At 42.5% G+C, this 236,723-nt stretch overlaps 2 protein-coding genes, 5 non-coding genes and 1 pseudogene across 10 annotated transcripts; 2 read left to right on the forward strand and 6 right to left on the reverse strand.

Moving 5' to 3' along the window:
- Nucleotides 1-8,043: 8,043 nt before the first annotated feature.
- Nucleotides 8,044-8,100, reverse strand: MIR450A-1 (microRNA mir-450a-1). Its single transcript, NR_163113.1, has one exon. It is a non-coding gene; the product is annotated as a microRNA mir-450a-1 (primary transcript).
- A 114-nt stretch (nt 8,101-8,214) lies between these two features.
- On the reverse strand, nt 8,215-8,271 carry MIR450A-2 (microRNA mir-450a-2). The gene has a single exon (NR_163098.1). It is a non-coding gene; the product is annotated as a microRNA mir-450a-2 (primary transcript).
- Nucleotides 8,272-9,049: 778 nt separating this feature from the next.
- On the reverse strand, nt 9,050-9,107 carry MIR542 (microRNA mir-542). Its single transcript, NR_163097.1, has one exon. It is a non-coding gene; the product is annotated as a microRNA mir-542 (primary transcript).
- Nucleotides 9,108-14,210: 5,103 nt separating this feature from the next.
- LOC134729824 (uncharacterized) lies at nt 14,211-28,025 on the forward strand. Of its 3 annotated transcripts, none has more exons than XR_010111298.1 (3): nt 14,211-17,598; nt 26,010-26,127; nt 27,016-28,025. XR_010111298.1 is itself a non-coding variant. In XM_063601911.1 (3 exons), the coding sequence occupies exons 1-3, from the start codon at nt 16,884-16,886 to the stop codon at nt 27,027-27,029; spliced, it is 381 nt and encodes a 126-aa protein (XP_063457981.1). In that variant the 5' UTR covers nt 14,211-16,883; the 3' UTR covers nt 27,030-28,025. The 3 variants fall into 3 exon arrangements, 1 of the variants encoding a protein (XP_063457981.1); XM_063601911.1 differs by having other exon boundaries at nt 14,211-17,132; XR_010111299.1 differs by having other exon boundaries at nt 17,412-17,858.
- On the reverse strand, nt 14,302-14,359 carry MIR424 (microRNA mir-424). Its single transcript, NR_163096.1, has one exon. It is a non-coding gene; the product is annotated as a microRNA mir-424 (primary transcript).
- A 5,287-nt stretch (nt 28,026-33,312) lies between the features above and the next one.
- Nucleotides 33,313-201,283, reverse strand: PLAC1 (placenta enriched 1). Of its 2 annotated transcripts, none has more exons than XM_063601770.1 (3): nt 201,082-201,283; nt 69,616-69,687; nt 33,313-34,365 (listed from the first exon to the last, which is right to left on the reverse strand). In XM_063601770.1, the coding sequence occupies exon 3, from the start codon at nt 34,305-34,307 to the stop codon at nt 33,669-33,671; it is 639 nt and encodes a 212-aa protein (XP_063457840.1). In that variant the 5' UTR covers nt 34,308-34,365; nt 69,616-69,687; nt 201,082-201,283; the 3' UTR covers nt 33,313-33,668. The 2 variants fall into 2 exon arrangements, with proteins under 2 accessions (XP_063457840.1, XP_024783003.1); XM_024927235.4 differs by lacking the exon at nt 201,082-201,283 and adding an exon at nt 125,845-125,988.
- LOC103785383 (small ribosomal subunit protein eS7-like) lies at nt 85,787-119,697 on the forward strand (annotated as a pseudogene).
- Nucleotides 201,284-227,767: 26,484 nt separating the features above from the next.
- On the reverse strand, nt 227,768-227,908 carry LOC112438656 (U4 spliceosomal RNA). Its single transcript, XR_003027040.1, has one exon. It is a non-coding gene; the product is annotated as a U4 spliceosomal RNA (small nuclear RNA).
- Between the last annotated feature and the right edge of the window lie 8,815 nt (nt 227,909-236,723).

Here is a 236,723-nt window from a genome sequence, read left to right on the forward strand (position 1 = left end):
GGTGACTTGCGATATCCGGGATCTTAACTGGAATGACCTTCACCACTGAGGGCTGAAACAGTTAGGGGCTGCCCAGCAGCTCCTTCTCTCCAAATCGTAGTCTCAGGACCTCTCCATGCCATTGCTTCATGTGGTTTCTCCAGCATGATGCCCGTTGAGTAGGTGGATGCCCACGTGGAAGCTCAAGGCTCCAAGAAGCCAGTGGAAGCTACTAGGCCACTTTGGCCACATTGGGCAGCGAGTCACTGAAGCCAGCCTAAATTTAAGAGGAGGGGATGTAGACCCCATGTCTCCATGGGAGGAATGTCAAAGAATTTGTGGCCATCTTTAATCCACCGGAGGGAGGTCTGTTTGTCTTGCAGGTGCTCCACTCTAAAGAATATGAGTATCTCAGGCAAACAGAGCTGCCCAGGTTGAGTGCCAGTAAAACTGCCTTTGCAAAATTATAACTGAGGAAATTATGACAGTGAAAGAAATCAGACCTAACCAACTGCATCTTGCTTCTAACCTTTAAGCTGTCCTTGTTCATTCCTAGTCATAGGCCAAACTAACTTTGGGAAGGAATTCAGTTCATGGTTTGACTCTGAAACAAAATTGATAATATCCCTTTCCCAAAAAGACCCCTTCTTGCCTGGAGACCAGTCTGCCTTTGCAAGACTAACAAATTAGCTACAAGATTAGAAATTACATTTGGGGGTCATGCAGCCTCTGGCTCCAAGAGTCTGAACCTCCCCAAATTGGTCCTGGGGATAACGTCACTATTGTAAAACCTAAGATGAGTGCTTGAGCTATTTTGCAGACCCTGCACTCAATGGATCAGCTGGCACCACCCAGACCAGTAATCTGGCTCAACCAGTTCTGCCATCACACCCAGGAACAGAAGACAGCAAGAAAAACACACCTCGACCCCCTATGATTCTATCTTCAACCTGACCAATCAGCACTCCCCACTTCCCAAGACCCTACCTGCCGAATTATCTTTAAAAACTCTGATCCTTGGCTGGGCATGGTGGCTCACGCCTGTAATCCCAGCAATTTGGGAAGCTGAGGCAGGCAGATCACCTGAGGTTAGGAGTTTGAGACCAGCCTGGTCAACATGGTGAAACCTCATCTCTACCAAAAATGTAAAAATTAGCTGGGCATGGTGGCAGGCGCCTGTAATCCCAGCTACTCAGAAGGTTGAGGCAGGAGAACTGCTTGAACCAGGAGGCGGAGGTTGCAGTGCCTGGGTGACAGAATGAGACTCCATCTCAAAAAACAAACAAATAAACAAAAACTCTGATCCCCGAGTGCTTGGGGAGACTGATTTGGGTAATAATAAAACTCCGGTCTCCCGCACAGCAGGCTCTGCGGGAATTGCTTTTTCTTCATTGCAATTCCTCTGTCTTGATAAATCGGCTCTGTCTAGGCAACGGGCATGGTGAACCCATTGGGTGGTTACACTAGGAGCAGGAGTAGGATGAAGCCACAACTCTGGGGAGACAGAGGTAGAAGAGGAAGATGGAAGGGTGATAGGATGAGGGTGTTTTCTCTTTTGGTTTCCCCTGTGAGGTAGACTTTCACAAACTAAAGCCACTCTGAAAAGAACCATGAAGCAACCCTTTGCTTCATCTGCTAGACCTGAGGTTTGTTCATGTTTGTCTTTGAATTCTTTCTGGTCCTGGACCAGGCCCGTGTGCCTTCCCAGTCCTGGAGGTGCATAACGGTGCTATTTTGCATACCCATGGTGTGAAATAAATGGAGATAATACCTGTGTCTTGTGACAGGCTGGACTGTGGCTTTAATGCTTCATGTGCCAGAGAGTGTGTGGGAGCCTGTTGCAGTTGAGTAGACAAGACTTTCTGGAGTTCTCTAAGGAATATGTTCAGTTCCAAGTGACAGAGCATGGAATTGCAACATAATACTGTTTTTTAAAAAATGGGTTTTTTGTTGTTGTTGTTTGTTTTGTCTGTTTTTTTAATACAGATGAGATCTTACTTTTTGGCCAGACTGGTCTCAAGCTTCTGGCCTCAAGTTGTCCTCTCACTGTGACCTCCCAAAGTGCTGGAATTATAAAGTGTGAGCCATCGCACCCTGCCACAATGCTGATTTCTTTTTTTTTTTTTTTGAAACAGAATTTCACTCTGTGCCCAGGCTGGAGTGCACGGGCACAATGTCGGCTCACTGCAACCTCCACTTCCTGGGTTCAGGTGATTCTCCTGCCTCAGCCTCCTGAGTAGCTGAGACTATGGGCATGAGCCACCATGCCAAGCTAATTTTTGTATTTTTAGTAGAGACAGGGTTCCACCATTTTGGCCAGGCAGGTCTTGAACTCCTGACCTCAAGTGATCTGCCCATTGCAGCCTCCCAAAGTGCTGGGATTACAAGCATGAGCCATCATTCTGGGCCATAATGTGGTTTTGATTGTATAAATACTTTGTCCTATATCAGGAATCTCTTCAACTGGGCTGTGACGACAGCCCCTTTAATATCCTCTAAACAAATATGGTTACAATATATTTTATCATGGGACACTTTTGAAAGTGAAATGAGATGCTACTAATAATTATGACAATAAAGTAGGCCTAAGCCAGGACTGTCCCAGGAAAAGGATTAAGATGGCCTTATCCCCAGGCCATCTATGTGCTCAATGTCATCAGTCAACCTGGATGGAGCACCCGCTCTGCTGTGCCGGGAACAGCGCTGGGCTCCATGACAGATTTGGGGGTGAAGAAGGACCTGGTTCTTGGTGCTTCCTGCGGATTTGCAGGAGGCACACCTGTAAAAATGGACATGAGCCAGTGTCTGGATACTGGGTATGGCAGGAGGTCAGACGAGGTTCAGTATGAGTGGGGTGGTCAAGGCAGTCCTCAAAAGAAGGAGGCACGTGGAATAGGTCTTGAAAGATAAGTGGAGGCCGGGCGTGGTGGCTCATCCTTGCAGTTTGGGAGGCCGAGGTGGGTGGATCACCTGAGGTCCGGAGTTTGAGACCAACCTGGCCAACATGATGAAACCCTGTCTCTACTAAAAATACAAAAAATTAGCTGGGCGTGGTGGCGGGCACCTGTAATCCCAGCTACTCGAGGGGCTGAGGCAGGAGAATCACTTGAACCTGGGAGGCGGAGGTTGCAGTGAGCTGAGATCGCGCCACTTCACTCCAGCCTGGGCAACAAGGGTGAAACTCCATCTAAAAAAAAAAAAAAAAAAAAAGGTAGGTGGATTGGGGCAGGGAGAGGGAAGCCTTCTCTGCAGCTCACATTGTTCCTATCAGTGGCATGTGGACTCCATGTGCAGACATGTGTGGGTTCGAGGGGAGAGGAATCCAGTGCTAGGTCGGCCTCAAAGCCAAGCAGCAGTGCAGCACACGGGCAGAAGGCGAGAGAGTGGAGCAAGCCGGGAAGGCTGAACCAAAGGACCCAGCCAGGGAAGGATGGGAGGGCAGGAAGAGCTGGGCCTGGAACACTTCCTGGAAGCACTTTATTTTCCTCCCAAATTGGGTTTCCTTTCAGAGTCCTTGATTCAGTAGGCCACCTTCTTCATGAGGGTATTTCAAAAATTGAACAAATCAGAGTGCCAGCCACTCTGGCCTTTTTGTAGTCACTGCTTCTAACTTAGCCCAGCCTCAAATCTAGACATTTGTGAAAGATCATGTGATTCCTCTCCTGAAAATATTCAAAGCTCACCCCCCAGCCCTTGTTTATAGTAGTCCTCGGGCTAACATGCAAAGTCTCCCTCTTGTTTATAGCATAGTCCTTAGGCCAACATGTCAAGCCTCCCATGGTCTGGTGGGCAGCACTGTTCCAGTTGCAAGTGACAGAGACAGAGGCACAACTCAATGTGGTAGGGAAACGCCACAAGAGCAGGGTCTTTGTCTCTTTTGTTCACCGCTCTTTTTCCATTCCTAGAATAGTGCCCAGCATTTAGAAAGTACTTGATAAGTTTTGCTGAATGAATAAATGAGACTAGCTTAAACAAAAGGGACAATATGTGCTCTGGTCACTGAGGGACAGGAGTGGAGCTGACGCGAGAACCACCTGGGTTCAAGGACTCAAGCAATGTCATTAGCTCTCTCTCTGTCTCTGTCTGTCTGTCGTCTCTCTCTTTTATGTGCATGTTTTACTTTTTTATGTGCATGCTGTTCTCATTCTCTCCTGCTAATATTCCTCGGGTGAGAGACATGGCAGAGCAGGGTCGGGGAGGGCATAGCCATATACAGCTTTAGGTTTAGAAGCCACAGAAGAAAGGGAGGCTCTCTCCATTTCAGCATTGAACATAAAAAACAAAAACAAAAAAACAGGCAAGGCTGAGTATGGTGGCTCACCACTGTAATCCCAACACTTTGGGAGGCTGAGGCTGGAGGATCACTTGAGCCCAGGAGTTCAAGACTAGCCTGGGCAACATAGTGAGATCCCATCTCTAAAAAAAATTAAAAACTTAGCCAGGTGTGGTGGTGCGCCTGTCGTCCCAGCTACTCAGGAGGCTTAGGTGGGAGGATTGCTCAAGCCCAGGAGTTCGAGGCTGAAGCGACCCACATTCACACCGTCACACTCCAGCCTGAGTGACAAACTGAAACCCTGTCTCAAAAAAAAAAAAAAAAAAAATCCCAGGCAAGTACTTTGAGTGGTTAGGCTGGGGTCACATGAACTTTCTTTACCACAATCATTGTGGAAGAGAGGATGGGATACTGTGGTTTGCCTGACCTAGGTCACGTGCCTGGTGAAAGGCTCAGCAGTTTACAGAGATGGGCAGCCCTTCCAGAATCCCATGATTGCAGTGGAGGAGGGGCAGTTCAGCAAAGGAAAGAGCCAGGGAACTGTTATCAGAAGACAAGGAGTGCTGGCAGGAAAAACAAACAGCCAAATGCCTAGAGACCAGTGCACAAATACTCCCTCAGAATGAGACTGGAGTGGGAGTCCTAGGACGGCCTGGAGGGGCCTGCAACAAACTGGAAATGATTTTGTGAGGTCTCAGTTTTATCTGTTTAAATTTGTGCTTGTTTTTACAGAAAAACAATGCTGTAAATTATTTATTATGGATACCAAGCTGTGCTCTAGGAAATTGTGCCATCTATATTCTGTGGCTTTTGGCAACCCATGGGACACTGTCTTATACCCTCAAGGGCTTGCATAGCCCACGTTGAGAAGGAAGACTTGACCTTAATTTCCTCCAGATTGCCCTGTGGTGACACCACATCCATTCCTCCAGTGCTTATGTCATTACCCCCTGCCTGGAATGTCCACCCCTGTCCTCTCTGCCTCTTCTGGCCCCACCTATCTTTTTTTTTTTTTTTAAAGAGATAGGGCCTTGCTTTGTTGACTAGGCTGGAGTGCAGTGGCCATTCATAGGCATAATCATGGCGCACTGCAGCCTGGAACTCCTGGGCCCAAGTGATCCTCCTCCCTCAGCCTCTGGCGTAGCTGGGCCTACAGGTGAACACTACCATGCCCAGCCCCACCCACTTTTGCAGGTGCTCATCAAGTCCCATATCCTTCATAGAGTCTTCCCAAGTCACTCCCTGTGTCCTTTAGACACAGTATATTACAATGGAAAAAGCCCTGAAGCTCAAGGTTCAAGTTGTAACATTGCCCAATTCTCTGCACGACCTCTCTGCGACTTATTTTCTCTCTCTGCAACTTGGTTGTCTCTTCTGTAAAATGAGGGGCTGGACTTGTGTAAAATGAGGGTTTGTACCCTGTTAACAAAGGGAAGCCCTCGGCACCTTCTGCACCTGCCCCTCCTCAACCCCTCTTGGCTTACTTCCAACTCTGAGAAGCAATCTCTGTACTGGCCAAATTCTAGGACATTTCACTGGTTCAGAAATTCAGCCCGGCGCAGGGGCTCACACCTGTAATCCCAATACTTTGGGAGGCTGAGTTGGGAGTATCGCTTGAGCCCAGGAGTTCAAGACTAGCCTGGGTGATATAGTGAGACCCTGTCTCTCTGTCTTTCTCTATATATACATATATAGAAAGAAATTCAGGGGCTGAAGATTTTTTTTTCACTGGTCAACGAAAGGGGCTTAAGATCAATGCTCAATTTGGAATGATTGCTCTCTCGCTCTCTCTTTCTCAGCCCTAGAGGCGAGACCTCCCATTTAGAAAGGGGTCCCTCCCACACTCTGCCCCTATTCCATACATTTTGTCCAGCAGGGACTAGAGTGAGCCCTAGGGGAAAGGAGGCCACTTAGATGGTTGCTTAGCAAAGCAGATTCTCTGTGTGGTCTGACCTGGCTCAGACGAAGGTCAAAGCCTCAGCTGATCCCTGCTCTGTACCCAGTGGCAGACAAAGTATTCGTGTGTTCAAGGTCTCTCTGGCTCAGTATCACCTTAACCTCCGCTTCTCCCCTACCCTCTCCTCTATCCACAAGTAACTAGCACAGAGGTAGGCACCCAGTAAATATGCTCTGATTGACAGAGTGTGGCAGATAAAAATGCTTATGCTCCTTAAAGAGGAGTACACACATTTAAGCATGGGGACCAGTTTGGTTGTATGATTGTATGTTCTTAAGCAGAACAAGGGCAGGGCATCAGAAAATTGGAGGAATGGTCTCCTGTATCTTTGTAAATGGATATGTGTATATATATTTGCCTCACAACTCAGCTTCTCCTTTAAGGAATATGATGGATCTATTTTGAAAGTAATGTCGGCCGGGCACGATGGCTCACGCCTGTAATCCCAGCACTTTGGGAGGCCAAAGTGGGCGGATCACGAGATCAGGAGATCGAGACCATCCTGGCTAACACAGTGAAACCCCGTCTCTACTAAAAATACAAAAAAATTAGCCAGGCAAGGTGGCGGGCGCCTGTAGTCCCAGCTACTTGGGAGGCTGAGGCAGGAGAATCGCTTGAACCTGGGAGGCAGAGCTTGCAGTGAGCTGAGATCGCACCATTGCACTCCAGCCAGGGTGACAGAGTCAGCCAGACTCCGTCTCAAAAAAAAAAAAAAAAAAAAAAGAAAGTAATGTCTAGTCATATGGACTTGCTAGAGTGCCAAATATGTCCTTGGTGGGGGAACAGTTTCCCAAAATGCTACTAAAAAGATAGGAAGGAACTTAGATCCTCCTGTAATGTGTCTCTGTCCAAATCAGTGCCACTGAGGAATGCTAAAACCTTGGTAGGTGCCCTTCAGACCACGGGCCGGGTACGTGACCAAATGGTTCCATCTCTTACCAGAACAAGGATCGCCTAAATTGGGGTGTCACATGTGTTCTGCAACACCAGAGTTACTATGGAGCTCAGCTGAATTTGCGGGAAAATGCAGGGGGGGCTTTACCCGCATCTGCAAGAAGTTGGCTGAGTGGAAATAACCTAAATAAGGTGTTTTCCTGACTTGGGCATGTCTCAAACTGGCCAATGCGTCTTGAGGCCCTGGGCGAGCATCCAAGTACCACCTTCCTGAATTGCTACTAGAGGAAAAGGAGCCTGTTTCAGCTTTCTATACTTCTTTAAATGTTACTTTGATTAGACATAGATAGCAGTTTGTTTACTAATATTACTATTATAACTCTGTCGTGGTTATATTTTTTAGTTATACTTTCTCTTTTCTTTGCCAAGAGCAAATGAAAACACATTTGCACTGCAGATCCAACTGAAGTTGTACAAAGGTTTCCCAGATATGTTTGAAAAAGTATTCTAGGCCCACTGCTGGCCAAATAGGAAGTCTTCCCCCACCCTTATGTCAGGGGTTCATGCTTTAAAAAAAATACAAACTCTTTTTAAAAATAAAATGTTTTATTATTGCTATAAAAGCAATGCATTTTATTGTTTATACAAATATTACTTGGAAAATACATAAAAGTATAAAGAGAAAAACAAACATTACCTATAATTTTATACTATAATACTGTTACAAGTTTTGGTATATTTCTTCCTAGACTTTTCTCCATATGTTGATACAAAACTATGGATGCAAAATGATCCCAATACACTTATATTACATATTCAGGAACATATTGCAAAAATAATTCTGCATCTTACATTTATCACAGAAGTAAACCACAGATAGCCGCTGTTAGATTTTTTGCTTATTCCCTCCATCTTTTCATCTGTATATTGATACAAAACTATACATGCAAAATGTTCCCAATATATTTATAGTGCATATTAGGAACACATCGCAAAAACAGTTTAGTATCGTTTTTGATTGCCTATAGTGACACAAGTCAGCGATAACCACCTCTAGACTTTTGGTATACTTCCTGATAGCCTCTTTTCCCCATATTATTGATACAAAACTATGAATGCAAAATGTCCCCAATACATTTATATTACATATTAGGAACACATCGCAAAAATAGTTTAGCATCTTTCTTTGGTCACCTTTATACCACAACTCAGAGATAATCACAATAAAGTTTTTATATGTTTCCTCCTAGACTTTTATCTGTATGTTGATACAAAACTATTCATACAGAATGCTCCCTATATACCTATATTGCAGAGATGGGAAAATATTTTGCACCTTTTTTCAATCGCTAAATGTTTTATCAGGAGCACATTCTCATGACATGAAAATTACTTTCAGAAACATTATTTTACATGAAAGCATCCTATTCTATTGTACTAGCTAGCTACGCTGTATTTTATTTGTCTAATCCTTTGTTGTTGGTCATTTAGGATGTTCCTAACTTCCATCCTTAAAATATTGAAATGAACATCTTTATGCATTTTTTTAACTGGGGCTTTCTGTTCATGTAGTTTTTATGGTTTTTCTTGACCACTTGTGTGGACTCAACATACTAAAAATGACCCTGCATCTGTAATGCTTATAGCAAAGTGTTTTCCAGTTGTTTGCTTGAGCATAAATTCTTTATTTTAGCATTCTAGCACAAGTATAAAATCATATACCTTATGTAAGTTTCAATTCATTCAACAAACATTTAAAGCAATAAAGACACAAATAAAGACATTCCCATTACACTCCTATGAAAACACAACTCATCCCCCCACCCCATCCCATAGCAACCCCTTTCTTCTTTGCTTAGGGCCCACTTTCCTCCTGATCTTTTCATTGATTCGTCTTGTAATACTTACCACATGTTTTGCTATGAAGATGAGTGGCTCCCAGACCTTTCAGTTATCAATCTGTCACAAGTGCACACTGGTATCTCGTGACATGATGATCCCCGAGATGTCTGAGATCTGTGCATCCTTGACCGATCCCAAATTTCTGTATCACCCATGACCCCTAAAGACTTTTTAGAGAATTATATTTTGACAACATAACAAGAAAACGTGGCATCACACACACACACACACACACAACCATGAAAAAGTAGAGAAAGAAGAAACTTCAGCTCGAATCCCACCACCCTTAAGTAACAAGTATGTCTGTTTTGCAGGTTTCCTCCAGGTTCTGCTCCTATTTTTCAATCATGGTGTCCATGTGATTTTGTGGCCCTGATTTTTTTAAGTTGATATCATAAGCATTTTCCAGGTTTCTGTATATTCTCTATCATTATTATTTGCAATGGCTGAAAAAGGTTCCATTGAGTGAGTGACTAGATTAAGTCAACCCCTATAGCTTGACACTTCATTTGTTTCCTTAAGATAATTTGATTGAATCTACAGAAAATAACAAACATGGAACAGAGGTTTAAAATGAATTTAAATCATGCTTTTTTGGTTTGTGCAGATTGACTTGTACACGGCTGGGTAACTTATAGTCACTATTTAGTAATCCTGGGGCCAATCTTGGGCCTCACCCAGGAAGTGTCCAATGTATAGGCCAAAGCTCATCATAAGACTAGCCAGTTTCACCGGGAATTTTTGTAACCAAACACATTCACCTCCATTTCCTGCTCTGGTCACTACTGCATAGTCGGTTCTGATGAACAGGTAATGACATAAGGAACACAGTATGAGGCCTGGAGGAAGAGCCCCCAGAGAGTAGCCTCAGACAAATCCTTAACCTCCAGAGGCCCCAGTTTTCTTGTCTGTAATTATTTTTTGGACTGCCTTAACTCTGTTTGTCTTTCAAGGTTGTCACAAATTAAAAAAAGAAAAAAAAGAAAAAACAAAGTATTTGGAAAAGTATGTAAACACACGATACAAAGGCAAGATGTTGGGATACTGATGATTCTGTGGCCACGCCTTTAGAAGGTCTGGTCTTAGGGTAATAGTCTTGTCTGGATGGCAGGTGGGGGTGGACATGGGGGAACAGGTGAGGGAGCTGCCTTGGGAGACTCAGGCTTCAAAGCAACCCAGACTCTCACTGGCAGGTTGCTGCAGTGTTCTGAGCTCCCTGACTCCAGCAGTGGAGCCAAGGCCATGTTTCCAAACACCCACCAACTGCTCAGATTATAGAGCTCAGTAGTGGAAGGGGGAGTGCTCAAAGGCCCAAGCAACCACAGGAAGTGGAAGTCTTTCGGGGCTCCTCCCTCTTGGCTCAATTTACTATCCCCACAGGGGTTTTAAGCCTGGCTGAACTTGCCAAAGAGATCAGCTGTGGAGCTGGGGAGGAGGGAAAAGGTGGCAGATAGGTGAAATATTATGAAAGAGCTAGCCGATCCTTGTTTATTCACTGAGGAGTAACTAATGGGTGGGCCTGAGTGGGATGTAGGGGGGCAGGGAGATACACGTTTGCTACACTTGATGTATATATACTCTTTTTTGCTTAAGAGTCATGTAATAACTCTAAATACAAATGCATATATAAAATTCTAGGGTTATGAGATTAAGTCATACTGCAGGCCAATGGGAAAAAAGATCTCTAAAAACATATGCCAACTTGCATATAGCCCGACTCAAGTCTTTTAACTTCTATCGATAAACTCATTGATCTTCCCCAAACATATTTTTTGAACCTAGTTTTATTTTCATCTTACACAGCCTCAGGAAAGCTGCCTATAACTCCCATCTCATAGGCTCAGGTTTTCTGCAAATGTTGCCCTGAGCTCTATAGCAGTCCAGGATTCAGGGAACGAACCCAGTCCCCCGCTGCCCCATTTGCCTTGATGAGTTGATAGGTATGGTGTTTTAAAACAATCAGCAAAACAATTTGCACTGCAGAGTCCTTAGGAGTTTTTTTTTTAATTGGACAGTTGCCCATATTAACGGAAATCAAAAGCAGCATACAGTCATTCAATGTCCCAGCACTGGAGTACAGCCCACTGTTTTCCTGTGTGGGGTTCCACTTTAGTCCTTGTCTGTGTGCATGCATACATTTTTACAGAGTTGTGACCACTGCCTTTTTCTGTGACCCTGGTTATTGACATCTAGTTTTCCAAGTAACATTGACACACATCTGTTCAAATCAGTTGAGGTTCCCATCATGACTGACTCATTTGGCGGGAAAACCAAATTTACATGCCAATTGGAACAAAGAAGTGTGGGTATGGGGGAACAGCGGGGGGAAAGAAATGGTGGGAGAGGATTCCTTGGACTTACAGATCATAAAACATTTCCCAATAACATTTTTAAAGGATGTATAATATTACACTGAGTGATTGATTCTATATTACCCTTCTATTTGGGACACTTGGGTGGTTTTCAATGCCTAGAGTTTTAAAATGCATATAAATTACAGCCTTTGAGAGATGATTGTATTTTCTTGAAACAGGAGTCTTCTGTGTCCAGGTCCCCGCCAAGAGTGTTGATGTAGTGTTCCTTTGTTGGGGGGAAAAAAAATCAGTACTGCTAACTGGAGATGCTGGATGCCTTCAAGAAAAACATTCCTGTGATTTAAATTTTTAAAAAATTATGTTCAATTCTGGTTTATCAAACAACCTGGGTATCTTGTCTCACAACTTACCGAAATGTCGAATTTTAGATTTAGAGTTAGACTAAGCTCTTCCTAGTTTAAGGGCCACGTCTGTCTAATAAACTTTATACAATGCCACGTGCACGCAGCTTCCTCACTAACAAATAACATGTGTTGGGGAAAAAATGAGAAAATAGTGGAAAGGCGCCTCCTTGGAGGTGGTAACATCGGGTCAATTAATCAGCTGAGTATAAATTGATTCACTTTATACAAGTCTCCCACACATTATGATGCACATTTAGCAACGCTGAAAAACAATTTAAAAGAATACCTTAGGGAGTTGTTAAAGAGAATTTATAGTCTGGAACGAATTGCAATCTTCTTAATTGACACGGAAATGTTTGGCTAAAATATTGCTTTATTCACATTTTTGTCCTTGGAGGAAAATCTAGGCACACTGCAACTTGGATCGTGTAAATAAAGGTACAAGGAATGTTTTAAGTCAGAAAAGGGCACCACGCAGTCAGGGGGCTGTGTGGACGAGCTCAATTTCGATGCATCTCGGGAGACCCGGGCAAAAGGCCGCTTGGATTCCGGGAGGCAACGCCCCCAAGTCAGGATCCCTTGCTCGCCGCCCCCAACCGGTCAGGATCCCTGGCTCGCGTCCCCAACCGGTTCCTTGTCTCACCTGGGTCCTGCAGGCGTCCACTGGAGGAAGCCGGATGGCGCGGGCTTGGTCTTTCAGGAAGGCTGGCTGGCACCGGGCTTCCTTCTGGCTCCAGGGGGAACCGTACAGAACGGGGAGAAAGGGGGAAGCTGGTGAGAGGCAGAAGGGGCGTCACAAGGTGGCTCCCCCACCCCCAAGTGCAAAGGCAGGCGGATGCGGGGACCTGTTCGCCGTTTGAGCCTGGAGATTGCGGGCCTGAGGGGCCCTGCGCTGGCCGGCCGGGGCGAGGCGGGAGCAGAATGGGAACTTCTAGGCCGCCGGGTCGGGCTGGTGGGCGGCGCCCCGGGAGCCTGAGGGTCCCCGCCGGCCCGGGAGGGACCCGAGCCGCCCCCGCGCACTGCCCAGGCGCAAGGGAGTCTGGGAGAGCCAGCGTCTCGGGCCGCTGAACCCGACTCCCAGCTCTAGACTTCGGAACCCCGGCCCCACCCCAAACTGGGAAACTTCTAGGGGCCCACTCCTGGCCCCGGGAAGCCCAGTTCCAGGCAGCCCATTCAGACCACAGGAGTTTGGGTGTCTTTTTTTTTTTTTTCTTTAAGGTGACAAAAAGTGTGGGAAAGATTCCACACCTCCCTCCCCACGCCCGCCAATGGTCCTTTACCTGCCCATGTTTCAGATTAAATAATTAGCTCAAGAGATTTGCACAGAAAGCGAATTAGCCCTTTTCTAGTCAGACTGTTAAGCTCTCAGGCGGGCAACTCGGAACCCCGTTTCCTCACCGAAGGCTCAGGAGGCCAGCCCAGTGAGGGATGGAGGTGGCTTTAGAGGGCGACAGTTGTGCAGCACTCATGAGCAACAGTGCCCAGGACTTTTGAAGTCACGAAGGGCTCCTGAAATCGACAGCTCAGGTCCCGCCCCTGGGGCGACAAAGGAGTCTTGGGGGCGTGCCGCCAGGGTGGAATTGTGGTAGCAGATTTTTGGGGGAGGAGGGCGCAAAGCAGCTAGAAACGCACATCCTCATTCTGGAACTATCCCAAGGCCCCCACGCTTCTCAGCAGGCCTCGGGCTCAGATTGGGCGGGTTGGAGCCTTCCACCCCACCTTGGGTTCACCCGCCCGCAAGGCCTCGCGCCTCACCCGATCCTTCTAGAGTGCTGGAGCTCCACGGAGCCTCCCTAACCCCCCAGCAGCGGGGAAGGGAGGGCGAGGGAGTGGGGAAGAGGCCCGTTATTTTGATCTTTCCTGAATTCTTAAGTCCCTTCCATACCCAGGACATGAGCGCGTTTAGCAGGAACCGCAGAGAGGTGTGAAGACTTCTTGCAGCTGCTCACCCTTCCTCTCCCCTTACTCCTTTTCCAGTCCTCCCCACCCCCCAGCATTTCGTGGGTGGGGACTGAAGATAGGTTTTCTTCGTTGTCCTGTGGGTGGTATTCTGATTGGGAAGGGATTTTTTTCAATTGTTTACATTCTACCTGAGCAGGGAAAGGGGGTGCCAAAATGAAGCATCATTCACGTCCAGTCACATATGCAGAGACGGGGCAAACGTTTGATGCAATCTTGGGTCTCGCTGCTCCCGGGGCCGACACCGCAGGCGATGGCCTAAGACTTACCTGCTGGGTAGGCCCGAACGGCAGTCCCAGACTTACCCTGGCAGCGGAAACAATACTCCAGAGCACCGATCGCTCACTGCAGAACTGTTCCCGCTGCTAGGGCACGGCTGAGCGCGGGCACCGCGTCCCTCCTCGACTCGCACCGCCTATGCGCCCCAGCCTAGCCAGGAATACTGCCCTCCCCGGACTACAGCCCTGCTGCGTGGACAAGGGCGAGGACCCGCCGGAAACAGAGACGCGAGCCCCCGCCCACCTACCTGCTCCTGAGCCGGCCTCGCGGGGAGCGGGCACCTGGTGGCAGGAACACGCGTCCGGCAGACCCCACCTTCTACCTTCCCCACGAGGGGGTATAGCAGCGCCTCACGTTTTGAACCATTTAGAACACTTCAAAACATGAATTGCTGCTGTATCCCCTCGGAGTCAATGAAGGGGGATCGATCTGGGGGTACCTGCGGGTGAATAAAGACTGGATGACTGAAGGAAGCCCCGCCCCACCCCATGGCAAGGAATAGGGCAAAACTTATGACTAGGCCACTTCACTCCAAGTTAAGGTACTTCTTATAACTTCACCATTTGATTTCCAGGAGCTGCAGGTGGAGCCGAAAGTGTGGCTCTCAATTTTTTCCCCTAAGGATGAATCCTGGAACAACGTAGTGGTGAAAAGCAGAGCGATGGGAGATACGAATTAGTGTGGAAGAGAATCTAATTACTTCTGAAGGTAGACGAATAACGTTAAGTAGAGGCAATTGGACATCTGGATCATTCTTGTCAGTTTCAAAGTCTTGGTGAAACTTCTTCCTGCTGCATATTACAAGTCTCATTCATTGTCCCCATTAAAAAAAACAAAAAACGAAACAAAAAAACAACCTTTATTGGAAATGGACTCAGATGACTGAAAGAAAATAACCAAAACCTCACCGGTAGCTTCAGCTGATTCTTACACTATCGTTGCGACATATACATCTATCTTTAAAAGCATTAGATGTCCTAACTCACTGCTAGTGTTTTTATTCTTAAACACCCCAGCTGAGTTATTTTTAAGAGCTCCAAACAATGACAGAGAACTTTCTGTAGATGAAATACCAGTTTACATATTAAACTGGTTACTCAAACTTATTTATAATTTATACCTATCAATGTCATCTATCAAAACATAAATCAAAAAGTTTAAATACTTGATGTCAAGTCGCTCCTTCCTGTTTCAAGCAGCTCCACAGAAACTTTCATGTCCTGAAATGGCCGGCACTGCGCATACTCCTTAATGATTAACTCATTAGATACCACTTTTTCCTTTTTAAAATGGACACATATTAGCAACAAGTCACATGCATGCCCTCTTTTTGTTTGAATACAATATTCAATTAAGCATTAAAAAAAAACCCACTCTGAAATCCTCAATCACAAACCTAAAAGTTAAAACAACAAAATCAGCACTAACTGTAATGGTTTTGAAAGTTAAATACATTTCAGCACAAGTAATAGACATTTAAATTATCCAACTGTAAGTATCTTGTTACACTTACAAATTAAGTCGGTTTTTCAAAACCAGTACAATGAATGTTAAGTGTCCTATTTATTAGTTAATAAAATGTGCAGAGTGTTTAATAAGATTAAGTATCGAATTTATAACATCCAGACTGAGATCCAGTGGTAACAAATACACTATGTCATGGTAAAAAAAAAAAAGTCATTAGTAACAATAACCCCATTCCCTAAATTGCGACAATCAAGTATCTCTACATTCCATCTTGTTTTGGCAATGATATTTACAAACAACTTTTACACTGACTTTGGGATTAATGGAGAAAAATGTCGTTGACTGCCCTTAAAAAGAAAAAAAAAACATGTTTAGCAAATGTACAATTATCATGTAAAACTCCACAACTTTCTCCCAACATTTTGTTCCACGCAAATATACGAGCCATCATGTCAGAAGTTAAAGTCATGCCTAATTTAACATTTCCTTAGTTGACTACTTAGAAAAACAAAAGTTCATTCGAAACAGCATCGGTGTCAAAGGCGAAGGTCCCTTCCAGATTGCTCTTGGAATCAAATTCATTTATACCTTTCACCCTAACCCCTTTCATCTCTCCCAGTGATAGTACAACGAGTTACACCCCTAAAAAGCCACCTCGATCCCCTAGTTTACATATTTCCCCTTAGACTGAAATTTACTTACGAAAAGAGATTACAAAGGGGCGTCTTGTCACTTCAGGAGAGGGTCATTCACTGATACAATAGACAAAGAATCGATACTTTCGAGTTGCCATAGCCCCACCCCCTTCTGAACTGCAATGTGTTTGGCTAAATGATTTAAGAGCCAAAGAATACGCCTCTTCCTCTGTTCATACTCTACAACGTTTTGTCTTTTAATTTTGCATATGCCTTCGTCCCCCACACCCCAAACACACGATGTACCTTCTCTCGGCGCATTCTAGCCAAACTTTCACAATGTCAAATCCCTACGGGGAAAACTAAACAACCTTTAAAGTTTTAATTCGGGAGAGACAATGTGAAATTAATCACACATTTCTTTCCAAGACATAACTAACTTCTTGCAAATAAGAGGAAAAGTTCATTTACATTCTGTCAAAACCAGTCGCTCCCGACCCTAGCGAGGCTGACAGTCGGTCACTGCCCCTTACTCAGTTTTCTCTCCCCGCCCCTCCATGTTAGTTGTTGTTTTTTTTTTCCCAGTCCGTTTCCTGAGAATTTCCCGGCCGCACTCATTTGTTAAACACTTTAAATGTCAGATTTGCCCCCATCCCGCCCGCAAAACGTGCTTTACAACCCCCAAACGCCACAGCACTTTTTTCAGAATTATCACCAGATGTTTTTCTGCCTGCCGTAACCCACGTTACAGTCGGGAAAGACGCCAGCCACCAAGTCCCTTTTTAAAAAATCGCATGTCACCTCTGGCTCCACTCGAAAATGGCGCCGAAATCGAAGAACTTCTTAAATTTCATTGCAAGCTTTTTGCAAAGGTTTCTGGGATTTGCCTGCGAAGCTGTTTCGCCGCGTCCGAGAGCGAGCGAACGTGCAAGCCAGCGAGGGAGACAGGGAGGAAGGAAGGGCTGGGGAGGCGGAGAGACAGACCGAGCGAGCGACACACGGACAGCGACGGACAGCGACAGAAGCGGGGCCCGGGACTTGGGAGACGGCGAGGTTGCGGGGCGCGAGGTGCTGGGCACGGAGCTACAGGGACGGAGAGCCGAGAGCCGGGGTCGTAGCGCGGAGGGGGCGCTGGCTGCTGCCGAAGCTCGGAGAGCGGCGTGGCGGAGGCGGAGCGGAGCCGAGCGAGGGGCCAGAACGGAACGCTCCCTTGGAGGCGAGCGGCGCAGCCGGCGGACAGGCTCCCGGAGCCGCCCTAGAAAAAGCCGGCTCGGGGGGCGTGGCCACGCGCTGTGGCGCTCCCCGCCCCTCGGTGGCCCCGCTCGGCTCCGGGGCCCGGGGGCGGAAGGGGGGAGGGGAGGAGAGGAGCTGTAGGGAAGGGGGTTGTGCAGGCGCTCGACGCCGCAGCCTTGGCCCGCTGCGGGGGAGGGCCGAGAAGGGCACTGGGCGCCCAGAGTAACCAACACCGAGACGAATAGCGAGGGCTCGGGGAGAAAAAACGGAGGATGGCAAACGGCAAAGCCAAGGGCACGAGGTAGCGCAGCGCGCACCCAGAGGCTCCTGGGACGGACACCACCCCACGCTCACGGGTCCTCTGGCGGTGTCCTTTGAGCTGCCGGGACGGCGCAAGGTGGCTGAGCGAGGCTTTTTGCTCGGTGCTTACAGGGAGTACCTGAGATGGTTTGGGAAAGGAAACAGGGGGTCTCAGACCGCTTGGGTGCAGCGCTCTCCCCATGCGTTTGAGTGCAGATCTGTCGAGACGCCCCAGCCTTCGCCACCCCACCAAGCTCTCAGGTAGAGAGGCCCCGGGACAGGGTGAGCCCCATAGTCCTTTGGTGGGCATAACACAGAGGGAGGAGCAATTGTTTACACATGTGCCCAGTACAAGAAGGGAAACTGATATTTAAGACTGAAGTGGGGAAACGGGAGGGAAAGGAGCCCTTATCCTGGATGTTAGACGCTATTAAGGACCATGCTATTTTGTATTTGTGAGAATGATATTGAAGGTAAGGAGGTCCTTATCCTTGAAGATGCATGCTGAAGTGTACAGAAGTGAAATGTCACGATGTCTGCAGTTTTCAAATGATGCAGCTAACATACGCACACATTATGAGAGAGAGAACAGAAAGGAAGCAAGTATTGCAATATGTTAACAGTTGTTGCATCCTGTTGGGGGTGGGGGGTAAACAGACGTTCGTTGTACCGTTCTTTCAACTTGCCTAAATATTTGCAAAATGCCATAATGAAAATTTTGGAAGAGTTCCCTTATAAAATAGTGCCTGAATGCTAAGAAAATGAACGCGGCTTCTTTTCCTTTCCCTGTCCCGGGTGGGACAAATCTGCGAGCAAGCAGGGCTCAAGGCCAGCGGGGTCTGGACGGGAAGAGCAATGGGTAGAGCCGGCCTGCAGCTGCCATGGCCCTGGGCAGGCCAGGAGGGGCCATCGGAGCCTCGGGGCAGATAGGCTGCCGGGCGCAAAACTATGCGGAGGAGCAGCCGAGCGCGTTGGCCCCGGGGGCGGTGCGGGGTGGGGACTTCCTGGCGGCTCTCCGCAACCCCTGGTCCGACCAGACTTGGTGGGCTCGGCTGCACCACGGATGAGCAAAGAAACCGGCGGGCCGCGGGAACTGAGCCGCGCGCCTGCAGCCGTCGCCACGGCGGCCCGCGGCCTTCCCCCGCATTCCCCGAGGGAGGCCGTAGTTGTCGCGGCCTGCAGACAGCGCGCGGGGTAGCCCAGAACCGCGTGCGGGCGCTGGGGGAAAAAAATTAGGTGCCGAAAGAAAGCAGCAACACACGCGCGCGCGCACACACACGAAATCAGTTTACAAAAATAAAACCGCGGAATCTGCCGTGCTCGGCGCCCGAGTTTGAGCTACTTAACTCTCGCATGCATTTTACTGTGATATTTCTGTAGAGCTGATGGAAAAGAAATGTTTTTGCAAGGGCGATCTCGCAGACCCAAGGCGTTGCAAGCGTTGCGCAGCCTTTCGCTGGCGTCTGCGGCTCTTTTCCGGGGCGCGAGGAGGGAAAAGAGTAGTGTCTTTCAGGGTCTGCAAAGCTGTTTTGAAAAGTTAACCAAAAAGGTTTTAAAGAGCAAGATTTTCTTTTCAGGAAAGGTTTTTAAAACGGCTGATACTCGTCCAGTTTTGGTGGGCGCTAAAAAGTCTTATTACTAAGCTACAAGTTTCCCTGTTAAGATTTTCAAAACCCCTCGTGGACAGGGCTGAAAGTTTGCCGGGCTGTGAGACGTGACTGAACACGCTTCTAAATCCTCAGATAGATCATTTATAAAGCTCTGGTGCCCTTGGGATGAAAGGCTTCGCTGGGTTTTTAAGACTTGCCTTCGTGGGTAAATTTGCTTGGGTTGCTACACGTAAGCATTCATTTCCCCACCTAAATTAGTAAAAGGGCAGAAGATTCCAACGACGTAAGATAAAAGTTGAGTTTATGGCATGTTCTCTAAAGACAAATTGCAACAGCTTTCTTTATTAAACTCCTTTTGCTACCTCAGCAAATTGGAGAGCCAGTTGAATATTGATGAATTCTTTGAGGGTGAGTAATATTGCTACAGGCCGGAGAAAGTAAGGGAGGACAAGCTTAAGCATTTACTCAAGTGAACAACCTTCAAATGTTTTTCAACTATGATGTCTCAAGGATTTTCTTAGGACCTTTGAAGCAAACCCTGATTGTGCAAATGGCTTCTTATTTGGTAGGCCCTTCCCAACCTGACAAAACTCACAGGATATAAATTGCCCTAAGAAGTGGTGAGAAACTTACCCTAGCATTGGAAACAGGCACAGCCCACCACCTGGGGTGTTAGGGGGGCCTCCAACTGGTAGTCAGGCAACTTCTCACGGGGCAACTAGGAACCTGAAATGAAAATTGCACACCATCTATTGTTTTTTTTGGTCCCTTCTGAAATATTGTTTCAAGGCAGCTGTTTTCAGGAAAATAGCACATATTTTCCTTTCTCTTTTTGTTCCGTGAAACGTTCGGAAATTATATTGATAAGGAATAACCATAGTCCGCTGAGGGAGCAATAGCTTTGAAGGCTCTGAAGGCACAGCTGAGAAAAATAAATTAGCTCTAGACTAGAGATATTCAGCAAGGAAGTTATGCATAACATGGTATTTGGCATAAATTTTGGAAAATGTTTTCTGGAAAGCAACTGTGAATGAATCTTGGGAAATAGATACTGGAGAATCAAGTTGCATTAAAACTTATTTTTTTGTAAATTACAAAGAAGATTTCTAGAACTTTCCATTTTTATTTTAACTACAAATGCTGTTTAAGATTGTGTTTTTAATGAAGGCCTTGAGTTAGGGAAACAAGATTTTCCTTATGTTGTAAATATCCAGAAGTCTTTAGAGAGATAAAATCAGGATAGAGTTACAAATTTAACAGAAAGAAAACAACTGGAATTGTGTTATGAAGCTTCTATTGTGTTTTTTTGTAAAGGCTTTTTTTCATGGTTCAAGCAGTGGCTAGCAGTGAGTAGTAACTGTATACTATAATATATAATGTAAGAATGCTTGTCCTACTCTCAGATTAAACAAAAAAGACAGTGTCCTTTGGTAATTTTTATTTTATTTTATGAAATTAGTTATAAAAATAGTTATTTGCAAAACTCAGAACTTTGGGAGAAAAACTCTAATCTTAACTTCTCCTACCCCCGTGATCCCATCAGGAAAAAGTAGAATGAATTAGTAAATTTTTCCTTTCTGCCAAAGAGAAGCTTAGTAAGTCATTAGTAGCTGTTGCTTTTGATTTCTAGATCTCTTTTCCCTCCTCAAAGACGCAGAATCACTGCCTTCAGTGCTGCCTGGATTTCTTCTTTAAACCAGGCTTTTTTTTTTTTTCTGGGTGTGTACTATTATTGTCTTAATTATTCCTGGATTTTTGCCCATTAAATCAAAGATTGTCTCAGATGATGGCAATGATTGGAACTTTTTGCTAAGGAGGGCGAGAATGAAGGGGTGTAGGACAGTCTCAGCGTCTCTTTACACCGTGCTGGCCCTATAGTGCAACCTGTAAGTGGGCAGGACTTGCTGTCCTTTGCACAGAGCGTGAACTGACAGAGCAAAATGTAATGACAGGAGCATGGAGACCAAAAACCCATCTCTTGTAGGTGTGGTGGCCATAATGGCGGTTCAAGTATAGTACTAGGCTAGATTTAGTCACTTGCTTTCACCATAAAATTATGGTAATCAGTTTCACCTCACACTTCTAGCACTTTCCTCGAACTTCAGCTAATTACGAAAAGAGAAAAGAAAAACCCCAATATATCAGTGTCAACCTGTCAAATGCAATCTTGTTGAGGGAAACTGAAGTGCCTTTGGAAGGCACTTCATTGATATCAAAAAAATTGAAACAAACAAACAAAAACACCAACCAAAAGTGATCAGCACCAAGGATATCCTGTAAAAAGCACAGAGCTCTGCTTTGTGATGTCTGAATGACATCGCTTTTGGGATCTTGTTATGTGAAAAGAAAACACTCCTCGGGTCAAATAATATCTTGCTGGGTAGAAAGAATAGGAGGGAACAACAAATTGAAGAGTGCTAAGGGATGCTATCCTTGTTCAAAACCAAGATGCAGCTGGAGTGTTTTCCAAAGCATGAAATACATTGTTGAAATAGCAGAGAGAAAGTGAATGTGCATATCTGAATGTTCACATGAGAGATGGTAACACGGCATCATCCAGAACTGAACTCACTCGTGGTTGCCATTCTTTCCCCTGAAGCTCCGTTTGCATTTTTAAAAATAAAACTTAAGAGATAGAGTGTCAATTCGCCGGGCATGGTGGTGGATGCCTGTAATCCCAGCTACTCGGGAGGCTGAGGCAGGAGAATCGCTTGAACCCGGGAGGTGGAGGTTGTAGTGAACCGAGATCGCACCACTGCACTCCAGCTTGGATACGACTCTGTCAAACAAACAAACAAACAAACAAAAAAACAGCGATAGAGTGTCTAGGACTGATGGATAATGTCATTTCTTTTGCTTCCTGTTTCTTAAAATTATTCTTGGGCTTACGATCGGGTGGGATTTTGCAGTTCATGACCAGAGTAAGTCCCAGCCCTCCGTGTAGAAGAGGAAGTAGAAATCCAGATCCTGTTTTTAATTTTAGCATTTCTCCTAAACCCAGGGCTTGACAGCTTCTTTAGTCCAGAGTCCCCAGGAATGCCTACGCCATAGGCAGGGAAGAGTGAAAATGAGAGTAGGGTGGAGAGCAAGGGCCAGGGCAGAAGACAGAAAGAAAGAAGATGAAAGAAGAGAGAGAAAAAAAAAAAACAAGTCCTTCTCCTCTGTCCCTACTATCTGTCCTCAAGTTCAGAGTCTCCACTTGCCACCATGATGTCATCAAGGTGACCTTCTCAGGCCCCCCACTGATCTCTCAGTTGAGTTCTGCTCCTCTCCCAGTGGTCCACGGAGTTCTGCTGGGAAAACACAATTCTGGTCATATTAATCCTTGGCACAAAAGGCAGATGACTAAAAAGCTTAACTCCTTAATGTGGCATTCAGGGCATTCTACAATCTGGCTCCAATCTGCGCTTCTGCTTGCATCTCCTACCCTCCAGCCACACCTTCTTCATGTGTTTATGCTGGATACCCCTGTTCCTCCCATTTCCGCATCCTTCTTAGGCCCAGCTCAAATGCCACCTCTTCCTTGAAGCCTTCTCAGATGGCCTCAGAGTTGGAGTTAACTGCCTCTGTCCTGTCCTGTCACGGCACTTTAATTAACTTAGTTGTTCTGAAATTCTCTTCCTAGCAGACAGTAAGCTCCTAGAGGGTAGGGACATGTCTGTCTATAGGTATCTTCTCAGTGCTTTGCACAATAATTTGCATCCGTTGATGTCCAATACATATTTGTTTTTTTGTTTTGTTTTGTTTTTTTGTTTGTTTTTTGAGATAGAATCTCACTCTGTCGCCCAGCCTGGAGTACAGTGGTGCCATCTCGGCTCACTACAAACTCCGCCTCCCAGGTTCAAGCAATTATCATGCCTCCCAAATAGCTGTGATTACAGGCACACACCACCACGCTCGGCTAATTTTTGTATTTTTAGTAGAAACGGGGTTTCACCATGTTGACCAGGCTGGTCTCAAACTCCTGACCTCAAGTGATTCGCCTGCCTTGGCCTCCCAAAGTGCTGGAATTACAGGCATGAGCCACTGTGCCCAGCCAAGTTAGAAAGAAATCCAATACATATTTGTTAAGTGAACGTATACCTGAGAAGGGAAAAAAGGAACCGGAAGAAGTGAGAACAAGGTGCTGTGCTGGTGGTAAAGATGATGGCTAACATCCTCAAGAGTTGGCTTAGGCACCATTTGGTGTTGTTGGTGCTGACCAAGGGTTGTTGAGCTCATATCTAACATGTTGGCTTCACAAACATCCATCTGGGACTGACACTTGGAACACATCCTCTGGAATAATATAGAATTAATTTGCTTTTAAATTAGCTGCTCAGTACTATAAACTCTCTCCTGAAAATCTATCACCATCATTTTATACTTTTAAGCTTCAAGCTGATCCTTGAAGGGAAGGTGGAATTTGGATGGAATGGGCAAAACAGCATTTTCAGAGGCCAGGAGGCAGAGAAGAACTGAAAGGAGATGGACCTAGTTGGACAGAGCCTTTCTACTGGGGAATTAGAGACTGGGCTGGACAAGTAGGGTGATGTCAGATTATTGGGGGGTGGGGAGGCAGGCGCGGTGGCTCACGCCTGTAATCCCAGCACTTTGGGGGGCCGAGACGGGTGGATTGCTTGAGGCCAAGAGTTCAAGACCAGCCTGGCCAACATGGTGAAAACCCATCTCTACTAAAAAATACAAAAACTAGCCAGGCATGGTGGCGTGTGCCTGTAATCCCAGCTACTCGGGAGGCTGAGGCAGAATGGAGAGTAGCTTAAACCCAGGGGGCAGAGGTTGCAGTGAGTGGAGATCGTGCCACTGCACTCCAGCCTGGGTGACTGAGACTCTGTCTCAAAAAAAAAAAAAAAAAAAAAAAAGAGGCTGGGCATGGTGGCTCACGCCTGTAATCCCAGCACTTTGGGAGGCCAAGGCAGGTGGATCACGAGGTCAGGAGTTCAAGACCATCCTGACCAAGATGATGAAACCCCGTCTGTACTAAAAATACAAAAATTAGCCGAGTATGGTGGCAGGCGCCTGTAATCCCAGCTACTCAGGAGGCTGAGACAGGAGAACTGTTTGAACCCGGGCAGCAGAGGTTGCAGTGAGCCGAGATTGCATCACTGTGCTCTAGCCTGGGCAACAGACTGAGACTCTGTCTCAAAAAAAAAACAAAAAACATTATGGGGGGTCTGGAAGTAGGCAGAGGAGTTGTGACTTTAGTTGCAGGATGGTATAGAGCCTTTTTTTTTTTTTTTTTTTGGTGTGATGCTTTTAAAGGGGCAGGGGCGTGATGTAATGAAAGCCGTGTTTTTTAACAGATTCACCTGGCTTATATGGTATAACCCTATGAACTACAAACTATGGTAAACCTAGGACTATTTGAATAATTAGAATATCCCATTCTCCATGCCACACTGGACTGAACTTTCTTATTTGAGAAGATAAAGAGTGGAAAAATACTATTTATCATATACCTATTATGTATCAGGAGATGTACTGGATTCTTCCCCCACCCCAGGTATTCCCTCCCTCTCTCCCCCTTCCCTCCCTCCCTCTCTCACACACCTGCACTTGCACACACCAGAAATCCCAACTAGGACTTGATTTTAATTGACCTTTAAAGTAATCAATTTTTTGTTAAATTACTCATACAAAGCATGCTATGAAATACCAGTAAATATCGGGTTAAAAATTAACTGAAAGACAGAAACTTACTATTGTGTGCTGATTTGATGGAACAGAGGAGTGAAAATATAGTACGCACCTTCTGGATTGAGACTGTGGTTTTCGTTTTTGTTTTTGTTTTTTGGTAGTGGCAGAGCTTCAAACTGGAGAATGTTCTTTTTCATGCGCAGTTTTTAAAAATTGTCATTAAATATTTTCACAAAGTTAAAACAACATTGAAAGTAACTTGGGCAACTTAGATATTCCCTGTACTTGCTGTAACTCAAATACCAAAACATATTTAGAGTTTAGGTGCATCTATCATTCAAGGCATGTGATTTCTTTACCTGGGTGAAGCGAAAGAAAGTTAAATCGATGAAATATGAAATGAAAATGAGAATCAATTTGTAGAATGAACCATAAAAGAACGAGATTTTTGAAGAGATTATTTTATTTTGATTGCAGACTGTAAATTATCACAGGGAGTTGCTGTAGGAATGACATTGAGGCTTACTTTTGGGTCAATTTGTTCCTGTCCTGACCCACCCTTGGCAGTGGAGACAGCTAGAATTTCTCTAACTCCATAGAAACCAGTCTCACTGTTGCTTTAGGACTTGATTCTCTCCCTACACTGGGCTTCCTTTAGTGCTTTGTTATGTAAATACAGCTTCAAAAATAGAATAAATATTCTGTAGGCATTACTTGGAAAATGAGCTTTTATTTTAAAGATGTGTGCTTATTTAAGCTGCAGACAGAGCTTTAAAGAGCTCTTGATAGAAAGAAATATATTTGGCGAAGAGTCAAAAATTTTAAAGTAACTTTAAAAGGTGAATAATTTACATTCATATAGTGTTTACATAATAGGGTGTGTATGACAAAGCCAAAACAACATTGAAAATAACCTGAGCAATTTAAATATTCTTCCTAGTAACTGTAAAATAAAAGTGCCTTCGAATGGTACATTCGCTGGCAGGAAATTTTTTTCATGTTCCCAGGTGGCAAGGATTCTTTCATGTTCCCTTATATTTGAAAACTGGTATTAGCATTTACTTCTCGGACTCAGACCAATTCCCCCTTACCTGTCGGAGAACATCTAGCAATAAATGCTGACAAAGCTACATAGCAAAGGGCAAACCTGTCACTTCCCTTTCAGAAACCTGTTTATGCACCCTGCTGCAATCCCACCACCTGCCCAGGCCAAGTGAGCCCCTCTCCGCTACTGGTGTTTCATAATGCTGGGAGCTACTTTGATTTCATGCATTGCCCTTCAGGTAAGCCACAGGAACCTCACCACTGGCCATGCCAGATGGTTGTGAATTGGATAAGAACAAAGAAAAATGGAAGTAGCAAGTGGTGGGGAGTTTAGTGTACTATATGACTTACTCATATGCAAGTCAATAAGCAAAGTCCCCTGCCTCTTGTCGTTGGATGCTGGATAATAATAAATATAAATATACATAATATATATGCATACATATATACATGCGTGCACACACACACAGACACACATTACCTGGATCCCCCACCTCCTCACCCCACTTTGAAAAACTTTAGAGTATCGTTGGCCTGATCAGAATTACATTACCTTAGAGGATTGTTGAAAGATTTCATATTACTGCTAATGTGGGGAACATAATTAGAACCAACGTTAGCGCCTCTACTCAGTATCATCATTGCTATTATTTTATTTACATCTTATGCTTTTTTCCTTTGGCTTTAACTGTCTTCATCAATCTCCTGTTATAAAAATAAATAAAAGCTTCCTATGGAATTATTTTCACCAGTCAAGTCCTGTAACTTGTTTTCCTTGAAGAGGGAAAATATAACTGATGGACACAAGGAAACAGCAGTGGCATAGCATGTCCTTTTCCACCCAGTCTGTGTTTTGACATCAGTTGTATTTACACACATAAACTGAAGAACGTTGCATTTGTGGAGTTTGCCAGTGTGGTAAGATAGAAGGGGTGGTAGGCAGCCTCTACGCTGGTCCCCACTGATCCCTGCCTCCTGGTGTTCCCACTGTTCTGTAATCCCTCCTAGTACGTGCGCTGGACCTAGAGACTCTTCTAACAAGTAGAATATGGCAGAAGCCATGGGATGTCACTTCTGTGGCTTCTAACTTGGGCCTTTTGTCATCCCCTTCCCCTTCTCTCTATCAGCTGCCATGTTATGAGGACACTTGGAGAAAGCTACAGGAGAGGAACTGAGGTCTCCTGCCATCAGCCACTTGAGTGAGCATGGGAGTGGATTCTCCAAACTCCAGTTAAGACTTGAGATGTCCACAGTGGCAGCCACTAGCTTGACTGCAACTTACGAGAGACACTGAGCCAGAGGCACTCAGCTAAGTCATACACAGTTTCCTGACCCGTAAAACCTGTGACACAATGAAGGTTTGTTGTTTTGGGGGTAATCCGTTATTCAGCAATAGATAACGAATACAGAAGGCTTGTAATTGTATAACCAACGTGAGTTTATAAGCGGATATCTGACCTCATTTGTTTTCTCCTGAAAAAGTTATAGAAAAATCACAAGACTGCAAGTCACTCTCTCTCTTTCTTTTGTGGGGAATAAACAAGTATAATTACAATTTCTAAACCTATTGTTTTATTCTCAAATATAATTACAATTTAAACAGGATATTGTAGAGCTCCATCATAGGGATTAACACTAATTAGAATTAAAGAACGTTTTTGTGAAAGTCAGCTTTTTTTTTTTAAATAAACACTCGTCCCTTGATAATGTATTTCTTTTTCATAAAATTAAAAAAAAATTGTGGGTTGTAGTAGGTGTATATATTTATGTGGTACATGAGATGTTTTGATACAGGCATGACGTGTAATAATCACATCATGGAAGATGGCGTGTCCATCCCCTCAAGCATTTATCCTTTGTGTTACAAACAATCCAGTTACACTCTTTTTGTTATTTAAAAATGTACAATTAAATTATTATTGGCTATAGTCACCCTGTTGTGCTATCAAATATTAGGTCTTATTCATTCATTTAACTATTTTTTTGTACCTATTTATCATCCCCATCCCCGGTTCCCTCCCACCACCCACCCCACTACCCTTCCCGGCCTCTGGTAACCATCCTTCTACTCTCTAGCTCCATGAGCTCAATTGTTTTGATTTTTAGCTCCCACAAATAAATGAGAACATGTAATGTTTGCCTTTCTGTGCCTGACTTATTTCACTTAACATAATGACCTCTAGTTCCCTCTATGTTGTTGCAAATGACAGGATCTGATAATGTATTTCTTATAAACGTGTGTATGTGTGTGTGTGTGCTTAATTTAATGCTTGACTAAGCCTTCGTTACTGGTGAAGGAGGGACGGGTGTCTTTCTGTGCATCTCCAAAGTGGGCTATAGGTTCAAAGTAGTGAGAAAAGACTTTTTGCCCTTAACATTTACATATACTTTACACAGTTTTCTAAAAAACCTGGTTGGCTACTTTCAGGCTACAAGAATAAAAATTTAAACGTTACTTTGAGTTTCCTTTTATGGGTCAAAAATCTCGCTATGGCCCTAAGTTTTAAATATTTGACAAGCAATTATCATAACAAACGGTTTCAGACATTTTTGGCTTTCCCAGAGATTGAAAGGTGAAAATGTTCATTTCTTTTGTTCGCAATGAAGCATTTCATCTTATTATCACAAATATGATTAACACTGTTATGGATTTTTATAAATCATGTCATCTTAAAAATTAAAGAACATTACCACAATAAAGGAGAAAAACACTCTTTTGAAGTGGCATTTCAAAAGGCAAATGAATTAGTCAATTTGAAATGCAGTTTTTTCACAAGGTGTTATCTTCCCATCTTTAGAATGGTTCCTTTAGCTTATGGACTCCCACGCCCTTTCTCATTACCAGTCAGTCAGTCAGTCACCTGGATTGACCATCTATTGGGTACCTTCACCAAGTAATGGAAAAGCAAGGCAAAACAAACAAACAGGCTGGGTGTGGTGGCTCACGCCTGTAATCCCAGCACTTTGGGAGGCCAAGGCAGGTGGATCACGAAGTCAGGAGATTGAGACCATCCTGGCTAACACAGTGAAACCCCGTCTCTACTAAAAATACAAAAAATTAGCTGGGCATGGTGGCATGCGCTTGTAGTTCCAGCTACTCGGGAGGCTAAGGCAGGAGAATCACTTGAACCCGTGAGGCGGAGGCTGCAGTGAGCCGAGATCGTGCCACTGCACTCTAGCCTGGGTGACAGACAAAAAAAAAAAAAAAGCAAGGCAAAACAAACAGGAAACAGCCCCCACCCTGCCCCACTCAAGACATACACAATCGAATTGAGAAGATCAAACATGCACCTGAAATGTTTGAAGAACACTTTTTTCTGAGTAATGATATGCCAAGCCAACAAGTGCAGATTACTATTGAATTTTGAAAAATTATGCCTAATTATCCTGAGACATTAACCCATGCAAAATATGATCCTTGACCACAATGTTTCTTTGCATCTTTTTTTTTTTTTTCTTGAGACGGGGTCTCTCTGTGTCACCCAGGTTGAAGTGCAGTGGCACAATCTTGGCTCACTGCAACCTCCACCTCCTGGGCTCAAGCAATCCTCCCACCTCAGCCTCCCAAGTATCTGGGACTACAGGCATGCAATGCACCACCACGCTCGGCTGATTTTTTTTTTTCCGTATTTTTGGTACAAAAATGTAAACATACAGGCTGGTCTTGAACTCCTGAGCTCAAGTGATCTTCCCGCCTCGGCCTCCCAAAGTGCTGGGATTACAGGCATGAGCCACCATGCCTGGCCTGCATCTTTGTTCTTACTGCTTCCTTTGCCTAGGATGCCCTCCCCCTACATCTTCACCTGATTCAATTCTACCTCTCACTTCAGGTCCAATTCAAAGGCTCCCAATTCTGTGAAGCCTGTGCTTACTCCCTCTTGGCTTATCTGTTGTACTAGAGGCTATAGTCTACCCAACTCTCCTCCCTAGAATTTCATGAGTCATATTTCTTCCGTATCTCTGATCACTTCTCGTCTATCTATTTTGATGACTGTTCTTCTCCTGTCCTTTTCCTAACAATGCCATGAGGATTGACTATGAAAAAATTCTCTTTCCTGCACTCATGTAATTTCCCCCAAGGCTTTATCTCCCAGTAATTACATTTCTCGAGCTGATTCCTGGATATATCTACTTGGATGTCACTGTCATCTCAAACTCAACATGTCCAACCTAGATTCATCTTCCCGCCATCCTCTACCATCACCCCAATTTCCTTACTTAAATCCAGGGCTTACCATGTCTTCTGAGCTTCTAGGGCTCTTGATGGTGACATCTTCTTTGAGTCAACATCTTCTTTTTCACATATATCCAGTCAGACAAATCAGAGCATAGCTTAAGTCTTGTCCTCCATGAAATCTGTCTCTCTGCTCTAAGGCCAGGAGCTTTCTATGCTCCAAATTCAATTTCTCTCTTAATCGTGAATGAGGCTTATATAGACATTTAACTGTTTCCTGTAGGCTAGAATGAATGAAGTCCTGTTGTTCTTCACTTGAAATGGGTCTCATTTTCTTCTCTTCCTATCCTTCAACTCCTCCCATCTGCTGTCCTTATCTCCTCTCACCTAGGTTAGAGCAATAGCCCCCTAAGCGGCCTCCCTCCAACACAGTGCCCTTGTCCACCCTGTTCCAGGGGTTATGCCCACAAAGAATACTCTTCATCCTCTTCTCTGCTTAGCCAGGTCCTCCTCGTCTTCTAACAGTGGGGTAATTGCCTACCTCTACCAAGAAACCTTCCTGGATCTTCTAGTCCACATGGAAGTCTCTCTTCTCTGGGAGTGAGTGTTGAGCATAGAGGGGAAAGTGGACTTTGGCGCTAGACAAACCTGGGTTTGAGTTCCAGTGATGTCATTTCCTAATGGTACAATCTCCACTTCTCTGAGCCTCAGTTTCCTCATCTATAAAACAGAGAAAATAATTTTCATTTTGTAGAGCTGTTGTGAGGATTAAATGAGATCATATATAATGTGTCTGAAACATAGTAACTCCTGTTATTACCATGGAGGTCTTGAGTCTTTTCTAAGGCTGATACATTATGCAACTTCAGGGCAAGGCTCTGTGAATATCACCCTTGCAGTTGTGAAATGCTCAACTTGCACCTCGTAGCCCAAGTCTAATGTATCTAGATCTAGTATTGGTTGTTTGCAAAGTTGCTTGCCTGTGTTTTGGTATTAAACAATTTGTTAGCTTCAGAAGAGAGGATGGGGGAGGGATGTGCTAGCTTTCTTGTACACAGTCTCATATACCACTCATGCTCTAGCCCCATCACTCACCACCATCACTGCCCCGCTACACTGCCTCCATTGTATTGGACCAGACCACTTGCACTTTCTCTGATGACCTCAGCCCAGGTCCTCACGTCTATGCACAGGCACATTCTCTGGACTGGAGTAGCCTCTATAGCCTCTATCTCTGTAGGCCTCTTTACTTGTCTCCCTCACCCAAATTAGACTGTGTCAGTCTTGTTCCCCATTGCATCCCCAGCATCTAACATAGTGCTTGGCACATAAGACAGGCCCAATAAACATTTGTTGCATGAATACACTGTTTTCAGGGATTATTACTTAGTTTTCCTCAAGAAGAGGCAAGGGATTTTTAAATCTAACCGCTCTGTTTCTTCAACTACCATGACTGAATTTCTAAATCCACTCACCTACTGAAGCACTTTGCCTATATTAAATGTGCAAACATTGTGTCAACATTGCGTAATTTTAATTAATTTATCTTCCAGACAGGGTTTCTGTCATCCAGGCTGGAGTGCAATGGCACGATCATGGCTCACTGCAGCCTTGACCTCCCAAGCTTAAGTGATCCTCCTGCCTCAGCCTCCCGAGTAGCTGGGACTTCAGGCACACATCACCATGCCCGGCTAATTTTAAAAATTTTTTGTAGAGATGAGGTCTCACTATGTTCCTCAGGCTGGGCTCAAACTCCTTGGCTCAATCAATCCTCCGGCTTTGGTCTCACAATATGTTGAGATTACAGCTGTGAACCACTGTGCCTGGCCAAATTAATTTATTTTTAATGACAAATAAAAATTATATATATATGTATATATGGTGTACAATATGATGTTTTGAAATAGTCTACTTCTTAATAGGTATGTGGCCTTGGGCAAGTATCTTAATCACTCTGTGCTTCAGTTTCCTTATTTATAAAATAGATATGAGAAGAGTAGTTCTCTCACAGGTTGTAGTGAAGATTAAATGAGATGCTTTTACTATCTGGAATGTGTTCTCTCCAGATCATCCCAGGACTGGCTCCTTCTTCACATTCAAGACTTAGTTGAAATGACAAGTCTTCAGAGGCCTTTCCTAAATACTCTGGTCCCTTCTCCAGTTTATCTCATATCACTTTATTTTAGTTCTCCATAGCATTTGTTGCAGTCTGAATATTTATTTATTTTCTGTGTGACCTCAATTTTTCTGAGTCCCTTTTTTTTTTCTTGAGATGGAGTCTCACTCTGTCACCCAGGCTGCCGTGCAATGGCGTGGTCTTGGCTCACTGCAACCTCCACCTCCTGGGTGCAAGCGATTCTTCTGCCTCAGCCTCCCGAGTAGCTGGGGCTATAGGTGCCCACCACCATGCCCGGCTAATTTTTATATTTTTAGTAGAGATGGGGGTTTACCATATTGGCCAGGCTGGTCTCGAACTCCTGACCTCAGGTGATCTGTCCACCTCGGCCTCCCAAAGTGCTGGGATTACAGACGTGAGCCACCATGCCCGGACTTTTTTTTTCAGACGGAGTTTTGTTCTGTCGCCCAGGCTGGAGTGCAATGGCATGATCTTGTCTCATGGCAGCCTCCGTCTCCCGGGTTCAAGCAATTCTCCTGCCTCAGCCTCCCAAGTAGCTGGGATTACAGGCGACTGCCACCACACCCAGCTAATTTTCATATTTTTAGTAGAGACAGGGTTTCACCATGTTAGACAGGCTTGTCACGAACTCCTGACCTCAGGTGATCCACCTGCCTCGGCCTCCCAAAGTGCTAGGATTACAGGCATGAGCCACCACTCCTGGCCTCAATAATAAATTTCTGTTGAACAATTCACTTACTCTTACTCCTCCCTTTCTCTCTTACTCCTCCACTTTCTCTCTTACCCCTTTGAGAAAGCTAATAGACAGCCAAACTTTAGCAAAAATTTTCTGATCATAGATGTTGGGGGAGAAAAACTCCTTTCAAAGCACTATCAGTCTGTGGCTAAAGCATAAGCTCTGGCTCTCGGCATCAGGAATTTGCCGTCTAGCTGGTGGGTAGTGACGTGAGTGCTTCTTAGAACCATTGATGGTTTATAAATCACCAGTGCAACCTATGCTTTTTGTGGATAAAAAGTGACACAGTTGTAGATTGAACTAAGAAACGATGTGGCTGAGTACTAAGTTAGTGGTGCAGAGTGTAAGGGAAATGGGGATATAGACAGAGGGTCAATTGCAGAAGGCTTTCTTAGAGGAACTTGACAGAGAGGGAAGTCATCCTAGAGAGAAGGGACCAGGCACCAATGTTTGCAAACCACTTAGAACAATGCCTGGCCCATACTAAAAATGAGGTATGTGTCTATTAAATAAAAATGCCCAACATATTTTTATGCGATCAGAATTTTATTTTATTTTTTGTTTACACATGAATATAAAAATATAGAAAAAGGCTTAATTCATGAAGTTGCTATAGGTTGCTCTTTCTCAAAAGTGCTCACATGAGGGTCACAAGAGCACTTATTTGTCAGACATTTGTACACTATATACTAATTCTAGAAATAGCATCTTCAGCAGACCCCAAACCTGAGGATCACATGGACCCAATCATATCATCTGTGTGAAGAGACCAATCCTCAGAAATATCAAGAAAGTGAGATGGCTGCAGAGGTTGAGCCTCCTGAGCCCCTGCTTGGTGACAAGGGACCTGGGCATGCTCTTCTTCACTGAAGACACAAGGTGGACAATCGCAGTTGGGCCTTTGACTGGACTGTGACAAGCTGAACACCTCGTAGCATTTCTCATCCTTCTGGGCTGTGGCCCTGCTCTTGCTGGCTACTCTCATGGAGCAGGGCTTGGTGAGCCATGGGGACTTTTGGGGGGCAGCACATGACACTGGGATCACAAACTTAGATGGCGTGCCCTTAGAAGAGTAGTGTATCTCAGTGCTGTAGATAACCATGTCCTGAGAGACAGCTTTGGCCCTGATGCCACATTCAGTAACACGGTAGGTGAACTGGTAGGCGTGTGGCTGAACATGGTTTGGGGGGCAACCCAGGCCCAAGTGTAGCTCATGAAAGTGTACACACACATCGTTGTTTAGCATGAAGGGGTGCACTGTGACCATGAACCAGTCTATGGAGCACAGCACAGTCATTGGACTTTGTCCTGAACTGGCTGAAAACGCAGAGGTGAGGAGGATCATCACTCCTATGAACTTAAAAACTTTCATCCCTGCAGCCAATCAGATAATGAACCACAGGAAACAGGAAGCCGTCCAGTGAGGATTTCTAGAGCACAAAAAAACACAAGAGGCAAGTCATCTTATTTTCTATTGAAAGTTCAAACATGATATATTTTTTAAGCAAAGGGCTGTTCCTAAAGCATTAAGAAGAGGAAAACACTCATTTGAGAGAGAACTGAACTTTAATTTCATTGTTGGAACTCACGTGTTTATGGATGATTACAATGGCTTTTTAAAGTGACTTTCCCATGCTGTTCTAGCATAAAACACATATCCCTAATATGTAGAACAACAGTTTACACTGATCAGGAGTGGCATCCTTTTGTGTTTAACCTCAAGATGAACCCAAAACAGAACAGTTTTTGTGTCAAACGTTGAATAAAGAGATAGGAGATAGAGTTTAATTCAAGATGGCAATACTTGCCTCTTTAGGGGCCTCCATGTCCTCTCATAGGCCATACTAATGAACCCTTCCCTATTGCTTTTTTGTTGTTGTTACAACAGATTTGATCAAATAAAAACCTATGAAGGAATTGTGGTTTATTCTTAACAACCAGATATTGAAATTTTGCCGAGTGGCTTACTTAAAATGATCAAACGAATGCTTCATAAACTCTGGCAGCAGCATCATAAGTCATTATGACCAATAGAGTCCCTGATAAATTCTTTGGGACACCTTGTAAAATACTAAAATTGTGGAAACATAAAAACATGCTGGTTTTTAATTTTACATTTTTCAATGCATATTACACATGAAAACTACCGTAAAAGTCTTATATTAAAGAAAGGGGTGGCTTATGCCCATAATCCCAGCATTCTAGGAAGCCAGGGTGGAAGGACTGCTTGAGCCCAGAAGTTCAAGAGCAGCCCGGGCAATATAGTGAGAGCCTGTCTCTATAAAACAATACAAAAAACTAGCTGAGTGTGGTGGTGCACGCCTGTAGTATGAGCTACTCGGGAGGCTGAGGTGGGAGGATCGCTTGAGCCTTGGAGGTTGAGGCTATAGTGAGCCAAGAGTGTGCCACTGCACTCCAGCCTGGGCAACAGAGAGAGAGAGACTCTGTCTCAAAAAAAAAAGGGGGGGGGGAAGAAAGAAAAGAAAGGAAAGAAAGAGAGAGAGAGGGACGGAGGGAGGGAGGGAGAGAGGGAGGATTGAGTTTGTACTTTACACATTGATTGACAAGATATCTCCTAAAATCTTTGCATTACATCTTTTATTTTCTCTAGCTTTTTATTGTTTTCTTTTTCCATAGGAAGCTGCGTGGCCACTTCCTAGTCCTATTGCTTCTAGCTCTCAAAGAGTGACAGGCAGACCAGTGAGGAGAAAAAGCAGTGCTAGGAATAAGTATCTAAAACATGCTATCAGAAGGAGGTAACAGATGAAGAAAGAAGAAAGCAAGAGCAACATCATCCAATGTTTTCCAACTCAACTTTCATTTTACAAGTGAAAATGACATAAATCACATAGTAAAGTACCTAAAGTTTGGAAGGAAATGTACATGCATATAGGGATTCACTTTTGTTCCCTGCTGAGATAAGTAACCCCTGCACAAATTCATTCTTTGACTAATATTTGTTGAATGCCTACTATGTGCATAGCAATGGGCCAAAAAACGTCCCAAGACATTTCTCTCCTCTCTTTTTCCCCAGTTGCAAAAATACAGCTCTTTCTCTTCCCTTGATAGTGATGAATTTGCTGCATTGTTTAATGGAAACCATGGCACAGGAGCCCGCTAGAAAAACGCACTGGCCTGGATGAAATGTTTTGTTTCTGATTGGTACAGATTGGTCTCACTGTCTTTCACTCTGCCGTTAATGATTCCTCATTCTCTCAGGGGTGTTGTGGGTGTAAAAGAGAAGCCCCACAGGTCTGCCAGGCTCCTTCCTCTTTGTTCCTTCTGAAATGTCTCTTCTGGGACAACTTTTTTGGGTTTTTTTCACAAAGCAAAAGTAGAAGCAGCAGCAACAAACAAAAACCTACTCCCTTTCTCTCCCCCGCACCAAAAATCCCCAAAACAAACAAAAAGGAAACAATAATAACAACACAAATAAGTAAATTCTGATGTGAGCTGGTCCTGGATGACTCAACAGTTAAGTAAAGAAACCACCTGCTCTGGAATACTGCATAACATTTGCTGAGGTGCCTTTTGGAAGCTGAGATAATCACCCCATCACTACTGCACTATTGTCTTGATCTATAGAAGACCACCTTGTCTTAAATGTGCTTTAGGTGGGTTTTCTTTCCCTTCCTGCCTCTCTCTTTTTCTCTCTCTCCTTCTTTCCTTCTTTCTTTAACATCATCCCACAACCTGGGCCTAATTGCCCTGAATGAAAACCTCCTCCTTAAGTAGTTCTGGACTAGGCCAAGGAAACAACTGTTTTTGTTCAAACCCCAAAATTAACACCCAAGTTTAAGGCTACTCTTTTCCAGAGAGCTAAGCCATCCATTTCCTCCCCCTCCCTCAAGCATCTTTCCTGTACTCCTTCTCCTCCTTCCCCAAAGATAATCCAAATATAATTATAAAATGTCTAGAATTTCTGAGAAATGAGACTGTTGTCCCTCAAGCAATCATTTTAGACTACCTCACTTCCCACCCCCACACGTTCACTTCTTGTATTATGTTGCACTGAGTCAGTCTCAAAGGAAGGGGCTCAATAATGTCATTGAGTTTAGGGGTTCATTTAGTACAACTCTCCAAATGTGAACACGGCAGAATCTCTTTCCTCTGACTTTCATAAAGCCAAGAACAGCTCACCATGTGATAGGAGAAATAAACGAAGATGACTAGGCATGTGACAGCATACCCTTGAGCTCAGATAAAGCTTAAAGAGGAGGTCACTGAGACCCAGGTTTAAAGTTGCTCATCTCTAAGGGGAGAGAAAGGAGATTAGGGGGAAAGCAGAATGTACTTTCTAATGAGCTTGCGAATGCCCAGCTCATTGGCACACTTTGAGACTTACTCCTTCTTGCTGAGAACAGATCCTCAAAGCAGGGCAGCCTCCCTTCTCCTGCTACCTGCAATTCCTAGGGAAGGGTAGAGTAGTGTGTGTGTGTGTGTGTGTGTGTGTGTGTGTGTGTGTGTGTGTTGGGGGACGGTTATTATTATTATTGTTATTATTTGAGACGGAGTCTTGCTCTGTTGTCCAGGCTGGAGTGCAGTGGCACGACCTCGGCTCACTGCAACCTCCGCCTCCTGGGTTCAAGTGATTCTTCTGCCTCAGCCTCCCGAGTAGCTGGGACTACAGGCAGGCACCCACCATCATGCCCTGCTAATTTTTGTATTTTTAGTAGATATAGGGTTTCACCATGTTGGCCAGGCTGCTCTCGAACTCCTGACCTCAGGTTATCCGCCTGCCTTGGCCTCCCAAAGTGCTCGGATTACAGGATTACAGGCGTGAGCCACCACATCCGGCAGGGGGGATGGTTATAAGTCATTCACAACACAGTGTGAATTCATCAGCTGACTTTTCTAACACCTTGCTGAGATGTGCTGGAAGAATGGGATCCCGAACAAGGGAGGGAGAAAGTGGGCTCTAGTTATTGGGGGCAGAGGGAAAAGAAGGCTGAGGGGTTAGAGATGGGAAGGAGATGCCAGAAGAGAGGGCTGTGTGGGGGTGCCCAGCTGAAGGTATTTTTAGCCATCATGCGGGCCATGCACAGTATCCCAGGAGCTGTGGGCAGAATTCTATTTAAAGTCTTTAGAACTCTTTAGAGCTGACGTGGAGTTGGGGACTGGGGAAGAAATAAATGCAAAGAAGGGAGCACTCATTTTGGGACTACTGTCCAGCTTCTTGGGGAGGCCTCTGTGCTGAGAAAAAAAGCAGTCTCAGGGTCTGTATCACTGTAGCCCCATTTTGACTCGATTGCAAATTAGCCTTGCAACATGCCCGAAGCAATGAGCCTAGATGCATTTGTATAGCCAAGTAGGGCTCAGCTGTTGGTACACAGCGTCCTGAACTGAGCTATAGAGAGGTCAGGCAAACCCAGAGCTTCTAATAACACCTGGATGCAAAATGTTTGCTTTCCTTGAAGCTACAGAGTACAAGTAGCTTTCTGTTTTTTTGTAAATGGAGTTTATGCATATACATTTCCCACTGGCTCCTTTAACAGAGTTTTCCTCTTTCCCTTTTTTTCAAGAACTCCCTAATAAGCCTTAATAAATTTTCTACATTAAAAAATCATAAAATGTTTCATTTTGGGAATATAAACTGTATTTCCTTTCTTCCCTCATAAACACATATGCTCTTTTAATTAAGTTCAGAAAAATGCCAGTGTTTATGTTTAAGAGCTATCTATATCAGTCACTGACAGTGATACAATCTGATTAGCAAAGCCAGACTGAGATCTCATAGTACTTGTGAAACCAAGACAGCCCTTTCCTTCTTATAGACAGGAAGAGAATGGATTGGCCAAAACAAAAAAAGGAAAGAGGAAGAAGAGCTGCCACTTAACTCCCCCATCGTTAAATTTTTTATGCTGAAAATGCTGCTTATAAAGTTCAGCAGTTGTTTTGTTTTTAAATTGACAAATAAAAATTGTATATATTTATGGGATACAGTGTTCTATGTATACATGTACCAATGATCTATGTTTACATTGTGGAATGATTATTTTAGATCAAGCTGGTTAACATGACCATTGCCTTACTTTAAGAAGTAGAGAGTAGAATGGTGGTTATTGGGGTGGAGTGGAAGGGGTAAGGGGAGATACTGGTCAAAAAGTAAAAAGTTGCAGTTAGACAGGAGGAATAAGTTCTAGTGATCTATTGCACAGCATGGTGAGTTCAGCTAATAATAATGTATTGTATATTTCAAAATGGCTAAGAGGGTAGATTTTAAATGTTCTTACCATGAGCTCTATTTCTTAATGTTTTAGAATGAAGAGATTGAATATTGGTCTAAGCACAGAGCATTTTTAATCTCAGGACCCCAAAAAAATCCTTTTAAAAAGAGACAAAAGCTGAAGTCCAAATTAGTTTTGTGACGTTAGAGAGTGAATTGAGAAGTGTAAGAGAAATCGCTTTGAAAGCAGACAGGATTTTTTGCCTCCCCATCTCCTCTGATGTCGTTAGAGACACGTATGAACTCTTTGCATGAAGAATGGGAAGGGGAATTAGCTAAACATTTCCACATCTGGTTTTGGAACGGTTTGGAAAAAGAATTCACTCCATAGGCTCCTGGAAGCTTTTTGGGTCGACAGTTATTTATTTTTAAAATTCAGTATACTCGTGACAGCATAGTTATCATTTGTATATTGTTTTCCCAGAAACTTGTTGTCAAAACAAAAGGAAACAGCAGGGAAAAGGAAACTCCAAAGCAGCATGCAATTATCTCAGGGAAATGTAACTGTCAGGGCTTTGATTTGCAGCAAAGTTTGTTCACTCTCTTGCAGTTGATTTAAAGAAAAATGAATCTGAGTCAGAATAAAGATTCTTTTACGAGACAAGAACGGAAAAAAAGGAATCCTAACACTTTGTGGGCGCTTTAGTTTAAACATTCAAGCAGTCACATTCTGACTGTGCCCTGCAAACTATCTCAAGGTTTGAGAGCCTTTTAAAATGGAGGTTCTTTTTAAAGCCCAGTTTTAAGGAATTAGTTGGTTCACTGCTCTCAAAGAAAGTGACAATTGTGATTAATACTAATGATGTTGAAAGTACATTAAAGTGAGTTAGAAAATTAAATAACTGCTTTTGTAGAATTTACATTAATTTTAAAGACGCTGAGACCGGTTTAGTTTTCCAACCTCATGAAGCACAGTGTTAAAGTAACCGCACATTATTCGTCATTTTGTGTGGAAGAAGAATTATGAACTGCTAATGCTTAACAATGTCCATTTTCTCAGCAGAGAAAAACACCTTGACCGAACCCTTAAAAAGGCTTCATTAAAATTAAACTAAAAAGCAGCCATTAAAAATTTATTTCTGATTCTAAAACTAACTGCAGAAAAATTGGGTGCTGTCAAAAAGAAAAAAGAAGGAAACACCCTTCTCAACCCCCAAATAACCATTGTTAAATTTTTTATATATTTCTAATTTGGGGGGAAAGTATATGTCCACATATATGATTCAAAGTTATCTCGGGGGAAAAAAAGTCAAGGCTTTTTGAAAGCTGTTTTTAATTTTTGACATTGAATTTTAAAGCAATCAAAGCATTATTTTTGTTTGGGCCATCTGGTTTTGTTCTTATAATCTGTTAAGCTATCAAGCATAGTTTAAATGTCATGGTTCATCTCATACACAAATAAAGGTTGCGAAATAAATAAGAATCCAAGCTCCTTGTAAGAGAGAAATTTCCGCTGCGTCGCAAATTTGGTTACTAAAAGGTGAGTAGTCCAATGTGAAATCAAACCATAATAAGGCTACACAACAAGGGCAAACCATGCCCTGACTGAACATAAATATTCCTAAATAAATACAGAAAGCCATACTTTAGAGGAAATTGCAAAGATCAGGTCATGGGAACTCCTCCCCTTTTGTGCAGAGAAGCTGAGTTGGTTGAATTTTAAACTTGAACAAAGAGATGTATTTCATAATTTCCATGAAGTGTGAGGGACATCCCAAATGTATGCCCCTAATTCAGTTTATGTTTTAACTTAACAATTTATTTGAGTTTGATTTTTTTCAGAAAACTACACCCTTTTCCACAAAGCCCCAGAGTCCCTTCTCATTTTAAAAGACAAGGTAGGTTTGTGTCTGTGCAGACCTCTCAACTCCACGGCAGCCACGGCCACATTTTTAACCCATTAGTAGTCTCTGGGAGTCTGCCAAAACCAGATAAAGGCCCATTTGCCTGAGGTGATCTGAAATCATCAGAAGGCAGAGGATTGAATCAGATGTTCCTTCAAGGGCTTCACCACCTCTTTGATACACCTGTGTCAATAAATGAGAGCTCTAGATGGCTTCCAAAAACGGTCAGGCACATTCCCGTCTCCCTTTCAAAATTGGGATTTTTGAGTACAGGTTTTCTTAAAGTGAGGTGCACGCATATGGCCCCTTAGGTGTGGCCTAAGTCCAAAATAAACCACAGTTGACTTTATAGGCTACTTGGCTGATTTTTCACTGACTTGACCAGAATGCATCTCTCCAAAACCCAAAGCTACCTTGTGCATGCCCCACCCAGATTGTGGTCACTTGGTGCATGTGTATAACACCCTGACTGAGGCCATTCACCATCATTTGGCTCCTGAGACGTAGAGAAGGTTTTAGAAAAGGTTCCTTTGATAGGAAGGCTGTTGGTCATTATTAGCGAGCCTACAATTTGGGAGGCATGCGTGCATATCGGAGTAGGTAAAGATGCATTGCTTTGTGATGAGGACATTGTAGGAAGATAAATTTTCTCTCTCTCTCTCTCTCACACACACACACACACACAGTGATGGAGAGACAGACACACACACACATACTGAGGAGAAGAAAATCCCCAAATCTGTTTCTTACTATTGCCCTGATCCCTACTATTTCTCCCCATTCCTTAATTATTGTACCATAAATTCCTTTAAAAATGGGGTCTTGATCTACTATAGTATCTGGTACACAGTAAGTACTTAGTAAATATTTTTTAAATGAAAGAAGGAAGAAATTAATGAATGACCACCAGAAATCACCACCTGCCCCTGTGCCTCCTTGTCCAGCCCCTAAGAGCCTGAATCTGGTTATTGGCTAACCCCTTCCCCCACTCCTTCTCCAGTCTACCAGTTGAAGGCCTGGGGTAGCAGTAGAGCCTTTCTATAATAGTTAGAGAGTACAGAGTCCTAACAAGCGTCCTGGCCTGTCCACTTGCACACCTGCTTATCTTCTAGGATCATTGATGCCAAGGGCTCTATGTCTGTCCCACCCAATGGTACCCAATGTCCTGTCAATTAGCTCTTAGTCAGTGACTCCAAGTGCAGCCAGCACTCTTTGTACCCCTTTTCCTCCATCCCTGTGATAAGTCGTCCTCTGGAAAGAAGACAAAGTGGAACTCTCCCCTAGTCTGGCCTTTACATGGGAGGAAAGAAGAAATTATCAAGCCGTATCTAGACCAAGTCCAGGCAATTGAGAGACAGCATAATCAGAAGCAGAAGCCTCAGGTTCACGAGGTACTGAAGAATGGTGGGGTGCCTCGAAGGGGCTTGCTAGAGTCCCCAAGTTTATCCAGGCAAATGGACTTAGCCCTGAGGTTGTCCAAGGATTCCCTTAGCTAGAAAAAGGAAGCTAAACCACAGGCTGGATATCTGTTCCTCCTGAGAGCAGACCTACACATCCACTCCCAGTTCCAAGCACAGACACAGAAATCAGAAAATGCTAAAGGTTCCTGGGAAATCAAGGCAAGATGGGTGAATTCTCCCCTACCCCAACTTGACCCTTGGCTCCCTCTGGGCTGGGCTTTTCACTCTGCCAACTCTGGACTAAAAGAGAGATCCAGGCTAACTTCACGTCTGTTTGAGTTTCCCCAGCCTGAATGTTCCCAAAAGTGCTTTGCAGTTGACCCCATATCCACATATGATAGAGTATTGTACTGGTAAATATCACTATACACTTCTCTGATCTGGACTTTCTATATAACAAAGATTTGACTTTGGGTGTGATAGCTCCTTATACTAGCAATATCAAAAAACATAACAATTTTTCAAAAACTAGCTGGATGTGGTGGTGCACACCTGTTGTCCCAGCTACTTGGCAGGAGGATTGCTTGAGCCCAGAGTGAGACCCTGTCTCCAAAAAAAAAAAAAAAAAAGAGCAAGAACAGGGTGTTGAGCTGGGCGCAGTGGCTCACGCCTGTAATCCCAGCACTTTAGGAGGCCAAGGCGGGTAGATCATGAGGTCAGGAGATTGAGACCATCCTGGCTAACACAGTGAAACCCCGTCTCTACTAAAAATACAAAAAATTAGCCAGGCGTGGTGGCACGTGCCTGTAGTCCCAGCTACTTGGGAAGCTGAGGCAGGAGAATCGCTTGAACCCAGGAGGCAGAGGTTGCAGTGAGCTGAGATGGCGCCACTGCACTCCAGCGTGGGCGACAGAATAAGACTCCGTCTCAAAAAAAAAAAAAAAAAAGTAGAACAGGGTGTTGGTTTGGTGCCTTTTTCCTGAAATTAATTACTTGTTTAAAAAAAAGCAATTGGTTAAACTTGTGTTCATCATTTGCATATTATAATATATAATATTTTAAAATACACCATATATAATGTTAAAAATAAATATAAAAGTCTTATCATATCTAATAATATATACATATATGATATTAATATAATTATTAACAACAAAAAGGAAGTTTCCCCCCACTGGTAATCTATCTTCCCTTAACAAAGAATGAAGGACTTTCTTTCTGAAATTTTTCTCCAGGACTGAGACTTGAACGTACATCACTGGACTACAAATGTTTAGGAATATCTATCTATGTATTCTATATCTATGTATCTAATATTCTATATATACATTATATATCTATATCTATTCTATATCTATATATTCTATATAGCTAGATAATTATATATACATATATATGTATAAAATTGTGTCCTCCCAGCTGGGTGTGGTGGCTCACGCCTGTAATCCCAGCATTTTGGGAAGCTGAGGTGGGTGGATCACAAGGTCAGGAGTTCGAGACCAGCCTGGCCAATATGGTAAAACCCTGTCTCTACTAAAAATACAAAAATTAGCTAGACATGGTGGCACATGCCTGTAGTCCCAGCTACTCAGAGGCTGAGGCAGAAGAATCGCTTGAACCCAGGAGGCAGAGGTTGCAGTGAGCCAAGATCGTGCCACTGCACTCCAGCCTGGGCGACAGAGTGAGACTCTGTCTCAAAAAAAAAAAAAAAATTGTGTCCTCCCAAAAAGATATATTGAAGTCTTAACCCCTAGTGTTCAGAATGTGACTTTATTTGGAAATATGCTCTTTACAGAGGTAATCAATATAAAATGAAATCATTATGGTGGGCTCCAATCCAATGACTTATGTCTTTACAAAAGGGGAAAATGTGGACACAGAGACAGACACACACAGAGGTAAGACAATGTGAGACATGTAGGAAGAAGGCGGCCATGTGCATCACTCCAGTGATGTGCCTGCAACCCCAGGAACGTCAAGAATTGTCAGCAAATACCAGAACTAGAAGAGGCTTCTCTAGAGCCGTCACACAATATGGCCCTGCTGACACCTTGATTTTGAACTTCTGGCCCCCAGAGCTGTAAGACAATACATTTTTTGTTGTTTTAAGCCACCCAGTTTGTGTACAGCAGCCCTAGCAAACTAACAATTATATCTTCCCAACAAATGGAACAGACACACATGCCTCCTTTCTGAGATAGGAGCCTGCAATTATTAATGTTCTGACTCTGTGTTTTGTTACAATCTTAAATTCCATTTAGAATTAGAAATATGATGAAGCAACAAGGAATAGAGACAAAAACTTAGAAAGAAAGGGGCCAGTTAAAAGTGGTATTGGTGCTGATATTTGATGCCTACAGGAGAAACTGAACTAGAATTGCAGTGTAATATCAGGGAGACGTTCCCAACTATAAAAGTTGTCCAAAAATGGATGGAGAAACCTAGAGTGAAACTAAGATCTCTTTGTTCCCTGTAGGCATTCAGTTAGAGGCTGGCTGTCCACTTGTTGGGGTCACTGGAGAGGGAGATCCTGTCCTATATCAGAGGCTAGAGTAGATGATCTTTGGCCGGGTGCAGTGGCTCACGCCTGTAATCTCAGCACTTTGGGAGGCCAAGGCGGGCGGATCACCTGAGGTCAGGAGCTCAAGACCAGCCTGGCCAACATGGTGAAGCCCCGTCTCCACTAAAAATGCAAAAATTAGCTGGGCATGGTGGCGCATGCCTGTAGTCCCAGCTACTCTGGAGACTGAGGCAGGAGAATCGCTTGAACTGGGGGGCAGAGGTTGCAGTGAGCTGAGGTCGCGCCACTGCACTCCAGCCTGGGCAACAGAGAGAGAGACTCCACCAAAGAAAAAAAAAAGATGGTGTTTAAGGTTCTATCACAGAATGCCTCATGTGTGCATGCATGCGTGTGTGTGTGTGTGTGTGTGTAGTGGAGGGATAGATTAGCACATGTATTATGAACACATGCATGCATGGGAACACACACACATACATACATCATGCACACATACAGAGGTTATTTATGTAGGTCTTCTCTTGAAAGTCTTACAATGTCATTGATGCCTGAAGCCTCTAATCCTGAGATACGGAAGATTATATAACATTTTCTAACAGGGACTTGACCTCTCAGCCAGGTTTTTGTTGTGACTGGATGTGACTGTGTATTGGTGGCAATTACAAGGGGAAGGTGGCAGGGGAGAAGGGAGGGCAGGTCATGATATAGAGGAAAATACTCAGAATGATTCTAAGTATTAGTCATTAAGAAAACAAACCAGCTGGGCGCAGTGGCTCACGCCTGTAATCCCAGCACTTTGGGAGGCCCAGGTGGGCGGATCACAAGGTCAGGAGATGGAGACCATCCTGGCTAACACGGTGAAACCCCGTCTCTACTAAAAATACAAAAAATTAGCCAGGCGTGGTGGCGGGCGCCTGTAGTCCCAGCTACTTGGGAGGCTGAGGCAGGAGAATGGCGTGAACCCGGGAGGCGGAACTTGCAGTGAGCCGAGATCGCACCACTGCACTCCAGCCTGAGTGACAGAGCAAGACTCTGTCTCAAAAAAAAAAAAAAAAAAAGAAAAAAAAAAAAACTCAGAATGGAGCTTACTGCCCAGCCCTAAAGCCTAGGGGTGGGGCAGTGGAAATGGTCTTTCTTTCTTTCTTTCTTTCTTTTTTGACATAGGGGTTTGCTCTTTGCCCAGGCTGGAGTGTAGTCGTGCAATCACAGTTTACTGCAGCCTCATCTCCTGGGCTCAAGCGATCCTCCTGCCTCAGCCTCCTGAGTAGCTGGGATCGCCTGGCTATTTTTTTTTTTGAGGAAATGGTCTTTCTAAGCAGCATGGTCTCTGAAAGCCTGAACTGGGGGTTCATGTGATGCCTGTCTTTGGGGAATTTACAGGAGAGCTGATCAAGAGAGATAACAGGAGGGAGTTATCTACTGGGGTGGGGCTGGGGAAATCTCTAGACAAAAGATATCCAAATTAAAGCAAATTTCTTGCACCGAATTTAAAAGGTTGGGGCTCTGATCCTTGGAACTGCAGTCTATGGAGGCCCTGTCACAGTTATAGGGCAAATGTTCAAAGTAGAAATACTTTCTATTTCACCTAGAAAGTAGTAGTAGTGATGACTTTAAAAATATATATTTATGCTTCTTTGCAATGTCTCAAGTGATTACAGAAACCAGGGGTTCTAAAAAGCTTGTTTAAACGTGTATGGATTACATATGGCAACAAATCTCAAAATACGGCACTTTTGCTTTAATTTGGATATCTTTTGTCTAGAGATTCCCCAGCCCTACCCCAATAGAATGCACTCCCTCCTGTTATCCCTCTTGATCCTTGCAGCTCTCCTGTAAGGGCCCCAAAGACAGGCATCACATGTTAAAACTGTGGAAACGGGGGTCCCAGAAGGGCAGAGAGCCTTGGCCAAGATCAAGGTTAGATAAGTTAATCGGGGCCTCAGGCCTTTCCACCAGCCCGCCTTGCTTCTCTGCCTTACAACTCAGAGAAAAATGGCCAGACATTACAATGAATTTAATCACCATGAAAGAAAAGGAAAGTCCTGAGGTGGCTTGGCTTCCGGACTATGGCTCTAAAACACTTGGGTGATTCTGCTTCAGTGTCTGATGGCTGAGTTTTTAGGAGAGGGGACAGAATCAACTTTAAAACTGAGCAAACCAAAGCATAGAGGGGCTGTGGGAGCAATTTCCCATGCATGACTCGGGGAAGCTGAGAGAGGCTCTAAGATGGTATGTGGCAGTGAGAGACAGGGACAAATCTTTCCTGAAAACAACAAGAGGAAGAATGGAGTGTTCTCAGGCTTTCACACAAGACTTGACCCAGATAGACTCCAGCTGAGTGGTGGTTTGTGCTTTCCCGGAAAGCTGAGGCCTCTAGAACTTAGGACAGTGAGGGCAGATGCTCATCCCTAGGAGGACACCCACATCCAAGAAGAGCAGATAATTCCTGTATTCCAAGAGCTCTGTGCACTTCTTTATGAACCTGCCCTGCTTCCACCAAACATAGCTATTTCTCAGGCCAAGCCACCAGTTCTAAAATTGATCGCTCTGCATTTATGCTGGGTATAAATAGATATAGATGGGCCGTTTAATTTCCCACGTGGCTACCTTCCGCCAATTGGAGCACCCTTGGGAGTAGAAGAACAGAAAGAGGTTCAAGGTAGGCAGGCCACTGGGATTTTTGAAACTTGGATATTTTGTCTTATACAAAGAGCAACAACTTTTCTATATGCCCTCAAAAATAATCCTACTTTTTAAAGCTTTCTTTTTACACCTAAGTGATGAGAACAAAGACAGAAACTGGGTCCACCCACTAGACAAAACCTTTCATCATAGGCAGTTGCTTAAACGTAGCGACTGAGATTCCCGCAGAAAGAAGAAAGGAAGGAAAACAGGAAGGAGGGAAATGGATATATATTGAGACACTGTATTACTGTGTTTAGGGCTGTACGTGCAGTATCTCACTTAACCCTCATAGCAACTCTGTGTGGTATTATTATTAGCTTCCTTTTATGGAAGAAGAATTGAGGATCAGAAAGGTTAGGAAATTCATTAAAGACACAAAGGTCATAAGTGGCAAAGCCAGAACGAGAAGCTTCTATAGTTCTCTGTCTAGTCTATGCCAGTGCCAAGAAAGTAAACACAGTGAAGGTGTTCAAAACAGAGGACATAAAAGAGTGGCAACGGTTGTTTATGGGTATGAGTCTAGGGTGGTGGAGAGGTGGGGAAGTTAATAGCTTTTCAAGCAGGGGAAATTGAGAAAAATAGAGGCAATAAATGGGAGACAGAAATTCAAGGGCATTTAGAGTAGATAATTCTGGACCACTGTTTCTATTTTATCACTCTCTATATTTTGGACTTCTTGTCAGCACACAGCCATTCCTTATTTCAATGTAACACATTTATTCCGTGGGTTGCGTGCATACCCAGAACACAGTGAACCTCGAGACACACTGTATATTCAGGCCTTCTCAATCTGTTTTGATGAGGGAAATGTGTATGGCTTCTGTACAAAGCCACCAGATATGGCAACCCCAAACTAAGAAGAATGGCCTGTAGACTCACCCAATAAATCTTCCTGAATGGAAAAAGGGTACCACACATTCTCCAACTCTTGCATTTGTTATGGAAGTGGAGAATCACATATTCCTGATTCCACTCTGAGGACAGGGATTGTGTGTCTTTCTGATTTCATCATGGCTTTAAAAAGAATGGGCTTCTCTTGCCAAGCCTGAATGTTTGTGACACTCCAGACCTGGATGTCAGGGCTTGGATGGGAGGGAGGGAAAGAGTACAGACAGTCAAATGACTGAATCAATGGGCAATGTCTCATTAGTGCCATGTTGGAAACAACCAGAGCTAGGCAGCCCTAGTTCCCTGGCATAAGTTGGGTTTTTACAAACATTTTAATTTGTAAAAACTGGAAAAAGGGTGGGGGGCACTTACTGAGTTTGAAGAAAGCAGCAGGATGAAAGCGCCCTTCATTCCTGATTAAAACCACTAGCTTGGGTTGCTGAAGAAAGGAACTGAGTTTATTTCCCCCCAATAATACCATCTGGTGGTTTCTCAGACTCTTTTTTTTTTTTTTTTTTTTTTGAGTTGGAGTCTCACTCTGTCACCCAGGCTGGAGTACAGTAGTGGGATCTTGGCTCACTGCAACCTCCACCTCCTGGGTTCAAGTGATTCTCCTGCCTCAGCCCCCCGAGTAGCTGGGATTACAGGCACCCGCCACCATGCCTGGCTAATTTTTGTATTTTTACTAAAGACGGAGTTTCACCATGTTGGCCAGGCTGGTCTCAAACTCCTGACTTCAAGTGATCCACCCGCCTCGGCCTCCCAAAGTGCTGGGATTACAGGCGTGAGCCACCGAGCCTGGCCCAGTTTCTCAGACTCTTTATGAAGAATCCTATATTGTTCGAGCTATGAACCAGCTCATAATAAGAGCTGAACAACTGTGGCACCCACCTGTTAGAAATCAAGACTGGGGTATTAAAACCAGAAGTGCTGGCCTATTAGAGGGGCCTGACCATTTTGTGTGGAAAGCAAACCTCGCCTAAACCCAGGGATTAGCATTTTCACATTGGGACAATAACTGAAGCAGGTGCTCATTCTATGGGTTGTTCGGAATCATTTTTCTGACTGCATAGAGGTAGAAGCTGAAATAGAATAAGTTCTCAGAGGGCATGACTCCAAACAGGGAATGGGGAGGGAAGTGAGGCATTCCTTATTCTTTGCTTCCTTGGAAAATGGAAAAAGAAACTCTGGCACAAAATGGCAGCTGCCCTGGCTCATTGGCAGTTCTGCTAAGAAACTAGGGAGCAAAGAGCTGATTAAAGAAGGTCATGTTTATCTAGGGATATGGTAATTGGAACACACCCTCACTAGTGATCTAAGTTTAAATCCCCAGCCTCTAAATAAGCAATACTTTCAAAAGGGCCACCTTATCATTATTTATAAAATAGTCTGATTTTCAGGGAGGAGTACTTCTCTTTTAAGCCTCTCCTTTAGAGATTTTGTATGTGGGAGATTACAGACCTCGGGGAGTATTTTTTTTTTAACTAAGTTTTAAAGTCACCATAGTGTTTGTAAATAAAATAAGATAAAATAAAATAAATACCAAGTTTTAAGTAGTATTGATTATTTTTAAGTATAAGGGCTTATGGTTTTGCTGACTTCTTAAGATTCTGTGAACCTAGAAGGGTGACTGAAAACTTGGTGTTAGTAGTATTCTTGTTCTGATTTCCCTATATGGACACATCCTTGGAACTTCCAGATCTGTCTAATTGGATATTGGAGATAAGAAGTGATTTGGGTGAGGAGAAAAGGCAAGGTTATGGAGAAGACAATGACTTAGCTCACTCATAGGACAGAAATGAGTGCAATGTATTTGGACAGACTTATAAGGACAGAAAAAAAGGTGAGAAGAAAGTCTAGGGAAAGAAGTTTGGAAGCAATGAGGTCCTGGAGGGTTTGAGGCAGGATAGTCTAGTAGTTGAGTGGCTTTGATGTACCAAGAGAGACTTGGAATAAGACGGCGCTAACTAACTTTGGGAATTACTTTCTAAGCATTGTTTTCATCATTTGTAAATGAGGATAATAATAATAACGATAACACTGCATCGGGTCGTTATGATTATTAAATGACACCATGAGTGTAAAACTGTTTAGTGTAGCTCCTGTCATGCAAGTGCTCAATAAGTGTTAGTTATTATTAAAATTATTATTGTTGAATATAGAAATTAGACTAAACCACACATGGAAACAGAGTTCATAGCACCTTTTAGAAGCTCCTAAGCTCTCTGTTTTTAAAATGTCTGGACTTTTGATATAATGATAAGGAGGGTTTTCTTGTTTTGTTTTGTTTTAATTTTTTTGTAGAGACAAGGTCTTGATATGTTGCCCATGCTAGACTCAAACTCCTGGCCTCAAGCGATGCTTCTCCTCCACCTCCCAAAGGATAGGATCACAGGCGTGAGCCACTATGCCTGGCTTTTTTTTTTTTTTTTTTTTTGGCTTACGTCTAAACCACATCTGAGTTTTTTTTTTTTTTTTTTTTAATGCCCAGGGAATTGGAGATATACAGACCTAAGTTTGAATTGAGGCTCTGTCACTTCCTAGCTGTGTGACCTTGGGTAAGTCCCTTCCCTCTCCTGGCCTCAGTTTCCTCATATAAAATAGGGACAGTTATAATAGCAACCTCAATGGGATTGGAGGAGTGAATGAGGTCTGAAAAACTGCACGTACAGGGCCTGGCACAGAGCAAGTGTCCAATCAATGGGAGCTATAGAATAGGCTCAGGCAGACAGCCTGGCTGCAGGGCTCTTTCCGCCCCCACCTCCCTCCACCCCCTGGTTAGTCCCAACTAGAGTCCCATCAATCTGCCACTCTCCTCAGGGGTTGCTGGAAATTCCTGGCGCAGATGTCTCCTACAGAGACGAGTTTTGGATATTCCTTCATCCACCCCTGTTACCACTGAATTATGGGGAGAGAAAGAAGGAGAGAAGACCCATTGAGAGGGAGAGGAGAAAACAAACGACTTCTGTATACTACTGCCCTGGCTAGCCCAGGCCCATGCCTGAAATAGGTGTTTGGTAAATACTTGAGGAATGTATGTACAAGTGAATGAAAAAAAAAAAAAAAAAAAAAAGAGGTTGCAGGCAGGCATCTGGGCAGGCAGAGAAAGAAATCCGAGTCATGGCAAACTTTTCCTGACTATGCCTCCATGACATCTGTCTATACAGGGGCCTCCCCTGGCTATCGGTTCACTCAATAACTCCAGTTTGCTCCTTCCTTTTGCACAGATCACATGCAACACCCTACACACTTCCTTCAAGAGATCGAGATAGAAGCTTGGGGGCTCACCACTTTGGGGTCAGAGCACTTGAATTGCTTAGCTGTGGGCAGAAATGCTGATCGCAGGCAGCCCAGCAAGGGGTATCCAGATATAACCCCATTCATCATTCTGAGATTCCCTTCTTGTCCTGAGACCAAGTAGTAGGGTGCTAGACAACAGGACCCACCAGTTGACTTCCATTTTCCATTTAACACAGGTAAGCAATATGACTACCAGATTTTGACGTGAAGGATTTGCAAGTGAGTGGACACCTGTGCACACAGGTGGATAAACACGAGCATTGAACGTGCACGCTGACCATCCAAGGGACTGACACTGAAGATTATGCTTTTTCTGGGCAACATTTTAAAACCTTATGTGTGAGGGTTTCTTGGTGCCCTTCATAAGCTCAACTTCTGTTCCAACATTTGTTTCAAATAAGATTTCCTTCCATAAAAATACCACTTAAGGACACACATGCAGAATATGCATTTGGCTTTTCCTGGGTGTTAAATATTTTATTTGATGTGCTGATTTTGTTACTACATCACTGGAAAATTAATCCACAATGAATTGCCTGTGTGACAAGCTCTCACCACAGAAGCAACAGCGATTTTAATCTTGAATCCTGGATTATTTATCTCTTGCTCCCTGTGAGCTCCTAGCCTCAATTTCATACCTGATTTCCTGTTACCCACAAATTCTGCAACTGACACATAAACACAGGCAGAACGTCTTTCTCCCTAAATAAATAAAAACAACAAGGAATCAGAAAAACGGGGCAAGGATTCCACCTTTCATGATGCCACTTAAAATTTAAAAAGTATTTTAGGCCGGGCGCAGTGGCTCACGCCTGTAATCCCAGCACTTTGGGAGGCTGAGGCGGGCGGATCACGAGGTCAGGAGATCAAGACCATCCTGGCTAACATGGTGAAACCCTGTCTCCACTAAAAGTACAAAAAAAAAAAAAAAAGCCGGGCATGGTGGCACATGCCTGTAGCCCCAGCTACTCGGGAGGCTGAGGCAGGAGAATCGCTTGAACCCCAGGAGGTGGAGGTTGCAGTGAGCTGAGATTGTGCCACTGCACTCCAGCCTGGGTGACAGAGTGAGACTCTGTCTCAAAAAAAAATTTTTTTTTAAAAAGAGAACCATTAAGCCAGCTCTTGCTAACACGTGTAACTTCTTGATTAGTTCCACATTCACATCATCTCTGCCTTGAGTTGGTTCTGGGGTCTGACTTAGCAAGCTTTTGTTTTTATCTCATTCCACATGTGCTGAGAGTGAGGGATATCTGTGAGTTGCTCTTTATTGTTTAAGTTAAAAAAAATAGTGAAGACCACAGCTGACTTCCAAAGTGGGCAACTCCAGCTCATGGGTTAATGAATGAGCCCCAGAGAGTGTGTTTATGATGTCCTGAGGTGGGGACCCTGAGGTGGGGGTAATTTTGGCCCAATGGCAGCTGGTTAGGCAGCTGGTAGAGAGCAGCTGCAGGAATGGGACTATTTCTATGGGGGGTAGAATTTAAAGTTGGACTTCTGGATAGAACTGTTCAAGTTGAGCTGCCCCTGGGTTGAATTCTCCCTCTCGGTATAGGTTACCAGCTTATGCTTTGACATCAGATGTACAAGGAGTTGGGGGAGGGAACTAGGGGTGAAAAGAAGGACCCCTGCTGACTTCCTGAGTCACAGCATTGCTGGGGAGAAGTTGGGACCCAAAGGTGCCCATTGCCATGTGCCCTTCTTCCCCTCAACATGCTGTTTTGATGGAACTTAGCATTTGAGAATGTACCGCCAACAGGGCTCTCATTTAAAATGTAAAATGTCCTTTCATAACTGTTGGAAAGGAGGTTTGTATACATAGAGAGCATCTAGGATTTGCCCATTTCTGTGAAAAAAAAAATTCTTCCTGACTGTAAATCCTGTGCTCTGTAAATAATTGTTGGGTCCAAGAAGACCAACAACTGGCATTTTCCTGCCCCACCGCCTGCCCTGCTTTTGAAGCCCACAGCGAGGGGAGGAGGAGAGGGCATCTGGAGGGAGGAGAAGGCAAATGGTCCAAACACACATATTTATTTAGTAAACAAGCTCATCATCTCCTCAATTTTAAAATTCCCTGTGAGCAAATACAAGCACAGACTTCATTTGAAAAAAAAATGTACAGCATTCCCCTTAAAGCGATTTAGTAATTGCAGGAAACAGAGAGCAACATTCCATCCAGGTGCTCACTACAGCACACCTGTGAGTTTGGAAACAAAGTCTCAGCTGTTAAACCTGAGGGGCCATGAAGCCACCTTTGGATTAGGCTGTGAAAGGAAGAGTGGTAGGGGAAGGACGCAGAGGGCAGCTAGGCCCCTTCTTTCCAAGGGACTCCAAGGTCATCTTGCCGCCTTCTCCCTCTCCTCCTCTTCCTTCTCCTCGCTAACATTTTTTTTTTCTTTTTCTTTTCTTTTCTTTTTTTTTTTTTTTTTTTGAGATGGAGCCTTACTCTGTCGCCCAGGCTGGAGTGCAATGGCATGATCTTGGCTCACTGCAGCCTCTGCTTCCCATGTTCAGGTGATTCTCCTGCCTCAGCCTCCCGAGTAGCTGGGACTACAGGTGTGCACTACCACGCCCAGCTAATTTGTGTGTGTGTGTGTGTGTGTGTGTGTGTGTGTGTGTGTGTGTGTGTTTGGTAGAGATGGGGTTTCACCATGTTAGCCAGGCTGGCCTCGAACTCCTGACCTCAAGTGACCTGCCCGCCTTAAGCCTCCCAAAGTGCTGGGATTACAGGCATGAGACACCGCGTCCAGCCCTCATTAACATTTAGGGAGTACTAACAACATGCCAGGCACTGCACTTAGGGCTTTGTGAGCCTTGCTTCATGTAGGCTTCACAGTGTTCTGAGGTAGGGACTGTTATTATTCCCATGTGAGAGAGGAGGAAACTGAGGCCTAGAGACTTTGGATGACTTGCTCATGCAGGTCACATCCTAGTAAGTGACCAGGAGTCAAGGCCAGGCTGAGCTCACTCCACAGCTGGTTCTCTCCCCACAGAAGTCAGACATTTCCTTAAGCCTCCCTTTATGGGCTGGGTGCGGTGGCTGGGGCCTATAATGCCAGCACTTTGTGAAGCCGAGGAAGAAGGATGGATCACTAGAGGCCAGGAGTTTGAGACCAGCTTGGGCAACAAAATGAGACCCCAGTCTTTACAAAAAATAAATAAATAAATAAATAAATAAATTTAAAAAAATAGCCGGTCATGGTTGTTGGCACCTATAATCCCAGCTACTTGGGAGGCTGAGCTGGGAGGATCACTTGAGCCTGGGATTTCGAGGCTGCAGTGAGCTATGATTGTGCCACTGCACTCCAGCCTGGGTGACAGAGCGAGACCCTGTTTCAAAAAAAAAAGCCTCCACTTGTGGATCCTGTTAAGATGCAGACTGCTCTAGGGAGGCGTAGCCCTTTAAATCCCTCAGTTCTCCAGAACAATTTCATGAAGAGAGGGCCCAGGTACATCACAGAAAATGGTAAGTAGGGGAGATGGCACCAGTAAGATGCTTCCCAATTTTCCTTTTTCTCTCACTTCATTCAAGTGCTATTCATGGTGGCCTCTGCCGTGGCTCGCAGGCATCTTAAAGTTGTTCATAAGACCCACTAGCTTTCAATGAGGCAGGCAGTGCGGGAAGGGGACAGGGATTAAAATCGATGTTGTTCTGTTGCCTCCCTTCATAACCTCCAAACTGTAAGAAAAAGGGCACGTTTCATGCAGAATAAAACAACTGTCAAGATATTTCTTATTTCTATGAACTGGTACAGTTTTACCCCCCTTAAAAAATGTGATTGACCCTAGAAAAGCCCAATTTATAAGGTTCTGGTACTTGTTGTATTCTTTCTGAGAGCATTTTGAAGAAGGTTTATATACAAAGAGGATGCATATAGGAAAGTGATATAAAAACACCCTTGAATAGATTTTAACTATGATTTGATTAGCTTACCCCCTCTTTAGGGGGAAAGCTAGCGATTTTCTAGCTGTTTTGCTGAAAAATACTCTCATCTTCAAACTCAGTAATATCTGAATCTTGCACCCTTTTTTTTCTAGAACCCTTTATTTTATTTATTTATTTATTTATTTATTTATTTATTGTGAGACGGAGTCTTGCTCTGTTGCCCAGGCTGGAGTGCAGTGGCATGATCTTGGCTCACTGCAACCTCTGCCTCCCGTAGAACCCTCTTTTCTGTTCTGTGTGTGCTGGAGTTAGACCCTCCTTGTGTGGGGAACTCACAGGAACCTGTGGTTGTTTGGTGATTGCAAAATGCTGGTGAATAAATGACCGCATCTACAGCTGGGGAGCAGGCCCAGGATGGATGTGGGGTGAGGGTGCTGTGAAGAAAATGATCTCACCAGAGCACCATTGGCCAGGAGAGAGAGGAGCCTGGAGAATACTGAAGGATGGAGAAAACACAAGCTGGAGGAAGTGAGAAGGAGACATTTGAGAGAAGGGATGAATTCAATCAAGAGTAGCAGAGAGCAGAAGAGCAGCTGGGGAAAAATTTGACTGATTTAGGGGCCCAGGGAGAAAAATGGGTTCAAGCAATACAGGGCATCCGATCAAGGGAGGGGTTGAGCAACAGCTCCGGTGTCAGGTGGCCATGAGGACAGCACTGGATACTGAACATGGAACTCAGCCAGAAAGGACCCTGTTTCCCTGAAGGGACTGGGTGGAGGAGATGCGGGGAACCTAGGAGGCCTGGCACTAAATCATGGTATGTTGAGAAGAAAAGGCAAGCTTATGTGTGAGAGGCTAAACAGGTTGGACTTGTCCCTGAAGTGTTCCGACTTCGAGCATGTTCCCCCCACCCCTCCAGTTTCTCCCACTGGTGGAATCTCTATTTCCTAACTGGCTGGCAGGGAGGGCTCCAATGTGAGTGACAGGGAATTGGAAACCTGGAGAAGCCTGAGGAAGAATATTGGGGCCCTAAAGTCAAAGTCTAAAGTGCAGCCTCCTCTCAAATTCTTTGTGCTTGCCTAATTCGCTTGTTCCCTTGGGGAAAATAAGTATGGGGGATGGAAATCGTAATTTTTAGCTTGAGTAGCAAATGGTTCCATCAACCCCTGGGCTCTACTGGATGATTTCAAGGGATATTTTGTGGGTGGAAAGAAACCCCTCCAGTGATGGATACATGAGTACTGATGTCTGCATTTTCATGTGCAGAAGATTCAGGGCTTGGGATTCTGTACCTCAAAGAACATACAATGGGGCCAGGCGCAGTGGCTCATGCCTGTAATCCCAGCACTTTGGGAGTGGATCACTTGAGGTCACGAGTTCGAGACCAGCCTGGCCAACATGGTGAAACCCCATCTTTACTAAAAATACAAAAATTAGCCGGGTGTGGTGGGGCATGCCTCTACTCCCAGATACTTGGGAGGCTGAGGCAGGAGAATTGCTTGAACCGGGGAGGCAGAGGTTTCAGTGAGCCGAGATCACACCACTGCACTCCAGCCTGGGTGACAGAGCAAGACTCTGTCTCAAAAAAAAAAAAAAAAAAAAAAAGTACAGTGGACCCCCAGACTCAAAGGGTAGGAAACCATTGCTTTCCTATCATTAGTCCATGTAGTCAAACAGTACTTTTTATTCCAGGGCATCCCTGTAGCTATTCAGTCTTATCCAATGTGGGATAGGGATGTTTTTCCTCTTTTGTAAGAGAGAAAATAAATACAAATGGGCCGGGCGCGGTGGCTCACGCCTGTAATCCCAGCACTTTGGGAGGCCAAGGTGGGCGGATCACAAGGTCAGGAGATCAAGACCATCCTGGCTAACATGGTGAAACCCCATCTGTACTAAAAAATACAAAAAATTAGCCGGGCGTGGTGGTACGTGCCTGTAGTCCCAGCTACTCGGGAGGCTGAGGCAGGAGAATTGCTTCAACCTGGGAGGCAGAAGTTGCAATGAGCCAAGATCACGCCACTGCACTCCAGCCTGGGCAACAGAGTGAGACTCCATCTCAAAAATTAATTAATTAATTAATTAAAAATGAAAGTTTATTTTTCCTTAACATGATTTTGAGTAACTGTGTTTAAGTCAATCAGGGTCTTATTACCTGGCTTCATTCATCCAACATATACGTACTGAGCACCTTCTTTGGACCAGTATTGTGTTAGGTGCTGGGAATATCAAAAAGGGAACTAACACAGGGTTTCTACATTAATGGAGTTTACAGTCCCAAATGGGAGACACGAAGTAAATAGATAAATTCACACATCATTACTTAGTATTAGATAGTTGATCTCAAAAAGGTGTAATTACATTTGCGATAAATGATACAAGGGTTATATGCAAGTGTTATAATAAAGAATGCATAACAGAGGGATCTAACCTATTCTCGGGATCTGGCAAGGCCTCCCTGAAGAAGAGACTTTTTTGTTTTTTTGAGACAGAGTCCCACTCTGTCACCCAGGCTGGAGTGTGATCTTGGCTCACAGCAACCTCTGCCTCCCAGGTTGAAGCGATTTTCCCACCAGCCTCCCAGGTAGCTGGGACTACAGGCTCAAGCCAGGACGCCCAGCTAATTTTTTGTATTTTTAGTAGAGACCGGGTTTCACCATGTTGGCCAGGCTGGTCTCGAACTCCTGACCTCAAGTGATCCACCCTCCCCCCCCCACCCCACCCCTTAGCTTTTCACAGTGCTGGAATTACAGGCATGAGCCACCACACCTGGCCAGAAGAGACATTTTAACATCAGTTGTCAGATACAGAGTTGGGGCTGCAGATGGGGAAGACAGCACATGTCGAGAGAATGGCCAAGACCAGCACTACAGAGCTGGAGCCCAGGTCAGCACAATCCTCTTCATGCAACTCTGTGTTATCTTCCTTTCTTCCCTGCTATTTTCCCTATGCCACTACCAACCATCACCCTTTCCCCTCATTCGAGCACAGCTCAGGTAGGTCTCTGTCTTTCATCTTTGAAAATGAATCAATACAGGCAAAAATCTCATTGCATGAAAATCTGTCATCTTGGAAATGTGTGTGTGTGTGTGTACACATACACATGTGTGAATACGTGTGTCTTGCAGGTATGGGATAATAATATTTAAGAAACATTGCCTCAGAGATTGCCACTTCTCATACACTGCTACAAAATTGAAATCACCTGGGTGCTTCTTTTGCCAATTTGTCTTTTGAATCCCAATGAATCGAAGCTAGCATGTTTGCAATGGCAGAGGAGTGAGGAGTGGAGATCTTTGTGCAAACAATTTTGGCACTCAAGGTAATACCCTTAAGGTCCATCCAAGTTATTGTCCATTCTTTTTTATTGTAGCACGGTTTGTTTAACTATTCACTTATTGAAGGACATTTTGGTTGTTTCTAGTTTTTTGCTGTTAACAAATAACGCTGTTATAAACATTCATGTATGAGAATTTGTGTGGACATAAGTTTTCATTTCTCTGGGATAAATGCCCAGGAGTGTGATTGCTGGGTCCTATGGTAATTGCATGTTTAGTTTTATATGAAACTGCCAAAGAGTTTTCCAGAGTGGCTGTAGCATTTCACATTCCCACTAGCAATGTCTGAGAGATCCAGTTTCTCTACATTCTCACCAACATTTGGTATTGTCACTGTTTTTTTATTTCAGCTGTTCTAATAGGTATGTAGTGACATCTCATTGAAGTATTAATTTGCATTTCCCTAATGATTAATGATGGTGAACATCTTGTCATGTCTTTACAATCCATGTTTCCTCTTTGGTTAAATGTATCTTTATGTCCTTTGCCCATTTTCTAATTGGATTTTGTTTTACTGTTGAGTTTCTTAAAGTTCTTAACGTATTCTAGATATGTGTCAGTTGTCAGATGTGTGGTTTGAAAATATTTTCTCCCATTATGTTATATAACTTGTCTTTTCATCTTCTTTCACAGAGCAAATGTTTTATATTTCGGTCAGGTCCAATTTATTGATTTTTCCTTTCATGGATTGTGCTTTTGAGCAAGTCTAAGACCTTTTTGCCTAAGCTCTAGATCCCAAACATTTTCTACTGTTTATTTAAACATTTTAAAATAGTTTTTATGTTTAACTCCATCATCCATTTTCAGATACTTTTTGTATAAAGTATGAGTCTTAGATTGAGCTTTGTGATGGTTAATTTTATGTGTCAACTTGGCTAGGCCACAGTACCCAGATATTTGGTGAAACACCTCTGAATGTTGCTGTGAGGGTATTTTGTTTTTTAGAGATTAACATGTAAATCAGTAGACTTTGAGTAAAGTAGATTACCTTCCATAATGGGGGTGGGCCTTATCCAATCAGTTGAAGGCCTTAAGGAAAAGACTGACCTCCCCTGAGGAAGAGGGAATTCTGTCAGCTGACTGCCTTTGAACTCAAGTTGCAACATTAACTCTTCCCTGAGTCTCCAGCCTGCTGGCCTGCCCTGCAAATTTTGGACTTGCCAACATCCACAGTTCCATGAGCCAATTCCTTAATCAATCAATCAATCAATCAATCAATTTCTCTCTCTGTGTCTCTTTTTTTTTTTTTTTTGAGACAGAGTCTCGCTCTGTCGCCCAGGCTGGACTGCAGTGACGCGATCTCGGCTCACTGCAAGCTCCACCTCCCAGGTTCATGCCATTCTCCTGTCTCAGCCTCCAGAGTAGCTGGGACTACAGGTGCCCGCCACCACGCCCAGCTAATTTTTTGTATTTTTTAGTAGAGACGGGGGTTTCACTGTGTTAGCCAGGATGGTCTCGATCTCCTGACCTTGTGATCCGCCCGCCTCAGCCTCCCCAAATGCTGGGATTACAGGCGTGAGCCACCGCGCCCAGCGCTGTGTCTCTTTTTCTCTCTCTAAACAGGCCCCCCAACACACACACATCCTATTGGTTCTGTTTCTCTGGAGAACCGTGACTACTACAAGGTTCTTTTTTCTCTACCATGGATGTGCAATTTCTCCATCATCATTTGTTTAAAAGGCTATCTTTCCTCCATTGAATTGTGTGTGTATCTTTTAAAAAGTCAGTTGGCCATATTTATATGGGACTATTTCTGGGTTCTGTTCTGTTCTGTTGATTTATGTGTCTGTCCTTCTACCAATACCACACAGTCTTGATTACTGTAGATACATGATAGGGTCAACTGATTCCTCCCACTTTATTCTTCTTTTTCAAACTTGCTTTAGCTATTTGTGTTCCTTTGACTTTTCTGTATAAATTTGACATAAAATTGTTCAAAAATCTTGTTGCTGTTTTGATGGGAATTATGTCAAACATGTATATCAATCTGGAAAAAATTGACACCTTTATGCTTAATCTTTAAAATGGATTTAAAGCATTTAAAGTACATGGTATGCTTCTCCATTGAGTTAGATATTTGATTTCTTTCCTCAGCATTTTGTAGTTTTCAACATACAAGTCTTATTCATGTTTTGTTAGATATACACCTAAGTCTTTTTTGAGCAATTATAAATGGTGTTGTATTTTTAACTTTGGTGTTTATGTATTCATTATTAATATATAGAAATACAATTGTATGCTTATCTTTTGTTTATGCATGTATCTCCTCACCTTGCTGAACTCATTTATTTGTTTTAGGAGTTTTAAAAAAAATAGTTTTCTTGGTATTCTCTATACAGACCATCATGTCATCTGAAAATAAGAAAATGTTCTTTCTTCCTTTCTAATCTGTATGCCTTTTATTTCCTTTTCTGGACTTTCTGTACTAGCTAGAATGTCCAGCACTATGATGAATAAGAGTAGTGAAAGTGCACATCCTTGCCTTTTTCCTGATCTAAGGGTGAAAACAATCAGTTTTTCACCATTAAGTAAAATGTTAGTTGTAGGGTTTTTTTTGCAGATGCTGTTTATCAAGTTGAGGAAATTCCTCTCTATTCCCTGTTTGCTGAGAGATTTTATCATGAATGGATGCTGAATTTTGTCATTTTTTTGGCATCAAATGATATAATCATGTGATTTTTCTTCTTTAGCTGTTAATATGGTGGTTCACACTGATTGATTTTTAAATATTGAACCAGACTTGCATACACGGAATAAACCTCTCTTGGTCATGGTGTATAATTCCTTCATATTGCTGAAGTCTGTTTGCTAATATTTTGTTATTAATTTTTGCATTTACATTCATGAGTGATATTGGTCTGCAGTTTTCTTTTACTGTTTTTGTCTGATTTTAGTATCAGGGTAATATGAGCTTAATAAAATGAATTGGGAAATATTTCCTCTACTTCTATTTTCTGGAAGACATTATGTACAATTGGCATTACTTTTTCTTTAAATGTTTATTCTCCAGTGAAACCATCTGAGCCTAGAGATCTCTGTTTGGGGAGTTTTTAAATTATGAATTTAATTTCCTTAATAGTTATGGAGCTACTACCTGTATTTATATTGGGTGAATTGTGGTAGTTTGTGTTTTTCAAGGAATTGGTTCATTGTTATATTTGTGTGTATAAAGTTGTTAACCTTTTGATGTCTGCAGGGTTTGTAGTAGTATCCCCTGTTCTGTTTCTGATGCTGGTAATTTGTTTCTTCTCTCTCTCTCTCTTTTTTTGATCAGTCTTGCTAGAGGTCTGTCAATTTCATTAAATTTTTTATTTTTTACAAAGGAACAGGTTTTTGTTTCATTAATTTTCTCTATTGTTTTCCTTTTTTTCAACTCTTATCTTTATTATTTCCTTCCTTCTGCTTGCCTTATGTTTATTTGTTCTTTTTCTAGGTTCTTGAGGTGGAAGCTTAGATTACTGACTTGAGACCTTTCCTCTTTTCTAATGTATAATTTAGTGATACAAATTTCCCTTTCAACGTGGCTTTTACTGTGTCCCACAAATTTTGAAATATTATAGTTTTATTTTCAATCCAGTTCAATGTATTTTAAACATTTCTCCTGAGACTTCCTCTTTGACCCATAGATTATTTAGAAGAATGTTGTTTATTTTCCAAGTGTTTGGATGTTTTCCTGTTATCTGTCTGTTATTAATTTCTAATTTGATTCCATTATTGTCAGAGAACACACTATGTACAATTGCAATTCTTCTAAATTTGTTGTGGTTTCTTTTATGGCTCAGAATATGGTCTATCTTGTTCTATGTTCTACGGAATGTGTATTCTGCTTGTGTTGGATGGAGTATTCTACACATGTTGATTAGATCCTGTTATTGTTGGTATTGTTGAGTTCTATATCTTTGCTAATTTTCTGTCTAGTTGTTCTATCAATTGTAAGAGAGGAGTGTTGAAATTTCCAACTATTGTGGCTTTGTGGATTTTCTTCTTTCAGTTCTATCAGTTTTTGCTTCACATATTTTGCTTCACAAACAGCTCTGTTGTTTGGTGCATGAACATTTAGGATGGCTACATCTTTTTGGTGGGTTGAGCCATTTATATATATAATATATATATAATGTATGTATATATATATAATATATATATAATGTATGTGTGTATATATATATATATAAAATGTCCCTCTCTGTCTCTGATAATTTCTTTCTCTGAAGTCTATCTGATATTAATAAAGACACTCATGCTTTGTTTTGACTAATGCTTGCATGATAAATATGTTTCCTTCCTTTTACTTTCAGTCATCTTATATCATTATATTTAAGGTGAGTTTCTTGTAGAGTACATACTGTCGGGTCATTTTTTCTTATCCACTCTGCCAGTCTCTGTCTTCTAATTGGTGTATTTAGACCTTATATACATTAAATGTAATTGTTGATATGTCAGGATCTAAGTCTGCCATTTTATTTTTAATTTTGTTTTCTTTTTCCTGCCTTCCTATGAGTATTTGAATATTTTGGGGAATATTGTAACATTTTGATTTATCTGTAGTGGTTTTGAGTGTATATCTTTGTATAGATTCTGAGTGGCTCTAGGTATTACATTGTATATACATAACTTATCACAGTCTGCTGGTAATGTTATTTTGCCAGTATGACTGAAGTATAAAAACCTTACTTCTGTTAATGTCTCTTTATCTCCCTAGTTTATGATATAACCAACTTAAATATTTCCTCTACATGCAATTAGAACTATATCAGACAGTATTATTATTTTTGCTTCAACCATCAAACAAAATTTTGAAGACTCAAAGAGGAAGGAAAGTCTATTGTGTTCATCATATTTTTGCTTATTGTATTATTTCTTGCTTCTTGATGTTCCAAGATTTATTTTATCATTGCTGTTCTGTTTAGATAACTTCCTTTAGCTATTATTTTAGAGTAGCTCTGATGGAGACAGGTTCTCTTAATTTTCCTTCATCTGAGAATGTCTTGATTCCCACTTCATTCCTGAAGGATATTTTTGTGGGATATAGGATTTAGTTCTTTTCTTTCAGCATTTGAAAAATGTGCCAATTCCTTCTGGTCACATGGTTTCTGATGAGAAATCAACTGCCATTTAAATAATTGTTTATCAGTTTCTCTGTCAAATTATTGTTTTTCTTTTCTTTTTTGAGACAGAGCCTCACTCTGTGACTCAGGTTGAAGTTCAGTGTGGCATGATCATGGCTCACTGCAGCCTCTACCTCCCTGGGCTCAGTGATCCTCCTACTTGAGCCTCTCGAGTAGCTGGGACTACAGGTGTGCACCACCACACCTGGCTAATTTTTGTACTTTTTGCAGAGATGGGGTTTCACCATGTTGTCCAGGCTGGTCTCAGACTCCTGGGCTCAAGCAATCCACCCGCCTTGGCCCCCAAAACTGCTGGGATTATAGGCACGAGCCACTCTGCTTGGCCAAATCATTGTTTTTCCTCTGTCTGCTTTCAAGATTGTTTTCTTTGTCTTTAGTTTTCAGAAGTTTGACTATGATATGTCTTAGTGTGGATTTCTTTGGGTTTAGCATGTTTGAGATTCTCTAAGCTTTTTGAATCTGTATGTCTTTTGCCAAATTTGGAAAATTTTCAGCCATTATTCCTTGAAATACTTTTCAGTCCTAGTCTCCTCCTCTCATCCCAGGACTCCAATGACATGAATGTTATATCTTTTGTAATAATTCTACAGGTCCCTGAGACTGTTATTTTTTTCCAGTCTATTTGATCTCTGCATAATTTCTGTTGTTATATACTCAAGTTCACTGATTTTTTTCCTTTGTCCCCTCCATTCTGTTGTTCACCCTATTCACTGAGATTTTCATTTTGGTTATTGTGTTTTTCAGTTCTAAAGTCTACATTTGGTTCTTTATGTATTCTTATTTGCTTACTGAGACTTTCCGTTCTTTTTATTTGTTCCAAGCATGTTTGTAATTGCTCATTGAAGCATTTTTATGATAGCTGTTTCAAAATCTTTGTCAGATAATTCTATCTCATCATCTTAGTGTTGGCATGAATTGACTGTCTTTTTCACTCAGTTTGAAATCTTCCTGGTTCTTGGTATGATGAATGATTTTCAACTAAATACTGTTCATTTTGGATATTATGTCATGAGACTCTGGATCTTATTTAAACCTTAGGTTTTAGTGGTTTTTTTCTGACATTGCTCTAGTAGAAAAAACTGGAAGGGTTGCCTTGTTACTGCCAAATTGGGGTAGAAGTTCAGGCTCGCCACTCAGCCTTTGCATGGACAGTTGGAGGTGAGGGTTGCAGTTTTTCCTGTGGTGTTTGGCTATAGTAGAGCAGTAATGGTCTAAAAGTTTTCTGTCTTTCTAGGATGCCCCTTTTCTGGTCCTTTGGCTAGAGAGAGTAGGCTTTTGTTGGGACTTTAGAAAAATCTGTTCCCACTGGTGTTTCTGAATTGCTAGCTTCTCTAGCAGCCAGTCTGGGATATTTGAGGCAAAAAGAAAGCTCAGGGAACTCACGAACTCATGTCACTCTTTGAGTCTCAAGGTCCTTAGTCAGTCTATCTTCTCTCCACCTTTCTTGGTTGTCTTATGTTTGTTGTATATATAATAACTAGGGTTTATAGTTGTACTTAGTGAAAGGAATAGGGAAAAGTACATCTACTCCATCTTTCTAAAAGCAGAAGTTGACTTTTAGGATCCCACGTCTCTGATTAGTTATTAAATCTCATTACTTATCTCTGAAGGTATGGTGTTAAAAACTCACATTTTAATACGTTGTCTTTGTTGAATGAGTGGATCATACTCGTGTAGCTTGTGAGATGTTGAAGCAGAACTATAGACTAAAGTGTCCCCTGAGCTGAGCTCGTCAGCTGCTGAACTGGTGACAGATTCCTTGAGTCTGTACTGCTCTTTAACTAACAGATCTTCAGTATGTGCCCAGAACTGCACTGGGTGTTTAAGAAACTATGAAGAAAGATGTGGCCTCGACTCTCAGGGTATTTGATGTCTATATGGGAAAACAAGAAAAGTGAATTCTCCATTTCAGGGTGTAGAATGTAGTAGACACTCAATACATGCTTGTTGCATGAGTGAATGCTGCTGAGCACATGCTAATTGCCCCTGAATGACAAGTGCTAAACTAAACTGTGTGATGCAGATTAAAAGTGCTGTATGAAGCCAGAAGAGAGGCAGCAGTATGGCTGAAGTGGTCGAGAAGGGTTGTTTTTTTAAGGAGGTAGAGGTTGAGTTGCCTTGACAATATGTTAGGACCTGGAGGTAGTTTTTGAAGGAAAAAATTGACAGGACTTGTTAACAGACTGTTTGTAGGGGATGAAATTCAGTAAAAAGCAAAACAGACTTTGGTTCAGATCTTGGGTGACAGGGAGATGAGGGAAACACCATGAGTTTGACTTTGTACCTGATTAGCTTGAGCTGTTAGCAAAACATCCAAGCACAAGTACACAGTAAGTATTTGGAATATTTGGAGCTGAAGGAAAGATTATACTAGAAAAACCCATCTTTTCACTTGAGAGTTTCCAGAAGATATGGTAACTATCACAACTTAGCAGCCAACAAATGATGTGAGCTAAGATAGTTAATAACCCCTCTCTGGGCTTTAGTTTCCTCATGTATAAAATGAGGTGCGATGGTAGGTGGTTTTTTATGAGATAACATTTGGATTAGCATAGTATCTGGTATTTGGAAGGAGCCCTATACTTGCTGGAATATTTTCCTTCCAGATCTAAAGGTCTAGGATTGTGTGATTTCTTTGAAATATGAACTGTCCTTAATACATCTGCTGATATGGTTTGGCTGTGTCACCACCCAAATCTCATCTTGAATTGTAGTTCTCATAATCTCCAAGTGTCGTGGGAGGGACCTGGTGGGAGGTAATTGAATCATGGGGGTGCCTACACTCATGCTGTTCTCGTGATAGTGAGTGAGTTCTTACAGGATCTGATGGTTTTATAAGAGGCTTTTCTCTCTTTTACTCAGCACTTCTCTCTCCTGCCACCACATGAAGAAAGACATGTTTGCTTCCCCTTCCGCCATGAGTGTAAGTTTCCTGAGGCCTCCCCAGCCATGTGGAACTGTGAGTCAATTAAACCTTTTTCCTTTATAAATTACCCAGGCTTGGGTATTTCTTCAGAGCAGCATGAGAACAGACTAATATATCTGCCTTCTATGATTGGGTTTTTCCCCCAGCAGAGCCCAACAGTTTATATCACATGAAGCTAAGAATCTAGGGGAGGGAGAGTTGTACATGTTGTGTCTCAATCTTTTCAGACTTCCTAAGTTTTTCTATCTTTTGAGCATTTGCATTTTTCACGTTTGAATCAGAAAAGCCTCCATTTTGGCTGACTCTAGCCCTTCACTCTGGGGAGTAGAATGGGCAGGTAGCCATTAGTACACAGGAAGGGAGGGATTTGTGGTATCTTAAAGCCATTGGATTTTATTTATTTCCAGTTTGCTCAACATTTGTTCCACAGATCTGGAAAGTTTAAAAAGGGGTGGGGATGGAGAGAAAAGGATGAAAATTAACTAGGCCTAGAGAAAAGGATAAACATATTTTCCTTTCAATATCAAACTAAGGCTCAGAGCATTAATATTATTATTATTTTTGAAATAATAATAGGCTGGAGTGCAGTGGCATGATCACAGCTCACTGCAGCCTTGAACTCCTGGGCTCAAGCGATCCTCCTGCCTCAGCCTCCTGAGTAGCTCGGACTACAGGCATATACCACCATGTCTGACTTATTTTTCACATTTTTTTCTTTGTTGAAATGGGGTCTTCCTATGTTGCCCAGGCTGGTCTGGAACTTCTGACCTCAAGCAATCCTCCCACCTCAGCCTCCAGAGTAGCTGGGACTACATGTGCATGTCACCAGACCTGGCTAATTTTTTAAATTTTTTGTATAATGAGGTTTTGCCACGTTGCCCAGGCTGGTCTTGAACACCTAGGCTTAAGTGAGCCACCCACCTTGGCCTCCCAAAGTGGTAGGATTACAGGCATGAGCCACTGTACCTCACCCCTCAGAGCATTTAAATCTGAAATGACTTCTGGGCTTTATTTAATTTTTCTAAAAACTGACCACTGCCGTAACCATCCACATGTCATCTGAAGAGTTGACACTGAGTTCAAGAGTTTGAGGCTACAGTGAGCTATGATCAGCCCACCGCACTCTAGCATGGGCAACAGAGTGAGACCCGATCTCATTTTTTTTTTTAAGGATGAAGATTTGACACTAGTTGGAGAAATGGTTCTACATCTCATTACTAGGATTTTATGAATGTCAGCCCTCTAGCATAAGTAGTAGTTACTTCTTTCAAATTAAAAAAATTTGGATTTTAAAGTATGATAAGCTCATTACAAAAATAAGAAAATGAAAATGACTCATAATCCCACAACATAGGGATAATTATAGTTTTGTGGTTTGTTGTTTAGGGACATGGTCACCCAGGCTGGAGCACGGTGGTGCAATCACAGCTCACTGCAGCCTCAAACTTCAAGGGATCCTCACATCTCAGCCTGCTGAGTAGGTAGGACCACAGGCATGTGCCACCATGGCTGGCTAATCATTGTTAATATTTCTATTATTTCTTTCTAGTCATTTTTTTTCTTCACACACACACACACACACACACACACAAACACACTTGGGATTTCACTGTATGTTTGTGTATCCTCCTTTCCCCCACTTAAGTTAGACCATGAGCATTTACTCATGTCATTAAATATTCTTCTAAACATGATTTTAAATAATTACAATGCATTTCATAGTATAAATGTTACTGCATAGGATTTCATAGTATGGACAACTTAAGTTTTTTCCACTTTTTCTCTATTTTAAATATTGCCACAATGAATTTCCATGTATTTGTATTTTTTTGTGCATCTCTATTTCCTTTTAGGATAAATCCTTAGAAGGAGAATTACTGGGTGAAAGGATAAGAACATTGTTAAGGCTTTCGAGCATTTTGCCAAGTTGCCCTGTGGGAGAGTTGTACCAATTTGCATTCCTATTAGTGTTTGAGAATGCCTGACTCACTGCATTAACACAGAATATTTTACCATCATATATACATGACACTCTTTTGGATCATTTCAATTCAAATGGCATTTAGTGAGCACCTACTATATGTAGTGTACTGTGCTAGGCATTAGACTCTCTCCTGTTATATAGCATAAGTGCTAGATGCATAACATATGTACAAAGATGGTTAAAAATGCAAATGAAATATAACAACACATAAATCTCTATGGCCAGGGCTGACATCATTCAGCCTTTAAATGGCTACTCATTGAGTAAAGACACTATGCTAGCTAATTTAAAAATTAATTTAGATCTTGTAAGCACTTAAAAAACCAGAATGCATTAATATGAATCTTGCAAACAATAGAGGTTCCATTGTGATCACTTACACTCTATTTCCTGGTATAAATTAGAGTAGGAATGGAGAGGAATATTACAAATCCACATCTTTAAAAAAATCAACAATCACAACTCATTTGGGTAAAAGGACAATTTCTGCTTTTGTCAGTTCCCTTTAGAAAGTTAACCTGTTGGTTATCAGAGAAGGGGGACACTGAACACACAGAAAACTAACCTTCTTCTGGCAGCTGGGGATAATTTGTCAGTTTCCTTTGAAATGTGGCTTTGTGCTCACTGGTGAAGGCAGCTGGAACAGAAAAAGCATGACAGACAAAAGCTGAAATCCACATGAAGAAAGGTCTTTTTCCCAAAAACTACTGCCTGAGTTAGCAACGGTCAGAACAGAAAGTACATGCGTATCTTCCCAGCAACAAGCATATCTGGTACTAGAGAAGGCCCCCTATGTGACAGGAGGCATTTAGAATGGCTGTAGCCTTGAATAGGGCTGCTGGACAGCATTTGAGCAAACCTTCCCAACCCCATGAAAAATCACACCCTCAAATTAAATCCGTCTAAAACTGTGACTAAAGAAATGAAAGTATTATGTTTTTCAATCAGTCCAAAGCATTTACTATTCTGAAAAAGAAGACCTACTTACTATATAGTGGATGATGGTGCAAGAAGTAGAGGTTTCAGTATATGATTTTCAGTTAAAAAGTAACCAATAGAATAACTAAAAATAATGCTATCAAACCGGAAACAACTGAAATGGTCTGCAACTGGTGAATGGATAAGCTGTGGTACATCCATGCAGTGGAGTACTATTCAGCAATACAAAAGAATGAACAACACATACATGAATCTCAAAATAGTTATACTGAGTGAAAGAAGTCAGTATCAAAGGGTTATATAGTATATGATTCAATTTCTGGGCATTCTGGAAAAGACAAAATTGTAGCAACAAAACAGATCAGTGTAGGGGGTAAAGGGAGAAGCCAATTACAAAGGGCAGCATGAGGGGATTTGGGGGGTAATGGAACTGTTCTATATCATGATTGTGGTGGCAGTTACATGACTTTATGTATTTGCCTAAACTCATAGAGCTGTACACCAAAAAAGTAAATTTTTAAAATAGCATGCTATTTTAAAAAGTGTATTTTTAAAAATCTCATAAAATACTGCTATCAACCATGGGGAGGCAGAAGAAAGAGAGGCAGTTGGGAGTAATGTTAAGTGAGCTAAATCTTCCATTTTTATAACAGGAGTTAATAGATAATGTCCAAAATGGATAAATCAAGAATGGGAACAGAGTAATATTTAGAGATTCAGAAGTAACTATCAGATGAATTGCCAACAGAATCTGTTAAAAAATGGTTGCCTCTGAGGAGTGGGACTGGGGATGGGGAGGAGTGGGGCAGAGAACTGTTGTTTTTTATTATCAGCTCTCTGTATTATATATATATATATATTTTTTTTTTTTCTTTTTTGAGACAGAGTCTTGCTCTGTCACCCAGGCTGGAGTGCAGTGGCATGATCTCCACTCACTGCAAGCTCCACCTCCCAGGTTCACGCCATTCTCCTGCCTCAGCCTCCCGAGTAGCTGGGACTACAGGTGCCCGCCACCACGCCTGGGTAATTTTTTTTGTATTTTTAGTAGAGATGGGGTTTCACCGTGTTAGCCAGGATGGTCTCGATCCCCTGACCTCGTGATCCACCGGCCTCAGCCTCCCAAAGTGCTGGGATTACAGGTGTGAGCAACCGCACCCAGCTGCCTATTTGATATTTTTAAACCATGCTCATGTATTACTTGATTTAAAAATAAATGTAGTGGAAAATGCACTGGACTGGGAATCCAGAAACCTGATCTCTAACCCTAATTCTGCACTAATTGATCAAATCCCTTCCCCTTTCTGGACCTTGGTTTCTACATCTGTATGATAAAGGGGTTGGACTATACGATGTTTATGGTCCCTTTCATACCTAAAGAAAATTATAAAATTAGATTACTTACATATCCACAATTCTTTGTTAAATGCCAAGCTATGAAACATGCATTTTTATTTTTAAAGCCGTAAGAGACTAACTCATCAAATTCAACTGTCTCTTTTCAACTGCTGAAGAAACCAAGACACAGATTCACTAAAAGATTCACTTGGAATGACAGTTAATTGGCAACAGAGCTAGGACTAGAGCTCAGGGCTCCTCATGGCTCTTTCTGTTGCACCACACAGCTTCTCCTAGGCCTAATGGAATCAGTCCTGGGCACCAGGGCTGACAAAAATTCCCTTGGACAACACCAGGGGTGTAATTCACATGCTGAAATGGTTTCATTGGCCTGGGAGATGAGTCAGAATTTTGGAAGTGGTCCCTGACATAAGCATGTATGATGCAATACCATAGGCATTCCAAAGTTGATCAAGGCTATGTTAAAATTCCAATTTTAGGATTCCGTTCCCTAATAATTGTCCAATAAGCTGCCCTTGGCAGCTACTGCCAGCCTACTGACTTCCCCTTTTGTGTGACAGGAATCCCACTACTCAGAAATATCACCATTCACATTCTGATGTGAAACAATGGGCTCATCCGTTTTTTCTCATCAGCCTTTCATCTCTAGGGCCTCTCAGCTTGTGGCATGATTCACTGAAATACATCAAACATGACAGAAGATGCGAGCATTTGGAAACTTACAACAGCCATCATCAAATTAAAAAGGTATCTTGATATGATTTAGCAATCATCCTTGGAAGAGAGTTGAAACAGACCCCTGACTTTGACCACACCATCTTCCTAGGGAAGACCTTCCATGTTGACCAGTAAGCAAGCTAAAAGTATGTGTTTTGCCAACCATTTCCTCCCCCTTTGCTGGGGCCTGCAGGCTCACTTGCCCCTCATCGCACAAGGTCTGGGGTTTACAGAATAAGGACACCATTATGCAGGGCTATCATTCTTCCTTAGTGGAAACAACACTGCCCTTTGTAAGCTCCCAGCTAACTTCAAAGGGTGTGGCTATCTTTCTGTGCTCCAAGGGAAGCCTCCTCGGGAAACATTGCTCACAGTGCCTTTCCAGTTCTAGAATCTTCTTGAGCTGATAGTCAGTTAGAGCAGGCATTTTCAGGCAGCACCCCCACCCCTGCACCCCCCATTGGTGCTTTGTCTACTTTAGAGGCCAGATTGTGTTTTTTAAAACCTACTTGGAAAGCATTTGTTTGCCAACTTTTGTGCTCCCCTCCTATCAGTGCTCCCTCTCCAGCCTGGCTTTCTGCCCAGTTCTGAATCTTGCCTTACCTACTGCCTGGCGTTTACTTCACAACAGCTGGCCCAGGGATCTCAAGTACTTAGTCTCAGCTGCCAGCTTAGGGAAGGAGAGGCCCCTGTAGTTGAGCCTGTGACAAAGACAGCATTTGTTTCCACACCGGTATTTTCAATGTCAACAGCAGTGACAGGCTCCAAAGGGGATCATACCCAGTCACTGCCCACTTGGTGAGAACTCCACAAGCTCAGGGATGTCCATTCATCCAGCTTCAGCTCTCCCCGCAATGCTATGAGATGACTAGAGACCACTAATAAGATTCCCATTTTTATTTGCCCATGGGGAAAGGAGACAAATGGCTGGAGACTGGGGGACTCGTCCAAAGGAATTAATGATCATTTTGTTCACAAGAAGAATCAGGATAGCTGAGTCTGACAAATGTTGGTTTCTGTGATTTATCCATTTGTGTAGCTAAAAAGTGCTATCAGCTGGCTTGCTCATCATTGAGTGACCTGAAGTGATGGATGATGGAGAGGAGGTTGCTGTGAGGGTAGAGGTGGCTCAGTACCCTGCAGGAGCAATGCAAAGAGAGACTGTGCCCAAGACCATCTCCCCGGGGGGGATGGGTGGCATTCCTGCCTTCCTTCCACCAACAAATGTTGACTGTGCCATGCACTGGGATGACAGAGATGACTCAGATGTGCCCTTGTCCTCAATGTGTTCATGGTTGGATGAGGAGAACACCAGTCTTACTAGTGACTGAAGGCTAAGACAAAGACTCCAGCCTCAAACTTGAGGAAGGAAGTTCATGTTTCTTCCTGGGTTGGCCAATAGAAAGTGGTATTTGTGGCCGGGCATGGTGGCTCACGCTTGTAATCCCAGCACTTTGGGAAGCCGAGGCGGGTGGATCACGAGGTCAAGAGATCAAGACCATCCTGGCCAATATGGTGAAACCCTGTCTCTACTAGAGATACAAAAAAATTAGCTGGGTGTGGTGGCATGCACCTGTAGTCCCAGCTACTCAGGAGGCTGAGGCAGGAGAATCGCTTGATCCTGGGAGGCGGAGGCTGCAGTGAGCCAAAATCGCACCACTGCACTCCAGCCTGGGTGACAGAGTGAGACTCCATCTCAAAAAAAAAAAAGTTGTATTTGTGTAGTTTTTCTAACTGTAGTGATGTGCGTGTGCTGAATTACTCACTTGGATTCTCCTCCTTGAGAGTAGGGTTCATTTTGTCACTAATCTGGCTAGATTGCTTATCATAATGCTTAAAAATATAGCTTTAAACATACAAATGGCCAATAAACATGTGAAAAAAACACTCAACATCACTAATCAGAGAAACACAAATTAAAACCACAATGAGATACCATCTTACACCAGTCAGAATGGCTATAATTAAAAAGAAAAATAGATGTTGGTGAGGATGTGGAGAAAAGGGAATGCTTATGTACTGTTGGTTAGAATGTAAATTAGCACAACTTAAGGAAAACAGTAGGGATAGTTCTGAAAGAACAAAAAATAGAAATATCATTTGATCCATTCTCAAAGAACTAAAATTAGAAATATCATTTGATCCAGGAGTCCCACTACTGGGTATCTACCTACAGGGAAATAAATCATTATATGACAAAGATACTTGCACTCATGTTTATCACTGCACTATTCACAATAGCAAAGATAATGGAACCAACCTAAGTGTCCATCAGTGGTGGATTGGATAAAGAAAATATGGTAGCTATACATCATGGAACACTACCCAGCCATAAAAAAGAATGAAATCATGTGTTTTGCAGAAAATTGCCTATTGTGTACAATGTTCACTATTCGAGTGATGAGTACATCAAAAGCCCAAACTCCACCATGGTACAATATATGCATGTAGGAAGTCTGCACTTGTACCCTCTATATCTGTACAAAATATTTTAAAATATAGCTTCAAGATGTAATTAAAGTCACATATCAGCTGATTTTGAGTTAATAAAAAAGACAGATGATCACTTTTGGCCAGAACCACCATCTTCTAGTATTTTGCCAAAATAATGAACACAAAGGGAAAGAGAAGAGGCACCCAATATGTGTTCTCTAGGCCTTTTAGAGAACGTGGGTTCATTCCTTTGGCCACATACCTGTGAATCTACAAGAAAGGTGATATTGTAGACATCAAGGGAATGGGCACTGTTCAGAAAGGAATACCCCACAAATGTTTTCATGGCAAAACTGGAAGAGCCTACATTGTTACCCAGTGTGCTGTTGGCATTATTTTAAAAACATAAGGGTAAGATTCTTGCCAAGAGAATTAATGTGCATATTGAGCATATTAAGCAGTTTATGAAGAGCCAAAAAATAGCATCCTGAATTGCATGAAGGAAACTGTTCAGAGAAAAAGGAAGCCAAAGAGAAAGGTACCTGGGTTCAACTGAAGCACCAGCCTGCTCCACCCAGAGAAGCACACTGTGCAAGAACCAGTGGGAAGGAACCGGAGCTGCTGGAACCTACTCCGCATGAATTCATGGCATAATAGGTATATATGTAAAAAAAAAAAAGGCCTCTGGACTGTAACAAAACATAACAAAAAACATTATCTTGGGTGGGGCTGATGTAATCAAGTGAAAGCTATTAGCCCTCCCTGAAGAGAGACAGCATTTCCTGCTGGACATGAAGAAGCAAACAAGGTTGTGGAGAGAGGTGCAGCCTCCGGGAGGTGAGAGCCTCGGCACTAGAGCAGCAAGGAACTCAATTCTGTCAACAACCTGAACAACCTTGGATGCGGACCCCAAGCTCCAGATCTCCAGATGAGAATGCATCCTAGACAACACCTGGACTGCAGGCTCATGACACACTGAGCAGAGGACCCAGCTAAGCTGTGCCTGGACTGAACCATAAAAATGGAGACAACAAATGTGTATTCCTTCAAGCTGCAAAAGAAAAATACAAATATATATCTCCATATGATTATGTTTTGGTTGTTGAGTTTTTCTTTACAACAATAAAAGTAGTGCTATTTTCTTGTTCCTCAGTAAGTTAAACACAGAATTACCATATGACCCAGCAAGTCTATTCCTAGATACATATCCAATTGAATTGGAAATAGGTGTTCAAACAAAAACTTGTATCCCAAATGTTTAGCAGCACTATTGATAATAGCCAAGAGGTTGAAACAATCCAAATGTTCATCAGCTGATGAACGGACAAGCAAAATGTAGTCTATCAGTACAATGGAATATTATTCAGCCATAAAAAGGAATGAAGTGCTGATACATGCTACAATTTGGATAAACCTTGAGAACATTATGCTAAGTGAAAGCAGCCAGACACAAAAAGACTGCTATATGATCCCAGTTACATGAAATATCCAGAATGTTCACATCCACAGATACAGAAAATAGATCAGTGGTTATGTAGGGCAAGGGGGAGGGAACAACAGGGAGTGAGTACTTAAAAGGGCATAGGATTTCCTTTGGGATGATGAAAATGTTCTGGAAATAGATAGTGGTGGTGGTTGGAGAACACTGTAAATGTGCTTTATTCTATCAAATTGTATCACTCTTCTTTTTCTTTTTTTCTTTTTTCTTTTTTTTTTGAGATGGAGTCTTGCTCTGTCGCCAGGCTGGAGTGCAGTGGCGCCATCTCCGCTCACTGCAATCTCCGCCTCCCAGGTTCAAGTGATTCCCCTGCCTCAGCCTCCCGAGTAGCTGGGACTACAGGCACCCGCCACCATGTCCGGCTAATTTTTTATATTTTAGTAGAGACGGGGTTTCACCATGTTGGTCAGGATGGTCTGTACCTCCTGACCTCATGATTCGCCCACCTCGGCCTCTTAAAATGCTGGGATTACAGGAGTGAGCCACCGTGCCCGGCCTCTTTTTCTTTTTTTAGAGACAGTGGTCTCACTCTCCCACCCAGGCTGGAGTGCAGTGGTACAATCATAGCTCACTGTAGCCTTGACCTCCTGGGCTCAAATGATCCTCCTTCCTCGGCCTCTCAAAGTGTTAGGATTATAGGCATGAGCCACCACACCTGGCCTGTGGTGCCATTCTTTCTGCTAGTAATGTCATTGTCATCTCCCACCATGCCCTGGAAAGCGCATGCACACATACAGGGAAGCCATCTCATCCTCCCTCTTCAGGTCATGGTCCCCTCTTATATCTGTTCATAGCTCCTTCACTTCTTCATTAGCACCACATAACAACTGGAAATAACATCACTATTTATAAGATTATTTGTTCAATATCTGCCTTTTCCATTAGATTGTAAGCTACATGAAGGCAGGGATCATGTCTGCCTTGGTCACTGCTTAGAAGAGTGCCTGGCACATAGCAGGTACTCGGTAATTGTTTGCGGGTTTTCTTAAAGAATGAATAAAATATATTTTCTAACGTAATTCTGAGAGCCATCTGAGAAGCATAAACCATTCTTCTCTAACACTTTCAAAATGTAGGCAATCAGTTGAAGTAAATGACCAGTGTCTTAGTCTGCTCAGGCCACCATAGCAAAAATATATACAACAGACATTGATTTCTCCCAGTTTTGGAAGCTGGAAAGTCCAAGATCAAGGTGTTGTCCAATTCAGTTCCTGGTGAAGGCCCTCTTCCTGCCTCACGTGGCCTTTCCTTGGTGCATCTGTGTGAAGAGAAAGTGAGGGAGTTCCAAGCTCTGGTCTTTTCCTCTTCTATAAGGGCACAAATCCCAACATGGGGAACCCACCTTCATGACCTCATCTAAATCTAAGTACCTCCCTGAAGCCCCACCTCCAAATGCCATCACATTTCGGGTTAGAGTTTCAGTATGTGAATTTTGAGGAGACACAGTTCAGTTCATAGTATAAGCATAGCAGCATTAAATAGACATTGTGCATCAGTGGAAGAAATTTTTTTTTTTTTGAGACAGTCTCGCTCTGTCACCCAGGCTGGAGTGCAATGGCGCAATCTCAGCTCACTGCAACCTCTGCCTCCCAGGTTCAAGCGATCCTCATGCCTCAGCCTCCTGAGTAGCTGGGATTACAGGCGTGCGCCACCACACCCGGATAATTTTTATATTTTTAGTAGAGATGGGGTTTCACCATGTTGGCCAGGCTGGTCTTGAACTCCTGACCTCGTGATCTACCTGCCTTGGCCTCCCAAAGTGCTGGGATTATAGGCGTGAGCCACCGCACCTGGCTGGAAGGGATCTTATTTGTGGGCAAGATGTTAGTGTTGATGCTTTCACTATACCTGGTCCCCCTCAACCCACCAATGGTGTCTGTTCACCTTTGGCTCCTGTACCTCCTAAAATCTCTTCTCAGCCATGGTTTTCCTAGGGTTCCAGTATCATTGCAAAGCTTCCAGGAAACTAGATGAGAACAGTTTTCCTTGGTCCCTAATTTAAACTAGTAATGTTAAATCCTCCCAGAATCCCTGTCAATGTGGAGGGTCACTCTGGCTGCCTTTGCCATGCCCTGTGCTCAGTCCAGATACTTGCTGCTTGCTCCTTACCCATATGAATAAAACAAGGGCATTTTGCATTGGATAGCATAACAATCCATGCAGATCCCACAGCTCCAAAGCTGGTCGAGGGTGACAGGCTGGGGTGCCAGCAAGTAGGAGAGTGACAAGCTGGAGTTTCTGAACTGATATGACTACAACAACCAGTAATCCTGCCTCATGTAAACAAATTTATTTGAAATAATCCATGTTAAGATGTCTCATCCATCTTAAGCACTCAATAAATGTTAATTATTTTACTTTTGTTGAGGCAGGGTCTCACTCTGTTGCCCCGGCTAGAGTGCAGTGGTATGATCAAGGCTCATGCAAACCTCCACCTCCAAGGCTCAAGTATTCCTCCTACCCCAGCCTTCTGAGTAGCTTATAGGCTTATAGGTGTGCATCCTCCTACCTCAGCCTTCTGAGTAGCTTATAGGATTATAGGTATGCACCACCATGGCTGGCTAATTTTTGTGTTTTTTTGTAGAGATGGGGTTTTGCCATGTTGCCCAGGGTGGTCTCGAACTCCTGGGCTCAAGTGATTTGCCCACCTTGACCTCCCAAAGTGCTGGGATTACAGGCATCAGCCACCACGCTTGGCCTATACTTTTATGATAAAGGTATTTTATACATCCTTAAAATTATGTTATTGAATACATCTAGGCATATAAGAAAGTTATTAAGTGAAAGGACATTACAAAGAATGTATACAGTATCATCTCATTTTTATAAAAATGTAATTTATGTACGAGAGATATTGTATAGTACTTTACAGCTCAGGATCTGAAGGTAGGCCTATTTTTAAATCTGTGCACTATCACTTATTAGCTGTCTGACCTAGAGTAATTTCTAAACCTCTCTGAGTGCCTTAGTTTCTTTATCTGTAAAGTGGATATAGATATATAGATTATATATATAGATATATATATATATACACACACACATACATATACATATACATATGTATATATGCATATACACATATGTATATATATGCATATATACATATGTATATATATATGCATATATATTTGCAATGATATGCTTGCATATCTGGAAACCCAAGAGGTGTAACTGAATTAAAATTTCGCAAAAGAATGAATAAGAGTTCAATGCGGTAGTTAGATGCACAGTGGACAACCCAAAAATGAAAACTTTCCAGTGTGCCAGAAATAACGAGTTAAAAACTACCATGATAAAAAGGCACGAGACACAAGGCAGGTGTAGGTTTAGTGCAACGAGCTGGTTGTCTGCTCTGCCCAACTCTAGGTCACACTTGAATTCCTGGGCTTAGAAGCAGCTCCATGGGTGCTATGGTTTCTCAGGCCTGTCAGCCTCTGGCTCTTGGCCTTCTTGCACTCAAGGGACTCAAAGTCAAACTCCACTCCATCACCTCACCGTTCTTGTTCTCTCTTCAGCCGAGATGTAATTGCTCCAATAGCAAACTAGTTTGCAGAAATGCTACTCTGCCTCCCTGGTAGATGACTTTGTATATCTTCCTCCTTGCAAAGCCATTTTTGCTTCTTGTACCACACCTGATTTCATTAGAAAGTATTTGCTTTAAATTTGCAGGGAGAAGAAACTTAAGTAGTTCTCACAAGGATGTTTTGCACAGTCATTAAGACTATAGTTCAAACCCCAGCTTTCCACCTATTAGCCACCTTGCCTTAATCAAGTTCCTCAACCTCTCTTCCCATCACTTTCCTTCTCTGTAAAATGGAGGACAACAATAGTACCTCACTTTTAAGGACACTGTGAAGATTAAATGAGATTATGTATGTAAAGCGTTTAGCACAGTGCCGGACACATAGGAAGCTCTCAATACATAGGAGATGCTATCATTAAAACAGGAAGAGTTTGTCCTAAATGAATATCAAATGTTTCATCTCTTATAAGCTAAAAACTACTTGCAGCAATTAAGCAGGATTTCTCCACCCCTAGTTTCTATCCAACAAAGTTTCAAACATGTCAGGGTCTTAGTTTTAGCCTGGGGCTCCCAAACACAATTGCGCAGATGTTTGTATATAAGGAAATATATCTATATAGAAACATACATAAGGAAATACACAGTCTCCATACAAGCCTCTCTAAGCCCTGGAGCCACAGGGCACTTCATCCAGCAAGGCAATTCAATCACAACAAAGTCATTTTTATATTCCTTTAAAGTTCGTAAAAACAAAATCCTCCTTTTCCAGCCAGATGAATGTATTGGTACCTTTGCTTTGCCCTGCCCCTGAGCCGGAGTAGCTGAATCTGTGCTGAATCCAGCCTCTAAGAGCAACCTTGGTCAAGTGCATGGACCCCCAGGGGGTCCTATTATCCCATTTGTACTTGAGGGTATATGGGGATTGGGCCAGGCATGGGTTTCTCAGGCACACATAGCAGGTAGAAATGATGCTTCAGAGCCTCAGAGGGGTCTCCACATGAAACCACCTCACTCATATTTCTGAAAGAAATGCTCAAATCTGAGATGGGTTGGGTGGCTAACACTGGTAACCCCAGCAACTTGGGAGGCTGAGTTGGGAGGATCACTTGAGCCTGGGAGTTCCAGATCAGCCTGAACAACATAGTGAGGCCCCATCTCCAAAATAAAAGGAAAAACCTCAAATCTGAGAAAGAAATGCACAGGACGATCCAGGGAACTGAATCCTGAGACCCCTTTGCAGATTTCCCTTTTGTACCTTTCATGCTAAAATGTCAACAGAATTGTGTCCATGTGGGACCAGGTTCATGACTGACCTGTGAAGGCTGAGAGAGCATTTTCCCACCTGAAAAGACTCACAAGACCTGTTACATCAAGTAGAACTATAGGCAGAGGCGGAGGAAGGGGACTGTGGAGGTACTTTGTCATCCCACACCCCAAAGCCTCCCTAGGATGCAGGGCAGTAACTTGCACATAAGTTAGGGCAGTGTCTATGTCAAAAGACCCTCTGTGACTCCTTTGGTGAAGAACCATTGTGCAACATGAAAAGTCATCTCCCAGGCTCTCTCCTTTGCAAGCTGTCTTGCCTGGTTTTCTTCAAGCAGGGCACGTGCTCCTGGATGAAAGAGGCATTTCTCATGCTGTAGAAATATAAAGACCAAAAATGGACTTGCTCCTTACAGAGAGAAAGGTCTTTGTGTTACTCCAGGCAAAGGCTCTAGAGACCAGTGAGCGCTTTCATCCTTCCCCTTTCTCTGTTTCTATGGCTTCGTCCTAGCCCAGACTCTGATCATTGATGGCTAGATTCTTACTCCTGGCTCCCAGCTGGACTCTCCAACTCCACTGCCTTTTCTTGCCGCTCTGTTGCCATACCTCACAGCCCCTCACCACCTACGAAATCAAGTCCAGTCCCCTTCCCTTGTTTGAGCAATCGATGCCTTCCATAACCTCTTTAATCAAAATTACCACTATTTCCCAAAGCGACTCCCCGGCTGACCACTGTGTGAGCCCCTCCATTCCCCCAGCCTGCTCATCCCAGCCTCTATGCTCCTGCTTATCTGCCTGCCACACTGCTTCCCTCCACCTCCCTAGCAGCCCAGGGCCCACCTCCTCCAGGAAGCCTTCCCTGGATCCTGCAACCGACCTACATCTTCCCTTCGCTACAGTCTCACAGCTCTTAGCTGTACCAGACCACCCAGTGTCTAGTTATACTTTCTTACGATTTTACTTTCACATATTCTTTTAAAATGTTTATTGCATATATATTTGAGGTGTATAACATGATATGTATATATATATATATATATATATACAGTAAAATAATACAATCAAGCAAATTAATATATCCATCACTTCACATAAGTACTTTTTTGTGTGGTAAGAGCACCTAAACTCCACTCTCTTAGGAAATTACATATAATGTCATTAACTATAGTCCTTATGCTGTACATCATCAGCTCTTTTTAAAAATTCTACATTCTACATATAAGTGAGATCATTCAGTATTTTCTTTCTGTGCCTGGTTTATTTCACTTAGCCTAATGTCTTCCAGGTTCAGCCATGTTGTCACAAATGGCAGGATCACCCTCTCTTCTAGGCTGAATAGTATTCTGTATATATGATACACACACACACACACACACAATATACATACATACCACAATTTCATTTTTTATATAGAGATAGAGTCTCACTTTGTTGCCCAGGCTGGAGTGCAGTGGTGCCATCATAGCTCATTGTAGCTTCAAACTCTTGGGCTCAAGCTATCCTCCTACCTCCACCTCCTGAGTAGCTGGCACTACAGATGTGCATTATCATGCCCAGCTAATTTTTTTTCTTTTTCTTTTTTTTTACTTTTGTAAAGATAGGGTGTCACTATATTGCACAGGCTGGTCTCGAACTCCTGGCTTCAAACTATCCTCCTGCCTCGGCCTCCCAAAGCATTGGGATTACAGGCATGTACCACTGTGCCCGGCCACCACAATTTCTTTATCCATGCATCCATCCATGGACACAAATTGTTTCTGAATTTTGGCTATTGTGATTAATGCTGCAATGAACATGGGAGGACAGATATCTCTATGAGGTGTTGATTTCATTTCCTTTGGGTATATATCCAGAAGGGGAATTGATAGGCCATATGGTAATTCCACTTTTAATTTTTTCAGGAACCTCTATCCTGTTTTCCACAATGGCTTTACTCATTTACATTCCCACCAGCAGTGTACAGGTGGGTCCCTTTTTCTCCACATCTTTGCCAACACTTGTTATCTTTTGACTTGTTGACAATAGCCAACCTAACAGATGTAGGGGATATCTCATTGTGATTTTGATTTGCATCTCCTTAATGATTAGTGATATTGTGCACCTTTTCATATACTTGTTGGCTATTTGTATGTTTTCTTTAGATAAATGTCTATTCAGATCCTTTGCCCATTTTTAAATCAGGTTATTTATTGATTTATTTTACCATTGAGTTGTGTGTGTTCCTTACATATTTTGGATATTAGCCCCTTATTAGATATATTATTTGCAAATATTTTCCCCCAATCTGTAGGCTGCCTTTTCATTTTGTTGATTATTTTCCTTGCTGTACAGAAGCTTTTAGCTTGATGTAGTCTCGCTTCTTTATTTTTGCTTTTGTAATCTGAGCTTTTGGTGTGATATCTGAAATATCATTGCCAAAGCTAATGTCAAGGTGCTTTTCTGCTAGGTTTTCTTCTAGCTTTATGGTTTCAGGTCTTATATGTAGGCCTTTAACCAATTTTGAGTTGATTTTTATGTATGGTATAAAAGTCTAATCTCATTCTTTTGAATGTGGATATCCAGTTTTCCCAACACCATTTGTTGAAGAGATGCCCTTTCCCCATGGTGTCTTCTTGGCACCCTTGTTAAAAATTAGTTGACTGTGTATGCTTGGGTTTATTTATGGGCTCTGTATTCTATTCTATTGGTCTATGTGTTTTTTTAATGCCAGAGTTATACTGTTTTGATTACTATAGATTTTTAATATAATTTTTTTTAAGAGACAGGGTCTTGCTCATCGCTCAGGCTAGAGAGCAGTGGCAAAATCATAGCGCACTGTAACCTTGAACTCCTGGGCTCAAGTAATCCTCCTACCTCAGCTTCCCTGGTAGCTAGAACTACAGGCATGCACCACCATGCCCAGCTAATTAAAAAAATTATTTCGTAGAGACAGGATCTTGCTGTGTTTCTGAGGCTGGTTTCAAACTTCTGGACTCAAGCTATCCTCCCACCTTGGCTTCCCAAAGCGCTGGAGTTACAGGCATGAGCCACTGGACCACCTGCCTGTAATATAATTTGAAATCAGGAAGTGCCCCCAACTTTCTCTCTTTTTCCCTCTCAAGATTGCTTCACCTTAGCTGGGCGCAGTGGCTCACGCCTGTAATCCCAGCACTTTGGGAGGCCGAGGCAGGCAGATCACGAGGTCAGGAGATGGAGACCATCCTGGCTAACATGGTGAAACCCCGTCCCTACTAAAAATACAAAAAATTAGCTGGGCATGGTGGCGGGCGCCTGTAGTCCCAGCTACTCAGGAGGCTGAGGCAGGAGAATGGCGTGAACCCGGGAGGCAGAGCTTGCAGTGAGCCGAGATCGCGCCACTGCACTCCAGCCTGGGCGACAGAGCAAGACTCTGTCTCAAAACAAAAAAAAAACTAAAACAAAAAAAATTACTTCAGCTATCTGGGGTCTTTTGTGGTTCCACACAAATTTTAGAATTGTTTTTCTCTTTCTGTGAAAAATGCTGCTGGAATTTTGATAGGGATTACATCAAATCTGAATATCACTTTTTTTTTTAGACAGAGTCTCGCTCTGTCACCCAGGCTGGAGTGCAGTGGTGCGATCTCGACTCACTGCAGCCTTCGCCTCCTTAGTTCAAGCTATTCTCCTGCCTCAGCCTCCCAAGTAGCTGGGATTATAGGCAGCCGCCATCACGTCATCTACAAAGGGATAATTTTACTTCTTCCTTTCTTTTCTTTCTTTCTTTTTTTTGGGGGGGGTGTGAGGAGACTGGGTCTGGCTCTTTTGCCCAGTCAGGAGTGCACTGGCACGTTCTTGGCTCACTGCAACCTCCACCTCCCGGGTTCAAGCGATTCTCGTGCCTCAGCCTCCCAAGCAGCTGGGACTACAGGTACAAGCCACCATGCCCAGCTTATTTTTGTATTTTTAGTACAGGCAGGGTTTCGTCATGTTGGCCAGGCTGGTCTCGAACTCCTGAACTCAAGTGATCTGCCTGCCTCGGCCTCCCAAAGTGCTGGGATTACAGGCATGAGCCACCATGCCCGGCCTACTTCTTCCTTTCTTATTTGGATGCCTTTCAAAAAAGGTGTGTGGTTGCTCTGGCTAGTACTTCCAATACTATGTTGAATAGAAGTGGCGAGATTGGGATCCTTGCCTAGTACTGGATCTTAGAGGAGGAAAAGCTTCCAGTTTTTCCCCATTGATTATGATGTTAGCTGCAGGCTTTTCACAAATGGTCTTTACTGTGTTGAGGTAAGTTCCTTCTATACTTAATTTGTTGAGAGTTTGTATCAACAAAGGATGTTGAACCTTGTCAAATACTTTGTCTGCATCTATTAAGATGATCAGGTGGTTTTTAGCCTCATTTTGTTAATGAGGTGTATCACATTGACTGATGTGTGTATGTTAAACTCACCTTGCATCCCAGGGATAAATCCCACTTGGTCATGATATATAATCTTTTTGATGCATTGTCATGGAATTCTTGCCACATCAATCTGACTATATAAGCCTTTCCATGTGCCCAGCTCTGTGCTATATTCAGTTATACTCAATAAACTCAATATGCAAAAACGAATACCCAATAAACATTTCTTGCTAACACACGAATTTTACTTATTTACAAACCACTGCATTTTCACAAAGTCCTTAAAACTTCTGGACCTGCTTGTATCATTGCTGCAATAAGTGGCTTCTCCAGCACCTGCTCTGCTTACCTCATATGGCTGTTTTGAGGATAAAATGAGAACAGGGATGGGAAGGCCCTTTGGACACTATTATTGCTGCTGGGTCAAAGCACCGACTGGAACTTTTGAGCTGATGTGACTGCACCAATTGTTCCTCCCTTTTCCCTACATAGAACTTCTGGGTTTAATAGTCAAACATGGTTTCAGGGCTCCTCAACAGTTTCTAGCAGAGTACAAGTGTTGAACAGGCCAAACCCTATGTTTTGAATAAAGTGACAAAGGTCCGACTGGTTTTGTTCCCATGCCAATGGATGGACCACTGAGCATGGCCCCGGGCAGCAAGGTAGCTCCCAGACAGAGCTATCCATATCCTCAGGAAAGAGCTTTGGATCTTCTTAAGAACTTGCTTATCAGCACAGGTACCATTGGCATTGCTATTTATTAAGCACTTACTATGTTTCCAGCACATTATATACATCATCTCACTTTTTTTTTTGAGACAGGTTCTCACTCTGTTGCCCAGGATGGAGTGCAGTGGTGCGATCATGGCTCACTGTAGCCTCAACCTCCCAGGCTCAAGCAATCCTCCCACCTTAGCTTCCTCAGTTGCTGGGACTACAGGTGTGCACCACCATGCCTGGCTAATCTTTTATTTTTATTTTTATTTTAGTAGAGACGTGTTTTCGTTATGTTGCCTAGGCTGGTCTTGAATTCCTGGGCTCCAGTGATCTGCCCACCTTAGCCTCCCAAAGGGCTGTGATTACAGGCGTGAGCCACCATGCCCAGCCTCATCATCTCACTTATAATCCTCACAACAACCCTGTTATTATTCCCATCTGCCAGATGAAAACTGAGGCTCAGAGAGATTAAGTGACTTTCCCAAGGTCACAGAGCTCTCTGATTCTAAAGCTGAAGTCATGCAACAAAGACGTCTGCCTTATAGGCTGTACTCTGGGGTTGACAACTGAGGACAAGGAATTAGAAATGTTATCAAATAATACCTTATTTTAGTCTACAACAATTGCCATTCAACTCCTATTAGCATGGTTAATACCCTGCAAATACGACAGAGAAAAAGTCAAAGCTTGGCACTATGTCCCATGGGTACCTATCCTTCAGAGGCAGCAGAAGGAAGAGAACCAGACCATGCAATTGACAGAGACAAAGCCACCTTCTTAAAAAATTGCAGTTGAAGCTGCATACTTTAGGACTCACAAACACAATTATAGTTCCACCATTTTTTTCACCCAGTTTTTCTTCACCTTTTTGGGTGTTAACCCTTTTGAGAATTTGAGGAAAGCTGTAGATCCTCTCAGAAAAGTATGTAAAAGCAAAAACACAATTCTGCACATAGTTTCAGAAAAATTCACCCAGCTTCCCGTAGCTAGTCCAAGAGCAACAGACCCCATGTTTAAAACTCCTGCATTAAGAAAACCTAATTCTGGCTGGACGCGGTGGCTCATGCCTGTAATCCCAGCACTTTGGGAGGGCGAGGCGAGCAGATCACGAGGTCAGGAGTTCAAGACCAGCCTGGCCAACATGGTGAAACCCCATCTCCACTGAAAATACAAAAATTAGCCAGGCATGGTGGCATGCACCTGTAATCCCAGCTACTCGGGAGGCTGAGGCAGGAGAATCGTTTGAACCTGGGAGGCGGAGGTTGCAGTGAGCTGAGATTGCGCCACTGCACTCGAGCCTGGGTGACAAAGCAAGACTCCATCTCAAAAAAAAAAAAAAAGAAAAAAGAAAAGAAAAAGAAAACCTAATGCTGTGTTTTAGAAAATGATAAACTGGAGATCAATGATTTCTTTAAATAACAAGCCGATCTAGGGCACAAAAATAAGGATTTGCTTTATGAAAATTTTGTTTTCAATGTCTAATTGCCTGCATGAGGTACACTTACAATGAACATATCTCTATTTCCCTAGTGCCCCATGCAATTAGAAATGATGATGGCACAGACGACCATCATCAGAACTGTCCAGAACAGAAAGCTGGAAACTACAGGTACAGTAGGCAGTAAGTTTTTTGTTTGTTTGTTCATTTGTTTTGTCACTGAAGGGTGGACAGTAACTCATCAGATAGGAATAGCTTTACTGGATGGGGACTAGACTATATGACTTTATTAAACAGCACCATTCAGTATCATGAGTCAAAGGTTCTAAGACCCATGTAAACCTGGAGAAGACTCAGACCACAAGTCTGTTCCTGCTAAACAGCTTATGGCTTCATGAAAGGCCAGACACCTGATGGGACAAACTAAGTAGATATTGGCTGACTTACTTGAGTCTACAGTCAACCTTCTTATAGTGGCCTATGTTATTTCAAATAGCAACTGTTAGTTCCTTGCCAACTAGAGGTCCCATTGTTCTTTTACAAAAATATTAGATAATCCAAACCCAAGTCATTCCAACACCATTTCCCCCTGGCCTCTTGTATTTTGAGTTGACAAGTTCTTACCATAATCTTCAATAGCATTGTTAGTCCTAGCCTGATATTTCTTCTTCTAAGCCCACTTCCAGTGTTTAAGCCCTCATATAAAAGGTGCTTAGTTGTAAGTCATAGATCCTATGTGGTGGTCCTATGGAACTTTCTTCTTTAAAAACCTTTTTCATCTGAAAGTAAGAGGTTATGTGGTACGTTAGAAGGAGCACTGGATGTGGAGCCCCTAGTTCCATCATCTATTGCCTCTCCACCTCTCCGATACTCAATTCCCTCTATCAGACAGGTGACAGTCCTTACCCTGCTTATCTCACAGGAGCCTCGAAAGATTCAAATAAGATAGTGAGTATACAGATAATGTATTAAGCGTAGTGTTAGAAAATGAGAACTCATAACCATTATTTCATTTAAGCTTCAAACCAACTCCATGAACTACGCAAATCCTTACCATTCTGTCATATATTAATTCACTTTCTTGACATATTCATTCATATATTCATTGCTTTCTTTTTCTCTCTCACTCTCACTTATTCAGAAAACATTATTACTAGGCACTATGTGTAGCTAAAGTATTTACTGAATCAGAAACAGGCTTAGAAAAGTAAAATAACACTTCAAAGCTTACACTTCTTGGGTCACCCTTCACACCCAAGGGAACTGGGACACTCCCTCCTTCCTTCTCCCCTCTCCTCTTGCCAGACCAGTTTGTTTTCCATTACTCCACATTGCCTGTTCCAGAACATTTCCCCTATTAGATGAAGAAATTTTTACTTGCTTATGAAAAATAGATCCTTGGCCAGGCGCGGTGGCTCATGCCTGTAATCCCAGCACTTTGGGAGGCTGAGTCTGGTGGATCACTTAAGGTCTGGAGTTCAAGACCAGCCTGGCCAACATGGTGAAATCCCATCTCTACTAAAACTACAAAAATTAGCCAGGTGTGGTGGTGCGCAACTGTGATCCCAGCTACTTGAGAGGCTGAGGCAGGAGAATCGCTTGAACCCGGGAGGTGGAGGTTGCCGCGAGCCGAGATCGTGCCACTGCACTCCAGCCCGGGCAACAGAGCAGGCTCTGTCTCAAAAAAAAAGAAAAAAAAAGAAAAAAAAATCCTCGGTCTTGTTTGAGACCTCGGAGGCAGTTAGTCCTGTTTTCTCCTTGTGAGCATGAGGGTGAGGCAGGCCCCTTGGACTTGAATCCTCAATGACTGAACTGTTTGAGTTGTATATGGCTTTCAGAATATGGCTGAGTATGTTCACTCTCTCTTTTTCCCTGCTGCCCTTTTCTATTTTGCAAGTTGTAAATAAAATCTGTCACCCCCAAATGCACCAGGTGTCTTCCACTTTCTAATTGAGCAAGGCAGACTCTTTTCCAGCCAACAGTCTTAAAATATTTACCCAAATTTTGGGTTCACTGGATTACTGCTTTAAGCTGGTGAGCAACCCAACTGAAGGTCAATGTTTGTTTCCTGAAGTTGTCCAATGGCCATGTGGTACTCAGACCTGAAAATGATAACGTTACTCCAGATTGCAAACTCCCCAGGGTGCATCCTGGAGATGGAAGCCAGCCCACAATATTTTCTGATCGGTCAGCATAAGTGATCCTCTCTTTTGAGTTCAAGGTGGGCTCAGAATTGAAACTGTCTTGAGATAAAGCAGATCAGCCCCAATTCACCCCTGGGGGAAGGGCTCTGAGCAGAGGAATGTGAAAGGCCCCTCCAGTCAGGGAAGGCATCTGCTCCGCTTGGCTTTGGGCTGTATCAGTTGGCAGATGAAGCTCTGTGCAAATGCTGGCCAGACCAAAATGGTGCCGAGACAGCCACAATGTTGTTTAGAAAAAAGAAAGGAAACATCTGCAAATCCTGCCTTGGTGCTGAGCGGGGACAGCCTGCTGCTTTTCCTCGTGGGCCCACGGTGAGCTACCTCCTGACTGATCAGAAGGGTTCCCTGAAACAAATGCATTTGAAAGATATTTTCCATCCCCCTCCTCCCCCCTCCACAGGAAATTCTTGTGTTTAGTCATCCTTACTACATGGGCTGAGTCAGCAAGCTCTGCTTTAACCACAGCTGCTTTCAAATGGTAAGTTAAGACCAGTTAGTTGAATGAGGAGGCTTGGCTGAAACACTTTGACAGCTGGAGCTCCAAAATCGGATGGGTAAACTAGAGGAATTGCAATTTGGATACTGCTCAACACCTTCGAGTCCTTCTGGGTGGGCCTCAGTTACTTTTTTAGTACATTGATACCATGGAGCATTCCAGAACTAGAAGGGACAGCACTTTGAGTGCCTTAAGAGATAACTAAGGTGCAGTGGCAAGCTGTGTTGGCCTAAGATTTAAATCCTGGTCCTGCTAATAATTTGCTATATGACTATAGGGCAATTATCTCCTCCCTCTGTGTATTAGCATTCTCAATCCTTAAAATAGAGGTTTGGATATGATGACCTCTAAGGGTTCTTCCTGCTCTGGTGGTCTATGAAACAATCTAGGACAGATGGCCAGCCACTCTTTTCCCAATTTACCAGGGGAAGACACTACATAACCTGTTTTGGGAATGTGGCCCAGCATTTTATCTGTGTGTGGTAAAAATGTCTTCCCTGGGTCTAACCACAATCTGTTTTCTCTTGTTTGGGCCTCTGTAGACATGGAGCACCCTCAGGGAACATTCTTTTCTAAAGATCCTTTGTCAACTACAACAGCCTTCACGTCTGAGCTGTTAAATCCTCTGCAATGGCAGACAATTGCTTATTGCTGGGGTCTCAATGAGCACACTTTCCCTCTCGTCAGATAGTTTTTCATATTTTTGGTCATTACCACTGGCTTGTGAACCCAGGGACACTAAGGCTGGGCTAGTTGGACAGTAGCTCTATAGAAAAGGGAAAGTCATCTATTCCAGAGCAGATACAAGTTGTTCTCACAAAAGTTGTCCTAGACCACAAAGAGTCTTGGACACAAGAGGGAGGATGGCCCTGTGGAATCCAACCTTTCAACTCCTGGATCCATACTTGGACATTTGAGCCCAATGGACAAATAGTTAACATTTGCCGAGCACTTAATATGTGTGTGCTACACGTTGTTCTAAGCACTTTACATGCCCACGTGATCTTATCTAATCCTTGCAACTGTACTCTGCAGTAGTGTGATTATTATTCGTATTTTACAGATTAGGAACCTGAGGCACAGAAAGGTTAATTAACTCACTGGAGGTAAACAGCTAGTAAGCACTCTAATCCAGGAATGCTAGCTCAGGGATCTCTGCTCCACACCATTATGCTTCTGAGTGGGGCCAGCTGCATGGGAGGACTGAGGCTAGTACTGATGATTCTGGCTCCTGTGAGGGACAGCCCGCCCCACATGCCGCATGTGCCTGCATCTCTTGTCAGGTGTTGGTTCCTGCCCTGGTTCCCATGGCATTCTGTGCCCCTTCTACATAGAAAGAAGCTTCCTCGTGCAGAGCTGCAAAGTGTTGACTTTACAACACCGGAAATGGGTCATGTTTTCCTTTTAAAAGGGAAACACAGGGAAAGAACATTATATAAAATTAGTTTCCCCAAACTAAAGAAAGTGTTGGAAAATAGCCACATTCCTCTCTGCTGATAAGTGCATTAGATTTATCAAGTGTCAGAGTTTGGGGAGAACTTGTAGCTTGTGTAGTCCAAGTCCTTCGTGTTACATATTAGGAAACTGAGGCTGAGAAAGTGGTATTAGATACATGCAGATCGAGGGCCAGGAGAGCTCTTAAAAGGTTGGGAAATGGACAGAAATGACACAGACTAATTTATAATTGCCCTTTAAGCCAACCCTACAAAGGAATCTGAAGGACGGATTCATCCACAGTGGAGCCACTTTTTCCAGTGGGCTTCCCCAACCCCTTGCATAACAGGGATTCCATAAGCATGAGCTTCAAATGCACTGAGATAACACCCAGCTACCACATTCAGATGATCAAGGTCCATGGCTAAACGGTAATGTTCCTATAACCTTCCTTAACAGCAAACCTGCTTTCAGAATAGATCCCACATCAACAATCACAAAGGACTTTGGAAAAAGCCACTTCTGTTGAAAAAGCAGCTGATCAACCACTGGACTAATGACTGTGATACAAAGAAAAGATACCTCTCAAAGCCTACTATAATGAGAGCAGAATGGAGCCATCTTACTTTTCAGTATTGAATGTGCAGATGTTACTGAAATATTTTCAAGCCAAAGGCTTGTAAAGTATTACTTTAAAATAAATTATATGATAGTATAAATTTTCACTGATCTTAACACAGGAGTCAATATAGAAAAGCTAGAAGAAGAACCTGGGGCTTTGTATGTGGTTAAAACTGCCCAGGAATTGGCCCAGGGGAACAGTATCTTAATGGCTGTTTTCAAAGAAAGATCCTCTTGCATTCCCCAGTGTCAACCCACAATGTATTTTCCAGTATCTTCCTCCTAAACTCAGAAAAAAGGCGTCAGCGTTTAAAAATACAAAGTACACAATGGGAGATCTTGCATAATTTGCCTGCTAATGAAGCAGATAGATAGATGACAGATAAATGATAGACAGATAGATAGATAGGAGAAACCTTATTAAGTATCATGTCTCCTAGGTGCAACTACAGCTAGACTCAAACAGATCTTTAAAAGACCCACATCATATTTTGGGGCATGATCTATTACAGCCTACTGACTTTCCCACATAGAAAGTCAGCCACATACCATCTTACAAATAACCAAATGAACTCCCCTTCATTTTATATGATAGCTGAAGCCTGATTACCTTTCATAATCAGCCAATATCTTAATTCATCCCAGGTTGCAGCTGGGCTCCAGGAACATGGAAGAAGCTTGGTTTAGGAGGGAAGGCAGAGGGTGAGAGAAATGGGGTATATGTGTACATGTGCATGGCACACAGAATCACTTTTGAAGATTTTTATAGGTAGTCAGTACTTCTAAGCTAGAAAAAACCTGCCTTTGTAGTGTTAGGGGATGACATTTCATTGCAAAAATAAATGATTTGGTCATTACCATTTCATGGTTGCTGGCAACCACCCTCCTCTGCTTTCTAACAATTTCCATTTTAGGCACTGACAAGCCCTTCAAAGTGATTCAGCCAAATATCCACCCAAAGTTGCGTATTTGGCAGTTTCAAACTGAGAAATCTGGGGCCTCTGGGCAAAAATGTCAGAAAGGGCTCCCTCCTTCTTTGTCAATTGTGAAACAAACAGATCACCATGAACAGTCACTGGGGGCTCCTTGGGCAGCCATGCCGAAGGAAAGGGAAAGAACGGAAGTTGTTGGCAGGGGCTGCTTCCTTGGCTTCAGTTTTTGCTCTCTCTCCATTGCTGCTTGCACTTTTCCTGAAGGCCAGCACTGCCTCAATCTTTAACCCTAACCAAGGCGAGGCACTGCTTTTCCACAGGCAAGTGTCCCCTGCAGAAAGAAAGTGATGACCAGGAATGGAAATCACTGGGAAATGGGTCTCGGAGGCTGTAGGGTTTAAGAATATTTTGGAAGCTCACCTCATCCAACTGGCTGAAACTCGCAGGCTATCACCATGCATCCTCACTGGGGAACTTTCAGGCTGGTCTCTGGAACCCATCTGGCCCTCTGTGCCCTAAGCAACCACAAAGCCTAGAGCACTTTGGTTTGCACAGTGAGGAGCAAAAAGTGGAGCAGATTTCAGGGAGCCTCCTGCCTGACCAGCGACTTCAAGAGCCTGAATCCCAAAAGTGCTTTCACACACGTTCCCTTCAGCCTGAAAGGTGGCTCCCTTCTCTTTATTCAGAACTCACTCTAAATGCCAGGCCACCATGGCGACACCATCCTGACCCTTAGTCCATGCCCCACCTGTATTTTTTCTTTTGCCATCTGTAATTCTATATTTGTGTGTTTACTTGCTTTTCACTCACCTTTCCTATGAAACAGTAAGCTCCCTGAGGGCAGGGGACACTTCTGTTTTGTTCAACAGTTTACTCCCAGTGTTTATCAAAGTACCTGGCACATAGTAGATGCTCAGTAAATATTTGTCAAGTGAATGAATGAAATAGTGGTATTCTGTACCTAGTTCATTTTGTGGAAATTTAAAAAGTAGGCCTATTGTCTCCACACATAGGTCTCTCCAATAAAAGCTTGCATTGGATTCTGTTGTAACCCATCTCTCTGGGAGAGACAGCTTGCCTCAGCTATCTTCTCTCCCCATCTACTCCCTTCTTCTTACTTGGCTCATGACACCCAGGATCTGGCACCAGGGCCTGGTAGCTTTTTGGCCAGAGGCAGTTAGTACTGGGGAGGTGCCAAGCAGAACTGGCTCTGCTAGCAGTGAATCAAACTTATCACTTGGAGGGACAGACCATTATACTTCATAATAACACTTGAGTTTACCTTCCCTTCCCTTTGGGAGCTGTTTTAAAGAAGTTATTTAAATTCCCTAACTAAAAACAATAGCCAACCTTCTCAACTACAAACAAAATCAAGTTGTTATTATTATATCTGAAAATTGCCCTGTATTCAGTTTGCCAATCTTCCTCCTAGAAGCCTCTCAATAGGCTGTCTATTAAATGACAGCCACACAGGAGGATCACTTGAGCACAGGAATTGGAGGCTACAGTGAGATATGATCACACCACTGCACTCCAGCTTGGGTGACAGAGTGAGACCCTTTCCCTTAAAAAAAAAAATGACAGCCATAGCTATCCAGCTGCTCAACACTTCAGCATAGTTCCCCTTCCCTCAAAATTAAGTAATGAAGAGAGATGAGTTCCCAGTTCTCCATTTGAAAATGGTTCCCAAAAGGGTTACTGTGTCTTCTGTTCCCTTTCTTCCTGTAATTAGCTTCGACAACATTGATGTTGTTTGGTAGAAATGGTATGAAAGGCCTTGTGCTTTTTGATTACACTTTTGAATGATGACCAACTAATTTATTTCTGCTATAGTATATCTACCAAGGAAGGTTCCCTCCCACACCCCTAATTTAAAATAATAATCACTCAACTATGAAAATCTTCCCGAAAAAGTCTATTAAAATTTAAAATATGTTTCTTTCAGGCCAGAAATTCCACTGATTGGAATTGATCTTATATACATACCAGTATACAAAGATATACGTATATCCAGCATGCTCACTAGAACAGTGTTTGTCGTAGTAGTACTCCCACAGATTGAATGCCTAAGCAGTCACAAAAGGTACAAGGCAGATTTATATGTCTTATCATAGGAAGATCTCCACGATATCCTAAATGGCAAAAGCAGATCCTGACACAGTAAGATCCTATTCGTCTTTGGAGTCTGTCAGTTTCTCCTTCCAGTTCTATTTCACAGAATTCTTTATTTTCATTCCCTTTCATTGGTTCTGCCTCCTAACTGGTTCCTTGGTCCCGGGGCCTATCTTTCCAGTTCACTTTTTCCACCAGCCAGAATGAACATTCTAAAATACCACTTTTGTCAGAGGGAGAGTCTCAAGCAACCAAGCTGTCTCAATTACGGAGGCAGGATGGGGGAGTGTTTCTGTGCTCTGGAATTAAGGGAGACCTGGATTTGAGGGGAGGTTCCACCACTGACTAGCTGTCTGACTTAGGGAAGATGAGTTAACCTCTCTGAGCCTTGGTTTCCTCATCTGAAAAATGGAGGTAGTGCCTACATCACAACTGTAGGATGAAATAAAAAAGGATGAAATAAAGGTAAAAGGAGGAAATAAGAAAACCATGTAAAGAGCTCAGCATGCTGCCTGGCACATCGTAAGTGCTCAATAAATGGTAGCTATTATTAATGTTATTATTAAACCAAGAATTGGTTTACTGGAAGCATTAAAATGCTTTTTAACTTCACAACACCTTCAGAATAAGGTTTGCACACTTCCTTCACATTTACTGGGCATCCCATATCCACTGTGTATAGTAAAGCTGCTTTTTTCAGTCTGTTTTTCCTGATAATCACTGCAAAGGCTGTGCATCTCTCTTGTACTCCAGAATCTGGTGAATGTGTCTAACTCCCCTGGATCCACAACCTTCAGGAGTTTCTCTATATACTTTGATTATATGACATCCCTTCTATGCCTTCATCTTCCCCAACTATTTTGCTTTAATCTTTCCTGCCTGGCCTTGTAAGGCAGCTTCCCAATGCCCTTGACCCTTTCCTGGTTTCGTCAAGACCTTCTTTGTGGCTGCCTGTTTGGTGTTTCTCTTTTTTGGATTGGGTGACTGTTTTACTCCACTAATTCTTTAAAATGAACAGGGCTGTTAGCTGGTACTGTGGAATGAAAGGGCATGCCAGTTTGGTGTTTCTTGTAGAATCCTAATGTTATGCCTGTATTGTGAAAGGGCAACAATGTTTTCTATATTCCATTTTGATTCTGCCTCTTTCTTTTAGTGGGTTCCCTGAATTCTGCCTGGAGATGAATTTCCTCTATGACCCTGGGCATGTGTAAGAGACTCCTGTGCCTGTTTCCTTATCAGTGAAGTGAGAACGTTGGATCATAGTTTCTAGTATGTCTTCCAGCTCTGATGTTAGGTGTGGATGGAGTACTGATGGCAGACTAAAGTACTAAAGTCCTCTCGTTATATCCACCCCCATACTGGGGCTGGGCTGGTTCAAGTTGAAATTAGCTATTCTGTGGGACAGTTTCATTTATTTCTAAGAGCCCATCTTTTGAAAATTCCTCTAATGTCCACTAAATATCAAAATAATTGATTTTTCCATTTTTCCATGGCTCACCACAGCTTCAACTTCCAAGTCCCACTTACATTGAGAAAACCCCTGCATGCTGAGCTCCGGTTAGATGTGATGGCAAATAACTTTCTATCACCACCTCTATCTCAGTAATTGTCATCCTCACACATGTACATCCCTTGGTCTCTTACAGGCAAATGCTGACTGGTTGATTATTTGCACTGATGATTGCAGCATGCCCTCACTTGGATTTTGCCTCCAAAGTATTTTTATTGAGAGTTTTTATATTAAACATACAGTAAGTCCCAAGCTTGATTTTTAACTGATCCCACATGAAGGAATGATTTTCAACTCAGAACACATGAGGAACATCTGTTCCATTTATTTGAATTCAGGCGGTCCCATTATTATTATTATTATTATTATTATTATTGAAGCTGACTGTTGAGTATCAATATTTGTCTCTTTCAGTTCCATTGAACTTTCCTGAGTGCCGCTCCCATTTGTGAATTTTTAAAACATATATCCTGAAGTCTTTAAAACAGTGGAACAACTCACATTTTCCTTTTCCTTTTTCTTGAGTTTTATTGCAGAACTTGGGTCAAGCCCTTGTGATTTCTTGTACATGTGGTTGGGACATGAGAGTCCCTGTCAGATGCAGCCAGAGTCACTGCTCAAAAGTCCAGACATGAGGTGCACAGCCTTTGAGGCTGCTTCATGAAGGCCACCCCAGACCTTTGTTTGACACAATCCGATCTTCAGTCTTCAGGGAGAACTTCACTGATCTGGGAATTCACCTGCAAACTGGAGGTAACTGAGCTGAGTTGTAGCTCTTTGCAGCCTCTAGATGTGTTTGGACCAAAAATTCTCACCTTTGATGTCAGGACACGTTGGTGTTTGATAATCAGTTATTATTTCTTTCTTTCTTCTTCTTCTTCCCTTTTTTTTTTTTTTTTTGAGACAGAGTTTCACTCTTGTTGCCCAGGCTGGAGTGCAATGGTGCGATCTAAGCTCACTGCAACCTCCGCCTCCCAGGTTCAAGCCATTCTCCTGCCTCAGACTCCTGAGTAGCTGGGATTACGGGCATGCGCCACCATACCCGGCTAATTTTGTATTTTTAGTAGAGACGCGGTTTCTCCATGTTGGTCAGGCTGGTCTCAAACTCCCGACCTCGGGTGATCTGCCCCCCTCGGCCTCCCAAAGTGCTGGGATTACAGGCGTGAGCCACCACGCCTAGCCTCACTTATTATTTATTTCTAATAATCAAATACCAAAGCTTGCATATGATTTACTTAAAAATAAATTTGAGCAGATTCAAAGATTTCTCTATAAATAACTCTCACTAACATACCCATATGCTTTCATGAGTGGGAGAGAAGGAGGTGGGGTTATATTCAGCTCTCTGGGAACTAAAGAAAACTCTGGGTGTGCCCAAGGGCATATGAATACTAGGGGCACTCATACCAGGCTACTAGCCCTGCCAACACATGGGTATTTTCACAAGGGCCTCATGAGATTATTCCCTTGCCTATGGGGTCTGTCACAGTGGGGATTTAAGGGCGGGCAAGATGGGGCAGGCAGCACATACCACGAAGAGAGTATGTTGCTTCTAAGCAAGTAGACTGGCTCTAAGTAGGGCTGAATACATGATAAATAATGGAAGGACTTGAGTTGGAATCTTAACTACTAGTGCGATCTTGGCCAAGCTACTCAATTTCTCTTAGTCTTGGACTACTCATCTTTGAAATGGGAACATTATTATTATCTACTTTAGAGAGTTGTTGTGAAGATTAAACAGAATGGTGCAAATCAATCACCCAGCATGTGCCTTGATTAAGCTAAGTATTCTAAAAAGCAGTAGCTGCTGCACCTGAGGAGGAATCCTCATGTCTATTACAGTGGGTACTCAAAGAATGCTGGCTTGACAACAAAGACCACATACTGTATGATTCCGTTTGTATGAAACGTCCAGAATAGGCAAATCCACAGAGACAGATAGCAAATTAGTGGTTTCCGGGAGCCGGTACAGGGAGGGGATGGGAAATGAGTGCTTAACAGGTATGGGGATCTTCTTTGGCGATGATAAAAATGTTCCAGAACTAAACAAAGGTCATGATGGTATAACATTGTGAACGTACAAAATGCCACTGAATCATGCATGTAAAGGCCTGGGCCCTAGCCCCTGTCTCAATGCAGCTGGTGGTTTGTTGGCCCTCTTGGCCTTGCCCCTGACCTGAGCCCATGTAGGAGGAGAAAGAATAGTAGGAGTGGAAAGGTGCCAGCAAAACCCAGAGCTTTAAGCCAAGGCCCAGCAGAAACAGTGGTGTCCAACTCAAAGCCACCATTCCTTAGGCTGCTCCAAGCTGACCAGCCCTAGTGGAAGCCACGGATGGCCCTACTATTGAAAAAGGTCACTCTCCACACTTCTGCAGGGAGCACAAGGAGGCTGATGTTATTAAGCCCTTACCGAATCCTCCTTGAGCAATCACCCAACACTCCAAACACCAAGATTCTTGAGCTGCAATCAGGAATGTCCCTGGAGTGAATTAGTTTTGGCTGGGGGGTGGGGGTTGGATTGAGCAATGAGCTCCAGTCTGGGGTCTAGGGGTAACTGGAGCATTTGAAATTTGTTACCCAATAAAAATCTCTGCTAAGGCTCAAGACTGAAATAACTCAGCTGGGCTCTGGACTCAGCAGGGACCATTCATTAACTAACACTTCTCATCTGTGATAGTTACAGACAGGTTTTTTCATGCCCCCCAAAACGGGCTTTAACGTTGCAGCTGGCAGACAGCTGTGGCCTCACAGTGTTTACATTACCCAGACTAATGCAGTCTGCGCAGGAGACACAGAATGAATCTGATTTAGCTTTTGGAAAATGGGATTTTGAAAAGTTCCGTGGTTTTCTCTCACCCCTCCCTTCCTGAGCTGCAGAAAGACTGAAGGTGGAACGAAATAGGCATGGCTAGGAAAAGGAGACTCTTGTTTCTTGGGCTGACACTCTTCTTTATTTTGGACTTCTTTGTGTGACACCTCCAGGTGGTGAGAGCTGAGTTGAGGCCTTAGGATTAAGACAGCCAAACGGTGGTTCATCACTCCTGAGCTTTGCCTTATTGGTCAGCATGAGCTCCCTGGGGACTTAGCACAGCCGGCACAGAGACAGCTGGGCAAAGTCCCCTCAGCAATGGTCTAGTCCCTTTCACCTCTAGACATGAAAAGTACAGCTGTGCTCATAACCAATTGTCCACAAAGTGCAAATGGAAGCTGGTTAATCCTATTGGGGTCTGTAGGACCTACCACACTGCCTCATGGGGAACCTACTTTGGTTCCACAGTCCTTTTGCATTGTTTCCTCAGGTCAGTGTTAACTAAGGTTCCCAAGTCCTGTCTATTCTTCTTTCAAAATACATCAGACATCCTCCCTTCTTCTCTGTCACCATTGCTACTGCTTTGGGTCAGGGCCATATTTCCTCATATCTCCCAGGGCAACATCCTTCTAACTGATCTCCTCTTCCTGCCTTCTCTTCCAGATGGCTCCTCCACAGATCTAACCTTCTATCAAGTCCCATCCCGTCCTGTCCCATCCCATCAACACACATTTCCTGAGTGCTGACCACGTGTTAAACCCTTTGTTAGGCATTAGGGATATATGCATCAACCAGATGTAAGCTGTTCCCACAAGGAAATCAGTTTGAGGGAAGAAGTACAAGGAAGCAGTGAATTACAGGAAAATGTGTAAAGTGCTAGGATAAGGCCCAGGGGGTTGTGGGAGCCCAGAGAATACCAAAACCAGTGTTGAGGGGAGGCTGAAGAGAAGGCTCCCCTGATGTGGTTTTCATCTGGCCACTCACCTCTTCAAAATGCTCCATTTTGCCTCCACAATCTGTCTCCAACCTTCTTTTTCAATCAAACATCCCATTAACTCCCTCGAAAGAAATCTCTATTCCAGAAAGACTAGTCCCCTCAATGTTATTCAACATACATCTACTCTCCTAGCCCTTCAGCTTTGCTCTTGCCCCATGCTCTTGCCCTACACCATGCCTGGTTCACCCTATTTTGGGGGTGTATGGCTCCTGTTGGTAGGCATCATTTCTTCCCCGTCTTGTCTCCCCCTAGCACTGGCATTGTACCTGGCACACAGGGTCTGTTGACTGATGGCCTACTAAGCACATTTTCTTTTCACTGTGGTACTAATAGGACTCCAACAAGCATGATCAATGGTTTTGCTGCTCTTAGGGTTATCAGGAAAATCTGTGAATGCAGATGAAGGAGTTTGGAAAATTGCTGATACATTTCGGTCAGACTGTCCCCAGCTTTGTCCTGACCTCCTGCAAAGGTCAGGTTGTGAATAATCAAGTAGAGATTAGCAGTTTCAAGGGTTCCAGTAGGCGTATAGTTGGATATATTTTCCATTCTGATTTAAATATTAAGCTTAATTTGTTTTTGGCTTTATTATTTTTTGTTTTGTTTCATTTTGGTCCTGAGCCTGTTGGTCAGGGCTAATTTGTACAGCTGCTTTTTCGTTTGATTTCTTCCAAGAAAGCAAGAGGAAATAAGGTTGCCAGCAAATTTGCAGTTACCAAGGTTTTCCTAAGATGAATATTATTTTTCTCTTCTAATACTGCCAAATACAGTATAAAAAGAAGCATGTGATTATTCCACAAATTTAGTTGTACCAGGGGTCAAATCCTGTACTCCATCCACATCCTGATGTTGGAAGACCTATAATACAGATCTTCTGATCTACTACTTAGGAAAATTGTACCATATTTCCAAAATTGTAAATTCACCCTGATTTTGTGCTTGGATTCTCAGACTTGACTCCTAGATTTTAGCAAGAAGGGCCAAAGGGGCTGATTTGGGCAAGGCAGGGGAAAGGGAAGTAGTGGAGAAGCCAGGACAGGAGAAAGAGCACTGGAGTGGGAGTTAGGAGCATCAGGTTCTGGTCCATGTCCTGCCACTGACTAGCTGTGTGACTTGAGCAAGTCACTTCCTCTTTCTGAGCATCTACACAGAGGGATTGGAGTAGGCAAGCTCTAAGGTTCTTGTCTGTCAATTATTATTGGACTCTGTGGCTCTGGGTTGGATGTTTCTATAAAGGGGGGAAAAAAACCCCAAAGGCTTATGGGTATTAACAAGGCTTCTTCCCACTGGTTTGCACTTATGAGGCATTTGCCCAAGTTCATGCTTGCCCATTTTGAAGCCTGAGAAGAGCTCTCTGGAAGAGAGTGCCCATGTCCTTGCTAAAGGAGTGCAAGCCTAACTGGGTAGCTGGTACTGAGTCTGAGTTATGCCTGGAGGCCACACGTTTAATGGCTTTATTGAGAACTAAATTACATTCCATACAATTCACCCATTTAAATGGCACAATTCAGTGGTTTTTAGTATGTTCGTGGAGTTCTGCAACCATCACCACAATCAATTTTAGAACATTTTAATCACCCCCAAAAGAAACTCTGTACCATTAAGCTGTCACTCTTCCATCCCTGAATCCCCACCCTGCTCAGTCCTAGGGAACCAGTAATCTAATTTCTATTTGTATGGATTTGCCTGTTTTGACATTTCCTAGAAATGGAATAATATGATGCAGTCTTTTGTGATGGCATCTTTCACTTAGCATTATGTTTGCAAAGTTCATCCGTGTTGTGGCATATATCAGTTCTCTACTCCTTTTCATGGTTAAATAATATTCCCTTATATGGATATACTACATTTTGTTTATCCATTCATCAGTTGATAGACGTTTGAGTTGTTTCCTCTTCTTGGCTATTATGAATAATACCGCCATGAACATTCATGTACAAGCTATTGTGTAGACATATGTTTTCACTTCTCTTGGGTATATGTGTAGGAGTGGAACTGCTGAGTCATACGGTAACTCTATGTTGAATTGTTTGAGAATTTCCAAACAGTTTTGCAAAGTGTCTGCACCATTTTACAGTCCTGCCAGCAGTGTCTGAGAGCTCCAATTCCTGGAGGTGACGTTTTGATCCTGTCCGATTGGTAGAGGATACTTTCTAGGGTTGGTGGCTTGGAGAAGCCCTTTCCCTGGGATAGTCTGACCATGCAATCTTAAGTTGTTAAGGGAACAACTTTCATAAGCAAGTATTTTTTACACTTGCTTATAAAATATATAATTATAAAACATATTGCTGCCAAACAAGCTGGGAGGTCATGTGAATTGTCTGCCCAAGCAAAAGGGAGTGTGGTGTTTTTTAATTAGAATAAGGATGAAGGATATTCAGAACCTTGGTCTGTCAGAGAACTTGGAACACCCAAATGCTATATTTCATTCACATTTCTCTCTCTCTCTCTCTCTGGAGACAGGGTCTCACTCTGTTGCCCAGACTGGAGTGTAGTGGTATGATCATGACTCACTGCAGCCTCAGTCTCCTGGGGTCAAGCAAACCTCCCACCTCAGCCTCCCGAGTAGTTGGGACCACAGTTGTGATCCACTACACCTGGCTAGCTAATTAAAAAAATCATACAGACAGGGTCTCACTATGTTGCCCAGGCTGGTCTTGAACTCCTGGACCCAAGCAATTCCCCTGCCTCGGCCTCCCAAAGTGTAGGGATTACAGGCATGAGCCACCTCACCCAGCCAAGTTTCTCTCCAAACTTCACCTTATCCGTGGAAGCTTTTCTGCAAAAACTTCCATCCCCTCACTGCACCTCACCCCTCCTCCGAAATGCACTTCCCTGCACTTTGAATCTCATCAGGATTTTGTTTCCACTGTGTGCAATCCTGGCTCCCACAGCCATTTTGAAGCTGTCCTTCAGCAGATTTGAAAGGCCGTTCTTTATCCCAGTGAGATAGAAGCTCATCAACTGCAAAACTCTGTAGTCTTTCTAGCTCTGAGTGTGATTCTGTACATTACATATTTGCTGCCTAAAGCTAAGGTGCTGCCTAAAGCTAAGTTTATTGTACAAACTGGAACACTTTTGTGGGTGAAGGGCACAAATGTGCCTTCGATAATGACACTAGGACAGCAGGTGTAACACAGGACTATCCTGAGCAAACCAGTACCTACGTTCCCCCTACCTAAAACACAAAGTTCCTTTTTAACTTCTATTGTTCCTACCCCAAATCCCAGGAAGTACTGGTTGACACCAAGGCTGAGTAGGCAGATATACCAAAAAACCCTCAACTCCCTCTACCCCAGAAATGATACAATGCTTACAGAAAGTAGCCTTGAAAAGGGTTAAAACTTACATGAGCCCACGACAAACCCTTGGCATCTTAACACAAGTCATTTGACAAAGCATCCTGAAAGTGTTTCTACTGAATTCCTATAGGTCTCAAAGGCCAATGATGGCTTCCTCCAAGTCACCTTTTCCCAGGATCCAATTGCCATATAACAAAATGAGCTATAAAGGCTACAGAGTTTCACATCTTGATAAGGTTCTATCTCACAGGATAAAGAATGGGTCTCAAATCTGCTGAAGGGCAGCTTCAAAATGGCTGTGGGAGCCAAGATTGTATACAGTTGAAGCCAAATGCTGATGAGATTCAAAGCGCAGGGAAGTGCATTTCGGAGGAGGGATGGGATGCAGTGTGGGGATGGAAGTTTATGCAGAAAAGCTTCCATGGATAAGGTGAAACTTAAAGAGAAACTTGAATGAAGTATAGCATTTGGGTGTTCCAAGTTCTCTGACAGACCAAGGTCCCTAATATACTTCATCCTTACTCTAATTAAAAGATATCACGCTCCCTTGTGCTTGGGCAGACAATTCGCATGACCTCCCAGCTCATTTGGCAATGCTTGGGAGAAATCTGGCCTTGCAATCAGACTAAATGATGTGTTACCCTACACTTAATCTCCACCATCCATCAAAATCCAGGGGCCTTGGCCTCAGCCCCTCGACAAGAGGCCCACAGTACCTGGGTAGGATTTCATTCAGCGAATGAATGCAAAGCCCCTAATTCTCCATCCATCTCAGTCCTCTGTAAACAGTTAAAGACTGCAGCCAACAGCAAAAGAACTGCCAACCCAAATGAAAGCAGTGAGTCAGCAAAATAAAGACAGATGGCAATGGATTAACTGTAGCATAGGCAACAAGAAGCAGGCCCTACTTAGTTCTTACCAGATTGCTTTCCCTCAATTTCAGGCAACCCAGTGCTCACATGGAGTCCCTCATGAGCTATGCTGGAGATAGGGGAAAGCAGCCGCTGCACCCAGGGGTGTGTGTAGCCATAGGGGTGCAAGAGAATACTGCTTTAATCCATAGTTTCCAGGTGGTCCAGGCATGGGGAAGGGGACAGGACAGAAGGAAGAAGACATTGACCAGGCTTTCCCCCAACTGTTCCACCTCCCTTGTCAAAGGGCCATTTCCTTCAATAGCCCTATTTGCAAGTATTCTTCTCTGTTTTCCATTAACCATACTTATTGGATCACATATTCCAGTTTGTGGACACACCACTATCGTCACCATAACTTGCCCTGTTCTTGCCCATCAGCTTACTCAAGCTCAAAGTTTAGAGATAGTAAAGGGTTGAAATTATGCTTACAAAGAATTTGGGGGATTGTAGGCTGGGCGCAGTGGCTCATACCTGTAATCCCAGCACTTTGGGAAGCCAAGGCAGCTGGATCACTTGAAGTCATGAGTTCAAGACCAGCCTGGCCAACATGGTCTAACCCTGTTTCTACTAAAAATACAAAAATTAGCCGGGCATGGTGACACATGCCTGTAATCCCAGCTACTTGGGAGGTTGAGGCAGGAGAATCGCTTGAACCTGGGAGGCAGAGGTTGCAGTGAGCTGAGATCATACCACTGCACTCCAGCCTGGGCAACAGAGTGACACTCCATCTCAAAAGAAAAAAAAAATTGGGGGGATTGTATGTGAATTTCCTTTATCCATGCCTATGATGGCGCATCCCTATTACTGTATTTCCTGGAACACAGCAGGTGCTCAATAAATTTTTGTGGAATGAAAGAAAAAATGGATGACTGAAAGCTCTTACACAAAATGTGGTCTGAAGCCCATAAACGAGAGTCTACTGGAGGGGAATCCTTTGTTTAAATGTCCTTTTTTGGTTGTTTTTAAAGTAATGCATTTTTATTTCTCAGAAAGAGGATGATGAACATTTAACTTGCACAAAATATTCACTGGCACGTATCGTTTACTCTGGGAGCAGTAGCCATGTCATTGACCACACAAATAGCAGAAGACACAAAGCATCAGCTTCTACTTCAAAATTCATTGTTACTTTTACAAAGACTGCTTAAAAATGACCATTTTTCACATGCAGCTATGTTGAGATATTATTTTATAAAACAAGACTTGCCATTTAGACTAAAGAGTTGTTCTCCTTAAGTTTTCTAAGATAATTTTTTGTGAATGAGCAAAAAGTGAGTTGACAGTTGTTGAGGCGTTGACTATTAGCAGAAAAATCTTATAAATAGTTCCATGATGCAAGTATTCTATGAATGTCATATGATGATTCAAATAGAAAATCAGTTAATTATATTTCAGCACTAATTCTATTTTTTTCAGATTTTGTTGCCTTGATATTTGTATTTTTCATTAATCATCACTACTTTTCCAAAAGATCTCAGTAGCAGAGTTAGGTAAAGAAAGATTCCCATCCTCTATTTCTCCTGAAGCTCTCTGCTGTGTCAACATCTGCAGCATAATTCCGGGTGGTATAATTCTTTGGTCCTGCTCTTACTCTTGCCATTCCCTCTGCTGGGTGTGCCTTCCTGGCTATTGCCATTGCTGGCTCTTTAAAAAAAAAAAAAAAAAAAAAAGCAAACAAACAAAACCTTTTATTTTAGGTTCAGGAGTACATGTGTAGGTTTGTTATATAAGTAAACTTTGTGTCACGGGAGTTTGGTGTACAGATTATTTCACCACCCAGGTAATAAGCACAGTACCCAATATGTACTTTTTTGATCCTCACCCTCCTCCCACCCTCCACCCTCAGTTAGGCCCCAGTGTCTGCTGTTCCCTTCTTTGTGTCCATGTGTACTCAAAGTTTAGCTCCTACTTATCAGTGAGAACATGCAGTATTTGGTTTCCTGTGCCTGTGTTAGTTCACTTAGGATAATGCAAATGTCTTTTTTTACTCAATCAAGGAATCAGTCAATCAACAAGCATTTCCTAGCATCCCCCAGGTACCCAGCATTTTGTATGCACCCATCACCTTGGCTACATCAACATTTTCTGACGACTCTCCTCAAAAGGCCATCTTCTTAAGCTGACATATGTCTACATGATGGTTTCCATATTCCTAAAATCTTTGATATTTGGGGTTTCTTAGAAGGGCTCCCAATAAATTACAACTGCCTTTTTCTGATGAACAGTCCTTAGAGAAGTAGAATATTCTTAAGAATAATTCCAGATGATTCTTGGATATGAACAGGAATGGAGATAGGAATAAACACTTGACTTAGCTGAAGAAAGGAACAAGCATTGGGGAGTGGTGGGGTGGTGGGTAGGGAAGGAAATAGTTCCCACTCTACACCCAGCTAGTCTACCCTTCCCACAACTACCCAGTTTGTCCACAGAATTGAGGCTGTTCTACTTTGACTTTTTCCAAAGTAAAATAATTAACTGAGGTGAAATTCACATAAAATTAAACATTTTAAACTGAATAATTAAGTGGCATTTAGTATATTCACATGTTGCATAACCATCACCTCTATCTAGTTCCAAAACATTTCCATCATTCCAAAGTAAAACCTCTTACCCATTAAGCAGATTCTTCTCATTTCTCCCAGACTCTGGAAATCATCAGTGCCCCAACTCTACAAATTTACCTATCCTGGATATTTCATGTAAATAAAATCATACAATATGAGGCCTCAGTGTCTGGCTTCTGTCCTTTAGCATAATGTTTTCAAGGTTCATCCACATTGTAATCCATATCAGTAAGTTCATTCCTTTTTATAGCCGAATAATATTCCACTGTATAGATATACAATATTTTTTGTTTATCTATTCACCATGTGATGGATGCTTGGGTTGTTTTCACCTTTTGGCTATTGTGAGTAGTGCTGTTGTGAACACACATGTGCTTGTACTCATTTGAGTCCCTGTTTTCGATTTTTGGGGAGTATATACCTAGAAGTGGAATTGTGGGGTCATATGGTAATTCCATGTTTAACTTTTTGAGGAACCATCAAACTATTTTTCTACCCTATTATTTTAATACCTTCAAGGATGAATAAACACTACAATAAAAGTGACCAATTCAAAGTCACTAGCATCTGTGAAGCTGACCTAGGTATGCCTGAGCTTTTGTCCCATGACTTTGGGAACTGCTTCAGGATTCTAGTTGCTTCAGAGACATCTTGACTGGGAGGGTTGTTTCTAGGGGGTCCAATCAGTGATATCAGGGACTCAAGCATTTCCCTGAGATTGGCTCCTATGAAAGTTACTCAACATCATCTCCAGTCAATATGAAACATTTCTGGGACACCTCATCTAGCCCTTTTTCCTTCCGTCCTTCCCTTCTCCTTTCTTTCCTTCCTTTATTCATCTAACAAATGTTTATTGGGTACCTACCATATTTTAAGTAGTGTGCTAGATGTTGGGGGTACAGATAAATGAGATGCAGTTTCTGTCTCTGGGGCCACTGAAAATGCTGAAGAGATGGTACATATTCAAGTCAAGGTGCCAGATAGCATAGTAGCCAGGAAAGTTCCAAATGTGGACACTGTGTCCCACACAGATACCACACTATAAGCTCCTCAAGGCAGTAACTGTGTCCTGTTCTTTGCTATATCCCTAGAGCCCAGCACAGTGCCTGGAGCACATTTGCTGTCAACAAAGCAACCTTAGAAAGGTCTGAGTTATGGGGCCAGGTGCAGTGGCTCGCACTTGTAATCCCAAAGGTTTGGGACGCTGAGGTGGGAGGATCACTTGAGCCCAGAAGTTTCAGACCAGCTTGGGCAACGTAGTGAGACCCTGTCTCTACAAAGAAGTACACAATTAGCTGTCGATGGTGGCATGTGCCTGTAGTCCTAGCTACTCTGGAAACTGAGGCGAGAGGATTGATTGAGGCCAAGAGTTTGCCTAGCCTGGGCAACATAGTGAGACCCCATCTCTCCAAAATAAAAAAATAAAAACCTAATTAGCTGGACATGGTGGCACATGCCTGTAATCCCAGATACTCAGAAATTTGAGGTGGGAAGATCACTGAACTCAGGAGTTCGAGGCTCCAGTGAGCTATGATCACACCACTGTACTCCAGCCTGGGCAACATAGTGAGATCCCATCTCTACAAAAAAGAAGAAGAAGAAGAAAGAAGAAAGAAAAGACTGAGATAGGCTGCCTGGCAGCATCAGCCCATTACCTTTTCCTAGCACCACCATGAGCCTGCATGGTTCCCTGTAGCCATCTCTCTTTCCTTAGTTCTGTCTTAGGCAGGTAGCACAGAGTGGGTATCCTTTGGGTCCTGTATTCTCTGACCTCCCTACAATTTCAGAATGAGTTTTCTTTCAGAAGTGTTTTTATATTTCAGTTTCATGATGCCTTCCTCAAAGAGGAACCCAGATGATGTGAGGAAGTGAGACCATCTTTCCCAGGAAGTAAATTCACAGTGAGCAGGAAAACCCTCAGTCACCAGCTTGATGTTTGTCTCTAGAAATAGTCTTCTATCAGCCTGTAGCTTAGGGTGGAGGTGGGAGCTGAGACGTGGGCAGGAGCCAGCCCTGATGCTGATGGTGTTCCATGATTTGGGTATGCCTCTCTTTCAGTTCGTTCTGTGTTCTGCTTTCCTTGGACCTGAGTGCTAACCACAGAAGTTTCCAGAAGAAAACTGAGGGCAGCAGAGCACAGATGTTGCCAATTTCATAAACTACTACTTCAGTTCACATTCTCGAAACACCTCCTGGACACAAGTAATAAAAAACTACAGAGTCAATGGCAAATAAGGGGAGGGAATTGAGAGGAAAGATGAATATAGAGGGAAAGGTGTTTCAGATGAGATTGGAAACAAGAGGAGTGGAAGTGGGGGTGAGGTACCCCAACCTTCACTACAGAGAAGGAAAAGGCTTTCATGCAGGAAGCTGCTTTGAAATAAAGAAGCCCTGGGGCAGCCTGCAGACTCTAACTCTAGTCAGTCTCAGCTCCTTTAGGGCCAACTCTTGGCCTTGTGCCCTTTGGGGTTGAACCCTCTAGATCCATGCTGGAGTGCAGAGGTAGAATGTGCAGAACACGTCCCCAAAGGGTAGACAGACCATGGAATGACACATTTGAAGGGATTTGATTATGTTAAAAATCAAGAAACTAAAGCTACCAAGGGTATTTTTTTCCTTTTTAAAAAAAGACCCCAAACTTCAGGCAACAGACTGTACTAGGAGCTCCTTTGTGAGATCTACCTACCAGCTTATGGGTGGGTTGCTACCTCCAATAAAATTTCCATTTGAACTCCTATTGGGGATGGCAAATATTAATACTATGTTAGGAGCTTGGGGGTACAATTATGAACCAGACACGGTCCCTGCCCTCAAGGAATTTGCAGTCTAATAGGGAAGAGAGATAAAGCAGACAGCTAATTATAACATGGAATGATGAGGTCTGGAAGTTGTTGGGGGAGGACAGAGGATGAGCATTTAAATCACTCTGAAGTGTCAGGGAAGGCTTCCTGAAAGACATGATGCATAAACTGAAGAATGAGTAGGAGTCAGCCAAGTGAAAGGGAAGGGGGAAAGGATATTCTAGACAGATGAGCTTTGCAGGAGTAAGGTTTGCTAAGAAAGATTAAAGCAAAAACTTACAAAATACACAATCATCAAAAATGAAATGTTGATCAGTACAAGCAAAAGCTAGCTCTTTGGGAAGACCATGAAAATAGGCAAAGATTAGCAAGTTTGCTAAAAACGAAACAAAACAAACAAACAAAACACATCAACAACCACTCAAGAGTAAAAAGAGGCAGAGGAAGGGAGAGGAAGAAGGATAGGGAGAGGGAGAAGAAGAAGAAAAAGAGAGAGAGAGGACAGAACTGTATTTAGAATATATTAAAAATCAGATATGAAGGGTGGGACTAAACAAAAAATAAAAATAAAAAAGACTATATTAAAAAGTATAAGAGAATATTATTCTTAGTAATTGTGTAAGTCCTGGTACAGGTATAAAATTATAAATAATTGGTATTTTGTATTAATATTTATACCAGTAAATTTGGAACGTAGATGAAATAGACAATTTTCTGGGATACTTTACCAAAATTGGCTTGAGAGCAAGATGAAAATCTGACTGTATCAACAAAACTAGAGAAGAAATGGAAATAGAATCAAAGATGTGTACACCTCAGCCCCCTTAACACACACAAGTAGTCTTTAAAGGTAAAGTGTACAACAGCTTTAAGGAACAGATAATCCCTTTACCAAACAAACTATTTCAGAGCATTAAAAAAGATGAGAAACTTCCAACTTATTTTCCAAAGCTATCATAACACCAATGCCAAATTATATGAGGACAGAAAACTAACTCTATACAAAACCCCTGAATAAATTATTACCAAATCAAATCTCGCACTTTGGAAAAAGAAGACTATACCATAACCAAGTAGGGTTTATCTCAGAAATTCAAGGCTGGTTCACCATTAGAAAATATACCAATGTAATTCATTATATTTGCATAATAAAGGAAAAGATAATATGATCATTTCAATAGATGCAGCAAAAATGTTTGATAACACTGAGTTGAGTACTCATTTGCTCTTAGAAAGCTCTAAGAAAATTAGAAATACAAGGAAACTTTAACTTGATAAAAAGTACTTTCCAGAAAGGTACAGAAAACTTCATACTTAAAAAGAGGCAGCAAGTGTAGCAGGGTAGTTAAGAACACAGTCTCCAAAGCTAAGCAGTGGAGCTTTGAACACTTGTTGGCTGTGTGACCTTGGGCAAGTTACTTAGCTTTTCTATGCCTCAGTTTTCTTATCTGTAAAAGAGGAATAATAATAATAATAATAATAATAATAATATCTATTTCATAACATTGTAGGAGGATTAAATAGCCTAATATTTGTAAAGTGTTCATAATAACATTTCACACACAGAAGCAATACACAAGTGTTTGTTAACAAATTTGGAAATATTAGATGTTTTCACCCTTAAAGTCAAGAACAAGACAGGAATGTCTATTTCTACTGCTACTCTGCTATTCAACATTTTACTAGAGCTCCAAGCCAATGCCATAGAATAAAAAATAGAATTAATAGCATCAGAAAGGAAGAAACAAAATTGTCAATATTTGCAGATAATATAATCATCTAACAAAAAATGAGGTCTGTGTCTGTCAGAAAAGAAGTAAAAGAAGGAAATTCTTCTCTCTAGGGTATTCCAGTATCAACTTTTTTTCTAGACATTTCTATAAATTGAACATTGAGTCCATCATCTTCCTTCCATGTCTACTGCTCTTCTTGACTTCCATTTTTCTGTCAATGGCACCACCACTTTCTTTTTTAAAATTTAATTTAAAGTTCTGGGATACATGTGCAGGATGTGCAGGTTTGTTACATAGGTAAACGTGTGCCATGGTGGTTTGCTGCACCTATTAACCTATCACCTAGGTATTAAGCCCTGCATGCATTAGCTGTTTATCCTGATGCTCTCCTCCCCCTGCCCCCGAGACAGGCCCCAGTGTACGTTGTTCCTCTCCGTGTGTCCATGTGTTTTCATTGTTCAGGTCCCACTTATAAGCAAGAACAATGGCACCACCACTTTTGAAGTCACCAAAAACTTTGGAAGACTCTTGGACTCTTCCTTCTTGTTCATCTCCCATATCCAATTACCTACTCTATCTGGTTAGTTTTTCCTACAAAATACTTTTCAAATGTTTTCTATTCTCACTCTCATGTCTCTAGTCCAGGCGCATGTCAACTCATGCCTCAAACAATGGATATCCTCCAGTCCCTCTCCAAGTCATGAAGTGCTCCATAGGCCAATTCTATTCGAAGACTACTATCGTCAAGTCACTCTCTTGCTTAAAAATCTCTGGTGGCTTCTCCCTTCCTATCATATCCAGTCTAAACTCCTCCAGTTGGTAGTCTTTTACCATCTTGCTGCACCCAATCTAACACAGTTTATTGTCTCCTACTCCCTTTATATGTATGTACTCTCTGCTTTAGCAATACCAGTATTCTCAATATCCTCATCCACCTCCTTTCCTTTTTAATTCAGTACCTTTGTTTAATTCAGTGCCTTGTATTGTCCTGTCTCTCCCCCTGAGTGTCTCCAAATCTTCCCCATTTTTAATGGTTAGCTTAAACAGCACCAAATTTTATTTTCTCAAGTGAGATAATGGATACCATACTGTGCTCATTTAATCTTCTCAGCAACTTTTAAAGTACTTATTCATTTTCACCCCATTTTATGGATCACGTATAGTGATTTGCTCAAGGTTCACATTGCTGATAATGGTAGATCTGGAATTCAAAGCCATGTTTACTGCCCAACCTCAGAGGTCATGCTCCTAACCACCCCTCTGTTCTGACTTTCTGGGATGTCTCCCCTGGCTGCCTCAACCCTCTCTGACCTTCTCTTCCTTTTGTTTGGCTGCTACGCATTGTTGTGTAGTGTGTACAAGTTTAGCTCCCAGCAAAACTGTAAGCTTTTGGAGGTCAGGATCCATTGACTCTGATCTCCTACTTCTCTGTCTCTTCCTCCCTGCAAGAGCTGGGCCCACGATGTACAGTTGATTAATTGGTAAGGTTGATCAAATATAGCTAAATATATAGGAATTTGGCCTTGGTATCCAGTCTTCAAGAAACTTTTTGAGTAGCTTGAGGATAATGCAAGCCCTTCCCATTCAAGCGTGAGTTTTTAGGCCCAGGAAGGGAAAGGAGGAGTAGAATTATTACATTTCCCAAGAAATTTCCCCTAGTCCCCTTCCCCGATGATCAAGCTTCTCTCTGCATAGCTTAGGTCAATGTTGCATGACAAATCTTCCCTTTACATACGGTTGGACCAGGCCAGATTTTGTTAGCATGTGCAAATAGAGCCAAACCTGTCAACTTACAATTGTGCAAAATCTGACTCCTGGGAATCTTCCAGAAGTGAGCCGGGGAAAACTAATATCTGTCCTACCTACCTCACAGGGTCATGGTGAGAATCAAATGAGATAATGGATATGAGCACATTTTGAAGAGTAGCAATGAAAAGCAGCTTGCTTCTTGAGCCTGGAGTGGAGCAGTAGGAGCTCTTTGGTGATTTCAAGGCCAGGTGAAGGGTGGAGGCTCTTCTGAAATTCTTGGACTCATCATTTCCCAGTGGTTGTAAGACTTGCTTTCCGGCAATTCTTGGGAAATTTTACTTTATTGTGAGACTTCTCCAACTACATGGGAGTTTGTCCTTGACTTCCCTTTTCCTTTTTCTAATTACCCTTACTCAGCTAGTTCACAGTACTTTGAAGGATTCTACAAGATAAGCTAACTTTCCCTCCTTTTGGTGCGTTGAAAAGACAGTATTTTGCTGGTGACTTACATTTAGATTTTGAATCTCTCTCCAACATCAGGAGCAAGTGATACGGGAAAAGCAACTCTGAGATTGATGACTTCCACGATGGTCTATAAATGATAATTAGCCACTGAATGTTATTGGATAAATAAGGAGTGCCTCTCTGCTTCCCCTGGAGAGACCAAATTCCCTCAGAATTCAAGTGTTAGAAGGCACAAGAGAACCTAGAAATCTAGAATGGAAGGCTAGAGGTGAGAGTTAGAGAAGATATTTTTGTAAGAAAGAAAGTTTTGGTTCAAAAGATTCCAATTCTGAAAGTGAAGGACTTTGGGGAAAGCCAGGGGAGAGTGAGCTCAGCTTGGACAGGGAAGAGGAAAGAGTGCCGACTGTGCAGGGACCTTGGCCAAACGGCCCTGGATCAAGACTAGACCGGGCTTGCAGAGGTAGCCAGAGGTATTCTGACCAGGGAATTGAGCAAGATTTATTGCCTAAGCTGGCCTCAACTGGACAGAGTTTGGCTTTGGGTCTGTTTTGTGTGTTGGGCATGCATACGTACCTCCTTACAGTTGAAGCTTTCAGATAGTGAGCCATGTCCTCAGCAAAATGGGGCCAAAGGGAGGTTGCTGCTGGTGTCAGAAGTGGGGACAGAACCTGAGAAGCAAAGCTATGGAAAGTACCCCAGGCCTCCGAAGGTAGCCGTGTAGGCAGGAAATAGCAGCCCTCTTGTCCCCCACAGCTCCTGGGCCACTGGCTATCCTATCTACATTTGAACAGTATGCACCCAGCAGACTGGGCAGCTGGCCGAGAAACTCGTTATTGTGACCCATCCCGTGGCCTTCTGGGCCACCAGGTTCCATGCATCTTATTCCACTGCTCTGCTCTACTTTTGCTTCCATAATACTGACTCTCATGAGCTGCTGTGTTGAACTGAGGGAATGTTGTGGTCTTCTATGTGTGTGCATGCATGCATCTGTGTGTGTGTGTGTGTGTGTGTGTGTGTGTGTGTGTGTGTTGGAGGGGTCCCGAGTGTCCCCCAGCCTCAGCCTCTCTGACTCCAGGCTTCAGAGGGTGCCTGTGCCTATGAACTTTGCTTGGCTAGCCTGCTGGATGGAGAGAGATGAGAGTAAACCCCTGCTGGTTCCATCCCACACTCCCCGTTATGATAGGCAGTGAAGCAAATCATTTGGGCAATTGCCTGACCTTAATGGGATAGAAAGGGCTCCTCTCTTGCTTGAAAGGAACATCCAAGCATGTGCTTAGTGTTTAGTTTTCCTGGAAAAATAATTTTTCTGGCATGCTAAAGAGGGTGAATTTGCCTTCAGAAAGGATTGTGTCATATCCATAACCTTTGCAGCCTCTCTATCATTTCCATGGATGAAAACTTTGCATTCAGGGGAAGACGAACCAAACATCTGCTAGAATAAGGTTTCAGTTTTCACTGCAAGAAAACTGTGTTGTGTAAAGAAAAATAGAGATACACCCTTGGGCAGTTCTTTGGGGGTAACCTAGCAACCCATCGAAATCAAGAGATTTTTGAAGGATACTGCAAAGTAGAATCAGGTCTGACTGTTCAGTGTTATGATTTTAAGGGCACTGAGTACAGATAGCATGCCACCCCTCACCCCCAGCACCCTGCCTGGAATTTCAGCTTTTAGAAATTCATTCCTTTTATTTGAAAGACCTTATGTGTCTTCTGGAGTCACGTGTTGAAGAGTAAAATACGCCTGGGAGGAATATCACCTAAAACCCTATCAGCTGATAACAGCTATCTCTTCAGTGAAGATGGAGAGCCTGGGATGGGACAAAATGATCTCTGGGAATAGCAGGAATAGGATGCCTGAGTGACAAGAGGGGACAAGGGAATGAAAGGGAAAATGGAAGACATGGCTAACGTAAGATACCATAAATGGAAGGAACCTCATAGACCATCTATACCAATGCCTTTTAAAAAAACATTTAAAAAACGTGGAGGCTGGGTGCTCACACCTGTAATCTCAGCACTTGGGGAGGCCGAGGTGGGTGGATCACTTGAGGTCAGGAGTTCAAGACCAGCCTGGCCAACATGGCGAAACCCCGTCTCTACTAAAAATACAAAAATCAGCCTAGCATGGTGGCACATGTCTGTAGTCCCAGCTACTCAGGAGGCTGAGGCATGAGAATCGCTTGAACCCAGGAGGCAGAGGTTGCAGTGAGCCGAGATTGTGCCATGGCACTCCAGCCCGGGTGACAGAGCGAGACTCCATCTAAAAAAAAAAAAGTTTAAAAAATAAAAAACATTGGAACCCTCTCCTCAAACACAGAACCCCATTATGTACGAAATGAATACAAGTGGGGCTGCTCTGGTTAAAGTGGGGGCAAGAGCCTTGGGACCCAGTTTACTCAGACTCTCTACTGCTTAAGCTAAGAGAAAAGTGAGGCAGGACCACACTCACCCAGATAGTGAGAATCGATGGTTCAACATGAATTTTGTGGGCCAGTTTGTTAAATATAGCCATTGTTAAAAGTGAAATGATCTAAACTTACAATTAGGTTATATTAAAGACAAAGCAGGCTGGGCGCAGTGGCTCACGTCTGTAATCCCAGAACTTTGGGAGGCCAAGGTAGGCGGATCATGAGGTCAGGAGTTTGAGACCAGCCTGGCCAACATAGTGAAGCCCCATCTCTACTAAAAATACAAAAAATTAGCAGGGCGTGGTGGCGGGTGCCTGTAATCCCAGCTACTCAGGAGGTTGAGGCAGGAGAATCACTTGAACCTGGGAGGTGGAGGTTGCAGTGAGCAGAGATAGTGCCACTGCACTCCAGCCCAGGTGACAGTGGGAGACTCCATCTCAAAAAAAAAAAAAAAAAAGACAAAGCTAATGAATACTCAAAACTCATCACTTCCTAATTATTTTACTACACTTACTGTTACCTATGCTTTTGAGGTTATTTACATCTATTGTATCTGTATGGTGGAAATACGCTATGATGCCTTGCTGTTGCACATGTATTCCGGACTCCTTGTTCAGTGATGTCATGTCGGGAGCTTGAAATTGGCCATGGTGGGAGCATTTACACCATGGAAATCAGCAAACACTATAAACCAGCATTCCCCTCCCTGCTCAACTGAGGGAGGCCAGCACGCCACTGACTATACTATAATGTAAGTCACCACTTCCTTGGAAGCTATACTTCCAGCAACCTCAACCATGTGGAATGAAGAGGAAATACATCCAAATGGCCAACCATTATCACAAAACACATCCACTTTATACTCCGTGGGAGAGAAAAGCCACTGTAAGGCCCTAGCCTAGGCAAACATGTGTTAAATAACATGGCAGATAAGAAGTGCTGGGCCTCAGAAAATGGTAACCCAAACGATGGCGCTTTGGCATGCTGAGTACTTTGAACTAAAGGAGACTGGAAGGTCTCAGAAGCCACCTCAGAAGCAAAGTCTCTCTCTGACCTTCTCCTACCCTCCTGTCTCCCGCCCCGGGGGGAATCACAGAAACTAGAACCTCTCTCCCCCAAGGCAACCCATACAATCTAGAAAGGTCACTTCTCCCTTGTAGACCCTCATGCCAGAGAGTTCCTGCCCTATACCCTGGAGGAAGGAATGCTACACAGAAAAGCCAAGAAGAATCTAAACAGACAGGCCTTACTGGGTACCCTCTGCCTTCAGTCTATTACCATTAGATCATACCCTTTATCCAATCACATTTCTAAACATTCTTTATAGAACCTAAGCATAAAAATACTCAATTTTCCCTGGGTCTTTGGGTCTTCATTTCTGAAATTTCCCATGTCATGTAAAACTTTGATTAAATAAATTTGTTAAATGCTTTTCTCTTGTTAACTGTCTTTTGTTATAGGAGTGTCGGCCATGACCCTTATGATGGGTTAGGAAAGAGATCACATCTTTCTGCTCCTACAGAAACAACACGGTGACAGCAGCACGGAGAGACAGCTGACACTGGGAAGTCTCGGCACCACAATCTGGAGCCTTTTATTACAAGGGTAAACAACCCGACTTATTCCCGAGACCCTCAAAGACCTCACTGCATCACAGCCCAGCACAGTTTAGGAAGTGGAAGTGTTCATTCTCTGACCCCCTCAAAATGGGCCAAATTATAGGCAGAACAAGTTCCATAAGAAGGCTCCAGGTCTGTCGTGTCCACAGCACCCAACACAGTGCTTAGTGCACAGAAGGCCCTGAATAAACAAATATCTATTTAAATAATGAAACCAATATTCACAAGCAAACTCCTTGCCTCTTTTACCACTGTTTCCAGAAAAAAGACTCAGGATGTTTAGTTTCAGAAAGCAGTGGAGTGTGAATACATTTCAAAAGCTATCTATCCCAAACTGTGAGACTTGGGCTTCTTCCTAAGCCAGCACTCAGCAAGGAGAAGGCCACGTTCAGTTTGAACACTAGGATCACGAAGCCCAACGGCAAGAAGCCAGACAAGTTCAAGTTCGGCATCTCCCAGGCTCTTCTGGAGCCAAAGATGAACGTGGACCTCAAGGCTCAGCTCAGGGAGCTGAATATCACAGCAGCCAAGGAAACTGAAGTTGGTGGTAGTCAGAAAGCTATCATAATCTTTGTTCCTGTTTCTCGACTGAAATCTTCCCAGAAAATCCAAGTCTGGCTAGTACGTGAATTGGAGAAAAAGTTCAGTGAGAAGCATGTTGTCTTTATTGCTCAGAGGAGAATTCTGCCTAAGCCAACTTGAAAAAGCCATACAAAAAATAAGCAAAAGCATCACAGGAGCTGTACTCTGATAGCTGCGTACCATGCGATCTTGAGGACTTGGTCTTTCCAAGTGAAATTGTGGGCAAGAGAATCCACTTGAAACTGGATGGCAGCTGCCTTGCAAAGGTTCATTTGGACAAAGCACAGCAGAACAATGTGGCACACAAGGTTGAAACTTTTCTGGTGTCTTTAAGAAGCTCATAGGTAACGAAGTTAATTTTGAATTCCCAGAGTTTCACTTGTAAACAAAAATGACTAAATAAGGTAATATTCACAGTAAAAACAAACAAATAAACAAATAAAAACAACAAAAAATGAAACTGAGTTCCAAAAGGATTGATACCCAAAGGGGCCAAATGTCTACTCTTGGATAAATCTTTGGTATGAGAACTCTAATGCCCTAATGATGTCTGATAAACAGGAAATGACTTTATCAAGATGCGGAGCTGACTGTCAGCGCCATGGGTTCTCCCAACCGTCCCTACTCCAAACATCTCTGGCGTCCCTCTTCTCTCCCTTCTGTGCCTGTTCCCTTCACTTTCTAGTCTCTCACCCCCTCACCTTTTCCCCCCTTTCTTCCTCTGTCCTCCTCATGCCCTCGGCCTGCCAGTCATCCCCCACCTGGCCCCAATCACCCACCAGGCCAAGTCCTGCCTGAGACCCTCAGGCTGGAGAGATTGCTTCCCCCATACCCAGACAAAATGTGTTCAGTAGACAAATGCGTTGTCTCCAGCCTTTACAAAGGAAGCTCACCTAGAGCCAAATACTTTCCTTTTCTCATTTCTTAATTTCTACGGGGGGAGGAGGGTATCGTGTGGGTGTGTGTATGAGTATCCCAGACGACTGTGCTGTATCCAAAGTACCTTTTATCCCTGTGTGTCCTTGCAGCCTACTTTGGCCTATCTAAAGTTTATAGTATTGCAGCAGAGGAACGTGAGCCTATTTCCTGATTTTAATTAAGCCTTTTTGGGTTACAGTGACCCAGAGGCAAATATCTAGTTAGTTCAGGCAGACTCGGAAAAGAGCTTAGGCTGGAATTGCTGGGTGAACTGAAGGTTTTCCTCAGAAAACACCCACGTTGGCAAGTCACGTGGCTCAAATAGGATGGATAGTTGGTAGGCTGCCCTTTTCTTCTCTGGCGGCATGGTCAGTAATCTGACTATTGGTCTTCACGGACATTTTGGGGTCCTTCTAGAGGATCTTGTGGTTTGCGGCCAACCCTAGTGAAGTTTGTTATTTCTGTTCTCTGGTTCTACAGGCAACTGCTCCCAGGTGAGTGGTGCGGCTGGCCCTTGGTCAGGTTGACTCCATAGCAGGGCTATCCTAGGAAACCTCATTTGAAGATAAACCTGTCACCACAGGGGTTGAATCAATAGGGAGAGAAAATTCAGAAGTGGGCTTGGGTGAGGAAAAGTAATCTGAAAGAGTCTAGCTGGCCAGCTGACTTCCAGAAACTCTGCTGGAGCAGAGCAGTGCTGGCCAAGTTACTTAATCTCTCTGTGCCTCAGTTTCCACATCTGTAAAATTGGTTAACAATAACATCTACCTCACAGTGCTGTGGTGAGGATTAAATAAATGATATATCCAATATGCTTACTCTAGCATCTGGCACATAATATGTTTTTAAAAGCATGGGCGGGGGTGGGGGCAGTTACAGAAAATCAAAACTGTGGATTTCTTAAGAGACATGGCAGAGCTGGAATAAACTGTCATGCAAAATCCTTGAGGCCTGATCCCCCAGATGTGAGGTCCGCGGCTGCTCTCTGCTACTGTGGTCCATCAGTCTGTGTCACTGCATAACAGCGCAGGTGGAAGTGTCCTTGGGCTAGCAGGCTCACTGAAAATTCAAAGCACATGCACTCAGCACAGTCATGGTAATAATAGTGGTAAGGAATTGGAAACTGTGGTGATGGCTTCCCGATTCCACAATCATTACAGTCCAGGTGTGCCTGTGGGGCCACATATGAGAAGAGTCCTGGCCCAGGCCCCTCATACACTCTCCCCAGGCCCTCTCCTCAGGCCTGATGGCTCATCTCTCTCATTCCTGAAGGTTCTACCAGTGGCTCAGGGGCCATGTTGGCAGGCCTGGGTCTTCTTGACACCCTTCCCTCTCCTAACCACCTGCTCACCCTCCAGGCTTACAACAAAAACCAGACACATCACTACCCACCCTTCTCCATTTGGTTTTTAACCTTAAGTGAAAAGCTGCTTGTCTTAAAAAAATTAGAGATCCTGTCTTTACCTCTGAGACACTTTGATTTAGAGAAGACAGGGGACGTCAGTGCTTCACACTGAAATGCGAACATTTCAGGCAGTGTGACAAGCCAATGCAGTCCTCTGCCATTGTGGGTCCCTAAAATGACATTGGGCCTTGCTCTACCTTGTCCCAATGCAGAGGGTGAGTTAGATGCAGAGCTGGGTTTTCTAGGACACCTGAAGAGACAAATATGAGGTCAGCATATGGCTTCATGGGTCTGTGGGCACACAAGGCCCCTCAGAGCTCCTGCTCTTGTCTCAGGATTGTTCTTAAAACATTGTGACTGGGAGTCCTAGGGCCGCTTCTAGTAGGAGTTCAATTCCACAGACCATTAAAAAAGTCATTTCTTAGAAATTCAAGTCCATATCAGGAATGATAAAAGGATGGCTGTCTCCCAAGGTCTGCAAGCTGTGTAGGATTTAGCTGCAAATAAATAAAATAAATAAAGGAATCCAGTCCCTTTTTGTTAATTGTGCCAGTGCTTTCATTTTTCAGGCAATTTCAGTTCAGTCCAGATCTGGTTTCTGGAGTCACATTTTTCCAATCATCCTTCCCATTTTCAAGGAGGAGTCTTATGTCCAAGTATGTGATTTGAATTTGCCCAGGTGCTGCCAGTTAGGGAGGGTTTTCATATTCAAAGCTGCACATGCTTTGGAAATGTGACCCCAATGATTGCAAGAGGAGGCAATCATCTCTGGAGGGGAGGGGTTGGGGGAGGAAGCTTGTATGGGAATTAGTGGGCTCCATCCTTGGACTTCAGCATTTCTCAGGCATCTTGCCTGCTCTGTCTATTCTCAGGCCTTTAACTAGCACCATTAGTGGAGCTTCCATCCCTCAGTGCAGTCCTGTCGCTGGAGCCCTAGACCTGGTTCTCCAACTGCGTATGGCAGCACTGCCCTAGCTGGAAAGCTTGTTAGACAAATACCCAAATGATTCTTACGATCAGGCAAGTTCAGGAAGCCTAGGCAATGTTTTTTCTACCCAGATGTTCCACCATCTCCCAAAGCACAATATGATTAAAACCATACTCATTCCTAAAAGCAATTCATCCTAAAAACTGTATGAAAGAATGAGACATAACTGTACTGAAAGAATGAGACAGATCTACACGTGGTTATATGGAACAGTCAGGGTGTGCCTGTGAGGTTCAGATGAGAAGAGTCCTAGCCCAGGCCCCTCATGCACTTGCTGACTTCACCTCTCCCCAAGCCCAATGGCTCACCTCTCTCATTCCTGAAGGTTCCACCAGTGGCTCAGAGGCCATATTGGCAGACCTAGGCCTTCTTAACACCTCCAAGAAGGCTCCTGAAGTGAAACAAAAAAGCAGGCTGCTGCCATTACAGTGGAAGCTCGCTTAGCTGACGTCTGTGGGGCCAACTCTCACAATTAAAGGATGCTTTCCATTTCCTGTGTAAAATGCACTGATTGCTACCCACAGTATTCTGGATGCACTTGGTCACCACTCCCTAGTGGGTCCAAGCACTTCCACTTTTACTGATTTTTAATTAACTAACTACTCTCCCAGTTGAATAGATAAGAGAGTCTACTTGTAGCTAACAAAAAGATGCATAGCATGAACCTATCTATTTATTAACAGAATTTACAAACACATACATAGGCTTGTAAAATGCAGATAAAATTTCAAGAAATGTGGCCAGTGGTTACTTCTGGGAAGGAGTATTGGGTGTCTGGGGCAGAAAGGTTCCCCCCATACCCTTTTTCACTGTTGTTGTTGTTGTTTTTTACAATGTTCATGCATTATTTTTTCCTGAATTTTATTTTGAAAAAATTCAAACGTACAAATAGATCAAAGAAGTAGAACAATGAACATACATATAACCACCAAGATTCCACAATTAACATTTCAACATAGTTGCTGTGTAGTTCTGTTTCTATCAGTCAATCTATTTACACACACACACACACACACACACATATATATTTGAAGGTCACAGGCATCATAACACATTCCCACTAAATTCTTCAGAATGACTCTTTAAAGAATAAGAAGATTCTCCCTCCTAACCACAATATATTATCACAGCTAAGAAAATAAACAATAATTCCTAATATAATCTAATTTCCAATCCATATTCAAATTGCCCCAATATTCCCCAAATGTCTTTCATAGCTTTGTAAAATCCAGAATCCAAAACCAAGGTTTGTGTATTGCATCTACTTATGTCCCTTTAGTGTCGTTTAATCTAGAACAGTGCATGCTCCTAATTTTTGTGTGTGACACTGAATTTTTGAAGAGTTCAGGCTAGTTGTCTTGTAGAATATCTCATATTCTGAATTTGTCTGTTTTCTTATGGTATGTGTGTTTTTTAAAAAATAAAAAGATTTAATAGCAATAATAATAAAAGAAACCAGGCTCTGTTTTATATAAACAGCAACCTTAAAATGAGTATGCTATCCCAATATGCCTAGTAGCAGCATTGCCCAGTCTTCTGGTTCCCATATCAGATCCTTTAATCATCCCGCTGTCCTTTTTTCTCCTTATTCAGCCAGTTCCCAAGTCTGTGAATTTGCCCTTTGACATGCCTAATGGCTTAATGCCTTCTCTAGTCCCACCATGCCCCTACCCTGGATCAGGCCTTCAATACCTCAGCCCTAAAGTATTGCAACTGCCTCCTAATTGACCCCTCTAGTGCCAGAATCGTCCCCTGAACACCTGCTGCACTGTGAATATAGAAAACACACTGCCTTTTCTACGTCACTCCTATCTGGAAAACCATCAATGGCTATTTCCTATTTCTCATCTTTCTTCAGTCAGAGCCAGCTTTGAACGTAGCCTTCAACACCAGACAGACACCGATCTCTACCTAAATCCTAGTGCTGCCATTACTTGCTGAGTGGCCTTAGAGAAGTCACCAGGCTTATCTGGCCTTCCATTTTCTTATCTGTAAATTGGAAATAACAGTTGTGCCTACCTCTCAAGTTTGACCAGCATTTGCCCACAGAGCTCCCACCTTTTCTAGGGGTCACTCCAAGCCTCATCCTTTCTTTAAGTCTCAGCTGAAGCCTTGCCTCCTCCAGGAGGACTTCTTATTCACAGCAGCACCCCCTCTCTGAATTTCCATAGCACTTGTGGTCTATAGGGAATAATTTAGCAGATACTAGTCTTATTGCCCACTCATATTTACATTTTCCTCTTTTTTTCTTTTCTTTTTTGAGATGCGGTTGTGCTCTGTCCCCCAGGCTGGAGTGCAGTGGAGTGATGATGGCTCACTGCAGCTTCGATCTCCTGGGCTCAAGTGATCCTCCCATCTCAGCCTCCTGAGTAGCTAGGACCACAGGTGTGCCCCACCAAGCCTGGATATTTTATTTTTAGTTTTTGTAGAGACGGTGTCTCCCTACATTGCTCAGGCTGGTCTTGAACTCCTGGGCTTAAGTAATCCTCCTGCCTCGGCTTCCCGAAGTGTTGGGATTACAGAAATGAACCACCATGCCCAGCCTTTTTTTTTTTTTCTTTTTTAACATTTGTAGACATTTTCAACTTATCTGCTCATTTGGATGGCCAGGGCCCCTTGAGAGCAGGAGTAGATCTACCCATTGTTTCTCCTAGAGCCTCTTAGAGAGCTAGTGCTATGCTGAGCATCCAGCAGCTCCAAGCTGTCACTTGACCGTGAGAAGATGCTTTGTTCATCTTTAGAGTCCTCCTTTAACTCTGATTGTCTCTAACTCCAGTGAGACAGGAAGGACCAAGGGTTGCGACCATCATCCAAATAATCATAGTAATTCCACCTATTTATAGAGCACCAATTATGTATCCAGCACCTGGAATATACGGATGCTCCTTGACTTATGATGGGGCTATGTCCCAATAAAACCATCACAAATCAAAAATATCATAAATCAAAAATGCATTCAGTACCCTAATAAGCCCGTCATAATGTCAAAAAATTGCAAGCCAAACCATTGCAAGTTGGGGACTGTCTGTATATTCTATTTGATGCCAATTAAGCAGATAAAGAAACAGAAGATCAGAGAGGATAAGCAACTTGCCCAGGGTCACTCAGCTATTAACTGCTGAAGCTGGAACTTGAACCCAAGTTTGTTTAAATACAGAGCCCATATTTGTTCCCTGCTGCCTCTGTAGTAACAGTGATCAGTATATTGATAGAAAGAAGGACAAGTTATTAGAGCTGCTGGGATTAGAATGCAATTTATTCTAGTACTCTTTTTATAAATGAGAATGTCCACCCTGAGAGTAACATTGTGCTACCAGTGGTGGTGTAGTTTCTGTGAATCTGTTTCCTCTCAGAATCAAGGTCCAGAGACATGCCTCTCTGTGGTCATGGGAGAGAATGAGACAAAGCAGCTCACAATGGATTTAGGGTCCCTGTCTCTTTCTCAAAGAATCTGAAACTGACATCTGGGTTAATAGGAACACACAGCTAAAAGCAATGATAAAGATAAGTAGGAGAGTAAAGGAAGAGAGAATGATGAGATGGCAAGTAAACAGGGGAAAGAATAGGCAGTTAGACTGGGAAATATGTGTAGGGGAATCCCACATGAATCCCTAAAAAATACCCTGTGCAGTTGGGGAGTGGTGCATGTGTGAGTGTGTGTGTGTGTGAATGTATGATATTTATTTTAGATCTATGTGTGTGTGTGTTCAATCTTTAGATTTAAATAAAGAACAGACCAAATTCAGAGTCTAACTGCCTCCTTCTCAGCAGCCACTTCATCACCCCCATGTCACATTTCCCAGCTGGAGGGCAATAATTGCATGGCCAGATCTGGCCCCATCTGGGAAACACCAGGGTCTTCCTGAATCGTCATACACCATGCTGGCTGCCAAGGCATAAGGTGACCTAAGCGAAGCTTTCACACAGGCCATGTGCACAGTCATAAAATCTCGAGAGAATGTGGCAACAGAGACAGACTTGACTTACCTGCCAAATTTCCAAAGGGAAGAAGGAACTGGCTGTGTCTGTATTTGCCCCCAGGATTGGAAAAATGTATCTCAGTCACTGGAACTGAAGAGGGGTGGCCTTTACCTTCATAGGAGAGTCACTCTTTATACAAATCCTTCTGATGGCCTGATATATGTGTGTGTCTTTATATAAATAGAGCTATATACTGACTTTGCCAGATTGCATCAGCTACCTGCTTAACATTTTACTCTGGTGCTTTCGAAACAACACTCTGAAAGTCAGAATAATATGTGGCCTCTGCAGCATTTCCCAGTTTGGCATTTTGTTTACAGAGTAAAAGAAAGGTACTCACCCTTGAGATCATCAGTGATTAAATGATACCTACTGTCATGTGTTAGAAGCCATGTCACCTTGACAGAACTCATTCACAGGAAGAAGGGCGGGGAGGAGGGTTACAACATGGTCGTGGTAATTCTTAGAGAAATCAAGCAGTGAGCTGGCCACTTGTGGTGCTTGCTGTTGCCAAGGCAGTCTTTCATGTCTTTATTCAGTAAACACATATCAGGCATAGGGAATACAAAAACAAATAATATATGTCCCTTCCCACCAGGAATCCAGCCTTTGTCCCCAGTTCTCTCAAGGAGCCCACTGCCAAATGAGAGGTAAGCCTCTTCAGGAAGAATGCTCAGGGAGAATGAGAACACATGGACCCAGGGAGGGGAAAACACACACTGTGGCCTCTTGGGGGGCTGTGGCGGGTGGAAAGCATCAGGAAAAATAGCTGATGCATGCTGGGCTTAATATGTAGGTGATGGGTTGATCGATGCAGCAAACCACCATGGCACATGTTTACTTACATAACAAACCTGCACATCCTGCACATGTACCCCGGAACTTAAAATTTAAAAAAAAAAGAAAGAATTTTTAGGGATTACTGGTCAGTATGGTTGCCTGAGCTGTTGCAGGAAGCTCCTCCCCTGCTCAAAACACATTGTTTTTTGAAAAATTTAAATATGTTGTAGAGAGCAAAAGCAAAAATAAACATATTCTAGTGCCAGAAATGAGGAGGGAGCTCAAAGCCACAGCAGCAACTACACAGCCCACAGAAGAACCAAAGGTGGTCACATATCCTGGGTGAAGGGTTTGAATGGCAGGGTGGGAACGGGAGTGGAATCTGAGCTCCTATGGAAAGTCAGCAGTGGTAAGTGCTGGCCCATAAGTGGGGATGGGGGAAAAAACACAGTTCAGAAGTGTACTGGCCACTTTGAGCTGAGAGTAGGCAGTCACATAACCCAAAGTACATAAGACTCCAAGGTAAAACAATTCCTGCCAAATAACAGTAATAACACTAGCCAAGTGCTTAATTATGTGCCAGATGCTGTCCTAAGTGCTTGGCTTATATTATTTAGGTTGATGCAAAAGTAATTGCGGTTTTTGCCGTTGAAATTAGTGGCAAAAACTGCAATCATTTTCCACCGACCTAATAACTCATTTGTAGAACAGCCCTGATTTCCAGATACTGAAACTGAAGAACAGAGAGATTAAATAACTTACCTAAGGTCACACAGGTACTAAGTGGCAGAGCCAGAATTCAAACCCAGGTGGTATATAGCACATGAATCTGTGTTTGTATCTATGACTCAGGATGAATGCATAGCTAGAACTTACTAAGTCCGTGAGGAAATAAACCACCATAAGACCAGTGCAACCAATGGAAGAATTCATACCTTAAGAACCACAGCTAATAGGAAAATCTAAAAGGGATTTTAAAATAAGTATGCTGAAAATGTTCAAAGATTTTTTTTTTTTTTTTGAGACAGAGTATTGCTCTATCACCCAGGCTGGAGTGCAATGGTGCGATCTCAGCTCACTGCAACCTCCGCCTCCTGGGTTCAAGCAATTCTTCTGCCTCAGCCTCCTGAGTAGCTGGGATTACAGGTGCCTGCCATCATGCCCGGCTAATTTTTGTATTTTTTAGTAGAGATAGGATTTCATCATGTTGGCCAGGCTGGTCTTGAACTCCTGACCTCAGGTGATCCACCCGCCTCAGCCTCCCAAAGTGCTGGGATTACAGGCGTGAGCCACCGTGCCTGGCCGAAAGAGGTTTTAAAAAGGAATAGAAACTAGAAGGCAAGAATAGAATAGTTTGAAAAATACAGGTGAATGCAAAAAAGAACCGAAATATAGGCATTGCAATGGAAAAAAGAACACTCAACAGAGGGATTAAACAACAAACTAAACACAGTTGATGAGAGAATGAGTGAACCAGAAGATAGAGCTGAGGAAATTATCCAGATGCAGAGCAGAGGAATAAAGAGATGAAAAATAAGAAAGGAAAGCTAAGCTACATGGAGGACAGAATGAGAAGTTCCAGTAAGTGTCCAGTTGGAGTTCCAGAAGGAGGGAAGAGAGAGAATGAGAAGAGGCAGTATTTGAAAGATAGCAGAGGATATTTTCTGGAGTTGTGGGAAACCATGAGTCCTCTAACTTCCTGTCTTAGTATCAGCCTCTGGAGCCTGCAGGTCTGTAGCTAGTCCTCATGAGAGGAGTCAGCCTCTTAGCTCTGCCACTGCTGTGATAATAGCTCAAGAGCACCAAGTTGTTTATATAAACCAATGTTTCTCAATGTTGTTTTAAAAAAATTATCATCCCCTTCATCCCAGGAGCCTTTTTAGACGTCTTTTTTTTTCTAATTTCTCCCCCCATTAAATTTTAATACCAAAGAGATGCTGTGCATCTGTGTATGTATTGTATGTGTACCTGTGCTTTGGGCAAGCATCCTATAGGATGTCCCCATCACCTGGAAGGAAGGGTGTTCTACTTCTTTTTGCCTCTTCCTTGGCATGGCTTTCTACTCATTCTTCAGGTGTCAGGTTAAATGCCACATCCTGAACCTCCCAGAATAGATCAGGCCGCTATGTTATATGCTCTCCTTTAAGGTACTAATGTAAAGTATAAGTAAATAATGATCTGCGTAATTACTTATTCATCAGGGGCCATGTCTCTCTTGCGTTCTGCTGTGTCCCTGGGGCTCAGCACACTGGCGGGCAGTTGGTAGATGCTCAAATAGCTGAATAAATGAATGAGCACCATGAGTGGCATTACCTGAGCAGATGAGAGGAAAATCACAGCCCTGGGAGGAGCCTTGGAAAGCTATTTTAACTCTTCCCCAGTTTATGGGCAGAAGTATTGTGTAACTACTTCTGAAAGAGCAAAGTATGTGCTTTTCTTAAAACCACACTACAGTAGTTCCTTTTTCCTTTAAACAGTTTTCATTATTTGGAAGCAAAAGGTGGTCAGGAAGCAGTTGAGAATAGAGACAGACCTCTTTTTGAAAATACGTAAAAATAATATCTAAAATCATTTCCTATTTTAGAAGAGCCAGGGAAACTCCCAGCTTCAAAGAAACCCTGTAGTAAATTCTTTTGTTACAAGGAATAATGGACCAAATTGAGTGAAGATTCTCTTTTTACCTACTCCCCAACAAAAAAAGACAGGTTGAAATTTGTTACGGTCACAATGGTGTGCTCATACCAACTTACAAGAGACAAATTAATTTTGAGAGCTGAGTTGTTAAATTCAGCCATTATTAGAAATTAAATTATATAACCTTGCAATAAAATAAATTATATGAAAAACAAAGCTTGGCTAGGTGTGGTGGCTCATGCCTGTAATCCCAACACTTTAGGAGGCTGAGGTGGGAGGATCACTCAAGCTGAGGAGTTCCAGACCAGCCTGGGCAACATAGGGAGACCCTATCTCTACAAAACATAATTTTTAAAAAATTAGCTGGGTGTGGTGCCACACACCTGTGGTCCCAGCTGAGGCAGGAGGATCGTTTGAGCCCAGGAGGTCAAGGCTGCAGTGAGCTATGATCATGCCACTGCACTCCAGCCTGGGTGACAGAATGAGACCCTGTCTCAAAAAACAAAACCAAAAAAACCCACAAAGCTAATATATATGCGAAACTCATCCCTTTCTAATTATTTTACTACACTTTGCTATTATCCATGCTCTTGAGGTTACTTATATCTTTTATATCAGTATACTGGAAATACTATATAATGTTCTGCCACTGGACATCTCTTCCCAACTCCACATTCTGTGACATCAAGTTGTGTAGCCTGAAGTTGGCCATGGTAGGACTATTTATGTCAGGGAAACTAGCAAATGCTACAAAGCAGTGCTTAATCTATTGTTGTGTTGATTGTCTTGACCAAGAGTTGAGAACTTTCCCCACAGTCTGTTTTTGTGTAGCCCACAAGCAAAGGATGATTTTTACATTTTTAAAGGGTTGTAAAAAAAATGACTATGTGGCTACAAAGCCTGAAATGCTTAGCCAGGCGCAGTGGCTCATGCCTGTAATCCCAGCACTTTGGGAAGCTGAAGCAGGTGGATTGCTCGAGCCCAGGAGTTCGAGACTAGCCTGCTCAACATGATAAAACCTCATCTCTACAAAATAATAAAAAGTATCCACGCATAGTGGTGCACGACTGTAGTCCCAACTACTTGGGAGGCTGAGGCAGGAGAATTGCTTGAACTTGGGAGGCAGAGTTTGCAATGAGCCGAGATCATGCCACTACACTCCAGCCTTGGTGACAGAGCGAGATCCTGTCTCAAACAAACAAACAAAAAGCCTAAAATATTTACTATCTGGCTCTTTAACAAAATATGTTTGACGACCCCTGATCTAGGCTTAAGAAAGATGGAGGAAATGTTAATAGTGCAGCTGAAACTTAAAAATTGTGTTGTCTCAGTAGCTGTTACATTGTAAACAGCACAAAAAAGTTGAGGAAATATCCTTCCAGTATTTAAAGATGATTATCTGATTTAGTAAAGAAGTCATTTATGTCACTATGTGAATCAGAGAAATTTTGACATGCATTTTGTTGTTTTGCTTTTGTCTTAATCATAAATGTAAACCAATGTATCAACCAATACTTATGTCAGAACCATGCTTGTTTGTTAATTGCCACCTTAGGTTGGATATGGATACAAGAGTTAGGTAAAAATCAACTAAGGCATGAGTATGAATGTTAATTAGCTGTATGAAATTTACAAGAATGAATATTGTATATTTTATTATTTTTGGATCACGTGCCACACATTTAAAATAAAGATGTGTGTGTGTGTGCGCGCGCGCGTGCACGTGTGCACACGCGCAGATTGTTAAGCATTTACCAGGACACACTGGTAAGAAGGGGCATAGGTCTGAGAGGATTCTTTGAGTCTTTGAATAGGTTCATGGTTCCTTTTCTTCAGGGGTTCTGAGCAAAGTTCCTAACCTGAAAACAAACACACATCTGAGCCATCTTAAGGCATTTGAGTTACGGCTGCAAGTTCTAACCCTCTTCATTTGATCATGGTGATGGGGGAGGCTGTCTAGTCCTTGAGGCCTTCAGCTGCCTGGGAAAGTCTTCAGGAAAAGATAACATTTCACTTTGGTGACAAATTTGTTGATTTTACAGATAACATCCACATTTTGCCATCAAGGAGCATTCAACAAGGACATTGGTTTTTATGTTTTTCTCTAAACAGTCATTAGTACAAATTAATAAATCTTTTTGTTGAGGGAACATTGGGCTATATTTCATCTTTGCTCTGCTAACAGAAAAAAAAAAAGAAAAGAAATGTGTTTCCTTGGGTTCAGGATATAAAGAACAAGAGACTTTGAAGTTATATGGACCTGGCGTGTGCCTCTAAGTCATACCAAGGACACAGGACACTGGTTATGCGCATGAGCAGAGCACATGTGAATGCATCCTTGCTTTCTCTGGCAGTGGAATTTAGAAACCTCTAGAACAGAGGCTCTCAAACTTAAGGGTGCCTCAGAATCACCTGGAGGGCCTGTTAAAACACAGATGACTGGGTCCCACTCCCAGAGTTTCTTTCACTAGGTCCCTGGTGGGGGCCCCAATTTGCATTTCTAATCAGTACCCCGGAGATGCTAATGCTGATGCTGTTGGTCTGGGAGCCACACTTTGAGAACCAGCAGTCTAGAAAGAAAGCCCCAGTTTTTTACATGCCTGGTTTTGATTATATTCTGCCTTGAGACATTTCCTACAGGGTCACTTTGACAGCTTGTGGTCATCTAAGCAAGCTGGAAGATACCTTTCTCTCATAATTCACACAACTGCCAGGCAAAAAGCTTGGCTGCTCTGACTGCTCTGAGCCTGCACCACTTCAGCTTTGGGGAGCATCAGGTACATTCCCATCAGAAAGTCCTTTGGGGCCTGAGTTAGCATGTCAACTCCTGCAAAAGCAGAAGACACAGTGAACCTGGCTTCCTGACCTGGCTGTCCAGAAAGGGAGCCAGAGGCCCAGAAGATGCAGTGCAAGGTGATGTGCAGATGAGGACGTTGACATTTTGGCACTATTAAGCTTCAGGTTTTATCTGAGGGAAGGAGTGAAAGAGAGGTGAGAAGCACTATTTCCAAGAAGGTGGAAATGGTGGTGGAACTTCCTTTCTCCATGAGCCAGAGCAGGACCATAGAGAAGTAGAGCCAAGAGGGCTAGAGAATGCAATGCAATATCTAAAATGTCTCTACTGGGTATCTTTGGGAGGTGGGGCCATAGGAGATTTTTTTCTTTCTATTTTTCTGGATTTTCTAAATTTAAAAAACTTAACTTGTACATATGCTAATTAAAAATAAAAAACTCCCCGCTATATTTCCATTTGTAAAAATGCAGCCATAACATACATAGGTAGGTGCATAAAGTGTATTAACCTTAATTGCAAGCTTTGTGATTTTGGAGTGTGTGTGTGTGTGTGTGTGTGTGTGAGTGTGTTTGTGTGTGTGTGTTTGTGTGTATGTTTGTGTATGTGTGTTTGTGTGTGTGTGTGTGTGAGTGATATAACCAGAATCTAGATCAAGATAGAGAACATTTCCAGCTTCTCAGAAGGTTCCCTCATGCCCCTGGTCATTATCCCCTAAGGGTCACCACTGAGTCACTGGCCTTTATCATCACTCATTAGTTCTGTCTATTCTTGCACTTCAGAGAAATGGCATCATACAACATGTATTTTTTGTGTGTCTGGTTTCTTTAGCTCAATCTAATGCTGATGAGATTTACCCATTTTATTGCTGATTAGAATTCCATTGTATGGACCCAGCACAATGTATTTATCCATTCTTCTGTTGGTGGGCATTGAGACTATTTCTAGGTTTGGATTATAATGGGTACCTCTATTTCATTTAAAAGTTAGGATATAGCCATGGAAATGATAGATTCCCTAGTAGTAACAGCTCCCTTTGATGGAATGCCTCCTTTGTGGCAGGTATTTTACTTAGTTCTAATCTTTTTACCAACCCTGTGGGATGATGCCATTATTCCCCTGTCACAGGGGAGAAGACACAAGCTGAGAGACGACAGGTTGAGTTCTCTGTGAAGCAGATGCTCTGACAGGTGGGAGTGCAAGAGGTTTAGCGGGAAATACCTGTGAAAGAAAAGGGGAGAAAGCAGGACCAGGCAAGAGGAGCCCAGAGCATGATGCAGACCTGTTAAAGTCTGTGCCCAACAGGGAGCTCTGGAGCAAATACTGCCTTTTAGAGGAGTCTTCTGGGTGGTGGAAATGGGCCTTGTATCACCTCCTTCATCAGTCATTGGCTAGGGGCCACCTCAAGGACAGCATGACCTTGGCTCAAAAGCTGAGGCAGACCCTGAAGGAGCTAACAGCTGGAGACTGTCAAGTAACCACACTCCTTTCAGCTGGTCAGCGGGTTCTTTCTTTACAGGGGATCTAAGCAGTGCATCTCTGTGTCTGCCATAGCAAGCAAACGCAGAATCGGGGACTCAAACCCAGGCTGTCTGGTATCAAAGCTTGTCTCCTTTGCACTCTGCCATTCTGCCTTCCCTAACTCAGGAAACCTTATAGTCAAGAGGTCAAGAATCTCCTGAAGGCATGAGTCAGGATCGTCAGTTGCTAGGTAGGGCCAAAGCTAGTGGGAGGTCATGTTCCCTTTCTGTCCTGGGCAGTCTGCTGCAACTGTGAGGTGCTCACTTCCCAGCAAAAGCAGGAAGGACGTGTCCAGAATAAGTCCATTGCCAACTTGCTGGGGGACTGCCCAAAGTGTGAAGCTGTGTGACCGGCAAAGAAGATGCAAGCAAGAGCATTTTTCCTTCGAGAAAAAAAAAATGAAACCAAACCTCTCTGATTTCTGAAATTCTGGGCTCTAACTATAGCTTAAACCGAGAGTGGGCAGTCTTAGGAGGGTGAACATGGGATGAACTTCCCAGCTAAGGGCAAAGGAGAAAAGACTTTTCTTAAACTCACGACGGCATGCTCAGAAAGAGGAATGGAGGTCTACACTGAAGCCTAACTTTCCAGAGAAAGGAAGGTTGGTTCTGCAAACACGTGTAACTTTTCCACATGATCTCCTTCCAGGTTGAGTCATTAGACCTAATGTTGGTGACCACCATTTCCCTGGGCAATGATCCTTTCTCTACTGAGTGGATGGGGGGATAAGAGGCTTCGGGGCGTGCTAGGCTGAGACATTGGGACTATTGTAGGCCCTCCATATCTGATCATTCTTTTCTGTCAGTTAAAAATGTTGTGGACCAGAAATAAACCCTCACGTTTATGGTCAATTTACTTTCAACAAGGGCATCAAGACAATTCAATATGGGAAAGGATAGTCTTTTAAACAAATGGTGCTGGGACAACTGGATATCCACATGCAAAAGAATGGAACTGGACCTTTACCTTACACCATGTGCAAAAATTAAATAAAAGTATATCAAAGGTCAAAATGCAAGAGCCCAAACTGTAAAACTCTTAGAAATAAACATACGTGTAAATCTTAGATTTGACACCAAAAGCACAAGCAACCATGGAAAAAGTACATCTATTTTTTCTTTGATGAAATGGAGACTTCATGAAAATTAAAAGGCTTTCTGCTTCAAAGCACACAACCAAAAAAGTGAAGAGACCACCCATGGAATGAGAGAAAAATTTTGGAAATTATATATCTCATAAGAGACTTGTATCTAGATTACATGCAAAACACTTAAAACTCCGTAAAGCAAAAAGACAAATAACCCAATTAAAAATGATCAAAGGATCTGAACAGACTGTCTTCCAAAGAAGATACATGAATGGCCAATGGAGCACATAAAAATATGCTCGACATCAATAATTAGGGTAGTGCAATTCCAAGCTACAGTGAGGTACTACCTCACACCTATTAGGATGGCTGTAATAAAAAATACAATGCAAAATAACAACTGACGGTGAGAATGTGGAGAAATCAGAACCCTTATGCATTGCTGATGGGGTTGTAATATGCAGCTGCTTTGAAAAACAGTTTGGCAGTTCCTCAAAAAGTTAAACATGGACCAGGCACAGTGGCTCACACCTGTAATCCCAGCACTTTGAGAGGTCAAGGCAGTAAGATTACTTGAAGGCAGGAGTTTGAGATCCACCTGGGCTATGCAGGGAGACCCCCATCTCTATAAAAAAAAATTTTTTTTAAATAGCTGGGTGTGGTGGTGCATGCCTGTAGTCCCAGCTACTCAGGAGGCTGAGGCAGAAGGACTCTGGAGACTAGGAGTTTGAGGCTGCAGTGAGCCAAGGCCCCACCACTGCACTCTAGCCTAAGTGACAGAACAAGACCTTGTCTCAAAAAAAAAAAAAAGTTAACTGTGGAGTTACCCTATGATCCAGCAATTCCACTCCGAGGTACATACACATCCAGGAGAATTGAACATAGATCCACATAAACACTTGTACACGAATGTTCATAGCAGCAGTATTCACAATAGCCAAAAAGTGGAAACAACCCAAATGCCCATCAACAGACAAATGGATAAACAAAATGTGGTATAGTCATATTATTCAGCCATAAACAGGAATGAAGGACTAATGCATACTACAACATGGATGAACCTTGAAAACATGATGCTAAGTGAAAGAAGCCAGACACAAAGATCACATATACACGATTCCATTTATATGAGATATCCAGAATAGGCAAATCCATACAGACAGAAAGAGATTAGGAACTGCCAGAGGATGGAGTGCGGAAGAGAATGGGAAGGACTGTTTAATGGGTACAGTTTCTTTCTGGAGTAATGACAATATTCTGGAACTAGTGATGATGGTTGCACAACTCTAAACCTAAAGTCACACATCTATGAAATGGTAGGGCTAAGATGTCAGTCCACTCAGTCTTACTCCAGCACCCACACCCAGAGTCACTCTGTCTAGAGTTGGATGCTCAGACTTATAATTCAGTATTCTGGATCCTGGGCATCATGTTCTAGTTTTATTTTTTTAAGGGATGTCTGCTTTTTTCCTCAAAAGGGCCTCTAAGGGCCCTGGGAAGGACTAGTGATGGGTCTAAATCCGGCCATAATGGCCAGCTCACACTTGTCTATAGGAATTCCACACAGGTGAAGCTTTCACACAAAGGTTTCAAGGCTGAAGACAGAAAATTCTAGGACCGGGAAAGACTTCCTTCTGGCCTCCCCAAATTTCCCTGAGATTGGGGCAGGATGGGCTAAGTGTGAACACTCCACACAAAGAGGAGCCAAGCCCTCTCCCACCCTACCCACCTCCCCCAGTGAGCAAGTACATTGTGGTCTTTAACCAAAACCAAATGAGAAGTAGTGGCTACACTGGGTGGCAACAGAGCAGGCAGGCCCAGCGAAAATGGGTCTGGCCTTTGAAAACGGCCTCCCAGAGGCTGCCTCCCAACGTGGGGCCTTCGGCATTGTTCTGGCCTTTGTGGTTCCTGGAAATCACCCACAGCAGGATCTGTTAGGCCTGAATACCCATCCACAAGGGCAGGAGGGAGAGGTGTGTGAGTTATTAGGGGTTACGTCTTTTTCTGGCCCATCCCATCTTTCCAGGATCTTCCCTATGGTCTTCCTAGTTTCATGTGGTTCAATTAAGTCCACCCACATCTCTGGAGTGCCCACTCTGAGAATTCAGGGATGATTTGACTCACCTGCCCTCAAAGAGTTCACTTTCCAGTGGGATATATTTTGGAGCCAGACAGCTTGGGTTCAAATCCTGATTTCATCATTCCCTAGCCGTGTGATGTTGGGCAAGTTACTTAACCTCTGAATTTCCCAGGGCCCTCATCAATAAAATCAAGATACTGATGTTAATATGTGTAAAGAAGGTAGAACAGTGACTTGCGCATTGTAAGCTGGAGATGAGTGTGAGCTCTTATTCTCTAGAGTGAGAAATGCTGTGGTTGGAGAAAACACAACACTTGGTGGGGGAGCACAGAGGAGAAGGCCAAACTCAGACAGAGGGAATACAGGAAGGCTTTCCAAATGAGGTGATCCCGGAGGGGAGCCTTGCAGAATGGGTAGGAGTTAGGAGAGGGAAGCAGTGGGGAAAGAGCACTTGGGATGGGGAAAGGGGCATGAGCAGTGGTAGAGTGGCTGAGAACTGCCTGGTGTGAGCGGGATGCTGGGGCAGCTTGGTGTTTCTGGAGCTGGAGGTCCACAGTAGCGGAAGACAAGGCTGAAGCGGGTGGTGGGCTTGGCGGTGGAGGGGCCTTACACAGCCCGGCTACTCTCCCCGAAGTCTCCTGTTTCTCCCTCTGAGTCAGGCCAGTCTGCTCTTGGCCATGGGGCTTGCCCTGGATCTCGAAAGAACCTTGGCTGGGGTTCACAGGAGGCTGCAACCATCTCCAGGAAATGCCGAGGTGATGAGGATGGCCCCGCATACGGCTAATGTAACTGTCACTCCAGTCTCCCCACCCCACCCCCACCCTGAGAAACACATTTTTGTCTCTGTCTCTGGAAAACATGTGTGCAAGCAAAGTTTGGCTGGGTGGCAGCTGAAACTTTTTTTTTTGACAACAGAAAGGCACCAACAATCTGGCTCTTGCTACCTGGGAGCTCCCAGCCCAGCCTTCTATGTTCACCTGAAAAGCCCAACACCCCTGGGTGGTCCCATGCCACCCTGGGGACTATCCTCCATGCATCTGTTTCCTGCTGACCTTACAGCAGAAATCCAGCAGGCAAAGGGACCCAACTGCCTCATGCCTGAGGAATGCCTCCCAAGCCCCCTCCCACCTCCTGCCTCCTAGCTTCCAGAACTCAACAGCTTGCCTCTTGTGGGTCAATGTTTGCAGAAAATGTTTGCAGACTTCATATCATGCCATTTCCAGGAATAATTAGCAGTCAGGCAGTCAGTCTCTCATTCAGGTCTGGTGAACTAAAACCTCAAGAATGTGGAGCTGGGTGGGGGTGGGAATGGGAGTGGGTGAGGTTTGGGGTGCTTGCCCATCTTGCCAGCCTGCCTAGCTGGCTGAGTTCACAAGCCACTGGATCCCAGTCCCTGAGCACACCACCAAGGAACCTGCTCTGACTGGCCTCCATGGAACACAGAATGACTGGTCATTTTGTTGTCCCATGAATGCCAAGTCACAGTGTAGCCTCCAGCCCTGCCATGCAAATAAGACAAGGAGATGCCTTAGCTCATGCAACTCATACCAAGAGCAAGCAGTCACGGGCACCTTTGCCAATCATGACCCATTGCCTTGAGGATTTGGTCTCTGCAAACTCCCTTCCCCCATTCTAACCTAACAAAGACCCTGCAGGTTTCAAGTTCCCAGCCCCAATTCAACCACATGGTGAGCAGTTGGGGATCTTTCTGAGAAGGCTGTTATCTGTAACATGCTTGGGAGTTCCTTGCATTATTTTACTGAGCCAAAGCATAATGTGATTGCCTTGCTTCTTCATTTGTTAAAAAAATTTTTAACCCCATGAGGTGAAACTCCTATGACATCTTGGGTGTCAGGCCTTCAACTTTTGGCTAAGACCAAGTTTCTCTCTGTGATAGCCCAGTGTTATAAGTTTTATAAACAGACCCCTGAGTAAATGCAAAGGACTTTCTGTCCTCCTAAATCACAAACTAGATCAATAGACTGGCATGACAGAGTATTTTTAGCAAAATAATATTTAACAGAAATAAATGTAAAATGTTATAATTTGGTCCAAAAAAATCAATTGCACTAATATAAAACAGGAGAAAACTGACCTAATGGTAAAACATGTTTAAAAGTGGGGAACAGGGGGGAAGGCTTAGGAGTGTCTGTTGACAGTCAGGTCACTGTAAGTCAATGTATGATGCGACCAGTTGTATTAGTCCGTTTTCACACTGCTATAAACAACTACCTAAGACTGGGTAATTTATGAAGAAAAGGGGTTTAATTGACTCATAGTTCCACAGGCTTAACAGGAAGCATGACTGGGAGGCCTCAGGAAACGTACAATCATGGCGGAAGGTGAAGAGGAAGCAAGCACGTCTTACCATGGTAGAACAGGAGAGAGAGAGAGAGAGCAACAGGGAAAGTGCCACACACTTTTAAACCATCAGACCTCGTGAGAACTCACTCAGTATCAGGACAACAGCAAGGGAGAAATCCACCTCGTGATCCAATCACCTCCAACTGACCTCCTCTTCCAATCTGACACGAGATTTGGACAGAGACACAAATCCAAACCATATCACCAGTGAAACAAAAAGCAAAAATTGTTGTAAGTTGCATTCATAAGAGTCTAGACTTCGGAATAAAGGAGTTCTGCCCTGACCTCATAAATCAAGCAAAACCCTCCCAAGTCATTGGGTTACATTTTGGGCACCACAAACCCATGGGCAAAGGCATACAGAGTGATAGAGCTGGGTGGAGAAAGTTCTGTTCCTTTATTATCTATCTCCTCACTAGAATGGAAACCCCAGGAGGGCAGGGAACCCATTTGTTTCATCCACTGCTGTATCCCCAGTACAAAGTACACTGCCTGTCATATAGTATAAGCTCAGTAAATTAAACTGAGAGCCTGAATAAATGAAAAAAAAAATCCTTTTCAGAGCCATTCAAGAGTGTGAAACCATCTCTGGTGGTGACGACCCTACTATTGGAATAGTCCAAGGAGAGGAAGGATAGCTATTTGGTGTGGGAACTGTACAGGGGATTCCAGGATCATTAGATAACCTTGCAGGGTCCCCTGACAAATTTCAAGGGCTTATCATAACATCCTTTGTGGGGAATGCAGGGGCTGACGGGGTATCTCTGGGTGGTCCCAATACCCTAGCTAGCTGTGTGCTCAGAAGCCCATGAAGCCTGAGTTCTCTTGTGTACTTCCTTGTATACTCTCTCTTGCTCTCTCTTCCCTTCTATTTTGATGTTAAGTAGTGTCTCTGGAGCATCCTGTGGTAGCTGTACTAAAATCAGGCAATACTCAGTTATCTTCCTCTTTGATGGTAATGTTGGTGCTACTAATCTAATTAGCTGCTTGGAGGTACATCCCCACTCTCTGAAGAAAAATACCCTTGATCAATATGAACCTCAATAAGAACTGATGATTCTGATGAAACAGAGCAAAGGATTCTTTCATAAGTCATAAATGTTACCCCAAAATGGGGCTCCATTTGAAAAAAAATCCACAATATACTAATGAACAAGTTAGGGGCTGATTATTTACTATACATAAGTTGCTGCACTAACAATGCCCTGTAATAGGCAACCGGCTGGTGGGTGAGAAGATTTCAGAATGGATCTGGTGTTTTTCCTCCTTATTGAATGTACTTCTAGGCACCTCCATAAATCCTGTCATTTCAGAGACTCCTTCAGCTATATACTATTAGAGGCAAACTCAAGACTTACTGAGTATTTTGTCAAGGCTCAAACTCCTTATGTAAGTCATAAAAATATGGATTTTCCCCCTCTGTGTCTGCTTAAACTGTAATAGCCATTTTGGAGAATCCAGTAAGTGCTAACAGGGGAAAAGGTGAGAAAGAGAGAAACATCTCAGGCTTGTGAACTTGCTGAAATTAAACTGGGTGAGCCTCTGCAGGCTAAAGTATTTTGAAAATGAAAGAAAAAGAGAAAGGAAAGAAGGAAGACAGGGGAGGAGAGAAGGAAGAAGAGGAAAGAGGGAGGGAGGAGAAGGAAAGGACAGAATGGAGGAAAGGAGAGAGGGAGGGAAGGAGGGAGGGAGGAATGGAGGAAGGGAAGAAGGAAGGAAGGAAGGAGGGAGAGAAGGAAGGAAGGAGGGAAGGGGAAGGGAAGGGAAGGAGGGAGGGAGGGAGGAAGGAAGGAAGAGACAGAAGGGAGAGAGAGGGGAGACAGGGAAAAGGGAAATTTGAGTGTATTTGTGTGACAGGATGTGAGGAAGAAAATGGCCCATCATTCTGTGGCCATTTCTTTTCAGCCTAGAAACTCTGTCATGTGAAAGTCTCATCATAGTCTCAATTTTTTTTTTTTAAATAAACGGAGAGGTTTAGTCGACCAAATGATTCCAAATGAAAAGTGGCCATAGGATGCAGAGACCACCCTGGTCCCCAAGCCCTGTGGCCTAATAAGGCTGTTTCAGATTGCTGCCTCCCTCACAGAGAGATGGAATTTGTTGATAGTGAGTGTCAAACGCTGGAGAGATTTGTGGATGGTTAGGCTGACACTGTCTTTTGATCTCCATCTGTTGAGGGAGGAAAGGGGCTGGCCTTGCTTTCCAACATAACTTAATCCCAGAATGAGAGCCCAAAAAGCTTCCAACAACCTGACCTAGGTACTGCCAGCCATTTTTCAAATGTCCCTCACTTGCCTTCACTCTTCTGTTCATGAGAAGAAATGTGGCTATAATCTTGTGTGGGGCTGGGTAGGACCGTTCACACGGTCTTTATCTATCCTGCAGATGAAAGGAAAAATGTTCAACAGATGGATATTTCTAAAGCCTACCACCCTTTGCTTTTTTGAAGCTACACATCTGTTGGGTATGATCACAATTCCCTACGGAGTGAAACACAAGACGGCCTACTTGAACACCAAAATCTTGGCCCAACAGCCCACTTGGGAGCCATTTAGGATATGGCCCTTTTATGACACTTCACAAGTTGAATGGTAAAGGAAGATACCAAGGTTGCCCAAATTAGCTGATATCATGGATCTTCTTCAGAAATTCTAGATTCAGGATGACATGTTGAGGAAAAATATTCCAAGCACTGAATCTTAAAACTCATTTTCTCAGCCTTATGCCTCAAATTCTCTTGGGAATCCTGAAACAGACCTGTGGAGACACTCTTAATCTTTGCAATGCCAAGAGAGCCTCCAGCCAAAAGGCCACTCAGGAATGAAATGGAAGGGTTGGGGTAAGGGCAGGGATGTTTCTATGTCTTCAGTAGATCCAAATAAGAAAAGTTCACACAGGCAATAAAAGAAGGCCAAAGTGAGAAAGGACCCAGGACAAAATAAACCTGGTTCCTACAGCATTCAGCCCATACATAACCTCAATCACATGCACTGTGACCCACAAGCATCTGTGGTGCACAGACATAGGTAATTTAGAACTGTAGAAAACAAACATCAACAGCCTCTCAAACAGTGGTTGGCTGGGTCCTCCACTTTCCTATGGGCTATGTTGGTTTCATGTAGATGTGGCCCAAGATAGACCACACTAACTGCTTTGGTACTTCCAGGATGTGGAAGAAACTATTTTGGAGTATTCAAGGAAAACTTGAAATGGGTTCTCATTGGTTTATCACTCCTTCCTCTTCCTGTCTTTACAGCTGGCAATACAGATCAGACCCAATCTTTCAGCAGAACAGGGAAGAAAGAACTCGGCCTAAGCTCTGCTTTCACAAAAAGAACACAGGACAGGAGTTTGGGAAGAGAAAACTCATTGAGAAAACACTCGTTCTTTATTCTCTTCAATTCTTAGCTGAGGCTCTTTGGACAAATGTAACCTTTGGAACCTCAGTTGTCCTAATCATAGTATGTGGTGAACAAGAACAGTGATCCATGTGAGGCAGGGGAGCTCAATCAGTCGTCACTTAATGCATCGAACTCTGGAGTCTAGGATCAGTGGGCTTTGTTCTGAGCCCATAGACAGCCTCATTGTCTCTGAACTCTGCTAAAGGCTGAGTTGGCTCATAATTAAGAAGAAAAAGTAAGCTATTACACCTGGGCAGAGCCTAAACCTGTCGTCAGGCCTCTTGCTCCTTTTCCGTGCTAGTATTCTAGACCAGGTAAGTCCAAGACAGAAGTTGGTGAGATTGCTTTGTCCCCCCACAGGCCTCCCCAAACATCTCTAACCATGTGACCTGGATAGAAATAAAGTGGCCTGGCCGGGAGTGGTGGCTCACGCCTGTAATCCCAGCATTTCGGGAGGCCGAGGCGGGTGGATCACCTGAGGTCGGGAGTTCAAGACCAGCCTGACCAACATGGAGAAATCCCGTCTCTGCTAAAAATACAAAATTAGCCGGGCCTGGTGGTGCATGCCTGTAATCCCAGCTACTCGGGAGGCTAAGGCAGGAGAATCGCTTGAACCCAGGAGGCAGAGTTTGTGGTGAGCCAAGATTGTGCCATTGCACTCCAGCCCGGGCAACAAGAGCGAAACTACATTTCAAAAAAAAAAAAAAAAGAAAGTGGCCTTTTTTCCCTCCTGCCATTTATGTCCCCAAAGGATGGAGGCAGAGTTAGAACTCATGGTGTGGGCAACCAATACAGAAAATCTGAGCTCTTGAGATCCATTTTGAAGCAGAGATGGAGAGTCTGAATTCCCAGATGGACCAGGTCACAACACCATTGCTCAACCCTCTGCTATTCTGAGCGAGGCTAGAGTAGCCCTCTTTCTGTCTCCCCAAAAGGTAGAATATGGGCTCGCAGAGGCAGGAGCAAGAGGGGAGGCTAGAACAAAGGAGTCTTTCTTTAGCAGAGTGACCTTCCATAAGTCACTTAACCCTTCCATGCCCCTTGCTGTCATGTGACTCAAGTCATAATTTATTGGTTAGAAACGTTCAGTTGCTCAATGAAAAGTAATGGAAAAAGGGTGAACTCGTACAGTCATTCTACTAAGGAAACTTTGTCTATTCAAAGTTAGGTTACAGAGTGGCCTTTATTTTAATTAAAAAGCATCTGGAAATTGAAAAGCCTGTTTGGCCCGGGGCCTCATTGGAGAGTAACTGAGGCATGTCATCTGGCTGGGCCATCCCCTGGTTCTCTCAGTGGGGGCTGGCGGGAATAGGGGAGTGGAGGCTGCCTGCCGAGGCCTGGTGCACTTTTTGTGACCGGAGCAGATAAGCTCCGCCGCACATACTGCTCCCTCCGCTGACATTATGGGTGCTTCTCTTACACCTCCACCTCAACTAGGCCAGCAGCAGCAGGCTTCGTCGCCCGTGGCTTTGCTAACTGTCTCCTGAGGGAAGAAGGTCTCCCACTTTAAGCTTGTATTGTCCCAGAGATGATAAGAGATCCCAATACCAGGATGTGTTCCTGCATTCCCTGACAACCAGTGCTGACAGCAAAAACATTTCTAGACAACTTCTTGTGACTTAATTTTTATGTAGGCAGCATGCTCCCCGGCCCTGCCCTTTACAGAGCACAGAATGACTGGACAGAATAGAATGCTCATCAGATGGAAAGACGCAAAACCTGTCTCATTTCTGATTGTGGCTTTAATCAGGCCCATTGTCTAGTCTGGGTCTCAGTGTCCTTATTGGAGCCAATTTTATGTATGGGTCCCAAACAGCACTGATTACAGAACTTCTTGTGCAGAGTCAGCACAGAGTAGTGGTTAAGAGGACAGACTGACTGCGTTCGAATTCTGACTCTACTACTTCCTGCCTGGGTGGCCTTGGGCAAAGTTACTAAATGTCCCTGTGCCTTCGTTTCCTTGGCAGTAAAATTGTAATACTAAAATTACTATTAAAAGGATAAAATGAGTTAATATATGTAAAATACTTAGAATAGTAGCAGTAAGTGCTACATAAGTGTTTGTTACAAACTGAACTTGTTCAAAATGTAGATTTGTGGGCCCGCCCCAGGAGATTTTGATGCAGTAGGCTTGGAAGGGGCCCTGGAAATATGGATTGTTTTAAAAGCCCTCTGGGTGATTCCGACGTCCACTCGCTGGATAGTCCTTAAGCTCCTGTCCAGTTGTGCACTGGGAGAGAGGTTCATTCACTCAACAAATATTAACTGAGGGGCTACTGTGTGCCAGGCACTGTACTAGCTGCTGAGGTCATAGCAGCAAACAACTCAGACATGAGCCCTGATTCAGGAAGCTTACCTTCTAGTAAGAAAAGACAAGTAGTAAATAAGCCACCATATAAACACATAATAAATCAAACAAATACCTGATATAATTTCAGAGAGTAATACATGCTCTGAAGAAAATAAAAGAAAACAGGGTGACAATCAGGATCCTACTTTCATGAGGGTAATCAGGGAGGCCTCCTGGAGGAGGTGACAGCCGCTGGAAAAAACCATATTACCACCTAGAGGAACAGCTGGTGCAAAGTCCTTGAGGTAGGAACAAACTGGAAGGGTTTAAGGAAAGAAGGCCAGAGTGGCTGGAACGTAGTGAGTAAGGAGAGTGGTAGGGAATGGGGCTGCAGGATAGGTGAGAGTCACATAATGGCGGCCATGGCAGAGTGTTTGGATTTTATTTTAAGTGCACTGGAAAACCATCGCAGGTTTTAAGCCCGGGGGGTGACATGTTCTGACTTATGCTTTAAAAAGTTCGATTTGGCTCTTGTGTCACAAATAGACTGAGGAGGCAAGGGTTGAAGCAGGGAGACCAGTTGGGAGGCTATCATAGTGGACCAGGCAAGAGATAACAGTGGCTAAGACTGAGGGGTAGTGATGGAGGTGATGAGAAATGGTCAAATTCTGGATATATTTTGAATATGAAGCTGAGAGGATTTTTCCAGTGGATTAGATGTGGGGGATAAGGGTAAGAGAGAAATCGGGAATGACTCCTTGAGCAAGGGGATGGATGGAGACAGTGCCTCTCCCTTTCCACAAGCTCGTCTCACTGCCTATACACTTGCCCTGCTGCTATGCCTCCTTCTCCACATCACAGCCAGGCTGATATTTTGAAAATGCAAATCAGGTCATGTCACTCCCCTCATCTGTAGCCTCGGTCTAATGGTTTCTTATCACACTTGGAATAAAACCAAAGTTCTTTCCATGGCCCACAACACCCTGTGTGCTCTGGTTCCTACGAACCTCTCCAAACTCATTTCCTGCCACTCTTCTGGTCACTGTCTGTGCAACACCCACTCTGGCCTCCTTGCTTTTTCTCAAACATGTCAAGAATAATCCTTTCTAAAGACCTTTGCACTTTCTGTTCCCTCTGCCTCTAACACCTTTCCCTGACCTTCCCATGTCTGGTTCCAGTGCTTCGGTTCTCTACCTGAACATCACCTCTTCCAAGAGGATTTCCCTGAGCGCCCTATCAAAAGTAGCATACCCCATCATTTTCTATCTTCTTACCCTGTTTTCTTTTTCTCTCTAGCACTTATCACTACCTGACATTCTATATTATATAGTTATCCATTTATTGTCTATCTCTCTTCTAACAGTATAATGTAATTTCCACGAGATCAAGGACTTTGCTTTGTTCCCCACTGTATCCCCAGCATCTATAACATTCCTGGTGCATAGTAGGAGTGGTGGGTTGAATGATGGCCCCTAAAAAGATACATCTGTGTCCTAACCGCAGGAACCTGTGAACATGACTTTTTTGGAAGAAGGATTTTTGCAGATGTAATTAAGGATCTCAAGATGAAGTCATTGTGGATTATATAGGTGGCCTCTAAGTCAAATGATGAGTGTTCTTATAAAAGACATAGAGGAGAACCACAGGGAGAGAAGAGGAAAAGACCATGTGATGACCAACGCAGAGATCAGAGTGATGCAGCCACAAGCCAAGGAGTACCTGGAGCCAGCAGAAGTTGGAAGAGGCAAGGAAAGATTCTCCCCTAGAATCTTTGGAGGAGGCAAGGCCTTCCTGACACCTTGATTTGGGACTTCTGGCTTCCAGAACTATGAAAGAAAACATTTTCTGTAGTTTAGACCACACCAAGTTTGTGGTAGTTTGTAACAGCAGCCACAGGAAATGAATACACTAGGTGTGCAATATTGTCTAATGCAAGAATGAATGAATGAAGGCAAGAATGAGTTGGAGAAAGGGTAGGCTCAAGAATCAGGAGTTCGGTATTGTCTGAGATGCCTATAACATGTGCAAGAGGGATGTCGAGTAGGCCGTGGATGTATAAGACAGGAGTGGGCTGGAGAGGTCAAGTCTAGAGCTCCACATCTGGAAGCCATCAGCCACGGGGTTGGATGATATCACCATTGGAGACAATATAGTGGAGAAGAGTGCTGAAAAGAACTCTGAGGAGCAAGCTACATTTACAGTGCTGCTCCTATTCAGCTGTGCTCTCAACATGAAGTTCTGCCACCCCACCTTACCCCTAGAGCAGACATTTGGCAATGTCTGAAGACATTTTTCGTTGTCACACAACTGAGCAAGCAGGCCAGGGATGCTGCTAAACATTCTACAGTGCAATGTGTGGTAATAATTTGTAATGATCTGGCTCAAAATGTCAATAGTGCTAAAGTTGAGAAACCCTGGTGTACAGAGACTAGCTTAAGTCTCCTAGATTCATGGAGTTTGTTTTTGAATCTGTTCTATACTGCACACATTTTGTTTCTCAACTCTTATTCATAAAAGAAGCAGTAAAAAGATCAAGAGGTAGAACTGTCCACCACTAGCTTATTGTGTGACCTTCAGAGATTCACTTCCTTTTTTGGAGTTTCTGGGTCCGTTTGGTGTTGGCGGGTGAAGGTGAGCAAGAGGGTGATTGAATTAGCTGCTCTCTGAGCTTAGAGTTTATGTCTCTGTTCTTTCCGCCATGGAGTGGTATATTCCCACTTGATCAAGCCACTGAGCAGAGTTTTCAGGCAAAGAGCAGAGTGCAAACTGCTTCCTAGGCAGAGACTGAATTTTGTAGGACAGCTCCAGTTTCAAACATGCTACCACCCTGAATCTTCAGAAGGACATGGGTACTCTTGTGTCCCAATATTGCAATTTGGACATTTTTCTCCTAACACTGACAGAGCACCAACTAAGAGCCAGGCACTGTTCTAAGCATCCCTTTGTTTAATTGTCACAACAACCCTAAGAAGTAGTACCATTATTATTCCCTTTTACAGATGAGGAAACTAAGGATCAGAGGTTAAGTGACCTGGCTAAAGTCATGCAGCCAGCGCATGACAGAGCTAAGACTAAGACCCAGGTATCCCTGATGCCAGAGCACACCATCATAGCTACTTTATCACACTGGCTGTCACATCACATGCCAGCGTACCCTGGAGCTGTTAAGCAGTGAATAGAGGGAAAAGAAGAGGGTCCTGCCTGAAATACTGGCCATTTCTTTGCCTTTGAAAGGGCTTCTGTATGAGCAAGTATTCCCAAACTAAACTAAACTAAACTAAACTAAACTAAACTAAACTAAACACCTTCCTTCCCTGATCCTTTCGTCACTTGTGTGTAGCCTCTTGAGAACATTACCCAGCTAAGGGTTTGGAAAATCAGTTCTATATGTGGTGCATTCGCTGCAATTCTAGGCTTTTCATTTGGGTGCCTTAATTAAGGCCAATATTCAAGTGTCTGTGCACTGCACTTTTAATTAGAGCAGGGCAGACATGGTAGTGCTGGGGCCATTTGAGAAGGCACTGTACTTTCTCAAGCATCCTGGCCATATCCTCCCTTCCTGAAGTCAGGAAGAATGAAGCCTAATAGATAGAAAATTGCAAAGGACCCAAGTGCCCAGAGAACAACTGCTTCATTGTACAGGTGAGTCCAACGAATTTCAAGGGGCTAAGACTTGACCAGAATCATGGGGGCAGAATTGCAATCAGGCTCATGTGACCAGGCCAGGAAGATTCTGCATGCCCAAGGTGCTCATCAGAGAAGGGGCCTCATCTGTCTTCTCAGGGCCTAAAATTGTAATAGCTGCTCTTTTGTTAGGGCATCGTGGTTTTCACAGGGCCCCTGGGAAACTGGAAATCATTTTACCTACCCATATTAATTAGTGGCCCTTAACAGAGTTAAATGAATAAACTACAGTCCCCAAGCTGTCACATACTGTGTATGATGAGATTTAAATGAGTGGTAAACACTTTGGTCGTTAAGAGGAGGGGGTCCTCCTGGGAAGTCATCACTAAGGAAATGAGGCTGCCTTGAAGGATAATGTGAGAGAAGTGGAGATGCTATTTCAAGCAGTGGGGGATAGACTGAGCTACAGTGTAGAAGTGAAATGGCATTATATACACAGTCACGACATGCACACACACACAGATACATACATGTGCACACACACATTCCTTAATTGAAGATAACAACTATTTATTAAAAAGCTATGCTGTGCCAGGTCCTAGAGATATAGCTATTTAGGAGTCTTTGTGCAAAGGAGCACAAATTTTTAAAAAAGGTGAAATGGTAATGATGAGGATGAGGATGAAGAAGGTAAAGATGAAAAAGCATGAAAATAAATATAAGCCCCATGAAGGCAGAGATCTTTTGCTTAATTCACTGATGACTCTTGAGTGCCAAGCACACTATCCGGCACATAGTAGAAACTGAAAAAAAAAATTGATTGAAAAAACATGAAGGTATCATCATCACCAACATCATTATGGTTGGAACTAGATGGTGCAACAAGACACCATGGGAAAAATATTCTAATCCCAGTTTCAGACTCAGTTCCTTCTCCTTGTTGTGTATCAGTTTCCCAATTTGTGTGACAAGATGCTTTTTCTCCAGCTTTTTGTTTTAAAATGATGTTGTGTCCTCATATTGAGTCACATCAGAAGACACATTATGTAATTTTGCTCCATTGTAGGCTTATTTATTATTGTTGTTAGGGTTGTAATTTCAAAGGGGAAAAGATAGTTTTATAGTGGAAAAATTGAGCCGATACCACCATAACCAAGAAATCAAACTAACGTAGACTTGCACCCTATAGTTTCAGCATACGTTGATGATCATTGTCTAAATCCATTATTAAGATGATGGTTGCGAAATGGTGATATTTTAATTCTATGATTCCTTCTGTATTTATGCCTTGGCATTCTTCTGGGCAAAGTAATTTTTAAGGCCCTTTCTGACTCAGATGTTCTGTGCTTCTATAATTAAACCGGATTTAGTTTGTCTGGTAGCAGGAACTTTGAAGAATAGGAACTTTGACAAATTATGCTCTTCACAGGGCAGCTGGATGGGGCAAGGAGCCCTGGCTTCTGCTCCAGCCAGGGAGACAAGCAAGCTTAGGTGTGTTCTGAGGGGCTCAAGGGGAAAGGAAGGGCCCTTTGGCCAAATGACTCCTCCTCTTTTCTTCACAGTTATTGGATCCTGGTCTTGCCATGGGTGACTCAAGTACCTCTCTGCTTTTTTTTTTTTTCTTTTTTGACATGGAGTCTCGCTCTGTCACCCTGGCTGGAGTGCAGTGGCACGATCTCGGCTCACTGCAACCTCCCTCCGCCTCCTGAGTTCAAGTGATTCTCCTGTCTCAGCCTCCTTAGTAGATGTAATTACAGGCGCCCACCACCACGCCCAGCTAATTTTTGTATTTTTAGTGGAGATGAGGTTTCACCATTTTGGCCAGGGTGGTCTCAAACTCCTGAATTCAGGTGATCTGCCCCCCTCGGCCTCCCAAAGTGCTGAGATTACAGGCATGAGCCACCATGCCCGGCCTCTATCTGCTCTTGACTAGAGGATGTCAGCTAATCAGATGGCCTAGGAGAAGTGCCCCTTAAAAGCCAAATTCAGTAAGTGGAGATAAAGTAAAAGAGCATATGGACTCTTCAACTGTGAAACCAAGATGTCATTTCATCCCTGTTCACTTTATAAGTGGTAGAGACAAGCCCAGGAAATATGTGCAATATTATTTTGTGTGTGATTTATTTGTTCAATTTCAATACTTTCTTCATCCTTCCCTCCATCTGCAGAATTTTCTGTGAAGTCTCAGTACACAAAGAAAAATCAAGAAGTAGATAGCTTTAAAGTTTTCATTTTCTCCTGTGATTGAAGCTGCAATTGATTGATTTGGGGTGTGTGGGTTGAGCAATAAAATGAGATTTGGCTTAATCTAGTGGGCCTTGGAATCATCTCAGGCTTTCCACGGCCATTTCTGCCTCCATCTACAGAGATCCTAGAGATGTCAGTTAGGGTATCTTTTCTCTGTTATTGTGGGCCTACTCATCTCCAACATAAACAACAAAAATAGAGAGGTGAATTCCACAAACTGGTTCAGATGGCCCTACTCAGTGAAGACTAGAAGAGACTCTGGTCTGCTCTCACTGTGTGACGGCACAAAGATCTGAGTGTCACAAATCTTTTCCATCACAGATTGCCAGGGGTTTGCAAACAGTGGCCTTGAACCATTTATCTTTCTCTGCTTCCCATCACAGGCTAATTTGGCCCAGATTGAAAACAGATGATGGGGATGGCTTTTGGTAAAGTCAGGGATGTGGTTCTTCCAGAGTGTTGTCCCTGACACTGAGCCCAAACATGGAGTGTCTATGTGGCTTGAAAAATACTGTGAAACCATCCACACTAGCATTGTGACAAGAGACTTGGAATGATGTACACTTCCATGAAAGGCTGTCTGCTTCCGGAGCTGCCACAAAGTCAATACTGGCTCTGTGCCCAACCTCACTTTGTGCCAACATCAGTCTGTGTGGGTACCATGCATAAGGCCTGAAAATTGAGCTGGGCATCTGCAATCATGTTAGACTAGGTCTGAAAGAAAAAGTTAAATTGACATGTCCACTACAGGCAAGGTATCAGAAGTCCCTTGCACATTCTCTAGCTAGACTGGTCTGGCTTGGAACGCCCAGTCAGAAAGAGAGGGGGTGATCTTTTGTGGTCCTAATGGGAAGCTGGCCACATCAAGTGATGATCAATCTGGGACTACATTTTGGGAGGAGGGGTGAAATGGGAGAAGGAGACTGAGAATGGGACTCTTCTACAGGATGTGTAAGAGATTGGTAGGCTTACCAAAGTCTCAATCAAATTCCAAAGGAAGGGAGCCCACCTGGTGCTAAAAATTTCTCCATATAACCCTCAATAGAAAAACTACCTTTTGCATAGTTCAGCCTCTCCCCCAACTATATGAAGGCAAATGAATGTCCTTCTAAAACTCCTAGTAGAAACTCAGGAATTGGCATCATTCAGGAAGGAAGAGAGTTCTAGGGATTGAATCTTACCATCTCCTCAATATCCTGAATGTTACTGAGTGCTCTGCCACTTAAAAAAAAAAAAAACAAAAAAACAATAAAAAAAACACTCTAGGTTTTTATTTAGTGTCTTTTCATTTACATTTCTGCTGCCCACAAACTGAAAATCTCAGTATTTTCATACTTACATCCTCGAAAGACAGGTCATCTGTCCTAGCTACTTCCCATTGTCCTACTAAGTACAGTTTTTTTTCTTGCTAGGCCACTTCATACAAAGGTCATCCATCAGCTTGGGTCAGGTACTCATCCATAATCTAAGAAGTTACCACTTCATTCTCAAGTAATAATTTAGGGCTATTTTCTTCAGCAAGGGACTGTGCAGTTTCCCTTAGAAGGAAATGGTAGAAATGGTAGTCTCCATGATTGACATGACTGGTCTAGGATTTCTGCCAGCATAATGGCTGGAGGGGGGAGATAATTAGAGCCTTATTGGACAGCCCTTGCATTAAAATGTGGACATGGTCATCTATTTCAGCTACGCCTAAAGCTGGCCCTAGGCATATCCCTCAAATCCCATAAAGTGTACACAAGGTTATCCCTGACTTGGACTATGCAGAAGAAAGACAGTCTTATCCCGATTTTCTCTATTCATGGCAAAAGGTGGTGAAGGAGAATAAATGGCTTTTCCCCGTCTTGGGAGACTGACTAGCTGCTCCAGAGGGCCTCAGCAGAGCAGCTGTCAGTCTCCACAGAGGAGTAGCTTTAGCCCTGCTGAGTGAGTGGCTGTGTGTCATGTTCCCTTCCTGAGGAACATGCTCCAACTTGTGTCCCCTGCTATATTTGAGTTGTTGAAAGTGGATCAAACAGGAACTAGACATCTGCAGCATTAGGTAGCAACACAAGATCATAACTTTTACTGGGCTGAGGCTTGCAGTGAAACAAGAGCTGAGCCTAGCACCAGATACATAGGAATCCCTTCTCAAATTCCTCATCCCAATGCCGCAGTTCTACTGCTTAGGTTAGCTCCAAAAATAGTGCCCACACTGGGTCACAGTCTGTTGAATAAGGGGAGGTAAAACATGGAAATATATGGAATACAGCAGGCTGGACAAAATGGAGTCCCTTTTTTTTTTTTTTTTTTTTTGGTTAGTACTTAGGAAATAGTGCTCACTTCATGTGAATGGAAAAAATGGTATCTAGAATCTAACGCCTCATGGAAGAACAGGTTAAGAGCTCCTCAGAGAAGCTCAAGCTTGGGTTTAAAAGCCAATTTTCTAAGAAACGCAAGGCTTAAAAGGCTATTCAAGTCGGGGACTCTATGTACATCTTCTTTAAAAAGGAAAATTCAATATTTTGTGCATTTGCTCTTGTCGGGGAGCAGGAACTAGGCAACAATAGCTTTTTCACACCCTAAAAGCTTGTGTTCCCTTATTGGGGCTTGTGTAACTGATATTTTTTCTTGTCCAGTATCTAAGGAGTCATTTTGAGACAGACATCTGCTCAGCAATCCGAAAGCCCCAGACAGAAGACAGAGACATTCATTTTCGTTTACTCACAGTGCAGAGGCCAGGGAGGATTGATTTTGTGGCACTGTTCCATCCTAGCCTGGATTGCAACTGATCTGGGGAGAACAATCCAGGATGACACTTAGGCACTATCCACACAGCCTTGGATTATCAAGTGAGTCCGAAAAGCCAACGAAGGAATACTTTAGAACCTGACACACACGTAAGCCAAGAAGTCCTTAATCGGATGTCAGCTATTGATGGAGTCACCTTGTGGTGGGGTGGAAGAGTACTCATCCAGGAATCAGGAAATCTGGGTTCTAGCCCATAACTAAGTCACTGCATGACTTTAAGAAAATCCGTCTCCTTCTCTAGGCCTCTCTGTTCCCCATCCATGCAACGAAGTGTGAGAAGAGATGCGTTTGGAATTCTCTTTCAGTTCTGTCATTCTATGGTTTGAAGATGAGAAAGTTGGTGATCAAGAGTATCTCTTGCAGGGTATAATGACAAACCCAGGGTATACTAAAGAGGGCAGAATTGCTGGTTTGACTCTTCTGTGGGATAGTTTCATGAAAAGTAAATAAACAAAGAAAATATGTTTCCCTGGCTAGAAACCCTCCTTCATCTCAGCTAGCCATCTTGTTTGGTACGGGCAATACTAGGTGAGAGAGTGTGACGTGCTCAGTCTGAGTCTTGTCCACCAATGGAAAAACCCCTTGAAACCCAGTCCTGCTTAGGGTAGGTCAGCAGTGATTAGCTTTGTTAAGGCAGGACAGCACTTATGTTATTGTAACTTTTTAAAGATCCTCCTTCAACCTCTTGTGAATCATAGCAGAAGGCAATGGGTCTTAGTTTAAGCCTCTGCATTGGCCACCTGTACAGACTGCCATGTGTTCAGGGCCAGCGCTGAGGCTTGATAAATTTGGGAAGAAGCCCAGGCTTCTCTTGGTTGCTCCCTTCTAGAGCCCCAATTTCTGCTTGTCTCTTGTCCTGTTTCTTCTTCCAATATGACAAAGAATCATGGTTCTTAGCCTTCATCTTGGAAACCAATGGGATGAATTAATCCCGACACAGAATTGGGTGGTAATGCAAGAAGAGATGATAGTCTACTCTTTCAAGAGACTTGCAATCTAACAAGGGGTAAATGCAAATCATAAAGCTTCTCATTGCCCCTCAAATCCTGTGCCACTCTTAAGATCAATGTTTTAGTAGAAAGATATTATGAAAGGGATATTAGCATCATGGCTCTGTCACAGATCAGTCATGGCAGGGCTAGATAGAATCAAAGTGCAAATTCAAAATCATTGGAAATGCCCAAGAAAAAAATGTGTGTTACAATTTCTTAATTCAAAAGCATCTAAAGAGTAACTGCAAACTTCCTGCCAAAACAAAACTCTCTCCTTGCCCATGTTAAGGGTAGAAAACATCTTTTTAGTTTCCTTTAGGCCAAGCTTGTCCAACTCACAGTTCGTGGGCCACATGTGGCCCAGGATGGCTTTGAATGGGGCCCAACACAATTCGTAAACTTTTTTAAAACCTTACGAGTTTTTGTGTGTGTGATTTTTTTTAAGCTCATCAGCTATCATTAGTGTTAGTGTATTTTATATGTGGCTCAAGACAATTCTTCCTCTTCCAATGTGGCCCAGGGAAGCCAAAAGATTGGACACCCCTGCTTTAGGCCATCAGTGGAGTCTGCCTTAGGGGGCAGATGTAAGGGCCTCTAGGAACTTCACTGCTCAAAAAAATGATGTGAGAGTCTGCTGGTTGCTAGGGTTGATCTGGGTGCTTTTGGCTAGCTAGGTTATACCCCTGTCTTTCCTATCACTTTATGATGAAGGTTGATGTGGTGGAAAGAGTGCCAGACTCGGGTTTGTGCCTTAGTGGAATCTACTTAACCTCTTTAAACGTCACTTTTCTAATCTGTACAATGAAGGGAATAATAGTACTTACCTCATAAGTTTGTTTTAGGACTGAGATAACATATATATATATATATAGCACCTAGCACAACGTCTGACACATTGTCAATTCTCAATACACAATCGTTATTATGAGTCTTAGTGACGCCTCACAGTGGGGACCTGGAGCTGTGCTAGCTCTGGGAACTTAGAGCCTGTAGACTATCAAAAGTGCTGTGAGAAGAGAGAAGACAGGAAGAATGGTGGAAGGGCTAAAAGAGAAACTTCACAAGTTTTCCTGATGACCGGCTCAGACTCCAAGAAAGAATTAAAAGAAAAGGCTCCCACAGTCCTTCTCTCTGTAAAAATGTCCAGAACCTCTGTGAAACCTGCTGTTTTCGCCAACTCAGACAGTTTATTGTAGTTTGACTCACAGAAATCAGAGATGAATTTTTTGGGTTAGCAAGTCCAAGAGTTTTGTCAGTTATGCTTAAGGAGGTATAGCCTTTCATTCACTGAGCAAGTATGTAACAGACAACAGAGCAAATATTGTCCACTCTCCCGTTCTCACTTTGTCAAATTATGTGGTATTACATGATGTCCTGATATGAATCATTCAGGCAGCTGCCATCCTGCATTAATTGCAGAAGAGCTGGATTCCATACAAGGTGTTCCCAAAGGTTCATTACTAAATACTCATCCAGCAGTTCTTTGAAAGGTTGTATTGGGTGACAAGGACACTAAATCCTTCTATGCATTAAAGCTCCAAGAAAAGACAACTGGAAATTACACCATGGTTTTTCTCTTTTTTCTTTCCAGAAGAGAAAATTTATAATTACTCACTTGGGCCAATCCCACCCTTTCCTTGATGTTTTCTGGCTTTGAAGGCACTTAAATGCTTGTTCTCTTGCGTTCAAAGTCTTACACCACAATTTCTTTATGAAAACAATATGTCTTTCAAATTAATGCTAAACAAAAATGAATATGTCACTAGAACACCATCCTTGTGTAAAGTATCCATATTTAAAATGAGAGTTTAACGGCCTCTTTCCTGTAACCCAAGGGCCAATCTCATATTTCAAGCTGCTTGGAAACTACCTTTACTTGGATGTTTCTTTACCACCTCCAACTCCTTATGTCCAAAACCAAATGTTTCACCTTTGCCCCACATTATTTCTTCTTCCTTTGTTTTTCATTTCAGTTAAGGGCACTACTATGACTCTATCGTCCAGGCTTAAGAATCTTGAATCTGTCCTTTCATGAATGACTAAGTTCTGGCTGTTCTGCCTTTGACTTGCCTTTGAATGAGTCACTGATTTACCTTTGCCTCTTTGTTCTTATTCCCACCATCCCAGTTCTGGTCCCTGTCATACCATGGCTGGATTCCTAGAAGAGCCCACTCACTGGTCTGGTTTCATTATGTGCATCCTGTTGGTCACTGCTAGATTAACCTTTCTACAAGCCTGCTTTCACCATGTCATGCCTGTGCTCAAAATTCTACAAGGGCTGCCTATTGTTTACTATATCAAGTCCAAATTAATGTATTGTTCAAGAGGCTTCTATTACTTCAAAACATAACTGCTCCAGCTAGGGTTCCATTTTCACTATCTCCATACAAACCAGAAACCAAATTCATTTTTGCTGATAGAGTTTTGTGTTCATGCCCGTTTTCATCTCCTCTGACTTACAAATCCTTCCATCTTTAAGGGCCTTCATCAAGTCCTACTTCCTCCATCAAGCCCTCCCCAACTTCTCTAGCACCCACGGGTGTCTCCTGTGTCTGTTGCCGACACCGTGATATTTGAGCAATGAATCAGATGATATAAATTTGAAAATACTGACAGAGTTGGGAGACCTGAATATCAGTACTGGCCCTGCCACTGACTCAATGTGTGATGTTGGGCAAGTCCCTGCCCTTCTCTGAGCCTTGGTGCCCTCCTAAGTAAAATGAGGGAGTCAAACTACAATCGTTTCTCAAACACCAGTCACTTGCACAGCACTTTCCTGATTGCCATATCTGCAGTCCGTCTCTACTTTTACCAACTTTAAACTTCTCTATCTTGCTTTTTAAAGTACATTTTATTGTGGTAAAATATACATAACATAAAATTTACCATTTTAAACATTTTAAGTGTACAATTCAGTGGCATTTGGTACATCACAATGTTGTGCAACCATCACCACCATCTATCTCCAGAACTCTTTTTATTTTCCCCAACTGAAACTCTGTCTTCATAAACACTAACTCCCCATTTCTCCCTCCCTGCAGCCCCTGACAACCACCACTCTACTGTCTCTATAAATTTGACTACTCTAGGTATCTCATATGAGTGAGATCCTTCAGTATTTTGTGTCTGGTATATTTCACTTAGCATAATGTCCTCAAGGTTCATCCATGTTGTAGCATGTGTCAGAATTAAATACACTTTTAATGAAAGAAAAGTATCATATCTGGGAAATCATAGTTTTGTGGAATGGTTATGGTCTTTCTAATACACACTAAAATAAACATATAATTAAAATATGAAGTTTGTGTGTTCCCAGTCCCAAGAGTACTGTGCCTCCCACTCTTCCAGAAACACCTGACTTGTTCACATATATGAGAAGATATGGATCACTGGGGCAGTGGTTTTCAAACATGGCTGATTATTAGAATTCCTCAGGTGGCTTTGAGAAAATACCAAGACAATATCCCAGACCTGCTGAGTCAGAATCTCTGGGGATGACCTGGAAGTCTCTGTGTTAACAAGCTCCTGAGGTATTTTTGGTGATCAACCAGGTTTGGAAGTCACTGTTCCATGGCTGACTTGAAGACAGGGCTCCAGGTCTACACCTTGTTTATATTTCCAATAGTGCAGGGCACAGAGGTCACACTCAAAAATATCATATTGATGGCTCATACCTGTAATCCCAGCACTTTGGGAGGCTGAGGCGGGTGGATCACGAGGTCAGGAGATCGAAACCATCCTGGCTAACATGGTGAAACCCCGTCTCTACTAAAAATACAAAAAATTAGCTGGGCATGGTGGCAATGGTGGCACACGCCTTTAGTCCCAGCTATTCAGGAGGCTGAGGGAGGAGACTTGCTTGAATCCGGGAGGCGGAGACTGCAGTGAGCCGAAATCGTGCCACTGCACTCCAGCCTGGGCAACAGAGCAAGACTCCGTCTCAAAAAAAAAAAAAAAAAAAAAAAAAAAATATATATATATATATATATATATATATGTATATATCATATTGACTGATATATTGAGAATCTCCAGAAATAGAAAGGAGACAAGACTTTAACTTCTTTCTTTTGAGCAGTGTTTCTTTTTTCTTTTTTTTTTTCACAAGTTCCTCTGTAAAATGGGGGTAATACCACCTACCTTACAGGGCTGCTGTGACTCAAATCTGATACATGTGGAGAAGCTATGGCTGTTACTATAAAAATTTCTTGTACATATCCTCTGAGGCCAGCATCATGCCAGGAGTTGTGGAAGAGTGGCAAGAAGTTTAAAACATGATTCCTGCTCTCACAGAGCTCAGGATCTGTTCGAGGAAACCAAACTAACCCAGATGAAACAAATGAGGAGCAATGACTTCCGAGCAGGGCAAGAATTCAAGCCAGGTGTGCTCTGGGCAAGCTTCATGGGTAAGACTTGAGCTGAGCCTTGAAGGAAAAATAAGATTTGGAGAGAGAAGCAGGAGAGGCCAGAACATTCCAAGAGAAAGGAACAGCATCAGACGTGGCTGAGGCGGTTACCCATGTGGTATATTTGAGTTGGCCCAATAAGGCTTGTCTCATCACACAATGTGCCGAAATAACTCTGGAAATTTGACTGTTTAGAATTCTGTTCCTTAGGATGGCCCTTCTGGAAATGCAAACACACCTGGCTAGTTCGTGTATGACCTCACTTACACCTTAGTGTGCATTGGTTAAATAAGAATGCGTTCTCTCTAGCAGCTAGATGAGATGGGGGGCGCTGAGGGATGAGACTCTGATTGGTAGAGGCCTAAGAAGGGGTCATTTTGAGCCATGGAAACAGTTTCTTCTGGGAATTCAGAAAACAGCCTGGGAGCCTGGAGAAGGTGGCAAGTGGGAGAGTTCTGAATTGTCAGCAATGACATCACTTTGAACATGAGCAAGGGACAAGTCCTAACCAGAATCCATTTCAAGCAGCTTCTTTTGTTGATGTGCTTGGAGGCTTTTGCAAACCAGGATAACATGCAGATGTATATTAGAAAAGCTTTGCACTTCCACATTGGACAAATGAAGATTTGTCACAGATGGGTTATTTCATTTGATGAGCGTTTGGGAAGACGGATGGTGACAGGCATGGAGTTGTGGTTCTTCTGAACCAGGGTGTAATAGGCTCTTTCCATTCATTACATACCCAGGCTATCCTTCCCAGTCCCTTCAAAGTTTGACTCCTTGGTCTTGACCTCGGGTTAGAAAAAAAGTTTCCTTTGCAAAGACTGTCCTTTCCCCCGCTAGAGACTGCTGCTCTCAGCAGAGCCTGTTTCTTGAATAGCCGTGATTAAAGATAGAGGCTGTTTCTCTTCCTTCTCTGGGCTCTGAGGAAGCTGGTCTTCCCCACAGGGCTGCATTTGGGGCATCTCCTTCTGGACAGTCCTCCATTTCCTGCATTTCCTGGTAAGGACACTAGTTAGCCCAGCCAGCCAGCCAGTCAGCCTTTGTTTGGCTTGGCAGATTCCTGGTTAACAAATGTCTTTAGGCAAAGACATTTAGGAAAATGTTCAAAAAACTTGATTCTAGGGCTTCAGGAATGAGCCTATGACCTATAACCCTGTCCACCTTTCGTTTTACTACATTCCTCACAGAGCCAGTACTCATCCTGTCTAAGGGACACGTTGCTTTTGGTGCTCCAATTAGGCATGCCCATAATCAATCATTGAGTTAACTCATAAATTATTCCTTCAGAGTCCACAATGTGCTAAACTCTGTGTGGCAGATAGAGGAAGTGAAAGGCAGGACCCTATCTTTGGAGAAAAATATTTCTCTCTCTCTCCCCCCACACGCACAACTCAGAGAAAACATTTAGCCTTGAGATAAGGTGGTAGATTAAGGGCAAAATTATTAGGGGGAAGGGGAGCAATCGGTGTCAACAATGTTTGGAAAAGGAAGAGTGAGATGCAGTAAGGGGAAGTGGCTGTAAGCTGGATTTGACAGATGAGCTGAATTTGAAAGTATACTAACTGTTTTATCATCCCATCACCCTTGAGTAAAAAATCTCAAACAATTCTTCACTGCTTCCAGCACCACATCCTGGTATTCAAGGCCTTCAATCACATGGCCCTGCCTTCCTCCTCCAACAGCATATTTTATTATTCCCTTCCACAGGCTTTACTGCCCACCCCCATGTATTTCAGGTCTCTAGACATCCTGACTCATCCATGTCTTGGCTTTCTCCCTGCTTCCACCATCACTCCCTTCCTGCCTCCAACTCTCCAGTATTACCCATATCTCACCAAGTTCAAAAGTGATCTCACCCATGAACCCCTCCCTGCCAATACACTACTCAGTTATGTACGTTATAACACATAAGGCATGTCTCTTTCATTTGACACATCACATATAAACCACTTGCTGTAATAGTTAATATTGAGGCTTTTATGCTACCAGGCATTAGACTAAGCATTTTGCAAATATCATTGCATTTAATCCACAGAACAATCCTGCAAGGAAGATGCAATTATTATCCTTATTTTATTAGTGAGGAAATGAAGGCTCAGAGGGTTCACTGGGCCAACGTCATACAGTCAGTAAGTGGTGAAGCTCGCCTTCGCATAGCCTCTCCTGTCTTGTTACGTGGGTATGGAGAGGCACATCACAAGTACACCATTCTTATATGAGTTGGCTGATATACAGAAGAAATTGAGAGAGAGAGAGAGAGAGAGAGAGAGACAGAGAGCAAGATCATGTAAGCAATTGAAAATTATGTGGGCAATCCTAACTATTATTCTACTCAACAAGTTTTGCCCTGGAGTTAAATTGAGTTGAGAGATGTGAATCTGATGTTCCTTCAGATGGTGTCAGTTCCTGTGGGTTTCTCATGGTGAGATTCTCATGCTTAAATATGTGCGCTTTAAAAAATTCAACACAGCCTCTAAGTGCAAGCCAATTGGCTTGGTTCTCAATTAAAGAAAAAGTGATCTGGTACAAGGTTGTAGGGGAAAAAAAACAACTGTGTTTGACTTATTGAAAAATGGTATGTCTGTCTCTAATATTGAACCTCTCAAAGGAATTTTCGAGGTGCGTTTTGTCTATAAATGATTTTTTTTTTCTCATCAGGAATCTAACCCCTTATAAGACAGGACTTTGCCATATGGGTCTTGTTTCCTCAACTGGTGTGAAAACTCTGTGTGAGTAGAGCCTGTGTCTAAACTTCTTTGTATCCCTGCCCCTAACAGTGCCTAGGAAAGTAACTTGAAACTAATAGGGGCTCAACAAGTCAATATCAAAAATTATTCATTAGACATGTTAATTTTTTTCAGCAAGTTTAAGGTTCCTAAGATACCCTCCAAGCTCCCTAGAAGATGGAAGGGAAGATTTGTGCAATAGCTTATATCCTATGACCTGTTGGCATCCTCTGTGCTATTTCTAGAAATGGAATCTGTCTGTTCCCATCCCTAGCTGGATCAGCTGAGCACCTGGCAATTTCCTATTGATGCCTGTTCAGCTGTCACCTTCAAACTCCTGGTTCTGTTTGCTCAATGCATCTCCTTGAGCAGGCCTGACTATTTTGGGTGTAAGCTACAGCTGTCAGCGTTTCAGGCGTACCTCACGTATTTCTAGAATTAGTCGGAAATATTTGAAGCTTGAAAAAGTAACTATAATGTTCTGAGTACGAAGGAAATATTTAGGCAAGTATCAACTGGCAGCATATAATGCCAGCTAAGAAGAATCAAGTCTCTGGTGATAAAGGGAGATGAGAACAACATAGCCAACCCATCTTGGGTTACTTGCATTTTAGTACCACAGGGTGAGTTACCAAACTATTTATATCATTTTTATTAGCATACGATTGAGGAATTGACCAAATGTGAGATTGTTTGCTATAAATCTGAAATGACAGACTGACTGAATACATTTGCTTTGTCCTATTAGAGATCATCATAATACCTCAACTAAAAAAGTCATTCTGGCTATACATACATTCTAAGGATGTTTTGAAAGTCAGGTTGTACCTCTTGACCTCATTCTTTTTAATGTTTGATAATCATTTCTGTACTCCAGTCTGATAGGATACAATACTGACCTGGAGCAATTACACTGTGACTCTGTACCAAATTATTAAGATATGATTAGTTCTCTTGGAGTCAGGCCCAGGAAAAGTAGAGAATAAATTTTGTGGAATGGCAAGGCCCCAATGCAAGAGATATAGGTGATAGAGAATTCTTCAGATTCCAAGATCCAGTTAAATTTGGTGATTTAATAGAGGCCAGGTCAATCATTTTTTCTTTTACATCTAATGCTTATTTTGGATGCCTTTATTTGGCTGTGCTGGGGGGGGATATCAAATCCCTCTTCAATTTTGCCTTTTAATAAATTACCTTTTATAATATGTAATGGCAGAAACAAAAACTAAAATAACCAGAAAGCTCTCTAGCATTGAGACCCTCCAGATACAAGCTGTTAGTGGAACTAAAGGCTGTGGAAATGGAGGAAGTGATTGCGGTGCCTACAAGACAAAGAGCAGGAACTCAAACTTTCAAAGGACCCATTACCTTCACTTTCTGTCTGTATCTACAGACTGCTTCCCAGATGATACTGATGCAGGTAGAATAAAGACTACACTGTGAAAAACACTTCTTTAGAGGCTAAGCCCAGTCATGACCATGGAGGAAAGTAAAACCTTAATGCTTGTCACCTTTAGAATCTTTTAAAAATTTACTTTTCATGGGAATATGTACCTTTGTGATCATTCTAATCCTGTTTCCTTACAGCCAATAAATTATTGATAAAAGTTTGCTGAATTAGATCATGTGCTGGAAAACTTGAAAACTTAAATTTTCAGCCCTAGCACTGATTCGCAGTCTAACCTTGACTTAATCAGTTAGTTATTTTCCCCTTTTGTAAATTGAAAGGCCATCTAAGAAACATCTGGTAAGTTTTAGATGAAAAGCACTGAGAAAACCCTTGTATCACAAGAGGGATTTTTTTTTTCTCTATCTAGGATTGCCAGATTTAGAAAAAAAAAAGACATCCAGTTAAATTTTAATTTCAGATAAACAATGACTTTTTTTGGTATAAGTATGTCCCATGCAATATTTGGGATATACTTATACAAAAAAAATCCATTGGTTATCCAAAATTCAGATTTAACTGGCTTTCCTGTATTTTATCTGGCAACTCTATCTACCACCACCCTTTTCCTGGAGCCTGCAGTTTCCAAGACTTGGGCAATAGCAGAGGGACTTTTGTAACTCAAGGCCAGGAAGGAAATGAGCACTCATTTTGCATGGTACAGTACAGGAGAAATGCTAGCAGGAGACTAACCTCCCATACTGGAGAAATCTAAGTCTTTTCTGTTGATGGGGAGTGGGTGGGTAATGAGGGGGAATGGAGGGGAGGATAGAGAGAGATTAGGCAAACACATACATGGAATCCCAAAGAATATCCAATCAGTTATTCAAAAAACATAATCCAACTTGTTTTTCTTACAGCCTCAGAGAAAAATAGAAAACCAGGGACTTCTTCATACAGAAGACTGCCTTCATTTTCCACTGCAACCACCAAAGGGAATTAGGCATTTCTGTACCAAACAGCACAATCTGGGAGTCATAGCTTGGCTCCTTTATTAACTCCTGTATCAATACACAACTGAGAATCAAGAATTTAGATTGCAAAATTTACTGTGCTCTAAGTGTTCCACAGGCTCTTCTCCCCAAGGTCAGGCTTGCAAGGGGCCCTCAGCTTCTTGTTCTATGTTGTTCTGCTTTGAAAATGTCTGTTTGGCCGGGCGCGGTGGCTCACGCCTGTAATCCCAGCACTTTGGGAGGCCGAGGCGGGAGGATCACGAGGTCAGGAGATCGAGACCATCCCGGCTAACTCTGTGAAAACCCATCTCTACTAAAAATAGAAAAAAAAAATTAGCCGAGCGGAGTGGCGGGCGCCTGTAGTCCCAACCACTCGGGAGGCTGACGCAGGAAGAATGGCGTGAACCCGGGAGGCGGAGCTTGCAGGGAGCCGAGATTGCGCCACTGCACTCCAGCCTGGGCGACAGAGCGAGACTCCATCTCAAAAAAAAAAAAAAAAAAAAAAAAAAGGAAAGAAAGAAAGAAAGAAAATCTCAGCTCAACTTTCTTCCAAGGCACAAGTCTTTCTTTCTCACAGTTGCTGTTGACCTTCACTCCTAGTTCACCTTTTCTGCCTCCAGCTCTCCAAGAGACAACATATCTCCCTGTTATCATTCTGATATACCTGCCTAAATATGGATTTTCAGTAGCAAAGCAATTGCTTTGCTCTGAATTCAGCCAAATAGGGGTACTTGGAAGTCATAGGTAACTGATAAAGGTGAGGATGGTTTCAAAAATTAAAAGAATGTTCTTCCTGATAAAAAGAATGTATGGTCATTGTAAAAAAAAATCTAACACAATACAAAAGAAAGGAAAATAGATGACCTTTTATCACAGGACCTAGAGATAACCACTCTTAATATTTTGGTTAAAGTTTTATATTCATTCATTCGTTCATTCATTCATTTATTCATTCCTTCAACAAATATTCATCTGTGTCTACTGGATACTTAACACTGTTTTAGGCTCAAGGGATACAACTATAAACAAAGTGGAAAAACAAAACACTAGCTGGGCACAGTGGCTCACACCTATAATCCCAGCAGTTTAGGAGGCCAAGGAGGGAGGATGACTTGAGGTCAGGAGTTCGAGACCAGCCTGGCCAACATGGTGAAGCCCCATCTCTACTAAAAATACAAAAATTAGCTGGGCATAGTGGCGCGTGCCTGTAGTCCCAGCTACTTGGGAGGCTGAGACAGGAGAATTGCTTGAACCGGGGCAGCAGAGGTTGCAGTGAGCAGAGATTGCACCACTGCACTCCAGCCTGGGCGACAGAGTGAGACTCTATCTAAAAACAGAAAAAAAACAAAAACAAAAACTACCATCATGACCCTATTTACATACATGCTCTGACACATACACACATATAATTTTACACTGATGTCTTCATACTATATAGGCTACTTTGTAATCTGCTCTTGCATGTAAGAATGTATTATGGACTTATTTATATGTCAATAAATATTGATTGGTATCATCGTTTTAATGTTTGCCTAGCATATTCTGTTATATATATATATATGCATGCCATGATTTAACTATCTCTCTAGAGACATTTATTTCCAATTTTTACTATTATAAAAATACTGTGGGCCAGGTGCAGTGGCTCACACCTGTAATCCCTGCACTTTGGGAGGCTGAGGTGGGTGGATCACCTGAGGTCAGGAGTTTGAGACCAGCTTAGCCAAAATGATGAAACCTTATCTCTACTAAAAATACCAAAAATTAGCCGGGTGTGGTGGCGCACGCCTGTAATCCTAGCTACTCAGGAGGCTGAGGCAGGAGAATCTCTTGAACCTGGGAGGGGGAGGTTGCAGTGAGCCGAGATAGTGCCACTGCACTCCAGCGTGGGCAACAAGAGCAAAAACTCCGTCTCAAAAAAGAAAAAAATACTGTGATGAATACACTTCTGCATTTATATCTTTACATGCTTGTCCAGTCATCTTATTAGGATAAATTGCTGGTTCTATCCTGTCTTGCTTGCTGTTTCTTCTCAGTCTCTTTTGCTATCTTCCCCTTCTGTGCTTGATCTCTCCATGTTAAAGTATTCCAAGGCTAAGTCCTTAGCCTTCTTTTCTAGTGTCATTACACCCTAGATGATCTCATACAATTCTATGACTTGAGTCATTATCTATATGCTGATGACTACTAAATTGATATTTACAATCTTGACATCTCCCCTTGAGCTCTGGACTCACATATCCAACTGTCTTCTTAAAATATCTGCTTGGATAGCTGCTACAGAATTTCAAATATAATGTGACCAGAAGAGAACCCTTAATTCTGCCCCTAAAATATATTCCCATGCTGGTCTTCCATAATTCAGAAAATGGCATCACCATCCACCCACTTAGGCCCAAGATAAGGCACCAATCCGGTTTCTCCTCTTTTCCTTACCCTCAGCCTCCATATATTGAATCTATCAAGTCTTTTCAAGTCTACCTCCAAAATATACTTCAAATCTCTACCTTTCTGTCTACATTTACTATGATATTCACTTACTGTCATCTTAATCCAAGCCACTTCAATCTCTCATCCAGGCTACAACATTGGCCTCTGATATGGTTTGAATGGTTTTTGTCCCCTCCAAAATTCGTGCAGGAACTTAATCCCCAATCCAACAGTATTAAGAGGTGTGGCCTTTAGGAGGTGATTGAGTCATGAGGAGTCTTCCTTCATGAATGGGATTAAATACTTTCAAAAAAGGGCTTGATAGAGGGAGTTTGTCCCTTATTGCCTCCTCTGCCCTTCTGCCTAATGAGAACACAGCATTCCTCCCCTCCAGAGGATGCAGCAATAAGGCACCATCTTGGAAGTGGAAAAAAGGCCTTCACAGACACCAAGCCTGCCAGTGCCTTGATCTTGGACTTCCCAGTCTCCAGAACTGTGAGAATAAATGCCTATTGTTAAAAAGTAACTACGTGAGATGATGGATATGTTAATCTGCTTCATCACAATAACCATTTTACTATCTATATGTGTCCCATACATCATGCTGTAAACCTCAGATGTACACAATAAAATTTATTTTTTAAAATTTCTGTTGTTGATTAATTACCCAGTCTGCAGTACATTGTTATAGCAGTGCAAACTGACTAAGACAGCTTCTTAACTGGTCTTTTGGCTTCACCTGTTGCCCTTCTAGAGTCCTGACCCTACACATTAGCCAATGTTATCTTTTAAAAAGTATAAATCAGTTCTTGTTATCCCCATCCTGAAACCCCTTGATTTCAAATCACACTCAAGATCAAATAAAAAATCATTACAAGTCTACAAACCCCCTGTTTCTTCTAGCCCTGGTGTAACTAATCTACCCCATCTCATGTAAACTCTCTTCTGCTAATGAAACACCAGTCACAGAGTCCTTTCTATTTCTTCAGCACAGTAAGCTCATTCCTGCCTCAGACCAGAAATGTTTCCTCTGCCTAGAACACTCTCCTTCTGAATTTCCAGGTTCCTGCCTCCTAATTTTTCAGATTGTACCTCATATATCACTGCTCAGAAAGGTCTTTAGTGATTACCTCATATAGACTAGCCTCCACCCCTCAGTTACCCTCTATTTTATAGCTCTGTCTGATTGCCTTCATCATACTTATGATTATCTGAAATTAACTATCTGGTTCATTTATATATTTACTTGTTTCTTCTCCCCTAACTCCATGAGAGCAAAAGATTTGTCTATCTTATTTACTATTATAACTTAAATATACCATTTCAGTAATTGGCCCATAGAAGATGCTCAATACAGTAGAAGTTCTTTTATCTAACTTCTTCACTCATTACTCTCCTGATTAATCAACTCTTTCCATTCCTCCTGTAAAATACATTGTATGACACTGTGAATGCTTGAGAAAGTCTTGGCCAGAGCAATCAGGCAAGAGAAAGAAATAAATGGCATCCAAATAGGAAAAGAAGTCAAACTATCTCTCTTCACTGACAATATGAGTCTATACCTAGAAAACCCTAAAGACTCCACTAAAAGTCTCCTGGAACTGATAAAAGACTTCAGTAAAGTTTCAGGATCCAAAATCAGTGTACAAAAATCAGTAGCATTTCTATACACCAATAATGTCCAAGCTAAGAGCCAATTCAATAATGCAATTTCATTTACAATAGCCACAAAAAATAAAATACCTAGGAATACATCTAACCAAAGACATGAAAGATCTCTACAATGAGAACTACAAAACACTGCTAAAAGAAATTATAGATGACTCAAACTAATAGAAAAACATATAATACTCAGGATTGGAAGAATCAATATCTTTAAAATTTCCATATTGCCCAAAGGAATCTACAGATTGAGCACTATTCCTGTCAAATTAACAATGTCATATTTCACATAATTAGAAAAAAAATTCTAAAGTTCACATGGAACCAAAAAAGAGCCTGAATAGCCAAAGCAATCCTACACAAAAAGGATAAAGCCAGAGGCATCACATTACATGACTTCAAACTATACTATAAGGCTACAGTAATCAAAACAGTGTGGTACTGGTACAAAAACAGACACATAGATCAATGGAACAGAATAGAGAACCTAGAAATAAAGTCGCACAGGTACAGCCATCTAATCTTTGACAAAGTTAACAAAAATAAGCAACGGGGAAAGGAATCCCTATTCAATAAATGGTGCTGGGATAACTGTCTAACCATATGCAGAAGAATGAAACTGGACCCCTACCTTTTACCATATACAAAAATTAACTCAAGATGGATCAAAAATTTAAATGCAAGACCACATACTATAAAAATTCTAGAAGAAAATCTAGGAAACATCATTCTGGACATCTGCCTTGGGAAAGAATTTATGACTAAGTCCTCAAAAGCAATTGCAACAAAAACAGAAATTGACAAGTGGGACCCAATTAAACAAAAGAGCTTCTACACAGCAAAAGAAACTATCAACAGAGTAAACAGACAACATATAGAATGGGAGAAAATATTCACACACTATGCATCCAACAAAGGTCTAATACCCAAAATCTGTAAGGAATTTAAACAATTCAACAAGCAAAAAACAAATAACGCCATTAAAAAGTGGGCAAAAACATGAGCAGGCACATCTCAAAAGAAGACATACAAGCAGCCAACAAATATTCGAAAAAATACTCCACGTCAGTAATCACTGGAGAGATGCAAATCAAAACCACAATGAGACCAGGCGCAGTGGCTCACGCCTGTAATCCCAGAACTTTGGGAGCCCAAGAAAGGCAGATCTCTTGAGGTCAGGAGTTCGAGACCAGCCTGGCCAACATGGAGAAACACAGTCTCTACTGAAAATACAAAAATTAGCTGGGCGTGGTAGTACACACCTGTAATTCCAGCTACTTGCGGGGTCTAAGTCACGAGAATTGCTTGAGCCCGGGAGGCAGAGGTTGCATTGAGCCAAGATTGTGCCACTGCACTCCAGCCTGGGTGATGGAGTGAGACTCTATCTCAAAAACAAACGAACACAATGAAATACCATCTCACACCAGTCAGAATGGCTATTAATTAAAAAGTGAAAAAGTAACAGATGCTGGTGAGACTGTGGAGAAAAGGGAACATTTATACACTGTTGGTGGGAATGCAAATTAGTTCAGCCACTGTGGAAAGCAGTTTGGAGATTTCTCAGAGAACTTAAAACAGAACTACCATTTATTTGTCCAGCAATCCCATTAATGAGTACATATCCAAAAGTAAACTAAATGTTCTACCAAAATGACACACACACTTGCATGTTCATTGCAGCACTATTCACAATAGCAAATACATGCAATCAACCTAGGTGCCCATCAGTGGTGGACTGGATAAAGAAAATGTGGTGCATATACACCATGGAATACTATGCAGCCATAAGAAAGTAAAGAAATCAAGTCCTTTGCAGCAACATGGATGCAGCTCGAGGCCATTATCCTAAGTGAATGAATGCAGGGACAGAAAACCAAAAACCGCATGTTCTCACTTATAAGTAGGAGCTAAAACATTGAGTACATATGGACATAAAGATGGCAACAATGGACACTGCAGACTACTAGAGGGGGGAGTGAGAGAGGGGGGCAAGGGTTGAAAAATTGTTGGGTACTATGCTTACTACCTGGGTGATGGGATCATTTGTATCCCAAACCTCAGCATCATGCAATATACCCATGCAACAGACCTGCATATGTACCCCCTGAATCTAAAACAAGAGTTGAAATTATTTAGAAAACATTGTGAATGCTCGAAGCTAGTAGGCCATTCTCTAGTACATCCCATGCACTTTTGCTCACACCAGTTAAGTTGGATATTTACTAAGAGCCAATTTTATTTGTTCCTAATCTTGTTTATGATAGCTTTGCTATGTAATTTAAATAAATATTCTGTAAACAGATGATATATGGGTATGAAAATGAAGAGTTATTTCTAAGAAAGTTGAATACTTTAGAGAGGCATAATAGAAAAGAACACAACCAAAAAAGGTGTTAAATTGTGTATAGGCAAGATGGCCATAAAAGACTGAGGGAATAACAATGATGGGAAGGCTGCTATGGTTAGTGTCTTTAGATCTTGATCCACTATTTAAAAACAGAAACTGTAAATTGAAAGCAATGTATTATGAATGTAGTCTAATGTAAAACAATAGGAACTCAGATTGAAGAAGCCCAGATCTTAAGATGAATAAAAATAAATACAAACCTAGACAAATCATAGTGAAAACAAATAGAAAATTTTTAACCAGAGAGAAAAGACAGATGGCATTCAAAAACTAACATTAAAAAATAGACTGACAATAGATAATAAATAATACACTTCCCATCAGCAACAATAGAACTCAAAAAACAATGGAATAATATTTACAAAGTTGAGGGAAAATACCCATTAACTTAAAATTTTACATACAGAAGTTATCATTCACAACTGAGGGTCATTAAAATGAGATCTTTTAAACAAAGACTATGAGAGTTTGTCAGTGATAAGCCTTCACTAAAAAAATATTAAATGATGTACATCAAGAAGAAAATTGAACCTACAATAAAGGACTGGAGTTCAAGAAACAATGGAGCAAAAGACTTGGTAAACATATAGATAAATTTAAATAAACCTCAACTGTAAAAAATAGGGTTTATTTTGAGATGATGATATTCTAAAATGGTGATAATTGATATCTCAATAAAGCTGTTTTTTCTTAAAAAAAGAATCCCAATAATAATAAGGTTACAATGACCAATTCCGGGGGGTATTGAAGAGGAAAATGCCACCAAAATGTGGCCCAACAGTCCCACTTAAGATAGAGAGTAGAAGATTAGAGTTAAAACATATTTAGCTTATTTTATTACTCAAAGGATAAATCGAAATATATCTCTATCTCTATCTGTAAATGGAGATATATCTCTATGCAATCTGTTTTCTCTCTCTGGTTAATACCTTTAAAATTTTTACATACACCCACAGACTGCACAAAAATTCAAGTTAATATACACATTAACTTGAATTTTTGTGTGTGTGCAGTCCGTGGGTGTATGTAAAATTTTAAAGGTGACCACTAAATTAACAGAAATACAACTTCCAAAATTTCAGAAGAAGGCAGGGGAAATAAAAACATTAATCAACTCAATCAAGGCAGAAAAAAATAAAAAAGAAGCAATGTAAAACATAGTAATAGAAATATAGGCTGGGCGTGGTGGCTCACACCTGTAATCCCAGCACTTCAGGAGGCTGAGGTCGGCGGATCGCTTGAGGTCAGGAATTCGAGACCAGACTGGCCAAAATGGTGAAACCCTGTCTCTATAAAAATACAAAAATTAGCTGGGCGTGGTGTTGCCTGCCTGTAATCCCAGCTACACAGGAGGCTGAGGAAGGAGAATCACTTGAACCCGGGAGGCAGAGGTTACAGTGAGCTGAGATTGCAACATTGCACTCCAGCCTGGGCAACACAGTGAGACTCCATCTCAAAAAAAAAAAAAAAAACAAAATAACAACAACAACAAAAAATAAAACATAGTAATAGAAATATAAAACAAAATGAAAAAATAAATTGAAGCATAACAGAAATCACAATAATTACAAACATATTAAAGTATTATACTTTAATATATATTTATATATTATATAATATTTATATATTATATGAAATATAATATAAAGTATTAAACATATTAAAATATATATATATGGCTGGGCGCAGTGGCTCACACCTGTAATCCCAGCACTTTGGGAGGCCAAGGTGGGCAGATCACGAAGTCAGGAGTTAGAGACCAGCCTGACCAACATGGTGAAACCCCATCTCTACCAAAAAAATACAAAAATTAGCCAGACGTGGTGGCGTGTGTCTGTAATCCCAGCTACTCAGGAGGCTGAGGCAGGAGAATTGCTTGAACCCAGGAGGCGGAGGTTGCAGTGAGCTGAGATCATGCCACTGCACTCCAGCCTGGGCAACAAAGCGAGACTCCAACTCAAAAAAATTATATATATATATATATACACACACACACACACTAATATATAAAATATATAATATATATATATATTAGAAAAAGGAAAAAATCATAATTGCAGATGATATGATTGCCTATGCAGAAAATGCAAGAGAATCGGCCAGGCACGGTGGCTCATGTCTGTAATCCCAGCACTTTGGGAGGCCGAGGCAGGTGGATCATGAGGTCAGGAGTTCAAGACCAGCCTGGCCAAGATGGTGAAACCCTGTCTCTACTAAAAATACAAAAAATTAGTCGGGTGTGGTGGCAGGCACCTATAATCCCAGCTACTCGGGAGGCTGAGGCAGAGAATTGCTTGAACACAGGAGGCGGAGGTTGCAGTGAGCCAAGATCGCATCACTGGACTCCAGCCTGGTGACAGAGTGAGACTCCGTCTCAAAAAAAAAAAAAAAAAAAAGCAAGAGTATCTAGAAACTGTTAGAACTAATAAGAGCATTCAACAAAAGTGCTGGATATATTAATATGAAAAAAATCAGTATCATTTAAATATACCAGAAACAATAAATTAGAATATGTAATTCTTAAAGAGGAGTGATATTATCCAAAATACATATTATTAGCAAAGAGCTAGGAGCGTGAGCAGTGTATGAGTAGCATTCCAAGAAACAGCTTTTAAACAAGTATATGTAAGTGCTTTATTACATGCATTACAGAGTGGTAACCATTTCCATTCACTGAATTAACACTGTTAACAACATAGTATATATACACACACAACAGTTGTATAAGACCTTTATGGAGAAAATTATTAAAATTTTTGAACGTCATAAAAGATGATCTTATACTTCAGTTTCAAGACAAGATGAAATAAAAGTACTTTTCCCTACTCTTTCTGCCAAGTACGGCTAAAAGCCCTGAACATTATGTATAAGGCAGATATAAGATGACTCTGACAGGTAGAGAAAAAAGGGCAGACTGGCTAGGGACCTTGGGAACTGAGGCAACGTATTGGTGAGTTTCTTCTGTCCCCTTTTTGCCTCATATATCCCAGACTGGGTACTAGAGAAGCTAGCAACCCAGTAATACCAACAAGCACAACCAAAAAAATCCCCAACATAAGCCTGCTTTCGCTAACCAGTGTATCAGAAAAAGAACAACCGTGTAGAACAGAACACCTTTAACAATAACTGCTCTCTACTCCCGGCAAATATCTACAGAAAAAAACACTCCTATTCATGCCAGCAAAGGCTGAGTGGGGAGGCTGACTTTTCCCCTCCCTAGGCTGTAAGGAAGTATCCCAATCACCTAGCCAGTGTGGTGTTGGAGAGGGCCAAGTGGGAAGCTGTGACTGTAATAAATCCCCTTTCTCCACAGTGACAGTAGCGACCACATAGGGAGCTGTACGTCCATCTCCAGCTGGCAGTAATGAGGTGGTGCCTCTTCTTCCACCACTGGAGCAGTGTCAGAGGAGGCCTGCTAAAACAGAAGATTTCAATAAGAACCAGTCTCATAATGTAATACCCAAAATGTCAAAGTTGAATAAAAAATCACTTATAATACCAAAAACCAGGAAAATCTCAATTTGAATGAGAAAAGACATTCAACAGATGCCAAGACTGAAATGACACAGATATTACAATTACCTGTCAACGATTTTAAAGCAGCCGTCATAAGAACCTTTGAACAAGTAATTATAAATGCACTTGAAACAAAGGGCAAAAAATCTCAACAAAGAAAATAGGAGATATAAAGAAGAACCAAATGGAAATTTTAGAATGAGAAAACAACCAAAATTTTAAAACTTCAATGGATGGGCCCAATAGCAAAATGGAGGAGATAGAGAAAAGAAGCAGTAAGCTCGAAGATACAAAAATAGAAATTACCAAGGACAAACAACAAAGAGAAAGTAGACTGAAAAATATGTATGAACAGAGCCTCAGGGATCCGTGGCACTATAACAAAGCATTTATGTCATCAAAGTCACAGAAGGAGAGGGAATAAAAGGTGAGGCTGAAGATGTATTCAAACAAACAGTGGCTGAAATTTACTCAAATTTGGCAAAAGACAAACCTACAGGTTCAAAAAGCTGAGTAAATCCCAAATACATTAAACCCAAAGAAATCCAGGCCAAAACCCAGTGACTGTAGATTTCTCATCAAAATCTGTGGAGGTTACAAGGAAATGACATGGTATTTTTTAAGTACTGAAAGAAAAGAACTGCCAGCACAGAATTCTACAACCAACAAAAATATCCTTCTTAATGAAGGGAAAATCAAGACATCCTTAGATGCAGGAACACTAACAGAATTTATCACTTGCAAACTAACATTTTTAAAAATTATACTTTAAGTTCTAGGGTACACGTGCACAACGTGCAGATTTGTTACATAGGTATACATGTGCCATGTTGGTTTGCTGCACCCATCAACCTGTCATTTACATTAGGTATTTCTCCTAATGCTATTGCTCCCCCAGCCCTCCATCCTCTGACAAGCCAAGAGAATAGGCCAGGCGCAGTGGCTCACGGGGTGTGATGTTCCCCGCCCTGTGTCGAAGTGTTCTCATTGTTCAATACCCACCTAAGAGTGAGAACATGGGGTGTTTGGTTTTCTGTCCTTATGATAGCAAACTAACATTTAAAGAATGGCTGAAGGAAGTTCTCCAAACAGAAATAAGTGATAGAAGGAATCTTTGAGCATCAGGAATGAGAAAGAACAAAAAATATGGATAAATACAATAGGCTGTCCTCTTCTATTGATTTTTTTAAAATTATGTTTGATGGTTAAAGCAAAAAGTAAAACATTGTTTGATAGTTTTCTCAATGTATGTAAACAAAATACTTAAGATAATTATGAACTGGAGAAAGTAAAGGAATAAAGTTGCTATACTTTAACTGGTAAAATGATGACACCAGTAGATTGTAATAAGTTATGTGTATATCACGTTAGACCTAGAGAAACCACAAAAAAAGCTACACAAAGACATAACTCTAAAAATCCTGTAGGTGAACCAAAATAGAATTCTAAAAAATATTCAAGTAACACACAGGAAGGCAAGAAAATGAAAACAGAGAAATAAAAAACAGAGATAACAAACAGAAAACACTCAAACCAGAAACAACCAAAACGTCCCTCAACAAGTGAACGGGTTCGACCAACTATGGTACATCCATACCAGGAAAGAAGAGAACTGCCAGCACAGAATTCTACACCCAGCAAAAATATTCTTCAAAATGAAGGGGAAATCAAGACATCCTCAGATGAAGGAAAACTAACAGAATTCGTCACTAGCAGACTCGGCAATAGAAAGGAGTAACTATTGACATATACAGCAACTTGCATGAATCTCCAGGGAATGAAGAAAGGTAATCTCAAAAAGTCACATACTGTATTATTTCACTTATATAACATTCTTGAAATGACAAAATTGTAAAGATGAAGACTAGATTAGTGATTTCTGGGGGTTAGAGATAGGGTGGGGTGGGTGTAACCATAAAGGTAGCATGAGGGACATCTTTGTGGTGATGGAATCATTCTGTATCTTTTTTTTTTTTTTTTTTTTTTTGAGACAGAGTTTTGCTCTTGTTGCCCAGGCTGGAGTGCAATATGGCGCAATCTCGGCTCACCGCAACCCCGCCTCCCAGGTTCAAGCAATTCTCCTCCCTCAGCCTCCCAAGTAGCTGGGATTACAGGCATGTGCCACCACGCCTGACTAATTTTGTATTTTTAGTAAAGAAAGGGTTTCCCCATGTTGGTCAGGCTGGTCTTGAACTCCCAACCTCAGGTGATCCGCCCACGTCGGCCTCCCAGAGTGCTGGGATTACAGGTGCGAGCCACTGCGTCTGGCCTTCTGTATCTTACACAAATCTACACCTGTGATAAAAATGGCATAGAATTATATACACACATATTGTATCAATATCGAATTCTTAGTTTTGATACTGTACTCTAGTTATGTAAAATATAATCATGGGAGAAAGTCAGTGAATGGTACAGGGGGCCTCTCTGTACCATATTTGCATCTTCCCGTGAATCTATAATTATATTGAAATAAAAAGTTTAGAATAAAGTAACCTCAAAAAGGAGATATATGCCATGTTCATGTATGGGAAGGCTCAACACAAATATGGCAATTTTCTTTAAATTGGTCTGTAAATTCTATGCAAGTTCAACCAAAATCACAACAGGATTTTTCTGGATTTTTGACAAGGTAATTTACACAGAAGATTTACACAGAGAATAAGATTGTAACAGAATAGTAAGGCATCAAGAATATACAAGACAATTGTGAAGAAGAGTAGTGAAGGGCACATTGTTAAGGCTTATTATAATGTCATGGCATTAAAACAACGTAGGCCAGGCACAGTGGCTCACGCCTATAATCTGAGAACTGTGGGAGGCCAAGGCGGGCGGATCACTTGAGGTCAAGAGTTTGAGACCAGCCTGGCCAAAATGGCGAAACCTGGTTTCTACTAAAAATATTAAAATTAGGTGGGTGTGGTGGCGTGCACCTGTAGTCCCAGCTACTTGGGAGCCTGAGGCAGGAGAATGGCTTGAACCCGGGATCGCGCCACTGCACTCCAGCCTGGGAGACAGAGCGAGACTCTATCTCAAAAAATAAAAAATAAAACTATATAGTATTGGCAGATGGATAAACAAATAGACCAGTGGAATATAAAAAGGGCCTACAAACAACTCAGGTAAGTCTACAAGAACTAGGTAAAGGACAGAGATTGATTATAAATCGTGGAGGATAAGATATAGATTATTTAATAAATGGCATTAAAATTATTCATATGATAAAAGATACAATTAGATAACTTATTCAAACCCTACATAAAAATCAATTCAAAATGAATTAAAGATCTAACTGTTAAAAGCAAAATTTTACAACACTTTGATGCAAATATAGAATACCTTTATGACCTCAGAATAGAAGAATTCATTAATCACACACACAAAACTTACAAATTTTAGTAGAAAAGACTGGTAAATGTGACCACATTAAACATTATAATGTCTATAAGAAAAAATGACAGTATAAAGTTAAAGATAAGCCATATAGTGGGAGAAGACACTTGCCACACATATAATTGAAAAAGAAACAGAGTCAAAAAAGACATAAAATAAATGCTATAAGTCAATTTTAAAAGGCAATCAACACAATGGAAAAAGGAGCAAAGAATATCAACAGACAACTGGCAGAAGACACTGGAATGGTCTAGAAATATATGCAAAGATACTTAACCTCACTAGTACTCAAGGAAATAAAAACAACAACAAAACAAGATACTGTCTTTACTCATCAGACAGGCAAAAATTAAAACTCAAAAGTTATCAATGGTATGGTGTCATGGGAGCTCATAAAAGACTTATGGGACTGTTACTCGGTAGAGCCACATTGGAGAGCAACCTGCCAGTGCCCAGAAAAACTAAAAGTGTATGTACTCTTTAACCCAGAAATCTTACTTTCTAGAAGGTACATACTCTAGAGAAATTCCAATCCAGTGTGCAAAGACACAGATATCTCAGTGTTTACTGCAAGTTGTTTGTTTCTAATACTAAAAATTTGGAAATAAATATCCACCAAAGGAGGAATGAATAAATTAAATGTGCTGTGGTGGTACTATAGGTTACTGTTCAGCAGTAAGAATGAACTAGACCAATAGGCACCCACATGGACTGATCTCAAGAACATAATGCTAAGTTTAAAAAAATACAAAAGTATATCATAGTTTGGAAGAAAACATACCAAATTAATAAAAATGAGTTGACTGGAGGCAGGAGATAAAGGGGGCCTCAACTTTTCATGTAGCACTTTTTTTTTAATTTAAAAAGAATGGAAGACAAAGTAAATACAGTAGTGTATTTCTCCTCTGCATGGTGAGAACACAAGTGTTTGCTATATTCTTCTCTGCACTTTTCTGAATTTTAAAAGTTCTCAATATAAATGAAACGTGTGTTAAATACCCAGTTTGGGAAACCACTGTACTAAGATACTAATAACTCTATATGTTAACCTATCCAGAGGCATTTTTTATTTTTAAAGAAGGCTGCAATATTTAACCCAAAAGTTGAGGCACTGTTGTATTTGTTGTCACTTATGAAGTGTGGGTTTCCAAGGCAAAGCTTCAAAGGGCATCATTTTCCTCCTATGCACTAGTCCTGCAATTTGATTAAGTTACCACCACTTTGACAGAATGATAGTCTTCCCTTAGGTTGGACAGCTCAGAGAGAGGGAACAGAGCACACTTCCCCACTCAATTATGCTTTCATTCTTTATAAATAACTCTGTTTTTAAAACAACACCACATAAAATAAAATTTAGAGCAAGATTTATAGAAACACAGACACTTAAGTGCAAATAAATTCTTTCAAATGTTATCAAGCTCTTATTCTATCTTATTCATCAGCCTTGAGTAGATTTCACACAATTTAAATATTTCTTAGCTTGTCTGCAGAGTATCAAGGCTTGTCTGTGGCTTTGATACTTCTACTCCCTTCACCCCAATCAACTCCACTAGTTGTTTAAACTGCTCAAATCTTTCTTCAGCCACAGTTTTTTAAGTGAGAGTCTTTTTATTGCTTTGGGCATGTTCCTTTTCCTAGCCAGTGCTCAGAATTTTAACTATCTAACTATTCAATTTCTCTCTGTCGCTTTACATGGAGGAGAAACTGGATTTCTGTTCCACACAGTTTGGCAAAGGCTAGCAGGGAGTGAGAGATTACAGCCAGATGTACATCTGCATGTCAGCAGCAAGAAGGTCTGGGATGGTGCTTTTTCAATCAGAAGGGAGTAGTCATTTTCCCTCTCTCTAAGGAGAGGGCCTCCTCCCTCCCATCAGATATTTGGCTGCTAGATGTTCACTGATTAATTACTGAGGTCGCATCTACACACAATTGGTTTCCTTAACAATTCCAGCAGGCTTCCAGCTCATTCTTGAATGTGCTTCTTATTTTTAGAAGAACTATCCTCTTTTCCTCCAGCATACATTTGAAAAAGAAAATGAAAACTAGTTGAACAGAGCAAAGCATAGTTTGTAAACATATAAAAAGAGATTCTACCACAATTTCTAATATTAGAAAATCAAGCAGCAGTGGGAGAGTATTTTTAGGGGCAGGGAAACAGTTCCAGTACCCTTCAAATCAGAACACCAAGCTCATCATTTATTCTATTTTCATGAAAGGTGTCATTTCCAATATTCTAGAAATCCATTTTATATTGGAAAGGTAAGGAAAAGTAGACACTCCTTCTCTGTACCCCAACAGCTCCCCATACCCCATCTGACTTCCCAGTAGAAATAGCATATCAAATCCATTATTAGTAAGTTCCTTTTTCTAGTTTGACTCATGACCAAGAATTTCTATCTGTTTTTCAAGACAGATAAATGTGGTCCTGGCACAATCACCCCACGAAACCTAACCTGGAAGCTACCTCTTGGGTCACATTCTCATTTCTAAGAAGCTCAACATGCAACACAGCCAGTGCTAGAAGTACTTGATTCTGAGAAGTATAATTACAGGTTCTCCAAGACAGGTCAAATTCACAAGTATGAGTTGACAGTCACTACTTTACCTAAGATCACATCTCTGTACTTGGGGAAATACTGGAACCTGATAAACAAGCAGTAGCTCTACATTACTGACAATTAGATCTGCAAAATTTGGGGGCCAATCCACCTGAAACTGTGTTTATGCAAGCTCTGAAAAGCCGTATCTACCCATCCTGCCTCTCCCGGTTCATCTCTCTCCACTCTCCCACATAACACACGCCTTGTAGGCCACTCTGATAATCCTCAACTATGATATAACTGACAGATGATGTGCACATGCATGACACACTCCCATGAGTGTCCTTGGGGGATCCGCAGCTATTAATTGGACCCTTTTCTCTAACTCTCATCAAAACAAACTGAAATGCAAGCAGGTGAGAGTGATGCTATTATTGTAAAGATAACCTTGAATCCACTCTAACTTACAACTAAAGTAAATTATTCAGCAACTCTGGTACATTAATTATTATCAGTAACAAATTACTTGTGTCACACTTTCCAACCAATCACAATACATCAACTGTGGTTGACAATGGCTACCTTTGTCCTATCAGTGACCTGCTCTCTCACGCCTCTGCCCATGCTTTCCCCCTGTTCCCCAAAGGTCCCAAACCCCATATGGTAAGTCCGCAAAAAAGTTTGTTGATGGATTGAATAAATGAATGAATGAAGAGCTTCCGACCTCAGATAAGCCTCACATTGCATTTGCAACACTCATACATTGGGATGCAGCCATGCACCGATGAAAAATAATATTCTGTTACGAATAGTAAAGTCCACTGTGATTATGGGCAATTTTCTTAACCAGAAAGCATTGAGTAGTAAGATGCTTTGCAGCTGTAGATTTTTATTAAAGGCTGTTTAAATAAACATAAAACATATTTGCCGGGAGAGGGTAAAAAGACAGATGCAAATTTCAGTCACAAAATAGGTACATTCATTATTTTTTGCATTTGCTTTAAAATGTGCCCCTAAAACAGCAATTACCCTTAGAAGTCATATTTGACCAGCGATAGGGACCAGAAACAGTGACTTAATTTGGGCAGGAGTTCGCTGGGACATAATATGGCTACTGTGCCTGGAGTCTTTCTTGGTCATAAAAGCAGTAAGGAAGTATGACATAGTGGTGTGATGGTAAATCACAGCCTAAGCCATTTTGGTTGGCAGAATTTGAAAGACAAATAAACATTACTTCAGGAGCAGAGAAGACGTGCCTAATTACCTCCGTGCCTAGGCTGGGATTCCTGCGGCTTGTGTCGTTCCTGGACTCAGGTGTGTCTACACGGCCAGGGTCCACGTGTACAGGGTCCGGATGGTCCCGTGAAGAGGTTGGTCTGCTAGGGATGTAGGGACTGGCAGCCCCACCTCCACAACCTCCTCTCCAGGGAAATCAGGCAGCTGGAACCGAATGAGAAGGGCAGCCTTGAGGGGCCCCTTGTAGCCTGGAAGGAGTGGGATTGGAGGAAGAGAAGAGTCTGGTCCCACCCACTCTGCCTTGGAAGTGGTGGGGAGTTGAAGAGCTGATTGCACTTGCAAATCTCTGCAATTTTTACCTCAGGCCAGTCCAAATTACCTCCTCCTTCCCTTTTGTGGTCTCCCAGCCAGGCTATAGCTGTGGCCCAAGTGGGCTTTGGGGCTCACCTAGGGATGGAGCCTACTCTCCTTGCTTGTTGCATTTTCAGAGCTGAAAAACCTCCAACTTTTGTATTTTTTGTTTTACACTGACAGCCCAGGCCATTCTCCTTTCCCTCTTCTCCTGCTTCTCTCTCTCTCTCTCTCTCTCTCTCTCTCTCTCTCTCTATCCCCCCATCCCTCTCCCTCTCTCTCTCCCCTTCCCCTGTATGGAAACTGGCTGCCTTCTCATAGCGGAGTAGAAAATAGAATCCCTGGCTTTCACCAGGGCACTAACCTGTCATGGCTTTTCTCACACATATACCCCCAATCCATCCAAAATTGCAGTAAACACACGCAACATAAAATTTAACGTTTACCATTTTAACCATTTTAAGCGTACGATTCAGTGGCATTCAGTACATTCACAATGTTGTGCCACCAGCGCCACCCTCCATCTCCAGAACTTTTTCATCTCCTCGGATAGAAACTCTGTACCCATCAAACATTAGCTCCCCATTCCCCTCTTTCCCAGCCCCTGGCAACCCCCATTCTACTGTCTGTTTCTATGAATTTAACCATCCTAGAAACTTCATGTAAGTGGAATCATGCAGTGTTTGTCTTTGTGTGACTGGCTTATTTCACTTAGCATAATGTCCTCAAAGTTCATCTGTATTGTAGTATGCATCAGAATTTCCTTCCTTTTAAAGGCTGAATAGTATTCCATTGCATGTGTGTACCATGTTTTGTTTATCCAATCATCCGTTGATAGACATTTGGGTTGTTTCCACATTTTGAACTCACCTTTGAACTGTGTAAACATTAGGAATGCACACCCAAAGTGCTGAACATTTCAGGAAGAGAATGAGGTATCCCATCCCCCTCTCTCCACAATCCTCGTCTTTGATCATCACACCCCTCTGTATATATTGATAACACAGATCAGTTGCTAAGCACTTGGCACACTTTATGGCATTTAATCCTCACAACAATGCAGTGAGGTAGGTGTTATCCTCATTTGACAGAAGGTTATACTGAGACTCAGAAAAGCTAAGCAACTTGCCCAAAGTCAAACAGTTATAAGTAGCAGAGCTGAGATTTGAAACTCCCACTCAGGCTTGTCTGACTCCAAAGCCCACTCTAAACCACCACTGTAGTGCCTACCCAAAGCCCAGAGGCCCTTTGCCACCAGTCTCTACTTGCTTCTGGTTTGGGGTTGGGTTGGTTTTTAAGAAAAGTAGAGCTGGCGTTAAACACTGACAAACCAGTGGCCACGTGCACTTGGAAGGGTCCTTCAAATCTTCAAATCCTGCCCACGGCCCCCCACCCCCCTAACACACTGAGTTCTGAAACCGTTCTACCTTGGGCTACTGCTATTCAAACCGAGCAGAGAGCATTACTGAGATGCTGGGATTTGTTTTAACCTTATTTGTCAATTAACAGAAAGACTGACCTAGAAGACCAGGGACTTCATTTGTGTCCTTGGATCTGTAGCTCTTTCATAAGCTATTTGTTTCCCTCTCCTGGGGCCCTCTGCTCTTGTCTGCCTTGAATGGACTAATTAATTACAGAGAAGCCTGGCATTTTGAAATGCTAGAAGAATTAAGCTAGAGGCTGTTGGCAGATGTTTACCTGTTAGTGTCTTAGATACCTGAGTGACACTAGGTTCCACTAAGAGGAAGAAGACCTGAAGAACTTTGTGGCTGAGACTGGGGTGTGTGTGTTACGGAGGGGTGTCCCTGGAGGTGGGAGAAGGCCCAGTGGGGCAGGAAAGTTGCAGACATAAAACACAAACTTCCCTGCCTCAGTTTTGCCAGGAGATGGCTGAGTGCACAGCTCACTCTGACACTGCCCCAAAGGCCGGCCAGAGTGGCCATGCACATGCTGGTCCTCTGGGCAGCAGCAGGCCCAGCTGGGTAAACAGAAGTGCAGGAGCAAAACAAGCCAATCAATCACAGCACAGCTCCAGCCTACCCCAGTCCCCTCCTCCCCTTTCCTTTCCAGCTCCCCCGGGTCTCTCTAGCAAGCAAGTGGGCCCAGGTGGCCTTTGATCTGTCTCCTTTGCTCTTTACAAGGGGGAAATGTATCTATAGGAAGAGTGAGCTCAGCCCCACCTGTGACCCACCCCTAGGGTTCTTTGCGGGGAGCCACGAGCTTCACACATTCAGCTGCTAATGGCAAAAAAGACAGGCAGACCTGGGATGCTTGAAAAACTTAATGTTGGCTTATGGTAGGAGGGCCTGGGGTGGTTGACCTTCAAGGGTTACAGAGATCAGTAGGGCATGTTATCCTTCTCAAGCACTGGAGCATGGGCTATAGCCTATGCTAAGCATACAGAGCCCTGTCAGGGTTGAGCTGAAACTTTGCCATTGCCCGTTTGCCTTGTGGCTTGAGTTTTCCATATACTCCCTGTGTTTAGGCGTGGAGCTCCCACATTTTTGAGATCCCTCATCCTGCTAGCAAATGGATGTATTATCCAGTGTCAAGTCACTGATTCCCAGAGGGCCTTCTTCCAGAGGCCCACACAGTGTCATGTTGCACTGGGCGAAGATCTTCTGACTGCTGTATCCCCAGGGCCTAGAACCATGCTAACACAGAATTTGTGCCGATTAAATACTTGTTGAGTGAATGAATGAACTGGCATAGCGTAACGGTTAAGAGGTTAGTCTCTGGAGTCAAACAGACGGGAATTCCAGCCCAGTTCTGCCAATCTGACCTTGAGAAAGTTTACTTACCTTCCCTTGGCCTTGGTTCCTTGTCTGTAAAATGAGAATAATAGTACATAACAAGACTATTGTGGGAATTAAAAGAGATAATGAACGTAATGCACTTACCCAGTGCCTCACCCATAATAAATCCTCAGTAAAATGGTAGCAATTTTCATTATCTTGTATACCAACTCCAAGCAACTGGCCCAGGCTGCTGGGAGTGCTGATCTGAGGATTCTGTGGTCTAAACCTGACTCAGTGAAAAAGAGTACTTACTCTAAGACCTTCTATGGGTAAAGATGGTAGAAATAGGAAGGCATTTGCTGGGTACATGTGCGTGCTGGGTACGTGTGCGTTCTGGGTAGATGGCCAAACCGAAACCATTTGGAGTAGTCTTCAAGGAGAAGTACATTGCGCACATATGACAAGTAGCTTTTTTCTTGAGACAGAGTCTTGCTCTGTCACCCAGGCTGGAGTGCAGTGGTGCAATCTCGGCTCACTGCAATGTCTGCCTGGGTTCAAGGGATTCTCCTGCCTCTGCTTCCAGAGTAGCTGGAATTATAGGTGCGTGCCAAAAATTACCCCTGCTAATTTTTGTCTTTTCAGTACAGACAGGTTTTCACCATGTTGGCCAGGGTGGTTTACAACCTCCTGACCTCAAGCGATCCGCCTGCCTCAGCCTCCCAAAGTGCTGGGATTACAGGCTTGAGACACCGCACCCAGCCAGACAAGTAGCTTTTATCAGCCACACATGTGGGGGTGAGGAAAGAACTTTGCCTTCAGTGGGGACTGTCCCCCAGAGTGAGGCCTGTCTCCTAAAATTCTAGAGCCATTCATTAGCCCATTACTTGCCTAAGGGTTGGAAATAGCATTCTGATTTTTCATCAAAGAGCCCCCAGTCTGAGTCTGTTGTCAACAAAGAGGCAGGCCCCAATGAGCAGTCACTCACCTAGTCCTTAGTGGAGTCTTTGCTCTGTAAGCAGAATAGCTGCCTCACCATGTGCTTGAATTTGTCAAATGTCACACACTCTATTTCAAACATGTGAGATTTGACATCATGTGAGCAATATTGCACTCATTTCCAACCCTATTTGAACTTCAAAGGGCATGTCAGCCACACTGGCCCTACCTAAATGTGTGACACTTTTGATCAACTGGTACCTGATGGCCAAGAAGACTTAGAGGCCCATGTGTAATTAGAAGTGGAGCCCAGAAAGGGAATTTTGATTAAAGGTAAATGAACTCAAGTCTTGGAAAGTTTGAGTTTAACTGGAAACACAAAGCACATGAGGTCAGAGCAAGTCTTAAATTCTCTATCTGAAAACACTCCAATGACATCACCTTGCATCTGGGAGTGTCCTTGGGGTCTGGAGAAGTGTAAGCCAGAAAGCCTCCCTGGAGAAAAAAAATTCCCCAGAATCTCTCCAGAGACTTAGCTCCTAATAAAGCTGTGGAGTGGGCTGTAAGGCGTACTGTGAGGGTGGGGTGTCACCTTTTTTTTCCCACTGCCTGATCCTGCTTCACTAAATAACAAATTTGCCCATGGGCATTACTTGAAAAGTATGTAAAGATCACCCTGCTCTCCAGAAGTACCCCCTTCTTGGACTTCAGTGAGTCACCGTTTTTACAGCTTTGGGGCTTGACATTCCTCACGTTCAGGGAATTTGGACAGGATAACTTAGGGAGGCCTTAGCAAACAAGAACACGTGGCTCAAGCAAGTGGATGCCATCTGGCCAGTTAGTAAGGCTTGCAGGCAAGGGACACCCAACAGGAAACCAATTATGAAAGTAGTCTCAGGGCCTGCAGCCCCGCCTGGAGGGAAGAGATCTTAGAGATATCCTAGGGCCTGGCTACTTGAGGCCACCAGGGCCTGGATATAGCAGCAGAAAGGGGAGATTTGAGGGCAAAGGAGACAAATGTTTATATTTTGCCTGGAGCCATCCTGGGCAGTCCTCTTCTCATAGTCCCCCTTCTCTAGCAGAAGGAGGGGAGACAGTTGAAAGATTGCCCTCTTCCTTTTCCATGCTCACCTCCCTTTCTTGCCAAATGCAGGAGGTTCAAAAGGGGCCTGTGAATAATTGTGTTGGACAGGCTGCTGACTGGCTGCTGACTGATAAAGAATTTGTGATAGTAATTTTCTACATAGAGGAAATTTCACCCAAACCCTTTTCACCTCACACCTGGGCAAAAAATATTCAGAATAGGCAAATACATAGAGACAGGAAGCAGATTAGTGGTTGCCAGGGGGAGGGGAGAATGACGGCTTAGTGTGTGTGGGGTTTCCTTTTGTCATGCTGAAAATGTCTTGAAACTACATAGTGGTAAGTATTGCACAACATTGTGAACATAACAAATGTCACTGAGTTGTACACTCTGAAATTGTTGAAATGGCGAATTTTATGTTATCTGTATTTTATCACACAAACACAAAAATCCTCAACAAAATACTACTAAACTGAATCCAACAACAAATAAAATGAATTATGCACAATGACCAAATAAAATTTTTCCTAGGGATGCAAGGTTGGTTCAACATAAGAAAATCAGTCAATGTAGTATGCTGCATTAATGGAACAAAAACTACCTGTTAATCTCCATAGATGCAGAACAAGTGTTTGACAAAATTCAATATTCCTTCATGATAAAAGCACTCAATAGGCCAGGCGAGGTGGAATCCCAGCACTTTGGGAGGCCTGTAATCCCAGCACTTTGGGAGGCCGAGGCGGGTGGATCACTTGAGGTCAGGAGTTTGAGACCAGCCTGGCCAACATGGCGAAACCGCATCTCTACTAAAAATAAAAAAATTAGCTGGGCATGGTGATGGGAGCCTGTAATCCCAGCTACTCGGGAGGCTGAGGTGGGAGAATTGCTTGAACCTGGGAGGTGGAGGTTGCGGTGAGCTGAGATCATGCCACTGCACTCCAGCCTGCATGACAGAGCAAGACTCTGTCTCAATGAAAAACAAACAAACAAACAAAAAACACTCAATAAACAAGAACTAGAAAGTAACTTTTAATCTGGTAAAGAACATCTATGAAAAACCCACAACTAACATCAAATTTAATGGTATGAAACTGTAAGATTTCCCCCTAAGATCAAAAACAATACAAGAATGTCCACTGTTACCACTTCTATTCAATATTATACTGGAAGTTCTAGCTGGGCTAAATAGGCAAGAGAAAAAAATTAAAGACATCCAGATTGGAAAGGAAGAAGTAAAAAATATCTCTATTTGCAGGTGGCACAACCTTAGTTAGAAAATCCTAAAGAATCCACAAAAAACTATTAGAGCTAATAATCAAGCTCAGCAAGGTTGCAGGATGCCAGAAAACACAACAATCAATTCTATGACTAAGCACTAACAATGGACAACTTGAAAATCAAATTAAGAAAACAATTCTATTTGCAATAAAATAATAAACTAATTAGAAATAAATTTAACAAATGAAGTGCAAAACTTGTACACTGAAAACTATAAAACACCATTGACAGACAATAAAGAAGGCCTTAGTAAATGGAATGACATTTCTTGTTCATGGATTAGAAGACTTAATATTGCTAAGATGGCAGTACTCCCCCAATTGTTCTACGGATTCAGTGTAATCTCTAATAAAATCTCAGCTGGCTTTTTTTTTTTTGGCAGAAATTGACATGTTGATCTTAAAATGTACACAGTAATGCAACAGACCCAGAGCTAAAAGTGTAACAACTAAAACTAAAACTCAGAAGAAAACATAAGTGTAAATCTTCCTGACCTTGGATTAGGTAAGAAATTCTTAGGATGATAGGACAACAAACACGCAAGTGACAAAGGAAAAAAAAGAGAGATAAATTGGACTATATGAAAATGAAACACTTTTATTTCTAGAGCACAGTGTCATAATCATAGCTTAATGCAGCCTTGACCTCCCAGGCTCAAGCCATCCTTCCACTTCAGCCACTTTAGTAGCTGGGACCACAGGAGTGTGCCACCACACCCAGCTAAATTTTTTTTATTTTTTGTAGAGATGGGCTCTCACTATGTTGCCTAAGCTGTTCTCAAACTCCTGGGCTCAAGTGATCCTCCTGCCTCAGCATCTCGAAGTGTTAGGATTACAGGCATAGGCCACTGTGCCTTCCTAGCATGAAACACTTTTGTACTGCAAATTAAACCACCCAGAAAGTGAAAAGGCAACATGCAGAATGGGAGAAAATATTTGCAAGTCATATATCTGATAATGGACTTGTATCTAGAGTATCTAGAATTCTCACAACTAAATGATAAAAAGACAAATAACCTAATTAAAAATGGGCAAAGAATCTGAAGAGTCATTTCTCCAAAGAAGATATACAAATGGCCAATAAGTACACGAAAAGATGCTCAACATCATTAGCCATTAAGGAAAGGCATATCAAAACCACAAAGAGATACCTAGTGAAGACATCTATTAGGATGGCTATAATCAAAAAGACAGGCTGGGCATGGTGGCTCACGCCTATAATCCCAGCACTTTGGGAGGCTACAGCAGGAGGATCACTTGAGGCCAGGAGTTTGAGGCCAGCTTGGGCAACATAGCATGACCCCACCTCTGAAAAAAAAATTAAAAAATTAGCCAGGTATGGTGGCACACACCTTGTAGTCCCAGCTACTCGGGAGGCTGAGGATTGCTTGAGCCTAGGATTTTGAGGCTACAGTGAGCTATGATCGCTGCCACTGCACTCCAGCCTTGGAAATAGAGTGAGAACTTGTCTCTTAAAAAAAAGACAGGCCGGGCATGGTGGATCACACCTGTAATCCCAGCACTTTGGGAGGCCAAGGCGGGTGGATCACAAGGTCAGAAGTTCAAGATGAGCTTGGCCAAGATGATGAAACCCCGTCTCTACTAAAAATACAAAAATTAGCCAGGCATGGTGGCATGCGCCTGTAATCCCAGCTACTCAGGAGGCTGAGGCAGGAGAATTGCTTGAACCTGGGAGGCAGAGGTTGCAGTGAGCCGAGATCATGCCACTGCACTCCAGCCTGGGTGACACAGCAAGACTCCGTCTCAAAAAAAATAAAAATAAAAATAAAAAAAGGCAGATAATAACAGGAAGTGTTGGCAAGGGTGTGGAAGAACTGGAATGCTCATACATTGCTGGTGAGAATGTAAAGTGGTACAGCTACTTTGAGAATGTCTGGCATTTCCTCAAAAATTTATAAACATAAATTCCCATATGACCCAGTAAGAGAAACGAAAACATGTGCCCACCGAAAACCTTGTAAATCAATGTGTTCTTTTTATTATTTTAGAGATGAGATCTCTCTGTGTTACCCAGGCTGGGCTTGAACTCCTGGGCTCAAGTGACCCTCCTGCCTCAGTCTCCTGAGTAGCTGGGACTACAGGCACATGTCATTGCACTCGGCATAAATGAATGTCTATAGCATTGCTATTCACAGATAGCCAAAAGATGGAAACAACTCAGATGTCCATCAGCTGACAAATGGATAAAGAAAATTTGGTATATCCATACAATGGAATATTATTCAGGTATAAAAAGGAATGAAGCACTGATTCATGCTACAATGTGGATAAACCTTGAAAACATTCAGCAAAGTGAAATAAGCCAGACACAAAAGGCCACATATTACACGATTCCACTTACATGAAATGACCAGAATGGGCAAATCCAGAGGCCGAAAGATTAATGTTTGCCAGGAGTTGGGGCGAGGAGGAAATGGGGAGTGACTGCTAACATGTAATGAGTTTCTTTTTGGGGATGATGAAAATATTCTGGAATTGAATAGTAGTGATGGTTGTACAACTTTCTAAATATACTAAAACCACTTAATCATATAGTTTAAAGGTGTGCATTCTATGGTATGTGAATTATATCTCAATAAAAAATGAAAAAGTTATTTTTGCAGGGAGATAACTGATTTTTTGTTTATAGCCCAGATGTTTATGGAATTACATGACAGTGCTATTATAAAACTTTTAAATTTTCTTCTTCTTACTTATGTAAACAAGTTTATTCAGCCCTTAAATATATTAAAAAATTAGAAATAGAATTGATGCTGAAAGGTGAGAGCATACAGTCCAAGCTACTCAGGAGGATAAGGCAGGAGGACTGTTTGAGTCCAGGAGTTTGAGTCCAGCCTGGGCAACATAATGAGACTTTGTCTCAAAAAAAAAAAAAAAGACGTGATTCTGAATATTGTCTCTTTCTAGCAATAAGTATTATTTATCCTAGATACCTGAAAAGAAAGTCCCATTCATTTCATTAAGAGATATATTTAAATAAAAATTTCCTTTTCACAAGTAATAATTATTTTTAAAAAACTTTAAACATACTTGTTTTGATCACTGTGTATAATAATCATAATAATTCTAATAGTGCTTTATGGTAAAAATCAAGTATAAATCAATTTCAATTTATAAAGCATATTTTTGTTACAGAGAAGTCACATAGGGTGAGAATTTTAAGCCTTACCTTTTAGGTATAAAAATGTATTACTTTTTTTTTTTTTTTTTTTTTTGAGACAAGGTCTCACTCTGCCACCCGGGCTGGAGTGCAGTGGCAGGATCATGGCTCAGCACAGCCTCAACCTCTCAAGCTCAAGCGATCCTCCCAACTCAGCCTCTGAGTATCTGGGACAGTAGGCACGCACCACCACACCTGGCCGATTTTGTAAAATTTTTGTTTTGTAGATACGGGGCTCTCTCTGTGTTGCCCAGAGTGGTCTTGACTCCTGGCCTCAAGCACTCCTCCTGCCTTAGCCTTTCAAAGTGCTGAGATTACAGACATGAGCCCCAGCTCCCAGCCAAGAATGTATTACCTTAAGATAAAATTATCTGAGGAAAGTGGACTAGAAATACAGATTCAAGGAGTAAAATGCTAAATGTTTAAAAAAGATCTTCATGTATTTTAAAATAAAATAATGGTGGGTAAAAATGACTTTGGTATTTAGATTCCATTGAATACCTTTAAAAGAGTGAAGTAATTGCATTTCAAATGCTGATATTTACAACAGATTGGAAATAAACATCTTTGCAACCATTTATGCTTATAATTTTAAAATTGCATGATAAAAGTGTTTAAGGGGACACAGTTATTAAAAGACCAGGGAGTGCTAAGAATGGCATAATATCACTTCTCTGATATTCCTCTCAAAAAACGTGTAACCTCAATCTAATCATGAAAAAAAAAAACATAAAACAAATCTAAATTGAGGGACATTTTACAAAGTAGCTGACCAGGATCTTAGAAAGTGTCAAAGCCACAAAAGACAAAGACTGAAGAACTGTCAAATTGAAGGAGGCTAATGAGACATGACAACGCAATGCCAGGTGGGATCCTAGATTGGCTTCTGGAACAGAAAAAATACATTAGTGGAAAGACTGGGAAAATGTGAATAAACTATGGTTTAGTCAATATTATTGTGCCATTGTTAATTTCCTAGTTTTGATCTGGAAACTGTGCTATGGTTAACTCAGTTAACATTAGAGAAAGCTGGATGAAGGGTGTTTAGGAACTATCTACCTGCACTGATTTTTTTTCCAACTTTCATGTAAATCTAAAATTACTTTGAAACAAAAAGTTAAAAAATCTCAAGGGAGTCTCAGGCAAAAAAAAAAAAAAAAAAAAAAAGTTGAAAGATCATTGAGTTACATGAGTCACAGTGACTATAAGATAAAAAGCAAATCGGTACAGCTCTTCCCAGTTCTGAGACCTGAGAGAAACTCCTCCACCAGTTCCCTCACTGCGTGCCAACATGATAAGGTCCTCAGAATCCTCTTGCATGAAATAGCGACAAGCCAGGTGCATTTTTCTTTCTGTGGGTCTGCATTGTGCACTGAGAGGATGCTCACATCTTCCTCAAGTGCACATTTTCAATTTCTTTTCTTTTTCAAAAGGGTGTTTTCCCTGATTACAAAAGCAATATAAACTTCTTATAGAAATTCTGGAAAACAAAGATAACTACAAAAAAGAAATTAAAAATGCCTGCAATTGCACCACCACAATGAGTATGTTGGGCTATTTCCTCCCAGTCTTTTTCCATGCATATATACATGATTTATGGGTTTTTTCTTTTAATAAAAACAAAACTCGGCTGGGTGCAGTGGCTCATGCCTGTAATCCCAGCACTTTGGGAGGCCAAGGTGGGGGGATCATTTGAGCCCAGGAATTCGAGACCAGCCTGGGCAAGATGACGAAACCCCATCTCTACAAAAAAATACAAAAATTAGCTGGGCATGGTGGAGTGCGCCTGTAGTCCCAGCTACTTGGGAGACAGGTGGGAGGATCGCTGGAGCCTGGAAGGCCGAGGCTGCAGTGAGCTGTGATCGTGCCACTGCATTCCAGCCTGGGCGACAGAGCGAGACCCTGTCTCAAAAGAAAAAAAAAAAATTCCCACTTTAATTGTAAACATCTCTCCACATCACACCATATTTTTACCTTTCTGAGCCCCAGTTTCCTCAGCTGAAAAATAGGATTATAAAGTTGTTGTGAGGATTAAGTAGATTAATATTTGTGAAGTTCTTAGAATAATACCTGGTCCGCAGTAAGCTCTTAATAAATGTAAGCTATTATCATGAATGTCACTGTCACCCAGATTCCTTCTGGATGACCAACCATTTTTATATGGCCTGTGGGTCTTAGTTTAGTGTCATGGCTGTTCCCTCACTTCCCGTCCCCTCCCCTTACCCCCTCTCTTCACTGGAGTTTAGAACTTGCCCAACGTTATATAGTGGGAGAGCTAGGCTTCCAACCTAGGTGGTCTGTGTAGGGAAGTAGTTCTCCAGCTTGAGCACGCATTGCAGTCACCTGGAGAGCTTGTTAAAACACAGATGACTGGGGCCTATCTCTAGTTTCTGATTCAGTAGGTCTAGAATGGGGCCCAAGAATTTGCATTTTTAACAAGTTCCCCATGGCACTGAGACTGCTGGTACCTGAACTACACTTTGAACATCACTGATATATAGATTCTGCACTCTTAACTGCCTTACTATACTATCTAGGTCATTCCCCTGTGAAATCCTTTGTTGACTCCCTCATAACCTTCAAGATAAAGCACAGATGCCTCCTTAAAACATGCAGGGCATGCCAGGCACAGTGGCTTACGCCTGTAATCCCAACACTTTGGGAGGCTCAGGTGGGCGGATCGATCACCTGAGGTCAGGAGTTCGAGACCATCCTGGCCAACATGGTGAAACCCTATCTCTACTAAAAATACAAAAATTAACCAGGTGTGGTGGCGGGTGCCTGTAATCCCCACTACTTGGGAGGCTGAGGCAGGAGAATAGCTTGAACCCAGGAGGCAGAGGTTGCAGTGAGCTGAAATCATACCACTGCACTCCAGCCTGGGTGACAGAGTGAGACTGTCTCAAAAAACAAGCAAACAAAAACATGCAGGGCATTTCATGATCTGGCTTTATTTAAATTTCTAATCTAATCTCCTTTGGAACCCTCCATACACCCTATGTCCATCCTCCAAAGCTATTTTTCCGTCTTAGAATGTATCAGAATATACCAGAAGCTCCTTCTGGCTTCTGTTCCTTCTCACTAGGATGTTTGCACCCTCACACACTCCTTTGGCCAATGATGCTTGACAAATTTATTGTGCTTTAAGGTTAGAGATTCATCTCAAGCATTACCTCCTGCTAGAAGCCTTATAAATTCTATTTCCTACCCCTACTCGAAGCTGGAGTGAGGGGTCTCCTTGCAGATCCAGCTCCCTGGCCTTCCCTCAGTCACACTTCTGCTCTCACACTACTGTAATTTTCTATACATTACTTTCCCTTATAATCGGGACCTGTTTTATTCATCTCAGTATTTCTAATGCCTGACACTTGGTACATAATTGTTGAATGAATGTATAAGGTTGATGCTTAAGGAATATTTCAAGAACAAAATAACAATATTAAAAACTTCCTGGCCGGGCGCTGTGGCTCACGCCTGTAATCCCAGCACTTTGGGAGGCCGAGGCGGCCGGATCATGAGGTCAGGAGATCGAGACCATCCTGGCCAACATGGTGAAACCCCGTCTCTACTAAAATACAAAAAATTATCCGGGCGTGGTGGCATGCGCCTGTAGTCCCAGCTACTCAGGAGGCTGAGGCAGGGGAATCACTTGAACCCAGAAGGTGGAGGTTACAGTGAGCCGAGATCACACCACTGCATTCCAGCCTTGCGACAGAGCAAGACTCTGTCTCAAAAAAAAAAAAAAACAAAACAAAACAAAAAAACTTCCTGGTGAAAATATGGAGTCAGGAAGGGCAAACTACCCGTTGCTCTAAGCCTGCCCCAGTGTCACAGAATTTATTGACCATATTTTATCCTATTACCTACCTCCCTTTCCCCCTTTCTCTCCCTCCTCTTTACCCCCATCCAGTGCTGGAGACACTCTGCCCATGCTCCTCAGGCTATCTTACCAGTCCTTCTGGCCCAGTCTCTGATTACCTCCCAATTTCCTAAGGCTTCCTCCTTTGCTGCGGAGAGAGAGCCTCACATAGGCACCCCTGTCTCTGGTAACACCACAGGACCTAGACAACTCCGGTTAGCAGGGGTGTGCTCCCCCTCCCTCAAAAGTAGGGAGGCTTGCAAATAGAAGGAAAGGGCTAGGGGCATCTCTCTCAAGTGACATGGATTTCCATTCTCCTTCTGGATTGTGGCTTATTTCACTAAAAAGGGAGCCTTTAACGCCTCTTAGAAGAGTGGAATGCGATCTTCTCTCATGCCATGTAAATCTCTCATTTTTTTCTCGTTCTGACATAAAGGCAGATAATGAATGCTGATTTGCCTTGTAATTTATGAGTTATTTGAATAAAGGTTGCTCCATGAAGATCTAAGAGGCATCAAGACAAGCTTCATATTTATATCTTGCTTCTCTTAATGACTGGCTTTAAGTTTCATCAAAAGAGTTGTGGGGCAGCCAAAGCAAACAGTAGGGGGAGTTATACTTTGCAAATTGTAGCTATGAGATAGGACTGGCCAACTCTGGTAGAAGTTCAAACAGAATATGTCACTAAACAAATAACTACTACAACAAGCAGCAACAACAACAAACCCTCAGGAGGACAGAGAATCTGATTTCCAGGATGCCACCTTATAATATTCAAAATGCCCAGTTTTCAACAAAAAATGTATGGGATCTGCAAAGAAATAGCCCATACAAAGGAAAAGAAAACAATCAATAGAAACTGTCCCTGAGGAAGGCCTGACGTTGGACTTTTTACACAAAGATTTAAATCAGCTATTTCAAATAGGTTCAAAGAGTGAAAGGAAACCATGTCTAAAGAACTAAAATATGAGAGTGATATCTCAATAAATAGAAAATATAAATAGAAATTATTTTAAAACAACCAAATAGAAATTTTTGAATTAAAAATATAATAACTAAAATGAAAAATTCACTAAAGATGTTCAATGGCGGATTTGAATGGGCAGAAGAAAGAATCAGCAAATTTGAAGATACTTATATTATCCAGCGTGAGAAACAGAAAGAAAAACGAATGAAGAAAAATGTCAGAGCCTCAGACACCTGTGGGACACCATCCAGCATAACAACGTACACTTAATGGGAGTTTCAGAAGGAGAGGAGAGGAAGAAAGGAGTATAAAGAATGTTTGAAGAAATAATAGGCAGAATCTCCCCAAATTTGATGAAAAACATTAACCTACACATCCAAAAAGCACCACCAACTCCAAGTAGGATAAACTCAAAAATGTCCATATCTAGATACATCGTAATCAAACTGTGACAAGCCAAAGGCAAAGAGAATCTCATAAGCAGCAAGAGGGAAGTGACTCATCACATACAAAAGACCCCCAATAAAATTAACAGTTGATTTCTCATCAGAAACCATGAAGACCAGAAGCCAGTGTGATGACATATTCAAAGTGCTGAAAGGCAAACAACTGTCAACCAAAAATTCTATCCCCAACCAAACTGTTGTTTAAAATAAAGGAGAAATGAAGGCATTCCCAGCTAGATAAAAAGTGAGAGTTTGTTGCTAGGATATCTTCACTACAAGAAATGATAAAGGGAATCTCTCAGGTTGAAATGACGGGACACCAGATAGTAGTTTGAATCCACAGGAAGAAAGAAAAGAACACCAGTAAATTTAATATTTAAAGGTAAATGTTAAAGATTTTAAGGTATTTTGTAACTCCCTTTTTTCCTATATGATTGAAAAGACAATTGCATAAATCAATAATTATAAATCTATGTTGATGGGCACACAATGTATAAAGATGTAATTATGATGCACATTTTTATAGATGAGGAAACCGAGAAATGGGGAGGTAGTGTACCTTTCCCAACATCACACCTCAGTCAGGAGGCAGAGATGATATGCCTGTCTGATTGCAGAGCCCATAAGTTTAAACCCCTTGCTATGCTACTATGTAAGGAAGAGCCGTGGGCCTCTCCATGTGACTGCTAGTTGGGCTGTTGGAGGAAGCTCAAAACATCCTGCCTAAAAAGCTCCTTGAGAACAGTTCTTCCTTCATAGATTTCTCCTGTATTCCTCACAGTGTCCCCAGCACAATGCTAGGCACACAACAGACACTCAATAATTCCAGTTGAATTGAGTTTCTCTAAAGTGACCTACTTAGTTAAGGGACTTAAAAGAAGAGGTAGCTTTAGCAAGGAAATGATAAGACTAGATACCATTCATTAAGTGCTTCCCATTGTACCCGGCACACAGGCACTCTGCTAAGTGTTTATATGTATTCAAGTTATCTAGATTTACCCACCTAAGAACCCTGTGAATTATGTACTATACTTATCTTGTTTTATAGAACGAGAAAACTGAGGCACCACGCATTGAGTAACTTATGAAAAGTCCCACAGCTAGTAAGTAGCAGAGCTAGAACACGACCCCAGACAGTCTGACTCCAGAGCCCATGCACTTTCCATTTGACCGTGTCAGGGGCAGCTGAGACTTTTCCAGCTATAGTTTCCAAACGGGACTGACACTCAGAGCCAGGAGTATGATTTCAGGAGTGGCAGAAAGGTGCCTTCTCTCAATCTCTCTTTATTAATCCACCCACCTGCTGGCTGATGCCTGAAATTCCACTGTTGGGGTTCTTGTCCCCTGAAACAAAGGCCCAGAAAAGAGCATATGAGCCATTATGATATTCTTTCCATAGAGAAAGTTGTTTTCTGTTTCTTTTTCTTTCTTTCTATCTTTTTTTTTGTTTTGTTTTTCGAGACGGAGTTTCGCTCTTGTTCCCCAGGCTGGTGTGCAATGGCTTGATCTTGGCTCACTGCAACCTCCACCTCCCAGGTTCAAGTGATTCTCCTGCCTTAGCCTCCCAAGTAGCTGGGATTACAGGTGTGCACCACCACACCCGGCTAACTTTGTATTTTTAGTAGAGACGGGGTTTCACCATGTTGGCCAGGCTGGTCTCGAACTCCTGACCTCAAGTGATCCACTTGCCTCAGTCTCCCAAAGTGCTGGGATTACAGATGTGAGCCATCACGCCTGGCCCCAGAGAGACAGTTTTGTCGTACACATGTGGACAGCACATGAAGATGCACTCTGATCCAGGGGTGAAAGCACAAGCACATGAGGACCTGAAGGCTCCATATGAGAGAAAGGTGTGAGCTTGCACACTGCAACAGACAAATGTTACCATTTTTGAGAGGGCCAGCCTTTGTCAAAAGAAAGTCATTGCTCTGGAAGCTCTTCTTCACAGCCAGCGTTGAGTTTCTGAGAAGGAAAGTGTTTTATGTGAGAGTTTAGAGCAAGGTTTCCCAATGGGAGTGGGTGCTGAAATCCCTAGAGTTGTCTATTTACCACAGAATTCATTCATACTCAATAGCTATGAATAATTGCTCAGGATGAATTCTTTTTTTTAAGAGATAGGGGTCTTGCTCTGTCACCCAGGCTGGAGCACAGTGATGCCATCATAGCTTACAGCAGCCTCAAAATCCTGGGCTCAAGCGATCCTCCCGCCTCAGCCTCCCAAGTAGCTAGGACTATAGTTGTGCGCCACTATGCCCAGCTAATTTTTTAAAAATTTTTTTGTAAAGATGGGGTCTCATTATGTTGCCCAGGCTGGTCTCAAATTCCTGGGCTCAGGCAATCCTCCTGCCTCGGCCTCCCAAAGTGCTGGGATTATAAGCATAAGCCACGGTGCCTGTCCCAAACTCCTCTGATTGTCAGTACTGTTATTGCTTCCTGGGAAATAACTCCTGTCTGACTGTAAAGTAAGAGAAAGGGGGCGAGGAAAGGATGGAGCCGCCTCTTGGTATGGAAGTTGCAGCTGAAGGAAACGGCAATGGGGGAAGTGCTCTTGCCTGGGCCTGGCTCTGTCCTTGATGGCTGTGTGACCTACAGCAAGTCTTTCTGGCCCTTCCTCTCATCTCCCTCAGCTTCACTTGCCTTCTATATGCTGATGGTGCCCATACCTGTATCATCCTCCTAAAGCTCTCCTCTGAGTGACAGAGCTATTTTCCCACATGAGGCTGAGAGCTCCTCCAGAGAACACTTATGAAAAGAAACATCCCTTAGTTTTACACATCTATCTATAAGAATATGAATATTCCTGCAGCCTGACTTCACAACCTATGCTCTGTGCTACATTGTTTTTAATTCCAGCACCACTACTTTAGAGCTGTGCAACCGAGATGAATATGCCCAAGCATCAGTTTGTATCTCTATAAAATGGGGATATAATTGTACCTACCTGTCACATGAATGCTTTTCACTGTGCCTGGCACATATTTAATGCTCAATATAAAATGCTCAACTTTTGAAGGTGAATAAATGAGCAATGGTTGGATTTGATTCCCAAATTCATGTTTTTGTCAATAGATTAGGTCCTTGCTCCATTTTTGAGACATTTAAATCAAATAATCAAATAAAAGTCCATTCAAGCATTAGCAACAGCCTTCTCATCTAGACTACAAGCTAGACTACCCTAGGGGCCTGCTCATGAACTTGCAAAAGTACTTGGCCTAGCTGGAACTTCATGAATGCTATCTAGCAATATCGTAGGCCTACTACTGCCGGGGTAGAGCAGAGAGATTGGCACCATCTGACTGGAGACTCAGTGTGGTCTATTTGGTGGGATTTCTGGGGCATTGGGAAGCTCTGCCCCTGTTTTCCCAATCACACCCTTCTGATTCCTGAAATTCCTAAAGTGTCTTCTGATAAGACTCAGTCCAAAAATATCTACCCTATGAGTTCTTATCCCAGCACTATGGCCTCCATCCTTGGGAGCTTTTGCCTCCTTGAGACGCCTGTCAATATACAAGTATAAAAAATTACCCGGGATTGATGGCAAACACCTGTAGTTCCAGCTACAGGGAGGGCTGAGGTGGGAGGATCATTTCAGCCCAGGAGGTCGAGGCTGCAGTAAGCTGTGATTGCACCTGCAAGTCATGCCCCAGGATCTTACCAATGAACTCCCAACTTGCAGTTAATTCCTTAACAGGGCTTGACAGAGTGGGGGCACACAATGGCAACATGAACTAGAGGGATGACTTCCATCAGTAAGGGGAGTGGTGCAGATGGAGGTGGGGGCTGGTGTATACATCCTCTGACCCTACCTCACTGCATGCAGCCCTTGTGTCCCTTCCTCCAGATTTCCTAAAGCTCCAGACAGAAATTAAATCCAGCATCTGAGAAGCCCAAGATTAGGCCATCAAGTCATATCAATTTGAGCTAATGGGTGCAGAGGAGGCTGTTCTACATGATGGACCATTTTTCAAAGAGATACAGTTTTATGACTGCCCAGCCGGTACAGTAGCATAGAACTAATAGCTAACCAAGGGCTGCCAAGTTCCAGGCCTGCCAGATCTGTTTTAATCACAAGATAAGAACCATTCATAATTAATGCATTTGGTCTGTATGTGGGCTCTACTACACTCCTCGCCAACAGTTTGTTCCCTGGGTTGTGATGAGCACGTGCCCACGATGCTTACCCCATTTTTTAACAGGATCTCAAAAAAACCCCAATCTTTATGAAGCCCAGCCCCTGAAAAATGCTCTTAAATGCTGAGATAGGGCCATTCAAAGCAATGACTGAGGTTTGGCTGTTGCCAGGTTATCAAAAAGCACGACTGTGGGCGAGGAGACACCTTGAGCTTTATTAGAATGAAACATCAGCCTCCTGAGTCAGGAACGGATCCTACCTTCCTTATCTGCAAGGAATATGTCCAATGTCCTTGCTAGGAATATGTACAACGTTACCCAAACATCAGCTGAACACATTGTTTTTGTGGGCATCAAGTGGAGAGTGGGAGGTAGTCAGAGAAGCCAGAGATGCAGCTCTGTGGTTACTTAACCAGCTTGGAGTAAAAGACGTTCCCAGCAAGCTGGGAAGAGAGACGGCGAGGGGCCCACACCACTGCTTCCTAATACTGCTGGGAATAGACACCCACTGCTGTTTCCTCCCAGGAAAAGTGAATGAACAACAAGGATCCTGTGTGCCTTCTCCTGCCATGGTACACACACTCACACACCCCCTCATACACAAGTCCTTTGTTGAGCCCTGAGGCAGGAAATGGGAAATTCAAAAGGAAGAGCCTGAGAAACCATTTTATTTCATTTCAGGGGGCTTCTCACCATCCCTTGAAAGAGGCAGCCCCAAGTGATATAGACCAGAACCCCTCTCACAGAGTCTTAGTTCACATCCTAGATATAAAACAGAGAACTTCCGGGGCTTAGAAGTTTTGTCTGTTGGGGGAAATCTCTGCAGGCTCAAAAAGTAACCCAGGGTTGGCCTTATGGGTGTGGTGGATTTGTGTTTCAGTGAAGTGAACACAGAAAAGAGGTGAGTATATATGTACACACAGAAATCACAGGAAAAAACTCCAAAAACTCACTTGTGCTAAGTCTTGAGGGCCAGTCCAGCAGAAAGATACTTGCCTTTCTTCTTCAGACTTCGTTGTCAGTCTCGTTTTCTTTGTCCTGTGGAGTAGCGGGGAGATTTGGAGTTCATGAGGATGGACACACAGGCAGTATGTGCCCCAAAGCCCTTGACCAGGCAGTAATGGGGGCCTCAGGAATAGCTAGGGCTGTTTCCTCAGAGAACTGGTCATGTGAAAGGACAAAGGCTTTGGATCCTCAAAGGGCAAGAGGATTCCAGATGGAGCAAAAGCTTAAAGGCAAATCTGAGCAGGGTGGGTTGGCAGGGGTGCTGGGGATGAGGATGAGGCCTGGTTTGAACAGAAGGCTCAAGGCTGGGAGCAGTGAGAGGTGAGAGGGAAAAAAACCAGATTGTACTTGTCAGATACTGCAGGCTGTTGGCATGAGAGCGTTCACTGCCCTTCCCTTAGAAAAAAAAAAATGTTTGCAGACCGATGTGATTTTATGAACTGCAAGCTTTAGGACCATGTCTGTTTAGTGGCCTCACCTCTGGGGAATAAATCTCTTGTCTTCAAAGATCTGTATGGGTCCTAGGAAACCTGATTGAAGTTCTTTCCTGGATGAAACACAGTAAACCAGGACAACTGTGCCTGACATCCCACAAGTAAAACAAGGAGGTCTGTGCCTAGCTGTGCCTTGTTTGGGAGGGGAACATTCTGGAGGGAGCCACAACTCCCATCTGCTGCTCAGCCAGCCCTCTCAAATGTGTTGTTAGGTTGAAGGTTTAGAATAAATCCTCCACGTGAGTTTTCTCCAAACTCCATCCAGGGCAAACTTCCACACTTAGCCTGTTGTCCTCAGTCCATTGGCAATGACCTAGGCCTGATCTCAGAGGCAAAGCCTGGCTGGTTTCGGGAGAACTATTAGCACTGGGAACGCATGGGGCCGGGGGGCTCCCCACAGCTCAGCAGACCCAATGCTCCCTTTCTCTGCTCTTGGGACCTGCAGGAGTTAAAATGCAGGCTTAGTCCCCCACTCCACACCTGCAGAGAGGACAGCAAGCCTAATCTGCCCCCAATGGCTGGCATACAGGGGCCTCATTCACAATTCACTGTGTTTCAAGGCCTCTCACAGGCTGCTCTTCCATGGGCCTCTTTCTAATGACTTGCTACCGCGAACAGCCAGGCTGCTCTAATCTTGAAGATAGGTCTGAACCTCCCTCCCTCAGCACATTTTTAAGGAATGGCGTTCCCTCCCCTCTCTCTTTTTTTTATCATCATCAAAATATATTCACAAAACACCCACATCTCTGTCCATGCTATAAATCAGGGTGGGGAACCTCTGGCCCACAGCCCAGATCTGGCCCTCAGCTTGATTCATCTGGCATGTGGGGGATACTGTACTTACTGCCACAGCTGCAACCCAGAGAATAATGCCTCCCTCCCCACCACCTCCCACCCCCTGGACTGCTGGGGCCATCCCCTTCCAAATGGAGCCTCGAAAATAGCCAGACTCAGATGGGGGGTGGTGGCTCCTGTGGCTATTTCAGTTGCTATTAAACAGGAAATGGGACTACAAAGCCAAGGAGGTGATTTTCATAATGAGAAAAGTCACCATTCTGTGACCATTTTACTAATTTCCAGGACTGGGCTGAGAAAGCAGATCACCTATATTTTCTCATTTAACCTTCCCAACCCTTTTGCACTAAGAACTTTTGTTTTCATCTGGAGGGTAGGAAGCAGGGGCTCAGGAACCTGCCTAGTGCCACGGCTATAAGGAGCACAGCTGGGGATCAAATTCAGGCCCAGCTCACATCACAGCCTCTGTAACCAGTAGCAATCTCTGTAACCTTAGTGGCTGCTGGATAACTTGGAGGTGCTTGCTCTTGCAATTTTTGTCTCGTATCTTTTGCTTGTCTCTGCAGTATATGCAATAACCATGTGGTTGTTCTGCAGTGACTATAAATTCTACTCCACTTACTTAAGTGTGACAACCTCTGCTCTAAAGATTTGTTAAAAAAAAAAAAAGAAAGAAAGAAAAGAAAAAAGAACTGGAGAAAGAATTAGAGGGTCGAAATAGTGTTTAACAGACTACTTAGAATTTTAAAAGGCAGTAAAGCTCTTCTCAAGTCCAGAGCCCAAAGAAATGGATTTGCCAGGAGGAGTTTATCACAAATATTCCCCTTTTCTATTTGCTGATATAGGTCATGGCTAGCAGGGAAGAGAGAGAGAAAGCAAGAAAGAGGGAGGAAGAGAGAGAGAGAGAGAGAAAACACCCTTTGGTCTTACTCAGCAAGACACCTCTTCAAACCCTCCCATGGTATCTCAACTGGTACAACTCCTCATCTCCTAAAAGACTGCCTTGGGATGGCATCTCTGGACAGGTGAGCTGAAGCCCAAAATTTATGCCCCAACATAATATAGTATGTCTCTGGGCACCAAGAAAGAGGTTATAAATCCAGAATTACCCAGTAGTTGAAAGGCCAAAAACAAAAAGTGGGCAGTGGGTAAGTTCAGAGCCCCCAATGTCATATAATCTGTCTACCTCAAAAAAAAAAAAAAAAAAAAAAAAAGAAGAAGAAGTAAAGGGGCTGGGCGCAGTGGCTCACGCCTGTAATTCCAGCACTTTGGGAGGCCGAGGCAGGCGGATCATAAGATTGAGAGATCGAGACCATCCTGGCCAACATGGTGAAACCCTGTCTCTACTAAAAATACAAAAATTAGCTGGGTGTGGTGGCATGCGCCTGTAGTCCCAGCTACTCGGCAGGCTGAGGCAGGAGAATCGCTTGAACCTGGGAGGCAGAGGTTGCAGTGAGCTGAGATGATTGTGCCACTGCACTCCAGCCTGGTGACAAAGTGAGACTCCATTTCAAAAAAAAAAAAAGAAGAAGAAGAAAAGGGGAATGTAAGCTTTTGCCTGATATGAAATCTGCAAATACCAAAGACCCACAAATACCCTTTGCTGACACTCCAAGGCAGTAGACAACTGCTTGGGTTTAGGAAAAATCAGAGGGAAGTCTAGACTGATCCAGGAAAGAGGCAGCTGCTTAGTGACAGAGCCCCAAACCACCACCCACCCCGGCCCCAACTCCTGCTTCTTAAGGCCCAAGTGACCAGAGGTATAGAATAAAAGAAAGGGTTGGCTGGGCCCCTGACCCCACCAACAGGGTGGTCTCTGAACCCGACAGCTGGTACAAACAGCCCTGGCAGTGCAATACTCCAAATGAGTACATCTTGTCCTCCCAAGATCCTTGGAAATCGAAGCTTTGCTATGCTCATTATTGAGAAGGCTCTGGCGCCCTTCAACCCATTTGTATCTCTTCAACCTCTCACTAAACATTTGTTGTCTGGCAGGCACAGCTGCAGGCTCCTAAAAGCCATGGCCCCAGACCTCTGGGAAGCTCCCCTGAAAGAGGTCAAGGTGAGGAGTATCCCGAAGGGCATTGTGTTTGATTCTAGAAGCAAGTGGACACCAGGACACCACAAGATTGATCACGAGAAATCCATGCCTCTGTTTTCAGAACTTGCTTGCATCTTTCCCTATGTGGCACTCCAGAAGCCAGTAAGTTGGAGGAGTTTGATTCTACCCAGAGAGAAGTCTACGAAGACTGCAAGAGTCTAAGGAAGTAAATCAAAATAGCAGTGCATCTAGCAGCCCGGTGACCTATTTCCTGAATTGGATGTTGGAATCGTCTTCCCACAGAACAGCCAATTGTGATGTGTTAGTATTTTCATGCTGCGCAGCCCTCTGGCATGGAGGCGCTGCCCCATTCCTTCCCAAGGAAATTCCACTGCAGGCAATGTTATGATTAGTGGACTAATAACACTTGTCGTTGGAACACTCAGACAAAGCTGCAATGTGGACTAGCCTCCAAGTCCCTTAATCACCTATTTCATCATCTCGACACTGAAGCCCTGGCAATAGGGATGGACTTGTGGATCCCAATAATTAAGCAAAGGGACAGCTGCTTGCTTGCATGGGGATCTCCCTTCTTTCCATTCATAATCCCAAGCCAATCCGGGGTGTTAACTGGTGTGGTTACCACATCTAATACTGGATGGCAGCTAGAAAAAGAGATGCTGCAGGCTAATTCTGAAGCAAGTCACCTGCCTGTTCACTCCTAACATTCAGGCACACACATTTTCCTTGTGATTAGCTTGCTGGAGTTCTGGACAGGGGCGAGGGAAGAGGCCAGGAAGTGTGTGTGTGCTAATGCACCTGCCCCTAATTGGGAGCACCACTGATCCCCAACATTCTAGAGGTGTGCTCCATTACCCTTCCTTCTGACATTGCATGGGCAGTTGGAAAGGAGATCTGGAAGCTCTAACCATGCTGAGGTCGACGAAAAAGCTAGTTTGGCTTATGGGAAGTCAGGTGGGGGCGCCGAAAGGAAAGTCCACTCTATTCCTTTATTCTGGTTCCTTTTGATTGAACTTTGAACTAAATCAGAGTTAATTCGCTGAAGGCAAATGCTTATGGTGTTTGAATGAACTGATTTAGAAGTGAGCATGGATAAAAGGAGAATGGACAACACAGACAAGTAGGGGAGGGCGAGGCTGATGCAATCACAGAGGGAGGAAAAGAATCTTCAGGGACTTGCGGATTTCTCAGAACTGCCAGTTATCCTCACACCAGTGCACTTAACCTTCTTTGTGACTCTGAGAGCCATCAGGGCTTCTTGGCCACATCTTTGAGGGAAGACATAAACATATAAAGAGAAAACTAAGACTAGAGAAAGGGGGAGAGTAGTGAGAGCAAGATAGAGAGGGTGAGAAAAAAGAAAATAAAAAGGAGAAAGGTCAATTATTGTTGGAAGGTGGCGTGTTAACAGCGATGTCTGCAAGCCCTTAGCAGAAGCACTGGAGCTCTGGGGTGCCTGGAACTGGCTTCAGGGAGAAGCACTTTCCCAGCGCACAGTATTCAATTATTTGAAACACATCAGCAGTTCTCTCGAAAACAAGACACAAGGCAGACAATCCTCAGCTATTTTATTCCCACAGATGTTCTGTTCTATCTCCAAGGTTCCTGACATAACTACACTGTTCATAGGGTTCAAACGGGCTCGTTCCCAGGGTGAGACAACTGCACCCAAGCCAACTGAGCAAATCCCAGGTTTCCAGCCCCCCTGGACCCAGGTACCCAGAGAGAAGAATTGCTTCTGCTCTCTTCCCCACCCTCTCTGGGAAGTACAAACTGTCCGGGTGACCAGACAGCTCATGGAGCAAAGGCTCAAACATTTTCTGGGAAAGTCCCACCCCAATGTCTTTCCCACTGACCTTTCCAAAATTCATTTGGCTTTGTTTTTGGGCTCCACAAGTTATCTTCCAGGGGAGCCAGAGATGAGGCATTCCCAATGTGGGATTTAGAACTCTTCATTTCCACCAAAATGCCAGAGTAGAGTTGTGGGGCTGTTGTTTCTCCCTCATATTTAGACAATGATGCAAAACCTGTTGATTTGTTTAGACACAATTGTCCCTCAGCAGGACATATGGTATTCAACAGAATGGAATAATTAGGAGATTTAAAAGAAATAATTATGTGGGAAAATATGGTTGGAGTCAAATATGCCTGGTAATCTATATGAGGAATTCTGGTTTAAAATGTGGGTAAAATTTATCATTGTAGATTCTGTTGCCTTGTTATCCTGAAGTATAACTCCTTATCGACAAGAGATGTTTCATATCGTGCTGTTAAAGACAAACATGATTTTTTAAGACTCGTGGGAACAGTGACATGAAATGTTCAGTTTATTTTCATCTCTTCCTGGGGAAACTGAAGTTCCTGGTGAAAGAACTTTATGAGGCAACGGCTTAATGACACTAAATGGTTTTAAAAAAATAACACAGCAGGGTGGGAGTGTGTGTGAAAGGGACTGTTTTGTTAAATTGATTTTTTTATTCGACTTCGAAGTGACTTTGGCTTTTCATAGCTCAGGGTCCAAAAGTGGGAACTTTTTTTTGAAACAGACACTTCTTGAAATGCAAGTTTCATGTGTAATGCCCTTTCCTAGGCAACATTGCTCCTATGCCTACACTAGTGAGGATAAGAGAGCCTGCCTTCAACGCTATCCCAAGCCAGCTGACTGCTAGAGCAAACAGGAAGCCTCAGTGCAGGGAGGAAGCTGGTTAATTCCAGCTAATGCTCTTGGCCACATGGCTTGCCTCTTGCCTCTCTCCATGGCCAATGCTACCAAGTTCTCTTTTACTTGTGTGATCTGACAAAGACAATGCAGCATGTTTTTGGGGTGTCTGTGCCAGAATGGCAATGTACAATAAGATCTGCCCCATTCGAAAGGTCTGGGCACCAGGAGAAATACTGTTTTTTGGATTAGTGGATTTGGGATTATTACATGCATTTTATTTAAGTGAGGCATTACTTAAATCTGGTCTCGATTTCAAAGATTAATTATAACTTAAAAAATCTATAATTCTTTGGCACTGTCTACTGAAACTGAACATACACGTATCCTAGGACCTAAAAATTCCACCCCTGGGTATACCCAATGGAAATATATGCGCATTTGCCCCAAGACACAAATACAGGAATATTCATAACCACATTATCGTAATGGTAACACTAAAAGTAATTCAAAGGCCCTTCAAAAGTCGAATGGATCATTGTGATAAAGTCATTCAGGCTGTGCATGGTGGCTCATGCCTGTAATCCCAGCACTTTGTGAGGCTGAGGCGGGCAGATCACCTGAGGTGGGAAATTCAAGACCAACCTGACCAACATGGAGAAACCCCGTCTCTACTAAAAATACAAAATTAGCCGGGCGTGGTGGCGCATGTCTGTAATCCCAGCTACTCGGGAGGCTGAGGCAGGTGTATCGCTTGAACCCGGGAGGCAGAGGTTGCAGTGAGCCAAAATCGCGCCATTGCACTCCAGCCTGGGCAACAACAGTGAAATTCTGTCTCCAAAAAAAAAAAAAAAAAAAAAACTAATTCAATAGAATACTATACTGCAATGAGAGTGAATGATCAACAGCTGTAAGCAACCATGGAGATCTCATGAGCATGATGTTACGCAAAAGAAGCCACACACAAAAGAGTATGTCCTCTATGATTCTATTTATAGAAAACTGAATTGCATGCAAAGCTAATCTATGCTTTTAGAGGTCAGGACAGTGGTTACCTTTGACATGGAAGTCGCTGAGAGGGGTATTAGCTTGAATGGCGGCCCCAGAAAAGATATGACCATGTCCTAGAAGTTGTGAATGTGGCCTTCTTTGGGAAAGGGGCCTTTGCAGATATAACTAAGTTAAGGCTCTCAAGATGAGTTCATCCTGGATTATCTGAGTGGGCCCTAAAGCCAATGACAAGTATCATTATAAGAGATGGCAAAGGAGAAGGCACAGAAGAGGGAGAAGCAGAAGGCCATGTGAAGACAGAGGCAGAGAATTCTGAAGTGATGCAGCCACAAGCCAAGGAATGCCTGGAGCCACTAGCTCCAGGAAGGAAGAGGTAAGGAAGGATTCTCCCCTACAGCCCCTGGAGGAAGCACAGCCCTGCTGACATCTTGCTTTCAGACTTCTGGCCTCTAGAACTGCGAAGGAATACATTTCTGTTGTTTTAAGCCATGAAATTTGTAGTAATGTGTTATGGCAACCACAGAAACTAATATAAGGAAAGTGTTCTGTTTCTTGATCTGGGTATTGGTTACACGGGTATGTTCATTTTGTAAAAATCCATCAAGTTGTACACTAATGATTTGTGTACTTTTTGACATGGATATTATGCTTTGATAACAATTTTATTTTAAAAAATCTATGATTCTATAATCCGGTTTCCAATTACCCACCACTTTGGGTAAACAGAAGCTAGCTTTATGAGGTTTTATTGTTTATGTTTAAGACATGCTTCACAATAGCAGAGCCTTTTTACCAAATCAAAAAAGTATACCCGTAACGAATGTATGTTCATAGTCTTTCCCTCCACTGTAGTACGGTGAGGAGAACTTTGGAAGAAAAAATGTCAGAAGCAATGAGCAAACATCTAATTTTCATACTTTCCTTTTTGTTAAATTAAGTAGCAAGGTAGTTTAGGGGTAACAAGTCTCTGAGACAGGAACTGTCTGGAAATTTTGGATAAGGAATAGACATACCCAATCACCGAGGAGGGAGAGAGTAACAACACCCTATTTTTGCTAAAAGCAGTTCAACTGTGACCCCTTTGTGGTAAACAACAACGATAATAAGCCAAATCCTAACCCCACCTTATTTGGCAATTTTGTAATGGGTGGGAGAAGCACTGTATATAGTTTGTCTGTTATTTAGAATGAGATGCAGAGATGGTGTCCTCTGTCTTGGAAAAAAAAAAAAAAAAGAACACACTTGGCAGCCTATAAACAGTAAACCAGCGGAGGTTTCAGATTTTTCCAAAAGAATGAGATGCCTCCAAACCGAGCATGTTTCCCATTTTCCACTCTCTCCAATCCCAGGCAGATGATTTTGAACGTGCACTCTCCTCTCACTGACTTGGAAGAAGTCAGCCCTTGCCAGAACTGTGGACTCAAGAAGAAAGCCAAGTGCAGATGGAAGTGGCTGTGGAGAGCAGGCCTAAATTCCCTCAGCAGGAATTACTGAGGAACAAAGCTGGCAGAGTGGGGATTTCAAACAGTCACAGGTGCAGGGGCTGGGTGGGCGATGGGCAGTGGGGAAGAGCCTTTTTCCACCCTCATGCAGTCAGTTCTCATGTATGGCTGTCTAAAGCAGGCCACTGCTGTCTAAATCCAGGTATTGAATATGTAAGTTCAAAGAGACCTCATCACTGAAGATGGGCAGACAGGCTTACTGTTCCCTCCATAACAGAGTTGACACTTCCTGATTATCCCTGCCCAGGCACTGAGAGCACAGGACTGTGGCTGCACAGCCTGGAGCATGGAGTGTGAAGTAAGGAAGACAACAGTGGGCCGGGCGCAGTGGCTCAAGCCTGTAATCCCAGCACTTTGGGAGGCTGAGGTGGGCGGATCACCTGAGGTCAGGTGTTCGAGACCAGCCTGGCCAATATGGTGAAACCCCGTCTCTACTAGAAATACAAAAATGAGCTGGGCATGGTGGCACATGCCTGTAGTCCCAGCTACTTGGGAAACTGAGGCAGGCGAATCACTTGAACCCAGGAGGCGGAGGTTGCAGTGAGCAGAGATCACGCCACTGCACTCCAGCCTGGGCGACAGAGCGAGACTCTGTTTCAAAAAAAAAAAAGAAAGAAAGAAAAGAAAAAAAGACAACAGTGGTCTTCTCCTTTCAACTCTGAGAGGGTTTTTTTAAGTCCAAAGTAGGAATCAATAAAGTTTTGGCAATGGTCTCGGTGCTGACTTCCTTAAGGGGCTAAATTAGGTTCAAATTGATGACTCCTCTGTCCCCTCCTGCATTGGAATCCTCAAATGTGTGTGTTTTGTTCCATTTGGATGTCCTGTCTTTCCCCTTTTAGGGTGTAAGCTACAGCAAGGGCTAGTCCTCCTGTTTCTGTTGTCACCTTCTAGCTATTGTCATCTACAGGCAGTTGTTAATGTAAAAAGAAAGAAGAAGGAAAGAAAGAGAGAGAGAAAGGAAAGAAAACAGAAACAGAAAGACAAGAAAATAAAAATGAAGACAGAAGTGAAATAGCACATGTTTCACAGCAGGCCACTCTAGGATGGCCACAACAGTGACTTCTTCAGCAAGAAGAAAAACCATGCTCAAGGATTTGTTTGAGAGGGATAAATGTGAAATTACGGGACAAAGAGAAAAAAAAAATCCCACCTAGAAGATGTAACAAGAAAGGCAATGTTTGTGTGGCCAGATAATAACTAACTGACTTGAAAAGAAGTCAAAACATTAGGTAATGCAAAATTCTAAGCCTGAAACCTTGACTCTAACATATATTGCATGTTTTTTCCTAATTCAGTTTTGTCTGTATGACATTCCGGCCAAATGTTCTAACCAAAAGCCCTTGGGGAAAGACTGAACATGAGACAATAGTTCATAATTCAATTCCATCAGCATTCACTGAATGCTTACTATGTACTCCACTTTCTGTTTGGTGCTGTGGGGAATGTGTAGAAAGCAGAAAATACAGTCAATGCCTGAAAGAAGCTTGTCGTTTTGTTGGGGGGTGGGGGAGAGAAGACTTCCAAACATAAAACAATTAAAATAGTTTAATTAGAAAATAAAGACGTAGTAAAAAACCAAAAGAAACATAAGTTACAGCAAAGATGTATGGTTCAGGCAAGAATGAATAATTAAACACCATAAAAATTCTGAAAACAGTAAGAAGAGGTCTGCAGGATACAAATAAGGTAGCCTCCTGGGATGTAGGGACAAGGCCAGCCAATGTCACTCTCCGAAACAAGAAAAACTCTAGCCATCAATGCTATTAAGACTAGGGTACTATCTCAAAATCAGCAAGAGACTGAGAGTGGTTTCTAAAATCTCAACCATAAGGGATCAATTTAAAGGGCTAACCAATACAAAATAAGTTATCTTGATGTGGTTGTGACGAAAGTTTTTGGTAACCGAACGTGAATACTGAATAAGGACATCTGGATTGTAAGACGTTCTCAGCAAGTGTGTGGCATTGTTTAAGGAAGAGGACGTAAGTTCTTTAGGCCATCAGAAAGATACATTTTGGGCCGGGCGCGGTGGCTCACGTCTGTAATCCCAGCACTTTGGGAGGCCGAGGCGGGTGGATCACCTAAGGACAGGAGTTCGAGACCATCCTGGCCAACATGGCGAAAGCCCCATCTCTACTAAAAATACAAAAATTAGCTGGGTGTGGCACATGCCTGTAATCCCAGCTACTAAGGAGGCTGAGGCAGAAGAATTGCTTGAACCAAGGGGGCAGAGGTCTCAGTGAACTGAGATCATGCCACTGCACTCCAGCCTGAGCAACATAGACAGACTCCATCTCAAAAAAAAAAAAAAAAAGAAAAAGAAAGGTATATTTTGGATGGGACCAGAGGAAACAACCTAGATGCTACTCTTCTCCCCGCTCCCTTCGTTATGATTCCTTAAAGAATAGTGGATACCCTAGAATCATATCAGGTGACCCCGCCACTTATTACCCACATAGCCTTGGGGACTGACTTCATTTCTCCAAGCCTCTGTTGCCACTGCTGTAAAATGGGAATTATCATAATACCTGTCCCTGCTGGGTTATAGTGAGGAGTCAATTAAGTAATAAATGTTGAGTGCTTAGCACAGGGCCAGCCACATAGCAAGGGCTCAGTATATTGTTTTTGTCCATCGGAATAACGTCCTGATTGTCACTAAAGGCTAGATAAACTACTTATGAGTTTTGGCTTTGGACTCAGATCAGAGTCTACCTGTTGACTCTCTGTGCTCTGCTATTTACAAGCTACGTGACTTTGGGCAAACCAGGCTATTGGTTATTATTATTTTTGCGGTTTGCTATTTTTGTACTACCAGCCTGGGTTCCTAGGTACCTTGATACTGGGATTGGAAGTTAGAGGACACAAGCATTTCAGGTCCTGGAAAGACACATATTCCTTGTCATTGAATAAATTGGTGTTCCAGATTACAGTCTCTTCTGAGTCCAGTGTGTGTGTATCAGTCTCCCAGAGTCTCCACTGGGTGATCTGGGAGTCCCTGTCTCAAGGACAAGCCAGACTCTCTTGTCACCATCTACCTTCCAAAATGAGAAAGCTTTTGGCTCATAAAACTAGAAATCCAGAGGCACATGGCTTCAGGGCCAACATAATTCTGTAGCCCTGGTTCCTTTTCCCCACTCTTCTTTTTGTCCTGGCCTCCTCCCCCAGTTGACTTTACCCTCAAGCTTGAGTGAGATGTCTGCAGCAGTTGAAGACCTCACACCCATGTATGACAACATATGGAGTGAGAGAGATCTCTTTCTTAACAATGAGGAAGCTTTCCTCAGAAACCCACTGCAAACTTTCCTTCATCTGTCATTGATATGAATTTAGTCATATGCCCATTCCCAAGCCAATCCTTGTAGCGAGGTATAGCTGAAAAATCCAGAGACATGGCATCACCAAGATTGGCTCAGACTAATCAGGCTCCACCCACTGGAGCTGGAAGCAATCCCCAAAACTATACTTACGTTAAACAATGTAAGAGGTAAAATGGATGGTGGGATGTCAAACCACAATGGCTACCATCTTAAGCGTAGGAGATCTGTACTTCTTAATGTTACAGATAATGAAAAATAACCCTACCATAAATAATTGGCCAGTCCCTGAAAGCCAGTTGAAGTTAAGGTCTATCTCAGTGACTTCTTTGGAACTATAGTCATATCCGCAGTAACAGGAATGTCACTGCCTGGAAAAACAGGGTCCTTTTCTAAAATGGGCTTTCCCTTCTGGCCAGACTCCTTGGTCCAGAACTGCAGTTGATAGGATCTTTGGGAGAGGTTTCCTTGGCCTTTTGTTTGAATATTGTGCCCCCTTTATGATTCTATACATGAAAAGGAAACCAGCCCTTTCCAGCTATGTCAGGACCCTGATTAATGCCTCAGTAGCAAGCACTACCCAAACCACAGTGAGTCCAGTTCCTTCCTTTCCCAGAAGGAAGCTAACATGCTCTCCCTTTGTTGCAAGGTGCTGGGTTAGAAAACACCAGCGTTAGTTTCAGAGGGAGGTAAGTAACCCCTAAAATCTGTTCCCCTCCCCACCTCTCCCTTGTTTTTGTTGAATTTAAAATGAATCGGCTTGAGAATTGAAGACTCACCCAAGCCAAGGTTGAGGATAACACACATTGACATAGGCAAAGCCAGATTACTTGCAGTGCTCAGTGTGTCACTCTGTTCTGGAGGGTATACAATCAAAGGCCTGTGGCCTGAGGTTCAGTTCCCATCATCAGCTTCCTCCTTGACCTGTTTTTAATTTTTCAAAACTCCCACCCCTCTTGCAGAATAGTTTCACTTCCTTGCCTGACCTCTGCTTTGTCTCGCTGGGCAGGTTGCCTTGTTCTCCTTCAGCTGGCCAGGCTGGCTGGCTGCCTCATTGTCCCAAGAGACAGGAAGGCACCCTTTACATCTCTCTGCTGTTGGTCCATTTTTACTGCCTTTCTGGAGTTAACATCAAGGACTTTAGAAACATCTTGGTAAAGGCAGATGTAGAGGCTAGATAGGATTGTGGTCACCTTGGCCCTCATTTTTCTTGCTGCTTACAGAGTAGGAAAATTGAATGCTGTTTTTGGACTTGACCCAATACCTCTTCTGTCCAGAAAGCCCATAACTCACTCTCCAATGACTTGTTTGGCTCCACTGGCCATATCACGTATCATATATTATAGATGATATATCACAGTCATTGGCAAAGTTAACTGATGCCCAGGCTCCAGTCACAGATCTCAGCGTCGAGACTGCCAGAGGTAACCATACATTAACATTAGTGAGACATGGTGGGCTGTTAAACCAATCTGCACAATTTGAGGTGAAAGGGTGGAAGTGAATAGACTTCCAAGTCTCTTGGATTAGTATCAGTATAATTTCTTTTGGACTGTAAATACTTCAAAAGATCGTATTTTCTACATTGCTTGGATTTTGTTTTTCAAATCATGTGAATATTGTTTACAGAACATTGTGCTCAATGTTCAAGGGGCTACAAGGGTTTCAGTAAGGGATACAGGCCACATGCTTCAGAAAAAATAAAAACAGCCCAAGGCAGTATATGCTAAGAGGAATGGTATAGAGTAGGCTATAAGGGTGACAGAAGCACAGAGGACTTTAACCTTAGTTGATGTGTAACAGCTTAAACTCATTTCTAAGCATTGCCCTTAGGCCTTCTCATTCAGGACAATGACATACTCTGGGAGAGGTGGGATGGAACACCACCGACCACCTAGAGTTAAATGAAACCTCTCATTAACCCATGGCCAATCGGCACCAAGAGCAGCCTGTTTAGTTGCTTGTTTCCTGTGGCTAACACCTGCCTATCCAGGAGGCCAAAAGAGCATATGCCCAAAAGTTTGTGTGGCAGCTTGCATTCTGATGGAGAAGAGAAGATAAATGAGGAGGGGGTGGGGAAAGTGGTGACCTGACCTCCCTGGGAAACACCCTGCTATATTTCGAGTTGCCTGGTCACTCAGCTTAATGATTTTAAAAGAAGACATTATTTTGTTCAGTGGCCTGTAGTGAAGTTTGCACTCTGCCAAGGAAGAGCAAATAAATGTGTGTGGGAGTGGGGAAATTGTAGGGACCTCCTTGGGAAATTATCTGCTAGTCACTCAGCTTATTAATTTTTAAAAGAGACATTATGGGATCAGAAAGAGAACCCTGGCCTGAGAGTCAGGAAACTTGCTGTGTGGTGGTCCTGTGAGCAGATGCAGGGAGAACATCAGCCTCTGGGAACCCCAAAGAGGCATTCATAATGATGATAATGCCACAAACATTACAATGTACACCACTTAACACTTTTCAAAGCACTTTTGCATTCACTACCATAAAATCATAGAATATTAAGAGCCAGGAAAGGACTTCAAAATTATCCAGTATGGCTTCCCACCCTAGACAAGAAGCCCTGTGAGAAAGCCAGTTTAGCAAGTAGCACAAGCTCCATTTTATAGAAAAACAAACAGGATTTAGAGTTTAAGGCCAAGGTGATCCAGTCAGTTAGTGACAAAATTGGCCTTAGATATGCTAATGCCAGGTTCTCTCTGTGCTATCACATGTCTCTTTTGTTTTTAAAGATACAGGTTCAGCTGCATGCAGTGGCTCACGCCTGTAATCCCAGCATTTTGGGAGGCCGAGGTGGGCGGATCACTTGAGGTCAGGAGTTGGAGACCAGCCCGGCCAACATGGTGAAACCCTGTCTCTACTAAAAACACAAAAATTAGCCGGGCATGGTGGCAGGCGCCTGTAATCTCGGCTACTCAGGAGGCTGAGACAGGAGAATCACTTGAACCCGGGAGGCGGAGGTTGCAGTGGGCCAAGATCACGCCACTGTACTCCAGCCTGGGCGATAAGAGAGAGACTCCATCTCAAAAAAAAGAAAAAAAAAAGTACTGGTTCTAGTCACCTTCTGGGCCTTACCGTGTAAGTTTACATCTAATTGTTCTCGAATTGCTTTAGAAGCTTCAGATCTGTAAACCCAACTAGAGTACAAATCTTTGAGGGCCAGATTCATATCTGATACTGCTACTGAATCTCCTGTCTTCTCCCCACATCACCAATGGTAAGGGATCTTGGAAGATATTTAACAAATGCCTGGATGAACAAATTGAAATTCTAAAATTTCTGAGTGACTCCTTATCTCTTAGAGGCATGCCAAATTCTACTTTCAGCAGTTTTATCCTCATCTTTGAAAACTTAATTTGGTCGTAGCTACTGGGGTTACTCAGGCAGCTTGAATTACTCTGGTATCAGGGTTTAAATGGGGGGAACGTCTTGATATTTTACAGCAGATGGATGAAATGACTGGCAAGGCAATTACCTAGGTCTGATATTGGCAGGTTGAGGCTCTAACATCTGTTTTATTTCTCTTTAAATCCCTAGCTGGAACTATAGAGACTGGAGAAGTCATATTGTCCCTTACTGGCCACTGGAACAAATTGAACAAGACACATTTTGCTTACTTTAAATTTTAATGTTAGAAGAAGAGTTCTAATCAGGGTTACTCACTGTCATGGGTTTTTGACACGAATCAGCCTTTTCTAAGAGTGTTAGGCTGCAATGAAAACAAGAATCAGGCTGGGCATGGTGGCTCACACCTGTAATCCCAGTGCTTTGGGAGGCCAAGGCAGGAGGCTCACTTGAGCCCAGGAGTTCGAGACCAGCCTAGGCAACATGATGAAACCCTGTCTCTACAAAAAATACAACAATTAGGCGGGCTTGGTGGTGCCTGCCTGTAGTCCTAGCTACTCGGGAGGCTGAAGCATGAGGATTGTTGAGCATGGGAGATAGAGGTTGCAGTGAGCCAAGATCGTGTCACTGCTCTCCAGCCTGGGCAACAGTGTGAGACTCTGACTCAAAACAAAACAAAACAAACAAACAACAACAACAAACAGGCACGGTGACGTTTGCCTGTAGTCCCAGCTACTCAGGAGGCTAAAGTGGGAGGATCCCTTGAACCTCGGAGGTTGAGGCTGCAGTGAGACATGTTCAGGCCACCGTACTCCAACCTGGGTGACAGAAGAAAACAAGAACCAAATGCCTACACAGAAATATCCACAGGACTGACGAGGTAGCCAAAGAGTGCACTTGTTTCTGAAGTCAAAAATTTGAGCTTGTTGAGATATTTCTATCAAAAAATCAAGATTTTAAATTGCTGCCTAATACCTGGATTTTAAAGAAAACTCTGTTCAGTTCATAATTAATTCTTTTTGTGTTATTAACATATAGAAAAATACTAGCTGATCAGTTTCCATTTCTATCTGCTCATTCCTTTAATTTTTCTCCTTTCCCACAAATAGAAGCTGTATTGCAATAAGCATATCTTGCCCCTGGCCTCCATTCCAAGAACATCTGGAAAGAGTGTTAGTTAAATAGCAATGGGCTTACACAGTGCTATAATTTTTCTAGCTATAAGGAAGCCCCCACCATCTCCATTCCTATCACCAGAGAGGCGTGGGTGAGCTACCCGAAAGCTCTTTTGCTTGGAGAACAAGCAATGGAATCTTGCAGATAACCCTAACCAAACACCACCCAGGCAGAAGGGCCCTAACCTGTCTAGTGAGATTCCTCTAAATACATTTTATACTATCAAGGCTTAAATTCATCAGAAAAAAAAACCAATGGAATTTATCAGAAAATGTTTAAGAGAGAGTAACAGAGCTGCTGGGATATACTCAAACATAACTTTCTAAGCCTAAATTGCATAATATCCTTTTTCCAGATCCTTTTAGTTTGTTTCTTATTCCAGAAAGAACCTTATATGGAATTGCACGCATTTGGCTCAGTACAAATTTGGCCCATGTTGAGCCTCTTAGACTTGGCCCACCACAAACTCATGCTGTCAACCACAGTTTGGTTCCCATCACTGCCCAGTTGTTCCTGATATACCGTATGCTGTGAATATCCCAATCTTTCTCCTCGGGTCCCCAAATCTTCTTCCTCTCAACTCTCCCATTTTTAGTAGATGAGCTTGACAATTCGGTTGCTGAAAACATTTACGCTATGGGTCTGAACTCCCCTAGCTATTGGAGATGTGAGAGCATCTCTCATCAGATGAAGATTTTTCCTAAATACTAAGTTACTGCCTCCTACTCTGCTCTAGAATTCATCTCTTCCCATTTTCTTACTCCCACATTTATTTTCTCCTTTTAGACCTCTGCTGTCCTAGATAGTAACCTCTTGCCAAGTGTAGCTATTTAAATGTAAATGAATTATGACCAGACGCAGTGGCTCAAGCCTGTAATCCCAGCACTTTGGGAGGCCGAGGCAGGTGGATCACCTGAGGTCAGCGGTTCAAGACCAGCCTGGTTAACATGGTGAAACCCTGTCTCTAATAAAAATACAAAAAAAAAAAAAATATATATATATATATATATATATATATATATATAGCCTGGTGTGGGGGCGCCACCTGTAGTCCCAGCTACTCAGGAGGTTGAGGCAGGAGAATTGCTTGAACCCAGGAGGCAGAGGTTACAGTGAGCCAAGATCATGCCACCGCACTGCAGCCTGGGCAACACAGCAAGGCTCTGTCAAAAAAAAAAAAAAAAAAAAAAAAAGGAAAAGAAAAATGTAAATGAATTATAATGAAATAAAGCTAAAAATTTAGTTTCTTGATTGTGCTAGCCACATTTCAAGTACTCAACAGCCACGTGGTGCTAGCGGCTCCTGAATGGGATGGTGCAAATGTATGTAATTCCCATCATCGTGGAAAGTTCTAGTGGACAGCACTGCTCACCAGGGACCTCTGATTTATTTCCTATCCCATTGGCTCTTCAATCTCATGCAGACAACTGCATCACCATCAACAACAACAACAACATCAACAACTGCTCTACAAGTGACCCTCCTACCCTTCCAGCTACCAGTCTCTAGAATGCTGCCAAACTTTTAGAATGAATGCTGCATTCCTTTCTTGCTCCTCTGCAATCTGACTTCCGACCTTCTCGACAGAAATAAAGCCACTAAAGACTTTTGGGGCATCTTCTACCATTTTATTTTCATTCATCACCCTCCTAAAAATGTCTCCTCTCTATCCTGTTCCTCCCATCTCTTGTCTCTGGTACACTACCATTGCTGAAGAAGTGTTGGTTAAATAAGACAATAAGCTTCCCTCCTTGATCATTCACTCCTCCAGGATCTTTCATCCTACATCTCCCTTCTGTTGCAAAAGCCCGGTCCTCTGCTCTTCTTTTGTCAACCTTCTCTCATTAGCTCATCTTCTCTCACTTGCCTTTAACTATCTGCTCTGTATAAAAATGGGTCTCAGTTTCACAACTCAAGCTGTCAATTTCTCACTTCCATGACTAGCATTACTGGAGAACACCAAGAATAAATGTTTGTATTATTAATGACTGCTCCCAGTGATGCAAGGAAATCTGCTTTCCAACCCAGTTAATTCCTATGTCCCTTGCAAAACTGTCAGGGCCAACTCTGTAGAAGTTATCAGTGCTTTCCTGTGAGGCTACATTGTGAGGAGATTTCTGGGCTTGTGAAGAGTTAGGGACTCAAGGGGGCAGAAACAAAGGCTGCAAGACGAAAGACATGGGATGGCTCTGGCTAAAGGAACTTTGTCCATATAACAATTCTGCTACAGTCTTTTCTCAGGACTAATTTCAAAGTCTCAGGATGATATAGAAGTTCGTTTATCTTTTCATTTCTTCTTTGTTTGTTTTTTTTTAGAGGGGGAAGTGGGTTAGTAACCTCCACATTGCCTCTTCATTGAGAACTACATAATAGCTATAGATTAAAATGAAAAACCCGTCACTTTCAGAAGGGCAATATCATGCAATAAGCCTGCAGCAAATTATACCTTGGTGTTACATGAAGGAAGTTGACAGGACAACACTTTCTTACCCTTCTCAAAATGAATGTAGAAAGTACACTCTAACCTTTACCAGCATATGATGTCTATAACTAACATGAAGGAAAGTCAAAACTTTTTTTTCTCCCCTTGGCTTTTTTTTTCTTTCAACAGACACATTGCTCTGCTGATAAGAAAGCTAAGAAAGTGGGTAGGTAGAAATATACAGCTCATTCAATTAAATGAAAATTAATGTAATGCAGACAACACAGTGCAGGCTGCTTGATTTTGTTACATTTAACTTAAAGACTACCAGGCCCTGACAAACATCCTTGAAATGTAAATTCAACATTCAAAACCCACAAGTCACACTAAGAGCACTGGGAAACAGGAGAAATACACACTGGACAGATGCAGGCAGTCCCAAAGCTCGGTGATCTTTTACAGCTAGAAGGTCAAGGCAGTTATTTCACAGTGATTTGTATGAAAAGAAAAATAAATTGAAAAGAGGGCATTCATGTATATATGAGATAATTGACATAGCAAAAATAACTCCCAAAGTGAGCATTTACTAGGCAATTTAGGTTAAAATGGTATAAAAGGCAGATTGTTTGGGCCAGCACATCCGCCTTTCTTGCACTTAAAGATAATTTGTAGATGAAGAAACTGCTCTCTTTAAAAAAAGAAAGAAAAAGAAAATCCTCCTCCAGAAAGCCTCCTTTCCCACAGCCTTCTACCAAACAGATTATGTTGCTAGGTAAACATAAGCTACCAACAATTTCTGTACCAATATATATAGCAAATTATACTTCAGAGGAAGCTTGCAAGCTTATGAAACAGATGGCAGATTTGTGTCGTGCCCCGAGAAACAATTGTGTTTTGGTAAAATGAGCCACTGCAAGTCTCCCTGACATTTTCCTAGCCTAATCGACATTGACTTTTCATGTCACGAAGTTGCATGAAAGAGCGGGATCATGTAGAAAAGCAGATAAGCATCAGAAGCAATGGCAAAGATGATGCCCTTTTAGAGCTGGAATCATCAGTTTTAAACTTTGAGTTTAAATATACGATAACAGCAAAAAGTAAACCAACACAGCTCCTAATGTATCGCTCAGACCTGCCATCTGGGCTGGAGTCAAATTTAATAAGCCCAACGACATCAACTCTACTTCTCCAGCACTATAACTAATCTTAGGCTGTTTAAACAATCAGGGGCGGGAACGAGATGGTATAATCTTCTGTGAACTGGATGTAACTGGAGAATATATCCATGCTTATTTAGATTTTATAAAAAGAAATTTCGGAGACTTGAGGTCCTTACAGCTCACATTTCTCATCCAAACTAAACTGTTATTTGTTTAATAAGCAACTGGTTCACAACTGGACTTCAACTGTCCCACCACATCCTGGAACAAAGTGTTGAATCACACTCAGATCCACACTGACATCTGCAGGTAATTGAAACAGGACTTCTGTGAATTGATTTTTCGACTCGGGAGTCTCAAACCATTCTCCAGAGTAGTGTGCTAAACCATAAAACTTAAATACCCCGGATGACACAAAATATTTCTTTAAAAAATACTATCAATGTTTAAGTGCTTCCATAGACTAAAATATTGCATATAGCATCTGAGTTCCATCACATAGAAAACCCCACAAACACACAGCTGTCTCTGCCTGGCGTAATTATGGTGATTTTTATTTTCACTTTAAACTTTTTTCTATTTTTCATTACTTTTCATATATTATCCAATGAGCATATGGTACTTTTACAATACGTTATGGCAAGGTTGCTACCTAAATTTTAACCTCAAACTTTCTGTTGTCCCTATCAATTTATATTCACATTAATCAAAGCTTCAACAAAATCCAGCAGAATATTGTTTTATTGTAATAACTGCTGCTATGCAGCACACTTATTTATATAGGCTATCAAAACTCCTAAACATTCACAAGATAGGGAGTAGATTCAAGCTGCTTTAGGCTAATACATGAGATTTTTCTATAGTGCCTTTCCACTGAGCAAAATTTTAAAGTAACATTTATTGGATCGATCTATAATTATAGTATTAGAAAAAAATGGAATCTGCTACCAAGAGACTCCTTTTACAATGACTGTCTAGGGGGAAGCCTATTTTTCTGGGCTTGTAAAAATCAAGTAACTCGCTCAACTTCTGAGGTAAAAGTCAACATAGATGGAAGGCTTTATTCTATGTGTTGAAAATTAGATGTAATAGAAAAATCCATCAAGGATTTCTAGTGGTAGGAGAAAAAGGGGCAATTTCTTAAGGGCTCATTAACAAATTTAATCAACAGGCACTCATAAACAAGCTGTCTTCCAATCTACAAATGTGCTACATTTCGAACATTTATTGTTCTTTTTTTTTTTTTTTTTTTTTTTTGGTGCCTACAGTGCATTTTCTTGAAGAGACAAGATTACGCTGGTTAGAGTTCCAATTTGATTCACAAAAGTAAAGCTAAAATACTGTAGGTTTGCAATGAAACGGTAGGAAGCAGTTTTAGCAATAAGATAAATGTTGGAATGACTTTAACAACAAATTATTTTTCAGTTTTCTTATTTTGGTGCATAAGAAAATAATTATAGAAACATAAGAAAGCAGGCCATTTTAAAGCACTTCAGATGCTAACATTCAATTTATCATGTAAATTTGCAACTTTTCTTATTTTTGATCTAGGCACACATTTTATGAGCATAGGCCATGCTGAAGGTTTTACTTTAGCTAGCATGTGGAAATTAGATGGAAATTAGGGAGAAAAAATAGGAGAGAGAGTTTGCCATGGAAAGTGGGCAAGAACTGAAAGAGAAGCGGGGAGAGAGAACTACAGAAAACATAGATTTAGATTCAATTCCTTGCCTCCACGTTACTCATTCATTCATCCAACTATTAAGTGGTAGCTCTTATTGGTGAGTATAAGTACTCTGTAGTTTGTTTGTTCATTGATTTGACAAATGTTAATTGAGCATTTACTTTGTGCGTGGAGCTGGGGATACCAGTGTGAATAAGATAGTCTTGGTCACTATTCTTATACATTTGGTAACTAGTATGGAAGACAGACATTAAACAATCACTGTAATTACAAGTCAGATAAGTGCCATAAAAGGTGAAGCCCAGGGATATCAAGGAGTGCCTAAATGGGAGAACTTAACCTAACCTGGCATTGCTCCTCCTCTCCAAATGATCCAGATGGTCAAGTTGACTGTGTATTTTAAATATATTTGCATCTCTTACTATGTGTGAAGTTGAGTATCTTTTCATATATTTAAGGATCATTTGTATACTTTCTTCTGTGAACTGTGTATTCATGTTTTTGCCCATTTTCCTCCTGAGACTTTTTAGACTTTTTTCTTTAGATTTAAAAAGTTCTTTATATGTTTGGGATATTGGACCTTTATTTATGTATACATTATAAGTATTTTCTCAGTTTCATCATCTTTCTTTTCTTTTTCCTTTTCTTTCTTTTTTTTTTTTTTTTTTTTTGAGATGGATTCTTGCTCTGTCGCCAGGCTGGAGTGCTCTTGGCTCACTGCAACCTCTGGCTCCCGGGTTCAAGTGATTCTTCTATCTCAGCCTCCCAAGTAGCTGGGACTACGGGTGCCCGCCACCACGCCAGGCTAATTTTTTGTATTTTTAGTAGAGACGGGGTTTCACTGTGTTAGCCAGGATGGTCTCTATCTCCTGTCCTCGAGATCCGCCCGCCTTGGCCTCCCAAAGTGTTGGGATTACAGGCATGAGCCACCACGCCCGGCCTTCATCATCTTTCTTTTGACTTTGCCTATCTGATTTTTGCCATGCAAAAAAAGGTTTTTACTTTGATTTTTATGTACTTGAAAATACTCATCATTTTATGGCATTTGGATTTGGAGTCATATTTTAAAAGGCTTTCCCCACACCCAGATTATAAAGAAATTAATCGACGTTTTCTTCTAGTGCCTATATGTTTTTGTTTTAATATTTGGACCATCTGGTACCTATATGGTTTTATTTTTTATTTTTTTAATATTTTATATAATAAGCTCCATTTGGAGCTTATTCTAGGGTACAATGTGAAGTATGGGACAAAATTACCTTTTTGTCCAAATGGCTATCCAGTTGTGCCAATAGAATTTATTTAAAAAGTCCATCTTTGCCCCAGTAATAAACTGTTTATTAAATATTACATTTTCGGCCGGGCGCGGTGGCTCACGCCTGTAATCCCAGCACTTTGGGAGGCCGAGACAGGCGGATCACGAGGTCAGGGTAACGAGACCATCCTGGCTAACACAGTGAAACCCCGTCTCTACTAAAAATACAAAAAATTAGCCAGGCATGGTGGCGGGTGCCTGTAGTCCCAGCTACTCAGGAGGCTGAGGCAGGAGAATGGCGTGAACCCGGGAGGCGGAGGTTGCACTGAGCCGAGATTACGCCACTGCACTCCAGCCTGGGTGACAGAGCAAGACTCCGTCTCAAAAAAAAAAAAAACGATTACATTTTCATATATACTTGGGTCTATTTCTGGACTTTCTGCTTTGTTTTGTTGATCTGTCTATTCAGGCACGAGTCCAATAATGGTAACAGGTTATATTGATTAATTTTAAAAAAGAATTTGAAGTGACATGAAAAACAAAAGGGGTCAGCTTCCTTTACAGACGAATGGATAGCTAATAAATGTGGAAGGAACAACAGAATTGGGAAAACGTACCTTTGCAGTCACTGTGTTAAAAACTGATTCAGATAGGGATTATAATGAATGCTAAACCTATCAGATGAAAATTGTTGGTGAACAGAACATTTACATGGTCATACTTTAAAGATATTAATTGAATATTAATTACAAAGGAGGAGAATGTGCCTTTACATGGAGAAATCTGGATTACACTACTTTGGTCAAGTGATCCAACTTGGCAATAGGACAAATTGGCATTGTATACACCTCCTGACGTGAGGCAATGGAAACCACCTATGTGGTATCTTTGCCAAAAGTGTTTAACCTGAATATATTCATGAGGGAACAATGTGACAAATCCAAATTTTAGGCCATGATACAAGATAACTGGCCTAGAGTCTTCAAAATGAATATTTCATGAAAGATGAAAAAAGTGGGAAACTTTTATATGAAAGACTACTAGAGATATGACAAGTACATGAATTTGTATGACCTTTGATCCTGAATTTGGGATCCTTGATTGAAACAAACAAAAAAAAAAGCTCTAAATGACATTATTGGGGCAATCGGGAAATTTGAATATGGGCTATGAATAAAATAATATTCTGTCAATCTTAAATTTCTTGGGTGTGCTAACAAAATTGTGATTATGTAGGTAAACACCCTTGTTTTTAGGCAATACAGGCTGAAAAAGTGTCTTGATATCTCCAACTTAATGTCAAATGGTTCATAAAATATGTATATATATGTATGTTCTATGTAGTGTTATATATATGTATACACACAGAGAGAGAACAAATGTGGCAAAATGTAAACAAGTGTTTAATCTTCATGAAGGGTATATGGGTTTTTATTGTACTATTCTTTCAACTTTTCTGTAGGCTTGACTTCTTTTAAAATAAAAAGTTGCAGCATACAAAATCAATGTACAAAAATCATTAGCATTTCTATATGATGGCCAATAATGATCTAGACATGAAAGAAAAGAAGGTAATCCCATTTACAATAGTTACAAAAATAAAATATGTAGGAATAACTTCAAACAAGGAGGTGAAAGAGCTCTATAAGGAAAACTACAAACACTGATAAAAGAAATTGAAGATGACATAGACAAATGGAAAAAAAAAAAACCCATGCTCATGGGTTGGAAAAATTAATCTAGTTAAAATGACCACATTGCCCAAAGCTATCTATAGATTCGATGCAATCCTTATCAAAATACCAACATAATTCTTCACAAAATTAGAAAAAACAATCCTAAAATTCATACAGAACAAAAAAAGAGTCCAAGTAACCAAAACAATCCTGAGCAAAAAGAAAGCTGGAAGCATCACATTACCTGACTTCAAAATATATTGCAAGGCTATAGTAACCAAAACAGCATGGTAATGGTATAAAAACAGACACATATACCAATGGAACAGCATAGAGAACTCAGAAATAAAGCCACATACACAGCCAACTGATTTTTGACAAAGCCAGCAAGAACTTACCCTGGGGAAAGGACACTTTCTTCAACAAATAGTGCTGGGAAAAATGAATAGCCACATGCAGAATGAAATTGGACCCCTATCTCTTACCATATACAAAAATCGACTCAAAATGGATTAAACATAAGACTTGAAACTATAAAAACACTACAAGAAAACCTATGGAAAACTCTCCTGGACATTGATCTAGACAAAGAATTTATGACTAAGACCTCAAAAGCACAGGCAACAAAAACAAAAATAGGCAAATCAAGCTAAAAATCTTCTGCACAGTAAAGGAAACAATCAATAGAGTTAAGAAACAACCTGTTGAATATGAGAAAATATTTGTAAACTATTCATCTAACGGGGACTTAATATCCAGAATATACCAAGAACTCAAATAATAGGAAAACAACAAATATTCCCACTAAAAAATGGGAAAAGGACATGAATAGACATTTCTTAAAAGAAAACATACAAACAGCCAACAGGTATATGAAAAAATACTCTACATCGCTAATCATCAGATAAATGCAGATCAAAACCACAATGAGATATCATCTTACCCCAGTCAGAATGGCTACTACTGAAAAGACAAAAAATAAGTGATGTTGGTGAGGATTCAGAGAAAAGGAACTCTTTTTTTTTTTTTTTGAGACAGAGTCTCACTCTGTCGCCTAGGCTGGAGTGCAGTGGTGCAATCTCAGCTCGCTGCAACCTCCACCTCCTGGGTTCAAGTGATTCTCCTACCTCAGCCTCCTGAGTAGCTGGGACTACAGGTGTGCGCCACCATGCCTGGCTAATTTTTGTATTTTTAGTAGAGAGAGGGTTTCAGCATATTGTCCGGGCTGGTCTCAAACTCCTGACCTCTTGATCCACCCGCCTCGGCCTCCCAAAGTGCTAGGAGTACAGGCATGAGCCACCAAGCCCGGCCAGGAACTCTTATACATTGGTGGTGGGAATGTAGACTAGTATAGCCACTATGGAAAACAGTATGGAGATTTCTCAAAAAACTAAAAATAGAATTGCCATTTGATCTAACAATCCCATGTATCTACCCAAAGGAAAAGAAATCAATATATCAAAGGGATACCTGCACTCCTATGTTTACTGCAGCACTCTTCAAAATAGCAAAGATACGGAATCAACCTAAATGTCCATCAACAGATGAATGGATAAAGAAAATGTGGTACACATACACAATGGAATACTATACAGTTATAAAAAAGAATGAAATCATGTCATTTTCAGCAACATCAATTGAACTAGAAGTCATATCTTAAGTGAAATAAGCTAGGCACAAAAAGACAAATATTGAATGTTCTTACTTATATGTGGGAGCTAAAAAACTTGATCATATGTAGATAGAGAGTGGACAGACAGATAACAGAGACTGGGAAGGGTGAATCGGAGGTAGGGAGGAGGATGAAAAAAAGTGGGTTAAGGGGTACTTACAAATATACAGTAAGACAGAAGGAATAAATTCAGTGTTTGACAGCACATTAGGTTGACTATACTTAACAAAAATATATTGTACTTGGGTTATGGACACCCTAAATGCTCTGACTTCATTACAATGCATTATATACATGTAACAAAATTTCACATATACCCCATCAATTTGTACAAAAAAATAAAAATTTTAAATTATGAACTTCCATTTCTTTTTTTTTCATTTCTATTTTTAGTTTAGTCTCCATACAGACTGTCAAAAAATGCCAACGCCAACTATATTTCAAGCCATCATGGCGGGGTACTGGGAAAAGTTTTCAATTAGCAATAATCACTCCTCAGATAAACCTCACTGGCTATGATGCTGCCACTGCACAAAACTGAACTTCTATTTCTTTACAGTGGAAAAAAAATTACAAAATTTTCAGTTTAATTTGGAAGTCACTATCAAACATAATAAATATATATACCTTTTGACCTAGTAATTCCACCCCTAGGAATTTATCTGACATATGTTCAACGTTATTCATTGCAGCATTGTTAGATAATAGCAAAAGACTGGAAGCAATATGTTTCCTTCAATAGGGGGCTGGCAAAATGAAATAGAATAAAAAACAAAGAAGCTCTTTGTGGACTAATATGAAGTCATTTCCAAGATACAGTGTTAGGTTAAAAAAAAAAAGGTTAAGGTACATAACAATACCTATAGTATTGTATTTGATAGAATAAATGGCCCCAGCTCTTCCCCTCCCTAAGCCCATACACCCTGCAACGTGACTTTGCAGCTCCTCACATTCCTTGAATCCGGGCTAGCTAGCCTGTGGCTTGCTTTGGTCGACAGAATAAGACAGTTACGTTGTGCCAGAGCCAAGTCTAGGCCTCCAGAGGCCTTCTGTGCTTCTGTTCTTGTGGAGTCCTCACACTACGATGAGAACAAGCCCAGACTAGACTGCTTGTGGGTAAGAGACCTCATGGAGTAGAGCTGAACAATCCCAGCTGAAGCCATTCTAGACCAACCAATCCCCAATTGACCCATCAACTGACCAGCCAAGATGATCTGAGCCTGGCCCTGAATAGTAGATACTCCCAGCTTACCCATAGGCTCATGAGAAAAAATGAATAATTGTTTTAAGTCACTTAGGTTTTTGAGGGGAAAAGGAGAGGGAGGTCATGTAGTAATCGCTCATACAAATATGCTGCCATTTGTGTAAAATTTCAGGAAAAAAAAGAATATATAGATGGATTTGTTTACATATGCAAACTTTCTCCCTAAGAATGCATTAGAAACTGAAAACACAATTGCTCTGGGGGAAAGGAGCTATGACAGCTAGGGGATGAAAGTGGGAGGCAGACGTTTTGCACCTTTTGAATTCTGAAGCACATTAATGTATTGCCAATGGATGAATGAATAAAACCTGTTCCTTTTTACTCAAATATTTTCAGAATCCCCAAATCATCCCTGGCTGGGGTTCGGGATCGTGGGGGAAGGGAACTCTCAAACGCTATTGACGAGATTATAAATTGGTACAATCTTGATGGGGTGGTGGTATGGCTTTAAGCAATGCCTTATAAGAATATGTAAATATATATGCAATGTACACAGTATCTCTGTTAGAACCTGCCAGAAGCTGGTAACACTGGTTGCTTCTGAGAAAGGATCTGATGGGACTGGAGGTCAAGGGTAAGAGGAAAACTGACTTTTCCCTATATGTCCTTTTTATTTGCTATTTGATTTTTTTACACTGAACTTGTCTTACCTTTCCAAAAAGAAAATAATAAAATGCACATGTCCTCTGACCCAGCAATTTATCACTTCTAAGAATCTCTCCTGAAGAAATACATACAGAAGCGGACAAATTTAAATAAATAACAACATTTACTTGTGTATACTAAAAAATTATAAAGAACCTCAATGATCATCATTTGAGGGTTAAATTATGGAATGTTCACACAATTGCTAAAAATGAACCCATGAACCGTCACCTATCTCAGTGCAGAGCATTCGAGAACTTTTGAAGCGCCCTCTAATGCCCACTTCCAGTCATTCACTCTATGAATGATCACAAACGCAATCAACCCAAGTAACCATCACCCAGGTCCACAGAGAACATTCCAGAACTCTTGAGGTGCCCCACAATACCTACTTCCAGTCATTCACTCTTTGAATGCTGACAAAGGGAACCTAAGCAAACATCAGTCAGGTCACATAGAACATTCCAGAACTGTTGAGGCACCCCCCCCCAAATGACCACTTCCAGTCATTCACTCTATGAATGATCACAGACTGAATCAACCCAAGTAACCATCGCCCAGGTCCATAGAGAACATTCCAGAACTCTTGAGTTGCTCCCTACTGCTCACTTTCTGCCATTTACTCTCCAGGAATTATCACAAATGAATAAACCCATGTAACCATCAGCCAGGTCACAGAGAACATTCCCCCAGAAGATCCAGTTTGTGATAATTCATCAACCTGTATACTTTTTGTATATACATTACATTTCCATAAAAATTTTAAAATATGCATGTGCATCTATTACAAATATGTTCACCTATGTATAGAAAAAGATAACTAGGGCCGGGCACGGTGGCTCACACCTGTAATCCCAGCACTTTGGACTTTGGGAGGCCAAGGCGGGTGGATCACGAGGTCAGGAGTTCAAGAGCAGCCTGGCCAACAAGGTGAAACCCCGTCTCTACTAAAAATACAAAAATTAGCCGGGCGCAGTGGCAGGCGCCTATAATCCCAGCTACTCGGGAAGCAGGAGAATCACTTGAACCCGGGCAGCAGAGGTTGCGGTGAGCCGAGATCATGCCACTGCACTCCAGCCTGGGTGACAGAATGAGGCTCTATCTCAAAAAAAAAAAAAAAAAGAAAGAAAAAGAAAAGAAAAGAAAAAGATAATTTGGTACACAAATCAAACTATTACATTATAGATGAAAACGCTGAAGGGGGAGTATTTTTTTACTTTGCATACTTCTATGAGGTTTCCACTTTTTGTAACAAGCTTTTCTCCTCCATAATTCAAAAATAAATAAAAATGAATAAAGATGAAAAACAATAACAGAAATTAAACCACTGCTATGAGATGTTAATTTTGTCTCTGAGGTAGAAATATACATGGTCAGGATTACAAATCCTAGAATTATTAACCCCTCACCTACAACAGCCACAGCCTCTCTTCCCCTCTTCCTCCCCGCATCCCACAGGTCTCCGAGGGAGATGGATGCTTACAGGGAAGATTCAAAGAAACACTTCACCAGCTAGGGCTTTCACCCCAGACTACTTCAGTAGTCATCAGGGGAACTAGACTAAAAATTCCTCTTGCCCAAAGAAGGCAGGCCTCAGTGATCCAGACTAGAAGCTCCTTTCTCTGAGGGCTGCATGCTGACATTAGCTCTGGAGTTCTAATCACTTTTTTAGTCAGAAGAGATAGGTAAGCAAACCAGGCCTGAAGTGCTCTTTAGCCCCACTTTACCTCAGCCCCTCATGTTCCCCCTAGAAGCTAAAGGAGAGAAGTTCCTGACCTGTCTTACCACACCTCACAGGAGAAGAAAAGTGCAGAATAGGCTGGGCACGATAGCTCACGCCTATAATCCCAGCACTTTGGGAGGCCGAGGCAGGCGGATCACCTGAGGTCAGAAGTTCGAGACCAGCCTGGCTAACATGGTGAAACCCCATCTCTACTAAAAATACAAAAATTAGTCGGGCGTGGTGGCGGGTGATTGTAATCCCACCTACTCAGGAGGCTGAGGCAGGAGAATTGCTTGAACCCGGGAGGCGGAGGTTGCATTGAGCCGAGACGGCGCCACTGCACTCCAGCCTGGGCAACAAGAAAGAAACTCCGAAAAAAAAAAAAAAAGAAAGAAAGAAAGAAAGAAAGAGAAAAGAAAAGGGAAAGGAAAAGCGCAGAATCCCAAAAAAGAGGAAATCTAAAAAGAACCCGGCAAGAGCATTCCACACAGATTCCACAGCTTCTGACTTCTTCATACAGACTGTTCCACACACCACTGTGACCCAATACTTTCCTGGATCGAAGTAATTATGCATATTTTAAGATTTGGGCCATATCTGGCTATGGATCATTCATACTATCATTTACTCAAGACGTATTTAAATTAAGTCACTTTTCCTTTACTATACGACCTGCCAAGTTTACTGTAATAAAAAGCTTCCTATCACTATGATAAATGGAACATCAGTATCACATGCCACAAACATAAGGAACATATTAGATATATATTAATAAAGATTACCAAAGGGTGGCACTCCTTGACAGACTCCTCGTGTAAGTTTTCCTCGGGAATGTCTGGAAGACAAGAAGCTTCACCCTCCTCCTAGAGGTGAGAGTGTGTGGTTAACACTTCCCCGGAGATTTACTTTCAGCTTCTCCTATAGGTTCATTCCCTAGTGATTTTCTTTCAGCTTCTCCTATAGGTTAGCACTCCCTGTGGTTTTCTTTCAGCTCCCTCTATAGGTGAGAGTGACTTTCTTTTACTCCCTCTATAGGTTAGAGCATGGGGTTACCTTGTTCAACAAAATTTTATTGAGTGACTATTCTATTTCAGATAGGATAACGTGGGGTTACTTAGTTTAACAAAATTTTATTGAGTGACTGTTCTATTTCAGATAGGATAGCGTGGGGTTACTTAGTTCAACAAAATTTTATTGAGTGTTCTATTTCAGATAGGATAGTGTGGGGTTACTTAGTTCAACAAAATTTTATTAAGTGACTGTTCTATTTCTGATAGGATAGTGAGGGGTTACTTAGTTCAGCAGAATTTTATTGAGTGACTATTCTATTTCAGATAGGATGCTAGCTGCTGAGGATACAGAAGGAGAAAATGGGAGAGTTTGTATTATGATTGAGCAAGGGTTGGGAAAGAAAAGAAGGGAAAAAAGGAAGTCGGCAAGTGGACGTAGACTATAACATACACTCCTTATCTCTGTCTCCTAAGATTTGGGCCATATCTGGCTATGGATCATTCATACTATCATTTACTCAAGATGTATTTAAATTAAGTCACCTTTCCTTTACTATACAACTTGCCAAGTTTACTGTAATAAAAAGCTTCCTATCACTATGATAAATGGAACATCAGTGTCATATGCCACAAACAGAAGGCTTGTTTAAGCCACTGCAATTCAACTTTGGCTCCTTCAACCTCTAACAGTACACTAATGAGAGCCTCCAGAGGACCTTCTAATTTTAAGATCCAATGGGAAAATTTCAGTCCTCATTTCAATTGACCCTGTAGACCACCACTCTCTCCTTATGGTTCACTAGGCCATCCCTTCTTATCTTCAGTCGGCCTCTTTTTTTTTTTTTTTTTTTTAATTGAGACGGAGTCTTGCTCTGTGGCCAGGCTGGAGTGCAGTGGCGCAATCTCAGCTCACTGCAAGCTCCACCTCCCGGGTTCAAGCAATTCTCCTGCCTCAGCCTCCCGAGTAGCTGGGACTACAGGTGCACACCACCACGCTTGGCTAATTTTTGTATTTTTAGTAGAGACAGGGTTTCACCATGTTGGCCAGGATGGTCTCGATCTCTTGACCTCGTGATCTGTCAGCCTCTTAAATGCTGATGCTTGTCAGGATTTTGTCCCTAACCTTCTTGTCTGGATGATCTTCCTGTTTACATCTACAGCTATAGCTTCCACCTACATAAGCTAAAGACTCCCAAATCCCCAAAGAACAGATGAGGTCTGTTTTCCTCTCCAGCTGCATCTCCTATATTAGCAAATTACTAGCATTTCTGTAACGGTGCTTTAGTCTCTTCTCACCTGTATCTTATTTCCCTCTACCTAACTCCTTGACTCATGCCAAGTTTGTTCTTCAAGATTCAGCCTTAGTGTTCCCTCTTTTGGGAAGCATGGGGGGGAGGGGGGTGTTCTCCCTTGATGCTCTCCAACACACTCTATCAGTGCGCTTCCAGTAATCAGTGTGCCTGACTATTCTGCTCTACTGCTCTCCTTGAAGCCATGCTTTTTTTTTTTTTTTGAGATGGAGTCTCACTCTGTTGCCCAGGCTGGAGTGCAGTGGCACGATCTTGGCTCACTGCAACCTCAGCCTCCCAGGTTCAAGCAATTCTCCTGCCTCAGCCTCCTTAGTAGCTGGGATTACAGGGGCATGCCACCACACCCAGCTAATTTTTGTATTTTTAGTAGCGACAGGTTTCACCATGTTGGCCAGGCTGGTCTCAAACTCCTGACCTCAGGTGATCCACCTACCTTGGTCTCCCAAAGTGCTGGGATTATAGGCATGAGACACCGTGCCCGGCCAAAGGCATGAAATTAATCTGCATTTACAGTTCACAGCACAGGGCTCAATAAATATTTGTTAAATTGATGAATGTAAGAAATTCCCAAGCTGTGAACAGTCAAGCACAGAAGATAAGGAGCTTGTGGTGGTTGGGGTGGGTGTGAACCAGGGATATTTAAAACTTGAGGACTTAGATCCTCTTTCCTTCCTTCCATCCAGGCAGCCAGGACTGGCAGGCCATCAGGGTCAGAGCCAAGGAGATAGATGGGGCTGAGGAGGCAGGCCGCGTAGCCAGCTGGCAGGGTAGGAAATTGGTTACACACAGGAGAAAGGAGTAATTACACTGAGATAAACACTGGAATGAACCCTGTGGTACTGAATTGGAATCAGAGGTATAGTTTGAACTCATTATATTTAATAAACAAATATAGATGTGTATATACATTTACATGGTGTATATATACACATACATGTGTTTTTCTCTGTGCTCTGAGGCCTTTAAACAATGATGCCCCAATAGCGATGATATACCTAGTTCCCCACCTTGGTTTTTAAACATTGTTCTCTATTAAAAGGAATCAAGGGGCTCCTCAGAGAAATGGCTGATCCCAGGGGCTGGGGCAAGGAAAGTATGAATCTGGGACATCTTGAGCCAGAAAAGTAAAAAACTGCTCAGAAACTGATAGGGATTTGTCCAAAGGACACAGGGACGAGTTGGAGGGGCCCTCATTTTCCAAATCTGAGGCAACTTGAATATCAAAACAATCATGGTAATGGATTAAAACTCACTAACTAAAACAGGAGTCCATGAGTCCACACTGATGCAAAGTGGTGGAGGAGAGTGTGTTCTCCTTTACAGTAGAATGTCAACTAATAAATTAATGATGGAATTAGAGCCAGCATTAGGTAGCCATCATGATACTATCAGGCAGCCATCATAATACCATCAGACAAGAAAGATCAATGAATGCTAAAACTAGGGGGTCAAAGTTTAATGAGTAAACAGGATATTTATAGTCTCAAAGTACCTCCACACAAAATACTTTAATTTCAATGGGAAAAAGACAGTAGACACCACCTTATCGAAGGGATCAAGGTTATCATCACTAGTAACAGGACAAAGTAACACCATGTGCCTCCTCTAGAAGAAATAGGGGTCTCTCCCCTACTGAAGTAGTCTGAATAAAATCTGTGTTGCTAACTATGTCTGGTATTGTTCCTCTTTGACAAGGGCAAGAAGATATATCTCAGAAACAGTATGAAAAGTCATGCTGAAGAATTATATGCAAGGAATGAAAGTAAGCAACAAGTCAAGGTTAACTCCTGGGTTCTTGGCTTGAGTAGCTGGGTGGGTGAGGGTGTCAGTTACTAAGATAAGAAAGTCTCCTCCTCCAGAAGAAAAAAAAAATGATTTTTTCCCTTTTGCCAAAAACGGCATTATCACAACTATAGGCAAAAACTGAATGGGTCTGTAGATCAGAGGCAGTTTAAAAAAAATCTTTTTATTTAAAAAAAAATATAGATACGAGGGTCTTGCTATGTTGTCCAGGCTGGTCTTGAACTCCTGGACTTAAGTGATCCTCTCGCCTCAGCCTCCCAAAATGCTGGGAGCCACTATGCTCAGCTAATAGATGGCAGTTTTGTGTCAGTTAATTTTCTGATTTTGATAGTTGTAATGTGGTTATGTAGAATGTCTTTAAGAAATTTACGCTGAAGCATGTAAGGGCAATGGGGCATCATATGATTCAGGAAAAAAATGTATACGTGCATATATATATATATGTATATACATCCCCCCCACACAGAGAGACACAGGGAGAGACAGAATGATAGTGCATATATAGGAGAGACAGATAGACAAAGCAAATGTGGTTAAATGTTAACAATTAAGGAACCTGGGTGAAGGATATATAGGAGTTATTTGAGCTACTCTTACAACTTTTTTGTAAGTTTGAAATTATTTCAAATTTCAAAATGTAAAGGTTTTTTTTGTTTTTGTTTTTGTTTTTTTAAACAGTCTCGCTCTGTCACCCAGGCTAGAGTGCAGTGGTGCAACCTCAGCTCACTGCAACCTCTGCCTCCCAGGTTCAAGCGTCAGCCTCCCAAGTAGCTGGGATTACAGGCACACGCCACCACATCCAGTTAATTTTTGTAATTTTAGTAGAAACAGGGTTTTGCCATGTTGCCCAGGCCGGTCTCAAACTCCTGGCTTCAAGCAATCCACCCGCCTTGGCCTCCCAAAGTGCTGGGATTACAGGCGTGAGCCACCACGCCCAGCCCAAAATGTATTTTAAAATAAAGCAGCTCATGTTATTTCTTAAAAACTGAAGATAGGGCCAGGCGCAGTAGCTCACGCCTGTAATCCCAGCACTTTGGGAGGCTGAGGCAGGTAGATCACCTGAGGTCAGAAGTTTGAGACCAGCCTGGCCAACATGATGAAACTCCATCTCTACTAAAAAATACAAAAATTAGCCAAGCATGGTGGCGGGCGCCTGTAGTCCCAGCTACTCAGGAGGTTGAGGCAGGAAGAAATGCTTGAATCCGGGAGGCAGAGGTTGCAGTGGGCAGAGATTGTGCCACTGCACTCCGGCCTGGTCAACAAGAGCAAAACTTTGCCTCAAAAAAAAAAAAAAAAAAAAAAAAACTGAGGATAAACTTAATAATCTGAATCACACATAAAAGGCTTTTTGCCTGTTTTTTGTTTTTTTAAGATGGAGTCTTGTTCTGTCACCAGGCTGGAGTGTAGTGGCACAATCTCGGCTCATAGCAACCTCCGCCTCCTGGATTCAAGCGAGTCTCCTGCCTCAGCCTCCCGAGTAGCTAGGACTACAGGTGTGCACCACCATGCCCAGCTAATTTTTGTATTTTTAGTAGAGACGAGGTTTCACCATGTTGGCCAGGATGGTCTTGATCTCTTGACTTCGTGATCTGCCTGCCT

The sequence above is a fragment of the Pan paniscus genome, chromosome X, assembly GCF_029289425.2.
Source record: "Pan paniscus chromosome X, NHGRI_mPanPan1-v2.0_pri, whole genome shotgun sequence".
Lineage (NCBI taxonomy): Eukaryota > Metazoa > Chordata > Mammalia > Primates > Hominidae > Pan > Pan paniscus.

Bases quoted from the DNA above. Each gene is read 5' to 3' on its own strand.
- PLAC1 (XM_063601770.1), bottom strand. From the start codon at position 34,307: ATGAAAGTTTTTAAGTTCATAGGAGTGATGATCCTCCTCACCTCTGCG.
- LOC134729824 (XM_063601911.1), top strand. From the start codon at position 16,884: ATGGCGCCGAAATCGAAGAACTTCTTAAATTTCATTGCAAGCTTTTTG. The intron at 17,133-26,009 runs GTGCTGGGCACG...CTTCCCTTTCAG, and splicing joins GCGAGGTTGCGGGGCGCGAG to AAACCTGTTTATGCACCCTG.